At 39.9% G+C, this 243,636-nt stretch overlaps 4 protein-coding genes across 15 annotated transcripts; 2 read left to right on the top strand and 2 right to left on the bottom strand.

The window, feature by feature from the left end:
• Positions 1 to 39,671: 39,671 nt before the first annotated feature.
• Positions 39,672 to 74,327, top strand: XPO1 (exportin 1). 3 transcript variants are annotated; one of them, XM_056488186.1, is made up of 26 exons: positions 39,672 to 39,798; positions 40,345 to 40,400; positions 44,005 to 44,136; positions 47,656 to 47,757; positions 51,673 to 51,745; positions 59,109 to 59,170; positions 59,248 to 59,292; positions 59,380 to 59,561; positions 60,042 to 60,090; positions 60,183 to 60,302; positions 60,406 to 60,534; positions 61,117 to 61,275; positions 63,629 to 63,826; positions 64,375 to 64,513; positions 65,819 to 66,000; positions 66,813 to 66,969; positions 67,079 to 67,242; positions 67,843 to 67,977; positions 68,843 to 69,026; positions 70,094 to 70,200; positions 70,529 to 70,723; positions 71,153 to 71,321; positions 72,002 to 72,136; positions 72,254 to 72,413; positions 72,492 to 72,588; positions 73,277 to 74,327. In XM_056488186.1, the coding sequence occupies exons 3-26, from the start codon at positions 44,011 to 44,013 to the stop codon at positions 73,421 to 73,423; spliced, it is 3,216 nt and encodes a 1,071-aa protein (XP_056344161.1). In that variant the 5' UTR covers positions 39,672 to 39,798; positions 40,345 to 40,400; positions 44,005 to 44,010; the 3' UTR covers positions 73,424 to 74,327. The 3 variants fall into 3 exon arrangements, with proteins under 3 accessions (XP_056344161.1, XP_056344159.1, XP_056344160.1); XM_056488184.1 differs by having other exon boundaries at positions 39,675 to 39,783; XM_056488185.1 differs by lacking the exons at positions 39,672 to 39,798; positions 40,345 to 40,400 and adding an exon at positions 40,902 to 41,059.
• Positions 74,328 to 80,737: 6,410 nt separating this feature from the next.
• USP34 (ubiquitin specific peptidase 34) lies at positions 80,738 to 191,033 on the top strand. Of its 10 annotated transcripts, none has more exons than XM_056488181.1 (81): positions 80,738 to 81,303; positions 98,060 to 98,147; positions 101,471 to 101,891; positions 106,981 to 107,031; positions 107,192 to 107,341; positions 111,512 to 111,579; positions 118,650 to 118,842; positions 121,679 to 121,740; positions 128,165 to 128,246; positions 128,336 to 128,428; positions 130,400 to 130,525; positions 130,899 to 131,028; positions 131,619 to 131,651; positions 132,004 to 132,134; positions 132,585 to 133,198; positions 134,264 to 134,478; positions 136,174 to 136,289; positions 136,373 to 136,500; positions 137,780 to 137,869; positions 138,354 to 138,449; positions 139,539 to 139,621; positions 140,204 to 140,358; positions 141,208 to 141,321; positions 141,985 to 142,084; positions 142,227 to 142,386; positions 142,808 to 142,934; positions 143,031 to 143,178; positions 144,726 to 144,826; positions 145,174 to 145,383; positions 145,986 to 146,111; positions 146,843 to 146,965; positions 147,082 to 147,165; positions 147,486 to 147,572; positions 148,400 to 148,600; positions 149,926 to 150,008; positions 151,077 to 151,117; positions 153,086 to 153,210; positions 154,260 to 154,412; positions 155,089 to 155,193; positions 155,691 to 155,746; positions 155,849 to 155,969; positions 157,122 to 157,305; positions 160,342 to 160,505; positions 161,417 to 161,482; positions 162,590 to 162,736; positions 162,825 to 162,881; positions 162,980 to 163,057; positions 163,720 to 163,814; positions 164,770 to 164,942; positions 165,271 to 165,424; positions 166,161 to 166,239; positions 167,110 to 167,163; positions 167,259 to 167,354; positions 168,250 to 168,314; positions 168,411 to 168,486; positions 168,584 to 168,631; positions 168,997 to 169,062; positions 170,257 to 170,337; positions 171,464 to 171,549; positions 172,369 to 172,537; positions 172,619 to 172,693; positions 173,226 to 173,377; positions 173,802 to 173,850; positions 173,942 to 174,046; positions 174,159 to 174,203; positions 175,194 to 175,298; positions 177,227 to 177,374; positions 178,321 to 178,955; positions 179,911 to 180,068; positions 180,889 to 180,967; positions 183,231 to 183,357; positions 183,715 to 183,822; positions 184,825 to 184,929; positions 185,054 to 185,178; positions 186,165 to 186,317; positions 187,193 to 187,316; positions 187,966 to 188,045; positions 188,608 to 188,748; positions 188,877 to 189,023; positions 189,417 to 189,576; positions 189,763 to 191,033. In XM_056488181.1, the coding sequence occupies exons 1-81, from the start codon at positions 81,261 to 81,263 to the stop codon at positions 190,344 to 190,346; spliced, it is 10,776 nt and encodes a 3,591-aa protein (XP_056344156.1). In that variant the 5' UTR covers positions 80,738 to 81,260; the 3' UTR covers positions 190,347 to 191,033. The 10 variants fall into 10 exon arrangements, 9 of the variants coding, with proteins under 9 accessions (XP_056344156.1, XP_056344149.1, XP_056344150.1 ...); XM_056488174.1 differs by having other exon boundaries at positions 162,804 to 162,881; XM_056488175.1 differs by having other exon boundaries at positions 131,616 to 131,651.
• Positions 190,953 to 202,905, bottom strand: LOC130251505 (activator of 90 kDa heat shock protein ATPase homolog 2-like). Its single transcript, XM_056488183.1, has 9 exons — positions 202,743 to 202,905; positions 202,475 to 202,665; positions 198,855 to 198,940; positions 198,151 to 198,265; positions 196,897 to 196,985; positions 196,569 to 196,691; positions 195,721 to 195,822; positions 194,878 to 194,929; positions 190,953 to 194,678 (listed from the first exon to the last, which is right to left on the bottom strand). The coding sequence occupies exons 1-9, from the start codon at positions 202,820 to 202,822 to the stop codon at positions 194,503 to 194,505; spliced, it is 1,014 nt and encodes a 337-aa protein (XP_056344158.1). The 5' UTR covers positions 202,823 to 202,905; the 3' UTR covers positions 190,953 to 194,502.
• Positions 202,906 to 203,242: 337 nt separating this feature from the next.
• On the bottom strand, positions 203,243 to 241,100 carry LOC130251503 (protocadherin Fat 4-like). The gene is made up of 44 exons (XM_056488182.1): positions 240,894 to 241,100; positions 239,337 to 239,408; positions 237,108 to 237,268; positions 236,292 to 236,336; positions 235,853 to 235,951; positions 235,462 to 235,551; positions 234,686 to 234,796; positions 233,901 to 234,017; positions 232,761 to 232,851; positions 232,088 to 232,197; positions 231,694 to 231,867; positions 231,106 to 231,234; positions 230,683 to 230,838; positions 229,650 to 229,836; positions 228,595 to 228,728; positions 226,656 to 227,597; positions 225,555 to 225,680; positions 225,162 to 225,419; positions 224,801 to 224,899; positions 224,527 to 224,699; positions 223,451 to 223,599; positions 222,247 to 222,554; positions 221,284 to 221,553; positions 219,980 to 220,117; positions 218,986 to 219,202; positions 218,212 to 218,370; positions 217,662 to 217,813; positions 216,439 to 216,607; positions 215,404 to 215,612; positions 213,839 to 214,018; positions 213,023 to 213,242; positions 212,547 to 212,683; positions 211,727 to 211,870; positions 210,591 to 210,835; positions 210,009 to 210,118; positions 209,140 to 209,274; positions 208,850 to 208,986; positions 208,475 to 208,672; positions 208,060 to 208,154; positions 206,834 to 206,989; positions 206,110 to 206,307; positions 204,797 to 204,919; positions 204,177 to 204,387; positions 203,243 to 203,724 (listed from the first exon to the last, which is right to left on the bottom strand). Exons 1-44 carry the CDS (start codon positions 240,952 to 240,954, stop codon positions 203,512 to 203,514), a joined length of 7,608 nt encoding a protein of 2,535 aa, XP_056344157.1. The 5' UTR covers positions 240,955 to 241,100; the 3' UTR covers positions 203,243 to 203,511.
• Between the last annotated feature and the right edge of the window lie 2,536 nt (positions 241,101 to 243,636).

Genomic DNA, 243,636 nt, shown 5'->3' with positions numbered 1-243,636 from the left:
TATCTGCTCCATCTTAAGCAGTAGGTAAGATAAATTCCCTCAGGTGATTCACGCTAAGTGGAAGACTTAAAAAGAGTTTTTCCTCCCTGACACTGCCAGAGTTGCAAGGGTATCATGCACACAAAACCCATGCTAATTTATTCAGCTCTCTTATCTTCCTCCTTTCACTCTCTCAGCTGATACAAGGCATGCCAAGTTCACCGTGCTCCCCTAATGCTGCACTGCTGCTCCCTTCCCCTTCCAGAGGGAACATTCTCTGTACCTATTTAGCAGGATGGCTTTTAAAAATAGGAACACGAAATCCAGCGCTGAGTTCAGGATAGTTATGGGAGACACAGCAGGTGCAAGCATTCTCTTACACAGCATTTTCTGATGATATGACAAAGGAAAATTTTACTTGGTCTTAGAAGGACTTCCCAGGATAATTTTCATCCCAGTGTTTTCCAGATATGGTAACCAAAATCCCTACAAGTACTAGAAAAATGTTTAAAAAAGCCAAATTGTACCAGACAAGAGTGAGCTGCATGAAAAGGGACAGAAGGTGTCTGTGCCTCTTTAGTTGCATGCTGTCCTCAAACTTCCCACTTTCATCCATTTATTACTGTCACAGAATTCCCAGTTACAGAATTTAAAGGCAGCACAAGTTCAATATATGGAAAAAAAATCAGAACAAACACCCTCAATTTAACATGGGGTTTACTGAAATTTGGATTTTGGCTCAGACAGAGCCTTACATGCAGACACAGCCCTGTACTTGGTGTGATGATTCAAAAAGTCAGCTCGTGGTGTTCCTAAGACAAAAATTTTCTGGATGGGAAACATGCTACTTTTTAATTTGGATTTTTTTCCCCCTCTCTTGCCTGATGCTGAACACACAGGAATTAACTGGAGATCAGCTTTTAATTCTCTAGGCACTGCAATTTTTCTGTTATTGAATTCAACATATTAAGGTGGCAGTTGGTTGATTCTGCTGAATCTATTTCAAACCCAGCCCAGGTCAGCCTAAAATTTTCCCTTCTTTGCAGGTACTTCCATACATCCCTCGGATTTCTCAATGGCAGGAGCAGTGGGGAACAGGTTTGTTCCCTGCAGAATCAGACACGAGGGCTGGACAGAATACCCAAGGCAGGGGAGGGGCAGTTAAACATCCAGGTATCCATAGGGAGTGATAAAGTGAAATTTAATCTCACTGTGAAGCACTCACACCTCAGCCCATCCCTTCAGAAGGCAGCACACCGATCAAGTGACCTTTTGCACTCCTGCATGAGCATCTTTTGTCCTGTCCTGGGGTGCCCTACAAAGATCTCCAGTGCTGACAAGATTTGAGGGTGCTTTGAAGGTGCTTTGGAATTGGTTACAAAAGGCTTTCACAAACAGCAACGAGCTGCTGGAGGCTCCTGGTTGAAAAAAAGAAAGCTGGGACAAGGGAAATCATTTGTCACTGAAGTGTGGAAGATTTTTACCATAAAGCAACAAAGTTGGTATTTTCAAATTATAAAACAGTACCTCAGAATACAATAGAAATGCTATTAAAGACTACTAGAAAGAAAAAAAAAAGTTTTCCTAAGCATTGACAGTGATTATAAGTCCTTCACACAGCTTTTCCTTCTAACTCCTCCCTGCAGTTTTATTTTCAAAGACCTCACACACCTTGCTTCAGCATTTTAGGAAGAGGCATCTCATCTATTCTAGCCCAAAAAAGCAACAAGCTAAGTCAAGCTCAGCTCAACTTATTTTACTATCAGATACAATAATGCTACAAGCCAGAAATTTAAAGGCAGGTTTTGGAGCTAAGACAATTCCTATTTAAAAGCAATTATTAACAACAGCCTAATTATGCAATTGTTTCCACAATTTTCAGGATTGCAATCTGCCTTCCCAGTCTTTTTTCCTCAAACTGTACCAAGCACTACGAAGTTCTTAGTGGTATCTTTCAAGCTAAACACTCTACACCAAAATGCTCTCAAACTACACATTTTTTAAATGACAGAATGATTTAGCCACATCAGTGATTTTCAGATTCCTTGTGCTTAAAATATTCTGTTGAACTACCCAGAATTCAAGAAGTTTTAGTGATGCTGTTTTTACTGATGCTGACAAATATGGCAAAAAGCCAAATCGGCCTCCTCCAGGCTCCAGAAGGTCAAACTGGAATAAATGGAGCCATGAATCAGCCCAGAAATTTGGGATTAGAAGATGTGCAATAAAATCTTAGCCTCATTAGAGTCATTACAGCAAAACTCCCACTGCATGTCTTTAGTGGGTACAGGGGGAACACTTTCCACCCAAAACATCCTGATTAAGGCATGAACAACTCCAATTTCCAGTGCTGCAAAATACTAGATCTCAAATCCAGCAGGGCAAATGACAAAATCCTTTTTCAGGGCAGCTCTGCTTAGTGTTGGCAGGCAGCATGCCTGGAGTATCAGACATTTCTCCATCTCTCATTCCCTTATTTGACTCTGCTGACCCCAAGTGAGATATGGGGAATCACATCTTGTCCCCAGGCATGCCAGTCCTGCCCAGTCCTCACTCTCCCAGACATCCCTGCTGAGGTGGGGGATTTATTTACAGGCACAGGAGTTCAAAGAGGTTTTGCACCTTTTTATACAAAACCAGATTCTCTGTAACCTGCAGGTACCAAGAAAATTCTCCTGCAGTTCCTGCTCTGCTTCATGGGCTACTCGTGCTGTGAACTTGATTCATCATTTTGTTCACAACTGGAAAACTTGTATAATCTGCAATTCTACTCAGCTATGGGCATGAATGTCCCCAAGAACTTACAAATCCATTTTCACAAAAAACTCACAGTTATCACTGCAAATTCATCAACAACAAATACAGAATATGAATTTAACTTGCATGCTGTTGAAACAACCTGCTAAGCATTAACATACAGGCAGCAACCAGTGGCTTTAGGGATATTTTCTTCTTCTAACACACCCAGTAGAAGCTTAAAATCCTTTTGCTACCTAGCAGAGAGGCCTTTGTGGTGCTTAAAAATAGCACTACAAGAAAAATACTTTGATTTCTCAGCACCAAGTGCTTAGGTTTGTTTACAAGAAATTGATAAACCCCAAGAATCCAGTACAACACCTTGCTGTTATTTCCAAGCAGTTACAACCAGAACTTGGAGAAGCAGCTTTCTTGGTGTGTTTTTTATCCAGCTTTTTACAAGTCTTCTTACAAAACCTTGGTGTTATGTAAGAGGGAGATGTCTGATTCCCACAAAAAGCTTAACAGCTCCCCTAAAACTGGCATAAATGATGCAGCTGGCCAAGCAGCCCCATAAGAAGGAGGTTTGTGCAATGAGTTTCTCCAGAGTGATCCCACACATGCTGTCAGATCTACCTTGGCTCAGGAAGGGAGAACACTGGGGTGGCAATTTCTCCAAAATATACCTAGGCCATGGAAAGGGATCCCAAGGATTTGAGGGCTTTGGATCAGTTCTGTGAGACTCTGAATTATGGAGAAGCCTAAAGTCAGTAATGAATCAAAAATATTTCAAGGCTTCCTCCTGCCAACTGTTGCTTTAACACTGGTAGACAAACATCCATATTAAACTATATTACTAAAAATACATATTTTCTCCAGATGCTCTTCTTATCTTTTGAATAACCTCTTGAAAACAAACAAAATAACTATATTTTAAGGATTAATAAATAAGTTATTATTATTATTATTGTTATTATTATTATTATCATCATCATCATCATCATACTGTGTTATGTCCCACTGATGAAGGTAAAAGAAGAGTGTCAGGAAAAATGAAATCTCAATAGCTACAGAAAAGGTTCTTTAAAATCTGAAATTGATCTGTGCACAGGCACAATTCAAGAATTAAAGCAACTCTGGACCAGTTTCAAGTGTTCTTACCCAGGAATTTCTGTTACAGATGTAGCAGTGATAGCTGCAAAGGTTTGGAGAAAGCAAATTACAATTTTAATAAAATTGCTGTGCATGGGTACTCACTAAGGAACAAGCAGAAGTACATTTATTCAGTGCAGGGAAAGCTCTCCAAATAAGGACAGCAGATAATTAAACGTACACAACCCCCACTGGAAGAGGCACTTCAAAGAGCAACAGGGCTCACTGTGGACAAGAAGAAACATGAAGATAAGTGAACATGAAGACTCTGGAAAGGCTAAATCACCACAAAAGGAAATTGGTCAGAGAACAGAAACTGCAGACATGGGGAGGGCACGTATTTGTACAAATTTTACAGAAAGTTTAGTTTCCTACTATGACCTTGGCTGTTAGCTGCTTCAGTTGCAGTAGCAAAATAAAAACAAAACAGGAAATTCCACAGTTGTCTGAATCAAAAATTGCTCAGGAAAAAAAAAGGGAAATGACAAAAATGAGAAAAAATGTGAATGATTCTGGCAGAAATTCAAGCACAAAAATTGAGTCCAGTTGACATTTTTATGATTTCTTTAAAATCCTCTTTAAGATATTTTTCTTATTGGCATTTTATTTCAATGCTTTGTTGAGAGAATATCTTGCATTTACATACCTGAGCATAACATTTTGGCTTTTTGTCACTTGAAGCAGTTGCTGATAATGTTTAGCAGTTGTTTTTCAGTATTAGGTAACTTAAAACTGCAAAATCTCAATGAATTCCATCCACACTGAATGTGTGACAGCATCTGTCAGCCTGAATTAGTTTTTTTTTGGGATCATGCTGATCAGAATATGCCAACAAAGGCATTAAAAAGCTTCAAAGCAAAAATAATCACCTCTGAATTAGAAACCTCTTCCCATCAGTGGCTGCTGACATTTCCTTGAGGACTGGGCAGGTGGAAGCCTCACTGGGTTGCATTTTTTGTGTGCACTCGTTGCCTTCAACCAGGAACAACAGAACCTGAAGCAGGGAGCACAGAGGGGTCAACACCTGTGCAAAACTCAAATGGAACAAGAAATAAAGCTGCACAATCTCTAATGACTGCAAGAAAATGTCCTGTATTCTTCCTTGGTATGTAACTTATTCAAGCACAACCCTGAAGAAAATTATCAACATATCTTTTATTTATAAATGTCTTAATACTGTTATCGCATATAACGTGCCAAAATTAGTTGTTGCATGTGAGTTCCACAAGAAGTAAGTTTAATGACTATTTTTAGTTTCCATGATGAGCAGCCATGCAGCACTAGGGGATTGAGCCATTTTTATTCTCCCAACAAAAAGATGCTTCTCTGTAAAATAAAGGCTGGTAGATAAATCTAAAATATGGCAGAACAAAAAAATATTATCGCAGTTAAAATATGAGATGGAGTTAATTGGGGGGGGGGAGTAAAAGAAATTAAATCTTCCTATTTGAACAAGCACTTGCATGTCTGTGTTTCACCTGCCAGCTCCAGCTGTGCACAGCAGTTCCACACACTCGACTCACAGGCTGCTCCTATTGTCTTGGGGGACTTTTGTTTAGTCTGTGGTAGACGGCTGCATTTAAAAATAATAATAAGAGAGAACTCTGCATTATCAGAACTCATGCCAAGCAACTATAAAGAATTTTGATGGCTCTTTCATTTCACATGAGGCTTTAATCTGCAACAATTACCTCCTTCCAGCATGTGTGTGTTCCCCTTTGTGACTGACAGGGAATACAAAAGCCAGGATAAGTGATACTGGCTACAAGCCACTTGGATATGACCTTTTCATGGAAATGTTTAAAGCACTGGTTGCTCTTGAGCTTTAATCCTCAGTTCCTCACTTGGGCAAAATGCTTACAGATCTGGAATTTTTTCTACAGTGATTAACTGAGGTATTTATTTCTGCTCCCTTGCTTTCCCAGGCAATATGATCACGTGTGGCTGACTTGAGCACACACCTTCATGAGATCAACAAAAAAGAATCAGAGTTGCAGTCATTTCTATATTTTTTTCATGTCACAACTGATGATTATCAGGTAGGACGTAAAACACCTGGAGCAGAGTTAACACGCTCCAAATAATGCAGGATTCTTTGCAAAAACATTCTTCCAATAAAATAATGAGTCCTTATGCTTGTGTTCACCATTAGGCCCACTATTTTAACACGATGTCACTGTAGTTATTGTGTTGTTATAATAACTTCTCATGGGTTTAGATTCTTACTGCTTTAAAACTGAAGAAGTAAATTAGCATAAGAGGAAAAAATACTGAGACAATTCAGTGCCCATTACCACAAAGTAAAAATTCAAGAATCACTTCTAAATGATGACTATGTGCCACTTCCAGTTTATGGCTGATTTGTGGGGTTTTTTTAACCTATTATCCAAATGGTCCTAGATATCCTTGTTTTCTGAGGATGGTGGAAGCCACAGAATTATTTAGAATCCAAGACTTCAAACAAAGCCCTTGGATTCATGTGGCTGTAGATACAGGCAATACCACAGCAAAATGAAAGTTGATGGGCTTGTACATCACTAATAAATATCCCTAAAGAACCCTGACCCACCAGTGCTACCACTGAAAATCACCCCTGTGGGAAAAAAACATGTAAATGATATGTTAGAAAATAATTATTATCTTTGCCTCTGGCTGAACTCAAAGCTGTCATTGAATCAGAGACAAGGTGTTCTAGAGCAGTCCCTCCTTCCAGGATACAAATGGAATCTGTTCTGTTTGCAGGGGAAAGGGATCTTGTCCAAATGGCTGCAGTGGAGGGAGTTTTCCATGCAGTTTTCACAGGCTGCAGTGACTGCCACTGCTGCAAACAGTAAAAGTGAAAGTGAAATGTTTGCAAGCTATGCTAAGCCACTGAGGCAGCCCTGCAAGGGCACAGGTCTCCAGCCAACAGCAAAATAAATTCTTTTGCTGACCAGCAGAAGTTACAACATCGTGGTAGAGTTCTCAATTTAAATACCAAAATATAAAGAATGATATATTTGATGTTTTTTGTCTTATATAAAATTTCTGTAACTCAAATAGATGCCTGCTCTTCCAAAAGGAATCTTCCCCATCAACAGCCAGAGGGTGGTGTGACATAAAAACGGCAGGGGGAATCAGATCAGGGTAAGATTTAATTCTTGAGTTTTAGAAACAAGTGGTGTTGCAATTGTCAAAGTTTAACTTTATTAATGCCCATTGAGTAAGTGACAGTGCAATGAGGTCAAAAGGGACACAGAGCTGCTGCTCTTGGTCCTGCTCACCACTCTCGATGCAAAACTTCCTCCGTAGCAGAGTAGCAGCTCCTTAATGAGGCTCTCACAGCTTTTGAGAAGCTTGAACAGCGCAAACATTTAAGAAGCTTCTGAACGCTCCAAGGCGGCTTTCACATCCAAAACAGTGTGACATCACCCGACTTTTCACAGCAGCTGTTCCAACCTTCAAGTTTCAAACCTCTGTGAACTCCTAGACCCGCTGAAGGTGACAGCTCTGCACAAAGGCTTTTGCTTGACCATCCTAATACAATGAAGCCTCGAAGCTCAGACCCTTCCCAGTATTTCAGATAGACTGCTCTGGAGTGTGGCAAATTGGTCATTAGGAAGTCTGACATGTAGCAAAATATACGTGGGGCAACGGTTGAGCAATTATTTATTCAAACCTGAATTCTGGAATTTCTCAAAATTTCTGATATTTTCCTGTGGCTGCTCTGGGAGGAGCAGAGCAATTATCCAAAAGCACCCCCCACAACAAAATGCCAGAAAGTTTTCATTGCCTTTAACCAACTATTCCTGTCTGCATCTTTCAGCTGTGCTGATATAATCAGAGAAGACAATTCGTTTCTATTGACCATAGAAATCACACCCACGAATTAAGGATAGTGCTAAAAAGACCATTCTGTAAGTAATTCTCAGCCTCATCTTCTAAACAAATCTGTCATCCACTGCCAAATTCCTTACAGCATTGATTTATAAGAGTTGGAGGCTGAAAACCCTTCATGATTTATTTTTAGTGCACATTTTTGTACAGATGCATTATTGTTTATAAACATTGTCAGTATAAAAGGACAAATAACAAATGGTTTGGGGAAAAAAATCAAATCACCAAATTCCTGGAACTGCAGCTTGAATTTGAACCCAGTATTTTTAGCCTAATAATAATTAAACCCCTCACAAATTTGGTAATATTTCTATTTATCAATACTTACCATCTCTGATCACACTACAATTCATCAAAACTCTACAATTAATTATCTTGATGGAAATGAATCTGGTAAATGTGCAAACTGTCAGACACACCCATGGACAGGGTGAGGAGAAGGTTCTGCCAGTATTTTATTCACTTCTATGAACAATCTTTAATTTAAAAACACATGCAAATGTAGGACACTAAAATAATGAAGCAGCAAACAAATTGTAAATCAAAACCTTCCATTTTTCTTATTATCAAGAATCAGTTTTGCTCATGTAATGGGAAAAAAAGTATTACATCCTAAAAGATCTGTCAAAAATTTCAATTATATAAACATGACCCTTACAGTGAACATAGTTCATGCTAGACATAGCCCAGGGGAAGTCTTCAGGTTCATATTTATCACAGACAAATTTCAGGGTTTTTCTGCAAATAATTTATTTTGGTGCTCAGAAACTCAAAGTGCTGTTAAATAAACACAGGGAGTATCCCTGCACAGGAGCCTAAATTAATTTGAGAGCTCCTCTGTGACTTAAAGCAGTTATGTCAGTCTTGATAGAAAGGGTAGGACTAGAGAGTGGTACTCAAATTACACCCATATTATTTACTTCCTCCTCAGGATCCCAGAGAGAGGGAACTAAACACTGAATTACTGAGTTCAAACTGAGAACAAGTTCTAACAGCCTCAAACTCTCCAGCTAAACAGGGAGAAAGTCACTGGAATTCAGCTCTTTTCTCTCTACAGAGGTTGTTTTCCTTGCAGCAGAGAACAGACTTGGACATGGGAAAACAATCCAAGTATTAAACCCTTCTGAAAACTGAGGTGTCTTTCTGTGCCTAAATAGATCCCAAAATGTGACCACTGAATTCCACTTCTAACTGGGCCTTTGACAAAATCAAACAGGACGAAATAGGATTTTTTTAAAAAGTGATATGAAAAGTTATTTATTGCAAGGTGATAATGAAAGTTGTCTTGTTGGGGGTTTTTTGGAGAAAAAAGGATGCTCAGCACCTCCATACCTTACAGCACAAGGAGCCAACCTCCAAGTGATCCTTCAAAGATGTGCACACATAGAACACCAGCAGAGCCTCTTGTGTGAATATCCCCCTAAAACTGGTGTTTAAGAGATATTACAAAGGGGAAATACTAAAAATCCCAAATCTAGTTCTGGCCACATCTAAAGTACTGAAATTTAAAATAACACACTGACTCTAAGTGTATTCTCAAGAGCAGTGCCCTGTACATAATGATCACAAATATGCAACACTGGGTGTGACTGCTCACAATTCTTTTGTTTTGATTTGTCCTTGACAGCTCAGGGAAAAAAACCACTCTAATATTCTGTGCCATTACTCATCTCAGAAGGGATTATCTGTTACAACAAGAAAACTCCAGCCATGCAAAAACCAGTACTAGTAAAGCAAGCTGGAGGGAACCTAATGCTCATGTTATAAAAGGTATATATAAAATTTATAAGCTACACATGCTCCAGTTCTCAATGTGAAAATAAATTTCTCATCAGGTTTGCAGGCTCAGAATCACAGAGAAAGTGAAGCATAAAACAGGTAGCACAGTCATATCTATGGATAATGAACATCTCAAGCCAGCAGTATTTTTTCCCCTCCACTGAACTTTATTCCCTTGCATCCTTTACTCTCTTGTGTGACAAGAGCTGAAATAAAGGATTTAAAGTTGATGTGCACAAAAATTCCCCCATTCTCTCACAATGAACTTGTGTATAAATGAATAGATATTTATTTTGTCAAAAGTAACAGCACTTGAGGACTGAGAGTTACGACCTGTATGAACCAATGTGGTAGTTGGTAACATCTGAAAATACTTTTTTCTTACCCAATTGTGTCAGAACTATGCTGCAGTCCCAGTCTAGCAGAAGACCAAAATGAAGGAATTGCAGGGTAATGTGAACAAGCAACAACATTTACAGCTGGGTGGCACAACCTGAGAACAGATAATTTACCAGATGAGGAAGATCCAAGGGGCTGATTGCAGATCCATTCCACAAGAACTATCTGGAATCACACCATTGCCTCAAAACTCACTTTTTTACCTACTAGGTCACAACATTATTTTGATGTTTAAGCACCAGACAACCCCTTAACCTACTTTAAAATTGCCCAGTGGAACACATGCTCCAGTTCTACAGGGAGGAGAAGGGAGAGAGAAATCACAAGTCTGTTTACCTGAGAGAATGAATGTAGGCACAGGGAACAGGAGGCAAGAGGGAAAAACAAGGCCCAGCACCCCATGTGTTCCAGGAGCATTCCTGGAAGCACAGCCCCACCCACGTGTTATCCTTGCTGCTGAAGAAAAGGTGCTTCTCTAAATGTGAAGCAGCAGAGGAGCCAGAAGATCCTCAGGACTCTGGATTCCTCTCCACTTCCCAGCCCTATCCCAAAGCCAGCCCTAGCAGCTGCTTTCTGAGCTGGGAATGCAACATTATCATCCCCATCATTCAGCAAAGCCCCAGCTTCTCACAGGATTTGGAGCCTTGAGGCCAAAATTTATTGTGCTCTTCTTTTTTTCTGTGTTGAGCAACAGGTCCCAACCTTCCAGTGACTTTCCCTGAAGGGTGAATTCAGCAGCATGAAAACTTTAAGGTTTAACTCTTTCAGGTCCCCCACCAAATACAAGCATATTTCAACTCAATTGGTCAGCACTCTCCACAGCACATTTGACAAGAAGTTTGCCTCATGGTAAAAACAAAGAAATCCTTTTATTCTAATTATTATTATTACTCCCAGTAGGATCCATAACATACCAAGCCCTTTCCAAACACCCTGTTCTTGCCTTGAGAAGTCCACAGTGCCTGCAATAAAGGCCAGGGGATAAGGCACACCCATAGATCAGAAACACAGTAACTCTGCCTGGATCTTGTGGAATTCTTTCCTGCTGCATGGAGTGGTACCACTATTGTATCCTGAGTAGAGGGATTCTCATCTCTCTTAGATGCCCAAATAAGATTTGGGCAGTTCTGTTGTGACTAACTTTTACAAAGATGATCATTCTTCACAAGTTTCAGTCATGGTGAGTCAGGCCCATCACCTCCAGTAACTCCACTAAAATGTCCTTCACTGTGTTCTATTGTCCAGACAAAGAAATTTTAGGAGACAAAACAGGTTAATAAAAAATGCCACACTGCAAAGAAGTGAGTACTCCCATAAATCATTTTAAGTTGAAGCTAAGTAGTTTTGATCCCCCCTCACTTCAAATATTGTTTATGCTTGGGTTGCACCTGAGGTCAAATGCTTATCATTTACCTAAGGTACAAAGCCAAATGCTTTCTTTAAACCAGCTTGAAAATATTACTTGAAATTTGTAAAACAAACTAATGCTTCCTAGAAAGAAAAAAAAAAAAGTCATGATTCAGTCACAACACTGCCCTCTCTAATAACACAGATGAGTTTATGCAGTGGATTGACATGGAGCTGCAGAGTCATAACTCCATCATTATTCATAGCAATTCATAAAGAAAAAAAAATTAATGAGAGAAACGTTCTTGCTGCACTTTGGAAGCCATGTGAGAGGTTACATGTTTTTCCAAATGAAATAAAGCCTCTGAGCCTTTAGAAAAAGGTTTATTTCTAGAGAAGTAGTAATAATGCTGAAACAGGCTCAGAAAGCTCCATGCAAATAACCCTACTGAGATGTTTTCCCTGTTACCTATAGTTCACAGACATCTGAATCAAACATGAGGCAAGAACCTGGCATAAACCTCTCCTCTGTGGGTAATAAAATATGAAACAGTGCCTCAGTTCTAATCAGATTATCACATGAAAGGGAAAACTTTAAAAGGCAAAATACACTAATTTAATCTGTATTCCTCTTTTAGAATTATATTAGCATTTTATCCCAGGAGATCTGTGACAATCCCAGCAGGTCAAGGCTTCTAAATAGCAAACACCAACAGCTTTGTGGTAAAATAGTGACAGTTTCTTCACTTGTTTGGATGAAAGAGCTGAATCACAACGTGACTTCAGAAACTGTCAGGTGATTTTAGGTTAAAAATAGCAATTTTTTCAAGGAAATTTCATGTTTAAGAGGAAAAATGCATCATATGACAAGAGCAGGGTAGAGCCAGGACTTTGGTGCCTGCTGGCAGAGGGAGCACAGCTGTAACTACAAGGAAAGTCACCTTGGAGTGTAATGCAATTCCCAGACTGTTCCAGGTCCAGAAGAAATCCATTTACAGCTAAGAACTATATAAATATCACAGCAAGAGAATGCCAGCACAGCAATGTGAGAAGGTGGGGAAGGAAAGTGGACTATTAAGAGAAGGGAAATGAGGAAATACAACTCAGGGATTCTTTGGTTGGATAAGAAGGAAGTTGTGAATGATGCCTGGGGCACTGTGCTTTAAGATGTTCCTCAGAGGGCCAGGAAAGAGATTGCAGCATTGTCTGGAATAAAATAAAATAACTTAAAAAAAAAATCTTGCTTCTGGTACTTCAGGATTCCAAATGGAAACTGGATCTAATAGAAGGTCTTGTAAATTTAATCTTAAATAAGGTACTCAGCAGCAAAATTGATAAATGATGGTATAAAATGAGAACAGAAGGTTTTCTTCAGTAACTAAATATTTAGCTGGATAATCCCCAAGGATTCCTCCAATCCCAGATAAATTCTTGCCTGGCCCAAATCAGAGCACCCTTCAAACCTTATTTGTACCCTTCTGAGAAGTGCTCAAGGTCCCAGGTACCTTCATCTGTGCTCTGTCCCAGAAGAGCCTCACCCAGCCCTCATGAACTAGGGGAAAACAAGCACAGGGAAGAGAGGGAAACACTGGATATTCTGAGAGAACACCACAATAGCTCCTATACTGACTCACTCTGTCCTGATTTCTGGAGACTTTTGCTTCCTGCCAGAAGTGGCTGCAAATGGAGCTGTCAGCTGGGAGCTGGCTGTGTGCAGCAACCCCCAAACCTGCAGGATGCCAAAAGCATCCTCCAAAGCCAGGGGAGAGCAGGAATTGTCAATGGAGGGGCAGCTCTTAACAGGGCTCATCTCATTAGCCACTCCTCTGTGCAGGCATTTTTGGATTCTTTGCTGTAGAGAACTAAAATTAATTCCTTTTGGTAGTTTTACAACTTACCAAGTTGGAGGAAAATTCCTGCAACATCCTTTCACAATGTGCAATTTTCATATCATTCTCTGGCCCTCTAAGCATTTACACAGTAAGACTAAGTCTGTTGTAGCAAACTCCTGTAACAAAATTCTGTGTGAGATCTTATGAAAAGGAAGATGGTATTTATTTAAAATTAATTGATCACACTGACTTTAGTCAGTGGAACTCTCAAACACTCACAAGCACAAAGAGTTCTGTATCAGAAGATTCTATGGCTTCAGTTCAGGTGCCCCTCTTTTTGACACCTCTATTTAGGTTAGTTCCTCCTCTTCATTTGAATGAAATCACACATCTGGCACTCTTCAGCCATTGACACACCTTCCCTCTTAAGGCTGAATCACAACATGATTCAAGGCTGGCTCTGCAGTTTCCTTTGCAGCCACCACTTCTTTTTCCCCATTATTATTTTAATACAGCTTTACATAATTTCAATAAGAACAAAATTCCCTACATGTCAAGTTTCAGAAATAATTATAGTATTAGAGCTACAAGAAATTGTAGCTGTAAATCATTAGAAATTGGGACCTACAAAAAAAATCAGCAAATTAATTCTCAACGTGCTATTTGTGATGTGATCACAAAGATCAAACTGTTCCTTGTAAAAAAAAAATTTAAAAAAATCTTATCTATTAAACACATTTGTGTCTTAGAACAATTCCAGACATGTGACATTGTGCAAAGAAAAAACCCATGAATAGTATCTACTAAGGCTGAGCTCCGTTTTCTAAAAACAGAAAGATCCTAAATTTGTTATTAGGGAAAAAAAGTCAATCTTACTAAAAGAATGCACTTCTACACACATCATCTTATCAGAACCATAGATACAGTGTCTAGCAGCTACACCACAGAATGCCCAATTCATTTGTTTGGTCCAGATCTTTTTAGTGAAAAGAAGTAGAAATTAATTTTCTGTGAGGAATAAATCCTGAACAACTCTTAAATCAGGATACACAGCAGTGCCAGCACTCTGTCCCAGTAAGAACACCTGACATGCAGATTAGTCCCAACAGGAATGTTTTATTGATTATAGCCTGTCATATGACAGTCTCTCTGCTATTTATGTACAATTAGCATCAAGTTTCATCCTGGGCCACGGCCACTTTGGATTTAACTTTCCTTGGATCCAACTACATACACTGAAATGGGTCTCCTACAGCTGCACTCCTTGGTGTGGGAGCTGTTTTCTCATGAAATTGCTGGGATATATTTTCAATAAGGGCCTAAAAATGCTGCAATTCATAATTTTGGTCTTCAAGCCACTGCTTCCAAAATGCACACATCACCATTCTCAGGCTCAACAACATTTCAGGCCAGGACACAGACATGAACTCAAATTAAGGCTTTCTTTAGCTTTTCACCCAAAAATGGAGTTAATGGATTACAGCAGTCATTGTACCTGTGTTATAGTCAGCTCAGGAGAAAGAGAAGCTCACTCTGCCAGAACCAAGAATAATCTCAATGCAAAATTCCCTGGGTGGGTCAGGCAGCTGTCAGTTTAAATGCAGGGACCAGGACAGCATTTTCTCCCAGGATATTGAGTCACTCAATGCCCAGAGCTGCAGAACACCAGCCCTGTGTGAAAAGAGAGGTGGCAGTAAAGCCTCACATGCAGCACTTTAGATTTCTTCAGAATCTGCAGAAGATTTTATGTTGCTCTTTAAAAAAAGCTAAGCAAAGCAACAGCAGCAAGAAAAATCAAAATTCCCACTAGTCCAGTATGACTCTACTTTTATTCAGCCATTTCAGGGTTTGCTAGAAGGGGACACATGATACAGTTAAACATCAAACTCCAGAGTCAAGTGGGGATCTAACACTAAAATTAACAGAAAAGTTTCAGCTGGCACCAGCAGTTAAAAAGGAGACAGATCCCAAGGTTTTCTCCATGCAGAGTTGATCAGGATCTTTTTAATCACTATCTCTTCCATATAAGCTTTGTGTCAGGTTTATCAATGCAGAACATGCCTGACATTTCTCTTTTTCCTTCGCTGCCCTGCAGCCACCCCAGTGTTAAGTTTGAGGGTATTTAGAACACCATGGGACACACTGTGACCTAGCAAGCTCAGGGGACAATAAATCCAATTTCAATACAGCCATACACTGCTGTGCTACCAGGGGACTAATATTTTCTATTCCTACAGGAAGCTCCAGCTGTATGAACCAACTTTGAATTTCCTAGAACTATGGAACTGGCTCCAAGTACACATATCCCAACTGCTTGTTTTGAACTACTGAAGTTAAGATTGTCATTTTGGAGTCAAATGGAAAAAAAAAGTTACAGCTCCTAAAACAGTAAAGAGAAAAATTTGTGTTTTCTTGGTGTGAGGGTCCAATTTAAAAGAACAAGGTCTTCCATCCAAATCCATATAGCTTGTTTTTGTTTATTTAACTTTAAAACAATCTGTTGCCTTGCACAAGATTTCTTTTCCCAGATCACTGGCTGACTACAGGGATAAATTCAATCCATTTTTAACAGTCTCCAGCTCAGCCTGATAGTAGATCCCTTCTGCTCTCCCAAGTAGGTCACAGAGCACTCCTAATCAGTACCAGTGTGCCCTTCTTTTAATCTGTGGCCACTTACTGGAGAAGGATGGATTTCAAGTACAAGCCATAGCCAAAATACAGCTCTGTGAGCTGCAGTGGGTTCTGTTAGTGCTGGAGCTGACCTCCTGCAGCCCCAAGGAATGCTAAACAAGCCCTACAAGTCATTGCCACCCTGCCAGGCTCACACTGAACAGCTCCAGGGACACTGATAGTATCCAAGGCACTCTGAGAGCAGCCTGGGCTAATATTGGCTCTGCAGCCCCATTGAGAGAAGCATGCCAGAGGCCACAAAACATCCCTGGCAGCTCGGGGGGAGTCTTACAACAGGAAAAGCAACACTCACCTACCTACCTGCCACTTATTTCTTGTCTTAAAGGCATCTAGAACTGTCCAAGCTTTCAGGAAGGCTTTGCCTTCTCAAATCCTGTCCCAGGTATTCTAAAAAGCAACAAAAGATCATCCTCCTGCTTACCTTTATTAATGAACTACACATTCATGTCTCAGTGTCACCTCTAAGTGTTGTATGCTGCAAGTCTGACATATCTTCCTTTACTCATTAACATCACATAAAAGTTGTGGTGGTGCTGCCAGGTGCAGCCAGAACTGAGAACTAGGTTTTCAAATGGAAGAATAATTTGGCTGGATAGCCCACAAAAGAGGATGTCAAGAAGGAGGAGATTCCTCTCTGCGTTTTAGCCATCTGGTTGCTGAGCAGAAGTTCTCTTTCCACATGAGGTAAGTGGATGGCCTGTTAGAGAACAGGATTTCCACACAGAAGGAAGCTTCTTAAGTGCTGAATTTGTGCTTGAACTTTTCTTGCCCTGCATGTTTCTCAGAAAAGATACTTTCCTGAACATACTGAGATGTCACAACAAAGTGACAAATGTCATCTTTATCTCAGACTTCACGGAAAAGAGCATGATCAGATATTCAACTTAATGGGGACACAGATTCAGCTCAGAAATTGCTTCTTTCTCTTTCACAGATGTGGGAATAGAGCACTGTCAATGTTCAGTTAAGTGGTCAGGAAGAGGCTAGAAGGTGGGTCACAGCCCTTTTTCCATGTAGTCGCTTCCCATGGACTTTATCACCATGGCGTTTTATGGAGTAGTTAGTGAAGACCTAGGGCTGAGAATTTAATGGGTAATGCAGATCATGGATTACAGTTTTGGAGCTGGATTCCTGTCTAGAGGTTCTCTTGCTCCCATTACCACAAAGCTGGGAAACCACTTAAACCAGCCTGCTGGCTTCCTGTGTGAGCAGCACATTAGAAGGCACTAAAAGCATCAAAGCAACATTTGAAATGCTGCAGTTATTGAATAAGTTTGTCATTACTGAGTCGAGTAATTGTTTGCTGGACTCGGTGTTAGCACAGGGCCTCTCACAGTGAAGGGATGTGCAAAACAATAGCAAGCAGGTGCTAAATGCTCAGCAGTTTGCAAGACTTGTAGGGTATACTGCCAAAGCTTATCTATATCGTTTCATTTTCATGGCTGCTATCAGCTTGTTCTGAGCAGCATTGTAAATCGTCTCTAGCGATACTCTAAACTCATATTCTGAATTGTCTCTCTGCAGTGTCAGAGTTCAGTCATCAGTGAGTGATGCAATTCCTAGGACTCACAACCACGCAGGTTGCCCTGTATTTTAAAGCCACCCTGAACTGACAACGTGCCTTGTCTAATAAACTTTGAATTGCTCCAGCTCTTATCTTTTCTGATAATAGTTTCTAAAGACACGCTGGTATTTCAAACACTAAAAAATATGTCTATATTTTTGTGTCTCTCTAAACAGAATGGCCAAACCATGACAGCCCTGATTGCTGCTGGTTTAGGTCTCACAGGACTCCCAAGACCAACAAGTTCCTGATCACTTCCCTGTCTTATCAGACTTGAGGCATTACTGAAATATAAGCAGAACAGTCAGTTTATAGTAGGGAAAACCCCATCCTTTCCAAATAACCAGACCCAAAACATACTGCATAACCCACAGCTCCAGCTAAAACTGCATTTTATGAGGTTTTCTTTCTTTCTCTATTTTATTTTCTTATGGAGACTCATATTAGCTAATGAAATCTTTGTAACTCTAGCACATTCATTCAGAAGGCATTGGGGAATTCTTACTTCACACTGGTTAAACAATTCACTGATTTGTTTACAGAAAACCTGTGCCAAATAACTGGACTGTTGTCATGAACCTTCACCCAGATCTTTTTTACAGCAGTTACTACAATGTGATGTAAAATTAAACGAAACAGAATTGAATAAGTTCCTACCTAAAGCAGAGAGAGGAATTCTATATTACATCCAGCAAATGAAATTTGGACAAACAGCTCTTTCTTGTGGATGAAAGACAGTTTTACACTGGTATTTACCACTGATTTCCACTGCATATCCCTATGAAACACAAACAGCTACCAGCAAATATTATTGCCCAGCTGTGTTCATAGGCTCTGATACAATACACAGGGGGAAGGACTAAAGACAGGTCAGTTCTTATCAAATACCATTCTATTTTTGTCCATCACTCTTCTCACAGAGTCATGCTTGCTATCATTTTTATGCAGAATTATGCTTCAGATCACAATAGTTTTCAGTGAAGAAATACTGATAAAACACCAATATTTGCAGTCCCTGGCCACTATAAGTAGCAGATTTAGATTAGAGGGATTAAAGCAAATTTCCTCAATCAAACAAAGATGCATGATAGATCACCCTAAACTCTCTCCTCATCTCAAACGAGAGGAGCTCTTGGAAGAAGAGCAGTCAGCCTTTTCCACAGGGACTCTGCCGGGCAGGTATCACGTTTCCCAAGGAGCAGAGCAGCTCCTGCAGGAGCTCAGGGCTGTAACTTTCCACTGCCCAGCCGGCTCCTCGCTGTGCCCCAGGCTGGCCTGACCTTTCCCAGGGCAGCCCCTCGCTTTGGGCCGTGCTCGTGCACATTCCAGCAGCCGGGGTAAAACCGGGAGAGAAGCCGGTGAGACAGTGAGTGAAAATTCCAACAGGAGGGGAAATCGGGGAGTGATGTGGTTCGCTACACAGTTACTGCTGCAAATAAATGAGACTCTGCTCTAGTTTGTAGTGAAATTTGTGTTGCATTTACCATAAAGCAAAGAGAATCAGGCTCTTAGGCTGTTATTTTGTCATAAGCATGGAGAACACAGAACAGGCATTTTTCATAAAATCTCTGACCTAACTCTGACACATATGGACCTGAAACTGATTCTGCAAATTAGGGCCCTAAATACAAAGCCTCTGCTGAAAGGAGTAGCAATGTCTTACCTCCACACAGCTTTTTAAAATAACTTCTCATTGTTAACTTGAGGAGGAGGGATCCTTCTCCCTTTCCTTTTCCTCCTACCAAACTTTCTCTTTTGACCTGTGAGAAATCCAGCTCCTGCTCCCTGTCCTGCCAGACCCCCAGGAGCAGCAGCCAGCCTCAGGCACTGTTTGTACCACACAGAGGGTTTTGCTCTCAAGTCCAGAACAAGAGAATCAGATGTCTGCCTTGAAAAAATGCTCACTCCTTTGTGATCTTCACCTTTCAACAGAAAGAAAGCTTTCTCAGAAGCACAAAGGGCTGGACCCTGTGCTGAGCTCCTTTAAGGTTATAAATTCTAGGAGCAGAGAGAAGCCTGACTCTGAGTTTGCTGGGCTTTCAAGGCCAGCTGTCAGTTCCCTGTGGTCCTGGAACATGGAAAGGGGTGGTAGTGCCATAGGAACCATGTGAAAGACCTGGCTGGGTAAGCAGGAGCAGAAGCCATATGAGGTCAAAGGAGGAGCTTGGATCACTCCTGCATTGGTGCTAAAAGCAGGGCTGTACAGTCAGCACAGAAGGCAGCAAAAATAAAGTACAAGTTTCACAGTGGAGGGATGGAGGAGTTTGCTCCTAATGTGCAGAGTATCAGGGAAGATATCAAGACAGAGAGGAGGGTTTGATACAAGGCTTCAGGAGGCTGTCCTAAGCTAGTTAGGCCCTAGAGACTCAGCTTTTGCTTGGTTTTATTGACAGTAGAAAAGTAACAGATTAAACTTTAGTGCTTTGCCATGACCAGTGTGTTGCCTTTACTGTGTTCTCAGAAAAAACAGAGGTTAATTCCATTTGATTTTAGTTACAGCCATGAATGTTTTACTCGGGGAAGAGCACAAGACTTCCTGCAGTGCAAGGCTCTGCCATCCTCTCTCTCCAACAGAGTTCCTCTGGGATGAACAGCACCTCCCAAAACCCAGAGTTTTGTCTGTGGTGGAACCCTTGCATCCAGAACAACTTTCCTAGCTGTTATTGTTTAACAATAGTTAATGAACTCTGTATCAAATTCAATGATTCCTATAATGCCCAGCAGTGTTGATTCTGTTCTAAGGGCATATTTTCACCACTGATAGTAATTTCTATTTTATACCAGTATTATCCAATCATCTGTCCTCCCAAAGGAGACTTTCCTTATCTTTTAACCACATGACTAAATGATGGAAGGTATTAAGAGTCACTCCAATTGGCTCTCATATCCTCCTGCAGTATCTCATCTTGTCTCCATCATGATGTCCTCTGAAGACAAAAAAAAAAACAAAAACCTGTGTGCTGACTAATCTAGGCCAGCAATTGGTGGCTGTTACTTCTTTTGTCTCAGCAGGATGAAAGCCTGCTAAGAGCCACGACTCCTTCTGCAGGTGATTTTATGGCAATGGGGCCCTGCTGCTGGAATTAAATAGAAGCTGCCAGTTCATGTCACAAAGAAATATTTACTACCACATTGTCTTGAAATGAATCAACTCAGCTACGTTGGGAATAAAAGGAAGAAACTGTGCTCTGCATTGACACAAGCCCATAAAGGATAGGATTTGTAAAAAACCCTTACCTTTTAAAACCTGAAAGACATGCAGGTACAAATGGCATATGGAAGCTATGGGACTTTTGCCACTTCTACTCATGACAGCAAGATTGAAATGCAAAGGAACAGAAAATATATTTGGAATTTAGATGAAACAAAATTATTAGTGGAAAGCACTCCCCATTTGTATAAATTTGTTTAAAAACTTAACTTTAAATTCACTGGGTTACAGTAGGATCTACTAAAAATTTTTGTATAAACATGCAAACATTAGAACATCCACAGCCATTTTCTCCTGATTCCAAGAGGTTGCAGACAAAGTGTGTTTAATATATTAAAGAAGGTGAAAGTTTGCTTCAATCCTAAGCAGCTTGCCCACAGTAAAAGTGTGTTCTTTTCTACCAGCAACACAAAGTAGGTTAGAATTAAATTCCTATTAAAGTCTACAATACTTCCCACTGGAGTGAATCTAACCCAAATTCACAGACTTTTACTGATGACAAAGAGTGTAAGAGTAGTAACAACAGTCATTAAAAAGGGAATAAGAAGGAACACAGAAGTCAGGAGCTTCTTCTGGTTTGAACAATGAATGTGTGAGATGTGCCAGAGTCTTGTGGGAAACATTTTCAGGCTTGCTCCTGATAGGAGCTGAGGACATGGAGCTGCAGCAATTTTCCCCCTCTAAGCCTGTCAGACACAACTTGATATCTTTCTAACAATAATATAAAAAAACCTCACAGCAAATTCCAGCAGACTTTGAAGGGAAAATAACTAAAGAAAGATTAACAGCTATACACAGGAACAAGAGCATTGGAACCCAACTGACTTCAAACAAATTACATGGACAATTATATGCTTCACTTGCATGAGTCACTGCTCTGATCATAGTAGCTGTGCTGTTGCAATAATTAACTATTTTTCCCTCCCATGAAAATTCATGTTAACTGTGCACTTACTGCAGTTCGTTTCCCCAGGCATAACAATCAGTCACAAAAAAAAAGCAAAGATGATTCTTTGGGGCATTTACCTGAAAGAAGAAAAAATTGAAATATTAAAAAGCTGTGTATTTTGTTACCTTTTTGTATCATTATATTTAATCCACCTGTTCATACTTGGGATAAAATTCTGCTTTTCTGAAAGCAGTACTGTTTTTGCTTAAATTGATATCTGCACTTTGAAGTACAACCTAAAATCAAACTAATTTACTGCATTGATTTTTGTACCTGTACTTGTAGCAGGCAACACGTTTTAATATATACATATGCAATTTAGAAAACTCCAAATTAAAGAATTTTAATATCCTACCCATCCAACTTCTCAAAGTATATACAACTAGATCACTAACTATATGTATCTAAACCAGCACAAAAACACATTACAAGCTACTTATACAGCATTTTTAACCAAAAAAAGCCCTTTGCAAATGAAGAAAATACCTCCCTTCTGGACAGGGTAAACTCCTTTACTTGAAGCAGACTCAGAGAATCCTCATTTCTAGGCCAGGTTTCTCTCTCACTCTCTGGGAATGAATTTTTGAATGTGTAAGCAAGTGACATCTGGACCCTTGAACATGATACTGAAGCACACAATATTCTAAACTGTAAAGGGTTTGGGGGTTTTTGGTAGTTTTTTGTTTTTAGGTTTTTGGTTGGGTGTTGATTTTTTTTCTTTTGCTAATAATTTCTTGGATTTTCTCCCATTGCACAGAACAACCATAACTAGAGGGACACTGGAGCATTTGTGGATCTGTTCTTTATGCCCTTGAGAGATATATAAGTAAAAACCAGCAAAGAAAGAACAAATAATATTTACAATCACAGTGCACACCAAATGTATTAAACACACCAGTGATAACACTGATGATACTGAAACAACCAAGAACTGAGTGTGACATCTGAGCCTTATAAAAACCCCAGAAAATACAATAGCCTATTATGAGGCTGTAGGATACAAAGAGGTTTCAGCTAAAAGGCCTTATTTAACCCTGCATTGAGTTGGGTTAGGCTGGAGCCTCCCATCCCTGCTGCTTTATAACTCCAGGCTTAACCAGGGAACAAGCATCAGAGAAAACCCAAAAGGGAGAATGTGTCTGGGGGAGTTCTTTATAATTATAAGTGATCATGACACATGCTGTAATTAGGAATTATGACAGAAAGAGTAACAGGTCTAGACAAACCGTGCTCACACTCACAGCACACTCTACTCCATCAGCTTGGACTGTTCCACTGTGTTAACACATGACTGACCTACCTGTAAAACAAAATGTTTCCAAAGTCTATACAAATAGGGATAAACTTTGGGAACGCAGGGGTGGGAAAAGGGTTAATTCGTGAGTTAATTAGCACGTGTTGAACATTAGTTAGCACTTAAAGACATAAAATAATAAACAGCATTCTGGCTATTTACAGGGTTTCCCTCTTTTTCCTCACTGCATTCCGGCTAGGAGCTGAGCGGCAGCTCCCACCGGCACCAGTAGATGGCACAAACCATTTATTTCACTGCATCCACCACGAGGGTCATTGCCATGTCTCAGCGGCAGAGAATCACCCCTCAGCATTCAAACAGTGCTGTGATACATCACTCTAACATAAGAGTTATAATCTTGTAATTAATAGCTTGTTCTAAAAAAACAAAATATATATTGCACTGAACAAAAATTATATACATGTAGATACATGGCATACCTTCACAGGTAAAAGTGAATATAGATAATGAGGAGAAACTCCCAACATCAATTAGTTACAGCAGTTGCTAAAATATCCTGTACCTTAGAAAATAATAAAATAAATGAGAAGTATAGAAGTAATACAAATCAGGTTAAATTCACCAAAAAAGCAACTATTTATTTTAGAACCGGATAAAGATTTAAAAGAAACAACAAATAATCAAACCAGTCAAAGACTTTAAGAAAATTTGACAAGCAAAAAAAAGGATTAAATATTTGTCTAAAGCAAAAAAACTCCAAACCTTTATGATCAATTATACACTATCATCTATGAAATCCACATGATATCTAAAAGAACAAGAAAAATAGAGACTAAAATCAGATTCATTATTCTAGAAAAGAATATGCACACTCCATGAACAGCTGCTTTGCTGTTATAAACATGTTGGAAAACCCCAGTTCCTGGAAAGAGAACAAAAAGGGAATTACACTGAAATACAGGGATGGGGAAGCAGTTCATGTTCCATAAAGCACAACACTTGCTCTTGTACAGTTTTGACAAAATTCCTAGAATACTACAGCAAGAAGAATCAGGCTGTCTGACTCCATTTTTAAAGTTGCAAATATAACCTATAGCTACCTAATTATAGGATTTAATGATATTTAATTTTGTATTTTCAGAGAAATATTATGACATCATGTCATTTTACAGGGCAAACCACTTAGCTTAATAGCTGCTATTCACTGCAGAAGAACACATTAAAAGCTATGCAATCATATGGTAAATTATGCTCACATCGCTTGGTCAAATTACAGCTTAATAACATGAGAAAAAACTGTAAATAACATGAAGATTCATGGTTTAATCATTTTAATAGCAAGTAATGTATCAAATAATTATGGAAAATAAAGAAGCAGCCAGGTCTAATGGGCTGGAATATACAAGCAACATACTTCTTGTATTAAGCCAGGAACTCCTGGACCAAAATGTTTGTAGTAAGGACATCTTAATTTTTCCTCCAATCCAGGACAGCTCCCCATCCAACCCCTCATGAGACCCAGTGATTGTGCAGATCAGCACAACAGGTTGATCTGAAAGGCAAATTTGGTTTTGCTCTGCTGACCCAACCCAGGCTGTGCCATGTGCTCAGATGTGATGCAAGGGGAGAGTAGGGAATATGCACCCAGGAGTGGAAGAACTGCTCCACACCAAACTCTGCTTATCCCAGATTAAGGTGTAAGGCCCAACTGATAAAATTTGGGACAATTTAGTCTGGGACATTTGACAAGACAATGTTTGGATGGAAATAATTTTACAGATAAACCCAGAAACAACAGACATGCCCACCACCATAAAGTAACCATGTTAGCACAGCTACATGACTTAACATAATTTGGTGTCATGTTTCCAAAGCAGTGTTGTGACAACATCATTTTGCAGGGTGAATATCCCAGTTTTATTGCTGCCATGGACAGCTGGACTGTTTGCATTAATTCCTCAGCAGCTCAGATATACACAAGAGGATCTAGGGGAAGGTGTCCCTGCCCAGGGCAAGGGGTTGGAACGAGATGGGCTTTAAAGCTCCTTCCAACCCAACCTGTTCTGTGATTCTGTCTGGGAGTGACAAGTGGAAAAACATCTCTTGTGACTGTTGGCCAGGTTTGCTGCAGAGAAGTGAGACCCCGAGACAATCTGGTGGCGGCAAATACCAATTATATCTTTTGTACACAAAGTTTTTTAGCTCCTTGTCCACTTCTCACTGCACATCACCTTAAAACTCACCATGGAAGACTCATGGAATGGAATTGCTCCTGCTCTGAAGGGCTGGTTTGCTGAAGAAGGAATGATAGCAGCCTTCACAGTTTTGAACACTCCACAGAGGGCTGAGGAGGGAATCAGAGATAAAGTGAACAGGAAGCCAAGGCAAATATCTGTCTGTCTCCAGGGCATGTGTTCCCTCCTGCCCAAAGCTCCACCTCTCCACCCCACTCACAACTTCTCTGAAACACATTTCTGCTGAAATGAGCTGCATTGAGTATACCTGGGCTGTTTACAGTAACCCACCTCCATTTGATTAAAACATCTTAGAGAATGATCATAGAAAAAGCTTAAGTTTTTTGGGAAAAAAAAAATAGTAAGAGGGATTAGTCATGTCTGTACCCAAGATGGAACAGCACTGATAGCCGTTCATGGTGGAACCAGGCAACAGTCACTGTGCTTGCCCTGGAGATAAGAGAAATGTGTTTCCAGACTCAGCAAACTGTCACTGCTCCTCTCCACAAGGGTCACACAGGGCTGAGGTTTCACTTCTAACCAGGCATCCTGTCAGTGGTGATTTCCTGAGGGGGACAGAGAGCAGAGCACAAACTAAGCCAGACAAACTGGGCATCTTTAGGAGTCAAGGGTAGCAAAGGTAGCAGTGGACATGTCTCTGATGGCTGCACCAGGAGTATCTTTGTATCTCATGAAGATGCCCATGTAAACACAGAAATGGATTGGAGCATGGATAACCTGAAAGCACTCAGAGTATAGGAACACCTTTGTTAGGCCTGCACTGGGATTATAAACCCAAATTTACAGGACAGACTTGGAATTTCGTGGACCAGGATCCTAACACTGCTGACAGAGAAGTGAATTCTAAAATACCAACATCTCCAACATCCCTAACCCCTTACTTCAAAGCACAAGTTGGAATTTTGCATGAGTATAATCTAAGGGCAGATTTGCAATAGGTGAATCTCCATAAACCAGAATTTTCTTTGTTTTTTTTCTAACCCCACAAGGAGTTAATTGGGAAAAGGTTGGAACAAAACTCAAATCCCATTGTCAAAAGAAGGAACATGTTGGATCTGAAATAGACCAAAAAGACAACCTCAGCAGGAGACAGGAGGAAGATTAACAAGTGAAATTGCTATTTGACAATGAGTGTTGCTGAGATGGAAAGCACAAAGGACTGGCTGACAAAAATAATTATTAGATTCACAAGTGTTTTAGACACAAGATGATGGAGCTGATGATTTATCTCAGCTCAGCAGTAAAGTACTCTTCTTGTTGACTGTTTAATTGCAAACCTGGCTGAACAGCCCCCTCCAGGACAGAATTTATGACAGAAATGTCATAAATTAAGATTTAGTGGGAAGTTTTCTCCCAGTACAAGTCATGTAACTACTATCCTCCCAAAACTTCAGTAAAATTCTCTTTATTAACAAAAGAAATATTAACTACATTGCAAAGGGAAGTTAGTTAAAAAACAAAAGCTATTCTAGGTCTCTGAGTAGACTTTAGAGGTTCCTTCTCCCAACACTGGGAGACAGAAATAGGCATATTGAATTTGCAGATTGGTCAAGTTCCAAAAATTTTCCAAGGTTCTTAAAATTTTATTTTCTGAAGGCACAAAAGACACAGCCTTTATTGCTGCTGAAATTAGCTTCCCTGGGTCACAGACTACTATTCAAAGAGTGATTACAAACTAAAGAGCTTTTCTCCAGTCAAGAAAGGGAAATAAATGCCATACTTACAGTATTTTAGCAACTCTTGCCACTGTGAATTTATTGTGTCAGAAAAATGAAAATAAATGCAAAGTAACTCAATTGATAAATGCTGGCTAAAATCTGCAGAGGAGAAATAACCACCTCAAAAGCAGAATAAGACCTATTTCTTTGGAGCCTTGCCAGCTTCTCCCTGAAACCGTGATTTTGGATGCCTTCCAAGGCCACCATCTCACCTGTTGTTGCAGTGGTCTTGTAGCAAACATGTTTGACTTCACAATTTCAGGTCAGAAGTATTTTTTCTGCAAGCATGAGCAAGTCAGAGTCCAGAGACTTCTCAGCTCTCACTTTGTGGGGATGTTGTGAGACTTTTTTCATACATTACCTTCTGATTTGGTCAATTTTCTGGGGGGATGTCATCAGTCTTTGGCTCTGAGTGTGCACTGTGCCTTCAACTACCAGGGCCTAAAACTTGTGGTACCTTCAATCACAGTTAAAAAATTATAAATACAAATTATACCTCAGGGGTAGAAACACTCTTCTTTTCCTCTTGTGGGTAGCAATTGCAAAGCTACAATTAACCTCAATTAATAGGACGGGTAAACTTTCTACAAAGAATATGCTGTTCAGGTGTTCTCAGTGAGAGCACTTGGCACTGCTTCATCTGTCTGTAACAGGGAGCTCTGCTGGGGTGAAAATTAGAGGCTAAAGTTTAATCCAAGTGCAAAGTAGGCTTTTTTCCCCCCTATAGAAAAAGCAATCCTGCTAATAAAAGTTACATGGAGAAGTTCAGAGTCTGTTTGCATCCTGAGTGCATCACTGTCCTGAAGAGCCACCCCTCAGATCCCTCTCCCACGCTCTGGCCACTGACATTTCAGCTCAGGCTGAATTCCTTGGTTCTTCCCTGAGGTCTGTGCTCAGTCCTGTCCCTGCTGTGCCTGACTCGTGTGGACTCCCTGGATTCCTGACCTCCAGCCTGCCTCATCACCACACGTTTGTGTCACTTCTGACACAGTCATCACATTTCTGCTGATCACTGGGCTGCACCCAGAACCTGTGAGTGCCACCAATGCTGCCCAGCTCCTGGAAAAGTCATTTTCTGCAACCCTTACCTTAGGCAACAATGCCACAATTAAGCTCTTTTCCCTTGCTCTCACTGTTTCTTCCTCCTGTTAGGGAAAGAAATAATCAGAAGTGCCAACTTCCACTCCACCTAAAAAATTGGTGGAACTGATAAAGATCAAAGTCACTAGAGATAAAAAAAATGGGGAAAATTACTAAATCCTGTACAGAACTGTCCTCCCCATGGTTTCTACTGTATTAAGATGACCATTTGCAACACATCACATCTCCCTCACATCCCTTGAGATACATTTTATATTCTATATCCAGAAGCTATTTCCTATTGGCTCAGTGTTACAGCTGTAGTAATCATGCAAAAAATAGCCTTCCACGCATGTTATTTGTATGGGTTATGGATCTATCCCATAGACCAGCAATAAGTACCTTTAGTTTTATCTTTATATCATCTTTAGTCTGCTAATTACTTAAATATACTAATAACTTTAAAACAGTGCTGTCCAAAGCAGAATATGGTAGACCATGCACTGTAGAAAAAAAATAAATGAAATCCCTTGAAGTCAAAGGTTTTAATTTCATAATTTTAGATTTTTAATTTAAAACCTCCCTGTGCATCTGAAATGACTTTATGTGTATTTGAATGTAAATTGGCTTTTTAGCTGTATACCTTTGAGGGGGTTCATAGTGCCTTGTATTCCATACAATTGGCTCAGTGTGAAGGAGGGAGAGCAAACACCACATCACTACCTGAGATCAGGTGGCCTTTGGCTTGGGAGTGTCCTCACCTAACCTAAAAAGGAAGGCACAGCAGAAGATTTGAGTAACAGACTGAAAAGATAACAGGCTTCAAAAGTAGGAGGATACATTTCATTGTCCTTTTTTCTCTTCAACTTTTTTTTTCTGTATTCCCAAATTCCAGAAATATACATGTCCTGCACCCCCCTTCCCACTAAATTCTATCTCCATACTCATCCCTACTGGAAAGAATGTCTTCTACAGCCACAGTGCTCCATATCCAGGTTAAAACTAATCACATTTTTCAGGTGAGATTTCAGTGCTGGCTTAAAGCCTATGTGAAACTATGGCCTCATTAATCAGCAAATTTTACCTAATTACCGGAAGCCACAAGGGATGATCCCATTGCTGCCACATTTCACAGCTCCCATTCCCAAACTTGATGGGCTGTGTTGTCCTCTTCCATCAGGCTCGTGACCCAAATACCAGCACACATGAACAAATTCCCATCCCCCCTAGAGACCCAGTTTGGGTCCAGCTCACAAATGAGTGCTCTTCTGCAGTGAGCTCTTCATAGAAACTTCTCCTGCTTTGGCAGCCCCGGCCTCACATGCACCTCATTCCACCTGGGGTCAGGGGGAGGTGTAGGATTGGGATGAGGAGATGCAAACACACCCAGGCCCCTCTTGCAACGTTGTTCCCTGATCCCCACTACAGGCAGCACAGCTGAGGAGATCCCTTTGTTTCCCACTTGGAAAATCTGCTCCATTGAGGATTTCAGAAAACAGAACTATTTCATTCCAGCTAAACTCCACAGCTTGGTTTGTGCTCCTCTGACAAGCCATTAATCTATCTCACACACACAAGGATCCTTACAGGAGAGGAAAAGCCTTGCTTCTGGAGCACTTGGGAGACAACACAGGGCTTTTACAGGCCCTTCTCACCCACCCAGCAGAGCAGGGCTGACAATGGCACATTTTCTTCTAGAACAATCTGCTGCAGCCATTTCCCCCCTGCCAAGAAAACAACTGAACTATTCTGAAAGGTTAGAGATTGGACTACTTATTTAAAATCCATTTTTCCTCTTTTTTAGTCTTCCCATTACCTGTTTCCCTGAGAAAATCTCCATGCTTGCCCCAGAGTTTCCCTTTTGTGTCTAGTCTAGACTATCATAATAGATCTGACAATTGTTTTTATTACATAACTTTGGGAAACAAATAGACTCTGAGAATTTGGTTATTAGAAAAATTCTGCTTTGAATAAGATAGGACAATGTGTGGCTTTTAAAGAACAAACCATGAATGCCTCTATTGTTGGTTTGCTTTCAAACTTGATTTCTCAGTCTAGAAAAAAAAAAGCAAAAGCTATTAAATATATTTTAGATTGTGCAAAACAGTAATATCCATAGGAAGATTTCCTTTTCCTACACAAACACATAGTGGAATTCTTGATGCATAGAAAAATAGGATTTGACCTTAAACTGCTGTCCCAAATGATAGTAAAGTGATAATCCCAAACCAATACTAGATACAACTCATGGTCACCAATTCCCCAAGTTAATCTAGTAAATCATCAGGGCTGGACATCCTGCCAGTCACTCACAGCTAAAAACTCTGAAGTACTTGTATCACCCTCAGTCATGACTTGCTCCTCCAGGCTGGATACAATCCATACTTCTCTGTGGAGTGAGGTGCAATAAAACTCTGTAAAGCAGTTTTGTTGCATTCACAGCCATGGTACTCCACTATTTACTGAAGAAATGCCCTCACTGTGCCTCTCAGCAGACACAGGCAGCCTTACAAGACATTTTGTATTAAAAATAAGGCTGATGTGTTTTCTGCTAAACACCTTTATATTAAAGCTTTTTGGTGCTATTTTCCTCCACAGTTCCACCTTCTAGATTACTTCTCTGTCATGCTTTACCCTTGGAAGGGATGGAAAAACTTGTTAGTGGTGTTAAATGGAACAGAGGTTGCTGATAATGGATTATTGATCATACTTGAGTGATCTTTAGAGTATCACAAGCAGAATGCCTTTCTCCCCTCTGTATAAGAACCTAATATTAAAAATATTAGCATTACATGCTGATTATTTTCATGAGGGAAAGCATTAAGCACCAAGAACACCTCTGCTATAAGAGGTGGCATCTCTATTTTTAACCAAAGATTTTAAAGGGTATTTCATCAAATTCAGAGAACCCCTTCACATAAAAAAAAAAAAAAAATTAGTATAGAAGTTCTCCATTACTCAGCCATAACCACGAGCTTGTCTGGCTGAAACACTTCACAAAGTAATTTGCTACCTCCCCACAATACCAATTTTAAACAGAGCAAGAATGAAGGACTTGGCAGATGAAAATGGCAATTTTATTTCATGTACATTGTCCCAGAAACTTTTTTTTTTCAGCTTTATGGGTCATTTCTAACAGGCATCTTGAAACCAACCCAAAGTCCTCTTCCATCTACAATCCAGATATTTTAGATAGATTTGGGTTTAAGGCTAATTTGCTGTTAGGTGGCACCTAACTAATCCATAACATTTCTTTCCTACAGCTGGAGTTGAATGCTAATATTTTAGGTTTACTTTTTTAAAGTCAGTTTTAAAAAATAACTTGGGCAACAGGCTGGTCAAAAAATTATATGTAAATATATATTTTCATCTAAGATCCTACCAGGGGGGAAAAAAAAAAAAAAAATCATCAAACTGGAGACCCTATGAATAAAAACCCCTGTTTTCAACTAAGTGTAATGTGGTTAGAATGGTTAAAGGCAGTCCAGGTTTGCATCTGCTGTCACACTGTGCTAATCCAGCCTTTCACACTGGCCCTGACAGACTCTGGCTCCCTGGAACACTCAGAGCACAACACATGCTTCTAATTACCCATTTTCTCTGTGCAGGCAGCTCTCAAGACCTGCATTTCCCAAACCATTGAAGTCTAATTCCCCAGGAAGGAAGCACATGCAGCATCTTTGCTGCAGTCCTGGAAGAGGGGATGACAAAAGGCCTGTCCATCCACACAGACAAACTGGTTACCTACACCAGCACCTTTCACATTTTGGGAAGTAACTTGGAGGTGTTTGGACCTAATCCTTCCCTGCAGGGGGAAGTGAAGCTGGCTTTTGCCATCAAAGGTGTTGCTGACATGCCCCTCAGAAGTGTGGTGACCTCTGTGACACCAGGAATGTGTGGCAGCTTCTGTGGTTTTCAGTCTGTGATGCCAAGTTTCTCATTCTACCACACCTATAAAATTGCTTATTGCTACCTGAACACAGAGCTTGCAGGGATGCTCCCTTAAAATCAAATTCTCCAAAGGATGCTCACAGGGGAACAAGGATTCCAAGGATAGAAATATGGTTTTTTTTTAGTTCTAATTTTCCCATCACAGTGGAAAAGACCAGCCACAAAGGAACGTGATCAAAGACTAAGTTTAGTCACAGGTATGACAGAAGAGAGCAGCAGTTTAAAAATACAGCTTGCCAAAGGCTGAGCAATAATTTATGGACTGAAATAGAGAAATGAATGGAAAAAAAGAGAAAAAGCAAAACTTAATCAGAAAATAAACCCTATACCTAAAATCAAGGAGTTCACTGTGAAAACATGAAAAAATAACCAAGAATCTTAATATATTAGAAAATTACTATGTACATTCAAAAAGCTTGGGAAGAATGTGAGAGCTTTTCCTTCAGCACAGTGTTATTTGCCCAAAACTGAAAGCTGCACTTTCCTCCAAATTGTTTCTAAGTATCACCTCTCCAAGAGGAACCTAAATAGCGATTTGGTTTCTACTCTTCCATCCTTCTTCCTCTTTCTTTTCCCCAACATAAAAAAGATGTTTCTGATTTCCAAAGTGAGTAAGCTAAAGGAGCTTGTTTTGGAATTATAGCCTTGTATTCATCACTTGGGGAATATATTTAATTTCAAGGCTGTTCACTATAGAACTAGGAAGGGATACCCAAGATATCCATATGACAGCATGGAAGGTAAATGCAATGCATTAAAAAAAAAAAAAAAAAAAAAGGCAATGCATTAAAAACACCTGGGACTGCTGAGGGACAGTTTGGAATTTAGGCTCAGTAATAAAGCTGAGACAAATCTGTTCAAAAATAGTCTCACTTGGAGCTATAACCTGTATTTTATCCTGATGTGTCTATGAATTTGGCAGCCACTAAAACCACTGATTATCATGGAAGTGACACCTACCACACTCACATTAATACTCTGGCACTCATATCCCTGTGAGCCACAATCTCAGCTACAGAAGGATGCAAGAGGCTGTTATTCCAGAAGGGGCAGTACTGATACCTGTGGAGATAAAGTGGGGCTTTTTTCAGTTTAAATCAGATTAATGACTGAAAGTTGCTCTTTAAATCATAGGGAGGACAGGGCTTCAGTAATCTTGCAAATATCAAGAATTTACTAAAATCAAAACAATCATCTTTAGTGGAGAGATTCGATTCCTCCATTGCCATCTGGAGTTGTTTTACTTGTTAGAGAGAGGATTATTGCCTCAAAAGCTGAAAGATCAAGTAATGCCCCAAATAAAGACATTATCACAATGAAGTGAGCAGTTCCATTTTAAATACAGAGTGGACCTAAGTAAGAGACAATTGCCCAGAGACAATTGTTAGATTTAAACACTGTGTAAAGTTTACTGGGGAGAATCAATAGTCTCTGCCAATGTCATTTGGAGCACTGACTCTGTAGAATATTTTATCTCAGATTACTGAATTTTACAGTTTGATTGCTATTTTGGAACTCAGATCCCACTACCTTTCCTTGAAAAAGCCAAACCCTTAAGGTCCTTTAAAAGTTGAAGTGTGTCAGACCAAAAAATAAAGCTAAGAAATTGTATCAAAAGCAGATATTAGGAAAAAAAAAAAAAGACAAAAGCCCAACACTTCCAGAACTAATAAATGTTTCTGAGATGACCAGACCTGGTTTAACAAAACTTGAGGTTTGCCTCCTTACCAGATTTTATTAACATGGCTTTTTGGCAGTCCCTGTGTCAGCAGAACAGTTCTGCTGGGACACACAGCAGACTTCACACCATCTTCCTGACAGTTACAGCACCACAGAAAATGGTTCACAGCTGCAGATTCTAGAATTGCTCCTAGAGCTGAGCCTAACAGAATTTGTGCCAAGTTTATCAAACAGCTCTTGAAGAACAGCTGATTTCTCTTATGAGTATTACTTTATAGCTGTGTACTGCAAAAGGAGTATTTATATGTCACTGTCCTCACTTGTTTGCATAGAGTCCCCACATTAAAGACTTCTTCTAGCAAAAATTCTAAAACTTACTTATTTGAACTTTAGTAGAGGAAGGGGGAAATTTCTTACCTTTGCCTTCTGACCTCATTTCAACATCAACACAATTCACATGAATATGGCTAGCAAGGTTTGGCCAACAGAAGAACTCAGTTATCAGTGAGATAAAAAAGATGGCATCTTTAAAAGACTGCAGATGGAGAATTTGTTGCCTGTAACACAGAATGGTTTTTCCCAGTTCCTTCTTAGAATCTGTTTTTCATGAATTTGTACATACAGTAAAAAGTTATTTTAAAGTTTGAAGTTTAATGCCAAAACCTAAGAGGTATTTTAATTATCCCAAAATATTAATCAGCTGATTAACAGTTAATCACTTTAGGAAGTTTATTGATGAATATATCCCTACCTGGCTTTTCCTTGGTCATGTTTTAGACATTTCAAACCTTTACTCTCTCAAGTGTTAATCACCAATCATCTCTGAAATTGTGCCCATCTGTTGAAAACACATTGATAATGAGAAACCCAGGTTCAATTAAAATATTCTATGAGTGCTCTTGAAATTACTTTTGGCCACTACCCTGCTGCTATTCCAAGCAATGCTCACAGATACTCCCTAATTATGTTGTCCTTTCCTTTGCCCTGTCACCAAGCAAAGGAATATTTAATTTTCTCTCCACTTTCTCTCTCGGCTCTATTTTCCAAGTTTTCCCTTGGACTGAACTTATTTTATTTTTTTCCTCCAAAGACACATCAGTATTTATTTCTCCTCTTCACTCAGTTATATCCAATTTCCTGTTTCCAAGATGTTTAGATTATCTTGTATTATCTCTACTTTTGTTTGTAACACCTGACTTATGAACATCTGCAAATGCTGTTAATATTCTTCTTACAGCCAGCCTCTCTGAAATCATTGATCTGGGACATTCATCAAAACAGACAGTTGCTTCCTTCCATGTAAGAATAAATGAAATTAAATGCAAAATTTGTTTGGCCAAAGACATGGTAAAGGTGGAGTCAAACAAAAAAGTACATTAGAAGCTCTCCCAAAGAAAAAATAAAACAATTAAGAATGGCAGCAGATGCCCAATGAGAAGAGGGATGCTCAGGCAGGATTAGTTCTGCCATTTCTAGAATGACATGAAGCCAGGGTAGAAGGATAGAACAAATTCTCTGCATTCCTTTCATTACCCAAATATATTTGCTGGTCCTATCATGTCAATAATTCCAGGACAAAGTGGGACAGCTGCAGGAGACAGTGGAAATACAAGGCATCCTCCCATGCTCTGAGAAGAAAGCTCTGGCAATGCACACAGCATGGTAAAGTGAAAACTCTGCAGTCAGGACACGCCCCCCATAAAGGCATGGATGGGGAAAGGCCTTTTCCTGAAGGATGAGGTGGAAGCTGGAGCTGTTTACAATGACACTCGACATTAACAGATGGTTTCAGTTGTGTGTTGCCCAGACATCCTTGAAAATTTACAGCTGGCAATTTCCTCTGAATGCCTCATTCCTTTCCCTTCAGCCTCACTCAACACCTGCCTTCTCTTTGCCTTATTTCCCCAGCTCTATTTTATTCTCTTCCCTGGTCTTTCCATTTACAAGTCAAGAAATTATGTCACCAACTTGATATTTTCCTCTTATTTGTATGCCTCCTCTCTCTATCACAACCTCAGCTTTCCCAGATGTCCAACCCCTAATGCTGGCATATCACACAAGAAAATGATTCTGGTTCTGAAAAATCAAATTGACCACAGCAAAAGGAGGTAATCTACTAAAGCAAATTTACAGGAAGAGTGTCCAAAAACAAAGAAGCTTCAAAAAAAAAAAAAAAATTTGCGAAAAAGGAACTCTCTAACTTTTACCTCAAAGTTAATAAGCACTGCTTGCTTATGCACATAACCTTTATTTTGTGACCCTCAGACCTTGGTGGCCCATCCCATCACCCCTGAACAGTGTGTGCACGGATTAGACAAATATTCAAAATATATTAACTCCCAAAAACTGTGGGGCCCTCGTGAAAAACAAATAGACCACAAAAGTTTAGTTACTTAATTCTGCCCATACAGTACCCACTCCCTGCTCTGGTTTGTGCTACTGGGTCTCCCCTCACCCATTTTTTTTCTCCAGGCTGAAGAATCTCAACTCCCTCAGCCCCTTCTGCACCTTGAAGATGCACTCTGTTGGACTTGCACAGGGATTCCCACATCTTTCCTGTTGTGATGGACCAAAACCCAGGCATGATGTGCCAGATGCAGCTGCTGAGTGAGCAGCAGAGAGAAAGAATCACTTCACTTGATGTCCTGGTTGTGCTCCTTTTGATCCAGCCTAGTGTGCATTTAGCTTTTATCACTACCAGGCCACACTGCTGACCTGAAACCCAAGCAAATTTTTCTATTGATTCCAGCAAGGCTGAAATACCAGACTGAACATCTAATAAAGGAGCCATCAGACAGGGAACAGTGGCAGCACAACAGTGGCAAGCAGAAGCTTACAACAACTCCTGATAGCATGTGTGGGAGCAAAGTTGTGATCAAATATACCCACCCTGCTAAAACAGCTGCTTTTTACTCACTGCCCTGAGTTCCTGAACCAGCCTTCACCTGGCTCCTTACAACAGGGAGATGGGAAGAGCTCAGTTTTCCCAGACCACAGCTTGCAGGAAGATAGGAAGGCTATTACTAAAAAAAAATTAACATGTTATTTGAGATAACAGTGATGAGGCAGGAATTCTCCCCTACTCCAGCACAGGATTTACAAACAAGCTGGCAGAGCCAACCCCTGTTGTATTTGTTACTCCTGCAATTTATTAAAACCACATTGCAATCTGGGGCATTACCAACACCTGATGAAGCTGTATCTACTCCCAAAATAGTTAACATTCATTTAACAAATTGAATTAAGGGTTTAAACTTTTGTCTCTTACATATACGTACTGACAAAGAAAATAGAAGTGAACCTCCCGCACAAGCAGGAGTTAAAAGAATCTGACTTTTTTTGGATTTTTTTTGGTCTCTTACATCAGTTTGTTTTGAACACCAGAGCCAGCTAGAACATCAAAACACACATAGGAACTGTTTATTCTAAGTGCTAGAGTTACAGCCCTGCTTTTAACCCACCAACAGCTTGCTGTGCCTGCCCATTCTACTGGAATCACTTTCAAATTCAATCCCAGCAGCTCCAGTGCTATCTTCAATTACAGTCACTCTGCAAAGGCCAACCCACCAGAGCAAGACAAACAAGCTGAATTAAACAAAGCACTGTTACCACTCTGACACAGATGTTAACAGGATGCAGTTCCTTTTAGGCACGATAAAAAATAAAACAGACCATTCACATTCCAACTCCTCAAGCCTTAAATGCTCCAGAAATTTTCCCAAGAAACTTAGCAGAGGAATTAAGTGCAATAATACATCACATTAAGCCAGTATTACATCATACAGGGTCTGATTTGGCACTGTACTGTTTTACATCCTCTGAGACTGCTCAAAACACAAATGTGTATTTGAATACAAGATCTTCCCAGCTGTCCCAGAAACAAAGTAAAGAAAGCACGTAACACACACCCACAAAATGAAGATTGAGGAACTGGAATCCCCACAGCACTTCTAGAATTGGTCAGGCAATCAGAACAGTGTAAGGATGTGTAATTGCATTTATTTATTCAAGAATGTATGGTTTTCATTGCACTGGCAATCTTTTGGGGATGACTACAGATGCCTAACTTTAAACTGTTGCATTCCACAGACGGTATGGATTTAAAAAATCATACAGATGGGGTTTTGAGCCCCATCCAGCAGCTCCATGACTTAGCACACACTATCTGTAAAGTTAGAAAGCACACCAAAGGCTTCAGAAACATAGCTAAGTGTCCTTTTTATGACTTATTAGCAACAGCACAGCACCTCCCTGCTAGATACAAACTTCACACCAGTGGTAATTTAGCCACGAGTCCCGAGCAGTTTACACGTCACAAAACACTATTTTATTTCCTTTTAAAGCTGTGCAAAAGTGCTTAAGCATTTCTCCCATACTCCCAGCCATACCACAGGTGAACACCACCTCATCCCGGGTATAAAGATTCCTTTGGAAACGACCCAGTGGGCATTCCACAAATGAAAAGTATCACTCCTACAAGTTTCACTGACCAGCGTAAAGCCATCCCAAAAACAAAGTAACTGCTCCAATTGAAATGATGAAAAAGAAAGGTCGTTCCTAGAAGGGTATTTAAATACTTCATAATAGTAGCCTCCTCACAGCAGTGAGTCATAAGTTTCTATAGCTACGGCTTTTTCAAATGAGGAGGTATGACTGAAGAAACGCATCTGTAGGTACAGAGTACATTCGCTGATAGGAGCTGTTCCACGTGAAAACTGGCAAGCACGTTCTGTGATGAGCAACCACAGCCTGCTGAGTTTGTGCGGCTACAGAAAAGCCCCAAGTTCACTCCTGTTCACCTGTGGTTATCCAACACGCCTCAGAGTTGGATAAATCTAAATCCAGCCTTGCCTGAAGCACACTTTGGAGGGCAAGCTGCAAGAAGCTGGACATCCCGTGGACAGAGGAATTATAGAGGTGGGGACACACACCTCACTTGCAATCTGCACAGGCTTTGGCGGAGAGCACAGCACTCTGGGGTAAGGGACAGGAAGAACCCACCGAGAGCTGGTGCTCCTGCTGCCCACAGGGCCCGCTCCACAGCTGAGATATTCCATCCCACTGCACTCCCTGACAGTGAGGGAGGCCTGTGGGGCAATGCCCGCCATCGCTGCACAGCCCCCACACAGAGGGTGCTCCCATCTCCTCGCTGCACCCCCTCACGAACAGCACGAACACGATGGTGCTCGAACCCCTCACGGAGCAGCGGTTCAAACCCTTTATCCGCACGGGGCAATTCCACGAATCGCTTCCCCTCACGGGCCAGCACCCCCAAACCCCTTCACCTCACCGAGGAGAGGCCCCTAAACCACTTCACCTCACCGAGACCCCCAAACCCCTTCACCTCACCGAGGAGAGGCCCCTAAACCACTTCACTTCACTGAGGAGAGGCCCCTAAACCCCTTCACTTCGCTGAGCAGAGCCCCCAGACCCCTTCACCTCATTGAGAAGAGGCCCCTAAACTCCTTCACCTCACCGAGGCCCCAAACCCCTTCACTTCGCCGAGGAGAGGCCCCTAAACTCCTTCACCTCACCGAGGAGAGGCCCCTAAACCCCTTCACCTCACCGAGGCCCCCAAACCCCTTGAACCTCACTGAGCGCAGCTCCCAAACCCCTTCACCTCACTGAGCAGAGCCCCCAAACTCCCTCACCTTACTGAGAAGAGCCCCTAAACTCCTTCGCCTCACCGAGGAGAGGCCCCCAAACCCCTTCTGCGCACACGGCTCAGCCCGCCGAGTCCCGTCCCCCTCACGGACCGCCCGCCCCGCTCCCGCCATTGCGCCTCAGGCACGCGCCCGGGGGCGCCCAACGGCCGCGCCTTTCCCGCCCCCTCCCGCCGCAGCCCCGAAAGCCGCGCTCAGGCGCGCGCGTCACGCCGCCACCACCGCCGGCCAATGAGAGCGCGGCCAGGCCTGCGCCCGCGCTTTGCGAACGGGGGGGCGGGGCCCGTGTGAGTGACAGCGCTTCTCGGCCTATCGGAGAGCGGCGGCCCCCCCCATAGCGCGCAAAGCGCTGCTGGAGAGGGGGCGGGTCCCCTCAGCTCACCCCCCCCGCCGCCGCTCGCTCCCCCCGCCCATCGGAGGCGCGCAGTGGATTGACAGCCCGGCTGACCAATCAGCGCGGCGGCCGCCTTCGCGGCGGCACATCCCGGGGCCAATGGGAGCGGCGGCTGGGCGGGGCCCCCGAGGTTTCCAAACGCTCCGCGGCGCCATGGGCTGAAAACTAAACCGAGATGGAATCTCCCAGTCTGAACCGGTTTGAGCCGGTTCCGAGCCTGTGGCATTAGGAGGGGGAGACGCGCCGCGCTCAGTCCCCGTCGCCGCCGCCGCGTGTGTGACCTGCTCGTAGGGGACTCGCAGCTGAGGGGGCGAAGTTTAGTGCGAGCCGCGGGGGGGGCGGCGGGAATGGGGGCGAACTGAGCGCCGGGCGGGGAGGGCGGCAGCCGCAGGGGCAGCGAGAGCCAGCGGGGCCGGGCCTGGGCGGCGCGGGAGGCGCAGCCGGCTAGATCCCCCCGCACCAGCGAGGCCGGAGCGCCGCGCCGCGCCGGCCGCTTTCCCGGGGCTGAGGGGAAGGCGCGGAGCCGAGCGCGGAGCCCCGGGGGCCGCTGCGGGCGCCTGGTGCAGCCAGGCCGGGCACGCTGCGAGGGGAGGAGTGGCGCCACTAACCCCGACCCACCACCGAGGAGGGAGCGCTCGCCTTCCCCCCCCACCTCCTGCCGTGGTGGTTTTTTCCCTCCTTCCGTGCTGTTTTTTTTTTTTTCCCTCCTTCCGTTTTTCTTTTTATTCTTAATTTTTTTTTTTTTCTTTTTGGGAGTGGGTTATTTTTGGTGGTCTTTTTTTTTTTTTTTTTTTTTTTTTTTTTTTTTTTTTTTTGTGGCGTGTGGTGGTTAGAAACTTGGCTCGCCCGCCCCTACTTTCTGAAGGAAGAGGCTGTGAGAAACCCCTAGGTGAGTGAGGGTTGTGGGGGGGTCGCGATGGGCAGCGCGAAGGGGGCAGAGCGGGGTATTTTGGGGGGCAGAGCGGGGGGGATGTGGCCGTGCAGGGGGGCACAGAGCCTGGCCTGTGCTGCGGAGGGATGCGATGGAGCCCGTGGAGGAGCCCTGAGGGGTGGGGGTGCGCCAGGATGGGGTTCGGGGTACGAGCATCCCCGGCCCGGCCCAGCGCAGGCACGGATGCTGCGGGAGATGCTCCTCGTTAGGAAGGGGCCGGGCAGGCTGGGATCGGCTACGGGCAATCCCGGCGACATAATCTGTAAATTATTAGGAGTGGAAGTTTCCAGAAATATTTTTTTGTGTGTGTGTGTGTGTGTCTGTGCAGCAGTATTGAAACGTCCGCCTGGATCACGTGGGGAGCCCTGTATAGAGCGCAGGGCTGGAGCCCAGGGGAGGAGGAGGAGGAGGAGGAGGAGGGAGGGGCTGCGGGGCCGTGGCGCTCCGCAGGGCCCCGGCCCGCCCGACCCACCGCCCGGGCTCGTTCCCGTTCCCATTCCCCGCGGGAGCCGGGGCCCTGCGGCCCGAGCCGGGAGCGGAGGCGCTGCCCCACGGCCGGGGCGCTGCCCCACGGCCGGGGCGCTGCGGCAGCAGCCGGGCAAGGGCGGCCGCGCCGGGTGGGTGTGAGTTATTTCCAGCCGAAAATGAACGCTCCGAGGTGTCGGGCAGATGTTACTTAATCCGTCTCGTCCTTCTCCTTCACGTGTGTGTGTGAGGGAGCGGAGGGAAGGGGCGGTTTCGTTGCCATTGCTGGTGTGTGGAGTGTGATGCGAACGCGTTTGCCGTGCGCTGCGTTTCAGAGGCGCTCACCCCTCCTGGGTGGGATTTACAAGTGATGCAGCTAATTCCTTGGAAGAGGGAGGCAGTTCATTTGCATGTCGTGCGAAGAAATGGGGCACAGTGAGTCTCCCGGGGTGTTTTTTTTTTTAAGTCGCTGGGCCCAATGAGCTTTAAATATCTGGGTTAAAGGTGCTGTAGGATTCGTGGTAAACGCTCAGTATTTCTTACTATGGAGTGCCTGCTGTTATTCCTGTGTGCTACATGCCAAAATGAATCGGGCCTACCACAACAAGCTAACTGTTGTGTTAAAGGTCCAGGGTCATCGAGAGTTGGGATAACTGTGTAAACAGTGCTGTAAATGCAGTTCTTTTGACCTTCGGTAGATGTCACGTTCTTGCTATGTTGTAGTTCAGATTTTTTTTTCGTCTGGTTTGGATTTTATATTTTTTTTTAAACTTTTTTTCTTTTGTTGGTTTGCCCATTTATTGACTGATGAATGGTGGTTCTTGGAGCTGAGGCTTAAACCTGTTCCGGAGTTCAGGCATGATGGGGGAGGGAAGAGTGTAGGAGTACAGTAAATCAGAGATTATGAGCTTCATGTGGGTACAGTGTTAGGAGTGAGAGAGAGATCGAGTTGGTTGCAGGTGGTGGTGGCCACAAAGCCGCCATTTCTGTGTTTCGCCTGGCGAAGTAGGTAGGTCATTTTGAAGATAATGCTGGGAGTGGCGAAGGGCCCTATTCAAAACATTTCCTTTCTGCTCCCATGTGTTGAATAACTTCTCTCGGTCACGCTGCTCCTCCTTGGCGCTCTGGGGGCGGCCTGAAAACCACCGAAAGAGGCTCCGCTCCGGAATGAATGGCCCTACCTGAGAAGCGACTGGCTCACCACGTTTATTGTAGTTTGGAGCCCGCTTTTCACGGCTCAGCCATGGAGGGCAGATGTGGACAAAAAGGGGCGTGCCGGGGAGCAGTGACTGCTCCGAGCCTCTCCATGGCTGTAGTTCCCTTCGAGCAGTGCTGCTCTCTGCCCCTCATTTGCTAGGTGACATTTTCAGCGTCCTCCTGAGCCAAAAGAGTGACATGAAGAATGAAGTCAGCCTTTTCTGCTGCTGTGTTTCTCCCTTTCAAACTTAACATCGCAGTTTTGAAAATATTAGGAGTTGAAAGAGGGAAGAATAGACGTGGAGTGTTCATTTTAATTTATTTTGTTCTCGATGTTTATTTTCTCCTGGTTTTGCAGGTACATGTAAAAAGACTTGACTGGATGTTGAGACCAAGCCCTTGAAATGGTTGTTTTAGTGCAGTGATACTGAGTCTTCTGCTTGAAAATCCAATTAGAATATTTGGGTTTGAAGCTATTTTTATATATAGAAGTAAAAGAAATTACTTGACACTGCTTGCAAATACACATTTCTAAACAAAAGATTTTCCTTGTCTGGATGCTACTGTAAAACTTTAGCTTAATTAGTAATTACTAGGGTTGAGGCACAGGTTTGTCTTGCTCCTTGTTTTTGAGCATGACTTAAATACATAAAGCATAAAACAAATTTTTCCTTGCACATGGAGTTATTTAGTAAGAGTAAACCTGACTTTATGGGGTGTGTTCCTGGAAGAGTTTCAGGTTGTGTCTTTCTGACTATGCAGATGGCTCTGGTGTAACTTTTGGATTGATCTTGCACTTGCCCAGACTTCTGGCTGTTTGTTAAGTGAGCAGTTTTATGTGAAGTTTATAGGTTTGCAGGGTTTGAAAAGGTGAGTGAGTGGCACAGAGGTGCTGTAGATGGCAGGGTGAGAATATGTGTTGGAATTGCCATTTTCTGTGAGAACAGGGCAATAAAATTGATTTGGTGTTTCCAACTGGGGGAGGGAGAATGGTGTGTAAAAGGTAGAGTATAACTTACCATCAAAAATTCTGTGGCTTCTGGCTTTTTTTCCTGCTTTTCACAAATGTCTTTATCTTGCACCAGTCTCTGGCTGGTAAAGAATCTTACATGCACACCCCACCTGATTCCCTTTGCATAATATCAAGGCTGCTCTATCTAGGACAAAGAGTTAATGAATGTGTCCCTGGATTTAGGGGACCTGAAACCTCCAGTAGAATTCCATTTCAGTTGGAAGTGATCTCACGTGGCACACAGAGTAACCTGCTGACTTAACAGTCCCTTTGCTTCATGTTCTCAAAGTGCCTTCAGTCAACTTAGTTTCAGTGGTAATTTTTTTTACTTGGATGTGGTTAACTTGTAAGGTGGTTTTCTTTTTTCCCCAAACTATTTGAAAAATGCCCTGTGGCTAATTTCTTGCTCTGTGTGTAGATCACGTTTCAACTGCATACCCAAGTGTTTAAAAGCTTTTGGAACTGAGTCTTCTGAATGTGCATGTTGGCCTTGGGAACTCGATACTCAGCTGAGATTGCCAGTGTGGGTTTTGGTTGTAGTGACACAAGGCTTTTCCACCAGCAAATGTGTTTAGGGACTGGTAGGGATTTGAAATGAGCCCCAAGGTGCTGGAAACAAAGCCCTTTCTCCAGTCAGACTGTTATTATGTGTTTTACCTGTTGAAGACCTTGGGGTAGTGATTGAGCTTTTCAGGGGGGAAGAGGAAAAGTTTGTCCTGGTATGTGCCCCACAATCAAAGCAGTGTTGTATCCAGTGTTATCTCCTACTGCTAACATAAGCATCTTGTTTCAATGAGACAAATGAGCTGAGTTGAAGCACTTGCTTTGCAGCTGCATGTGATAATAATTTCTTACTAATTGATGAATTGTTTAAAATTTATTTTGCAGTAATCTATGCCAGCAATTATGACAATGTTAGCAGACCATGCAGCTCGTCAGCTGCTGGATTTTAACCAGAAACTGGATATCAATCTCTTGGACAATGTGGTGAACTGCTTGTACCATGGAGAAGGTGCACAGGTAAGGTGGACTTGGAACGTACATTTATTGGCCACGTTTAACCTTACAGAAAATCAGCTGAGCAAAATCAATTCACTTCAGTAACAGTTAATGAATTTACTGAGCTAGTGACTGGAATATCACTGGCAGTCACATGAAATGGGAATTCACATTGAAATGACACTTGGAGAAATGTTTATTTGGGGTGTGTTCATTTCTAGTTTGCCTTCTGATGTTGAGAATTATTAGCAAATATGGTTTGGTAAGGACACTTGGTGCAGCTCACCTTTTCTGACTTGGTTCTTCAGGAAGGTCTGAGTGTTATCATTGACAGGATTTTGAAGAATGTAATGTTCACTTCAGTGAAGAATTGTATTTAAAACAAAAATCTTAGTGATGCTATTACTGTGTTTGTATTTATAAAGAAGTATGTCATGCATATTTAATAGAAGAGTTTGTTCCTTTCTTGTGTCTGGTCTTTTTTATTTCCCATTACAGTTTGCACAGGTTCTTCTTGCATTCTTTCCTTTGGACTTAGTGCAGATTGTGAACTACTAAGTTGAAATGGAAGGACTGTGCATTTGTGTGTTTGCATTTATTGCCTTGAAAGTGAATCTTGTTTGCTTTTATCTATTTCTTGAACTTCTTTGGAAACAAGACTTAAATGTTGAGAGCAAGTATTGCTACAAAGTTGGCATAGCTCCTCTTCTGGCAGATTTTAATTGTTCAGGCTCAACAAATTGGGAGTTTCAGTGTCAGGCATCTCTTACTAAGAGAGTCTTGCACAACAATAAGTGAATTAAGTGGGACAAAGTAGCTGATGCTTCTCTATTCTTTCCAGCTGTTAGAATAAACAATGATATACTTGCATATACTTGCTTTGTGTATCTATTTAGGGGAAAAAAAAAAACCTTTTTTAAAGCTTGCTAATGTGAATTCCAATAGGTTTTGAAATACCTTGTTGTTGTTTTAAATATTTGCATTTTCAGTGTCCTAAATTCAAATAGTTACTTGCTGTAGTTTTTGAAGTGCTTGGTAGAAAACTCCTTGTAGCTTTTGCCTTGTAAGTATGGACATCTGTAGCACTTGTTTTGTGATCTTTTACTGCCCTGAGAAACAGGTGATGCTTATAATGTTGTTTGGTTTGAAAAGAGTTGAAAAAGTTGGGAAGGTTTGTAAGGAAAATAAAGGATTAACACTAAATAAATGATCAAATTGTCATTGTTCTGGCATTGTGAGAAGTTGCTTCACTTAAAACAGCTGGGTAAAGTCTCCAGTATTTAGAAAATGAATGCAATAAGATGGAAGAATTCAAGAGGTGGTATTTAACTGGCAGAAGTGAATTATGTACTTAGACATGTCACCTCAGTGAAACTTTGGTCAGTTATTTTAATACCTTTCCAAACTGGAGGCATTTCAGGGAGTCTGAGCTTTTCCCTCTTCCAGAGGGTTCAAAAAAATGTAGAAAAAAGTGGTTCTCAGTGGAGTCTGACAGCTCAAGGCCTTTACTAAAGGGTGACAGAAATAATAGAAGTTGAGGAAACGAAATATTAAAATTGGGAGATTACCAGTGGTATTCCTGGAATAGGTCAGGGTAATGTCAGGGTAAAACAGGTTTAGAATGCAACTTGAATGGTCTGTGCTGAACTTGCTTTCAGATTCACCTGCCTCCTCCTCCTGCTTAGTTCTTATCTCTGCATGCAAAACTGTTATCTTCTCATCTGTATTAGGCAAGAAAGAAGCTATTTTCTGAACTGGAGATTTAATTTTTTTTCTGTTAGCTTTTTTGTGTATACTTCTCTGAAAATAATGAATGACCCCACTCCAGTGCAACACATGACTAAGGAGATTTCATGCAACTCAGAAATGTTTACCTGGAGTCATCCCAGTCTCTTAATTCAATTGATCTGTTAGATCTTCACACATCCAGAAATATTATTGGCAAATTTCTCTTTGGTACCAGCAACACCATGAGGCTTTGTTCTTGATTAACCATTATTACTAAATATATGAAACTACAGGGTTTAATGTCCAGAAAAGGGGTTAGTGGATATGAGAGCAAACCTCTCAGCACTGGGAGAAGGTTATGGGCTGGCTGTATTTTGTTGGTGTTGAAATTTGATCCTGAGATATGTCTCCAGTATTAGAAGCAAACAGGAGGCCCATTTAAAAACACACTTTCAGATTGAACCTGGAAGTAATACAGCTATTTCTTCCCTTTTAAAACTGAAGTGTATTAAAAGTGCTTGTTTTTCTGTTTGGTTGTTTTTTTTTAAACTCTGATGCTGCACTGAAACCATAGGGGCTATACTTGTGGTCTTAAACAGAATATTTCTGTGGTACTTGTCCATATCAAATCTGCAGGGACTTGCTGGTCCAGTTGCTCTGCTGTGCTCAATTATATCAAGTAGGAGTGCAACTAGTGCTGTACAGATAGTTTAGACATCCTTACCCTATTCTGTTAGAACCTCCAATTTTATTTTATAAATCACATGCCAATTTTTCAGTTTCTTGTATTTTATATATGTGGATTTGGGCTCTTGATGGGGTTTCTAAGTTGCTGAAAATATATGTTTTCTTACACTCAGTTGCTGATTAGCTCAAGTATGTACTTGGATGGGCCTAAAAAGCTGCATGGCTGTAGTAAGTTCTGAGTTAATCCTAAAGCAAAGCTTTAACTGCTTTTAAGTCATTTAAATTGGCTCTACAGTTCAGTGAAAGAATGAACGAAGTTTTCTTAATTATGCTGTAAAATGTTCACCTTGTTGGCGAGGCAGTGCCTGATGCTTGCAGGGGATACAAGTTGCAGCAAGATCTGTCAGTGCACAGCACTCTTGGAAATGGCTGACGTCCCTAAAAATTCTTGAGGACATCCAGGCTTTTGAAAAGGATAGCTAAAATGAATTCAGCCATTTGAGTGTGTAATTGCTTCAGTTGAGGTTTTCAGGAAACCACAGCATCTAGGACAGTAATTGATAATGTCAGTCCCAAGGAAGAGCAAACCATTAGCATGACCAGCTCCCTTCCTCCTGCCACTAGGTTTTTATTATGGTTTTGTAGGTTGTTAGGTACACCCAAGGATCCCTCAGAAGTAGGGATTGGAGACCTCCAATGCTCTCTCTGTGGTTCTTCAAAATAAAATGAACAGTTCTGCAGCACAAAATAATGTTCCTTAAAGCTGGCACTTTGTGTAAGTGTTTCCACTGGAACTAGAAAGTTTGGGTGCCCTAGAATGAAGTTGATCTAGATGACTTTGTGGAAGGGGAGAGAACTTCATTTCCTAGTGGGTTTTCCCCATCATGTGTGCTGTTCTTGCTGCTGGTCTGGATGAATCATTTGGGATAGAAGAGTGGAAGTGAGTAATAATTGTCCTGCATCAATGGGCTTTTGGAGTTTGGTTGTTACTAAACTTCAGCTGTCCCAGAAGGAGGCTTAAGGGACTTGTTGCTGCTGGTTAAGTTCTGCCTAACTCTTAGATAAGTATATAACTTCTTAAATAATCTAATGCTAACACTTGTTTCAAATCAAATTTTCTTGCAGCAAAGAATGGCACAAGAAGTGTTGACTCACTTAAAAGAACATCCTGATGCATGGACAAGAGTTGATACTATTTTGGAGTTCTCTCAGAACATGAATACCAAAGTAAGGAAATAAACTTTTATTTATTTGGTTTTCCTCTTTCTTCCATTCATAAACTTTGAGGAAGGTATCTCATTTTTAGCCACAGACTTTCTTGATTCAAAACATATTTTTTTTGATGGTCTTGTTTCGCAAAGTTGGCTTTAAGCAGGATCTGTAAATGAAAAAAATATTCAGACCTCCTTTTACATTGCCAAGAGTTTCTCCCTCCCCTTTTTTTTTATTTTTTTATTTTTTTTTTTTTTTTTTTGAGGATGAGTTAAATTGGATACACAGAATCTTTTTTCAAGGCATATACAAGCATTATGCCAGTTCCTAAGATTGGTATTGTGTCTATATAAATCTGAGTATTGAAAAGTCCCCTAGAGCCACATTTTGTCCTTGGGTAAGTGCTTGGCTGTGTGTGATCATAATTAAAGCCATGTGCACATAACTGAGGAGAAAATTTGTCCCTAGGTGTGTTGGAGAGAAAACAAACCTTATTAGGCTGAGGTTTTGAACAATCAATAAAGGTTAAGCACCCCAAAGTTTGGAGTACATTAGTTATTTGCTACTATGCAGCACACATTTGCTTTGTACTGCTGTTGGAAATCCATCCATTGTGGTTGAGGCTAAAATGGGAAGCACTCAGGGCTTTTTCTGCAATTCAAAATGCTTTACCTAAGACTTGTGAAGTTTGAGCCAAAAAGATGATCCAGATGTGTTTTTCACTGTCTTAAGTTTGATGATTATTATCTCAAATAACTGACATGTATGTTTTTCTGCTGGATACACACTGTGTTCAAACAGAAAAAAATTGTGTTTGGATGGTTTCTGAAATCATGTGGTATTCATGAAGCAGTTCATATTTTTTTTCCTTGCTCTCTGAAGTTGAAGGGAAAACAGTTTAAAGAACTTCCTCAAAGTAACACCTTTAAGCACCTTTAAGTAACAGTGTTTGCCTGTTTGCTTGCCTGGTAAACTTTGCTTTTTATACTGACAGACATTACTAATGTTTAAGTTGATTTATCAACAGTATTTTTAAAAACTCAAATTTGTCTTGTGAAAAATGAGATGATTAGAGGAACAGAAAGAAAGCAACAGGTAAAGAATTCTTCAATTTACATAAATTGCAAATGATTTGGTGCTAAATTTATGCACTATGACATTTGGCTTTTATGCAATCATATTTTTTCTTTAATTAAAGCTGTTAACACTACCTGATATTAATCATAATGTTCCATTATGTTGATTGCTTGTAATAGGAAGAAAAGGGGTGTCTTCCTGTGCAACTGACACAGCTAGGCTTTGACGGCAGGCCTCCACAAGGTCTACCCTTTTGATTCCCTTTAACTGAATTCTGTTCATCAATTGTTTTTTGTTTCTTGGGAGGTGGGAGGGTAAGGGATTCGGTGCATAAAATAAGTAATAAGGGTGCCATAGAAATTTCTACCATAGGGATCATTTAATGCTTTTGGTTTGGTTTTCTTTTTGAGTCTTTTGCTGTTGCCTGTCCCTCATCTTCATAACTGGGCAGTGAATTAGTGGTAGTCAATTAGCAATGAGCAAATCAGGAGCAAATGAGTTTTTGAAAGGCTTCTGTCTTACACAGAGTTAAAATGTGCTCACCTGTGCTGTAGCAGTAGTTGATTAAAAGGCAGAACTTTGTAATTGACATCAGTGACTTTTCTGGGAGTGGTGTTTCTCATTTTCAGAGAAGTTAGAGTAATTAGAGCCATCAAATCAAAACAGAGTAAAGAGCCTGGAAGGCTCCTTGTGGGATGTTGGGGCTGATGGAGCCCTTCCAGTGTGGTGTGGCAAGAAGGGTATGCAGGTGAGGGTTGTTGTGTATAGTGAATTTACTGATGATGCTGCTCACTGTCACATGGGAGTGTGCCTTAGAGAAAAGGATTTTTAGTATTTAGGGGAAAAGTATTTTTAGGACTGGGGAAGAAGTGAACAAGACACTGCAGAGGGTAGAACAGAAGTCACAAAAGAATGAGTAGAAACCTTTGCAGCATGAGCAGCTTAAGGTCCATGAGCCCCAATGAGATGTTTGAACAGGTAATGAGAGATAGGTGTGGCAGATTGCTAGAGAAGCCTGTCCTTTTCTTTGACTTCAGGAAGTTCTCAGTGAGGGAAAAACCCAAGAAGACGCGGTCTGTCCTTAGTCTGTTGTTAGGTTTTTCATTTAAGTTTTATTTGGTCATCTAGTGTTTATTTAAAGTGAAACTCGACTTGCCATTCTGGTGTAAAAGTTAAATGAGTTCAGTTGTGGAAAAAAGTTGGGAGAAAATGAACATTTCTAGTTGATAGCTGAAAAATTCATGTGTCTGCCTGTAGAACATAGAAATTCCACTAGAGTTTAGATGTGCTTCAGGGAAGTTAGCACTGTCTGATGTAAATATTCATATTGTCAACATTGTTAGGAGCTTTTGTAAGTATGTTTTGTACCATGAGCCTGGGTCAGTTGCAGATGGTGTCTGTAAATTTATAGCAGTGGCTGAAATCAATTCCTGTGAAGTGTTTTGCTTAAGAATGTTTTTGCACGTTTTCCTTCATGAAAATTCTCTTGATTTCTTTTAGCTTTTATGTCATGTAATTAAATCAATTTACAGGTTAGATTCTAGTTGCTAAGCTTTTGCTGCTGACCATGGAGGAAATAAAAATATCCTGCCAACTTTCTGTAATTCATAATTTTTCTTAGTGCCCAAAATTCTGGAGGGGGACAGAACATTTTACATTACAGATGCAGGATGTGCACCCAAAAACCCCTGGGAACTGGGATCAGATAGAGAAGCAAAGGGAGTGTAGGTTATGTTAAGATGAGAACAGCAAAAATGCTCTTTTAATACAATGTAGCTTGGGACAATCTACATTGTGGTTTTTTTAATTAAATTGAAGCCTCTATGATCCCTGTGGTTGAAATGCTAATGATCCTACTTTGTGTAACAACTAACCATTTTAAAGAGGAACTCTTATTCTCAGCCAAACTTGGAACTGTGAAAACTTGACTTTACCTTTCAGGCATTGATTTTTTTTATTTTTTTTATTTTTTTTCTTCCTAATCCACTGTAGATAAAGTAAATGCAAAACTCCTCATCCCCTTTTCTCTCCTGTCTATTCATGCTAATGGGGTTTTAAATACTCAAGTTCTTTGGTTGTACCATGACAATCTTCTTTCCCTGTTACTGTGAGTTGGCAGTAGGGAGAAATGGGCAGAGGGAATGGCCATTTGCAACCCTAATGGTTTCGGGTAAGAACATAGGAAGGAATTCCTGAAAGGTAAAATGATTTCCAAGAGCTTATTCACATTTTTATTGTTCTTTGACTGAGCACAAAAGTTCATCTTTAAATAGTAGAAATAGCTGCCATATTGGGGTGGGGATTGAAATTAAATAAACCTGTGGGTTGTCTTGCTGTTCCTAAAGTAACACACCAGTGAAGTTTGGGAAATACTTTCTCTAGAAAGTGCCAGTGTCAGGACATGTGATGCTGAGACAAGATTTTTTTTTTCCAGCTCTTAGAGGAACAGTAGGAACCTTGAGACACCATCCAAGCTGCTAAATATTTTAGGAGCCTGGTTGTGTTGATACTCAAACTTAGAAGCAGTCATTTATGATAGAAATTCATATCTGGCTGCTGCTTTTCAAGATAGCCAAAAATTGTCTGCCAGAGGGCTTTTCATTATTGTTTTTTTTCCCCCTCCTGGTGTGAGCATGATCAAACAGCAGGACTTAGTATAGCCAAGAATAAAACAAGAAAATACCATGCATGAAACCTCAGTAAATGGGTGAATAGACATATATTGAATAAAATTGTTAGTTTAATAATCTTGAAGTCTTAGATGTTAAGTGTGAATGTCTGATTGAATGAGAGTCCTGCAAGGTAGTTAGTCCTACAGTAATGTACTCACATTTTGTTCTTCTCCAATTTCAGTATTATGGACTGCAAATCTTGGAAAATGTGATAAAAACAAGATGGAAGATTCTTCCAAGGAACCAGTGTGAAGGTAGGGAGGGAGTTTTGTCTTTTCCTCATAACTTTGTGTATTAACTGAGATTTAGACTGCCAATCTGTAAGTACCTTTCTATCATGTGTTAGTTATCTTCAATGCTGAAACCACATCTTTCACTTTTGTGATAGTGGCCTCAGTGGGTTTGTGAGTAGCTGAAATTCTGTACATTTGTGGAAAAGGTGTGACTGATAGGTTTTGAAACATCTGAGGTGAGCCCCTGGCATTGAGGTAGATATTTTTATTCTCTGTACTTGGCGCAGAAGGTTTTATTTTCTTTGCCCTCTCAGAGCTGTGTGTTCAGCCCCAAGCAGACTTTGTGGCCCACTTGTTACCTTGTGAAGGTTTGTAAGCAGTTACAATGATTTTAAAATAGAAACACTAAGTAAATAGAATTCCTTACCTATTGATGGTCACTTATTCTGTTGGGCAGGGAGGTGCTGTGCAGTTTGGTTTAATTCATGATTGCTGTAATTGGTGCAGTGTAGGGTAAGCCCCACTCTCCCATCAATGCAAGGAAGCTGGAAGAGTTTAAATAAATTCTGTGTTTAATTTATGGGTTTTCCCTTACCCGGTAGCAAGCTGTGTTGCTGACTTGTAGAGCTTGGCTGCTGTACATGGAGGTACCCCTGTGGTTACAGGGTTTGGGCTTTTCACATGGCTGCTTGTCAGGTCATTACAACTTGGACTTCAAAACATGAAGTGCAACCACTTTAAATTATTGACATTAGATGGTGTCATTGTTCTATATTCTGCTTTTTATTAAAGCCTGATCTTGGAACTAATTAAAAGTTAGAAATTTCAGTGTTCTGCTGTGAGCTTTTACTAACCATGCTGAGACATGCTTAAAATTTTTACTGCCAGAGCTTAGGTTTTGGAATTTATGTGTTGATGAAAACAAATGCATAGAGAGAGAGTTTTACAGTTTTGTGTTTATTCCTCTTCTCACCTTTCTCCCATCCCTTCCAACTGCAGGTTGGCAAAGGGTAGCTGTCTCTGAAAGCAAAACTGAAAGTGAAGTTTCCATTCATTCTGCTGTTGGAGGTTTCTAGAGAACAGCTTCAGCTGAAGCTCAGATACAGCTATGCCCTTTTGAGAAATTGAAAGAACACCTTAGTTAGCTAAAGTTAACTATTCTTTGTGCTTTTAATTCTTGGAGTATCTCAGCTCAGTCATAGTTTGTTTCATCCTTCTTTATGAGCATTTAGTTTCAGCATTTTGAAGTTGTTGTCCTAAAGTTTTTGGCTGTGGGAGCAGAGCAGGAGGAAAAGGAGTTAGGAGCATCACCCACTGGTGAAGAGAGATGTGGAACAGATGTCACAGGAATGGACCTAACTTGATAATTTGGAACTGACCAAGTGCCAAATCCAGGATGTAATTCAGGAATTCAGAGTCTTAAAATACATGCTCTTAATGCACAGGTGACCTGAGGAACAGTGGTGCTAGGATGAGATGAGGTTGGCTTTGGGTCATTTTATCTCTTAACAGTGACAGTGCTCTTGGAGTGGTTCCTCCCATCTAAGAAGATGCAATAGCTCCATATGTTACAAGGCAAAATAAAGTTACTGTCTGTAGTTGTGTAACCATCATGAGGTATTCTATTCTTACTTTTCCTGACTTACATGCTATGAAAACTCCAGAGGAAATAAAAAAATCCTTTATACTAACAAAAGTGTGTTGTTTGTTCAGCTTTTAAAACATTTTCCCTTTGACAGAGGGAAACTAAAATTGTGAAATTGGCTTTTGTCGTGTTCTAGGAAAACTGGGTTAGCTCGCTTTTACTTGTGGGGTACAAGGGGAACCAAATATATTTGCTGTACCATGGCATTTTATCCAGCTTGGCCTCAGTGGTGTAGGAGGGAGAATCTTTTTTATCTCTAATCCAGTTTGATCTGGTCTGTAGTAGTTGTTTTTAAAATTTTTTTTGTTTGGCTGATGATACTGGCTGGTACAAAAGAGCTGCTCCAGAGCTCATTCAGGTGGCTTGATTACCTGGAAGATAGCAAGACTGGTTAAATTGAGATTTCCTTGACTCCAGCCATTCTTTGGTTGACAGGATTTTCCTGCTTAAAGTGTAACTGGTGGAATGTGTGTGCAGGAAACTGAAATGGAATGCTTAGTGACAAAGCAAATCATGCAGGTTTCAAATGAGTTTTACCTTGTATCATAGTTTATAAAACATGTCTGGTTGGTTTGTGTAGTAAATACAGCTGACAGATTTTACTATTGGTTAAGAGGAAAACTAAATGCATTTATGAGAAAAACACTGTTCCCCCTTGCTAGCAACAGCAATGCTTAAGAGTTAAAGTCAAGAACAAATCTCAATTAAATGGTCAGTGAATAACAAAAGTTTTTGAAACTGCTTTCCTGAAACTTGTTGGGAGAAATAAAGCAATGTTAATTACACAGCATGAACTGTAACTTTTCTTTAGTTTTTTTTTATTTTTAAGAGGTTGTATATCAGAATGACTTTTGGGCTATGAGGTTAGCCAGAGGTTTGTTGCTTCTTCTGTCTGTATATTGAGGGGTTTCAGCCCCCAGCCTTGAATTTCAAATGCAGAGAAGAAAATGTTTTCTTCAGGTGGCTTTAGACTTGAAGTTCTATTCTTAAGTTGTTGATTTTTGTGGGGTTTTTTTGGGGGTTTTTTTTGTTGTTGTTTTTTTTTTTTGTTTTTTTTTTTTTTTTGTTTTAAAATAGCTTTTGGGTTTGAGCTTTTCTGGCCCTGCTGTCTTTTGACTTTAGTAAATCAGCTTTCTGTTCCTCAAGTGGTGTTTATGAGCACTTTTGAGGAGTTCATTTTTATCTTTCCATGATTCTGGGACAAGAATTGGACAAACCCAGTCAATTTACAGATCTAAAATACTGACATGATGGCTTTTTGTTTTTCTTGATTTTTGGTTTGCTTTTGGAGTTAGCAATGGGCGCCAGTTTCTGTAGACAAAAGTGGAGTTTGGGGCACAGAAGGGGTAAAATTGAGTTAAATCAGACACCTGCCCTGCGTGTTCAGCCTTGAGACATGTTTGGTCATAGCCCCCAGCAATGGTTAGCCTTGCTCTGGGTGGTTTATTTATTCAGTCCTCAGGAGGGTGCTTGGAATGGCTCTTCCACGTACACAAATGATGTCATGTGGTTTTCATTGAGGCCTGGCTGGGCGGGTGATGTGTTCCAGAACATCCCAGGCAGTGCTGAACCTGGCTGATGGCCAGGGTATTGTGCCTCATTCTCAAGTTGGAGTTCTTGCTTTATTGAGGTGTGATACTAAATTGCTTTAAACTCCCATATCCTGTAGAGCTGATTGTTTAATAACACTCAGAAAGGATGGCATTTGATTAAAGTGATGTGGTCTCAAAAGGATTTTCTCTGGCAGTGTGAAAACCTGCCTGAAAAGAAAGGCTTTTTGCTCTTCAGTGCAGTGATACGTTTCATTAATCCTGCATTGTGAAATGAAATACTGTTCCCCTGAACAAGGCAAGCTTGTCTGGAGAGTTTGGAGCTGGGATGGATAAAGCACTTCTTCATTATGAAGCACAAATTGATTGTACAACTTTTCTCATTCTGAAATGAAAAAGTGAAGTGTTCAGAGATGCAGTTCCATGTTTTCCAGGAAGGTCCTGCAGTTGAGTGGAAAGCTTTTGATGCAGTGGATTTTTCTGTGCAGCAGTGAGTTTTTCTGTGCAGCAGTGAGATATTTTAATGGAAATTCCTGGCCTGCTTCATGAGGAAGTTTCTTTGGCTCCCTGTAATGAAGAGGAAATTAGCTACATGGCACTGTGTGTGTGTGTGTGTGTGTGTGTGTGTGTGTGTGTGTGTGTGTATGTGTGTATGTGAAGACAAACTCTGCTTTTTTTCCGAGTTTTCATGAAGTTTCTGTTGAGAAGCTAATAGATTATGGACTGATTCAGTTCACCACTAAGGAGTAAAGATGATAGTGGGACTGTATGGGAAAGCATTGTTTCTTAACACTAAAAAGAAAGTGATACTTTGACTACATTTTGGGACTAAACAGTTCAGTGTAAGTGTGTGTGCATAGAAACATCCCCAGAGGGGACAGCTCAGCTTTAGCATTTGAAATTCCAATTCTGATTGCAAAATAATGTTAATTTGCTGAGTTACATTGCCCACCTGACTCATTTGTGCCTATTATTCTTTAATACAAGCAGAGACTTTACTAATCTTAGTAAATTAGAGTAATCTTGCATCTGCAGTACCAGCTAGAATAATTCTTGGCACTTGTTAAATGCTTTTTGCTCTGTGATTGCACTGAAGGCTGTGGTTGTGTGCCTGGAGGACAAGAAGTGGGTTTGTTGCAGGTGTGTGTTTGCTGATTGTGTCCATGGTTATTTACCTGCTGTACCAGGCTGTGACAGGAGCTCTGTGCTCAGGGTACAGAGTGTGCAGGAGAGCTAATGGCTTCCTAGAGCACATCCAAAGGTTAAACAGTAGGATATTTCCTCAAGTTCAGGCTGCAGAAATTACTCATGTTGGATAACGTGACGTTCCTCGTGTCCCAGTTCCACTCTGAGCTTGGGTCACTTGGGATAACAACTTTCCCTCCAGGAAGTGTTTCAGATGTACTGGATGTTTGCCTCTCTGTCGAGGAGCAGCTTTCACAGAAGGATGACAGTATCTAATTGACATCCAGGAATGTTCTGAAAGGCCTCAAATTCATGCCCTTGCTCTGTCATCCCTTTTATGGTACTTTGGACAAAAGTACTTCTTGGGCTTTGCTTTCCAGAAAATCCCAGCTGTGGGGCTGGTCCAGGCCCTTGAGCAGGGTCTGTTCCCTTTGGTTGTCCTGAGATCAGTACAGTTGCAAGGTCACATAATCTCTGAAGAACATTTTATGTGTCCTGGGTGTTGTGGTTGGTATGGCTTTTGTTTTATTTATTGGAAGGTCTGTTTTCCTGCACTGTCTGTCTCTTCCTGCTTGGCTCAGTGGAGGGCCTGGACTTGGCAGTTGTGGTGTTGGCCCCTTCAAGACTTGTTCAGCTGCTTCTGTGGTGGAAGGAGACCTTCTAGCCAGTGGTTTTGGGGCTTGTCCATGTCCTGTGCTTTCCTTTTTACCATAACACTTCTTTAAAGTTCCCCAAACACGGTGCTTTAGCTTATCCCATGGATTGCTACCCCTGAACAGTTTCTTGGATGTGTTCTGCTGAAAAATGGTAATGAGCCTTTGGGTTGATTTTTGTCAGAATACAAATTTGACATACATTTGTTCTGCTGAAAATTATCTTTCCTATGGAATGATAAATAAATGAGCTATTAAATATGGAGCAGAAACCATAACACTTGAAGTTAAAAAAGTAGAAAATTACATCTGAGCCAAAAAGAGCATTAGAGAATTGGATAGCTGCTGCTTTTAGGGGATTAAGAATCACTTTGTTCACTGGATGGACAATCTCAGGAGCCTGCAGTGTGGTGTGTGAAAAGGAGCAAAGTTTTTAGGTTGTTTTTTCAACTGTGGTCACCATTTTTACTTCTATTTGAATTTTTTAAAATGTAGAATCTGTGGAGCAGAGCAGTTGTTCTCCTCTGCTGGTCTCAAGGCCAGATCGATGGCAGCACAAAATTCAAGTTGTTGCTGAATAGCACAATGCCATTGATGCAGTAAGATGGAAAATACCATGGATTTGCAGTTGGAACTCTAGGAGCAATATTAGCTTTTTAATTCCTTTTTGAAATGCAAAGAGTTGCAACAGTAGGCTTCCCTTAGTGATTTGGCAGATGGTTATAATAGTTTAGTTTTTGGCTCTGCAAACCTATTTCCATACTATTTTGGGGGCTTTCATATCTCATTTGTGAATTGCTGTAATGCTTCAGCAAAGAGTGTGTTTTAGATTTAAAACATCAGGCCAGGCCTATGATGTCAGACCAGCACTTGGTAATAACTCTTACCCAGTGCCTGAGAGTGATACTTCATTAATGACCGTTCTCCTGGAGCAATGGGATTGATCCCAGTTGATGATGATGAATAGTTCCACTTGCAGTTGGAACTACCTGTAGAACAGCTCCTGTCTAGTGTGTATATCTAATGGCTCAAAGTCTGGATCTAGTTTTTCCAGATTTCATGAGGATACAATTAATAAATTGTCCCTTTTAATCCTCTTGCTCAAGCCTGAGATGAAAAAACAACCTACTAAATTTGGTCAAGTCTTAGAGAAGTTTCAAAACTTAGAGCAGAGGCTGTGGATTATGTCTTCAACAGGAGACATTTTTCTCCTTACAGTGACAACTTCTCAGGTCTTCAATATGTGCATGTTGTCTGCGTGAGCCAGCTGACTTGTCTAGTTGAAGAATGATTGAAATGAGATTTTTGGGTTGATGAATTTGAGTAGCAAAGCATCCACCAATTCTCAGACTTCCTTGTGACAAGCAAACACTTGCCCGGTGTGAAGCGCGGTGTCAGAGCTGAACTCCTGCAGTGTTCACCTGGGTCGTGACTCCAGGCCCTCCGTCAATGCATTTCCCTGGTTTTGTGCAGAGTGGATATTGTCACTTGGAAAGGCTTTGTTTCCATGGATTTAGTAATTAGGAATGAGATGAGGGTTAGGTGGCAAAATGGAACTTTGGGCGGTGTAGCTTCTCCATGGTGGTTGGGGATTTTCTGGTTTTACGGTGGAGTTGAAAACTCTAAAATAATTTAAAAGCATTTGTAGAAGAAACACAAGAAAATGAACAGTTTTAATACACTGTGTCCCCCTGATTGGCCAGTTGCCTATGTAAGAGAAAAAAAGAAAAGGCAGTAAAGCAGAATTTACTGAGTTTGTTGCCTCACAGGATCCATATGTGCTAGAAAAGCCCAGTGGTTAACAATCAACTTGTGCTGTGTTAGTGAATGAAGTTTTGAGTTCTGTTCTTGTAAGATTCACAGGGAGAGCTTTGCTAAGCTCTGGCACAGTGTTTAACTTTGAAATGCTGTGCTCAAGAATTCCTTTGTTTAAAGTGGATCACCTAAGTAGACTGTGGAGCATCTCTAAACTTCTGCATGCAGTGCAGGTGATCAAAGCTTTCTGTGCACTTTAGCAAACCTGGCATTAAAACCAGTCACACTTAGGAAGTTCTGTTTATTCTTGGAGCTCACTTTGATCTGGTACTTATTACTGCAAGGACACTCCAATCCTTAGTCTTTTGCTTTATTGAAATACTTAGCTGTAAAGCCATTTTGTACATCTAAAATATCCCGTCAGGATTGATACAGGTGTATTTTTCCCATGTAGCACACCAGAAGGATGCTCACTGATGCATGCTTCTCTGGCCCCTTAGAGGTTTAAAACCATGAAGCATCTGAATTCAGAAATAATTGTTGCTACATCTGTGATATCTGCCATAGCTGAAAATAAATCCCTACCTCTTCTGCAGGTATTAAAAAATACGTTGTTGGCCTAATTATCAAGACCTCATCTGACCCAACGTGTGTAGAAGTAAGTGAAGAATTCCCAGGGGAGGACAAGGGAGGGGAGTGTTATGCAAACCCTGACTCTTCTCTTCTCTTTTCCAGAAAGAGAAAGTGTATATTGGGAAACTGAATATGATTCTTGTTCAGGTAAGCCAGAATTCATAGCATGTCCAACCTCATTAAAAGGTCTGTGCCTTTGCCGTGTGTCTCACGTGTGGCCGCTTCCCTTTGCAGATCCTGAAACAGGAGTGGCCGAAGCACTGGCCGACGTTCATCAGTGATATTGTGGGAGCCAGCAGGACCAGTGAGAGCCTCTGCCAGAACAACATGGTCATCCTGAAACTGCTGAGTGAAGAGGTGTTTGATTTTTCCAGTGGCCAGATCACTCAAGTAAAAGCCAAGCATTTAAAAGACAGGCAAGTGTATCTGTTTAAATCTTAATGAGCAGAGTAGATTTTTGTGCTTGCTGCTAAATAGTTGCTCTCACTTGGAGCCTTTGTGTAAACACCTACAGCTGTGTGATTCCATTTCTGAGCCCAAGAGGATTACTGATTTTTCTTTGAAGCAGTACTCCTAGGGGATCCCTAACTTCATTCTGTACACACAGGGATTTGTACCTTGCTGCAAGTAGCATCTGTTGACTGATGGTTCCTGTGCTTTTAGCACAGCATTCAGCACTGATTGATTGTCTTTCCTTAGAATTGCAGGCACAGGCTTCAAGCTACTTCAAATATGCATTATTACCCTGAAAATGGGGATAAGCCAGGTGGCTTTTGAATGCCTCCATGGGCATACATCTTAAGGACCTGTCCTATGTGCATAGACGTTTTGATTTATGAAGCGTGGAAATGCTTAGTTTTTAATTTTTTTTTTTTTTTTTTTTTTTTTTTTTACAGCATGTGCAATGAATTCTCTCAGATATTTCAGCTGTGTCAGTTTGTGATGGTAAGTCCTATTTCTTTAATGATGTCTCCAAAATTCCCCCCTTTGTGCCTAACAGTGTCACAGTGTTATAAACTCTAAATGGTGATTTGCAGGAGAACTCCCAAAATGCTCCCTTAGTCCATGCAACTTTGGAAACCTTGCTACGATTTCTGAACTGGATTCCTCTGGGATATATATTTGAGACCAAGTTAATCAGCACACTAATATACAAGGTATTCTTGCAAAAAAATGATAGCTCTTAAGTTTAAATACAAGTTGCAGAAAAGCTGTACAACATTTCTGTAATGCTCTTTATTTTTTTTTTCCCCTCAACAGTTCTTAAATGTTCCCATGTTTCGCAATGTCTCTTTGAAGTGCCTCACAGAGATTGCAGGTGTCAGTGTAAGCCAGTATGAAGAACAGTTTGTAACACTTTTTACACTGACCATGATGCAGTTAAAACAGGTAAAAGCCTTTCAGAAATCTCCCTTTGAGTTTCATATCACAAAATGCATTTCTGTACAAAGTTGACAGGTTTATGTGCATTATAGAGCTCTTGATAGAAAAGTGTTGTTCTTTGGTGGTGTTTGTGGCTTGATCAGAAGATGCCAAGTGTGTTTTTCCTAACTTTATTGCAGCTGTATTTCTGCTCTATTGATTTGATTAATTTAAGAGATATTTTGAGCACTTGGGCTGACTCATGGGTAAATGTGAGCTACGTGTCTCAAGACCTAAAGTGACCTAACTTCTGCAGGTTTCTTTTAAATTTTTGGAACAGATAGAAACATTTCTCATTAAAAGCCATACATCAAATTTATATAATTTGATGATTCCCCTCTGAGCAGTTCAGATTCAGGTACATGAGTTTTTTCCTCAGTGTATTTGTATCATAAGTGGATGGGCTTAGGGATTTTTTAAACAGTCTTTTCTTCTCTTGACAATGTTGGTCCATTTGGAAGGTTCTTCATAAAAAAAGCAACATTCTTGTTAATATGAAGTAGTTGTTCTGTATAAAAAGGGAAATTTTTGGTGATTCCTCTTTGTTAGATGCTTCCTTTAAATACCAATATCCGACTTGCATACTCAAATGGAAAAGATGATGAACAGAACTTCATTCAGAATCTCAGTTTGTTCCTCTGCACGTTCCTCAAGGAGCATGGTCTACTTATAGAGAAAAGGTTAAATCTGAGGGAAACACTAATGGAGGTAAGTAGCTTGGTTTATCTGGTCTAGAAATGTAACAGATGTGTTATCATACTCAAAGGATGTGATAGAATTTCTAGATCATTGTACTTAAAGTAGGTAAGAGAAAAAAAACTAGTCACAAATACAAAACCCTCTCAAAAGGTAATGTTTCAATGGCATTCTGTTCTCAGTGATCTATTACCAGTGCAATGTCTGAAAACTTAACTCTATCTCACCCTCTTCTTATTGTTCCTCCATGGATGTGTCAAATAGTGCTTCAAAATAAATGAGTATGTTATTTTTCCATGGTTTGCATGCTTCTGTTTAGCTCTCATGTGAAAAGAAGGTGTGTTGCTATGACTTCGTCAGTCTGTGTTTTCACTGGGCATCCAGAGCTGTTCTCTAGGGTTCAGCACATGCTGTAGGCCAGTTCCTTCTTCCTGATGGAGCTTCTTGCCTAGTTTGCCATTTCCCAACTGAAAAGCTTTAAATAGTCCTCAAGGAGGAGGCTTTCTCTGTAATACAGTCTGTGTGCCAGTGGAAGAGCCCTGCCAAGTGGCTGTGCCAGTAAAACCTCTGGGATTGTGGCAAATATTGGAGATTCAGATAAGAGTGAAGGGTTGGAAAGGCTGAAGCACTGAGGGTACTGCTTATTTCTGTAGTGAGGGTAGATCACAAGATTAGAGTTTTCAGTTGTGTTTCAATTGTGAATAACAATTTTGCTGGGATTTCAACAGTTCTATAGTGACTTCTTTGCTACTGCTCCACTCTGAAGGAATGAAAGTTGTTCCATATTCCCTTGATGAAGCATTTTCTCTGTGTAGAATCAAGCCCTGTGCAGGTTTGAAGGTTGAGGAACTGCCCTGAAACAGGGGGAGAAAAACACCACCCCAGTTTTTAAACCTGGAGACCGGGTATATTGGGAGGGGAAAGTACATTTTGCAGGTTGTTTAGCTGTAATCCAGTGTGCCCATCTGAATTTCAGTCTGTTCCATCTAGTGCTCTCAATATCTTCTGGAGGCAGCCCTCTACCAAAAAAAAAAAAAAGAGGCACATATTAATAAAATTGGCTGCAAATATCAAATTGTAGCTCATTTAGAAGATGGACTGACAGGTGTATCACTTTCTTGTTTTCAGTAGAGCAGCTGGTAACATTTCCAAACAATTCCTGAATTTGCAAGTAGTGAGCTTTCAAAATAACTGGGAATCAGGAGTGCATGGCTCAAGGCTCAAGTTTCTACTTACACTGAGGCTGTGCTAGGAAAACCTGTATAAAACAGATTTACCGAATTGGATTCTGAAGACTTTCAGTCTTGTACTGAATGGTGAAATGTTTAACAAAAGTTTTTATGCCTGCCTAAAATGGTTGCACATTCAACTTCTGTAAGCTCTGGTGTAATAGAACCTAAGTACAGGTTTACTTGAAAAAGTGGTGTGTCATTCTAACCTGTTAATTCCTGCTCTTTGGATGTAGCAAGTCTGCTGAAATTGATCCATGGATTCACTGGATCTCTAGAGTAGCAGAGGAATCTGCATCAGTTATTTTAAGTGAAATTACCAAGAGAAGTTGGTGTGTAAAGATGAATGTATGGCTATTCTGAGTCCTTCTTTTGACACTGTAGGTGGAGATGCTGAATCAGATCTTTACCTTTCAAAAGGCTCTGAGTTGTTGGAGTGCCTAAGCTGTGAAAATATCTTCAGATTTTATAATTTCATTCTGTTTGTTCTCTAATGGGCAATTGCTTTTATTCCTTTCACTGGGGACTGCATAATAAGCTTAAGCAAAAAAGGTTTGTCTGTGTAGTTTTAATTCCTCTGGCTGATATCTCAGCTTGTCAGAATTGCATCAGTGGCTTTCCCTGCTCAGCCTGCTCTGGCTGTTCTGTCAGGAAAGAAGCTGAAAATGTTCTGGTAGATGCCTTCTCTGAAAGCAAAGGAGCAGCATTCCAGGGTCAAAGGATCCAGAACAAAGTAGCATCAATAGTCTTGAGAATAGCAATCACTGACACCAGCTGGTGAGGCTTTTTTTGAGGTTCTGAAATTGCTTTCCAGAAGCTCCAGAGGCTGTGGGTTTGATAATTTACAAATAGGCTGGTTTGGTGATGGCATTTCTAATATGTCTTTAGGCTATTTCAGATTTAATAATAAAAACACTTTGAAAATAACAATACATGACAAGAGTCCTTGGTTTTGAGTTACTCTGCCACTCACAACTCTGACCTGTGAGTAATGTCACTGCAATGTTAATGCCTCTTGTTCCAAAATCTGAGATTAATTTGGCATTTTGTCAGGATTTGGATAACTGAACTTGAAGCAATGTGGTTTGATCTGCAGATACAGTCATTTATTGGGTGTTTAAACCACTTCTTTCCAGGCTCTTCATTACATGTTGTTGGTATCAGAAGTTGAAGAAACTGAAATTTTCAAGATTTGTCTGGAATATTGGAACCATTTAGCTGCTGAGCTCTACAGGGAAAGTCCGTTCTCAACGTCAGCTTCTCCACTGCTTTCAGGAAGTCAACACTTCGATGTTCCTCCAAGGAGACAGCTTTACTTGCCTGTTTTGTCCAAGGTAATAAATAAAGATTGAGATTCTGTTTGTGAATCAGAGATTTTGTTTCATGTAAGGAGTGACATGAGAGAACTTGTCGTAGGGTAATTGATAGTTGATTCAACTCTAGTTATGTAATCAATGTGAAAATACTTTAAGATGATGCCAATATATAGTAGTATTAATGTGCTGTTTCAGCTTTAAGGCACTTAATTTTAAATTAAATCTGTATTAAAGTTTCTGTAAACAGAAAGGCTAGGGTGTTAGAGTTGGAGGAAAACCTGTGTGTGGGAAGAATGGTCCTTAAAAGACCCCTAATATGACACAAGCATTTTGAACCTCTGGGAAGTATAAATACTACATTTTGGGGTTCCTTTAAGTACTGAGCTTGTTCATTGGAAGGAGAGAAGTCAGCAGGCTCTATCCTTAATGGCTTGTAGTTGACATTTCTGTATAGCTGGATTTAACCTTTCTGTGGCTGAGGCTGCCTGAGCAGAGTGCTCTGGAGACACTTGTGCAGCTGGGAGAGGGCTGGGGCTGCAGTTTGATGGAGTTCTCACTTCCCCCAGGTTCGATTGCTCATGGTCAGCCGCATGGCCAAGCCTGAAGAAGTCCTGGTTGTGGAAAATGATCAAGGGGAGGTAGTTCGGGAATTCATGAAGGATACGGATTCCATAAACCTGTACAAAAATATGAGAGAAACCTTGGGTAAGTGAACTGGCTGCAGTTTGTGTGCAGCTGCATCACTGTTACAGTCTCTTAGGATCTGAGTTATTGTGTGGGTGAAAGGGTTATCAGCAAAGGAGTACTACACAGACTGGAAAGGGAGGAGGCAGTGGCTGCTCTGATGTTTCCTGTTTGAGGCATGTAGTGTTTTATAACCTGATGCAGTAGTAATACACTACTTAATTTTTGTCCTTTGGTATTGCAGTGATAATGAGTTTTTTGAGGCAGGAAAAAAGTATTGAGAGTCCTAATTGTAACTTGAGGGAGCAAAGGGAGTAGAGTTGTCAGATATTCAGGACATTAGACATTCAATATTACATTTATTTTCTCAAATGCAGAAGGGAGCACTGAGTGTTCAGCAACAGGTTGATGCAGTAGGAATGTGTGTGTTGGAAAGCTTGTGAGATGCAAAGTGTATGTGGGTATTTTTATTCTCACCTTTCTGCTTGGGATGTAGGTGTAGCCAGCGTTAAATTAATTGCTTTAATACATTTGCACGTGAAATGTGAAAATCGTTTGTGTTTCATGAAACAATTACTCTCTGTCCTGAGCCTGGGTTGTATTGCCAGATAAAAGATTACTTATATGAAAATGCTGGTCAGGTCTTCATTGCTTATGTTGTATTACCTAGAAGATTCACTTGGAGGGAAAAAAAAGGGGGGGAATGTGGTGGAAGCTGTGTTCTGTGGTACAGTAAAAATCTATTTCTGAACCTGGCTGTAAATTGCTCTTGACTTGCTGGGATTTAGGGTTTTATATTGGAGGCACTAATCCTATTACGGGCTGATGCAAGTGACTGAGTTGTGATACCTGAATCTTCCACTAGACCTGTTCAGGAGCACCAGCTCCACTTTCATTGTGGTTTATTGCAACCAGCAAATGTGGTGACAGTATAATGCAGAGCTGAAGAAAGTGCGTGGGCTTACACACTGTATAATGTCCTCCATAGGCAGCCAATCCCATATTCCCTACAGACCATCAGTGCAGATGCCTTTTGATAATAATTAGCCTTGGTATCACGTGGGACATGCATTGATTTAGACTTTTCACATCACCTGCAGGTGGTGTTTTGCTGAGATCCCTTAGAACTGAAGTTCTCAATAAAATTTATCATCCATCATGAAAATAATTTGAACAAATTTCTGCCTCAGTTATTATCCCATGCTGTTGTGACTTCAGGAAGGGAACACACTTTTACCCAAGCACTTCAGTGGGTTTTTATGTAACAGCTTATGAAGATGAGACCCAAGCTGCTGCTTTCAAACATTGCACGTTGATGTCTTTCAGTTTATCTCACACATCTGGATTATGCAGACACGGAACGAATTATGACTGAAAAGCTTCACAATCAAGTGAATGGAACTGAGTGGTCGTGGAAGAATCTGAACACCCTGTGCTGGGCTATCGGCTCCATCAGCGGTGCCATGCACGAAGAAGATGAAAAGAGGTTCCTGGTTACAGTCATTAAGGTATGGAGGGCAGAACTAACAGCTTGGTCACACTTCAGTTTATGCTGAAGAAACCAAGCTTGCACAAATACTGCTCTGGGATCTTAGAAAGCTGCCTTGGATAAGAATAAATGAATGGGAAATCTTCCATCCTGAATTTAGGGGTGATGAATAAGTTAGCGATGAACAGTGCATTGATCCAAGTAGCCTTTTCATCAGATAAAATTTAATTTAGGGTGAAATGTATTCTTTGGGGATGCAGAATAGATGGAAAGGGAAATGAAATACAGCAGAGTGGCAAGAGTAACCCATGACTGTAACTAACTAGCCTAACACCTTGCTCTTTTGCTCTATCTGTATATTCATTGATCAAACTCAAAGTTTGGTTAATATGTGGATAACACATTCACAAGAGGAACAGACTTTAAAAAGTCATACAAAGATTTTTACACAATATTTAGTTTTAAGTCATACAGGAGATGTAGTTTAATTTATTCTGTTTGAAGTGGAGTCTGTATTTTTATCTATCAGTTACTCAGCCAGTATTAAGTACTGTAAGGCTTGTTGGACTCCCCCTGCAGGAATCCTTAGTTATAATTTAAAATGGAGATTCCTTAGTTTAAAACACAGTGATCAGGGTTTGGATGAAACCTCAATGATTGTATTGCCCCAATCTTAACACACCTGTTTGGGTTTTTATTTCTTTATTTGGATTTTGAGTTTGATTGTGGCAACCATCTTTAATATAGCTGCTTATAGAATGTTATGCTTCTAATACTTTAAATGGAAGTAGACAAACTTGAAGAGGAAACTAAGAATCTGTTGTGTTGTAGGATCTCCTGGGACTCTGTGAACAAAAGCGAGGAAAGGACAATAAAGCCATTATTGCATCAAATATAATGTACATAGTAGGTCAATACCCACGATTTTTGAGAGCTCACTGGAAATTTTTGAAGACAGTAGTCAACAAGCTGTTTGAATTTATGCATGGTAATTATATGCTTTTTTATATTTGCTGTTTTAATTATTAAAAAAAAAAAAAAAAAAAAAAGCCTATTCATGGTGGGGAAAAAACACTAATTGCCTTGATTTCTCTTAGAAACCCACGATGGTGTCCAGGACATGGCTTGTGATACCTTCATCAAAATAGCACAAAAATGCCGCCGACACTTTGTCCAGGTTCAGGTGGGAGAGGTCATGCCATTTATTGATGAGATCCTGAACAATATCAACACAATCATCTGTGACCTTCAGCCACAACAGGTGGGTTTCATTTGGGATTGTGGTTAATTCCTAAAGATTATTGCACAGTTCCTTCCTGTTAAATTATAGGGGTGTTTTGCAAGGGTTGAATTGTGTTTAGTTTTTATTAGGGACAGCATCTGGGTAGGAATACCATGATCAAACTTGCATTGCTGAGATGTCAGTTGGAATGTTTGGAAGCAGAATTAAAGTGCATTTAGTTGGAATTTTGAATTCTGCAATGTCTTCAGGGAGACACTGCATGTAACTTGGTGATTCTGCTTTGGGAAGGAGCAATATCCTACTAAAACAGTATATACCTACAGCTCCTGCATTTGGGAAGGAGGGAGTGAGGAACAGTCCAAAAAGGGAAAATCCAAAATCCAGTCCTTTCCAAAAAAGGAAAGGGAAGCTGTCTGGGAAGGGCATGGCTGATGAAATGAGAGTAGTGTGCACCTGCCCCCAGTGTAGTAAACATCAGGCAGAGTGGATCTAGCACCTGGAAAAGGATACTTCCAGGATTGATGGGAGCCAGTGCACAGTTCAGGCATGTCTGGTAAGACTGAGTTTTTCCTTAGTGCTTTTTAACCTTGGTGTTTGTGGTGTTGCTGTTCCCATCAGGTGCACACATTTTATGAAGCTGTTGGATACATGATTGGGGCACAGACAGACCAGACTGTGCAGGAGCATCTGATAGAAAAGTACATGTTGCTGCCCAACCAGGTGTGGGACAGCATCATTCAGCAGGCAACAAAGGTGAGCTCTTCCATTTAAATGTGTCCTGTGTTCAGGTCAAAAGCCCTGCTAAATGTTTGCCCTCCCCTGGTTGTATTTTTCTCACAGAGTTGGGCTGGACTTCATTATTTGATGGCTGACAGAGATTGAGATGAAAATGAAGGCGTTATTTTGAGAGAGGAGACTTAAATGACAAAATAAATACTTGTTTAGTTCTGATTTAAACTATAATCTGTTACTGTACAGACTTCATTTCAGTAGTTTTTTCTAATGCTTCTCTTTCACTTGGCTTTTGGGTAACAGAAAAGTTAAAATGCTAAAAATACTGTTCACTGTTCTTCCTTTCTTCTCCAGACATTCTCTTAAAGTACATATTTTCTTACTTTATCTTTTATTTCTTTCAGTGTTTTGAAAATACTTTTATCTCTATACATTTGTGAAATGCAAGACTGTTGTTCCTTAGAGACAATCCATTTGCAGTTAATCTAATTAGGGGCCTGAAACTTAAGCAAGCTTAAGTTACTTTTCCTACCCTGACTTCTCCCAAGAACACACTGCATTTCCTTTGTACCCCTTCTATCAGTTTTCAACTTTTTAATCTCCTTAGTTTTTCTTCTTTCTCTAACTAGAATAGTGCTTGTAGCACTGCAGCAAAAATAATTCTGCAGAAAAGCAGACTGAAATGAAGTTTTATCCTGGCTCTGTTGGAGGTAGTGCCAAATGCCATGAAATAAACTGCAGGATCTCTATAAAAAAGTCCATAAATTTGAGTGATCTATTCTTTAAGGCAGTGTATAAAATAAATTGTTTAAACTTGGCTTTTATATTGAAAGCCAAAGGGTGGTTGTATTCACTAATGAGGATGAACTCTTAACTTTTTTCACAGAATGTTGATATTCTAAAGGATCCTGAAACAGTTAAGCAGCTTGGTAGCATTCTGAAAACCAATGTACGAGCATGTAAAGCAGTTGGCCACCCCTTTGTGATTCAGCTTGGAAGAATTTATTTAGATATGCTGAATGTGTACAAGTGCCTAAGTGAAAATATTTCTGCAGCTATTCAGGCTAATGGTAAGAAATTCCATGTTCTTCCTGAAAATGAGGTTTGGCAGTGTCTGCCATTAGGTTTCAGAGTACATCCCAGTTAGGTTTAATTTTACTGTTCAGGAGAGTGGAGGAGGACTGGAAGTGCTCACTTAAATCTTTGTTTGCTAACATTGTATTCAAATAAAGAACTCCCAGCTTTAGAGGGAGGAAGAAACATCTATAAATGAACAAGTTTAGGAGAATGCAGAAGACCAGGGGTGCTTACTTAGAATTAATAAACATCTTGCTGAGATGCAGTGTAGCCTATGTTCTTTTAGCTTGCTCTGGGATTGAGTATTAAAGGACTTTCTGGAAATAGAATCTCATTCATTCCTTGAGAAGATGTCAGCAGGGTTTTGGGATGAGACTGCTGCTACAAGGCTGTCTTGCAGAAACGTAATGAGTAAAGGTACCTGAAAGTCATGGTAAACCAGGCTTGCAATCACAGAAGGAATTCTCAATTACCTCCCTTATTTTTACCAGCTAACTTTAGGGCCTGTGGCATCACAGTAGAATGTTCTTCTGTAGTAGTTCATTACAAGATGAAATGAGTCAGTTGCTGAATTGTGTGCTGTGCCCACTTTTCTGGCCAGTGCACAAGATGTACCTGCAAATTGGAATGTTAAATGCAGCTGGTTTACCTTGAAGCAGTTTCTTGGAATTCAGAATAAAACTGGCAGAGAAATCAATAACTTTTCATTCAGCTGATCTAATGGCCAGAATTCATCATTGCCAGACACAGTGAAGTTGAGGAAGCAGTTGCTGGGGCTATGGGCCTGGTGAACTCCAGGCAGCAACTGCTGTGATTGCAGTTGCCTCAGAGAATGTTTTTACAACTGGCAAAGACTGAAGATAAAGGAAGTCTTTATTAGTCTTTGTCATTCAGATATAAAAATCAAGTACTCTCAGTTTTGTTAATATCAAGTTAATTTGGTGGGTTTTTTGGTGTTTGTTTGGTTTGTTTTTTGTTTTTTTTTTGTTTGTTTGTTTGTTTGTTTGTGGGGTTTTTTTTGACACCTCACACAATTAACTGAAGCTTTAAAATTTTCCAGGTGAAATGGTAACAAAGCAGCCCTTGATTAGAAGTATGAGGACTGTAAAAAGGGAAACTTTAAAATTAATTTCTGGCTGGGTGAGCAGGTCCAATGATCCGCAGATGGTAAGTGGATGCATTTTATACAAATATCTCCTAAGACAGAACTGGGAACTCTGCTTTGTGTTCAGTTGTTGGTCACAGGATCTTGCTTCAGGGAGTGTGTAAAATATAATAAGGTAAGCCTGAGCAATGTTTGAGATACTTTAGTTAATCTTAACTGAGAGTAATGTTAAAGGGAGTCAAGGAGATTTAAGATGGAGACAGAGGATGGAACTTCAACGTCCTTAGGAAAAATGTCACCTGTAACTGAAGGAGGAACTTGGCTACAAACTGTGCTGGAGACTTTGCTCAGTAGCTGCACTGCTATAACCTGGCTTACTCTTCCAACCAGGTAGCTGAAAACTTTGTTCCTCCGTTGTTGGATGCAGTTCTCATCGACTACCAGCGGAACGTCCCGGCCGCTCGGGAGCCCGAGGTGCTCAGTACCATGGCTATCATTGTCAACAAGCTGGGGGGACACATCACTGCTGAAATACCTCAGATCTTCGATGCTGTTTTTGAGTGCACATTAAACATGATCAACAAGGTATTTCTATTTCAAACCTGAGATAAGACATCTCCTTTGAAGCAACCTGTGGGGTCTCCTGATTCGTGTTTTTCCCAGTCACAGAGCTCATTTGTGGCGCGTGACCAAATTTCTGCTCAAATGAGCGTATTTGTTTTATAGTTGAGCTGGGTAGTTAGAGCTCTTAAACTGCTTTAAACTTCTCTGATTAGCTCTTGATTTAAGCCATTAGTAATTTTTCTGGAGTGCTGCATTTCTGCAAGCAGAAGTCAAATGTCAGTGTAGGACTAACTGCTAAAATTGATAAATATTTAAAATGTAAGAGCACCACTACTGCTCAGTTAAGTATTTCCTCACTAAATCTGCAGTATGTACTGACTTGCTCTGTTTAATGGAAGATGCTACGATGGAATTTATGGAGACTTGGCTTTTTCCCCCTTTCCCTTCTAGGACTTTGAAGAATATCCTGAACATAGAACAAACTTCTTCTTGCTACTCCAAGCTGTAAATTCTCACTGCTTCCCAGCCTTCCTGGCCATTCCACCTGCACAGTTCAAACTTGTCCTGGATTCTATTATTTGGGCTTTCAAACACACAATGAGAAACGTTGCAGATACAGGTAAATGGAAGTGTTTAATACAGATCAGAGATTTTTTGTTGTTCATTTTCTTTAATCAAACTTGATCACATGATTCTGCATTTGAACAAGGATAGAATTCTGTCACAGTTTCAAGGTGCCAGCCAGGGATCCATGGATGGGCTGGGATGTTTGGTTGTGCGATTCCTGTAGCTGGAAGAGAGTACTATTACAATTTCTCCTTGCTTTCTTTGCCATGTGAGCATTGACACCTTTCTGAAATGGCTGAACAGATGCAGCAGGTTAAAATGGTGCCACAAAAAATTGTGAAACCGGTGATTCTTTTAGCCATTTAGAGATGGGGGAAAAGGGTGTTTTTCAGTTGCATTTCACCAAGTAAAGCAATTGAAGTTTCTATTTCAAGCCAAACATTAAAACATCTTTTCTTGTTGAAATAGCCAACACTATTGGGTAGAGGGTTTTGCTTATCAAATGGTGTGATTGGGTCTTTATCTAATGATATCCTAATCATAGTATAATGAAGTTGAAGGGGTGTGGCATGTGTGGGAGGCAGTGCCTCACCAAACCATCATCTGTGCCATGCTGGGCATCCTGCTGCCCTTCAGGATTTCTTGGGATTTCTGTTGTTCTGGAAAAGACCGAAATCTCCCAGCTGTTGGAATGTTGTTCTCTTGGTCACCTTTTTTATTGCTTTTTTGCAGGACTTCAGATCCTTTATACCCTACTCCAGAACGTAGCACAGGAGGAGACGGCTGCCCAGAGTTTCTATCAGACGTATTTCTGCGATATCCTCCAGCACATCTTCTCTGTGGTCACAGACACCTCGCACACTGCAGGTGAGAATGTGCCTGTGAGTGAGGCAGCTGCTGCAAGCCATCCCTCTGAACATCAAAATAATGTCACACATCCTGTTCTGAATAACCACTGGGTGTTTCTGGCTTTGATCCGTGCAGGTTTGACAATGCATGCGTCAATCCTCGCGTACATGTTCAACTTGGTAGAAGAGGGAAAAATAAGTACTCCTTTAAACCCTGGAAACCCAGTGAACAACCAAATGTTTATTCAGGAGTACGTGGCTAATCTCCTCAAATCTGCATTTCCTCACCTGCAAGAGTAAGTCTGCCATGATTCATTCATGCTTCTCAGTGGGTTCTTACTTGCTGGAGTTCTAACTGATGTGTTTGCTGTTAGTGCCCAGGTTAAGCTGTTCGTAACAGGACTCTTCAGTTTAAACCAGGATATTCCTGCCTTCAAGGAACACCTAAGGGATTTCCTGGTCCAGATCAAGGTATGTTTGTCATGCTTTTCTCAAGAAATAAAAAACTCTTTTCAGCAGGATTTTGTCACACAGGACAGTGTGGAGTCAGTGTTTGTTTGAGGAATAAAAGTTATTTTGCATCTTTTTAGAATGCAATGAGAGCTCTGTCCAGTGGTGTGTGTGACCAAGTGGTGTTCATGGAACCTGTTTCACTGGGATTTAATTTCACAAATTGGGCTTAAATGTCATTGCTTTTGTTCTACATTGTGCACACAATCCTTATTTCTTAGGGCAACTGAAGAACTAAATCTAATGGGAAATAAGTTGGTTTTAACCTGATTTTTTTTCATTCTCCTTGGAATTGGGACCAGTTTTGAAATTCACTGCACTAATGCTATGCCTTTATTTTTTGGAATGATAAGGTTGTAGGAAATAGTTTAATTTGTTTTGAGACTGCAATTGTCAGTATTTCAGAATTGTAACGATTCTGCTTTAATGGTAATACACTCCAGATGCTGGGTTTGGCATGCCATTCTGTAACACATGGTGAATTTCTTTAAATACTGCTTTTTTTTAATTGTGACCTTAGGAACAGAAAACCATGCAAGTAGCCTGTCAGAGAACAGGAAGGGAAGATGTATCCTGTATAATTTTGGAAGCTATTACTCTGCCTTAAGCACTTGACAATAAACTGATGTTTCTGTGTGAATTATCCCAGGAATTTGCAGGTGAAGACACATCAGACTTATTCTTGGAGGAGAGAGAAACAGCCCTTCGGCAGGCTCAAGAGGAGAAGCATAAACTTCAGATGTCTGTACCTGGCATCCTTAATCCACATGAAATTCCTGAGGAGATGTGCGATTAAAAACAAAAATAAAACAAGTTTTGCAGTTTTCTTTCTGTACAGCTACTTTGTTGTGATAGAAGAAAACAGCACTTGGATATTTGTTGACCAAAATGATGCCAATTTGTAAATTAAAATGTCACCTAGTGGCCCTTTTTCTTATGTGTTTTTTGTATAAGAAATTTTCTGTGAAATATCCTTCCATTGTTTAAGCTTTTGTTTGGTCATCTTTATTTAGATTTGCATGAAGTTGAAAATTAAGGCATTTTCAAAGTAATTACTTCATGCCCATTTTGTGGCTAAGGGGAAAATAGGCAAAACGTAACTTGTAAAAGACTATATTGCAAAATAATACAATTTCCTGTAAGAGTATCGATTTTTAATTCGGAGTAATTTTCTTTCTAGTCTGTCCTGCAGTCTAGGAGAAAAGGTAAAGAGTAAAGCAGATTGAATGAATTGTTAAGCAGAGGATCCTAGTGCTGCGTTTGTTCTGATCAGTTAGCAGCTTTCTGGACTGAGTGGTAAGGCTATAGGCTACGTGTATTTGCAAGTTGTATGGCAAGTTTGCAGCAAGATCATGTGCATATCATCCCATTGTAAAGCAACTTCTAAAGAGTATGGGAACACAGTACAGTTAGTTATTTTTACACAGTTTTTTTGTTTTTGTGTGTGTGCTGTCGCTTTGTCGACAACAGCTTTTTGTTTTCCTCAATGAGGAGTGTTGCTCATTTGTGAGCCTTCATTAACTCGAAGTGAAATGGTTAAAATATTTATCCTGTTAGAATAGGCTGCATCTTTTTAACAACTCATAAAATAAAAAAAAAAAACTGGCTTTTGAGATGACTTATACTAATTTACATTGTTTACCATGCTGTAGTGCTTAAAGAACACTACTTAAGAGCAAAATAAACTTGGTTTACATTTATTTTTCTTTCTTTGGCTTATTCTTTTATTGGATGAAAATGCTGTGATCGTATTTAAGATTTGTATTTGAAGGCGTAGGAAAAGCTCCTTGAGGTCTAGATAACTGTTGCTTCTGGCTTGCCTCATCTCAAGGACTTTGGTTGTGCTTGAAGTTACCATGAACTAAGTTGGGTTCCATTTGGAAGTACAGTAGCTGTTCTGACTTACCTCCATGGATAACTATTCCATACCACGTTACTATAAAATGCCAGGAATGAGGTACTCTTGCTCTTTTTCTCTCTGGACTCTTTGCAATTTATTTCAAAGAGGTATTGCACTGTATCTTGACTAAACAGTTAATAATAGTCCATGTTAATAACATGTGTAGACGAGATCTACGGTTATTTTTCTACCTAAAGTTTTGTAGTTAAATGATTTTCACAGATTTATGAAGCAGTATGAACACTAAGGTTGTGTACAGTCTTGGCTTCCCCATCTCTGTCGTGTCTTGTCTCTGTTCTCTCACGTCGGTGTCGAGCTCTCCCCAAGTTTCTCCGTGGATTTGGTGTCCAGTCTCCAGGCTGTTGCTGGGATGTCAGAGAGCTGTCACGGGAGCCAGGCAGGCGTGGGGCTGTTGTGTGTCACTTTGGGTGCTGTAGTTATGGACTTTGTGCTGTGTTTTCCTTTGCAGTAGAAGTGCATGAGTTAGCCGTGTTCCTGTAGGATGTAGCTGTGCCTGGAATGTTTCCAGGCTGGAGTCTCGGCCCCTCTGTGTCTGTGACATCTCCCTGTGTGTTTTACCCTGGCAAAGCTCAGCTGCTCCCACGGGAAGGGCCTTGGCAGTGGCACTGTGAGCTTGGAGACCTCCTCAAACCCCCGTGGCTGGGACTGCCTACAGCCTCCCAAACTCTAAATTACTGCCAGAGTTACAGAAACCATTTCCTACTCTCCTTAAAGCTCCCAGTTCCAGCTTTTTCATGTCTTCCCACCAACGTGGAGCTTTCTGCTCCACCCTCAAGGCAATATTGTCTTTGTTGGGCAGTTTAAAGTGCAGCAGTTGAAGTCCTGTTGAAGGACACATCTGGCAAGGACATGAAATGGCTTGTGAGCAGGCTGAGTGGCAGCATTAGAGCTACAGATTACCAAAAGCTGTGCAGAGAAGTAAGAAGAGGTTATTAAAATGGAAATGGAGCCCGCCAATAGCAGATCACATCCCGTGAGTCACAGCTGAACGCTGAACTGGTTCTGATGTGAGGTGGCATTAACTGCATTCAGAACAGTTCTGAACAAAAATACATACATGTGTTTATGCACCTTCCTTCAAGGTTGAATTTAGGCTGAGGCTCATGGGCTGGTTGTTCACTGAAGATTTAAATGTGACCTAAACTCGCAAACAACAAACCCAAAGTGTATTTTTATGTTGATTCAGAAAAGAGTTGTTTGGTTATTTTGATACCTTGTGAGTTCTCCAGTAACAATATTCTAATCTTAGGTTTTGCTTCCCTTTTAGATCTAAAAATTTACTGTGGTCTTGTCTTGTTCTCTTAAGATAATTGGTGCCTTTCCCTGATCTCTGCAGCTGCTATAAAAATGCAGCTTCTGTAGAGTTCTGGATACCATTAAAGATTTGACTTGTGTGTGTGCATATTTCTAGTGCAGTTATCTTGAATGTGAAAAAAAAATAAGACAATGTACATCTAAGAAAGTTCTAGTTCTAATGCACACTCTGTAAATCAAAATATATGGATAAAAAGCATGAACCATCATATAAACATCTCCATAAATTGTAATTATATGTAAACCAATGTTTTGTGCATATTTCTATACAGATTTTACAAAAAAAAAAAAAAAAAAAAAAGAAAAGAAAAACAAAACAGTTCTGTGTACTCCAGGTACATTGATAAATACAAATATTTTGGGGTGTTTTCTGTGTTTACATGGATTGATTGTCAGCTGATGAAGACACCCCAAGTACTTGTTTCAGGCTGCCATGATGTGTTTGCTACTGTAACTGAAGCAGATTATCTTCCAAAGCATTTTAGGTTAGTTGGTTTTGGTTTTTTTAAACTAGAATAATTTGGTGTGTGTTAATCTGATTGGTTTAAGTGAACTATTTTCCAATAAAGCTAATATTTATGCAAAAAAAAAGCTTTAGAAATGCTCATCTCTTTAGGAAGCTTTAAAAGTTACTGCTGATAGTTTTTGGCACTGGAAAGGCAAAAAAACTTCAGCTTAAGGGGGGAAAAAAGAGAGTAAGATACACTGAAAATGATGCATTAAAATGCTTGAGGTGAGGAATTTGCCTTGGTGCTGTGGTGAGGGACCAGACTGTCCCAGAGTCCATTTATCACTGGGTAAGTGATGATTACTGGTCCCAGACTCCTGGGGTGTGCTGGAAGGTGTGGCTAAACTTCCTTCTCCCCTTACTAGCTTTGTCTAGGTGTTATGGAGCTAAACTGAAACTTGGGAGGTGGCTCTTTAAAAACCATCAGTAAAAGAACAATCCTGCCCATCAGGAATGCACCTCTGCATTTCATTCCTCAAGACTGAATTTATTTTTAGGCTTTCCAGCTTCAAGACATGTCCCTGTCAGCAGGGTTCCTTTGGGAAAAAGCTCAGCCACTCCTGTTAAAGGAGTAACTTTTCAAGCCATTATCCCATATACAATGCAAGCTACCTAAAGTCCCAGATTTCACACCTACAAACCTGTGAGCACTTTTTTTGGTCTAAGTCTGTACAGGGAAATATGGGATTGAGGAGTATTTTGGAGGTTAAGAGTATGGAAGAAAACGAGACACTCAGATTTTCACTTTGATTTACTCTTATAAGTAAAAATCACCCAGCACTTTTTCCTGGGTTATCTCTTGGCTAATCTCTTCCCAGTCTCACATCAATATCTATGGGGGGGCCTGGATTTTGGTTATGAACACCCTTTAAACCTTAAATCCTTTTCAATAGTCTCAGCTTTTCCTGAGTCCTGAAGTCTGCAGTCTTTGGTGGATCTTGTGATTTCAGCAAAGATTATCAAGAAGAATAGACCAATTTTACAGCTGGAGTAGGGAGGGGAGCTAAAATTTTCCCTCATGTGTTGGAGAGCTGTGTTGGACCCCAATGCTGGTTACTTTAACATGGACATTGCTAACCAGACAGGAAAAGTTCTCCAATGGAACATTGCAAATGTAGGTTTCACCACTAAAAAGTCCCAAAGAGGTACAAATGTAAAGCAGAAGCTGCCTGGACCACTTTGGTAGTGGTTCAGTTTCTGGAGACAGTGTCTCATGCTCAGAAATGCCTCCTCTGTACTTACATGATATATGTGGCCAAATTTTGAGTGTCCTGTACTATTTGGGGTAAATAAATTTGCATTTGTCTTCTCAGGGTGCTGCACACCAGAGTCTAGTTAGACATAAACCCTGTTAAAAAGTTTAGAATGCTAAAAGAGCAATGAAAGTCAAGTGCTGAAACTTAAATGTGGGTAAATTTAAACTGATTCTGTTGCTGGTGGCTTGCAGTGGTTTCCAGCAGCATCCCAGGCACCAGGTCACTGATTTAACTAGACTCCAGTTTAATAGCTCAGTGTTGGGATGTGAATTTTGGAAATTCATTTTCTTGCTCTTAATCTAGTCCCAAACTTAAATTAAGAATTTTAGTTTTGCCCAAGTCTTGCATTTATCTAAGTTACTCCTCTAGAAGAACTAAAAGAACTGTGTTGGCACTTTCCCAGAGTAAATATTCCCAGCTGAGGAGCACTGCAGCCAGAGGAAGGGAAGAGGCCTCCTGGGGATAAAACAACCTTGCTGGGATGGTACACGGAGAGAATAAAGGTTAAGAGGAAAAACAAAGCATGCTAGAGCAGGAGGCTGATGATCTCTGTAACCAGGGCACTGACAGGTCTTGTCTTCAGCTTGAAAACCAACATTTAATTTAAAAGAATTCAATTTAGTCTCTAGCTTAAAAAAAAAACAAAAAAAAAAAAAGAATGTGCAGTAAAAGGAACCAGGCTTTCAATATTCTGTTCTGCTCAAAAGCAGGAGTGACTCAAGGTCACTCTTCTTGCTGTATTCCTTGAGCTTGGCATGTGACACCATGCTCCAGAAGGTCCCTTCTGCTGACTCTGGTGTTTACGTGGTGCTGCACTCAGATCAGACAGCTGATTGCTCAGGAAAACCATCTTGGAAGATGTTCTGGCTGTTCCTTTGAGTCTGCTACAAAAAGTTACTGCAGGGCCTATATAAGGAAGAAAGAGCAGAGAGAAAAGTGCAAATTCAAATCAGATGTTGCAGATTGTAGAATGAGGTGTTCTACAAGAGCTGAAATACAGTGGACACACAGAAGAGAAGGTAAGGCAGCACAACATCAAGTGAAAACTAGCATGTAGATTCACAACATAAAATCCTCTGATCTACCTTTTGATGGACCTCAAGCTTTGAAATCGGTGCTGTAGAACAGAAAGGTGGCCACTACATTAATTCAGACAGGAGCAGAACATAATTGCAACGTTCTGGACTCCTTTTATTCTTCCCTTATGAATTCTGAGGCTAGCTGGAAGAGATGAAAAGAGCAAGAAAAGCTTTACAGGGTCCAGTACATCTGTGTCATTTTAATAACTAAACCAGTTAGCTATTAAATAGTTATTATTATGGAGATTTAGTGACATAACCAGTTAGTTTAATAGCTAACTAGCTCGTGGTGGTCAGATTTCTATCAATGGAAAATACAAGACACTGTCAGGAATTAAAACATCTGTAAATTAAATCTAAGGAGCAAGATCAGTTTTTAGGTTTTTACTCTTCATCCTCTCGTATTACTACCCTTTGTTACTCCCATTTGAAATACAATTGCATTAACATGTTACGTGAATTAAAGTGACAGACAAGAAATCTGTATCTCCTGTAGACTCTAAAATTAATTTTCTGTATTAGTTTAAACAGTAAAAGGAAATTTCAGCAGGGAATATTTAGGAACGGCTATCATTGATAAACCGAACTTGAAAGTATTTCAAAACCAAGTAGTAACAAGTCTAGAATATTTCTGACTTGCACTGTAGCTGTTCTCTACCTGTTTACATCTTTTACTTTTAAACAGCAGCAGAATTTTTGCCTTTGTTTAACAAAGTGATGCCTCGAGGATTGTTTTGAGGTGAGCATTCTGTGCCCTGGAATGGGAGGTTACACACACAACCACCACGGTGTTATCAGCCTGGATAAATATGCACTTGAAATTAAAAAAACAAACCCAGAACTGCATCTCAGCAATGCCATCAGATTTATTTCACGTGGAAAAAATATGAGGCAGCCACTGAGGAATTCAAAACAACTTTTTGGGGGTTTTTCCCTACCTTATTTGGTGATTCCGTTTGACTTTTCTACTAAACTCTATTGCATCTGCATTGCGGCTATTAATAGATTTGGGTTTTTAATCCTATGTACAGGTCGGTAAACTCGAAGGGTTTGGAGTAACACACGGACTCACCACTGGGTGGTACTACAGAAATAAAAAATGAGCGCTTAATCCTCGGGAAGTGCCTACTTTGGGGAGAAAAGCCAGCCAGGATCTATCATGTGATCCATATTCCAGTTACATGTACCTGGGAGAGGGAGCAGGATTGAGAGACGGCAAAAAAAAATAAAAAGGGTTGGGCTTTTTAAATAGAAAACAGATGTTTGCCTGAAAATTTGTCATCCACGGGTTTAAAAGCTCGTACACCCGAGGCAGAGTGAACTAACTGGTAGTTGTAACAGCATACATTATGTATCCTTAACAATTAAAGTTTTTCGTTTATTTTGACCGTGTCTTTTATTTAGAAAAGGCTATTCCCAGCCAGTCACACATGCCATTACTCATTGTATAGTGTAAATCACGGAGCAAGAAGGGAGGCAAAAAAAAAAAAAAAAAAAAAAGAAAACAAAACAAACCAGGGCGGAAAACTACGAGGTAAAAGTAAATTAGTTATTAGCAGAAAACGCTACCGTGGCCCCCAAACGCTCGAATTTTGGGGGTCCGGGCCGGCGGCGCCCACAGGTGCCCCCGCTCCCCTCAGCCGCGCTGGGCGGGAAGGAGATGGCGGCGGCTCTTCCGTCCCGCGCCCCGCCGGCGGAAAACGCCAATAAACCACCCAAAAGACCTGGAAACCCGCCTGGAAGCCGGGAGCTTCCTCGCTGCGGAGCTCGGCTCGGCGTGCTAAGCGCTCCCTTCAGGCGGGAGGTCCCCCAGGCAGCCCGGCGAGCGCGGCGGCTGCAGGCGGCCCCAGCGAGGGAAGGGAATGGAAGGGAAGGGGCGGGCAGTGAAGCCGCTCCCCCGGCGCTGTGACAGCGGCGGCGTGCGCGCGTTCCCGGCGGAGATTCCCGGCGGCGGGAGGCGGGAAGGGGGCAGGGAGAGGGCAGGGACAGGCGCTTCCCGCCCTTCCCCGGGCGCGCGCCCAACCGCCGCCGCCGCCATTTTACCCTCCCGCCCCCTCGCCTCCTCCTCCCCGCTCGCCATCCCGCCGCTCGGAGCCGCGGTGGGAAGGCGGGGCGAGAGGGAAAAGGGAGGAGGAGGGACTCGGCCACCTTCGCCTCCTCCTGCCTGGTCGGAAACTGCCGAGCGGCGCCCGAGCGCCCTGTCCCCCCCTTCGCTCCCGTCCCCTCCTCCTCCTCCTTCCCCCTCAGCAAAATGGCGGCGCGTGGAGTCCCTGGGAGCCAGTGAGTGACTCGGCTTCTCCTCCTCCTCCTCCTCCTCCCCGCCGCTGCCGCCGCCACCACAGGCTCATTTGCATTGATCAGCCGCCCCGGATCCCAGACCGGCCCCTGCCTCTCCCCCCCCCCCCCCTTCTCTTCCTATTCCTTCCCGCCCCCTCCCTCCCCTCCCCCCCGGTGACCCCCGCCCCGGCCCCCATCAATCATCAATCAGCAGCACCGAGCGGATCAATCAATGGTCGGGAGGAGGCGGCGGCGGCGGCTGCTGCTGTTAATGAACAATGTGTGAGAGCTGCGCCGAGCTGCTGGAGGTGTTAAATGAGAGTAAGTGCGGCCGCCCTCCCCCGCTTCCCTCCCCCCGGGCCGGGACCCCGCGGACCCTCCTCTGCACCGGGTTACAGCCGCGCTTCGCCTCCCTCCTCGCCTCTCCCCGCCCGCCTCGGGCCTGCCGGCCGCGGGGTTCCCTCTCTCCCGTGCCATGGAGGAGCTCCCTCCATGCCCTGCTCGCCGCTTCCTTCCCCCTTTCCTCCCCGCGGCCTGGGGCGGGCCTGCCGCCGCCGTGTCCCCGCTCCATCCCTCCTTTCCCTCGGGATCCGCATCTCCGGCAGCCGCGGCGGGGCCTGGCCGGGCTGAGGAGCTGCCCGGGAGCCGCTCCGGGGCAGCCGGGCCTGGGCTGGGTCCCTCTTACCCAGCAGCAGCAGTGGCAGCGAAGGCGGCTCGGGGTGATCCTGCCTCCCCCTGCCTGTGCCTGGCCTCGGTGCGCGGTGCAGGTGCTCCTCGGGCACCGATTCTGCCGGAGCTCGGAGGGAAGCGGCGCCTGCAGGAGCCGGGCTCGGCTTGGCGAGCTTGGGAAGGTGCTGCCGGGCGTTTGGCTTCGGGGGTGGCCTCCGGCTCCCTCCCGGAGTTCCCTCTGGCCGGGTGTTGCCGGCATGGTCGGAGGGGTGCTACAGCTGGTGTTCCCCCCGCTGCCGCTGCCATCGGGAGCGTTTGGGGCACGAAATTCCCTGTAGGCCTCGTGTATCCTTTGGAACCTGCGCTCCGTGGCAGCCGAGCTACCTTCCCGGCTTCTCAGGAGCTCTGCCTCACGAACAAAGACCAAAAAAAAACACCTTTTCTACGGATGCTGAGGAATTGAAACAACTTACCGGCTAAAGTTTGTGATTAGAGGGAAGTTTAACTATCTCGGCTCTTAAACATGGCATTTTTCCCAGGTACCCTCTGCAGATCCTTTTCCAGCAGAGTGGAGCACAGAATGCTGCCTAGGACTGGGTTTGGTTCGAGTTGTCTCACTCTTCTGAGGCCCATTTCCATGTGCTGTATGTTCTTCCCTAGGATCCTACAGGAGTTGGATGTTGGCCTCTTTCTTGCTGGGGAAATAGGGCATTCAGTGATGGCCAGCATTTCATTTGAGAAGTAAAAATGCAGGTGTAAAAGTAACTTCTGAGCTGAGAGGCTGGAATAAATCAGACGATGTCGATATTACACACCAAATGGTTATTTGAACAGTAGGTTAAAAATAAGACTAAATTATCTGTTGTATATGATGACAGCTGCTTGTTGGAAGAGAAAACTTCACTTGCTTTGGATGGGTTGATCAGTAATCATTGCTTAAACTTGATTTGGATTGGTATGATCAAATAGTAGAACATAAAATTTGATATTTCAAGAAATCCCTGAAATTCCAATATGAATTGATTTTTACAGGTGTTTTAAGGTAATTGGGATTGATGGAGATAGATATTTCCCTATAGATAAAGCAATGTCTTCAATCACTTTAAGAATCCTTTTTTAATGTAGATATATCTATATGTATATATAACTGAGGTATGGGTAATTTAATGGTTCTGCATTATGTCAGTAATATCTCTGCTGTTAAATAGAAGGAAATATGTCTTTGAAAGTCAAAATCCATTTGGAAAATTCTGAAGTACTGCTACTATGTAGTTAATTACAAAAAGTGCTGCTTAAGTAACATCAGGTTTGGCCTTCCCTTCAGAGAAAGAAGCCTCTTGTAAATTACCAGAAGTGTTTGGTGTGTGTGTTTGGGTACAGAGACATGTGGCAAAGGTGCTCCCTTCTCACTGGATGAGACTGAGGTGTGAGGAAGGGAGGGTTTCTTTTATAATACAAAAATGATGTCAAGCTTTGGTTTTTAAAACGCTGCAGCAGAAATGAAAAGTGGTAGTAAAGAATGAGGTCATGCCCAAAATGTGTGAGCCACAGGCTGCCAGCAGCTTCCTTTGCTGCCCACGGAGCATTTGGGATCAGCTCCTCGCTGGAACATCCCAAGCAGGGTTTTCAGAGAGGTCCAGGAATCAGCATCTCTTGTCTTTTGGAGTTTTCTTGCTAAACCAAACCTTTTTACATGGCCTTTGTCTTCATTTGCTCTAATGTTTACAAAATATGATTTGGTACTAATTGCATTACAGGTGACTTGCAAAGGGGAATGACAGCAGCTCTCAGTGTGGTGTTTGGGAGGGAACACGTGGGAAACTCCTGTTTTCTTCCTCAGAAGTTCCCAGCTGAGGGTGACAGAAGGGTGAAACTGAGCAGCTCTGCCATCAAACAGGCACATTTTTATTAGAAGCATATTATTCCCTGTGCAAACTGCTACAGTATTAACCCACACCCCATAATTGTGCAGAGCTGGGGATTTTGTCCAGCAGTGACCTTTGTGTAGGGCCCAGGGTTATGTCCAGGTCCTGCATCCTGATTTTTGTCACAGGCAGTCCATGGTCCTGGCTCTGTGGCACTCAGGGGCTGCCTGAGGTGCTGAACTGGACACCTGTGGATTGATAAGCTTATTTGTTTGGCCAGATGTGTGTAAGCATGCATGTATGTGTTTAACATACATTGCTATGGTTAAGCATGAGAAGCAGGCAATATTCAGAATCAGCAATGTTGGTTTTTTTTGGTATATATTTCTTTTTGTTCTCTTGCAGCATCTTGATTTTCAGCATTTGTTCTGCATGTTCAACTCGGTAAATTCCCTGATGTTGAAGTTATTTCCTGAGAAGTAGTAATTTTAAGTTATGATTTGATCCAGAAACTCAGTAAAATGTAAATTACCCTATGAAAGGCCTAGACTTTAGAGGAGTTTTTGCACTATAACACAATCTGTTCAATCAGAGCAAACAGTCTTAATTTCTCACTGTAGGTTTCTTAGCATCATTTATGTTATCCCAGGCAGGGTTTAATAGGAGTAAAGTCTATAAAGAGTCTGATTTTTCTTTAATTAATCTTCCACAATATAAACATTTTTAGTAGCCTTTAATAGAAGAAAAAAGGGGAAGACACAATGGGCTGCTCTTTAAGATAAGGCCACTTATTTACAAAAGACTTAAAAACAGATTCTCATGGCATTCATTACAGGGGCTCATTTAAATGTGCACAGATTTTACAGGAAGAGTGCATTGAGGACATTCTGTCATTTTGTGTTAATCTACAGCATTCTGTATCCTAGAATGAACCCTGATATACTTTGCATTCCTTAGTTTCTTTGGATGCCAGATCTTGTCAGTCTAGGAGGGTTTATATTGAGTTTCATTTGTTCTTGAGTAATATTTACATTTCTGTGCTGTCCAGGGGCCTTGATCAGGACAGCTCTGTTTTGTTGGGCACTGCATGGATACCCAGATAATCTCAACTCTAAAGTAAGCCAGAAAACACAGAAATGTAACATCAGAGGTGGGTTTGGCTGTCCCAACTCTCTTACAGGAGTTCTGCTGTGTCCCACCTGGAGGCAGCGGCACTGTGAGCTGCCTGTAGATCCACACCATCCCTGTGGAGGCATCTTGAGCATGTGGTGCTCCATGCTGAGTGTTTGCTGAGTGCCAGACTGTCCTGGGAGTGCCTCTCTGAGCTGGAAGTGCCAGTCTGGCTCTCAGAGCAGTCCTGAGTCAGCGCTGGCCACGGCGTGTCCCAGAGAGCCCAGCTCAGCCTGGTTGCCACCAGGCTTCCCTTTGGGACTGCAGCTGATCTGATGTGTGTTTAGAACCCCGGAGATGGTTTTGGTTTAGGTTTGGTTTGTTCTCCTTGTTTGGTTTGGGTTTTATAAAAGTAAGAAACAAAGATTACAGCATGGAAAAATAGGGTTTATTATGTAGTGGCAGCTGTGGTTTTAGGTTACCTTGGTAGGCCTTGGTTATTCCCAGTTCTTGGTTTCTTGGAACAAAGTTTGTTTTCTTCCCAGCATTCTGTTCCACTTTTTTCAATTATTACCTCTTTAGCCCATTTTTTTGCCCAGTCAGCTCTGAAAGCTTACAAAATCAGTTCAAACTGATGATTAGAGTCTTCTACATGTTATTCTACTACAGCAGCTTGCAGGTTTGTTTTCTCCTTATGTTTTCTCTTTATCAAACTAGAAAAATAAAAAACCCCAATGACCAACCCAAAACATCCACCCCCGCCTCCCCCGGTTTACTGAAGCACAGGAGATGAATGTGGACTCACACTCTTGTTTTTCTTTCTGTTATCACTGTCAGCAGGCCTGCAGAACTGCTCCCACAATGGTCAGGTCCATAAAACACTTGAGGTGCTGGAGTGCTTTACTGTTTGTATAGTTTCAGGATATGAATTTGGATGCTGGAGATTCTTGGCTTGATTCCTTGTCATGTTGTTCTGGCATGTAGGGAGTACAAAGAGTAGCCCTGGAGGTTGGGTGAGGGGTTCCAAAACATTGCAGCATTCAGTTTGGGATCTGGAGAGGATCAATATTTTATGCTGTGAGAACTCAGATATTGAGGATGTGTTATAAAATTATTACAAATACTGCATTGTTAACATCACTTGGTCTCTAAGAGCTGCTCTCACTTGTTCAGTGGTTACCTGTAAACTTCAGGATTGATTACTTGATTACCTCTGGTGCTTTGTGCACATCTGAAGTTTCATTTGGCTGTTTGATGATTCCTCTTGTGCAAAACTGTAGAAGTTCTCTGTTGCATGGCTTTTTGCATTTTTTGTTTTTAAAGATTCATCCTTTTTTTCCCCCCTTAAATGATATTTCCATGTTCAGAGCATTTATTGGGGTAACTGCCCAGTCTTTTGAATCTTTGCTGTCTCTTATTGAAGAAAAGATTGTTTGTACTTGTTTGTAACTTGTTTGTAACACTGAAATTCAGTAATTTTTTCATGTTTGCTTTCGTCTTTGACCCTTCTTAAGGCAATGAGCAACCAGGCTTAAAAGAAAATGAAAATAACCTTTTTGTTATAGTAGCATTGTCAAACTGCAGTTATGGACTTTGAAGTACTACTCCAAATGATCTGGAGTAAATAAAGGGGAAAAAATAGAAGGAGGAACTTGTATCCTCACTAATTGTGAACTTTCTGAAGTGAAAGGGAAGGTGACACTAAGACAAAGTTGGTTTGTTTGCAATTGTAAAGCAATTGAAGGAAAACTCTGTGGCTTTAATAGCTAAAAGGCTTCTATTTTTGGAAAGATATTCAGCTTTTGTTCTGTACAATTCTTTTGGTTCATGTTATTTGATGTGATCAGAAGTGATTTTGTCCTGAGACTTTTCCTGCTCAGGCTGCTGCAAACTGGTTCCTTCTCATTGCTCAAGCCACTTGGTCAGTGATGCTGAAGATGAGTTACGTAAATCCCATTCTGCTGAGTTTTGTTGTGAGTTACAGGTCACTGGTGTCTATTTACCAAGATGCTTCTCTTTGTATATAAGGAAATCTTCTGTTGGATAAATACTTGGAATAGTATCCTTAAAGCCATGAGGCTCTAGCACTATAGATTAGTCAGTGGATAACTTCAAGGAAAATGAAGAAAACAAGGAAAGGAAAGGAAAGCATTCCTTGCTTCATGTTCAAAATCAGTGTAGAGCTTGAAGTCATCATGTTTGCCATGTAGGAAATCTTCCTATTGGATTATTCTTTGGGTGTGTTTGGTGCTGTATTGCTTTCCCTCCATCAGGGTAGTTTTCAAGTCACCCAAGTCCCAAGCAGTTCCTGAGCCAAATCCAAGACAGTGTGCTTTAGGCTATCTGTGGTGGTGTTGGTTCTCTCCTACCAGAGCAGCTCTTGGAGCTGTCCTTGGCTGTGTCACTCTGGGGTTCAGGGGCAGGATCTCAGGGAGCAGACCTGGCTCCATTTCCCTTGGCCTGCCTTGGAGGTGATGCCTTGCCTTTGGGAGATTGATGGCTTTGTCTGCCATGGAGACACTTGAGGGCATTATGAGCCTCGCCCATTCCTTTAATTCATAGAATTCCTTTTTGCTTCTTCTTCTTCCGTGTTATTGCTAATACAGACTTTGTGTGTTAGAGGTTTTAATTCCTTGCTGCTTGATTTCTTCATGTCACTGCAGTTTGCTCCCATCTTTGTGTTCAACTAACATTGAGTCAGAAAAGCAAATCCTGGAACTGTTTTCTGTGTCCAAGTGATGAGCAGGCTGTGATTTGGCATTTTAGTGATTGGGAGGGAAGATCAGTGTTTACTTCTTGGTTCCTTTAATTTCATCTGTAGTTTTCTGGATGTTGGGACAATGTGAAAAAGTTTCTTAGCATCCTCAGGAGCAAGTGGTTGTGCTGATTACTCAGTGCTGCTTGTAGTAACAGCATGCTGCAGTTAAACAGACTTGTGGCCATTTAATTTCTGCCATTTAAGCGTATATTGAGGTGATTTCTTCTTTCACTTTGTGCAGCAAATTTGCAATTTCTCAAAAATGTGAAGAGGTGAGAAGCCATTCTTTCCACTTTGTTCTTTTCCTTGCATAGGAATTGATTTGAAATCTGAATGCTAAACACAGACCTGCAACTGTGAGGATTTCTGTGGGGTTCTTAACACTTAGTAAAAATATCCAGCTTGTTGTAGAATTGCGAAGTTTTATTTCTAGAGTTGTTCAGATCCAGCAGGTCTGCTGGATGATGAGCTTCTCAAGGGCACTCTGGTGCAAATGCATTGCAGTTCTGTGCATTTGTATAGAACTGCTCGTGAGATTCAGTGCTGGAACAACTGGTGGAAGAAGCTGAAACTTGTCAGAAAAAATCCTTGTGGAAAATGCACCTTTGGGAGTTGACCTTTTTTCAGCTAATTTGTAGAAGGGCTGTGAGTAAGATTTGACAAACCCATGACAATTGAGACTAGTTTCTAGATCAGCATCCCTGCAGATCATTGCTTCCCATCAAGGAGGTGAGTGGCAAAACTTTTTTTTTGCCTTTTTCCATACATAGAAGAAGCCTCCAGTTCATTGCACTGACTTCCATTTGAGAGTTTTTAATCTATGTAATTGTGTATAGAAACAGGCTTTATGCTGTGTTGTTCAACACTTATTGTCTTTATCTTTCTGTTGTGCTTCTTGGATCATTTGGGGGTGGGGGGGGACTTGATAATATTTAGCAAGAATTTAATTTCATCCTCAGGAAGTGCTCAGCTGCCTACTTATTATTCTGTGACACGTAATTATTAAATTCTTAATAATTTAGGTTTCGATACAAACCCCACGGTTTTCACCAGCAGTGAAATTACTTTTAAGTGGGTGTGAACTGAAAAACTGATATTTTTCAGAGTAATTTTCTGCCTGTAGTCTGTTCTTTGCAAATTTCATCATCAGGTTTCATTCTAAACTTTGTGGGCATCAACAAAACTGACAATGCTTTCACATCTGTACACTGTTTGTTTGGAAATGGACAGTGAGGGGCCAGAATATCCACATCTACTGAGGCATTTGGGTACTGGGCTGTCTGTGGAAGGCTTGTGTAGTCAGCTACTGTGTAGTCAGGCACCTGTGTGCTGGACAAGGAGGTGTGTGGTGGGATTGCACTCTGGGCTCACAGGCAACAGCTGATACAAGAGACTGAAAACTTTATTTTTCCTTCTTGGAACTGTTATGGGGAACACTGGGGAGTGTCAGCTCAAAAGCTTGATAAAAGTAAGTTCTGCTGCTTAGTTGAAGGGCAGCCAGTGCTGTAAATCCTTGTCTGGCCTCTGACTTTTCACAGTTAACAACAAACTGTTGCTGGTTTACTTAGGGTTTAGTTGTTTTTCCCTCTGAGCTACTTTTTTTCCTTAATATTTGAAATGAAACTTGTGCCAGAGTATTTCAAGTCCTAAGTGCCAGTGTTTGATCTGCTGATGTAATATTTAGAGTAGATGCAGTCTGATCAAGCTGATCAGAAATTAAAATCGGGTTCCATCAGTGCCTTGGAAACTCGGTGGGCCTGAACAGCAGTGGCAGTTTGAGTCTTTCCAGAGTGATTTGGCTTTGAACTCTGTGTAGCCATAGCTACAGATACTGCCCCATGTGTATTTGCTGATATGACACCTGTAAAAACATTTGTTTGTATCAAAATGGCATCTGTAAATACATTTGTTGGTTGTGGGGGATGCTTGTCATGAAACTTAACTGCTTTCTTGGGTATACTTGTATGGACCCTGTGCATTGCCTTCAGCCATCTCTTATTTTTCTTGTTGCTTTCAAGCTATCAGCTTTTAAAAATTATATAATTGTTTTAGCCAGTAAATTACCTAATACACCATGTGTTTGAGAGAATTACTAAATACAGATTATCTGGCACAAAGGAATACAAAATTTGAAAGTTGAGAGAGACAGTGACTTCATTGCTAGCCTGCCCTTTTCAGAATTTTATTGTCCTTCCTGAATGAGTGTTGCTTGCACCTGTGCTGATGGAAACAAATAAAGCCTTGGAGTTCAAATGCTGAGCAAGCTCTTGCTGGGCTTTCAATGAACTGCCTGAAGCTCCATTGAGGATAATGACCCATTGCCCATTTACCTCTCATCTCCTTGTTTAAGCAGGCTTAAATATACTCTGTAAGAAATGAATTAATCATATTTGCCTCTCACAGATTTTGTCCCTGAAACCTGGAGCACAGTCATTACATGCTTTTGTTGTAAATCTACTGGTAATCTGTTGCTTCTTAAGGGCCAGGGTGGCTCAGTCGTGGGCCTTTTCTTTCTGGTTGTGGGGGAAAGCTGCTGTTGTTGTCTGAAACTGATTCACAGCGTGCCAAGTAGTACAGCTGAACTAATTTGCAAAGTTCTCTCTTGAAAATAGAATGCTTCCTGGAGTAGGTATTTTAATTTTTGCATTCCTTGCTACTTTTAATTAAAACGAATAGAAAACCTCTTTAGTTTTTTGGAACCTTGTTCATGCAAATAAATCTTTGTTTTGCTTGTAAACTAGTTTGATAGACTGAGTTCTGTGTCTTCACCTTAAAGTAGTATTTTAAAAGAAGTTCAGAGCTGGAGTATTAGAGGAAAAATATTCAAACCCAGAGTCATTCAAGTACTGATACATTATGTTATTGAAAAGAAGGAATGCAAGTACTCTCATGTAAACTGAATGCGAGCAATCCTTTATCTGAGCAGTAGTTTTGGCATTGACACTGTCAGCCCTAGCTTTGAAATTTACCTTGGGATAATTAGTGATATGCTAGGAAATTATGCAGTGCTTGTCCAATCCTGCATTGATTCCTTAAGAAACTGGCAGTGGCTGTTGTCAAAATATTATGATGGGCAGCCTGACTTTCCACATCTAGTATGTGTTTTGGTGATGTCAGGCAGACTTGATTGTGGAAATACTGCCTAATTTGAGCTAGGGGGTCTTTTGTTTTGTTTTGTTGGGTTTTTTCTTAATTAAAAGAGGAACTATGACAACTTCAATACAAAGAAAAAACCACAGTCTTCCCAGAATTGTAACATCTTGCCTTGGAGTCAAAGACAATTCACAGTACTGTGTTAAAATAGGACTCTGAAATAAGACTGCTACTTTTTCCTTTTTTTGAATTTTTTTTTTTTTTTTTTTAAGCACCAGTGAGTGGCACAGATGCTTTGAAATTGCTTTGTGGGTTTTTTTTTTCTTTAGTAATATGTAACTTGCTTTTCCCTGGAGAGGGAGGACTGCAATATCTTGGCTGCTGAGGATCCCAAGATAACAGAAGCTTTAGGAGGTGCAGTGCAGAGATCTCACAGATCCTTTCATGGACTCCTGTCTGATGTGACTGACATGGAACCAGTGCTGATAAGCACTGCTGGACCCAGGGTCAGCCCTGCTGGACTGCCAGCCTTCCATGCAGAAACACAGACATCCCAGGCTGCAGCTTTGTGCATTCCTGCTGTGTTGTGCTGGGCCCAGGGAGCCCTCTCAGAAGCTGAGGGTGAAGAGGACAATGTGGAGACTCCTGGTCAGTCTTCTTGGGCTAGCAGAGCCAGAGCAAGATGCAGTTTGGCCCAGTTTATTCCATTCCCAGCCAGATATCCCACAAACTAGTCTTACCCATCTCCTACTGGTGTTTGATCAAAAAAGCTGTGTGTGAATTAGAGAGTGTTTAACTGATGGGAGCTCATTCTGCTCCTTGAACCTGTAACAGGAGTCTCCTCTATCTGTGCCACTCAGTGCTGCGTGGGATGCTGCTTGTTCCTCAGTCATTGGCATAACCCAGCCTGAATTATGTATTTCACATTCCCATCTTCTCCTGACCACATTTCCACTGTTAGGCATCCGTGGATTCAGTATTGCTGAGCTTTGAGCTGTGGCTCACTGAATGAGAGAAATAAGTTTACATGGTGTAGTAACTTAGGCTTGGCTTTGTGTGCAAGGTGCAGTGCTGCTGCTAGACCTGGCCTGGCTCATGCTGCAGCACAGCTCTTCTACATTTGAGATGCTGTATCTAAGTTTATTTAGATTGTGATTCACTAGGGTAGTTCTGGGTAGAACCAGCTCCAGTGTGCTGGGTAAATCTGGGTATCATCTGTGAATTGGCATTTGACTGCATTTAAAACAGTGTGGAACTGTTCTGGAAGTAGTTACTGTGGTGAGTTCTCTTTGACAAGGTGGAAATCTTAAGATACTCTCAAGAAGGACTTTTTTTTTTGTTTAGGTGAACATCTGCAGCCATTCTAAAGGAGGCAGTTTAACCCAAAGCAAATATGGCCTAGCATCATGAGAACTTCAGGGTGGCATCACTCCTGCACGTGCCAACTCTTAAATTGCACACAGCTGCCCAGAGCCAGCTGCTGCTGTTTTTCTCCAGACTGCATTAACTTATTATGATTAAAAGAGAACAGGTGTTGGCTGGAGAAGATAGGGATGTAGGATGGGAAGGGAAATGTAGGGATTGAAAGAGAGAACTTGTTGGTGATTGCAGAGGAACAGAAGATAAAGGCAGCAGTTGCCCGAGGTCAGCTGATTTGCCCTGTTCTGGTGAAGTTGCATCTTAGAAGTCTTGTCTGGTCAATGAACATACCAAGGCTGATTCTGCTCTTCGTGTAACTGTGCTGTGCACTTAATACTTAATTGAAACTCCTCAGGTCTGATCTCAGGGTGGCTGTGAGGAACTCAGGTACTGAATAACCAGCAGATGATGTTGGGACACCAATTGAAACTGCTTTTTTCTTGCTCTTTTGAGTAGTTCCTGTATTTCCATTCCATTGCTTAGACTTGCAAACCTTTGCCAGTTTTGTTGAAGTTGCCTTTGTTCAAAAGTTTGTGTTTGACATGACCACAGTTTTTTTCCCTAAGAAAATGAGACTCTTAAAGTTACTAATTCCTGTCTTTAAGCCATTATGTTGTCTTCAAAATATTTGTGTTTTAATATTTGTATGCTTCACAGTCAAAAAGTTGCAGGAAAGCAGTCTTATTTACCAAGCTTTATGAATATTTATAAATATAAGAAGTTTAGAATTTGATGTGGACATAAAATGAATTGTGGTATGTTATGGGATGGAGATGATTGTAGATACCTATAATGCTCTCGTGGTGTGATGAACTTGGTCATTAAAGGCACTCAAGTATCACCATTATTGTGGTAGAGTTTAGGATTACAGGTCTGATTGTTCCTGAACAAGTGTTTTTAATACCAAAGAAGTGACGTTTTATATTTTCTAGTGCATTCTGCAGTTGTGTTTCTCTTTGATGTATATCTAGTCAGTGTTCTGAGATGCTTTTGTGTTATGGAGAACAAGAGGTAGAAAGAAAACCTTTTTCCTCACTGAAAAGTTGTAGGGAGGTTTGGACAGTTGAACTTCAAGCTGACACTGTCCTGTTAGATACTTGTCAAGGATGGCTCCATAAAGGAAGAACTCTGGTGAATCAATCTAAGGCAGGGATGAATTCTTTATAATAAAGAAAATAATTCTAATAGGTGAAAGTAGAAAGGGAATGGGAGATGCTGAACTCTTGTGGCTATCATCTGACATGCTGTTGATCCTAAGCAAAAGAAATCCCTACTAATCACTGAAAACATGTCAATGCATTGAAAAAAACGTGCTGGTTCTCTGTGTGAGCAATGGTACTCACACAAAAAGTTAGTCATTTTTATATATATATACACACATACATACAGATTTCTTTCAAGATTAGTATTATTGCTCCTAATTCTGGTTTGCTTAGTGTATGGCTCATTGCCTCTTTATTCTGTATCAGTGACCAATTTCTGAGAATAATGTTCATTCTGCAAGTGATCTGGTCTTTCCCATGAGAAGCTGATACCAGATAAGGCTTGTGGGAGGAGGGGGAGGGAGCACAATCCATATGCAACTGGACCTCGTCACAACTTGGAACATGGAGAAATTAGAGTTACAGATCTTAAAAAGTGTTGCATTATTTACTTTTGACTGTTAGTTGCTGAAAGTAGAGAAGTATGCTTTTAAAAATGATTATTTTTTGCTTGCCGTTTGATTTTGTACTTGGTATGATAAGTGACCTTTGGATATAAGATATTCCCACCAAGTCCAGCATGATGGTTGTCCTTGAGGTCTAATTACAGTGTGTTCCTCTAGCTCCCAAGTTCTTGCTAAAAATGCACTTAGGAGCTTAGCTTCCTTTGGCCACAGTTGTATTTTGAAATTTTATTGCCCCGTTCTTTGCAGTTGATTTGTATTTTTCTCATCTTCTGTCGTTTTCTTAATTTAGTCTGTTTATTTATAGGGGTTTTTCTGAGTTGGGGATCTTGTGTTGTTTGTAGTACTGTAACACACTTTTAGCAGATCACCCTTCTGTGAAAGATTAGGTAAATTACCCAAGTTTTCATTCAGAGCTAGGCAAGTAAAACAGGAGACTGGGGAAACAGCAAGGAAATGACCTTTTTTTTTTTTTTTTTTTTTTTTTTTTTTTTTTTTTTTTTTGATATGAAATGTTTTAAATTTTTACTTTGACCATGGCTTGTTTTTGGCTTCTCAGCAGCTTCTTGAATAAACAATTAAACTTTTAAGTCAGTCTGATTTTTTTTTTTTTTTTTTTTTTTAAGAATATCTGAAAACTTAGACACTAGAAGATGTTAAATCAGGTTAGTTATGAGCTCAGCTTTTTGTTTTATGGTTTTACTGTGATAAAAAGATCTCTAAACCATCTTGTGACTACTCAGTGAGATGAGCCCTTGCAAGTATATGGGAAGACCCCATTTCCTGCAGTATATTGGTAGAATATATTTGGCTGGGATTTACCTGCATCCCAGTTTTCCTTCTTTCTGCTGCTTAGTTGTGTGTTTAAAGCCTTCAATATTCTGGTTTTTTGAGACTGTGATAGTAACCCACAGATGAGCAATATTGGGGTGAAGTTGCTCCAGGTGGGGCGGGGCAGTTTTACAACTCCGGTTACTCCAAAGGTGTTTACTTCACATTCCTCACTCTTCCCTTCCCGGCTTCCCCTGCTCACAAAGTGCCAGCTTGAGTAGATTCCATGGCTTACACAGCCAACAGGAATGTGGGTAGTTTTCAGCTGGACTGGCCAGTTGGATTTCTGCACTTCCCACTCTGGCTGTCAGGGCTCCTGGGCAATGCTTGTTTGAAATGTGTGGCTGTGGATGCCATTGCAGTGTGGGCTTGAACTGGGATATATTGATTGTGAAATTGGATCTAGTGCAGGGTGAAGGTGTTTGTGTGCATGGAATGTAAGAGGAAAAGGAAGGGCTGGACATTGGAGAGGTCTGAGAAGAAAGGGTTGGCAGAGCACGTTTAGGGAAGGAGAAGAAAGTTGAGCTCAGAGATAGGGAAGGAGAGCATCCCTGCCTGGAGAAAGAAGCAGCCACTGCAGACATGAAGGAGCTGAGCCTACATCAAAGTGCCATTGCTGAGACAGAAGTTAGAGATCCTGGAATGCCTGGCTGGAAAGCTCTGGAGCACATATTATCAGTTCTTATTCATGAGAGCACTCAGGCTACCACTTGGATGAGGTTTAGAGGCTCTTAGAGGACACAAGGACAACTTAGTGCATCCTGTGGGAATCACTGTCTTAGGTGTGAAACTAGGGAGAACTCTTGTCTGCCAAATCAGTTTGCAGGAAGGAGGCTTGGTGCCATAGAAGTTTTTAGACAAGTTTGACATGATTGTTACTGCTGGATTTGAAGCAGTGAAAATGTGAGGAAGTGGGGAGACAGCAGGTTGAGGAGGTCCTGAGGCATGGCAGGATGCTGGAGTATGGGAGAGAATAAAGTACAGGCTTTATTCTTAAGTGAAGGAGTCTGGTTTAACTACTGGCCCCTTCAAGGTGGAAGAGAACTAATTTAAAAAGGAGAGGCAGACATCATAATTTGGAAGTGAAATCGTGCAGCAAGGAAGTTCTTCCAGAGCTGACAGAAATCAGAAAATGCCCAGGAATGACAGTGAGTGTGTTTGTTCCTATTGCTTTTCTACCTGTATTTTTTTCAATTAAATAAATCTTCGAAATATTTCAGAACCAATTGTGTCTGTACTTCGAGCTGCATGTGGCCTAGACAGAGGTGCTGTAAATCAAGAGCTGATACTCAGAGTAAAGGAGGAACTCAAAGGCCTAAGATTGAAATTTTGGTTGTGAGGACACAAATTAACTGAACAAGATAATTTCTGCTTAGGAGCAAAAGAGAAGCTAAGGTGAAGGAGGAGAAGTCCTGCCACATGTGTCACTGCCCCCTTTGGTAAGCTTAGCTGAGCTTCTGTTTGGAGCCTTCTGTCTTTTCAGGAATAAAACCAGTATTATTTCTAGGTACAGAAACCTAAAGGGAAATCACGTCTGTAGCCACTGCATCAATTAGTAATTAATAAACAAAACCAGTAGGAGTTGGTCAGTGTGTGAGATGTGAGCATAAACATGAAAATAACAGGTTCTCCAACTTGTGCAAATACCTCCCTGTTTTTTTACCTGGGGCATTAGTTTCAATATTTCCATAACTTCTCTATTCTGTCTTCTTTACATGGCAGTTGTAGCTTTTAAGGAGTCAGTTTTAACTTTCAGTTCTTCATAATCTCAAAAGAGGGAAATTTAGGAGTGATTCAAACTTTTGCAATGGAAAGGCCACTCTGGAAGTTGGAGTTACTGTCCCACTTGTTAGAGCAGGGTGATGTGAGGATGAGGGAAGTGTTAGAAATACATGAGTAAGATCCTACAAGGTAAAATCAGCTTTGTTAATGCTAAATTGTCAACAATTTTTTTTCTGTTAAGTTTGAAGGAATTCATCTTAGTGAAATAATGCTCACAAAATTGGGAAAGCATAGGTTTTATGAATCTTTGATGCTGGGCAAGTTTTTTGTTTTTTGTTAAAAATTAAAAAAAAAAATACTAGCTAAGGACCTGTATTTTGTGGTAAGCTTGACCTAAATTGTGTGATGGAGCTCTTGGTTTCTTCAGCACTGTGCTTTGGCTTTCAGAGAGTCAACTGTCATGGTAATTTGTGATGTTTAAAATAAAAGGTGATATTGAGTGATACCCATCTTTTAGTCTGCTTCTCCATCTTGAGCTTTGTGTAGGATCTTTAGAGTTTTATAGGTCTGAGACAGAAAAGTGGTTTTTAAAGTTTGACGGTATCCTGTTCAGAGGCTGCTTTTTGGATGGTTTTGTATTTGTATGTATGTAAATGTGGATGTATGTGCATATGTGATGTCCTTATTTCAAAGAAGTCATAAGTATTTGTTCAGTGTGATTATTCTGTGAAGTGGTTTTCTTCTGAGCTTTGCTTTCTGATCCATGCCCACAGACTTTCATTAGCTTTAGTTTTTGAAACCTGTATGGATGGATCACACAGGACCTTGCAAGGCTGAGGTTGGAGAGGAGGTTGAGGCAGGGATGCTGAAGAGCTCACTGCTGTTCAAGAACCTTTCCCACAAAGTTTGCTTGTAAAGTGGATTTGTGAGCGTGAAATACTTGAAATTTCATGTGAAATGTGGAGATGAAAACATAGGTGTGTTATAAAAGCAAAGATCCACTTAAAAGGAGTGCTGAGCTCGATTTGTGTAGCAATTAGATAATTGTACCAATGTTTGGAAATTGAGGACCAGGAGGAAGCAAGAATTGTGCACTGGTAGTTGGGGAGAGGTGTATGGCCAGGAGGCAGAATCCAGAGCCCTGGGATATAATCAGGTGCTGCCTAAGTGGAGCTGTGAACCTACTGATGTTGGCCTTATTTGAGTGTAGAAGCATTTTTAGAGGGAAGTGGGACATTTGATAATCCCTCAGTGAAGCATTTGGGGTTTGAACTCAGTGCAGAGCTGTTCTGGTTTCCTCTGTAAGAAATGTGGTAAGCCTTTATCATTTTGCCAATTAGTGATTCATTATGGTTAAATGTCATGATAGATGTGTCTATATTTGAAAGCAATAATCATCAGCTCAGTCTGAAATAACCTTTTATGTACACAGCACATTGTTCTTGTCTTAATAGTTTTGTTGTGGTTTGGGTTTGTTTTGTTTGTTTGTTTTTTTTCCCCAGTCTGTATCTGATCAGAGAAAGGAAGTTGAGGTCTCAGGGTCATCTCAAAGTGCAGATGTTTAAAAATCTGGGGGACAAAAAACCCCAGCAAAACAAAAAGCCAAACCCAAGGCATCTGGTTAATGAGTAGAGGTGTTGAAAGTTCATACTTGAAAGTGCACATCAATCAGGAGTTCCCAGTAAAGCTTATGAAGAGTATTTCATAAAAATAGGATTAAAGAAGGGTCTGTTCTCAATCACGAACTTTTGCAGCAGCATTCAAGAACATTGTGCACTTTGAATTTTCAAGTCACTTGCATCTAAGCCTTTGTTAACTAAATTTACTTGGTTTTGCTTCAGTAGAGTATTTTTCATGCTATCAAAGGTGATTTCTAATAAAAACAGAACAATTGCACGTTGGGTCTTTTTCCTTCTAATGTGTTTGTGCTTTTGTTTTCTTTAGTATCAGACATTGAAGGTGGTGATGCTTTGCAGCTCAGAAAGGAACATGCCCTCAAGATATTTGCTTACATCAATTCATGGACGCAAAGGTAATTTTGGATTGAGTTTCAGTGCTGAGGATGCTGGATCTCAACAGCAGTTTTCCCTTTTTAAAATACACTAGAGTGATTAGAATTAGCAAATTATTAATGTGTAGCTAAGTGATACCTGGAGAATAAAGTTTTATACTACTTAGAAAATGAAAACAAACTCGTTACCCAGTGCATTTTGAGCAGAGCATATTTGGAATGCAGTTGGCATTCTGGATGCTGTAATAATTGTGTAGAAAAACAAAAAGCTCTATTGTGACAAACAATGTGTCTTGCTGTTTTAACATGGAATTTTGTGCCCATCTTCTGTAGAGGCAGAGTAGGGTAAGAAGAATTTAAGAAAAGGTGACTGAATGGAACCATCATGTTAAATTTTTCTGCATGTTCTAATACTCTGAGTCAAGGTGATGGAGGATTGCAGACCATAGCTACTAAACTGATAAAGAAAATGCTTTGCCTGTTTTTGTCTTAAATCAACTACATTATTCCTTTTAATCCAGTATTTAAATTACTATTGTTTTGAGCTTGTTTCTTTAAAGTAATGATATCATTGCATTATGATCTAATAATGCATTATTTCACAGCTACTTAATTTTTCCAGCACAAGGAAATGTATGAATATTCCTTTTTTATAAGTAATCTACAGTGAAGATGCTTGGATTTAATGTTCAGCAGTGGTTTTAAGACCAAACTGAATCCACTGAATTATAAGTAATATTGGGAAAAGCATAGAGGATAAATTGGAAAACATTTAGTTGGGTATTTAGAGAGCTCCAAAAGGAAAAAAAAAAAAGGAAATGTCACATTCTGGATACCTGTAAAAGTCCTCATTTTGCTCAAAAATTATAAGCCAAGTTCATTTTATTTCTGCCTTGTGCATTTAGACACAGAGAAAGAATTTTAAAATCAAAATAAACAGCAGACACGGAAACCAGACTCCTGACATTTCTTGACAGGTCCTAGATGCCAAGTTTGTCAGAGAACAATTGCAACCCAGTTTTCCAGGTCATCATCTGTGCAGAGTTTTGTTCTGTTCTACAGCTTGACAAATGCAACCTGAAAGGAAAAAATAAAGATTGGATAATATTTAACTCTTTATTTTCTTCTGCTTTCGTTGTTACCTTCCATATGTAGTGGTTTCATACTGGGAGAGCCTGGAGAGCAGTCCTTAAGCTGGTTAAAGGAGACTCTAACAAAGAGGCCACAGGAAGGAGTTTTACTTGACATTTTAATTTCATGTCCTGTCTTTACTCTGCTAAATGGGCTTTTGAGAATTCTGCTTGTTCTGGGTTTGAGGCCTTCCTTAAGAAGTACTTTTTACTTTGTTGCCTGTAGTTTAAATCCCTGCTTTCCTTCAGAAGATCACTTGGTGACACCTTTTTCTTCCATCTTCATGTAGTGTTTCCATTTAGTTTTCTTCTGGAAGTTGTTACATTCAAGCTCATTTTTTATTGATCTCCTCAATTTTTGGTGGAGTTCTGCTTCCTGTGTGCTTCACATTCCAACAGAGAGGTTTTGCACATACCCCTGTCTTGGAAAAGAATTGTCCAGTATGTGAGAAGTCTTCACCAGAGTGTTTTCATTGTTGTTAAGGATGATTTGTTGCTCTCAAGTGGGGCAGTAATTTGTAGGCATAAGTGATGGACCTTTTGAACGTAATTTTCCCCCAGGATAAATGCTTGAGGATACACTGGGTTTAGCCTGCAGTCCCTTGTTGTCCTTTATTAACATGAAAATGCATTTACAAGTAAATGACAAGAATGTTTTTAATATGGATAAAGGCACAATCCATTTATACAATATTAAAGGGGTTTTTCTTCCTGCACAAATGGAGCAAAGGGGTTTAGATGCTTCGGTCACTGTATCTGTGCTGGAATTAGGGAATCTTGAATGTTACCTTTTTGTGTAACCCACTGAAAAAAATAAATATCTGTGTTCAGAAAGTATGTGCTTTAAGAGCTATAGCTCAAGGACATGTTTGTGTTCCATCAAGAGAGGCAGCACCCCTCTTCCTGTCATAGCTCTGTGTTCTCTTGATTTATTTTTCCCTAAAAATTACAATTTTTTAATCCCAGTCTCTAAATTAAATGCTGTGTTTGAAAAAAAAAATTAATTGCTACTTACTGATGGTTTCTTGCCCTATCTTTTGATTACTGATTTCTTTTTGTACTGGTACATGTGATTTTTGCATTATTTTAATATCTGAGAACTCTAGTTGTGGACTGGAGTCCACTGTTCTTCATCTAGCAGGAGATGGAAAACATTTCTGCTGCAAGGCAGCTCCCAGTTTATGTAGCAGTTACATTGTGTGGCAGAGTTTGAGTGAGAAGGAGCAGAGTCCATCTCTCAGTCTGTCACAATCATGTAGCCTTAATTTTGTTGTAAGGACACTGCAATGGTGGCTTCCTTTTCTGTGTTCTCCAGGATTTAAATCCTTTAACAGGAATATCCTCCACCTTTTTTGTCACTATGGGGGAGGTGTCTGTTTGTATGGAAGAAGCAGCTGTTCCCAGACAATAGGTTTAGGGTACCTACCTCAGGGGTTTATACACCTTGGATCTATTTGGCATCTATAGTTATCCTTGCCTACAGCTAGAGTTAGGTTAGAGCTTTTGAACTTGATGATTTAACTGATTTTTTTAATGATATTGTCAAAGGGATGGTGTAGAGTTTTCCTCTCTTGTTCTTTGCAGTTTACAGCAGTAGATAAGCAGGGGAATAATCTCTGAGCCTGCCAAGTGAAGAAAGTACTGGAGATACTTGAGCTGCTTTTTCCTAGATGCATAAAGGATATCAGTGTGCATGAGATCACCATCCAAATGCAGATAAAGGAAGTGAACTTCAATACTCCATTAAAAATAAAATTACTTTGCAGCCCTGTTGATTTGAAAATAACAATAACAAGTTCATACACAGCTGACAAGCATGTCAGGAAGATTTATTGCTTTAAAGAGCAATAGAGAATACCAGATGAGGAAATGGAGTCAGAAGCACACTGAAAAACGTGACTTCTTCAGTAGCAGAGTGACCTTGCCCACAAGACTTTTTTTTCTCTATTTTACTTGCCGTAGCAGCTGCTAAATGATAACAGGGACTTCATAGTTTTGGTAAGCATTTGGAAATAATGGGGTGTTCCTTAAAGGCTTAAGGAGGGTTCTGTGACTCCCACTTGCTGCTGGATAGAGTCTGTTTCATTTGAATTTTCTTTATTTTATGATTCTGTCAAAAAACTTGTTTAAAATGTTTTAATGTGAAGAGTGCTCTTGGTAAAGTACCCACCTGATTTTAACTGCAGGAATTTTTTTTTTTTTGTTTTCTTACAGACAATGTTTGTGCTGTTTCAAGGAGTATAAACATCTGGAGATCTTTAACCAAGTAGTTTGTGCGCTTATTAACTTAGTGATTGCCCAAGTCCAAGCTCTGCGGGACCAGCTCTGTAAACATTGCACTATTAATATAGATTCAACATGGCCAGAGCAGAGTAATCATGCTGATGAGCCCCTGAATGTAGAAAGAGAGTCTCACGAAGAAGAAAATGGAGAAAGACAAAAACCTCTAGAGAAAAGGTTTGATTCCACAAGAACTTGTATCCTGAGCGAGGAGGAGCCCACAAAGAACACGGATGCTTTTAACTTATGGAGTACTGATGAGAAGGAGAAGCTGCTGCTGTGTGTGGCAAAAATCTTTCAGATTCAGTTTCCTCTGTACACAGCTTATAAGCATAATACTCACCCCACAATAGAGGTATATCTTCTCTTTGTGTCTGTCTTGAAGTATTTGGTGAAAGGTTAATTGTTCTCATTAATGAGCAGATTGGTGTTTGTTGCTTTTACTCAGGGTGGGCACGTTCAGCTCTCCTGTTGACTTCAATGGAGCTTTTCAGAGAAACTTTCTAAATGTCACATACTCTTCCACTTTCTTTAAAATATGTTTAATTGTTATAGGTAATATATTGATAAGTGTTGGCTGGAACTGTACACTGAATTATTGTGCTGTTTAAATAAGAGGTAGGCAAAAAGGGGACCATAGCAAATCCTTTCCTGCCAAAGGTAACCCATTAATAGTTTACTAATTTCTTTTTATTGCAATCTGTGGTTCTAGAAGCAAAGCTTCATAAACTAAACTAAACTTTGTGCAAGACCAGACTTGTTAGAACAGCTGGTTAGTTGACTGGAATAACTGAGCTCTACACAGGTTGCTTTGTTCCAGGGTGCTGATTTTTCTCCCTGACATTTGTTATGTCTGCCATTCGCGTTTTCCCTATTTTCCTCTTTTAAAAATTGATTTAAAAATCCTGCCACGTTTAATTCACAGTTTCTGAAATAAATATGGTGGTGTTAGCATCTCCTAGTGGAAACAACACATTTTTGGATTGGTTGGGCTTTGATCCAACTTGTGGTAGTCTAATAACAAGTAAAGAGTTATTTTATTAATTGCATACAATAATATTTGTATGCAAATTAGATGTACATTGCACTGTGTAGGAAAACTTCTATCCAACAAACTTCTGAGAAAGTCAAAGTGGAGAATTAAAGTGCAGCTAACCCACTCCTTTTATTTTATATTTAGAGAGTTGTGGGAGCTCACTGGAGCCCTGAGGGTTTAAATTTGCTTTATAAACTTAAGTTCAAAATGAGAAGATGCTGAGTCAGATACATAATTATGTAAGTTAGAGTGGTCACAACATCTGATCAGTTCTTATGGAATGAATACTGCCCTATCTGACAAGAAAAATGGAGATAAAACCCCTGTACAGTAGGTTTTTTAGGTGGGCTGGATTTTGGTTCTTGTTCTTCTCCAAACCATATGGTCACAAGTTAACAGAGGTAGTTTCAAGTGTATCTGTATAGATATAAAGTGAATTGATTTATCTTCTGCACTCCTGCGGGACATGTACTAAGACTGGCTTCAGAGGAATGTGGAATGAACAATTCTGGAGCAGCTTTTCTGTGGACTATCACACTTGCTTCTTTTAAATTACTATTTCATGTATTTTTTCTCTTCTCTTTGAATTTCGCTTCCAAACGATCAAAAGAAAATCTCCAGGTGCCTGATGGGATTTCTTTTTCCCTTGGTGCAGCCTTGGAAAGATTTAGACCCAGATCTGTTGTAGGTTGCTCTACTGTGATGATGCCCATCACTCCAGACATACTAATGTATATATAATGTATGTATCATCCCTTATACATCACTTGAATTATCAAATACATTCATTAGCTGTCCTAAAAACATAACTTAAGGGGAAGCTGAGGAAAAAAACCACTTCCCTGAGGTACAAGCAGGTAAGGGAATCTTTTTTCCTTTCTACTAGACTTTGTGTATCTCTAGGTCTGGATTATGGAGGTGTGACAGCCTGCCATATTTGTGTACTTTTTTTTTTTTTTTTTGAGAGGGAGGAGATTTTTAATTTTGCTTTTAAGAGGTCCCAGCATCAATAATTTTTCTTACAAACTGATATTTTCTGTGTCTGGGAAGCACTAGGGTTCTATTATTCTGCTGTTTTCATGTCAAAACTTTCTACTCCCGTGAGTGACTCACTGAGGTTTATAATTTAATTTTGTATTTCAGTCTAGAGCACATCTTAGCTGAACTGAGACAAATTATTAGTCCCAGTAATAAGAACACTTCTTGCTTTAAATCAGGCTTGATTTCAGTCCTCAGGAGATCCTAAACTAAAAAAAAACTGCTTTAAGTGCATTAACTCTACTGGTAAGTTAAATAGATCCCTGAACAGCCTAAATCTGCCGAAAATTTGTTGGGAGAAGCTGGTGTAGCCCTCCTTCTCCCATTAAACATTTCTTTTTCCCTGGAAAAAGGGATATTTGCTGATCCAGAAGAGACTCCAGTCTCCACTCTGACTTCAGAAATTCCTTGTTTTAGATTCTTGAGGTGAAGTTTCACAATTCGATGGAGTTATCACATCCATTAAGGTTTTGCTGTGCCTAGAAATGGCCTCAGGCTGCCATTTAAGAATTTCCAGTGTAAGGCTTTCCCACGGTCACAATTAGTGGTCAGTAGTTCCCTCCTTTGCTCTGCAGATGCCTCCAAGAACTTTGTTCTTAATGGCAGCAGACAAGTCTTGAAGTCTAATTCTCTTCCCAGCTGCTTGCCAAAGCCATTTTACACTGAACTGTCTGGTGGAGAAGGAAAATAGTCACGTGGAAGCAGAAGGTTTTCCCTTGTTCAGGAGTTCATGAAGTTGGATGAAAATGAGCAGCAAAGCAAGATTTGTTGGTAGTCAGAAAGGTATCTCTCCCTGTAGGATCACACAGATCTCTTCTTAAATGATACAGGCTAAGAATTGTTTTTGTCCCTTACAGCATCTCTAAAGATGGGTATCCAGAAGATCCATGTACATACCTCTCTTAAAATCTGTCAGTATTTTTGGTGCTCAGAGGGGTATTTGTTTCTGTTTTTCATCCTAAACAAAATTAGCTTGAAATATTTTTTAAAATATGGTTGATTTTTGAGAAACGTTCATACTTTTTTTTTTTTCCCTCTCTGTGGGGTGTTTTTAAGAACTCCTGCATACAGGGTGGCTTATGACTGTATGCCCTATCCTTTTCATACTTAGTGCAGCAAGTGAAATACCTGGATTGGGTACTTCAGAGGAGGGGAAAAAAGAATTCATAAAAGGAAGCTCTTAAAATCCCATAGAGAAAGAAGCAACAATGTGAAGTGCACTCCTGAACTTTGCACTGGCTCAGAAGGAGCAATGGTCAGTCAGTTACCCAACCATTTAACAGATCTTGACAGAGGGTGAAATGAAAGAGGAAACAAAATCAGATGTTGAGGTATCTGTAGCTGTATCTGTTTGGGGTCCTGTGCTCTCTGCTTCTCTTTTTTTAGGTAAATATTTTCTTGGAAGATACCTGTGCTTTCCACCAAGGTTGTGTGCAGGTCAGACTTCAGGCAGTGCATTTTATTCTGGAGTGTTTGGAAGGGACCTCAAAGCTCATCTCATTCCAATCCCCTGCCATGGGCCACCTTCCACTATCCCAGGTTGTTCCAAGCCTTGTCCAGCCTGGACACTTCAGGGTTGGGGCAGCCACAGCTTCTCTGGGCACCCTGTGCCATGGCCTCATCACCCTCACAGGGAAGAATTTCTTCCCAATCCCAAATCTAGCCCTGACCTCTGGCAGTTTTAAGCCATTCCCCCTTTTCTTTTTGCTGTGTGGCTTTTGGACAGCACTATCCCTGCCTGCCTTTCTCAGAAGTCCCTCTCCAGCTTTTTTCCAGGTGAAGGTCCTGGAAAGCTGATCTAGCTTCTCCTGAAGTGATGGTGGGTTTTAATGCCATATTAGATTCCCATGAAGAATTTTCTTACTTCCTCATAAATTTGACCTTAAGGAGTTCTCAGACTGTTCTGTTTCCCATCTGCAAGAGCAGAAGTCACATTTCCAGATTCGGTCTCTCAGCTGCAGCCTTTTCCAAGCTTTGCAGGAATTGTGCAACAGCCCTCTGTGAGTTTGGGATTTCTGCATTCTAAGAACTGCAGTTCACTTGACAACAAATCCGTGTTTTTTTTCAAGAAAACTAATGAAATTTCTCACACCATTTCTGCAGTTTTCATGAGCTGAGCACTGAACACCTTTTCTTGCTGCTTAAAAACATACCACCTACTGCCTTCAAAGCTGTTTTAAAAATAACTGGTAGAGTATCACGAGTTCAGGCATGACTTAGAGTTCAGCAGAAGAAAAAAAGAAAATAAATGCTTAGCTATAATATGAGCATATTGAATAATTCAAAATGTTTGTATCACACTTAATCCATCCAAAATTGCTTGCCTCCAGCATCCTCTGGTACAGTTCTAAGAAGCTTACTCCTACACAACTATTTAAAATATACTCAGGAAATTTCATTTGAAAAGTTAACTTTGTGTTAAACTTGCATTTGATTTGTGACTGTCAATACTGGGTGTTTGGCATGGAGGGATGAGAAGAAGAGGAATGTGTGGCTTTGCCTACAAGTATCCGTGGCAATATTGGATTTTACAGCCACTTTTTATACCTTCAGTGCCCTTTTGCCCCCAGCAATGTGCATGAAACCCACAATATGTTACAGCCCTAATAGAGCAACTTCCCACTCTGTACTGCCCAACAAGTGGATGTTGTGGACATTAAAAAGAAAAACTATTTTCCTAAACCATTTTAAGTTCAGTACTTCTAGAAAATAGATTTCTTGTTGCAAGTAGTTAACAGAGTGATAGGGTGATACAATTCCTTCCCTTTCTTCACTGAAATCACTCCTTTAAAAATTTGGCATTTATTTTGTACAATGTGTTTTGTTATATATAAAAATATAGCAGTTGAAATTAAAGATTTTTAATATTTCAATGGCAATTAATGTTTTGATGTTTTAACCCTTTAAATAATTAAATGTAGGCTCGTAGGATGTCCTGCAGTTTATGTAAATTCAGATGTTTGCATATATGTCTCATCTTTATTAGAAATTGCATTCCAGAGTCCCTGGATTGCTTCTATTTTGTGTTTCTCAGGTTTATGTGACAGACTCTGCCCTTTGCCATATTCCTGTTGAAAAAATTGGTGATCTGAACAGGGATGGGATTGAAGAGTAATCTGTTAATCCAGCCTTTGAGAGACACTGCTGAAACATCTCCTAAGTGTATTTGTGTCTTTATATATATATTAACAGAGGTAAAAAGTATGGAAAAGTCTGTTTTGCAGTGGAAAAGTGGAGCAAAGTCTTCCTCTGAATTAGGAATTCGGGTTTTTTATTGTTGACACTGATACTTGGGAAATGGCGGTTGTTTTTTTGTTCTATAAAGGTGTTTTTACTGCTTGAGTTAATTTTGATTTTTCTCTTTAAACAGGATATTTCTGCTCAAGAAAGCAATATATTAGGAGCGTTCTGTGATATGAATGTAAGTTGTCCACTTTTAAATAGGTGCACATTTCATAGAAACCTAAAATAATTCATTCCTCTATATGGATTTGTGTTAACACTTGCATAGCTTTTGAATTTCCTCTATGTCTGAATGATCTGGTGTTGAGTCTTCTCCTGTTTTTTTGAATCTTTTCTAGGATGTAGAAGTACCATTGCACTTGCTTCGTTATGTTTGTCTGTTTTGTGGAAAAAATGGCCTTTCCCTCATGAAGGATTGTTTTGAGTATGGAACCCCCGAGACGCTGCCGTTCCTCATAGCACACGCATTTATCACAGTGGTGTCTAATGTAAGTGTTCCTTTCAGCTCTTCCACTTGCACACCAAAAATAAAAGCTGAAATCTGCAAGGACTCTCTGGCATCAGGGAGGGATAAAAAGGCTGTAAATTTTCCATGTTGGGAATGAGGTTTGTTCATGCAGAGAACGTTTCATTATCCAAACCCTCTGCCTGTCCTGGCAGCACACAAGTAGTTTTCCAAGTTGTACCTAGATAGGAAGATTGTAACAGCCCCCAAAGATACTTCAAAGAATGTTGTCGGAGGCCATTTCTGTCCCTGAAATTGTGCCATGGAAGTGGTTTTAGTTTCTTCAGGGTATTTTAACTTCTTAGCTATTCCCTTTGAGGCATAAAGGAAAAGCCTGTGGATTTCTTTTCTCTTCAGTTTCCTGTGAGTTTATACTCTTTCACACATTTGCAGCATAGAGGTAATCATCTTTTTTCCCACTTGGTTCTAGAATGCATATCCTCCATAATTTCTGCATTTTGAAATCACAGGGATTTTTGACTGGCAGAATTATGAATTGATTTTGGTGACAGAAATAAAACCCAGTCCCTGAAGAAGACTTAGTGTAATGTCAGGATAGAAGTTGTGACCTGTCTTGTGGATGGGAAAAAGAAAACCAGAAGTTTGTTTTGCCTTGTACCAAGAGAGTTTGACGTGGTTTTGACACTGACTGCAATTTGAAATCCTTAAAATCAGATTCTTCCTCCCACACATCTCCCCTCCTTCCTTGTTGATGTTACTGCCCAGCCAGGAGGATATTCTGAGGGAACCAGTGATTGAAATCAAGCTGGTGTTGGGGTCTGTATCCTGACTCACTCTCCTGGTCCTTTAGTGTGGTAATTCCTGACTTGCAGGTCAGAGGACAAATGGGTAAGGCTGTCATCTGCTCCATTCTTTTCCCAAGAGGGCTGGTGCAGCACCTCTCTGTGTTTGGTTGTGAGATCCATTCTCCATTTGTGAGATATGTTCTCTGCTGGCCCTTTTTGTGTGAGCTGATGAGTTCCTCATCTCCAGTTGCTGTCAGTGCATCCTCATCAAACCATCTGCTGAAAATGTATGTTTTTGGAGCTTACTCTGGTTCTGAAGGAAATTTTGGTCATGGAACCAAACATTTTTGCATTTTTGTCTTATTTTCTGTGAAAAGGGGCAAAACTGCTAGAACAATGAGTGGCAGTTCCCTGTCACACCAGCATATTTTTAAACCAACATTCTGACTGCAAATCCCATTTCCTGGGTATCCTATATCAGTGCAACTGCCTTTCTTCTCTGTTCTTTTTGGAAGTCTTTGTTTTTCTCCACATAAATTGTTTATTTTCTTTATTCTTAGTGATGTGTCCTATTCCAAAATACTTTTCAGCAAAGTTTCTCCTTTCAAATATTTCCTTAGCTACTTGGCATTTCTCTTTGGTTCCAGTAGGTAGCCCATTAAGCTGGGTTAACTCTTGCAGCAGTTTTAGATGAGTTCTATGGCTAAACCTGGCAGATAAAATGAAATTCAGCCCAAAGCATAACCAAAAATACTGTTTCTTCAACCTCTTCCAGCATTGCACCTTTTCCTGTTCAATGAGCATCTTTCTTTTGAACCTCTGGCTTTGCTGACAAATCTGTTTGAGTTGAGGAAAACTGTTTAAAAAATTAAATTTAGATTTTATGTGTCAGTTCAGTGCAGAAAGTACAAGAGAATGTTCTACGTGTATGTGCTTTATTCATCCACTTGCTGCATTTTGGTATCACTCAGTGTACTTGGAAGCACTGCTGTTGCCTTTCAAATGCAATATATTTATTACAGCCAAATGAGGCAGCTAATTTTTTTTGGATAAAAATACATTTTACCTTGCCAGTATTAAAAAATTGTTTCTCCACCTCTGTAATGATGCATGAACTTAGGATTTAGATGTAACATTTCGTTTTCCCTGTTTTTCTATCATTTCATTGTATAATTCATAGAACTTAGATAACTGTGATTGAAGAAATGTTTCTGAATGTGAACCAATACCCTAAACTCCACTAAAGCAAAAAGAATCATTCACAAAACTGAACAAGATATTGGTGTTCTCAGCAAGAACTCTGCTAATCTGACTTGGTTTTATCCCAGAACATTTGATTTTAAGGGATGTAGAGATATTTAATCCAATAATATTCCAGTAACAGCTCTGCACTGTCAATTGTTAACTTGTTCCCAAGGTGTAAAACCAGCCCACAGTGTGTAGTAACCCTTAAATACATTTTCACAGCTGTAGTAACTCTTGAGTTAAGTAGCCATTCTTTGAAGATTCCTTGATATATCCATGCTGGATTTTTTTTTCAAGTCTGTAAGGAGTTCTTTGGCCACTACCTTGTAGAAATTAATTACCTCTGGTAAAGAGCAAATAATAGAAAAAAACCTCTCAGAAACTTGAGAACAGAACAGATGCAGTGAATACTTTATCTTTAAAAGCTGAGGAAAGCAAAAAGTGATACAATTTTATTTTTTGTCATTTTGTAGATGCTAGTTGATGTCATTTTATATATGTTATGTCATTTAAACAATTTAGTATGCAAATGTGAGTCTGAGTTCAAAATGACAATTTCATTTGTAGCGTGTGAAATGATGCTTTAATTGAGTTCTGAGGCTGAAGGTTGTTGTAATGCAAGTTTACAGATGCATGATTTCAACTTGAGAGTTTCAATGAATACGGAGTGAAGATTACTGTGAACAGTGAAAGCTACAAAACCAAACTGATAAAAACATTTCATACTTTTATTTCACAAAGAAATGTATTTTCTTTGGTGTTTCACACTGTTTTTAAAGCAGAGTGCATGGTGTTAAAAATCAAATTGTGCAATCACAATAGTATCTTTGTCGTCCCTGCAATTCCATGTCAAAATGTTATTTAATTCCTGTTTCTGGAACAAGCATCTTCTAGTGACACTTTGTATCTTTGGGATGTTAGCATTTTTTCCTTCTTGAGGCTGCCAGTTGGATCAGAAGCTTATTTCAAGTGTGGTCTTTTTTTGCAATGGGAAGATTTGGCTGGTTTGTCTTGCAAAGTAGGTTATATTGTTACTGTGCAGTGCTTGTTGCCTTGTAAAAAGTAAGCCTGCAAATATTTTTGTCAGAACTGACTCAAAAATTTCCTGTGTGAATGCTGGAAATGTTGAAAAGGAACTGGTGAGAAGTTTGACTGCAGCCTAATACTTGTCTCTCCTGTCAAGAAGGAATATATACATTTTCTGCATATGGAATTGAGTCCTTAGGCAGAATTTCTTGCATCAGCTGCAAAACTGAAATTCTTTTAAGAGCAGAGGTGGGGATGCAGAGGGCCCTGAGTGAGTGATGGGGTTGCTTTTCACAAGGGCTGTTCGTGCACATGATTGAATTTACGTGGGCAGAGCAGCAGCTGCTTCATCTGTGCTCCATCCCTTACCTGGCACGGAGTAACAGGTTTAACAGGCTCCAAATTCCTTTTTGAAATGCAGATGGCACCTCTGACTTTGCCTCTGGAAGTCGTTTGCTTGGTGCTTTTCCTCACAGCGGTGCTAAGTAGCTGTTTCAGATTTTCTTTTTTTTTTTTTTTCCCCTCTGCATATATTTTCTTCCTGCATTCAGCTTTGCAAAGGTGGTAAAGGCAGAATGGTAAATATGAGAAATGCAAATACAGTAGTAAAATACTGTGCTTAATCACTGCTTGTAAAGCATGTTATTTTATAGGCTATGTAAGCCCTAAGAAGCAAAAACAACACAAGTCAAACAATGTTGCTTGATTTAGGAGTGGCTTGCAAGGAGCTGAAAGAATGGAATAATTTTCATGTAAACTTCTAAAGGAATAGGAAAAAAACCCCACAAGGCTGATAAGCAGTTTTTCCTACTGAAGAAATTACAGAAAATACAAAAATGAGACACCTGGGTAATGCCTAGGCATCATGGGCAGTATGATACTATTTATACAAATTCTGTATTTTCCAGGTGACTAACAGGAAAGATGTAAATCCTCTTTATAAGTCAAAAAAGCATTCCTCAGATAACAGTTTGGGAAATCAGAAAATTAAGGAGTTGAACAAAAACCACCATGCAAGCCTGTTTTCAAAGTGGGGTTGCATGTTCAAATGTACCAACAGTATTTTTTACCATTTTTTTACTATTCTCTTTAAATGTCATTAATGAAATCTTAATCTATTTGTTTTTGCATTCTAGATCAGAATATGGCTACACATCCCTGCTGTCATGCAGCACATTATACCCTTTAGGACTTATGTTATCAGGTAAATTTTTATTTTAAGCATAAAAATTTAATTTAATTTATTTTAAGCATTTTTCTTGTGGGTCTGTTTGACAGCACCTATTTCTAATTGCAGCTGATACTTTTAATTGTACAGGTTGTTGCTCTACCATTTCAACAAGGAGGGTGAAGGTAATGTTTAGAGTTAGTTTAGGCAGTTCCTTGCATCTGATTTCAGTATCAGTCAGATCAATCTTGATAAGAACATTCTGAGTGTGACATCCAGCCCCATTCTAACATGTTGGGTCAGGTCCAGTTGTATTCCAGCCTCCCTCCCTGTGATGTCTTCATAAAACTACATCAAGTTTGCAATGATGTGCTCTAAGTAGAAGAGCAGCCTGCAGTCACTGAGATTTCAGACGTTGAGTTTGAACACAGCTTCACATTCTGATGTTCTGTATTTCCAGCTGGCAGGAGCTGAAGTGTGATCAAAAGTCTACTCGCACTTTTATGTAGCTAAAAATATCCAGTCCCAAAGATTTTCTTCATATCAAGCTGTCTGTCATGAAAATAACACTTTCAAATTGAAGTACTTGTAAGGGTATTTAATTATACAAGCTATTTGTTTTTATTGGCTTTCTCAGGACAATAGAAACATTCCAGTGAGCTGCTGATGAAATTATCTCTCCATGTGTATCTGCCTGGAGGTGGAGGGGTGTGGTCACAGCTAATTCCCCTTCCAGTGGCCCAGCATTAAATTTTCCTGGTGCAGGCCACTGCTTTTGCATAGACCCACAGCTCCTCCAAGGCTCTGGGTTTCCTCTTACTGTAATATTAGAAATGTGCTTATACTGCTTATAGCAAAAAATGGGCCTTTACACATTATTCTCTCTTAACTATACCAGTGTAAAATAACACTCAACAAAAATAATTATATTGGCAACAAACAGGTTCCCAGAACAATGAGACTGGGAATTGTTTCATATTTTAAAATGGTCTGGTTTTATATTGGCTGTAAAAATTTAAATACTGACTTGGCTGTCGATGTATTTTGCTGTCCTGTGGTTTCTACTAAAATGATACCAGCAGAGAGGAGTATTTTGATCTTTTATTAAAACACATCACTCTTGAGTTACAGTCCAGCCATGTGCACTCCTTTAAGGCTGATGTGCTATCTTTGAAATCTTCCAAAGGTAATTATTAATCATAAGGCAGTCAAGAGAGGGCAGGCAGAGGATTTTCAAGTGCTTGTCTCTGTACATATTCCATCAATGGTTGTTGGTGTACCTGGGAATTTGGTCATGAGCCTTGCCTCTTCTTGCAATGTATGGAAATGAAAAAGAGCATCAAGGGATCAGCAATTAGAGTTAGGCTGATAAAAAGGAGCTACTTGAGGGAGACAGAACAACACATCCTGCAGTTGCTGCTGTTAATCCCTGCTTGTCGTCCTGTAATGCTTAAAACATTTTTATTTTATAAATATAGGTGCAGCTGGGGTCACTGGAATATAGAAGATTTTTTTTTTTTTTTGGTTCTCATGTCTTCCTCTTTACCCATTAGAATATTTGATCTGCAGTGTGATTTGTCAGCAGCTTCTTGCCATAAATAATGCCCTTGGTGTCTGTTTGCAGAGTTTACAATAGGTTCACATCCATCAGAAAGGTAACACTGACACAGGATACATATATGGAAACCCAGCTTAGAGCAGGAAGATGATGTTCTCCCAGTTTTTACTTTTCACAGCTGAATCCTGATGGGATTTGAGGTTTCTCAATGTTATGAAATCCAGAGCTTTTTTAGTGAAGATTTGCTTCTGGAATGGGACTGAAGCTTGGAGGCCATATAGCAAAAATAACCTCAAGTGCTGTACCTTTATGTGGGACAGAAGTGAACACAGATGCCTTCAGGGAAAGATGACTTTCTTGATGGATGCAGCTCACCCCACGTGGTTCTCAAACTTACAGATCTTGGCTTAACAGCCTGGGGCTCTGGGTCTCCATCTGCTTTTATTTCAGGAGAAAAACAAAAAAAAAAAGGGGGGGGAGGGTGGGGCACAATCCTGGGCACAGCAGCACAGCACCTTTTAAAGAAATCCTGCAATTACAAGGGTTTGGAGAGGGTTCTAGTCTAGAAGGAACTCCTGGGGCTCTGATTCAGTTCCAGTTGCTGCTCCTGAAGATTCTTTGCAGGAAGTGCATTTTGCAGGGCTGACCAGCAAGAGACAACACCTGACTGGCATCTCAGCAGCGCTTTTTATCAGCTGAGGTTACCCTTTATGTTATGGTTATTTCTACAAGGAGAGGATGAAAGAAACAGCAAAGTGTGTGTTTATAGAGATGAGGCCACTGCTGGAATTTTCAGAGATCATGGACACAGTCCTGTCATTATTGCTGCTACTAGAAAAAGATTAATAAATATTTTTTCTGCCTGGCCAATGGAGCACATGCATTCATATCTTTGCCTCTCAAGGGCCTGTGTTTTTAAGCAGTTTAGGAAAGAAATAAAGGATTAAATTAAACATTGCATGAAATAAAATTTACATCTTTCAGTAAGGAAGAAAAGTGATTTTGACCTCCTCAGAAGGAAGCTCTTACTGATCTTAATACCTTAGAATTCTGCATTTAAAATTGCAAAATTCTCATTAAATAAAACTTGCAAAAGTGACTCAAGTAAATAAGCCCTGACTTATTGCAGTTATAAATGAGGGTGAGTTGATGATGTCTCTGTATGAACAAAGACATTGATTCCATCTGCCTTCTGCCTCAAGATCAGAGATGAGAGATGCTCAGTGGGACTCCAGGTCCTGAATGTCTCAGGGATGCAGGAGCTCTCAGCAGTGGTGTTTGGAGGACAGTGTTTTTTCAGTGGTGAGACTGTTGATTAAAAGTTCCATGGAGAGTGCTGTCCTGTAGAAAGTGCAGCAATAGCACTTGCCAGGAGCTTATTTTGTTCCACCCCTTTTCTGTTCCCATCCCATTCTCTCTTTTCCCTGTCTTCTGTTTGAAGATGGATCTGGAGACATTTTTTGTGAAGGATTTCTGTCTCTGCCCCAGTTAGGCAGGAACAGAACAATCTGTGCTGGAGCACACTGAGAGGGAATTCCAAGTGGCAGTGGTTCCTGGGTGCTTGTGGCACAGGGCACACACAGCACTGGTGTATGCAGAGGAAGTGGAAGCTGCAAACAATTCCTGGTCCATGATGCTTCCCATAGAAAATGCAGCTGAAAGAATTCAAATTATTCTTCTGTTAAAAATAATCATCTGAAGGTGAATATTAAGGATTAATGGGAGTACCCAAGACCACTCCTTGCTACGGCATATTGTGAAAACCTCTTGTAATGAACCTTGAAGGTTTTAATCACAAAAAATATTTCCTTCTCCAAAAAAATCTGAAAATTTCAAGTAAAAATAATAGATAAGTCAGAAGACAATAACCAGACACTTCAGGAGGACTGACTCATTCTGCTGGATGCCCTTTTGCAGCTGTGGTCCAAAAGAGTCAGGTTAAGGGGAAAAAAAAGATGATTTCACAGTTGAGTAACTCAAGTCCTGAAGCATAAGATATAATTGTAAGCATTAGATTTGCATGGAACTGTGTTTAAAACTGGACTCTCTCTATCCCTAAATACAGCAAAGTGAAATAATATAAGTAGGTTCAAACTGATATTTAAAAAAGATTAAATGTAGATACTATATATAAATTGATTATTTTAAGTATGCCAGGCTGGCAGGACAGGTTCTATAATATGCAGAGTATGCTTTCTGCAGATGTATAAAAAAGTTATGTTTTATTCTGAAAGTCTCATTTAGGCATAATCTCCAGATTAAATAGATTACACAGGTGCTGGCATATCATTCATCACTTCCTTGAAGACTTAATGCTCATCAGACTCAAAAAGATAAAAATGTAGGAATTAAAAAAATAATGAAGGACAGAATGAAAGCTATTATTAAGCCATTATATGAGTCAGTCACACACTCACATTTCTATACTGCCTATACAGTTCTGATCCTTCCATCCTGCAGATAATAACAGAACTACCTGGGTGGCAGGAAGGGTGACAAAGAAGGTGGCAATAAAAAATTTACATTGAGAGGAGGAGAGATGGAGTCTGGGAGGGTTGGTTTTTGTTTTTTTTTTTTTTTGACAGGGAAATTCATATCATGTATGAATGATATGAAGATAATAAGTAGGAAATGGTAATTCACAGGTTTTTAAAAACAAGGAATGGAGAATGTGCCACCCAGTTGTCAGGTTGCAGATGGAAGAAGTGAAAGGAGTTTGTTTCTCACTCAGGCATAATTGTCAAACTGACTGGCACAGGTTAATGAGAAAGCCAGAAGTATAAATAGAAAGAGATAAGTGAATTCACAGTAGTAGATAGGTTCATCCATTTTTTTTATACATGGGATAAATCTTTAATCTGCTTTTAGAGTGGCTATTTTGGGTTAAATAGGCTTTTCCCTTGCTCCACTGTTCTTTCATGAGACAATGCAGCAAATTTACAGGTAGTCATTGTAGAAGATGTGAGTTAATTGCCAGTGCTAGGAAAAGATCTCTTTTTTGTTAATAGTAATGTTATACCTCTAAAAATATTTAATGTTACTGATGCAGACAGGCTTAGGCCATTCCCTCTTTCCACAATAAAAAAGGAGGTGTGGCCTAGTGTGCAAGTTTCTGTGGTTTTAATCTTTGCAGTAAAGATATGATCATGTTTGATTTATGACCAGTGTAGTAGTACCAATAAATTTTCTAGTATTGGCTGCAGTTACACTTCTAAAGAGAAGTTTGCCATCTTCTGCTGCTTTTTATCTTAGAAAACACTGTTTTATTAAAAACTGTATGGTGATAAGTGCTCTATTCTCTGTAGCTTTCTTTAGGGCCTTGGCAAAACAGAAGATGCTGTTCAAGTACTTCTGTAGCTATTAAAATGCACCTACACCACAGTTGCACTTTTAAAGTGCAATTTTTTAGAAAACACACTCTTGGTATTATAATACAGGAAATATGACAGAAGTCTGATTCAGGTTCAAAATGTGGATGTAATATGAATTGTATCAATGAAAGTAAGTTTAGACTGATAATGTTGCATTAAAATAAGAAATGCTTTATTTTAATAACAATATTAACATAGTTACTTCACCAGACTTTGTAGTGTGAGGAAGATTTCAGGTCCAAGTCCTGGTGCAGAAATTGAGTGAAGCCACCAGAGCACCCTTGCACACATAGGTGTGTCCATCCCCCTGCTCAGTGCATGCCAACACTCACCTGTCCTTTGTAAAATGAGAGTTCATGTGATGTGTTTGGACATGTCTGAGATTTTTAGAAATGCTTCCCCAAACTGTTGAGTCTGAGTGGATGTGAATTATGAACACGGAAAAGCTCTGGGAGCCAGGCCTGAGGAGAGTTTGCATGTAAAAATGGGGAGATGAAAATTGGTCTGATATTGCTGAGAGTCATAGAATTACTAAGGTTGGAAAACTCCTCTAAGATGGAGTCCAGCCTTTAACCCAGCACTGCCATGTTCACCACTAAACTTTGTCCCCAGGTGCTACTTCTGCTCTTTTTATGAACACTTCCAGGGAGGGCAACTCCAAAATCGCACAGTTGTGTACCTGCTTTTTTGTGATTGGGTGTGGGAGCTTAATTATGGCCTCTGTTCTTTCATTCACTGCCTCTCCCATAAAATAAATCCTCAATATTTAATTTGCTGTTGGCACAGCTGGACAGAGCTGCTGGATGTCCCTTTGTCAGTAGGGCAGGACGTACAGGATGGTGGCTGGAACACAAGTGCTGTCATCACCATTTGTGATGACAAATCATCTCATTTGCTAATCACAAATGATTCTGTTTGGTAACACAGACAAGACATTTTCCCCTCAGTGTGTAACTGCTCTCACCTCTCTGCAGGTTAAAGGCAGATTGCTGGGTCTGCTTTGCTGCTGAACTTTTAAATAAATGTTCCCTTTCCATCCCTGCTTTGCTTCTGATTAGAGCTCATAGCACAGAAAAGCATTTTCTTGCCAGGATTTGATTTCCAGTGCTCCACACGAGAAGACAAATTTCACAACAAAAAACAGGGAAGGATCTGATTGCCTTGGCCTGGGATGGTTCTTTTGTCCTCCTGTTACTGATCTGTGATTCCTGTCGTATATCTCCAGTCTCTGGGATTATTTGCACTGAAGTCTCTTTTCTCTGTTTGACAGTGTTAAGTATCATTTAAGTGTGTTTATTTTAAGGCCTCTACACAAGAGCTGTGAAAAAGAACCATCATCCAAATAAGAATCAGGGCCTGTAGTTTTGCTTTTGAAAAAAAAAATGTACTTGTGTTTATATGATGTAAAAGCAAAGGAATGGTGCATAAATCTGGTTAAGTGTAGTTTAATATCTCATGTTTTTTTTAAAAAGATTCATGCATCTATTTGGCCAGTCTCCAAGGACAGATCCAGGCTTAGGCTGTCAAACAAATGGATTTTAAACGCATTTCTGTGTAGTTAAATCTAGTTTGGATGTAGCTTGAACTTCAAAACACTGAAGTACAGCAGAAAAAATTAATTAGGCTAACTTTGTATGCATGTACCTTTCACTGTGCCATCTTTAATGGCATCAAGATAAGCTCAGGAAAGCTTGTTTGTCAACATTTTTCTATTACACATTCAGTTAGAAGAAATTCTCACTTGTGTTGGTGTTTTGTATGTGAACTTTACAGACATTTCACTACAGATTTTCTTTGTATTGGTCTTGCTTAGGTAAAACTGTGATTTCCCCAGGTTCTGTACATTAACTTTTGTAAATAATTATTTCTTGTGCCTTCCTTTTGCAGAGAATATTTGTATTGCAACTCATTGTGCAGGATTAGAAGACTGCAAGAGAAAGGACTTAATTTGTTAAAATTTCTTTAGCAATTTATTTACTTTTGAAAGTATTATACATATTTCTGGTTTTCCTTGGTGTTTTTCATTAATTGGTACCAACTTTTAATAGTGATATTTTAAGACTGAGCAATCTTAGAGCTGTTGGAAATACATCTTTGCTATAATCAAGATGGCTCCAGGAATATTCTAGTTTGAATCATACCCTTTTTGTTTTTGTTCCCTTTGTAATTTCTCCCAGGTATTTATGTAAACTGTCAGACCAGGAGCTGAGGCAGAGCGCGGCCCGGAACATGGCAGATTTAATGTGGAGCACAGTGAAAGAGCCCTTGGATACAGCCTTGTGTTTTGATAAAGAAAGTCTTGATCTTGCATTCAAATACTTCATGTCACCAACTCTGACAATGAGATTGGCTGGGCTGAGCCAAATAACAGTAAGAAATTTTAAAAAATATCAATTATATTCGCAAAAAACGCTTCTTGTTGCACTTTATGATTTACAGGTTTGTTTGGTTTTTTTTTTTTTTTTTTTTTTTTTTAATTGTGTGAGAGCAGCAGGATCCTCTTACATGCAGCTTTAGGAAATTCCAGACATGACAGTGAGGGTAGGGTTTGCTGGGAGCTGAGTCCAAGTGGTGGCTGTGTTCTGCACCATATGGAATGGGCTCACATTACCTGAACAATTCATGTGCTAAAGAACACCCTCAGAGCTGTGTTTTGTGACAGCTGTGTTGAAATGGAGCCCCTTGCCACAGCAGTATTTGTTGTTGAGAAAGGCTTTCAATCTGTTTGTGTTTTTACCTTTGCAGCATCTTGACCCTGCTGCAATTAGCTGATGTTTGTATTGCACAAACCTCCTTTTCTGTGAGTTCAGTCAGTTTTGAGAGAGCATTTCTGCATTAATTAGCAGAAGGTTGAATTGAAGAGGTAAATACAGCATCAAATAGAAAACAATTAAAACTAATAAAATCCCCATCTTTCACTTTCCCATGGAAATGCTACACGTTGAACCAGGCAAGATATATTGGGAATTCTTGATTTGTCATTGCTGCCTGCAATCATAGAGAAACAGTCCCACAGGAGGGCAAAAGTGAAATTTTTTTATCCATCTGAGCCTTGTCAGTTTTGTGCTTTCTAAACGTATTTGACCTTTTCTCTTCTGATGATGTTGGTGTTACTGAGTACAAGGTTACTTAAACTTGATTTTGCTTCTCACTATAGTTATAGATAGAAGTACCTTCAATTAAATAAATGGCAATTTAAAGAGATCTGTAAGTGCTTTTAATCAGATTATTGCTGGCTTTTAACCAAAGTAAATATTTATTTACATACAGGTGAGTTACTAGGTTGTAAAAACAGGCTATGAGCTAAATCCACACTGTATAATTTGTCTTAATATCTATTTCCACCTTTGCATAGTTCCAGTTACATTAGATTTCAATTCCTATAAATCCTTTCCTTTGGTTTTACACAGTGCTCCTTGTTCAACTACCAGTGTGTCTCTTTTTGTGTATCCTTGCCAAAACAAAGTCTGAAAATAAGAATTCATCAACTGCTTTATTTTTTCAGGCATCTAGCTCATTTAAGGGAGTGTGAAGTTATGTTAAGTAGTTATATGTTTTCACCTGTTGTGATTGATAAATATTGCTATAAAAATAAGAATTTTTGAATAACAATCATGTATTACCAGAAGAAAAATGTTACAGTATTTTTAGACTAAAGTCAATAGTTTTCAGCTTGTAAAAATGGGATATTGTAAGCTAATTGTATGTTATTGTATGCTCATAAGTTACTGAGTCTGTCTTTTTTATGTGAATAGTCCTTAAAACTGCTCTGGAATACTGAGACAATTCATTCTTCTTTCCTCATTCAGATCATAGAAAGTTTTATTTTTGTTGTTACCTTGTTTCTCTTTCATTTCATCTCTCAGTCATGTGTTGAAATGGTTCAGCTCCACAATACCTTCTCTCTCTACTATTCCCTCACAAATAGAATTTTATTTGCCTATCTTTTGATGCCTGGGTCTGGAGCTGAACCCAGGGAGATGCTTTTTAGTGCTCAGCTTTCTTTGCTTGGAGCCTTTCTACCTTTGTGTCCTCCATACCTGACACTTTTGTGTTGGATCAATTGAGTGTCTGGGCACAGGTGCCTTTAGTTTCTTACCATGTTTCATAGATGGTAAAAAATGAAAAAAAGGATTTTATTCCCTCTGGCATTCAAGGAAACAAAACTTGAAGTGAAAAACCTTTTAGAAGGTGAGGGAGAAGAAGGTGTTGCAACACAGTCAGGTGTGCTTTGTCTTGTGCTGCTGTGGCAGAATCCTAAGGGTTTAGTTGGAGTGATTGTAAAAATTGTTTGCAAATCCCAGTATGAAAAAACATTCTTTGTCAGAATTGCTTTGGAGAAGGATTTGCTATGGGAAGTGTAGATCAATGGTGACCCTGGATTTAAAACTGGTGGTAGGAACAGCTCAAGACTCTGTCACTCTTTGAGTATTTTCAAAATATTTTCATTTGAAGGTGAATCTTAAGAAAAATCAGTGAGCTTCCACTGCCTTATCTGACCCAGCTCTGATTTCCACTCCTAAATATGTTACATTTTAAATTCCCTATTAGTAACCAATCTATTAATAATTGTGTGGTCAGGCTCTCATGTCTCACCAATTGCAGTGCATGTTTTCCATTTTGTTTTTTCAAAACTGTGTTTTCCCCCTGAAAATTGTTGAGATTGAACACAAATAACTCTGTGTGTAGAGACTTGAGAAGATTAGTGAATTCACCTGAATTATAGAGTGCATGTACTAGACTTCTTTCAAGAGAGTAAATATTTTGACAAAGTTACGCAACGAGTTTAATTTTAACTTCAAAAATTCACATTACTATGCTTTTTTTTTTTTTAATAAGATGCCAAACAAGTTCTATTACATAATTTAAAATATTTTTAAGAGTGTTATGTGCATGTGAAGAATTGGATACAGAGCTATTGATGCTGAGGGAAGAAGTGGAAATGACATGTAAAACTTCTAACAGGCTTTTCTTTTTCTCTATAATGTCTTAAATTTATGAGCTAGGACATGTTTGAAAGATTCATTTCCTGTAAAAATATGTGGTTTTCATTCTCTGATTTTGTCTAAACAACTCACTTAAAAACATGTAAAGTCCTATAAAAAATTGTTGAATGTCACTAATACTATTTGGAAATATAAGAAAACCACCTCACCAAATATTTGAATAAAATTGTAATTTTTTTTCTTCCTTTTTCTAACTGTAGAATCAACTTCATACCTTCAATGATGTGTGTAATAATGAGTCATTAGTTTCAGACACAGAAACGTAAGTAGGAACCTTATTCTGAATACTTCAAGTGTTTTATGTGATTGCAGTTCTTCTCTATTCTTGCTATAGATTATACTCAGTGGGGGAGCAGTGATAATTTGAGACATTTATTAGAAATATTCAATTCAGGGGGTTAATAAATGGTTTTAAATAGTTGTGAAATATTTCTAAATGTTTTGGATTTTTTTTCTGTTAAAATACAGAATCAAGGTAAGCTTTTGAAAAATGAAGATACTGAAATAATAATGCCCATTATTTCCATGATTATGTATAATAAGCTAATTCTTATCCAGTTAATATAATTTTTGCCATCTTCTCATTTCTCTGGATTATTTGATTTACCAAGATTTGTATTGCCATCAGTGGCTTCCAACCTTGTTAGTTTTCTACCCATTGTTTCCAAAATCCTGCCAAGTATGTGATGTGAGGCAATGCTATTCTTTTTTTTCTTTTCTTGTACAACTCTACAACTCAGGTGTATTGAATTTTAAAGGGACTCCCATTAAATCTTCAAGAAGATTCACCTGTCGGATTGTATGCTAGCCAGGAAATGTATTCACTTCTGTAGTAACTCTAAACTTAATGGTAGAACTGTCAAGAATTTAAATTAAAAATATTTATTTTGGTGGTTGAATAATTGTTCTTGTGAAATAACAGGCAAAATGTGTAAATTCTAGAATTTTACAATGTACATTTTAAGTTTCTCTTGGGGGGTGATGTACTCTGTGTTGGGGGCCACAGACACACATTTATTTATTAGTGGGAAGTCTCTCACAACAATTGTGTCTTGCTTTTGTCTGAATACTTTTCTTACAAATTTCATTCCAACACTTTTTGAAATCTGGCTTCAGTCATGACCACAATTCTGGAGATTTCATGTAAAAAGCACCTTGGGTATCTGAAGAGAAATTTCTGGGAATGTGTTGCTATTTTAAACCTGAAGAACCAGAATTTTGGGCACTTTTGCTTCCGTGGTGATGTGGAAATACCTTGGGAATAAGAAATAAATAGTAAATACTGCAGGAGCGGGGAGCATGTTGGGAATGTGAGGTCAGCTGGGGTGTTTCATACACTGTGCTCCCAGTTCATGGTGTGTTGTTACACTGGGGCTGACAAACCTCAGATTTATCCAGTTCTTTTCCTTCCCTCACTCTGAAAATCTGAAACAGAGTTTGTTTTTAGGTCGTAGTACCATGAACAAGTGACTGTGCCAGTTAAACCTAATGCAAAGCTGTTTCTGTGTCAAGTGTAAAAAAGAGAAGTTATGAATGTGAAAAAAGAGAAGATTGCTTAAATTTCCCTGCAGAAGAGCAGATGTACTCTGCAAGAGCATCAGAGTTATTTTAAAGCTGAAGGAAATTGTCAAATTCTCCTTTGGGATATTACTTTCTTGGCAGGGGCATCTGTAAACAGGCTGTCATTTGAAAGGAATGCAGCATGAACAGAAAACCTTCTTTTCTACTTTTGTAGTATGTGATTTTTAAAAAAATCAGAATTCCAGTAGTTCTGGTGTTTTACCTGAAAGGTTGTTTGCAAATCAGTATCAAGAATTGCTGCTCATCTTCAGATATCTTGTGGAATCCCTGATATCTTCCAGCCAAATAATCAGAAAGGGCTGGAGCAGAAGGATGGGGAAAATGTCTCACTTCTCCAGTTTGTTCAGTACAAAGCTTCCCTCTCATTACAGACTCTGCTCATGAGAAATTTTTGGATGAAAAGGCACTTAGGGAGTTGGCAGTGACTGAATGAGCAGCAAAAGGAAAGCTTTTCATTCCTGTGTTCTTTCCTTAGCAGAGAAAGGAAGTTTTAAGTTTTATTTTGTACCTTTGTAGCCTCTGCAGATTTGCCAAAAGAAGATGTTCTGCATTATGTCTGGTCATCCCCATTCTATGTTTTGACTTTTCCAGATGCGTTTGGAACTGTCAACCTTTGGGATTTCTCCTTCTGTATCTTGATAAGGTGGGTTTGCGGGAGGTACCTTTAAAAAAACAATCAGCTTTCAGTTAGTCCTGGCTCTTCCTTGTTCAGAATTGATATCAGGATTTTTTAGCAAATATTTTGCAGTGGTGGCTTCCCACCTTTTTCCTCAGCACTGCAGTTTTTCCATGGTAAGACAAGCTAAAGCATCTTCTGTCTAGGAAAAAGCTGGATTTTACTAATTGCACTTGGAAGCAGCAGAAAACTGAGACAGAAGGATCTGTTTGTAGCTGTAGGTGTTTGTGTGGCTTTTGAGATTTCATTTCCCTGTCTTCTCAAGGGTTGAGGCTTTGTGGTGGCCAAGGATGTGCATGGTCCAGGTGTGGGCAGTGTCTCAGCCACTCAACTTCATCATACCCCTCAGAGATGGACTTCTCATTTAGCTGTTCCTGCCTCTAAAGATAGAACCAAATTCTTTGCAATCTGAGGTACTGAGGAGTGTGAAATCTACTGAAGCTAAAAATAACAAGCCTGAACTGAAGAGTCTCAGAATCTTTGAATAAGTGATTCCTGCTACTGTTTCACTGATGTCACTTAGTGAAAAACGATTGATGCTTTTCAGGAAGTGAAAGATACTCTTGTTTTGGTGTTACTTGGACCACAAGAGGGAAAAGTGTTGGTCTTTTCTGTAGTGAGGACACTGTCAGCTTCTGGAAATAACATGTGTAAAGAGAGATTTTGTTTTGCTCTTCACTTGGCATGCAGCCAGGTATTCGGGTTTCAGGTTCCAGGTTGAGGCTGAGGCAACTTCCTGACTCGTTTAAAATCCTTGATTACCCTCACTTGAAAAGTTTCCTACAGAGCAATTTCGGGTGTCCAAAATTCCTTTCACCTGTGAACACAAAGAACTGGATTATTTCTTCTCCTTTCTTTCCCTCTCTCTCCTTATTTATTGTGATGCTGAACTGCAAGTTCTGTGTTGCTTTTTTCCTTCACTGCAGTTTCTTACTTTACATTAACTCTTGCTTTCTCCATTTTTGTCTAAGCTTACTGACTTGAGTTTCTGGCAGCATTATTTAAACACCTCTTCTCCTTTCTCCGTACTGAATTCCAGGGATCTTTTCAGATTTTCTCAGAAGAAAAAAAAATGAATTTTTTTCACTCAGCTCACTAATGTTTCCTTCTTGTGGCCCACACAGCAGTTAAACAAATATTCCAGATGATGTCAGAGTGGTGGTTTCAGAGCCTGCACAGCATCAAAGAGGAAAATTTATGCTCAGAAGCAAAAACATGTGCTTGAATGTGTGTTGGGAAGGTGCCTTCTGTATCCTCTTTGCATTTCTGATCCTAAATAGTTGAGATCAGGGTTTCACATCTGTTGTGTTGTAGATCCTATTTCAGTGATGTTGTCAAGAGGTGTTAGTGTTCCTCCCTTGCAAGCTGCCAGTTCCAGAGCTGCATTTTTGCATTGGAGCTTTTATATTCTGGTTTTCAGTGACATTGTGGACTCGCTGTTGTATTTCATCCAGCTCTGAGCTGGTGTGTTTTTGTAGCTTTGTGGGGAATTGACTGGTTGAATAAATAAGGTTTTCTTTGAGGGGGGTTACTTTGCTGTGGGATTTGTTCCTGGATTTGGGTCATCATGTGGGTACCAAGTATTGCACCACAGTCTTAGATCCAGGACTTTAACCCAGTCCTTTCATAGAGAGGTATTCTTTGACCTACCAGGAGAATACAGAAAATGGAGGATAAGAATGAATAAAATTCAGTGCAGTTCCAAACATCAAGTTATATCACCAGCTGCACAGTTCCCCCTGTCTTCCTTCTAGTCTCATGGAATGCCTGGGGAAACTCATGTCAAAAGTGCTTCAATTTCATTTCTTGGAAGTAAACCAGTTATTTTTGACATGAGGTATCAGTTAACTCACGTTAAAAATTCTAGGGAGAAATTGGTTAAGTGTTATGTTCATGTAGTGTGAGAGAGATTTAGAGACAAATAAACCAGAGTAGCTGCTACCTTTGCCTTTTTCTTCTCCCTCAGCCACAGCACTGAGAGCCATAGAGAGTATCAAGTTCTTTAAATGACTTTCCTATTGCTATCCAATTATTAAATCCACAAAAAACAGTTAATACACGTTGCTCCCAAGGTGACTTTTCTTACTCCTAAAGTCTGATTTGGGTATCTAATTTGTGAAACCATTCCTTGTGCTGCTGCTTTCATGTGAGAAGGAAAAGCACATCTATGCTTTGATCATAATGCATGATTTTCACTCTCACATTTTCCCTTAATACAAAGAGTAATTTTTTTCAGGAAAACCTTTGCTGAAATGGAAGTATTCAGAAAAGAAGACAGACACCCTTCATTTAGACTGAAATTAGCTTTCTTGGTGAATCCTTGAATCTGAAACTGTAAATATATTCCTTAGTAAATCAGAGAACAAAACACTTTGTGGGAGTAATAACTTGATCATTTTAAAAAGTACTGATTGCTGTGCCTTCAGCCAAACTTTCTGGGAGGAACAGTTCTCTCTGGGAAGCACAAGGGCTTCATTCTGCCTTGCACAAGGGTCCTCTTGTTTTTGGTCATCCTCAACAAATCCATATCAAATGCACATTTACCTTCAGAAATCTGAGATGTTGTTTTACCAGAGTTGAGCTCACCAGAAGGATAAAGAATTTGTTACTGCTGAGAATACATCCATTAAAAAAAGGCATTCCTTCAGAAGAATTATCTGTGGTTTTTCAGAACAGACATGGTGTGAATTAGAGACAGAGAACTACCATGGTAATTTAATAAAAAGTGAAGGAACTCACTCTAGAGGAGAGCTTTTGTTCTTTCCTTTGGAGTGGTTAAAATGCAACATATGACTGGATACAAAGCCTAATGGGTATTGTGCTGTGAGCAGGAGGGTTTGGATAAACAGACCCCATGAGGAATGTGTCTTTTCATACTGGCATTGCCAGTGAGCCTAGCAGTGGTTATTTATCTGGGATTCCTTCTCAAAGCTACAGGCTGAAAAATTCAGATGCAAGAAGAAAGGAAGGATCTTCCTTCAGACTTTGTTAGACAGAAATCTGAGCCCTGTATGAGTCGGAGATGTGCCAAAGTTTGGTTTGGGGGGCAACTTCTGAATATTGGGCATAGTTGTGTTTTTGGTTTTGAAATGAGGCTGTGGGAAGTTAAGGGCATCTTGGATTCATGGACCAGATGTATCTTATCTTTTCAATCCCTCTTTGAGCAGTTCCTCTGTCAAACTGACTTTACAGTATGAAACTCATTTATTGATAAGCCATAAATGATAACTGTTGGCAAACTTCTGTACCTTGCAGGCCAGTCATTACTTAAATGTTATGGGACATTATCTTTGAACAATGTGAGAATATTTGATTCCCAGTATCCTGGAATTAGAAGAGAGCAGTCTAGAAATTATGTGGAGTAGCAGAAACTTTGCTCCTTGAGCTCAGCCATGAGGATCAAGCATTTCAAAACAGTTGAAGCACTGGCAGCATGCCCCTGAGTAGTGAATTCTGTTTGGAAAACCTACAAAGGCAGTCTCTTTTTACCTAGAGAATCTTGATTCCTTCTTGAGGATGATGGAGATTGGCAATCCTGGATTTTAATAGTGGCCATGAATGTGACATGGGGAGAAGTGGTAAAAATAACTCTTCCTCAAGTCCTGTGTGGCACCCCCTCCCTCCATCCTCTCCTCCCTGTGAAACAGAGCACTATTATTCCAGGGCCATTTAAACCAAAAGCTGGGCTTTAAATACTCTGATGTCCTGTAATTGCTTCTGGTGCCAAAATCAGGATAAACAAACATTTGCTTGAAGAGAAGCACTGCCCTTTCCAGACAGGGCAGTGCTTTCTGGAAGTTCAGCTTTTGTTTTGGAAAACTCAATCTCCTTATCCTGCTCAGTTTGAATATTTGCTTAAGGCGTGGCAGTGGGTAAAGTTCCCTGTTGATATGGATGGGCAGAATGAGAATTTGGAAGTATCTGTGTGCTGCATGTGTGTAAATATGACCATGGCAAACATAGATTGGGAGAGCTGCTATTTGTGTAAGAGAATCTAAAAATATATCCATGGCTTCCTTAAGAAAATAATTTCTGTCACTCCCACCTTTAACCACATTTCAATACTTGTGGAATTTCATTATAAACTTGGATTAAATTAATCTTACCTGTGAGGTCTTTGGAATTGTCTGCACATGGTCTGTTGAATATTAACTAGTAAAATTAGTAGAATTATTGGTTATGCTTGCTGATGATCCAGATGGGCAATGTTGATATTTGTCATAATCTTCCAGCTATAGAAAAAAAAAAAGGAAATAATTTGCTTCCTACTTGGTAAAATGCACATTGACTATGGTTTGTGTTCAGAAGGTTTTTGTGCCCTCACTATAACTGCAGATACCAACTTGCAGGATGTGCTGTGCTAGAGAAGAGCACAGAGTAAATATTACAGGCAGATCATTTTATGTTTCCACTCCTTTTTCATCTCCAGGTCAATTGCAAAAGAACTTGCAGACTGGCTTATCAGCAACAATGTAGTTGAGCACATTTTTGGACCAAATTTACATATAGAGGTTTGTATTCAATTATTATTAATTTGGTATAAATATGGAACATTAACTTGTTCTAGTAAATCTTTCCTCACTATGTTCTCACTTTACAGATCATCAAACAGTGCCAAGTGATTCTGAATTTTCTTGCAGCTGAAGGGAGACTTAGTACTCAACATATAGACTGTATTTGGGCTGCTGCACAGGTATATACTGAATTTTTATAATTGCAGGAGTGTTAAAGCAAAATAGAAAATAAGTTGATTTTGTTTCACATTCTTAAAGTTGAATTTTTTGCTTTTTCTTGGCTACCTGAGTGTTTTGCTGACTAAAATGTCAGGTTAGGTAACTGCCACAATTACTGGGTTATTGATTAAATACAAAAAAATCAGCCTGACTACTTTTATAAAAGGAAAAAAATGAAGCTGGATAGCAAGGACAGAGTGTTTTCACTGAGAATGGGAATGAAGGTTGTAGGGTAGTTGCAATATTTTTACTATTGTGCTAAATTGCCTTGCTCCTATGTATTGTAGCTTCCATTTCTGGTACTCCTGGTGGGAACAATCAGGTGAAAATTGTGGCAGTCAGGTTTACAGCTGTGCTCCTCTGCTGGTGTTCAAATCTATAGAAGACAGTGAAATTTTATTTTTTGCTTGCTAAAGCTGGAAACTCTGATAGGCTTTTTGCCTTCAGAAAGATTTATTTGTGTGCTACTTTTAATGGGTCACTGTGCTTGTTATTTTCGGTTGTGACATTTTTTATTTAGGGATTTGAATACAATAGGCATGAGCAGGCCCAGGGAACACTCTGTTATAACAGGTTAGAATTTAAAGAGGGTATTTCATGTGTTCAATATTTCTTTGTGATTTATTTCAGTCAAATAGTACTGAACACACATTCTGAAACCAGTGTGGTCCATTGTCATTAAAACATGCAGCTGGAATGTTAATTGAATGCTCATTGGAGCAGCATTTGCTCCAACATTTTTCTGTGTCAGGGTAATTAATAATTACTTATTTCACACTACATTTTAAAACTATATATTCACATCCTTGATGTTTCCACACAGTATCTCACACACTGTTAGACCTCTGGATTTTTAAAATATATTTTATACTGCTTTAGGAATGATATCATTGCCTTATTTTGATAATGCTTTTACAGTTTCATTTTTCTAAGTGTTCATTTTGACATAGTGCTATTTTCAAAATATGTTTGATACCAAAATTAAGTATATCCTGATAGCTTCCTGTAAAAGGCTTAAATCTCTAACATTCTTTAAAAGGCTGACACCTTTAGACTGAAAGAATAGAAGGCCTTAAAGTGTATTTTTTTAAATAAACTTTTAGACAAAAATTCATCTTCCCTAAATTGAAGTTATCTCAAGATGTTTAAATGCGTCTTTGTACAGAAGTCACATGATTTCATTTCACTGTGAATCCTGTGAAAATTGGCCTGTACACAGTAAATTGCTGACACAGATATTTTAATGCCAGGAAGGCAAAATAAAGTAAATCGTTAAAAAAAACCCTTTTGAGGTGTAAGTGTGATAACCAATGTAAGAATTTTTTTCCTAGAAGCTTCCTGTAACCATTATTTTATTTTTTGAATAACAACATCCTTGCAAACGTAATGAAACTCTTTAAAGTGACTGTGAAAATCAGCATTTAACCAAAGAGGAATCATCCAGGAGCACTGTCACTTTCATGTGGAAATAGAGTAGTTAGCTGAACACATTGTCATATTTTTTGACATCCATCACTGCAAAGACAAAAGAATTCTTTATAATCCTCACAGTCTATTCCTGAGTAGTCATTATTTGTATTTACCACTGCTAATAAGGTAATCATTGCAAATACTGCTTCCCTCAAAATTTAGCATATAAACTGGTATTTTTGAGGTTGTATTTAAGTTCAAATACAAAACAAACTTCCAGTTCTTCTTTTCACCTAATCTCTCAGAACTAGACCTAAGGAAGGAACTGTTGCATTTGATTTGTACATTTGCAGGCTTTACAGTGTCAAAACTGCTTTAGTCAAAATTGCAAATCTGCTGAAGTTTGAAATTATTTGACAGCTGCTTCCTGGGAATTTGTACAAATATGTTTATTTGCTGCAATATTTGATTTATTTGTTTATTTTGCTGTTCCCGTTACCTTCTCTGTTTTTACCTTGTAGCTGAAGCACTGCAGTCGTTACATACATGACTTGTTTCCTTCTTTGATCAAAAACTTGGACCCTGTCCCACTTAGACACCTTCTCAACCTTGTCTCAACTCTTCATCCCAGTGCTCACACTGAACAGGTAAAGACAAGGCCAGCAACATCACTGGCAATGGAAAGCAATTAAATGAGAGTATTAAGCAACCATGATGGATTTGTCTCCCTAAAGGAATATTCACTAATGCAAAAAGGAGGGGGACTCTATGACTGAAGTTGTCATGTTTCCTTAATTACACCTTTCCTTGCTTTTGAAGGATAATTTTTAGAGATTTTCAAAGACTGCATAAGCACTGATGGAAGATTTTAACTTCCTGTCTGAAGTTAGAATGTGTTTCACAGATTATTTAGTTGATATGTTTATTTTGATGTAGTATTAGCATAGCTAAAAATGAACAGTGGATCTTTATATCCAAAACCTGCTGGTTAATGGGACTTTTCCCTGGTTTTCTTTCCAGACCTTGTATTTGGCATCCATGCTGATCAAAGCCCTGTGGAATAATGCACTGGCAGCTAAGGCTCAGCTGTCAAAACAAAGCTCCTTTGCATCTTTACTGAGTACCAACCTGCCCATGGGAAACAAAAAAGGTGTGTGGTTTTCCAGTAGATCTGGGAGTTAAATTTGGATTTTTCATAGTCTCCATGTTGAGTTTGGACAAAAAAGTAGGTATAAAACTTTGTACTTTAAGTATTTTTTAAAAGTGTCATGCTGGTATATTTTTCCGACAGTAATTGAGGCTGTAGACGAAAGCATGAAAAGTCTGTGAGTGCTTTTGGAAAGCTTTGTGTTTCAGATTCATTCTGTTTGTATAGCTAGAGTAGTCTCTATTTTTCTTTTTTCTTTTTAATTCAGAAAATGATCCATAACTATTCTTGTTCTTCTGCACATCTGTAACTTAATAGCTACACAAAACCTTATAAAAGCTCACTTACTTTTTACCTGGTTTGGGTATTATGTACTGTTTCTGATTTAGTGATTCTTGTTTTTTTTTTTTACTTGGCTGTGTATTTCCCCACAGTCACTACTAAAGGTGCTGCCAAGCCATTTTACTGTAGTTTTCCTTTCTCTTCTTGGTTTTCATAAAAACTGCTGGTTTTTTATGAATCATAGACAACTATATGCTGACAAAATGATTTTTAGTCACTTATTTTTCCATCCTGCTTTTTTCCTTCAGAAGAAGAGGAGCTCAGAAGAGCAGCCCCTTCCCCTTGTAAGTATAGTTTTTAGTTGTACACCACAGTCTGGCTCATTTGATTCTACAGTGCTTTTGAAATGAGAACATAATTAAATTTGAAATTCTGTTTTTATGAGAAATCAGATTAAATTCTATTTTGAGTAGAATCTAGGAAATTTGTATAACTATGGCAAACAGAGACATCAAAATGTAAACTGTAAAATACTCAATGTTCTAAACAAAACTTCTGGTGTTTAGGTACACTTTGTTTAAGTTATATCCCTGTTTGCTGGAAGAATGCTCGATATTTGAGGCAGATTTATGCAATGCTGTTACATCCTAGTAATTACCTGTCACAGAGTAACTGGAAAATGTGGTTTTGAATTAGGGTCACCAGCAGCAAGCCCTCAAAGTAGTGACAACAGTGACACCCATCAGAGTGGAGGCAGTGACATTGAAATGGAGGAACAGCTGATTAACAGAACAAAACACGTCCAGCAGCGCCTTTCGGACACAGAGGTAGAGTGTGAATCTGAGTCTGGGAGTTTTGTTCCTGAGTTGCCTGTAATTAGCTATAAAAATGATGTTTTACCTGTATTTGTTTCAAAACCACCTCTAGCCAAATGTTTTCCTGCACTTAAATTGTTTCAGTGAGGTTAATCTCTTAGTAATGGACAGCAAGCAGTTGTTTTTGTGTCACACTGGGGCTCTGTGCGCATGCAAAGTCTGCATGTACACCCTGTTAGCAACAGGGTAATGCAAAAAATCAATTATTAAATCTGAATCTTGCTTGGAGCATTTTGTCACCAGCAACCAAATTGAGAAAGAATGAATGGAAGCTTGTAGATGTGACACATTTCCTCCTAAAGGAAGAATGATGTTTGAGTGATGATGATGATATTAATTATGTATTTCTAGTGGTACTTTATTTTTCCACCAATCTTTAAAAAACGCCTGAAATAATTTCAGGAATCCATGCAAGGAAGCTCTGATGAGACAGCCAACAGTGGAGAGGATGGCAGCAGTGGGCCTGGGAGCAGCAGTGGCCACAGTGATGGATCCAGCAACGAGGCCAACTCCAGCCACGCCAGCCAGTCCGCCGGCAGCCCTGGCAGCGAGGTGCAGTCTGAAGACATCGCCGATATCGAGGCTCTCAAAGAGGAGGATGATGAAGAGGAAGAAGACAGGAGCCACAATGCCCAGAAAGGCAGCAGGAGCACAGATGTACGAGGCAGAAAACTGGAATCACAAGCGGGCATGTGCCTGGGCGACGGCGCGGGGGCGGCGGAGAGGAGCGGCGCCAGCAACGGGGCGGGCAAGGAGCACGTGTTCAACGCGGACGCCGTGCCGCCCGTGGACAGCCGCATCCGCATGCTCGACGCCTGCTCCCACCCCGAGGACGCCGAGCACGACATGGCAGCGGAGATGGGCACTGCTCACATCTCACAGGGCTCTCAGGATTCTTGTATCACTCACACAGGGGACTTCCTGGGGGAAACCATTGGCAATGAATTGTTTAACTGTCGGCAGTTCATTGGGCCCCAGCACCACCACCACCACCACCACCACCATCACCACGATGGGTAGGTAGCTTGGCGTTTCTTCTGACTCCTGCCAATGTAATGGGTTAGTTGCACTACTTAATTAGTGGTTTATCTTCATTTTCCTTTCCTTAGAGTCAGAGTTAAAGCACAAAGGAGACGGATCTCTCTTTCAAACTTGGTTGCTTATTAAATCTTATTTATAGTACAGAGAGTTCTTGCAGTACTTCTAGTTACCAGCTAAAAGCGAGCAAAATGGAGGTGAAACTAGTTAGTTACAAGCTTTTAAAGCTAAACAGTCCAATAAAGTTAATACCTATATTATTTATCCTTTTGACCCAATAACCAAACTCCTGTGACCCACAGAGCAGCACTAACTATCCAACCAAAAACTACTACCTGAAAGCATGAAGAAGGAAGAAGACAGAGACAATACCCAAGAATGTCCATCTTGTCCCATACCTGTTACTGTATTCTAAAGTCCCAAATTCAAAACCCTTTACCATGTGAAATTACTTCTATTCTAACTACTCACCTGTTCTTCCAAATCTGTCACTCAAATTTGGAAGCCTTCCCCAAGGCCTTAAGTCAAAAGCAGTGTTCCCCTGGGGGTCAGTGTCAGAAGGCACAGAAAATTTAAAACTTCAGTGCTTCTGGGTTCCAGCATTCCATAACAGAAATAAAAGAGCTTGTAAAATCCTCCATTTGGGCAAAAATTGGTGTATGGACATTTTGCTGTAGCTCAGGGTGGTTTTATTTCACAGAGATGATGGTTATCACAGACAGTTACACAGATACCTGAGTTGTTAACATCTGATTAAAGGTTTCTCTTAAGTTTTGCTATTGAATAAATAAGAAAGCATTTAAGAAAATGTTAAAAATGTTTTGGAAAGTGCTGCATTTAGTTAACATTAAGAAGCCAACTCATCATGCTAGTGAGACCTTCAGTTAACTTATCTGTAATTGTTTTTCCAATTCATACAAGGGCTGCTGTTCAAACAGATGATTCATCCTGACTTTAGCTGTAGGGAGATGTCTGCTCACTTGTAGTCTGCTATAAACAACTTCCTCTTTGATATTGTCCATTCTGATATTCTTCTTTTACAGGCATATGGTTGATGATATGCTTAGTGCAGATGATGTCAGCTGCAGTAGTTCTCAAGTCAGTGCAAAGTCAGAGAAAAACATGGCAGATTTTGATGGAGAAGAGTCTGGCTGTGAAGAAGAGCTTGTACAGATTAATTCCCATGCTGAGCTGACATCTCATCTTCAGCAGCACCTCCCAAACCTGGCCTCTATCTATCATGAGCATCTGAGTCAAGGTAAGAGTGATGAAAGAAAAACTGAAGAACTTAGTTTGTCATTTTGAATTAATCTCCAGTAATTAAAATAATGAAATTATTTTAACCATTTCTTTGTATTTGTTCAAAGAAACCACGATGACTGCTGAAAACTTAATGTTTCTCCAAGAAATTAATTTTTGCATCTGTGTTCATTTATCAACACAGAAACATTCATTTGGGTTTAGCTGTGTTTTAGTTGTGTTTATCTTTTTAAATCCCCTCACCTTCCCATTTTGTCTTTTGAATGCAAGTTAAAACAAATAAAGGCACAAAAGAACCTAGTGAGTGTTTTTTCTAATGGGCTATTCAAGTGTAAAGAAAGGTGGGACTGAAATGCAAGATTCTCTGTATTTTCCTCTCTGAAACTTTCTGCAGTTTTTGTGCTGGTGGGTGCACATTACTGTGATTTTGTACATTTGACATCATAAATTAACCTATAAATGAATTAACCATAATGGGCTCTAGGGAAGATAATTCTGGAAAAATGACTTAAAATATGACTTGATACTTCGGGGATTTTGCTGTAAAGGGCATTTGATGCTATTTCATCTTACACTGCCAAACCTTCTGGTTTACTTCAGGGTGCAATTTAAGATCCTCCTGAAACACTTCTCAAGAATTATATCATCTTTCTATATGCTACTTTGGCAGCTTTATTTTCTTTTTTACCCTCTTTTTAAGTACAATGGAAAACAGGGTTGGTGAAGGGTTCATGTTTTTTCTTCACTGGCCTGCAAGAACCAAGTTTGCTCTTTTCTAGCAGACAGCAAACCCAGTGCTGTTTTTATATTTCCCTGAAGTGATTGAATAAGAAGTTTTTATGATAATAATTTTAGCCTGACATTGAAAATTTGGATTTTTTTTCTACACTTCAGAGTTGAATAAACTATTAAAAACTTCATAAATCTATAAATCAGCAGATTTTTTTCAGTATTTTCCATAGATAATACTTGTCTAACTGAAGATTCAAATTACTGGTTGAGCATGAGACCTTCAGTGCAGTTTATTTTTGACACCCCTAGTTTTGCATGTGCAAATAATTATAGTGTTCTGTGTGCAGTCTGAATTTTCTACTTGACTTTGCTGTTCCATGAAAATAGTATTAAATAGTAGATGAATGAATGGTGCCAGCTGTGGGCACAGAGAGGAAAGAAAATGTCTGTCAGTGTTTATGAAAATATGATGAGTTTCTAAAGTCCTGCACTTTGATGTTGTAGCACATGGAAAAATGGTGTTTGTTTTCCTGGTTTTTAGTTCGATGGAGGGAGTCCTGTAGCAGGAGGGGAATTTATTGAAATGAATTCCTTCCCTGTGTTCCAGCCATGGTGGTTATGGAGATAACTCCCTTTGGACCACAGAAAGGCTTAAGAAATATATTAATTACAGTATGAATTAAATTAAAAAGCAATGCATCTACAGTTCTTCAGTTCTGTTTTTAATTCACTTTGTCATTAGCCAAAATCAGTGTAAATATTGGCCCAACTGCCCTGTTGGCTACTGGTATGGTCTTTTAAGAGTCCATGTAATAAAAGAGGCTGCAATTACAGTGTTGCTGCACTTTGAAATAGCCAAGTTAACAAATAAAACATGTTGTTGTTTGTGCACTTAGGGAGTAATGTTCAATTCAGATGGTTCCTTCTCTTTGTTCACTAATGGTCTTTATATTTTGTGCAGGACCAGCAGTTCACAAACATCAGTACAACAGCAATGCAGTGACTGACATTAATTTGGATAATGTTTGTAAGAAAGGAAATACCCTGCTCTGGGATCTGGTCCAGGATGAAGATGCAGTGAGTCCAATACCAGAAAACACTATTTTTGAAAATAAAATAAATATATACTGTTCATTGACCTTTCTTTCTACTTGCTGTAGATTCATCTCTCTGAAGGGTTAATAAATGAGGCAGAGAAGCTGCTCTGTTCCTTAGTGTGCTGGTTCACTGACAGACAGATTCGAATGAGATTTATTGAAGGCTGCTTAGAAAATTTAGCAAACAACAGGTAACTTCAATCATAAATTATCTGTTTAAGTATCTTACTTTTGCAACATTCCACAAATTCAAGTTGACTATAACAGTTTCTTCATTTTACAGGAAGACAACTTAAACTAGGCAAAAGCAAAAGAATAAAAATAGTGTTGTGGATGTTTCTGATGCTGTATTTCTTTTTGGTGTTCTGAATTTCTCATTTTGTTGGGTTTGTCTGCTCTCCCTTGTGCCAGAGGTTATTGCTTTCCTGCCTTTGGTAAAATCAGGTCTGCACCTCAGTCAGCCGAGGGCAAGGTCAGATGCCTTGGCCTGAGCATTTTATGCTGAACATTCAGATTTTACACACAGGTGGGAGAAATTCTTTCCCACCAAGTCTGTTATGGGGTCTAATATCTGTTAGGAAGGAACACCTTGACCTCACATAACTTGTTTTAATAGCAGCCAAAGCTGTGAGATTGTACTGGTGAAAGTGGAATTTGTTTTCATGGTACATAATGACTGCTGGATATCACCTCTGTGTTCAGTGTTACCTTTTTGCTGAGAAGTGCATTTGTGAGATGAGTTACAAGCATGATGAGAGGTGAATCTCAGCTGTGTGTCCAAGGAGTTACATGTAAAGAAATTGAAGTAAGTGTAGTTCAGCTTCAGAAAACTTCCTAGATGACTGGATGGGAGATTCACAAGCATGGGAAGGACATGGGCCTGTTGGAGCACATCCAGAGAAGCTGATGAGAGGGCTGGAGCCCCTCTCCTGTGAGGAAAGGGTGGGAGAGTTTGGAGTGTTCAGCCTGGAAAAGAGAAGGCTTCAGTCACCTAATTGTGGCCATCCAGTACTGAAGGGACCTACACAAAACTGGGAGAGAGACTTTTCACAAGGGCCTGGAGTGACAGGGCAAGGAGGAATGGCTTCAAACTGAATGAAAGTAGGTTTAGATTAGATAAAAGGAAAAAATGGTTGATTGTCAAGCTGGTGAGGCCCTTGCTCAGGTTCCCCAGAGAAGCTGTGGCTGCCCCATCCCTGGAAGTGTCCAAGACTGGGTTGGACCGGGCTTGGAGCAACCTGGGGTAGTAGGAGATGTCCCTACCCATGGCAGGGGTGAATGAGCTGATTTTTAAGTCCCTTCCAACCCCAGTCACTCTATGATTTATGATTTACAGTGCTGTCCTTTAGTTTCCTTTAGTGCCTTCCTTTAGTTTGCTCACAGAGCCTGAGCTTCTCAAAAGAATTTTTCAGTCCATCATTTCAGTTTTGTAACAATCATGTGTTGTCATTGTTTCTCTCTCTCTTTTAGATCTGTAGTAGTTTCACTTCGTCTCCTTCCCAAGCTGTTTGGAACATTTCAACAATTTGGGAGCAGCTATGATACACATTGGATAACAATGTAAGTTATCCCTGTCCCAACAATGCTGGCATTTAGGGGCCTCTTTGGTGTATAAAATCCTTTGAGAGTTGAAGATAATACACAGTACAGCATTCCTTAGCAGATAAAACAATGCCTGGTGTAACTAGAGACTGGACTGGCAGAACTTCTGAAAAGGTGACAATGATTAGCAGCAATTTTTCTTGGCCTTTTTGACATGACATTTAAACATATACCCAGTTCTGAATTAGACTTCCTCTGAATTAAGGTCTTTATGAACAGTTTTCATGGGCTCAAAAGGGAGTGTTCTGTCAGTCCTATTCCTGAAAACATTAGGAAACCTTAAGGTTTGCCAGGAAGAAGTGCTGAATTCATGGTAGATGAAAAACTGCATATTTACTTTGGGGTTAGGTGTGTGCCATTTTCTGTCTGCTGTCTGCTTTCTGTGGCTTTTCTGATCTTTTTCAGCAAACCATAATGCTTTCTGTCCTTTAAATTGCCACAGGTGGGCAGAAAAAGAGCTGAATATGATGAAACTTTTCTTTGATAATTTGGTACACTACATCCAGGCAGTCAGGGAGGGACGACACAAGCATGCACTGTAAGTACACAGCTGACTTGGAATGTTGGATATTTTATGGTTTTAACCATTTCTGCTTTCTTCTGTTGCTGCTGCTGTGTTCTTGTAAGTAAATGCTTTCTATAGAGACATATTCTGCTTAGGGAGACAAAAGTCGGCAAAAACATTTTAAATAGCTCCCTTTTCTTAAAAAAGCCCCAACTCTTGTCATTTTTTGTTAGATGTCATGTTGAATGTTTGTGTGCAAATAAACATGAAGGTTTTGATATTCAAGTTAATTTAAAGTGATTTAGTATTCTAGAACTACTCAAATGTTTTAGTTCTAAAATTTGTCATTAGTCTTTGCATAATTTTTTTTGTTTGAATACATCCATCTACACTTTCTGTGGGATTAAAATAAGGGGTATATAAACAAGCAATATAATTTCCAGCTCCCCAATCCTAGAGGAAGAGACTGTTCATGTTTTGACAGATGTCAAAATCAATATGGGCACCCACATCTGAAAAATGTTGCTATTTATGGGTCCAATTTAACTTCTTCAAATCTAACTTCACCCTTTATATTAGATGTTGCTTTAGTGAGGAATTACTTAGGAAGGTGGGATCCTTTAAATTTAGGTAAAATGAGAAATTGTTCTGCTCCTCTTGCCATCAAGCTTTTACTATATAAATAGAAATAAAGTCAATATTTTTATATAAGTTATGAAACTATTTTTATAAAGAATACATATCATTTGGAATTGGAAATTCAGAGTAGAAATATCAGCATTTTACAGCTTAGGGGAAAAAATAAGGTAGGTTCTGCAGGGTGACAAAATGATACACTTGAATTGGACTGTAAGACAAAAAACCCATTTCTATCCCCCTTCTGAATTCCCAACAAAAAAAAAAACAAGGATTTTATTAGTGACAGCTGTTGTGTCATTCTGCTGTTTGAGGGGTTCTGCAGCATCTTTAGCTGGGGTTTGAGCCATACACTGAACTAGAAATTCAGAAAAACTTGTAAGAAACAATTATTTATGCTTTTAAGAGGCACACAGATGAGTAGGAAAGAATTTATGGCAATAAACAAGAAAACAAACTTCCATTTTTGTCCAAATTTTCACTCAGATACAGCCACAGTGCAGAGGTTCAGGTTCGTCTTCAATTCCTGACATGTGTGTTTTCAACTCTGGGATCTCCAGATCACTTCAGTGAGTATTTGGGGTTATCTTGCCACAGAAGCACACCCAGAGTAAGGCAAAAATACTTCTTAGTAATCCATGTCAGCTTAATATGTTATTTTAAACATAGAATTTAAAATAATCTGGGAGACAGTTTCAAATGAAGGAAGATTTTCTGGCAAAAGCACAGAACCAACACTGGAGTTCAAATTCTGTTGAAGTTCTGTGTGAACAAATTTTCATGTTCTCTGTTCTGCAGTTTTTCTAAATAATAGGATTGTAGTAATTACTAAAGTAAGATAATACATTATGTACTTATGGGCTTTAGTTTGTGTCCATAATGTTCCCAGAGATTTTTTACTGGAGTACTATATTCCAAAAAGAAGTAATTATTTTTATTTTAATACTGTTAATTAATTTTCCTTATGAAGAAAAAAAATTGCTCTTTTTACAATTGATACTTGGGTGGTCTCACTATAGTTAATCAAATTGTCATGATGCATTTACATGCTGTCACCTAACAGAAATACTCTGATTTTTCCGTGTATTCTTGAATTTTATGGAATATTTGGTGTTATAAAGGAGTAGTTAAAAATACTTCCCTAATTGTAGGGTTGAGTTTAGAACAAGTGGACATCCTGTGGCACTGCTTAGTAGAAGATTCTGAATGTTATGATGATGCACTACACTGGTTCTTGAATCAAGTAAGGAGTAAAGACCAGCATGCCATGGGGATGGAGACTTACAAGCATCTTTTTTTGGAAAAGGTATGGACAGAGTTAATTGCAACTTTATCATTCCAACGAGAATGTTTCATTCCATATCAACACTGTTTAATGTATAAATTGTTTCTATGGAAATCATCTTTTCATTAGTCCAGGAGGGCCCTGCTTGTCATGCAAATGTTTTTCTCTGCTTGGAGACAGGAGGGAAATGAATGAGTGGGAATTCTTTTCATACTACAATTTACCTAAGTGCTTTTTTTACAAATAGCTTATGTGTCTGCAGCTGTGTAGCACTTTATTTTAATTTGCAAAAAAAGACAGCACAAAACTATAGTTTGCTTTATGCTGTACAGCTCAACCTGACTGAAAAAGTGACTTTTCCTTTTGGGAGGGGCCCATAAATATCAGCACGACAGCCACTGAAAAGACAAACATGCAGAGCTTTCTCCAAGGGGTTCCATCCATCTATTTTGACAAATGACATTATAAAATGGATAGATTGTGCAATAATTAATGTTGTCTAGTTCTTTCCCAAGGTTACACAGGTTTTTGTCTAGTTTTGCACATGTATAAGTTTTTTTGGATGGGTGCCACATGCTAACAAATTCGCCTGCTGTAGATAAGTTAAGCAGCTGATGTTAAAATGAAATCACTTTTTTCCTCTGCATTTTTGCAGTTCAAATCAGTGGTGAACTGTTTAAGCCACTTATGGTTGATTTCTTTATTGTATCTAAAACTCGGGGTATGATCTTTTTCAAGAACAAATCTATTTGATCTACTACATTTGAATGTGATTAATAATAACAGTGATTAGTAGTAACAGTGCTAGTGAAATAAATACCTTGTAATTGCACTGTGTTCTACCACTGACATGTTTTTGCATTTGTTTAGATGCCACAGCTAAAACCTGAAACTATCAGCATGACTGGCCTAAACCTCTTCCAGCATCTGTGTAATCTGGCTCGGCTGGCTACAAGTGCTTATGATGGTGGCTCCAACTCTGAGGTGAGCCTGGGTTCTGTCTCTTGCTTTTCTTCTCTCTGGCACTTGTGGATTTGGTCTCTCCAGGCAAAGATAGGAAAGCACAAAAAGGTGATACCTGTTGTCTGCATCTCTTTGTGCACCTTTAATATTTTATCATAAGTGAATGTATCCACTGTTGAGTTTAAAAAAGGGGTTTGTGACATTTGCTGTCTAATGAAGAAGAGTCAAATTCTGTTAGGCATACTTAACTCTGACTAGAAATCTGTTGTAAAATGTGTCTCAATTTATGTGGTTTAGAAATTTTTTATCCTGAGCAATTACATCATAAATAAAATCCTCCAAATTGATTTGAGGCATTTCTTTTCTTGCAATGAATATTGATTATAATTAGGGTTTTATGGCTTCATTTGGAAGTATTCCTGTTTGTCAAAAATGAAAATTCACTATTTTGAATTTCAGCCAGTTCTCCTCATGTTTCAGACTTTGCAAATGTTTCTGAAAAATTTAGAGTTTTGTACTGATTGGTGTGTGTGGTGATGACAGTGCAAGCAGTGGAGAAAATGAGATATTGTTAATGATTAAGTCGAGAAGTAAAAAGAATGTCTCAGATCAGAAAACCCTCATTCCCAGTAAAATAATGAGGCAATGTTTTGTTTCTGTGCTTGCTTTCCTTTTGTGAAACAGTTGTGTGGCATGGACCAGTTCTGGGGCATTGCTTTAAGGGCACAGTCTGGTGATGTCAGTCGAGCAGCCATCCAGTACATCAACTCTTACTACATCAATGGTACCAACTTCAATTCTTACCTTTCCTTTTTCCTGTTTGAAGTGTTTTAAAGAATGCCCAGCACTATCCTTTTGTTATTCTTAGTATTAAAATTGATTGTTCCAAAGCTGTGCTTATAAATTGATTTGAACTGGTGTTACAGGTAAAACTGGTCTGGAAAAAGAACAGGAATTTATTAGCAAGTGTATGGAGAGTCTGATGATAGCTTCGAGTAACCTGGAGCAAGACTCTCATTCCAGTCTGACCATTATTGAAAGAGGACTCTTAATGCTGAAAACACACCTGGAGGCTTTTAGGAGAAGGTAAGAAACTCTATTGATATCTTTGGATGCAGAATTCATTTCTATTCTTTTACCATAATGATGAGTGTGGTAAGAGTGATTATTAATTTAAGGAATGGTTTCTTTGTGTAAAGGAAATAATAGAGAATAATTGTGAAAGGTAATAAATAAAGTTTAAACAGTTACCAGAGTTGGCCCTTGTTCTTGTATAAATATGTGTGGATGTGTTCATGTTTCCCCATCCCTCACCAAAGAAACTCCATAAAAGTTGTTTTAATTTTATTTGAAAAATGGCAAGGGTGTCAATAACTTCCTCGTATTGAAAAAAAAAAAAACAAAGCAACTATTTACAGGTTTTGTCTTTCTCTCATGGTTCAGGAACATTTGTGTTAAGTAGGCTTTGACAAAAACACTTTTTCCATGTTTTTCCCTGCTTCCTAAGGTTTGCATATCACCTGAGACAGTGGCAGATTGAAGGCACTGGTATCAGCAGTCACTTGAAAGCCCTGAGTGACAAACAGTCGCTACCTCTAAGGATTGTCTGTCAGCCAGCTGGACTTCCTGACAAGGTGAGTGAGAGTTCCTTTTCCAGGCACACCCTGCCCTGTTCAATGCTAGCAACTGCATTGCTCTCCTGGGCAAATAAAACACCTGTCCTCTTTCAGATGACCATAGAAATGTACCCCAGTGATCAGGTGGCTGATCTCCGAGCAGAAGTCACACATTGGTATGAAAATTTGCAGAAGGAGCAGATAAATCAGCAAGCACAGCTTCAGGAGTTTGGCCAAAGCAGTCGCAAAGGGGATTTCCCTGGTGAGCTGTTCCTACCTGGACATTTTGCCTTTACAGCTGAAATGATTGTGGGGTTTTTTCCCCCAGCAAGCATTATGATTTATTTTCTTTAGTTGTAGTTCTAATTAGTATCACCCTCACTTCTAATTAATAGTGTTGTTTCTTAACAATTTATTTGAAATAGCAAAGAAAACATAAATCCTGTATAGTCCTTAAATCTGTCCAAATTCTGTGTTCCAATAGATCTTCCCCCACATTTTCTTCTTGTTTGAGTTATGTTATTTTCTGTAAACTGGATATTATATTGCACACACCTTGATAAAATTCTACATTTCTGAATATCTTACTCTGTATTTCATCTGATTCATGCACTTTCGGCTCTCCCATTGATTCAGAGTTTGAAGCCACAATTCAAATTCATAATTTATGCTCTGTATACATGTATTCCAGTCATGTGGAAGATTTTTCTTACTCATTGCAATTGCTTTTTAATTTATGGTCATACTGTAGCATAAATGATTCTTCATCCTGCTTTCTGCCTCCTAATTTGGAATGTCACCTTGCTTTGTAGAGTGAATATGCATCCTTTTGTTTCCTTTACTGTGTTTGTGAGTGAATGAAAATTCCTGCTTTATCCTTCAGGAGGATGTTTTCTAAATCCTCCTGTTGTTATGTATTACAGCATTCATATCAGTTATTGCTGTTCAAAATATTTTTTGAATTATCTTTGTTTTCTCCGTTTTTCTTTGTCATTATAAGCATGAGTTGGCATGTAATGAATAATTATCTGAATAAATTCTGTCCATAACCAGCTCTTTCCTGCACCACTATTAGTATATGTTTAGACATGATTCAGACTTGCTTTTCACAGTTTAACAACTTCTAAAAAATATGTTTTAATGAGACACACTGTAAGTAAACCAGACTGAATTTTGGACACATTAATTGCCTTCTTTGTAAAATCCTTTTCCAGCCACTCATCAGAAGCAGTTTTAGTAAAGAAACTCTTGTTTTCTGCCACATAGCAAAACATATTTGTCCTTGTTGTATCTGGCATTTTGGAAATGTGGTCAAGTTGGGCAAAGTGTGCTTGTAGGAAGAGAGGCTTGGTAGTCTGCACCAAATGGAATTAAATTCTTAATCTTTTAATTGTTCAGGTTTCTTGTTCAGTGTTGAGTTCTTTGCAGGGTGTTCTCAGTTTTTCCCTTCTGAAGTGGGTGTGACTTTTTTGGTTCCAACTTATATTTAAGTAAGATTAATCATTGCTTCTTTTACTTGACCACAAGTGCATGGTACAAGGGGATTTTGTTCATGATCACAATCATTTTCCATTATCCTGCTGTGGCATAGTGTCATTTGCTACAAAATATGGTAGGTGTGTTTAAATTTGTATTATAAACACTTTTCATACCAGTGACCTGGTATTGAAAAGGTGTTAATTGTGAATACAAGTAAAAGGTTAATTGTGAATACAAGTAATAATCACTTTTCTTAAGGAAATGATATCAAGTTTGTGTAAAACTGAACCTGTGATGCCAGAATTTTGCTGAAATGGGCTTTTATCCTAGGTGGCCTCATGGGACCTGTGAGAATGATTTCATCTGGGCACGAGCTGACAACTGACTATGATGAGAAAACACTCCATGAGTTGGGCTTTAAGGATATGCAGGTACTGCCAGCACCAGAGCAGTCACTGCAAGCAGTGGCCAAACTTCACTTTTGTGTTCTGCAGCTGATTGCTGGATGTGGGGCTGAGTGTGATCCATCTCTGGGGTGATACCAACTCAGGACTGGAGTCTCCCCAGCCTCAGGGGCAGAATCAGGAGTGCAGCTGCACCATGAATGCCTAAAGTGAAAGCAAACCCAAACTTCAGTTGTGGCAGTTGTTGAAAATGCTGCAAAGTAAAGATTTGACTACAAAAAAATCAACCTGTCTTTAATTTTTTATTTCTGATCCTTGTGAAAACATTCCATGGCTTGTCATAAAATTGTCTCTCTGCTCCTTGTCTCTTGCAGATGGTGTTTGTGTCCCTGGGTGCCCCCAGGAGAGAAAGGAAAGGTGAAGGTGTCCAGCTCCCAGCTTCCTGCCTACCTCCTCCTCAGAAGGACAACATTCCAATGCTTCTACTTCTGCAAGAACCTCATCTTACCACCCTGTTTGATTTGTTAGAGATGCTGGCCTCTTTTAAGCCTCCTTCTGGAGAAGTGGCTATGGAAGATAGTGAGGTAATTTAGAGTAATTTTATTAGAACAATTGCATTTATGTCTAATTTAATTGGATCTGGTTTTCCCATGTAGCCTCTTCTTTTCTACTCTGTTCTTTTTTTTTTCTCTACTCTACTCTCTTTTGTTTTTGTCTACTCTGTTTAGTTGCTAGAGATGTTTATTGCCTCCTTATTCACGTATGTTAAAATCTTTCTAATTTTTTCTCAGCAATATTATTCTGATACATTTTAATGTTCTAAAAGCTATAAAAACAATTCTTAACAAACTATTGATTATTTAAGTAGACGTGGTGACTCATAATGGGACTTGGCTTGAAGAAAGGTTTGTAAAGTTTTATTGCAAAAACCCATTATCTTGAGGGAAATTAAATCATATATAGTAGATTTGAGCCTGTAATTTTTTTATAATTTAAATATTTCAAATTATGGGATATGATTTAAAGATCAAGTAACTTAGTTTCTTGCAAGCCCTGTCCCCAATTATGCATTTAATTATTAGATAGGAAACAGCTTCTTAATTACAAATAAATACATTTTTGGGCTTTGAAATGTCATTTTCCCAAAGAAGCTCACAGTAAGAATGGTTGTGGTTTGGTTTGTCAGAGTGCAAGGTGTGAAGAGCTCCATCTCCATGCAGAAAACTTATCCAGACGTGTCTGGGAACTGTTAATGCTCCTACCAACGTGCCCTAATATGCTGCAGGCATTCCAGAATATTTCTGATGAGCAGGTGAAAAAAGTTTGACATGTTTATCTTTATTATACTTGAATTTTTCAGCATCCAGTGTTTTAGTTGAATTTTCCCCAAATAGGAATGTTATGTAGTACGTATGCAAAGTGTGCTGAAACAAGAGTAAACCTAATAAATCTAAAACTAAACAGAGAGATATCAGCTTAGCTCCCAAAGCTGTTTTTCTCATTTATTTTCAAAATCTGTTTTATAAATTAAAAGAATAATCAGAACTAATGATCACAATCTTTTTACTTGGATTGAAAGAGCAGTTTCTTCAGCTGCAGCCTGGCTTTAATACTGTGGCTGTTGTGATAGTGATGCTTTTGTGCTCTTCCCTCAGTTCAGAGCATGGCTTGCTTGGAAGCACAGTTAATTTCTTGTCCTACAGATGAAAATATTATTTAGTCTCTTTAAAAGTGGTTGAAATTACATCCTAACAAATTTTAGATATTACAGCTCTTTATGCACATATGCATCAAAATTTTGGTGGCAGTTACAGTGTGACATTTGCTTTCCTCTAATTTAAAACTGTATTTTAGCATATAATAATGTTGCCTTTTCATTATTCAGATTGTTAATCATGTATAGAAATATGCTTGAAAGAGATGAAATTAAACCCCAAATAATTTGTCTGTGCCACCTGAAACATCCTCTCCCTGAATTTTTAGATAGATGAGCATTACATATAATTGTATTAATTGCTTGCTATCTTTTTTTCATCTTCTAAGGGTAATGATGGCTTTAGCTGGAAGGACCTTCTGCGAATAAAAAGTGCCCATAAACTTTTGTATGCCCTAGAAATTATTGAAGCTTTGGGAAAGCCCAACAGGAGGATAAGACGTGAATCTACGGTAATTGTCTTGCACAAAATATCTGTGTTTGTCTGAACCAGAGCATTGATTGATGGTTTACTTTATAATATTACAATTCTTGAGCTGTTTTTACAGTTCATCTTGTTTGTCTTTAGGGAAGTTACAGTGATCTTTACCCAGACTCAGATGATTCAAGTGAAGATCAAATAGAAAACAGTAAAAACACGTGGAGCTGCAAGGTTTGTTTTTCCTATAGTATTCCATGATACCTAAGACAGGTTTTCAAGAGAGGCATAAAATAAAAACCCATTTAAAACATTATCTATCCTGAAATCTTTTGTATCAAATTTAGGGATAACATTTGCAAGTTTTTCTGTGTTACCAGGCTTGTAAATTTGTCATAGCCATGTACAGTTATTTCATTTATTTTTATAAAATATCCAGCTGAATAATTTGTAACTTACTTATTAATTTCTAAAGCTTAGGTTGGTATCTAACTGATCTCAGTGGTGTTTCTGTATCTGCTTTTTCTGACATTGGTTCCATAATACATTTACAGTTTGTTGCTGCTGGAGGGCTCCAACAGTTACTGGAAATTTTCAATTCTGGAATCCTAGAGCCTAAGGAACAGGAATCATGGACTGTGGTAGGTGTTCATTCACTCTTTCTCTCCAGAAGAACATTCCTTTATTTGTAAAGACTTTTAGTAATTTGGGCCTTTGTTACAGTTATTTTTCTGTTGTGACATGGGTTCATACTCTGATTGAAACCACCAGAGTCTATGTGGTAGCATCTTTTTTTTAAATATTTTATATTCCTGGAAGAGTTTATTTTTTTTTAAAAAGAGTATATATATACTTCTGCTTTTTTATATTTTAAAACCATCCTTCCTGTTTTTCTATGGATTTTGAAGAGGATTGTCCATTCTTAAAGTTGTTGAACTTAAAATTTGTAGTTCATAGTACCTTAGAGGGGAAAAAAAGCCTGTGTTCCTTCCTCAGGAATGATTGCAACTGCATTGATATTACTGTAACAGATCATACTTCTTTAAAGAAGGCAAAAGTAGCCAAACAAGAATGGAGTACTTATTTTTGCTCTTTTTTCTGCTTATTTTAGAGAAGGTTGTTATTTGGAAAATTATTTATTATAGCCTGTATTAAGGGTAGTAATCTGTTCATTATCTTTCCCTTGTTTAAGAGACCAAGAAATACAGTTTTCCCTTGCTGTCAGTGAAACAATTAGCATAGTGGCTGTGGTGTTAATACAGACATTTTTCAATAATGAACATATTATATAAGAATGACTAATAATCACCCTTTTCATTATTTTTCTATTATAAGTTTGAGCTAAATTCAAGTTACTTGTAGTTTTTTATCCTTGGTACCTTGCTGTTGCAAATTCCGTAGCGGGCATTGAATTATGTATAAAATAAACCCCTCAAAATTGAAGATGTCCTTTCCTTCCCCTTCACAGTGGCAGCTGGACTGTCTTGCTTGCTTGCTGAAGCTGATCTGCCAGTTTGCAGTGGATCCCTCAGATCTGGATTTGGCTTATCACGATGTCTTTGCCTGGTCTGGGGTAGCAGAGAGCCACAGGAAAAGGACGTGGCCGGGCAAATCCAGGAAAACAACGAGTGACCACGTGAAGGGCCTTCATATCCCTCGGCTGACTGAGGTAGGAGACAGCCAGAGCTTCTGGCAGCTTTAAAATACAACTCCTTTTCTGAAAGATTAAATGTGAAGTCCTTCTTTTAGTAGTAAACTCGTGTAGTGGAAGAGTTAGTAGTGCTAGTTGATATCAGTGATATAATTGATCTCTTACTTATTCTCTGCAAAATATTCAAATAACTTTAAACCTGGCAACCAAAAGGTGTTTTGGTGTTGATTAATGCATTAATTGGGAATTCAGAATTTCAGTGCTTTGTCCCCGTTTCTTAGATTTTGTTTCCTAAATTGATCAATCCTTTTTTACAGTAGCATATTATAATTAACCTATGGTTATAACATGAGCTGCCCTTGTCCTTGCTAAATCCATTTTGGATTGCTTTAGTAAACACTATAATAACTTTATTAGGGGTATCTGACAGAGTGTGAACTTACCTGCAGCTGTAAAGCTTCCTGCCAAATCCCTGTATGCTGATTTCCTAAAGCAGGCCAAGCACATGGAATATTTTGGCATCAGGGAAACGTTCACTGTAAATCGACTTTCTTGGGCACAGGACCAGCTGTGACTGCCAAAAAGTGCAGGTTGAACTCTGAGCTGGAGCCAAACTTCCCCTTTGTTATACCTGGAAAGACCTTAACTATTCTATAAATAACAGCCATTTGTGACAAAACAAATCCCTCAATCACCAGGGCTACTGTCATACAGGGAACTTACCAAATGTATTTCATTTTTTAACATGTAAATGCTGCTGTCGCTTTCTCTAACTGGTTTTAAATTTTTAGTTGGCAGTTGATTAATATCTTTGATTACTGTGGATTTGATAATTAAATATTTTAAGATTTTCTTCAGACATGGATTTTAAAATTCTGTGTAGTGTGTCAGGTTTGATAAAGATGAATATTTTAAAAGAGTGTTCAGTCAATGAAATGTGTTGATCACAGAGGCAAAATTTAAGTGTCCAAACTCATCCTCATGCAAACCTAAGGTTTTTAAAAGGCTGTGAGTAGTTTATGCTTTAAAAAACACCCTGTTTTTACTAAAAGGATTGAATAAATGGTTGATTTTCCTATTCAGTTGAATTCTCTTCCTTAGAGAATGAAATTTTAGCATCTAGACCTAGTCAGTGAAACGTGGGATTTTAGCTCTACTTTAATAAAACCAGTAAATTGTTAACTGTGAAGATGCTGTGATTTGCCTTTGGCTCTTCCTCCTCTGCACAGGTGGGTTTATTTAGATTCACACAGTGTGTATAATTGAAAAACAGATCAAAAAGCTTGTTGTTATATTAACTTGTTTTTTTTTTTTTTTTTTTCTTTCGACTTCAATTTTTAAAGGTGTTTCTTGTACTTGTCCAGGGAACCAGTTTGATTCAGCGACTTATGTCAGTTGCTTATACATATGACAACTTGGCACCTAGGTACAATATCTTTTTATTTTTGTGATAAAGCTGATCGAGTGTGCGCATTTCCATCGCTGCTTTAGTTCACCACCCCAGGGCTCTTCCAGCTGTGGTCCCCACTGACAGCCACATCAGAAACTCAACTCCTGAGGCTGTAGACTTGCTTTTCTTAGTCACCTCCTGCGGTGGCAGAGAGGAGAGGGGTGAGAACTCTGTGGTCAGGGTGTAAGGCATGGATGTGTAAACTATAAATGACATAAATTCTCATGCCAATATCTTGGTTTTCTCCAGAGCGTTCTCAATTTCAAGGCAGCGTAAAGGAGAAATTAAAATAAATTCACTTTCATGTTGCTTAGTTTTGACTTATTTTTTCCATCCTGCTGATACTGAAGGCAAAATCTCACCTATTGAAGATTTTGGTCCTGTTGCCTTTTTATCCTGAGAAAAGCAATTCTGTGTAAGGCTGCATTGTGGCAGTCAGACTGATGCTGGGGAGGTCAGGTTTTTGCTACATTGCTGTTGTAGAATTGATTCTAAATGATGGATAGTTGTTTTACCATATTTTTAAAAGCTTGTTAAGGACATTCAGAACATTTCCAGTCTGCAAGTGTGCTTAACTTTGACCTCTAGCTGAGTTGCAGGAATAATTTTTAAGTATATATGCTATATTTTTGGTTTTATAACCTTTTATTGTACTTAATAAAAAATGGAAGTAAATAAATATAAGCATTTAAAGTTTTATTCAGATGTGGTTTCTTTATGAAGAAAACTAGATTTCTTCTCTGTGGGTCAGTTCTTAGCTCTGACATCTCTATTTTGGATAAAATAAAGGGACTGTGGGTACTTTTCTTTGACTTTTAATCTTGTAGTCAGTAGAGCTTTATGGGGGTGACTTGAAGGTTTTTATAGTTTTATTATTGTTGCTAATTTTGAATACTGCAAGCAATGAATCCTTTTAATGTGAATTATTTTCCAAGTGGTTACTTAAGAGTAACTGTGTTGTGCCTTGTGTGTACTTGTATTTCTGAGTGATAATCTGCTGTGTTCTGTGATAAAATTCAAATAATTTTCTCTTCTTCCTGTCAGGGTGTTGAAGGCTCAGTCTGATCACAGGTCAAGGCATGAAGGTCAGTGCTGCAAAACAGCTGTGTCCGGAACTAACAAGAGGGACAGCAAATTGATGATAATTTATGATTTTGATTTACTCCACCTTTAGAATGCTGAAAAATAATTTTACTCCAAGGAAATATCCATGGTTTCTGAGTGAAATCCAGTCTGGGTTTTCCCCTGATCTAATTTTGTGCCTAAATCCAGTCCAGGTTTTCTCCCCAGTCTGGATTCAGGGTGAAATCAGGTCGTGGTTATTCCCTGATCCACTTTCCAGGGGAAATCCAGTCCATGTTTCTTCCCCTTTACAGTCTGCATTTTCTGTGAAATCCGGTCCAGGTTTTTCCCTGAGCCGCTTCCCAGCACAAGTCCGGTCTGATTTTCCTTCAGTCCTAATTCCAGGTGAAATCTGGTCTGGGTTTTCCATCATTCCTAATTCCAGGTGAAATCTGGCCCAGGTTTTCCATCATTCCTAATTCCAGGTGAAATCTGGTCTGGGTTTTCCATCATTCCTAATTCCAGGTGAAATCTGGCCCAGGTTTTCCATCATTCCTAATTCCAGGTGAAATCTGGTCTGGGTTTTCCATCATTCCTAATTCCAGGTGAAATCTGGCCCAGGTTTTCCATCATTCCTAATTCCAGGTGAAATCCAGTCCAGGTTTTCCATCATTACCTAACTCCAGGTGAAATCTGGTCCGGGTTTTCTCCCAATCAACTTTCTCAGATAATTGCTGTCTGGGTTTTTCCCACTCCTGTTTCTGGCTGAAATCTCATCCAGATTTTCCCTATCCACTTTCCAGGCTAAATCCCATCTGGATTTTCCCCCATTCCTGCTCCCACCCTTGATTCCCAAACTTTATAAGATAAAACATCACTAAAAGAGGAGGAAACTCAGTTTTACTTTGGAAGTGAAGCTGAGGCAGAGTTTGGAAGCATCTTCTGCTCAGTGAGTTTTTCCATGGGCAGCAGCTGCTTCTCTTTTGCCAGAATATTTCTTATCGGGCTTGTGGCAGAAATTCCATGTGAGAATTTCCAGCTCAAGTTGCATCAATGAGGAGAACAATAAATTCAGACAAATCCCATACAGCATTTTATCCTGCATTGATAACCAATGGCAGAGGTATCCAGGCAGGATCCTATCAAAATATAACACTTTGCAAAGAAGAAAACAAGAAATTCAGGTGGAGTTAAGAAGATGGGTGGGCTACCAGGAATAAACTCTTGTTGCACCTGAAAAATTGAAATTTGACCTTATTCCAAGGGCAGCTTTCTTTATTCTGCCAAGAGGAAAAGCTTCATTGGTGAGACAGGTGGGGTCCCATCCCATAAAAAGCTGTCCTGGACACCCTTGGATGATGCATCTGTAATTGAGTGTTCAGGCTTTGTTTGCTGGGAACAAATCCCAGTAGATACTGGTCCCAGTAATTGCTGTCATTGGGTGGGTCTTTGGCTTTGGTACCATTTGCTGCTGGCAGTCTCTAAATAATGAAAGATGAAGAATGATTTCTATGTTGATAATTCCTTTGAAAAACAGGATATTTGAAATACTTCATACTTGTAAGCCTGCTGGCCTTATTACAGAGGAAAGGTGACACTGGATAGAGTCTGAAGGACTGCAAAATACTCATTCTTGCTCTAATTTCCTTACAAAGACACTGCCTAAGAATTTCCAGTGTTACTTGGAGGCTGCAAGATGATTGCAGTGGAATTTTTGTTTAGGGAAACACAAACGTGGCCCAGAAAATGGAAAATAAGTGTGAAGGTGTGATGCAAAATTTAGGAAAGGACTGTGCCCATCACTGGTAATATTTAATGTAATTGGATGGTCATCATTAGTACAGTGGTCAGTATTTAATCAGCATATTGGTAAAACTCTGAGGTTTTTTGTGTTTTAATTGCAATAAAGATTTTGGCTTGCCTGTTAGTGTGACTGAAATGTCATTGTGGCCTTTGCTGCTGCTTACAGTGGGGTTTCTCTCCTCTTGCAGTCACTCACTATTCCATGTGGCTCCTGGTGAGCTGGGCTCACTGCTGCTCCTTGGTGAAATCCAGTCTGGCTGACAGTGACCATTTGCAAGACTGGCTCAAGAAGCTCACCCTGCTTATTCCAGAGGTATGGTAATGGGCAGGCTGTTACATTCCTAATGAGTGTCATTAACTGTGGGTTGCCATTAGGTTCAAGACATGTATTTTCCTGCTAAAAGTGGCAGGATCTGCTTCAGTTACTTGCAGTGCTGTGTATGAAGTGATCACTGGAAGGTGGTACATCTGTGGTCAGTGGCAAACCAGGTTATAAACTCTCACTTTGTCATTGGCTTCTGTTTGAAGCCATTCATTTTTTCATTGTAATTTGTTAAAATTTCTGGGCAATTTGTTGAAATTTCTGGGTCATGCCACCTAACTTGAATTAGCTTAAATGTACTTCCCCCATTATGTTTTTTATATTACTAGATTTTTTTTTTTTACTATTTATTTTTGTCTACTTAGAACACAAAATGAGAATTGATACATGAATCTTTGTCGTGACCAAAACTTTGTCTAGCTTTAAGTAATTTTTTTCTCTTGTAGTAAAGATTTTAAAATTGCATCAGTTACATTCACAGTAGAGTTTTTTTGTATTTACTGGTGATTGCTTAAAGGTGCAAGGTGGACATGATGTGATAATTCTTATCTGTTGTTTTATTACTCAAATACAGAAAAAGCTTACAGGCTGGCTTCATTTAAAATCCCTGGAATGAGAGAGTGCAAACTTCCAAAGTTTGATTAGACTGTGGATATTTTTCTTAACAAAAAAAGAAAATAGTTCTTCTAGTGAAATTAAATTAGTAGTTATGAATGAGTAAGGGTAAATTTAGGATTTACATAGGATTCCTTGATTTGCCAAATGTGATGTGTTTTATTCTAGTCACTTTAATCATTTCCTTAGAAAATACATAACTTGAGACACAGGGCACAGACAAATCATCTTTTTAATTAGAATAGTATATTTTGGATTTTTCTGTAAGCAGTTTAAATGCACATTACATGTAATACAAAGACACATACAACCCTGATAACCTTATAAATATTATAAGAAGAATTTAAATACCTATAAAATAACTAGAAAAGAAAAAAATCTTCCAAGTAATGTGTGTAATCATGTGAATTGATAATTTTTCCTAGACTGCAGTTCGCCACGAGTCTTGCAATGGTTTGTACAAGTTATCTCTCTCTGGCCTGGATGGGGGGGACTCCATCAATCGTTCCTTTCTGCTGCTGGCTGCATCAACCTTGTTAAAGTTTCTTCCTGATGCTCAAGCTCTGAAACCAATTAGGGTAAGAATTTAAGAACTGACAAGACTTTCTCAAAGATAAATTTAAATATACTTTTTAAAAGATGGAAACTAAAAATGACAGCACATTATTGTGTCTGACATTTCAGATATGCAGAGACATGAAGGCTTCAGGTTTAGATGTTTCCAGAAGCTTTCTAAAAGTGGTTAGACTGTGACACTGCAGTCATTTACAGCTTGGCTGTGCCTGGTGAAATGCAGAACAGATTCTGGGAAATGCTCTTGTTCTTATATTTGAGTGTTCACATACACAGATATTGTAATAAAGAGTTAAATTCAAACAAGCTACAGAAGATTTTGCAATATTTATCTCTTTTTCAGGAGAGTTTAAAATTAGAGATGTATTAACTAATTGAAATGAGCCCAAATTTCTCATGTTTTGTCCAGTCTGATCCTGAGGATTTTTGTGATTTTCAGTGGGTGGAATGAACTCCACACTGTTCTACAAATCTTTTACAGGACAATTTTTCAAATTAATAAATATTGCAGAAGAAAAATAGAGTGCACACTGTTACAATTGTAAAATACATTGATCTTATATTTACCTTAGAGGCCTGAAGAAAGTAATATTCTTGTAACACAGTTACTGGCTTCACTGTGGGGTTTTAATACAGTGATTTTGTTTTGTACTTCAGAACAAAAGCAATTTCTTTCCACAGATAGAGGATTATGAAGAGGAAACTGTGCTGCGACCTGGTTGTAAGGAGTATTTTTGGCTGCTGTGCAAACTGATTGATAACATTCATGTCAAAGATGCAAGTCAGGTAGGTTTGCCTTGCATTCATACCAGTGTTTATTGCTTTTAATTTGTGTATTCAGATGTTTTTTCCTTAAGATCTGATGGGCTGCTGTGAGCAGCTCTTGGATGTTTTCCATCTCCCAGTTTACTTTGATGTGTATTTAGTATTTAGTAACTCTTGCAAGCTTCAGGTAGAGACTCTGGAGTGTTGGGGTTTGCTATAACACAAAGAAGGTGAACTTAGTTGAAGGTCACAGACATGGGAATACTGTAATTATCTGTGAGATTCACTGTTGATAATTCCAGTGTGTTCCAAGGAGAAGCTAATCAAGTATTTGATTAAAGCTGAAAGAGTTAAATTCAGTTAACAGCCACTTAGCATAAGTTAGAAAACTTACCTTAGAGCATGCTTGAAAATGAGTTTTAATTATCTCTGTTTTTCTGTGTGCAGTAATAAAGTTTCCTCCAAAAGAAATCCATCATTCTTTCCATTTGTATTCCATTTTCTTTCTTTTGAATCAGACAACCCTGCTTGATTTAGATGCCCTGGCGAGACACCTTGCTGACTGCATTCGGAGGTGAGCTTTGCCCTTGGGAATTTCACCTGGAGTTTGCATTGTGTTTATTGTTGGTGGGGCAGAGCTGTGACATCCCTTCTCTCCCTGTGTGTGCATATCCAGCAGAGAAATCCTTGACCATCAGGATGGGAACATAGAGGATGATGGGCTCACGGGGCTGCTTCGCCTTGCAACGAGCGTTATCAAGCACAAACCACCTTTCAAATTCTCTCGGGAAGGCCAGGTGAGAAGGACACTGCAAGACCACTGAGACTTCAAAATAGTTCCTTTTTTACCATATTGTGATTGCAGGGCTCTGTGTATGAGAGTATGTCATATTTCTAGCCTTAGGATGATGGACAAACCCACACATATTCATTCATTAACAAGTAGCACATACAGTTCTTTCCCTTTCTGTGTAATTCCTGGATAGAATTTTTCCATCCCTGAAATTTTATATATTTTCGTTTATTATCTTTAAATATTTTTACTATTGATCAGCATTAACTGGTTTAAGTCATTAGAAACAGGTAATTTTTACCTGATCCTGGGCAGCGTGGTGTAAAAGTAACATATAAGCTCTATGCCTGTGCAGTGGCAGAGATCTGTTACAAGATGATCACATTCCACATGTGTTTGTAAGGTGGGAAAGTGGTGAGGCAGGGGAAGTTGCTAAAAACCTTTTTATTTTATCTTTGAGAACTGCATTGTCTTTAAAAAAAACCAAAAAAACTCTTCGTAAAACTGCTTTAGACTGATGTGTTTTTATATGGACTCTGCAGAACTTTTTATTGGGTTTTTTCAGCTGAATCAGTCCTGGTGTCTAATGATGTTTTTTATATCTTATCTGTTTATTCTGTTACCAGTAAATGGCCCTGAAGGTGATTTGATTGTCCAAATGTGATAGCTGACAGCATTTTAAAGACTGCCTCTCTTTTTCTGCTGAATAAGTGTATTTTACTTATGAAGAGCTTTCAGATTAAATTAGAGTAAGAATTCAAATCACAGAGTATAGTGTGCAGGAGGATGTGGAAATTAAAATAGAGGTATGCAAAGGTCAGATTTCTGTAGCTTGGATGTATAGAAAAGCTTGAGAAACTAGTCTTAAAAGTTACTGAAAATCCATGTCTGGTTTGTCAAGTTATCAATCATAAATCATATTTTATTATTCTTTTCCAGTTGACATGTTCCTCTTTAGACTATAGTATGGTTATACTGCACTTAATGCAGTATAAATTGTTGAAATTTGTGATTCAGAATTTGTATTCAAATCAGAAAGTCCTGCATGATAGAGATCTGGGAAGTCTGTAGAAGTTCCTAAAAAATTGTTAATATATGATTTATCTTTTAAGAATACATCAAAGCTGCTAAATCTGCCAATTTAACTGTTTTCCAGGAATTTCTGAGAGACATCTTCAATCTCCTGTTCTTGCTGCCCAGTCTGAAGGACAGACAACAGCCAAAGTGCAAATCCCACTCCTCCAGGGCTGCTGCTTATGACTTGCTGGTGGAAATGGTGAAAGGCTCTGTGGAAAACTACAGGCTTCTCCACAACTGGGTCATGGCACAGCACATGCAGTGTAAGAACCTCAGGCACAGACAGCTTTGGAGTGTTTCATGGCCACTAACACTGCCCTGGGAATTCCACTTTATAGCTCTGCTATTTATCCCCCATCACCTAGAGTAGTGTCACACAAGCGATGGCATCTTTTGCTCAGCTACCAAATTAAATCCCATAATAATTTCCATATCAGCTGTTCTTAAGTATGGGTTATTTAGAGTGAGTGGTCCTGTAAAATGAGATGTACACACAAGTACCATTGGATTTCACATGTTTCATCCTCTTGTGCTGGATTTTGATTTCCCTTTTTTCTTTCTAACATGAACCATGGAATATTTATACATAAACCAAAGTATAGAAACCGCATGGAGGTGCTGGAGTTAGGAACAGCCCTGTCATGTTTTCAGAACTTCTGGTATCACTTCAGTCTGTACCCACATATCTGCATAAAGCAGTTTTGCTGTGCCTCTTGGCTTCCATGCTTCCTGCCTTTTGGAACCACAGTTCCTGTGTATAATATGGAAATCACCAAAGTTTCAAGTTAGTTAATATTTTATCTTTGATTTGCAAATCCTCATTATGCATTTTTAACTTGCTAGATTTCATTTCACACACCCAGTTTAAATTTCTCTAACCTGAGGTTCTGTAATTTATTACAATCTGTGAAATTGATATTAGTGCTTTACAATTCAGCAAGCAAAAGAGAAATCTGATCATAATAATGCTTTGTGTTCTATTCTCATATGCCTGGGGCCTTCCAAGGTCTCCTGTGCTCAGAAGAAATATGAAGAATATATTTTATGAAAATATTGGATATTTATGTTTGCTATGAGGTTGTCTCCATCTCTCCAGGTGCAATCATTTGTTTTTTTTACAGTCAGTGTTTTCCTCACCCCAAATCTCAGCAATTCCTTGGTGTTTAAATTTTCTGTAACATTTACCACAGTTCTTCCAAACTCTCTTTACTGGATTGTTTATTCCCAAATTCTCCAGAGCCATCTGCTCTGTGCTCCTGCTCTATATACAGTATTTCTCACTTGTATGAATGTTAATTTTATTACAGCAGGCTCAGTGCTGCTGTCTCTCTGATGTGCACCCAGCACAGGACTTGTGATACCTTATTTGTTTAAGGGCTTGTTATTCCTTGATCCAAAGATTATTGAAACTGGGCTTTTCCACTTTGTTATCTCTGTAATCTTATTAGTCTTCAGCCTATCCCTCCATCCTTCTTAAGAAAAACATTAAGGGAAATATTAGAAATTTCCATCCTGTCTTTGGTTTTAATGTGTTTTCTTAACAGACTCCCAATTCATTCAGGTCGATCTTAATGAGTGGATTTAGCTATCTTCAGTTTTTCTTGACATTCCTTGCAGTGTTTTGGAGTTTTGCTACTTTAAAGACTGATAAACCCCTTCAGTTCAAAGAGTAGGTACTTCACTTTCCAGCAACTTTAAGATCATGTCTGGTGTTACGGATGTAGCATCATCAGAAGGTGGAATATAAAGAAATGCATGATCATTCTGAGAGGAAAAAAATTCAGCTTTAGTTTGCTTAAAATAGAATGTGAATATTGCAAGTTTGGTTTCAAGTTTCCCCATCTCTTCCTGAGAAAAAGCTGGTTTCTATAACAACAGTGAGGAATAAAGAAGATAGACATCAACCAGCCTCAAATTTGCCTTTCTACTGAAAATCCATATGCAAGAAGGAAAAAAATTATTACACAAATGAAGTCAGTCACTTAAAAAAATCCCAGGATGGGGAACACAGGGTCGTCCTGAGAAAGTCCTTGTCAAATTCCTGAGTGCTCTTTGTCAGATGGAAGGAGGTGGAAGATCCTCCCAGCTGCTCTGTGAAGTACAGAGAAGTCAGTGATTGCTCTGCAATTAGAGCTTGATGAGCTCTAAGCAGTGAGAGATGTGGAGTCCTTACATCACAAAGGGAGCATTAGGATGCTGTAATTTAGGGATTGCAGTTAAGGGAGGGAATTTTGGATTACTCTGCCAAGCTAATGACCTTCTTTAGGAGGTGAAAGTGCAGGGGAGCTTTGTTTCAACTGGCTGACCAGCCCAGGTAACCCGAGGTCACACCACTGAGATTTGTTGGAACAGGAGAATTAAACCTCTGTTCTTCCCTCGTTAGAGCTTCAGGGTTAGTGGTTGTTTTGGTGCCAATGCCAAAATGAAGATTATAACTATTACTTGTGCAGCAGAACATCTTGTGGGTCTGGTCTCTGAAGATGTGAGGATGCCAAATAGTTTCCTGAATTTCTGTCTGATAGTGTGGATTGGGAAGCATCCTAATGAAACTTTCATCTGTGACAAATAATTAAGGATTGAAAGTTTAAATCTTGAACCTCACATAGCTTTTATGGATTATAAAATAAATCCAGACTATTCTGGGGGCTTTTTTTCCCCCTCTTTATCTGAATATATTTTTCAGCAGAGGTACTGAATTACTTGTGGGACACACTGTGTTTTCAGAGAATGACAATTTTGGGGATAAATAGCAAAGCTGGATGCATTGCAGGGATTTGTGTCCAACTTCTTGCATACCAGGGAAGATTGTCTAAATTGGTTGCCATCTTCCTGACTGGCAGATGAGAAGAACTTTCTCATTCTTCTGATTTCTTGGCAGCCATATCAGAACAAGGCTCTTAAAAGAGTCACTCAGCCCTGCCAAACATGTCTGGTGCCTCCCTGTGTAAGAAATCCATCTCTGCATCTGGTATGAAACACACAGGAATAGAAAGCTTAGAGGAAAAGAAAATGGCTTTTTCAGTCTGATTCATGTGAGCCCCTTGCATCCCAAAGTGGTGTGGCAGGAAGGCTGCTGCTCCATCCAAAGATTTGGAAGGTTTTCCTGAGGAATATATATATAATCCTTTTGCCTAAAGATCAGCCACAGTCTGGATCGTGCCTGTAAATGTACAGTGCATAACAGTGCACAGGTGTCATTTTATTAGTGTGAGCACCAAGCTTTTTATTGTATTTCTATTTTTTGCAAATTGCACTCTGAATTTACTCTTTTCCTGCCTGTGTGATTGCTGCTTTCCCAGCTTCCCATGCACCTTACAAGTGGGATTATTGGCCACACGATGATGTTCGTGCTGAGTGCAGGTTTGTGGGTTTGACCAACCTTGGAGCCACGTGCTACTTGGCCTCCACTATTCAGCAGCTGTACATGATCCCAGAGGCCAGACAAGCAATTTTCACTGCAAAGGTGAGTGTGGGGCTTGGTTAGAAATATACATTCAGAATCAGTGCAAATACTGAAAAAATACAGATTTACTGCTAGGTCTTACATCTAGATAAAGAATACTTCTTCAGCATTTAGTCTGCTTTTTGTGTATTGGATTCTTTTGCTGGTGTCTGAAGTGAAGAGATATTTTTTCTGAAATATTTCATGTGGTAGATTCTTAAGGTGGCACTGAAATAAAATATTTTTGGTGCTTTCAATTAGTTTGATTTAGGTTTGGGTTTTATGTGAATTGTCTGTTGTTTCTTAACTGCTAATTTGTCATTTTGTTAACAAATGTTTTTTCATGAATGTTTATAAAGTCCCAGAGCACTTATCTCATGCTACCAGAAGTATAGCAGATCCTATAAATTATCATACATTAGTTCTCTCCAGAAATGCAGTTTTACCACTTTTATCTCTTCATTGTGAGAGAGAAAATATCATTTTGGTCTCTGACATCACCAAGACTGATAAAATGTGTGAAACACCCTAATTGACATTGACCTCATAATTTTCTGTTATTGTTCATGGCTGGTACTTGTCACGTAGCTTCTGGATTTGCCATTTATAAATGCAGATAAGAAACTAAATAAGAGAAGCTGCTGGTCTGCACACTTACACTTAATAATACTTTCCCAAAAGCTACTACCTGCAATAATTTTTTTGGAAGTAGAGTTGTTTTTTCCTCAGATTTGATGTTGACATGTCATAAAAGGTGTAAAATAAGTATAAAGATGCTAAATGTAAGATAATATATTGTGTTCACATACACAATCATTTTTCTAATGGTCTGTAATAAAGTAACTGGGTTTTTATTTGAATGTTTCATCTTTTTAATGTATGTTTTTGGACAAAACAGAAAGATCAAGTTGTCTTTTATTAATTTCTGATAGTATTCAGAAGATATGAAACACAAGACCACTCTACTGGAACTCCAGAAGATGTTTACATACCTGATGGTAAGTATGAAAGATTTTAGAGATTCTTTGTACATAGTTCAGGTGAGTCAATGAATTACAGAGGTGTTGAGGAGATGGAGTTTCCCTGGTGATAAAATAAAATGCATTATTTTTATTCATTGCATTTTCCTTGCTCCAATATTTAAAGATTAATCCATTGGAATACAGCAAAATTTTGAGATTCCAGGACCAAACAAAATGAAAGCAGTTCCCAGGTGTTCACTGCTGTTAAAACACTGAAGCAATTCTGAAATAATGAAAAACCCTGAAGAGAGTTGAGTGTCTTCACACTGGTTTTGTGTAAGAAATTCACAATAACTTTGAAGACAAATGGGGAAAAGAATCTTGACTTGTAATGCCTCCCATGAATCATAGAAATTATTAAATTAGGTGTTAACATAAGCAAAAAATAATATAGGAACAAAGTCATACCAAGACTTACCATGATTTAAATCTTGAAGAAAGACTTTATTTATCCTAAACCAGGCAATATTTACAGGAGGTGCTGTCCTGCTATACTTCCTTAAAAGAGAACAGAATAAAAAAGTTCTGCATTCCCAGTGTGCAAGGCAGTGGAATGGGGAGATATTTCTAAAGAATTGCTTTATACTGCAAATTCTTTTCTTTGGCTAAACACATCTTGTTGAAAACTAGATGAAAACATGGAGGAGTGTGAATGAGAATTGAGCACTTGGCAAGATTTAAGTCAGCAATGTCCAGAAATACATAAATACAAGCTGATGTTCTCATATTTTATTTTGTGTCTGGACAGATCTGCAGAAACTGCATGTTTCACATCCTCAGCCAAGATATTTTATTTCAATTATTCATTTTATGGAGTATTTACTAAATGTTTTAATACTTTTTTACTAATGATACTTTACTCACTGGTATCAAGATAATGGTTATCAATTAGTTAAAAGCTGCTTTCATTTCAGCAGAAACATTTAAACATTTAAGAAACTATCCTACCTAATAAGCATTTTGTATATAAAAGATGTCTTTTTAAAAACATACATTCCTATATGTGTGTGTGGTCCATCTGTGTAACTTGAAAATGAAAGATTTTGGGTTGATTTGGTTTTGTTTGATTTCTTTTATCCAAAGGAAAGTGAATGTAAGGCCTACAACCCAAGGCCCTTCTGTAAAACCTACACCATGGATAAGCAGCCCTTGAACACTGGAGAGCAGAAAGACATGACTGAGTTCTTCACTGACCTAATAACAAAAATAGAGGAAATGTCTCCAGAACTGGTGAGTTATTAAGAGGGAGCAGAAGGGAGCTTGAAAACTTAGAGATTTGCTCAAATTTCCTTGACAGAATTTATTCATTCATTCACAGAAAAACACAGTGAAAAGTTTGTTTGGAGGTGTTATCACAAACAATGTCGTTTCTTTGGTAAGTGTTCCTTCTCTAGCCTCATCTTTTAAGGATAATTTTTTTTCTAACTTCCCCAAAAAAAGTGATTTCATTGCTTTTCTCTTGCATTTGTTCAGGACTGTGAGCATGTGAGTCAGACAGCTGAGGAGTTCTACACAGTGAGGTGCCAGGTGGCAGATATGAAGAATATTTATGTAAGTAATGCCAGGCTGAGATGAATCTCAGATCTCAAAGGGCATAAAATACTGCCATACACTTAAAAGTGTCAGTGCTTTTTGTTTGCACTCCAGTTTTGGGGTGGTTTGAGGTTGATATTATGAGGTAATTGCTGTGTGCCATCAGCTGGAGCTGACAGTAGTCATTGACTGTTATTTTGCAATCAGTAATCACTATTTACTTGTTTTAAACATGCTATGGCCATTTTATATGAGAACTGTAAATGCCAAAAGATTTAACTTTTACAAGTACTGCTGCTTATTAAGTTAATTTCAAGTTTACACAAGCACAATTCTATGTTTTCAAGCTTTTTAAACAACCATTAATCCCCACACTTGAAATTTGAATTTAAAGGATTTGAATTCTTTGAGACAGCTTGGAATATTGAGTACCATTTTTATGAGTTGGTTTCTTAATTCTGTGTGTGGGTTAGGAACTGGTTTTCCTGTCAAACTCTTCTTTCAGTTCAGGTTTGTGCTCTTCTGTGAAAAATTTTGGGGCTTTATTTTCATAACTTACGGAAATGTTAATTAAATTGAAAGTAAGATTGAAAGGGAGGGATTTGGAAATCAGGCCATGTGAGCACAAGATATAAATATTCAAGATAAATGTAAACTCCTTTTTTGTTTGCTCCATGCAGGAATCTCTTGATGAAGTAACTATTAAAGACACCTTGGAGGGTGACAACATGTACACGTGTTCTCACTGTGGGAAGAAAGTGCGGGCTGAGAAAAGGTGTGGCTAAGAAGAAATAAACATTCTTAATGTTCCTTTTTAGTAAATCACTGAAATTCCATTTGGAGCAACAGTAATCCTTTAGATGGAGCAGGACTGCTCTTCCATTCAGTTTATATCATGTAGGCCTATAAGGATGTGATCCCTGTGCAAATCAGAAATTAGAAGGAAATCAGATTTCCAAAGCAAAGAATTTAAAGTATCTTAGCAAAAGACACAGGAAAATGTTAATGACCTTTTTAATTTAAAAAAACCCCAGAAATTGGAACCTTTTAAAACATGAGTCCTGGGTTCAAAATACTAAATGCTTTCAGAGGTTGGTTGGTTACTCATTGTGCAGGGTAATTGCTTAGATTTCATGTCACCTTGAATTTCTTAACTAAAATCTGTAGCTTTAAAAATGTTCCTATGTTTTTCAAAGTCTGCTTTTAAAGAGAAAGTAAATTAAAATTTTATGTTGCCTTAGTATTTCAGCTAAGAAATTTCTTTGTTAGAGTTGGAACACCTTGTTTTAAATGACATGGGTATGAAGGTAACTAACTTGAAAACCATTACTGTGAATTTAATGACATTTAATGCAGGAGATGTTCTGCCTTGAAATTTATCTTTTGGAAGATGGTAACTCCCTGCAGTAAAGAGATTTGAATTGTTGAATTCATTCATGGCTTATTTTATGATTCTATTTTAGAAAACTGGTTCCTGCCATAGGAGTAAATTTGCTGTTTCTTCCAAGATACAATGACAGCCTAAATAGAATTGTTTAATGGGCTAAATTTGACCTTCCTGCTGCCAGTCAGACTGCCCTGCTCTGGGGCACTGTAAGAGCTGAATTTTATATTTATGTCTTAACAACAGATCTCCAGTGTTACACTTGAAAGAAATGTTTAACATCTCCGTGAAAATACAATTCACCCTGCTAAGCTTTTGTAAATCATGTTTGTCTGTGATCCTTCAGGGCATGTTTTAAGAAACTACCTCGTATCTTAAGCTTCAACACCATGAGATATACATTTAATATGGTGACCATGATGAAGGAGAAAGTCAATACCCATTTTTCATTCCCTTTACGTTTGGATATGACACCCTACACTGAAGATTTCCTCATGGGAAAAAACGACAGGAAAGAAGGTTTGCTCATAAAATGGATTCAGCAAGCTTTGGTGCTCTTGTCTGTGTGTGCACTCTGTGTTTATCTGTGTATTCACTTCCTGTATACAGAATATAAGTAAATAAAATCAAACATAGCTTTAATCAATCTATATTCCCAAAATCACACTGCATTTCACAGAAGAAAAATGGCCAGTTTTGCTTTCAAATACTGTTTAATTTGAATTAATCTTGTATTTGTTGGTAAAGTATGAGAGGAATTGCAAATAGTTACGTACAGTTTGTTGCTAATGTTGAAGTTTGGGAGTTCAGGAAATAACTGATTAAATATGGCATTGAATTCTTCCAGGTTTTAAGGAAGATGGTGGATATCTGAAGGAAACTGAGAGTTATGAGTATGACCTGATTGGTGTGACAGTTCACACAGGAACAGCAGATGGGGGGCATTACTACAGTTTTATCAGAGACATTGTCAATCCTCATGCTTACAAAAACAACAAGTGGTGAGCTATGCCTTTATATTTCCATATTTTTAATAACTAAAGCTTGTTGGCTTTGTTAGATGCAGTTATATAGGGGATGCATCTTGTAGGTTCCTCTGGAAAGCACAGGAGGTTGGAATTTGATAGTTGTAAGGATATGAATTAATTGGCCTATGGGTCAGTAGCCAGGAGAGTTGTGTGGTCCCTTGGACACAGGGAATGCTGTGCTAGGCTCAGCACAGCCAGGGATTACTTCCTAGTGGGACTAGATTTTCATTACTTCAATATAAAAGATTTCCTAGATGTCCTTCCTGAATTGTGCTTGCTACCTTGGATGAGGTTCCAGCTACATTTCTGAATGTAGGATTTGGGAAAGGGAAATGACATGGGCATGGAAAGGAGAAAGAAGAAAGCAGGGAACACTCTGCCTGCTGGTTTTGGATTGGTTTCTCCCTGGAGCTCTGGAATAGGAGACAAGGTTTCCTCTATTCCTGTTCTCTAGAATAGCCAGAGCATTTCCAGGCCCAGCCCATGACCAAGCCCCTGCTCCAGTGAGGATCCTCAGCAGTGCCTCCTTGTTTGATGTTATTAGAAGGAAGTCACTTTGGGACCAGATTTTCATTTGCTGGGATCTAAACAAGTCATAAGAAATTAAAAAGGGGTATTTCAATCTGAGGAATCATTGGAAGTGCTCATAGGCTTTATTTGCCCCTAGGGAAGAGCAGCAGTTGTTTCAAAGCTTCTTCCTGCCTTGCAGGTACCTTTTCAATGATGCTGAAGTGAAACCCTTCGATTCTGCCCAGCTCGCTTCTGAATGTTTTGGTGGAGAAATGACTGTAAGTTGTGACCTGAATTTTTGTCATGTTCACCTCTTTCAGTATCTGTTACAACTTGTTACAACCCAGGTCTTTGTATGAGGTTTTAAAAGGAAGCTGTCACAAGTATAGTACAGATATTACTAATGAAACAAAGTTAATTAGTGAGGTGTCTTTCCAAACAAGAGGTACTTCTTCACTAGATCTGGTTTTTATCATGCCATTTATTCAGGTATAAAAAAGTGAGTCAAGCTAATTTAGGAATCCTGGCTCAGGGTGACTGCTTAGCTCAGAGCATTGATGAAGGAATAATTACTTCAAGCTTTAGGTATATTCTGGGGAAAAAAGGGCATTTTGACCTTTGTCTGTGCCTTGTGTCACTGTCTGTGACATCAGTTGGAATATTTTTACACATTATTACTACAAACAACACTCAAATGTTCTCAGGTTGTGCCTCAATTGATCATTATTTATAGCTGTGTGCATGATATAAAGCACCTTATAGATAACACAGTATCTTACTAATGCAGTCCTATGCATAAGACAACTTCTGTTGTCTGGGAAAGACAATATGCTGAAATAAAACCAAAAAATTCTTTTTTTTTTGGCACATGGATAAAATACCTTTAGATGCCTCTAAAGAAGAGCTGTCAGTGAGATGGATGAGCCAGGAAATTGCTTGGGATGGAGGTAGAGTACTGCATAGTAGCTTTGAAAATTCAGAAGAGGCCACTGTAGAAAAAAAGGAACAAGACTGCTTTGAGCAACAACTAAATTGGCAGCAACCTTCATAAATGTAATGAAATAAATGTGCAAGTGAACCATCACAAACTATTAGAAACTAAAGCATTAAAACACTTGTAATTAATAGTTTTGCTTTCTTCTTGACAGACAAAAACTTATGATTCTGTTACTGATAAGTTCATGGACTTCTCCTTTGAAAAGGTATTTCTCTTCCAAACCCTTCTTCTGTGATTATATTTCTGATTTCGTGATTTCTCTCTCAAAGCAAAAATTATACAGATGTTTTTTTCTCCAAGACACACAGTGCTTACATGCTGTTTTATAAACGGATGGAGCCAGAGGAGGAAAATGGCAAAGACTACAAATTTGATGTTTCATCAGAATTGCTGGAGGTACAAGTTGATTTGTTTTAACACCAATTTTAAAACACTCTAGGAGGCCCTAAACACATCAGAAATCTGAATAAACATAGGAAAGCAAAAATAATTTAAATCACTAAGGTGACAGTCCTTTCATTTCACTGTCTTCCTTAGGAGGTTGTCATAGCAGAGGAAGGGAATTAGGATTTACATTTTATGTGAATTTTAGATGTTTTCTCATTCTGTCCTGTATATGGGATAAATCCCTTTTTACCACCTGGAAAATCTAATGTCCCTGCTCCCTCTGGCCAGAAGTGTTGCTTCAGCATCTGCCACATTTTAGATTCTTAATTTAAAATGTCTCTTCATTCCTAGTCAGCAAATCAGAGCATGCTTTTATCCTTCATGATCTTAAAAATATTAATAGATTTTATCAGAGTTAAAAGTTTAAACTACATTGTTGTGAAAATCACTATGAATTGTTGTGATCAAAACATCACTTTAGAGAGAGGAACAGGGGACGTGGCATGAAGTTCTCTTCTGGTTTAATGATGGAGATTCAAATCTTACTCTTTAGGAATTTATCAGAAGTTCTCAGAGCTCATCAGGCTTTGGGTTAGACTTCACCTGTGATTCTTTTAAAACTTGTTCTCAAAATTAAAGCCCAAAAGTCTGAATAATTAAATTGTCAAAATGAGGCCACAGAAGGAGGAGAAGGTTTAAAGCTCTGTTCAGCAGGCAAAACCAATACTTGGGATAGTATGAACAAAACAGCTTTAAACTAAAGAAAGTGCTTTCAGAAATATTTTTTCATACAGAAAGAATTGGGGTTTTTTTAGCCTCGGAATCATTTAAATATTTTTAAAACCATGCTTAAGTAGTGAAATAAACTGCTTTCTTGTATCTGATGGTAGCATTTTTTCTCCAGTGGATATGGCATGATAATATGCAGTTCCTTCAAGACAAGAACATTTTCGAACATACATATTTTGGGTAAGTTTTTCTTTAAAAACATAATATTAATGCTTCTTTTCTTCTTGCAGATTATCATTATTTATTTTAATTAACAAATAAAATTACTGACTCTAGGTTTATGTGGCAGTTGTGTAGTAGCATCCCAAGTACACTACCAGATCCAAAAGCGGTTTCTCTGATGACAGCAAAGGTAAGGATTCCCAAAGAATCTCATCTTTTATTATCTGTTTCCTTGTTGACATTTTAATTTGTGCATTCTAAATTAATGGTGCCATTTTTTTTTCCAGTTAAGCACTTCCTTTGTACTAGAGACATTTATTCATTCAAAGGAAAAGGTATTTGATTTACTTGTAAATTCTCATTAAGTAGCTGCATGAATCTAGTGAAAAGCAGATCTGTACTTGCCAATTTAAAAGTGGGATTTTGAGCTGTAAAATTACCATATATGATGCAGAGTTAATGTTTAGGATGTCATTTACCACATTTATAGTGAGCACTGCACAGTGGAATATGATGTGTATATAAAAATTAGGGACTGGTACTTATCTGTAGGTGCAATGTATTATTAATTCATCAAATGTTTATTGTTTTTAATATATTCTTAAGATTTGGTGCTTTACTGAGCCATTTAGAGATGTTTAAAGATTATGCTGGAATTCCTTATTTTAAGTTACAGTTTTTTCTGTGTTTCTTTTCACAGCCTACAATGCTTCAGTGGATTGAACTGTTAACAAAACAGTTTAATAACAGTCAGGCAGCTTGTGAAGTAAGTGACTTAGGAACTCAGCAAAGTACAAACCAACTTTCTATATATTGTTTAACTTTCCTGGAGGTTCGTATCCCTGGAATATTTTGGACTATGAACTACTGTATTTGGTATATTTGTGCTCTGTGAGATGAAATTCATCCTCTCATTACTGTAGATTTTGGGGAATGACTTAACTTTTATTTGCAGAAACCTCTGTTGAGACTACAAAAATCATTTTGTCATTGGAATAAGAGAGAGCCAGTGCCACAAACTCTTAATTTGATTAATTATTACTTAGTGATTTGTGTAATGAAGATGTGCTTAAATTAACTCACACAAGAGACATGAAAAGACAAAGAATTCGCTGGGGTCTTGCTGAAAACAATTTTGAGATACTGAAGAAAAGTTTGAGTGTTTCTGTGATAATTTAAATGTACAGGAGCCCAGCACTGGCCTAGACTATTAAGTACAAAGGATTAAATCCATTTTTCTTTTATAAATCCAATATTCTTTTATAAATTGATTCTAGATTGATAAATTATGTGATAGTATTTGGGTGTACAGTTGTCTCAGTGGGGTGTAGTCCTAAGATGCTTGAGTGAAGACATTTAATATAGTAAAGAATACTCAGGTAGAATTAAAATAGAAGTAAGAATGTTGATTATTTTAAACTGTTTTTCCTTGTGACTCAAAATTCTGGGAGTCAGAAGACTGAGCTGTATTATTTGCTGAGTCTGACTTGGAATGAGTCATCCTCTGTTAGTTTTATACTTTTTGGGTCTCTGGAGGCTGTGAGGCTTTTCCACATGTTAAAATGCGAGAGGGATCTAACTTGGGAAGCTCTGTTTAATCCTATCACTCTTATCCAAGATTCTTCAGGTTGTGCTTTATTTTAAGCATAGTTTTTTATGCTGCTGACATCACTTTGCAGGATAAGTGTGTTCTTGCAGATAATTTTCTAATGGCATGCAGAGCACAGGGATAAGAAGATATATACCAGATATAAATCTATATTGCTGTTTATTGCTATTGATCTTTGTTTCTTTATTCCTTCATGCACAGAAGACATTTTAGATTTCCCTTGGAATAAAACTTGCCTATTCCTTAATAATAGTAACATCGATTTCTCTTCAGACTTTAATATCATGCAAAAAAGAAGATTGGACTAGAGCAAGTGTGGAACAAAACTAACACAGTATGTATCTTCTGCAGTGGTTTTTGGATCGTATGGCTGATGATGATTGGTGGCCAATGCAGATTCTAATAAAGTGTCCCAATCAGATTGTGAGGCAGGTAAGAAAAAAAGTTCCTTTCCAAGTCAGGTGACTGCTTGAGGCATGACCAGAAACAGACAATTCTGATGGCTGTGATTCTGACAGTTCTGCTGAAGCCCTGTAATTGTCTGATTCTTCTCCATTCTTGCAAATGATTCAGGGAAAGTATTTGGCCATGGGAGTGTTAGTGTTTGAAACAACCCCAGCATGGCTGCACAGTCAGGATCACTAAATCACAGTAGATGCAAATTAAGGTTTCTAAGACTCCGTCGTGATCTCTGCAAATCTGAACACTTTACATTAAAAAAATTGGGGTTTTTTCTGAATTAATTCAACAATTGTTCATCAAGCTCCACCTTCAGAAAACACAAAAAAGTCAAACTGTTTACATTCAGTACTCCTCAAAGCTCCAATTTGAAACTTCAGCAGTAAATTTGTGTGGGTAATTTTACAATATTATGTCACAAAGCTTTGTTAACACCCTTTTCTGGATATACTTTTTAAAAAACTCTACATTAGTAGCATTTGTACATTCACAAATCCAATTATTAATAGTGTCACTTAACAAGTGTGCTTTCTTTGCAAGTTGTTAAGGTATAAACTTTAACAGTTACTTTATCTCACCTGAATTCTTCAGTTGGATTTCTAATTAATAAAGTGGTATTTCCATACAGACCCATACATAGTTTTTGTATGCAATGCATCAGTAAAAGAATACATTTCATGGGAAAATGCTATGCAAGGTGTTAGGCAAGGTCTTCTTCTCATGAATGCTTTACAAAATAAAAATTACTGGAAGGAATTTCCTTTGAATTTTTACATGAATTCCTGTGAGCCAGCAGCAAAATTAAAAAACATCTTGCCAAAAATATCAAAATGTTTCAAAAAATAGAAGTAAATAAATAGTCATATTGGTGTACACCAATATTAAAAGCTGGGTTTAGGGTTCCTCCATGAGATCTGTTCATAAAAACCAGGTTTGATTCTTCTGTTAGAATACAATCTCAGCTTTGTCTTTCAAACTTTGAACCTGTGAAGAGCTGGCAGTGGGACTTGAAGGCAGAATATTCTTTGCTTAGGAATGACATGTTGACCTTTTTGTAAAGGACTGAAGGTGTGGAGTTCATTCCCTTCTCCATTTGCAGATGTTCCAGCGCTTGTGTATCCACGTGATCCAGAGGCTGAGGCCGGTACATGCACACCTGTACCTGCAGCCAGGAATGGAAGACTGGTAAAATAAACCCCCTGCAACCTTCTCTTCATTATTTCATGCATTGCTGCAGCTGCTTTTATTAATGAGTCACCCCAAACAGTCATGTAAAGCTGAAATAGTGCTAATTGTTCTTCATTATTCTGCCCAGACTGCTCTGATGGATTTAAAAATACCAGTAGGCTTGCAGAGGGCATTGTCAAATTGTTTGAAAAGTTTGCTCCCTTAGAGAAGGTTTTCAGTCAGTCAGGGTGTTGGTAGCAGTCCCATTCAATGGTGGCTACAGTCCCCCTGCAGTGACAGATGTGGTTCAGCTGAAGCAGTGCTCCTGTAGAGGGTGCAGTTTTCCTCTGAAGGTCCAGAGAAGATGTGGAAAGGTCTGGCTTTCCTCTGGAATCCAGTAGAAGGATGGATATCTTGCTCTCCAAAATCTCAGTTTTTATCTGGGTAGGAAAGGCTTGGCTCCTCTCCCTGGCTGGAGCATCTCCCAGTGGGATGATGGAATTCTATCAGTCATGCAGTGGGACTCAGTGGCCCAGCAGCAGATGATATCTTCCTGGAGGGAGGATGGATTGTGGAAAAGATAAAGATGATTGCCCCAGCTGGTCTTAAAGATGGCCCATTAGCAGATAATATGTGCCAGGAGATAAGGAAATCACTACTCCACCTGGCTTCAACATTTCTGGCCACATGCTGTATTGCAACCCAAGACACTCCCTTAGGCTGGGCTGTGTTATCCAGGCTGTGGGTAGGGGTGAGAGCAGGCATTTAGTGGATTGCTTTGTTTGGGCTGGCTCAGTGCACTGTGAGCAGTACCCACGCTGGCTGTTGTTGCCGCAGCTCTGATGACATGGACGGGCCCGTGGAGGACATCGGGAGCCGCTCGTGCGTCACGCGCTTTGTGAAGACGCTGCTGTCCATCATGGAGCACGGCGTCAAGCCCCACAGCAAGCACCTCACCGAGTACTTCGCCTTTCTCTACGAGTTTGCCAAAATGGGAGAGGAGGAGGTGAGTACAGCCTTGCCTTGGGGGTTGGTGGTGTCTGTGCACGGATGTGTTTTCATGGAATTCCATCCCTGTGTTTTTCAGAGCCAGTTCTTGCTCTCTCTGCAAGCCATATCCACAATGGTCCATTTCTACATGGGAACCAAAGGGCCTGAGAATGTAAGTTGGAGTATTTTATATAATAACAAATAATATTCCCTATTTTGCATCTGTAATCATTACTGCTGTGTGTCTTGAATCATCTTTCAGCTGTTAAGTTAAAATTGCTTCACTTCCACCATTTTTTTAATGTTTAAGTGAATGTAATATTTTTACAAATGTGTTGAATTGACTAATACTGTTTAGTATACAAACAAGTACTGAGTAAAAACAATTAAAGTTGCCCTTAACTTAATGGTAATGCTATTAACAAATAATTCCTCACTCCTATTGTACAATTTAGGTTCTTAAATTTACCTGCTTTTTTTGCTCAATAGACCACATCTTCAGCCGGCCTACCTCTCTTGTATTTGTAAATACAATTTTGGTTCAGCAAAGTGAACGTTTCAATATGAAGATCAGTTGATTAGATACTTACCTGGTTTGATTCATGCAAGTTGATGAAGTTGTTTGGAATAAAGGACAGGATTTGCAAAGGCTTTTTGAAATGAAGGCTCAAAATGTCCGCACTGAAGTTCTGTTTTTCCCTTAGCCCCAGGTTGAAGTGCTTTCTGAGGAAGAAGGGGAGGAAGAGGAGGAAGAGGAAGATATCCTTTCTTTAGCAGAAGAGAAATACAGGCCTGCTGCTCTTGAAAAGATGATTGCCCTGATTGCTCTTCTGGTGGAACAATCTCGCTCAGAAAGGCAAGAGCTGCTGAAAAAAACAAAATTAGTTCAGAATTCATAGTTCAGAAAGGAGTCAGATTTTATTGGTTTGTCTGAGGGTTTTATTGTGGCTTTTTTAACAGCATAAGTAAGCTTGTACATGAGCCCATTATATTTTTAATAACTTAAAAAGGGGTTGTCATTGTTGCCCAAGTGGAAGACTTGGGTTAAGTATTAAGACTTGGGTTAAATGCAATTGAAAACATTCAGTTGCATTCATTTGGTTTCCTTTTTTTATCTCATTCAAGTACAACTTTTTTTTTGTTATTCAGTTTTACATCAACACATTTATTGTCTCTTGTATGTTGTGATACTGAAGATTATGAACTAACACTCAGTCCTGAGTGTCTCCCTGACCATAATCATGGCTGAAGTTAAATTATAATTTTCTTTTGGGTTTTAGGCATTTGACCTTGTCCCAGAATGACATGGCAGCGCTGACAGGAGGAAAGGTAATCAAGTTCCAAATGACTTCTTTAGCCTCCCAAACCCTGTGTGGTGTGTAGCTGTAGGCAGTGTACTGTATCTGCTTATTTGTTGCAGGGTTTCCCTTTTTTATTTCAACATATCCGTGATGGGATCAACATCAGGCAAACCTGCAACCTGATTTTCAGTTTGTGCCGGTACAACAATCGCCTTGCAGAGCATGTGAGTAGCAGGGACCTGCAGCTGTTCATTGAAATCTCCTCCCATAGGTGTCATGGGGTAATTGTTACTATTTTAACAAGTCTAAGTGAGTTTTGTGTGTTTTCTTTTCAAGATTGTGTCCATGCTGTTCACATCTATAGCAAAGCTGACTCCTGAGGTATGTAAACACAGTACCTGTCTAGTAAATAATCTGTAGTCATATTTTCCTGGTTTAAATCACAGAAATAATCCTTTGCCCATCAAAAATCTTGCATGGAAGATGATCCAATCAGGTTTTTGTGGCATTAAATGAAGTCTGTCTGCACTGTTTGTGAAGTTTTATTAAACATAAATTTGCTGTGCCACTTAGGATGAAAGTTTAATTCAAGTGAAATAATATTTCCAGATTCTCCACCAGTATGAATTTATTTTAAAAAGTTGGTAACATTAAAATATTGTGCAAGAATAAATGGAGATAATTACTTACTATATGGCTGTTCAAGATTTAGGGCAATGTTTTACAGTTCTGTGCTGGCAAACACATTTCTCATTCAGAGTAAATTCCTGCCCTGGTAATAACAGAAATACTGAGTGTTCCAAATGGATTCCAGATGCAGAAAATATAATTATAGTTGTAACCACTGTTGAAATATTGTTAGAAGCTGGGTGAGTCTTGGCAGTATAAAACCTCAAAATGGGATGCTTTTGGATAACCTTCCAGCATCCATATTCCAGGTTATATAAATACATAAAAATAATAATTTATCTGAGCTAGTGAAGTCTTCTGTAAATATAAACCAGGATAAATTAGTAAATTCTTTGGCAATGGACAGCTTGATTCTTTCCTTTTTCCAGAATAATGTCTGTATTTCCTATAATACATACATACATATATATTTTTTTTATTTTTTTTTTCATTTAACTTCTCCTAGAGTGATCCTGTCTCATATGATCCTGTTGCTTTGCACTGACTGTAACCAGTGGCATAATTTATAGATATGTGTGGATTATGTACAGATGAAATAGTATGGGATTAAACTATTATAAATGTTCATGTCTGAAGTTCATAGAACTTTTCTGTGAACTGGGGTTTTAAAAAACTACTTTTTAAAATGTGGATGAAATTAAATGGATGAAATTGGATATTTTTCCCTTTTCTGCATTACAGGCAGCCAATCCTTTTTTCAAATTGCTCACCATGCTCATGGAATTTGCTGGTGGACCTCCAGGAATGCCACCCTTTGCTTCTTACATTCTGCAGAGGATATGGGAGGTACAATATGTAAAATAAAAACAGAAGCTAAATTGTCTTTCTCTTGTTGGTTCTTTTATGTCTTTTTTTGTATTTTGTTGTCATCCTTCCTGCATCAGTCCATGGGTTTTTTTATTACCATTCCTCTTCTGAATGAACAGCAACAGCCAATAGGCATTAAAAAGTTCTGTTGTAACTTAATGTAGGGTTCATGGCTCTTTCAGTTTAACTTCAAAATTTTAGTTCAATGAGAAATTATTTGATTCATAATAAAGGCCAAGAATGCTTTTTCTGTACACATTCCACATAATTTTCTCAGTTATCCTTTTGCAAGGTCTTTAAAGTGTTTCAACACCCATCACATAAAGGTTTTTTTGCCTTTATGTACAGATTCCACGAACATTAATTTGACATTTTTGATTCTCTGTAAAATGTCCATTAACACTTCTAACACATAAAACAGTGCTAAACTGAGTCTGCTGGATAATTGCAAGGACCAACCTTGCTTTTGTTTCTAAAATGAGAGAGAGACTTTTTAACCAAGTTGGCACAGGGATGAATTCCTTGATCTGAGCCACGGATGAGCAATTAAAGCTTTCTCTTCACCTCCCTGCTCTCTGAGTTCCCAGTACAATTTACTGTCTTCATTCCTGGCTGAGAACAGCATAGCCAGCCTGGAGACTGCTGAGGACCAGCTCATTCCCTTTAATTCCCTTTAAAAAATGGGGCTGGAGCACTGTGGGATGGGACATGGATTGCTGTTCAAAGGATTTCCTCCTGGTCAGGAGCAGCTGTAGGATCACAAGTGATGTGATGGATGAGCTGTAACTTCTGCACCTCAGGTAAAGGGAGTTTAAACAGCACATCTCAAGGGGCACAGTGACACCCAGCTGCTGACATAGGCAGGGATGTGAGACCCAGCAGTGAGTTCTACTTGGTGTGTAGAATCTACTTTTATAGCCTCTCCAGCTTCTAGAAGTCATTAAAAAGTGATTGAGCTCTGCAGACACTGAGAAATGATTGTCTCTTTCTTGGACATTCCCTCCAGCCATTTCCCAGGAATCCTGACAGAGCAATTTGTCATTTCTAAATTAAGGGAGGAGATTGTTCTTAAGGTGTTTATTTTTAAAATGAGATTAAAATTTTATAAGCAGAGTTATGGTTGTGTCAGCTGCTCATATTCTTCAGGTGGAGTAGAGGAACTGAGAACAGCTTCAGCAAGCCAGTTACTACCTCTGATTCCTTAGGGTAAAATTTTTTTCTTGTCTGGGCACCTGGGCCTTGAGGTAAAAAGAAAGTAGTCTTTAAAAACTAACAAAAGAACAAACTACATTTATTGGCCTCATGTTAACAGGTTTCCAGCTACACAGAGCCAGAAAAGCACAGGAAGCCTCGTTTTCTCCTTATTCTCTGAAGGTTTGATGACTGCACAACAGCACTCATTGCCTTTGGAAAGTGCTGGATAAATTTATTCCTTGAAATTGTATATTCAATAAAAAAATGTAATAGTTACCCTTAGCATGAAGCTGTATGAACATCTTTGCATACCATTTATGTTCTTTTGATGTAACTTACGAAAATAGTGATTCAGTGTTAAGGTTTGGTGTTAGATATTTTTTAAAAATACTTGTTTATAAAGACAAGGTTGCTCATCTTAGTGCTTAATATTTCAACTTCTAAATATCTCATAATATGCAGAAAGAATAGGCAGAGTAATTTCCTGGGCTTAGACTGAACTTTCAGAACTGTGAACAAGGTTCAGAAGCAAAAACCAGTGGAATTTAATAAGGTTTTCTTTGTGTGCAGAGCAGCTCAGTCTTGCAGGTGCTTCCATAGCCCTAAGTGATGTTAAAAAGAAATGTTGAAAGTGATTTTAGGGGTTTTTATTACAATTAGTGCATAGTAGGAAGATTAATGTATTCCTTTTGATTTTCCCCCCTCTCCTTTAGGTCATTGAGTACAACCCCTCTCAGTGCCTGGATTGGCTGGCTGTGCAAACCCCTCGGAACAAACTGGCTCACAGCTGGGTCCTGCAGAACATGGAGAACTGGGTTGAACGTTTCCTCCTGGCACACAACTACCCTCGAGTGAGAACTTGTAAGTGGATTTTAATTGGAGAAAATTTGTCACCTGTTTCAGTGAGTTGCATGCTCCTGTCTTTGTCTTTTCTTCATTTTCCAGTTGTTTTAGAATTGCTGAGTTTTAAAATCTTAGGGTAACTGTGCCTCATCCAGAGGTGTTACCAGTTTTGATGAAAACTGTGTTTTCATTTGGTACCTTGAATGATACATTGATAGGTTCTTTATTTTAAATGGTTAATCTGCAAGGTCCAGGAAAACCTAAAGAAGGAAAAGAGGTAATTCCAGAGGTTTTCCATCACATGGCTGTACAATGGGTGGGAGTAGTACATGTTCTTCCACAGTAATCTTCAAGAGTCCTTTGAACTTGTGGATCAAGGAGAAGCCGCCTGTGCTTTCTCCCAGATTCCAGGATATCTTGGCTTTGTTCTGCCAGGAATCACACTGTCACATTGCCAGAGAACGTTTTCAGCCTCCCCTGTGTCAACTTTTTAACAAAGGAGACTCCACTGTCACAGGAGTAGAGGCCACTGACCTTTAACACATTTCTGTGGCTGAGGGAGATGTAAAAACTGGAGGTACAGCTTTGCAACAGGCTCCAGTTGTAAACATCTCTGAGGATGTAATGACCTCTTGATTGAGCAATGGACAGCTTCAGTCATGGAAAACCTCTGGGTTGCATTGTGTGATGGGACCTGGGGTCACATTCTGTGGTGGGATGCATTGTGTTAGCGCAGGGAGAGCCAGGCAGCAGACAGGGATGTAGGTAGTACATCCCTTTTAATGTGCTTTGTGCTACACTTACACACTTGGATTTTTTCCTAGTGCGAATATAGTAATACCGGATTCAGTAAAATGCTTTGAAATTGTAAATGGAAGATGCAGTGCAGTTGAATTGCTGTTTACATGGCTGTTAAGCAGGTGTGTCACTGTCAGAGGCGTAACAAATCTGTTTCTATTTGAAGCTGCAGCCTATCTCTTGGTGTCGCTTATTCCAAGCAATTCCTTCCGTCAGATGTTCCGCTCGACGCGCTCCCTGCACATCCCCACGCGGGACCTGCCCCTCAGCCCCGACACCACGGTGGTTCTGCACCAGGTCTACAACGTGCTGCTCGGCCTGCTCTCGCGGGCCAAGCTCTACGTGGACGCTGCCGTTCACGGCACCACCAAGCTGGTGCCCTACTTCAGCTTCATGACGTACTGTTTGATCTCCAAAACCGAGAAGCTCATGTTCTCCACCTACTTCATGGACCTGTGGAACCTCTTCCAGCCGAAGCTCTCGGAGCCGGCCATCGCCACCAACCACAACAAGCAGGCCCTGCTGTCCTTCTGGTACAACGTGTGCGTGGACTGTCCCGAGAACGTGCGCCTTATCGTGCAGAACCCCGTGGTGACCAAGAACATTGCCTTCAATTACATCCTGGCCGACCACGACGACCAGGACGTGGTGCTCTTCAACCGCGGCATGCTGCCCGCCTACTACGGCATCCTGCGCCTCTGCTGCGAGCAGTCCCCCGCCTTCACCAGGCAGCTGGCTTCTCACCAGAACATCCAGTGGGCCTTCAAGAACCTCACCCCTCACGCCAGTCAGTACCCAGGAGTAAGTGACACACCGTGGAATTAACGTGCCCAGGGTGAAAGTGTTAAGTGTGGGAGTCATTTGTGTCTTTGGATCCGTTTGTTAGACTTCAGGGGGGATTGGTTTGGGTTTTCCTTGCTGCGTGGCAGCTGGAGAGCAGTTGTTGTTTTCTGGGTGTTTCCACTGTTCAGTTTTCCAGCCTAGTGGAAAGAAATAAGGAATAAGCTTTGATGGTGGTCTCTAAAAAGGAGGTTGCATTATAACAAAGGTGGAGGATTTCCCAGTTTCTTCTTGGCTTGCAGTCTCTGGAAAAGGGCCAAGGTTTAGCCTTTTGGCATTCCAGGGGAGGACAGCCTGGTGTTCCCTTTGAGAACACTCATGTACCTTTGGCAGACCTGGGAGTTGTGCTGTCAGTACAACACAGTGACACCTGCAGCACAGAGCAGGTTAAAGTAGGCCATGTGTGATGCTCAAACAACAAACAGGCTTACAGAGGCTGGAAGAGACCTGGGTTTGAATGATCACACAGTGAATATTGCTTTGGGATCCTTTGGGGTGTGCAGGGACACAAATACAAAGCTTCCCATCACTGTGGAGAGGAGGAGGATGCAAGGCATCTTCCTTGTTGAACTTCTGCCTAGATCAGCTCACTGAGAAATTTTACACTGACAGTCCCGTTGCTCTCCTCAGAAGTCTCAGTTTGTCTTGCAAGGGACCTGAATTACTCCACTGTGTTTGGTGTTTGCCAGGCATATGGGACTGCAGCAGGTTTTGGCACAAGCAGCTTTCTGAATGTTTGGTCCCAGGGATGAGGATTTCAGATTGCTTTGTACATATATAGATGAACACATAAATGTGACAGTGAGCTGTGCTCTTAGCAAGCATCAAAACACCTGATTGTATAACTTTGAAATAAAGTGTGAACCATACCACAGTGAGAGAGCTGACTCTAACCAAGTCTTCCTGTGTGTTTTAGGCAGTAGAAGAGCTGTTCAACCTCATGCAGCTGTTTGTAGCTCAGAGGCCAGACATGAGAGAGGAAGAGATAGAGGACATAAAGCAATTTAAGAAAACCACCATAAGCTGTTACCTGCGCTGCTTGGACGGACGCTCTTGTTGGACGACTCTCATAAGGTACAGCCCTGAGCTCATCCAGCAGCTCAGCTGGAATTCCATCCTCAGCCTCCCCCCACAAGCAGAGCTGTAGTTGCAGCTGCCCTTGTTGGTAGTTGTTTCTTTGGAGCAGAAATGTGATGTAGAAATAGTGCCTGTGGGACGGTTTTATTGTATCGTGTCTTCAAAGGGTGTTTCATTTCTGGGCTTAGGAAGTACAGCTGAAAGTGCTGCTTGGGCATTCTCAGCAGAGCTATAAATTGCTTGTGCATGTAGGTCAGGGCTGGGCTTTAAACAGAGCTCTTGGTGCACTGAAACCCTTGTGGAAGGGACAGACTGTGTAACCTGGAGGGGCTACATGCACTCACCTGTCACAGAGCACAGCCGCATTATCCAAAATAATCTTTATGTGGAAAGAAACCATTCATTAGCATAATCCTTTTCTTTCTGTTCTGCTGTAAGCATAAAATATTCTGATAAAAATGTTTTCAGACATTTAAAAGGCCAAACATATGCTTGACTGAATTTATTTAAATGTACCATTTAAGAAGCATAAACTTCTGTCTTTCAAAGTACATCACCTACCACATTTTTGCAGTGGTTTTATGGGAAATATTTCTGTAAAGATTATCTATAAATTACTTACCATAACATAAAGGAGGTCGACAGCAGAGGCATTTTTAAATTAAAAAATGAGAGAGGGTAATGATGAGAAGAATTATGTTCTTTTGGGGATTCTTTGTTCTTTTGTGATTGTTTTCCAAAATAACAACATGAGTATAACAATTTTAAGCTTGGGATGTGATTTTCAGTGTTCTCAATGTTTGGGTTTTTTTCCTAGTGCCTTCAGAATATTATTAGAATCTGATGAAGACAGACTTCTCGTTGTTTTCAATAGAGGATTGATTCTGATGACTGAGGTAATTACTTTGTTATTTAATTATAGCAAACATCTCTCCCTGGTACTTCTCCTGTCAGCTTTAACAGGATTTCTTTTTAGTACTAAAAAGATCAGGAAATTGTTTTTTTCCTTCTCAGGACAGAGGGAATGCCACCAACAGATCATGCTGAGAGAAATAAATTTATGCTTTTTTGGTGTCATTCCTTTTATTACAGGTACTTGGGATTGAATGGCTAAGTGCATTCACACAGTTGTTAGTTGTTAAAAAGTGTTAAGGCAACAGGTTAAAAGCCAGAAATAACTTTAAGAGTACTCAGCTGCAGTTGTGGTTAATATTTCTGACCCTCCTTTCAAGCCCTCCTGAGGCAGTTCTCCTTTTCTTTCCTACCTGTTCTGCCTTTGTTTGCAAGGAGTGGTCTGAAACACATAAACTGTATTTCCTTCTGATGGAGCTAAACCTAAAATGCATTTCTGGAGCACATCTAATTGTAAATTTGGGGATTTGGTCCATGAGACCAGAATTAGTTCAAAATTGAATGGAAAAAAATGAAATCATGTACCTCTGAAATGGATACAGTTGGAATGTCAAGCCCCTGCTCCCAGCAGTTTAACTCTACAGGTTCACATGTCCTGAAATATCCTGGATTCCATTCAGCACTTCCATTATTGAGGTGATGGGTGAGAACCTGTGTTTATTAAAAACATTGGCAGTGCTCTGTGGGGCAGGATCCCTTTGAGAACAAAAATAAAAATCTGGATGTGTTGGAGAAAGCAGAAAACCAAGATTCAGTTCATTCTTGGCACCTGTAGAACTGTGTATCCAGGAGAGATATTAAACTGGGAAAATCCATGGTGCAAGACAAGTGGCTCAGAGGTAATTGTGGCTGTGCAGAAAATGGGATTTTGGAATAGCTTGCTGCAGGAGGGGGCAGCCAGCACAACTGCAAGGCGTCAGAAGGACTTGGAGCAAACAATCTGTCAAGGATATTTGGTTTGCATTTAGGCACATGGCTGGACTGGATGATGATTTCAGGTTGATTCCAGTCCCACTTTTATATGGTTTGTATAAAAAATTCTTCTAACTCTTCTTATGGCACTGGTTTGCATTTTCTGGGAAAAAAAGTGTGGAAGAAGGAGCTGGAATTACAGAAACAATAAAGTTCTATTTGAAATTGAGTTTTCAGGGGCTTCTTATAAATATAAGCCTATAGGTTGATTAATTGTAGTTAATTACTCCAGAATATCTGTTCCTTTTTGTTATGAAAATGCCTCCATCCAGTAAACTGGGTGTAAAAAGTCAGGAACTGGGCTATAAGGTTATCCATACATGAAATGTAAGGAGATTAAGGTACAAACATAGAGATGTATAAAAAGAATTTAGTTTAGCTTAGTTAGCCCTCATCCATAATAACAATGGATAATTAAGTTTATGAAGAGTGTGTAATATAAAATTAATTTATCCTGTGTAAAACATGGCTAGAAATTAGATTAAATTGATAGTACTTTACAGCTGGAGGTTATCTGCCTTATATTGTCAGTTGTTGGCTGGAAGTGTTTTGCCTGGTGACAAAAAGCTGCATTAAGGAGTTGTCACATCCAGGGAAGTTTTCCACTTGGGGATGGCCATGTGTCTTTTGTCTTCACTGTAGTATAAAAAGGGTCTGGCAAGGGTTTGCGTTCCAGGGACTAAGGCTACTGGAGTTTTATATTTCAAATACCCCTGCAGATTAAATATCTTCTCTTACATCCTGTGCTAGAATTTTTGCAGTTCGGAAATGAGTTGCTTTTCCTTCCCAGTATTTCTATAAATCACAGATGCCCAGAAGGTATAAAAGGAGAAGTAATTCATCTGATGTAGAACCATATATCCTTCAGCAGCATTTTGAAAAATGACTGGCATTCATCTTAATCCTACCTTTTTCTCCCCAAATTCATATATCTGTCTGTCTTTGTGCACCTCTTGTATCACTTTGTCTGCTGGCAAAGAAAGTTTGGGATTACAGGGATATAAAAATACTGTGTCTCAAATGAGACTTTGTTCATTGGGTTGTAAACAAAGCTGTGAAAACTTGGTAATTACTTTGAGCTGGTAACACAAAGCTTTTACCTTGGAAATAAATGAAGAACATTGTGATTATATCCAATACCTTGTATTTTTTGAGGATAAAATATCTTGTTTGAGCATAAAATAAGTGTAAATATATCTGCATGATAAAAAGAGGAATACTAACAAGTACCTTAGTTTGGCAACATAAAATTTTGACCTTTTTTCTTTTTCCCAGTCCTTTAACACGTTGCACATGATGTACCACGAGGCCACAGCTTGCCATGTGACTGGAGACCTGGTAGAGCTTCTGTCCATTTTCCTTTCGGTTCTGAAATCCACACGTCCATATCTGCAAAGAAAAGGTTTGATTTTAACTCTTGAAAGGATTATGCTACTTGTCTCTAAAGTAATTTTCCTCACCCAAACCCTAGTGGGTGGGGTTTTTTTGCTTATTAGTTGTTTTAAAAAACTTGCTGTACAATCGAATATGTGGCTGCAATGGATATTAAATTGTTATTTATTAAATTACTTAATGGCTTAATACAGAACTAAATTTCATTAATTTAATAGCAGTAGACCAATGAGATTTAACAGATTCCTAGATGGATTAAGACCATAGTAGAGGAAAAAGAGATTCTTCAGCAGTAAAATTCTGTGCTGTATTTAACAAGCTTCTGAGCCATGAGCTAAGCAGCCTCCTGGGATGTTTGCATTTGCAGATGTGAAGCAAGCTCTCATTCAGTGGCAGGAGCGGATTGAATTTGCCCATAAGCTCTTAACTCTGCTCAATTCCTACAGTCCTCCCGAGCTTAGAAACGCCTGCATTGGTAAGTCCTGGCCAGGCAGGACCTGTCCTGCACAGGCACCTGCTGTGAGGTGGAAGTGCCACTTCACAAGTGCACGTGCTCTGCTGGAAACTCTGGAGGTTGGGGTTGTTGGTGTGATACTGGCAGTGCATCAGTAGTGGTGTTGTTACTCCAGAGAGTTCTGGGTTTGTCTGCTTGCATTGAATATACCTGTGTTCAGCTCAGGCATGCAGACTGGGGGCACAAGAAGTCACAGGTCACTTTGTGAGACCAATTTGCCACCTAAGGAGTAGCTCCTCAGCTCAGGTGTCACTGAGTTTCGAATCAAATCCCAAATCTGACATTACAATTCAAACGTGAACTGAAGCTTCCCTTAGAAGGGAGCATGGAGGCCAAGTTACACTGAGAAACAGCTTTTCCTGGTCATTTTTGTGATTCAGCACTGTGAAGTGTAATAGTGGAACTAAAGCTTAAGTAGCTTGTAGAAAGGAATGGGTTTTAAAGTGTAGACACAGATATATCCAAATGCCTCTCTTGCATTAGCAAAGCTATTTCAGAAAGGTCCAGGTTTTTTCTAGTTTAGGCTTTTTTAATATTATTTAATATATTGCTGATAAAGGCCTAACACTATGTCCAAAATACCTTTTTTTGTGTGTGATTTGTATGCATTTCCCCCTCTTTTGAGTATTTTCTCCTTGTCCTCCTGACTGCTGCCGGTTGCCATTTTCCAGGCATCAGAGCTGCTCTGTTAAAGAAGAAGCAAAGAGGGTAATTTTACTGAGGTTCTCATTGTCCAAGCTGGCCCCTCCCTGGTGGCTGCTGCAGCACTGAGCAGGGTCTGTCCCAGGGGCAGAGGTGAAGGGAATGGGGACGGAGGCAGGGGTGTCACTCAGGTGCTGCTCACGGCGGAGCTGCGGCAAAAGGGATGCGAGAGAGAGTTTGCAAATGCATGAGCCTTACATTGAACTGTTTGCTGTTAAGAAATAACAATTTGTAATAGCAACAACAACTTTTTGTTTGTAGATGTCCTCAAGGAGCTTGTACTTTTAAGTCCTCATGATTTCCTACATACTCTGGTTCCATTTCTACAGCACAATCATTGTACATACCACCACAGTAATATCCCAAGTAGGTATTTCAGTGATTGTATTTTGAAGTTCTCTTACACTATTATTACTCTATCGTGTTCCTTGCTGATGTCAAATATTGACCTTTTTAATATATCCCTATTTTATCCGAACTTACACTACAGTGTCTCTTGGACCTTATTTTCCATGTCGTGAAAATTTGAAATTAATAGGGGGGAAAAGCAATATTCGTCCTCCGCGTCCCGAACTCAACATGTGCCTCTTGCCCACCATGGTGGAAGCCAGCAAGGTATGTAAACAAGTGGTCCTGTAAAGAATTATTTCTCTGTTGTTTTCCCATTTTTATAAAAGTATTGGAAGAATCCAGTAGCTCAATGCATTTACCTTTTCTTTGTAAACAAAGCATAATTCTTCTTCAAGATGTGTTGTCCTCATATACTCCATTCTAGATGTGCACTTCAGAAGCACCATTTCCCTGCCCTTGGGGATACACAGCTTCATATTGCAGACACCATAAGGGTTTGGGCATTGTGGTAGGAAGAAAACCCTATAACTCACATTTTGGTAATTTCCCAGTCTGTCTGTGGCATTTATAAAAGAAATTGAGGCACCACCCAGGGATTGTCCAGATGGGTTTCACACTATCTTAAGATTTATTGGCAGACAGCCAAGGAGGCCCCGCAGGTTCCGGTAGAGTCCATTCACCTGGGACTGAGGCTTAATCTCCTACTTTGTTTGGGTAAAATCCAGTTCCTGAATTGTCATAAAGGGCTTTAAGTCTTTTCACTTGCCATTTTCCCTTCTGTGGGCTTCCTGATGGGATGCCAGCTTTGGTGGGGCTCCTCCCTAGTGACTTGCCACGTCCCGTTGTTACAGCTGCAGCAACGGTGGGATTCAGCTCACGTCACTTTGCCTATCTAAAAGGTCAGCATCCAGCTCTTCCTGGGGCTCCTGGCCACAAAGAGTTACCCTGGGAAGGAGAGAAAGAGCTCCCCTCCTTCCTGTCCCAGGAGTGCAGGGAACACCAGTGACTAGATTTTAGATAGCTAAAGTCAGGTCAGGTGAATCCCACCCAAAAAGGAATATGTATGGACAATCATTTGAAGCAGGAGAACTGGTTACTTGCTGTCCGGTAACTGTGGTTCTTCAAGATGCTTTGTCCACACAGATTCTGTGCTCCTCCTGCTGTGCTAATTCCGAGTCCTGTCCTAGGGGATTCTTACGGGTGAAGGAATTGAGTGGTGGTTGAAGCCGCCATACCCCTTGTGCCCTCAGGTACAGTGGTCGCAAGGACACACTGGGTGCAGGCACAGCCCCAGTGGACACAGCTATTCAGAAAGAATCCAATCTCCTGCACATGGGGCCTATGTGCACGTAGATGGGAATCTGTGTGGGCAACACATTTCGAAGAAGCACGGTTACTGTAGGGTAAGTAACCCTTCTTTTTTAAAGCTTTCAGAATGATGCTGTGTCTATTTGTGCACCATCAAATTGACTGTGTAGTCCAAGCGTTTGAAAAGATGTTAGAGAGCCAGAAACTGTCTCTGGTGGGTTTCCCCATCGTGCATCCAGAAGTGACACTGCAGAATGTAAATACCTGGATTTTAAAAGTTGTCATATTACATGACACAGTATTTCACCCTTTATATCAAATTCCTACTACATTAGGAAGGAGAATATTTTTAAACCTCTAGAACCACATCCACAGTCACGTTGCCCTGTGGTTTTGCATGCTTGTTTCTCATTCAGTTGCTTTGTATAAGGTTGCATTTTCTGCTTGAGTTTTAGAGGGCTCTCTGATGCTATTTTAAGCTTATATACATCCAAAATACTAAAATAGCGACTTATGTCTATGATTGGGTTTGAGACATTTCTGAAAATTCTGCTCTGAAGCTCAGTCTCGAGAAAATTCTGATTTCTACAGATCACAACTGACAAGTTATGATTTAAAAAGCAGTAGTGTGTATATATTTATATTTAGGTGTCTGTATGTGCTACAGTCACTGCATTTTCTTGTCCTCTTCAAGCCATGGTATTTGCACAGCTTTGCACCCTCTGGGTGTTGGCTCAGAACCCTCCAATCAGAGATTTTCCTGGCAGGGAATTGCATTTGCCATCCTTCCTCCTATCACACCCTGGTGCTTGCCAAGGGCTGGCTGAGGAGGCACTTGGAGATTCCCACTGTTTTCCTGTAGTCCAGGATGAAATACTGCAGGGCAGGTGACAGGCAGGGAGATGCTCAGGGGAATCTGGGAGCTGTCCTGTGGCTTTGAAGGTTAAATGAGACTCTCTTAAATCTTCAGGGCAAAGATGATGTTTACGACCGGATGCTGCTGGACTATTTCTTCTCCTACCACCAGTTCATCCACCTCCTGTGTCGAGTTGCAATCAACTGTGAAAAGTTTACTGAAACTCTAGTTAAAATGAGTAAGTATCAAGGTGAAGCAGACAAAGCTTTTTTTTTTTTTTGTGTGTGTGATAGCTCCAGAGCCTGTGAAACTTGCTGTGTTTGGATATTATTTTTATCCACCAAACTGTTAACTGTGTATAAGAGAGTTGAGCCTTACCCATGTGACTGAAATGTTTTGGGCCTGTCCAGAAAAGAGCTGAGGTAACCACTGAGAATTCAGTCTTACTGTACATGTAGAGTTTAATACAGGACTCACTCAGGCTCTTTCTGGGTGGTTGGCAGCTTAAATTGCTTTGGATCAGATCCTGAATCCTCAGCATCTCAGCAATGGCAATTAATTGACAATATTTCAATTTTTGTGTTCCCACACAACCCCAAGGCGAGTTCCTCAGTGTGCACAGACCTCAGTGTCACACCAATAATCTCATCCAAAGAGCAATGAGAGAATGTCCTTTTATCCCCTAAATCACCCATCTGCTTGTTGGTTGTCACACTTTTCCAATGTATTTATTAAATAGGCTTTAAAAACCTCATGGACACTACAGCTTCCTGATCATACAAAATGCTTGGAATGGGATCCTGTAAAATGACACAGCACCTTGGCACTGCTTTACTGAGGAATTTGCAAAGTTCTCCCACACTGACTTCTTTCCTCATGCATTGCAGGTGTTCTGGTTGCTTATGAAGGTTTGCCACTTCACCTCGCCCTCTTCCCCAAACTCTGGACTGAGCTTTGCCAGACTCAGGTAAGAGTAAGAACCAACAGAAGGGAAACACAGGCAAAACACACTGAATGTGGAACAAAGAACCCACAGTTGTAACTGGTGGGTGGTGTTTATAAAATACTCTGCCTGTGTTCAAATCTGCTAAATCAAATCTGGTAAATTGTAGTTACTCCCTGTACATGTGCATTCCCTGTACATGTTAAACAAAAGTTTAACACAGCAACTCCTCCCACTAATGGTGGTGGGTGTGCAGAAAGCACCTCATCATGCCTGTGAAATTGTGAAATTGCAGCTTTTTATGTAGCACAAACACTGGGATGATGAAGGAAAAATGTATCAAAGTCTGGATATGATGGGAGAGGACCCTTTGGTTGGCTCACAGATCAGGAGGCTCTCCCTTCCCACACACACTGGTGGGGATAAACTGGCCTTCCTGGGGAAGGAGCTTCATCACAGGAAAAGGGAAATAAGAATTGTCAGTAATCTGTAAAAGTTACTGGCATCTGATAGACCTGAACTGTTTCTCAGTGGGCCTGGCCTGCAGTTCTGGTGCTGACTCTGCCATCTTCTGTTTCCTTGCCAGTCTGCAATGTCCAAGAACTGTGTGAAGCTCCTCTGTGAAGATCCAGTTTTTGCAGAATATATCAAATGTATTCTGATGGATGAAAGGACCTTTCTTAACAACAACATTGTCTACACCTTTCTGACTCATTTTCTTCTCAAGGTATGTGGTCTTTTAGCAATAATTATTACTCCAAGGAATGCAGGCACAGATGCTGCTTCATTTTGAGATGCTGTTTTCCCAGTTCCAATTTTTTTATGGTTTTTAAAAAAATATTTTTGTTTCCACAGGTGCAAGGGCAGGTATTTTCTGAAGCAAACTGTGCCAACTTAATCAACACTCTAATTACAAATCTAATAAATCAGTATCAAAGCCTAGAATCTGACTTCAGCAACCAGAGAGTTGAAATTTCCAAAGCAAGCTCTACATTAAATGGGGTGAGTCTTTTCTAGCTCATGTCCTACAGGAACTCCTCAGTGCCCTGTGCCAGGTGTGAGGCACTCCCTGCCTCAGCTGAGCTCCTGGGGGGCCATGGGCAGGTGGGAATATTGACCTGACTGTGGGGAGTAAAGTATTAACAACTGCAGGAGCATTCATGGTGGGAGTGCTGTAACCCAGCAAGGTTTTGTGTCTCAGTGCAGCATTGTCACCTGCAGGACAGATCTTGTTAAGGTCAGCAGAAAGTGAGTGGGGAATTTCAGTGGTGTTAGCAACTCTAGAATGAGATTTTGGGCTGCTCAGAACAGGAACAGCATCTCCTTATTGCACAGTCTGTGTGTGCAAGATTCACAGTTTGCAGTAAGCCTTAAATTTGTTTCTGTTGTTCCCAGGACCTCCGAGCACTTGCCTTGCTGCTTTCGGTGCACACTCCCAAACAGCTCAACTCAGCCCTGATTCCAACTTTACAAGAGCTTTTAAACAAATGTAGAGCTTGTCAACAACAGAGGAACTCATTACAAGAGCAAGAAGCCAAAGAAAGAAAAACTAAAGGTTTGGTGTCGCTTTTATCATATTGATGTAATACGTTATTTTATCCCTGCGGGGTGGGCTGTTTCTTGGCCCACAAAAACACCGTTTTCTGATGGTGTTGAAAGCTGCAATGCAGGAATTGTCTGTGAGGGAGCGAGTGTTTATTGCTGGAAGGGGCTGTGAGCAGTGCTGTCCCTGTCCCCGCAGATGACGAAGGAGCCACGCCGGTGAAGCGGCGGCGGGTGAGCAGCGACGAGGAGCACGCCGTGGACGTGGGCGACATGAAGGCGGAGCCGCGCGAGGCGCTGACCCCCAGCAGCACCTCGGACAACGAGACCAGGGACTCGTCCATCATCGACCCGGGCACGGAGCAGGAGCCGCCCTCGCCCGAGAGCGGCGCCGGCAGGGAGTACAGGATGGAGGCGCCCTCCTCCTTCCCCGAGGAGGCGGCGCAGGAGGAGCAGCCGGGCGGCGGCAAGTTCGAGGAGTGCAAGGAGCTCCAAGAGCTGCAGGCTGCCAAGGACGCCGTGGGGGCCGAGGAGGACGCGGAGTTCCCCTCCACGTCCATCTCGGCCGTTTTATCCGACCTCGCAGACTTGCGCAGCTGCGACGGCCAAGCCTTACCATCCCAGGACCCCGAAACTCATTTATCAATCAGCTGTGGCCATTCCAGAGGACTTTTTAGTCACATGCAGCAGCATGACATTTTAGACATCCTGTGCAGGACCATTGAGTCTACGATTCACGTGGTCACACGGATATCTGGGAAAGGAAACCAAGCTGCTTCTTGACATTAGATGGAGCATGTCTGCTTTTAAGTCTTTTTTTTTTTTTTTTTTTTTTTTTTTTTAAATCCTTCTTCCCCTCCCTCAAAAATGCTGTTTGTATAAGTTTTGCTTATTTCTGTTTCGTGCTTCAGTTTGTCCAGTGCTCTCTGCTTGAATGGCAAGATAGATTTATATGCTTAATTCTTGGTCAGGCAGAACTCAAGATTATTTTTTTTAAATTTTATTTTATTTTGCATCTACCGTACACTTTCTTAAAGGGCAATCAGATAATGGCTATGTTTTATGTAATTAAGAGTTCACTGTAGTGGCTTTCATTTAATATGGCTGTCTGGGAGACAGGGCCTCCTGGCCCTGTATGATGTAATTTAAACTTATGGCATTTTTACTGTGTATAATATGGTGTCCTCTGTGCCAGTTTTGTACCTTATAATCGAGGCAGATTGCCTCAGATCGCTGTGGTTCTTATTATCAAAATTAAGTTTACTTGTATACTAAACAACCACAAGAAATTTGATTCTGTAAAGAATCCTCTTTAGCTGTGGCCTGGCAGTATATATATGGTGCTTTATTTAACAGAATACCTGTGGAGGAAATAAAGCACACTTGATGTAAAATTAATTGTTTTATTTTTATTGACATGATCAATTGCTATTCTGTGCACTTCATTAAACTGATTGTGATGACTTTTCATTTGTTTATAATATGTTGCTTCAGTCTTTGGATTTCTCAGCAAAGAACTTCGTAAGTGAAACAGCAGCAGAGAGAGAAATGATGGTCAGAGGTTCAGATTTGATGTGAATTTTGGTGCTTGTTTGTTGTGCACAAGTGTTCAGCCACACAGTGGTGAAGTGTCAAAAGCCAGTGGAACTTGGCATCTCATTTCCCTTATTTTAATATCTCTTAAATAATTTTTCTCCTGCACTATTGACAGACTTCCTTTCTTTTTTTCCCTCTGCTCTATCTGTGCTCCTTCACTTTTTATAGCTTCTGCACCCCTGGAATGACTTTATCATCTCTCCCATTATACTTCCCCGTTATTTCTGAGTAATGCCAGTTTCCTATGTGACCTTTTGGACTGTCAGTGCTACTGGTTTTAATATCTGATTAAACTCCATTTTCAGCTTCATTTTCCAGTTGCTCAGCTCATTTATTTTTATATTGTCTTCATCTACCTTGATCTTTTTTCTTCAAAATTCTTCCATTTCATCTACCCTCCACTGCAATTCTGCATCACTTGCTTCTCCTTGAGTCTGTGATGCTCTTGCTCCCTTTGAATTTACATTGGTTTTAACTTTCTGTAATTAATTTGTCTTTAAAGTTTACAAATTTCTATTCCCATTTATTTAGCACTTTTATCCTGCATTTACAGACACTGGTAAGTGCTTAAGTTGGCATCCTCATTATTCAGACATAATAATTACGGTTTTGTTCTTTTTAGGAATTTTATTATCTTTTCTGATTAGCTTTCCCCAGATTGTAACTCCAGAGACATCAACAGCTTCTACTCAAAACTACAATCAGAATTTGTCTGTCAAGGAAAACATTGTCCTGTGGATCAAAACCTGACCTGCAGCAGCTGCTGGAACCCTTTGGGTGAGTGGCTTTCTGAATGAACCTTAATCAACTTTTTTATTAACACTGCAGGTGATGGTTGGGATGTTGTCTGAGCTGGTGCCCCTTGCTGGCTTTAGCAGCTCCTGCAGGATGGGAAAACACCAGAGTTGTGGCATTCTGGCCTTTGGGGTGTTTTCTTAGCTCATTTTCAAGCAGACCAACTATAAACAATACTTGACAGTGATTTCATAAAGGATACACAAATACTGCACCACTAATCATGTCAGGATTACCAAAAATATGATTAATCTTCTGTTCTTCCCTTACCTCATTTCCCCCTTGAGTATTCCTGCAATTTTTACAAAGAATTTTTTTACAGTTGAGTTTTTTGAACAGAAGTAAGCAATACCTGCACACATGTGTCTTGCTTTTCCACAGCCTGTTTCCAGGTGTTTGTTTGTTCTCTGTCTCACTCACTTTCCATTCTCTGAAAATTATTCCTTCTATTCTATTCCTCTTCTCTCACTTTAAATCAGTTTTCTGGTTTGTATTTTTTCCTCCTTTAAAACTGTTTCCCTTATCCTGCCTTTGAAAACCCTTTAACCCTAAATCCTTTAATCTTCCACTGGCTTCCTCAGTCACTTAAAGCTTTGATTTTCTTCCAGGTTTTATCCCACTTCCCATTTATTTCCTCCTGGAATTTCTACCTCCCCTTTAACCCGTTCAAAATGAAGCTTTTAAATAACTTCTCCATGTATAGCCAGCCTCTCCTCTGGCACTTTAAGTGCTGAGATTTGTAAAGAATTTTGGCCATAATCTTAAAAATCATGTCCTTCCCATTGTATTATTTTTCTCTTTGCCTTTCTCAGCTGATTATCATCTAACATTTTTTACTTTTAATTGGGAAGTCTAGGAGAAATTTTAGCACCAATTTTAGAGGAGTATGGAGCTGCTCCTCGTTTTCCAGGGGTTTTGGCAGCCCAACACCTGGAGCAGGGACTGCAAGGCTGGAAGCACAAGTAAGTCCTGTCTTTTTTTTAACACCAGTAATTGGCAAATGCTCCATTCCAGTGAGGGCAGGGAGACAGGAAAACCAGGGGATTTCAGTCATGAGGGAAAATGGGTGAGGCACAATTCCCAGAGAGTACTGGGCTGCAGTTTCACTGTTTGGAGAAACTTGGAATTGCACTGAACCACCTACTCTCAAGGATTAAATTGTTGCAAAATCTCTTCAACCATCTACCCACAAACCTGCTGAAGCCTGAAGTGTCTTAAACCTTAATTTCCCTCTGTCAACTACTACCCTAAGTAATTTTTATATTCAAAACATCAGGCTTTTCTTCCTTGAATACTGGGGGGGGGGGGGAAGGTAAATAAATGTTGAGCTTTCAGAAATAGATGCTAAAATACAACACTACTCAAGAGGTTGTTCCCCATCTAGCACCTGGAATCTTAAAGCAGCAACACCCAGGATCTTCTCTGTGGCTCTCCTGTCACTGTGGGGAGACCTCACCTCAGTTCAGAGGGGTTGTTAATAACTGACTGACTGCAAACTTTGCAGGAGAACCTGGCCTGAAGAAAGGAGCAGCACCTCTGTGTCCTCAGGATGATGGAAGCTTTTTGGGTGGTAAGGTTGGCATTCTGTAAAAATAAAACATATAGGACTTCTAAGAAACTTATTTAGTGTGGCAGTATCAGTTTATGGAGAAAATCAGCTTGATGTAAAGTCATATTTTTATTGAGCCAAGCACGTTTTCCAAAGGCAGCCTGCCCTATTGTGGTCAATTTGTTTCAGATTGCATATTTCATTTGTACACTTTATTTATAAAGCATTTGAGAACTAAGTTATCCTTGCTCACCTGGATGGTTTAATTAAAAATTACAATTTGTTCCTGTCAAAATTCTCTTAACAGTTGTTCACTTTGAGGTACAGCATTGCAGAGGGCTGTAAATCATTTCAGTGGAAGGTTTTACAGAACTGCAGAAAGCAAGCACTGCTACTGTTTGTATCTTCTTAAATAAATGTCACACTGAGGTCAAGTAAGGGAGTATAGTGCATGCAGACCTAATAATTACATGACATTATTAATTATCTTTCCTAAAACTGCAGCTGCAAACAGTCTGCAGATAAAAGCATCTAGCAAGTATTCAAAGAGGCTGTATAAATGAAACCCCCCCATTTCCTGAAATGGATCAGCAGTTTTGTAATCCCTTTCAGCTCACCTCTGCTGGGAACTCTGTCTCCTACCAGGATTCAATTCTGCCACTTGATACACTGAATATTAAGGAACTGGAAATGCTTCCTATTGATGGTGGGGCTCACCTACCTCTGAGGGCAGGACTCACTGCAGCTGAATCATTACCACTCTCTGGAGGTGCAGGCAAGCAGAACAGAGATCACTGTCCCCGAGTAAAGCTGTTGATATACAGAGTCTGACTTGCCTCTCATTCCCTAAAAACCCATAAATAGTGCTTAAACTATGTACAGTCTCATAGAAGTGGGTCTTTATTCTTCCCACAAATAAATTATATTTTTTTTTTTTTAGAAAACCAAATGTTAACAAAGTATAAAAAGTAATGCCCTAACAAAACTACAGTGCTGTTATCATTCCATGCTGTCTTTTGATTGCTGCAGTAAAATATGTATTTCTTCAAAATATTGCTTCTTCCAACATTGTCTTGTACTCTCTTCGTGGGAGACAGGAACCCCTTTGCATTCCAGCTCCAGTTCTGACTGCGCCGCCAGGTCCTGGAAGTTCAAGGCCACTGTTGCATAATGTTCTGGGGGAAGAAAACAGGACCCTTGAGTGAAGTGCTTGTTAAAGAAGGACTTTTGTTGGTGCTGATTCCCTCTCTGCTCTGCCTGTCTGAGCACAGCCTCTTTTCACAGCTTGACCAAGGCCAGGGCTGGTCCCAGCCAGGATTGGTCCTTCTCCCTGCAAAGAGCCCTCCAGTATCAGAGATCCTTGGAAAAACTCACCATCAGGCCAGCTCCTACACCGCCACTTCAGCACAAGTCTTTGGCTTGGGACCTGTGGAAGATAATGAAGGTTCTCCTTGTTAGCACCTGAGAGAATTCCCTTTGCAGTTCTCCCTGAAATACAGGGAGAGGAGCAGTATCTTACGGAATATTGGACACATGCATGTGAACAAGAGCAAAATTGGGGTGTGATTTTTGAAATAAACTGTTTTCATGGAGCTTTCAGCATGCTGCATTCCACTGTTGTGTTTTTGCTGTGGGGAAAGACCAGGACTCATTGGTTACTGCACATCAAGCACTGATTTTCTTGCAGACTTTGAAACAAGGACAAGCCCAGTTTTCCCCACTGAAATTTTGAAGTGTGACTGAATGATTTGTTACACAACCCAGCCTGGCCCAATACACAAGTCGGGCACTCCTGCAAATGAAAATGGTTTTTAGGACATTTCAAAAATGCAGCTGAGCTCTAATTATCAAGTTTTTCCCTTCTATTTGCACCAGCATTCAGAGTTGGGGCAGGGTAACACTTGTCCTGAATAGAACAGAGATCATCTCCCCAGTCAAAAAGGGACAGGATTTGGGAGATAAACCTTAAACCTGCTTTCTCCCTCCTCTCAGTTACAAAGGATTGTGCTGAGTTTTCTGCTCCCTGTGCAGGTCCTTAGGTGTGGTCAGTCTCTGTTCTTTTGATTGGACAGAAAACCAGCCAACAAAAGACCAACTGTTTGCTTTGAAACAGAGGAACTGATATTCACAAATTTATGAATTTCCGCTGCTTTCCAGCTCAGGGAAGGAGCCACCACCCTCCACCCCCTTTGTTAAAGTGGAGTAGGAGCTTTTTACCAGTTCTGTGTATTCACCGCTGACAAAGCCCTCAAACATCTGAAGTTTGCCTCCTTTCTCTGCTTCAATCACAGCTGGGCACTTGGAGAACTTCTGTACCAGCTAACAGAAAAACACAAAATGCACCATGTTGGGAGACAAGGGAGGGGTGCTGCAGGAATTAACTGAACTGATACACCTGGAAGTCTTTCAACACTGATCAGGCTTTTGACTTTATACAGCATTGCTGGGGTGGTGGTAGGGGCCAGTGAGAATATTAATGCTGAGGAGTTTGCACTGGTAAATAGAGCAGCACAGGCTCTGCCCTCAGCACATCCACAACTGGAGACACAACTGGCTGTTCTCAGACTGGGAAATGAGGGAAACAGAGCAGCAGCTTCAGGAAGGTGCAGAAGAGCTGCTAAGAGCCATTTCTCTTTCCCAGAGGTAGCCCTGGGATTGTAATTTAAAGTTCTCCAGTACCAGCCCAGACTCATTTGAAGGACACAAACCCAAAATTATGTGATTCATCCCCTACAAGCAACAGTATCATCACCTCCAGTAATTAATCTAATTAAGCTGTGGGCAACAGCAGTGCCATTACTGAGCCCTTCAGGCTCCTCAACACCACCTACAGCAAAGAGCAAAGCTTTTGTTAAGGACAGCACAAGGAAGCTGCACCCAAACCACATAACAGTGCAGCCTCACTTTGTTAAGGGAACAACTGGCAAAAAAAGGTGTAAGGCAGCCTAATAAACTCTTCAAATGGAATTTGTACTTGACACTGTGATGTGTTTAGTGCTTACACAGCTCTTCAGCACCATCAACATCTACATTCAGTTAAAATGCCTCCTGAAAGTATCACTTACTTCCTTCTTTGTGAAGATGCTGTAAAGTTCATCAGCTGGAGAGTTGAAGACTTCCCTCATATGTATCCTCACTGTTGGAATTTTTACTCCAACCATATCCAGAGACTGTGGTGTAACAGAGTCCTGCAAAGCAAAAAAATATTCACAGGAATTAATGCAAGATCTCAACCCTTAAAAAGTGCTGGCAGGGCAGGAGTGTTGTCACCTGCACATTTTTAAACAGTGTGTGAACACATGGCAATTACACACTGTATTTCTGGATTTACTCAGCAGTATATTATTCATCAGGAGTCCCTAAATTCAGTGGAAAGATCTGAAGCCAACAAACCTGCACGGTGCTCCCACTTGGTTTTCGCTCCATGGCCAGTTCCTGACCAGCAGGAGCTTTTGTTGGCAGGATCATTCCCAAGGTGAACTCTGCAATGAAGAAAAGCACTTTTCAGTGTGAAATTGAGCTGTTCAACCCCCCTGACATCCAGATGCTCAGTGAGGATCACCAAAACCTGGAGAATGGGAAAAACTCTGCAGGACATGAAACTCAATCCAGTTTCCCCAGTTTACCTTCATGCTTCTCATCAGGAAAGGACCTAACAGCAATTTCCCTTGGAAAGGCTTTTCCAAGTCACCTGACCCCAAATCAGGAACACCTGCATGGACTTCTGGCAGCACAGCAGATGTTCAGATCAAAGAGAAATAAAACCCAAAGAAATTCTTCTAAGTTTGGCAGAAGACTGGAGTGAAACTCAGTACAGACTGGGAGCCACCCCTGTCAGAGGCTGCTGCCCTTTGAGTTTCCAGTGTTAAAGTTTTTGGATGCTCTAAAAATCATACACAGTAATCCCTCAAGCCAAAAATTGCAGGATCCAACTTGGGAAAATTACACAGCACTTGACAAAAAAAAAAAAAAAAAAAAAAAAAAAAGGTAATAATTTAACAAAGTAGTTCACAATCAGAGATGCACCTGGTAACAATTTGACTACAAGCTGTAAATACATGAATTTTTGGAGCATGCTTTCCTGGTTCTTGGTAACAGCTGTAATTCACAAAAATACCACAGTTCAAAAAACAGAAAGGAGAATTTAAATTTGGTTCACCTTTGGTTTAGAAAAATAAGTGAAAATTTATAAATTCAGTAAGTTTCGGATAATAAAAACCTCAGAATCTCAAACAATAATGGCAGTCTTTAAGATGTATTTGTAAAGAACAGAAATAAAGACAGCATTTCAGAAATTCTATAAAATATCTAATTTAATTAATAACTAAAACAAAGGGACACAAAAATAAAGCAAGGAAGACAGTTTTTTAAAATTAGGCAACAAAAAGAAATGCTGATTTTGGCCAGTCCTAGCAGGGCCAAGCTGAGCCCAGCACAGCCTCAGAACGTTTTGAACACGGCCACTTTTGAAAGCAAGAAACATCCTGAGTGTCAGGAATAACTGAATTCATCTCAGCTGGTGACAATTAAAAATAAAACCAGTATAGACAGTATTTGTCAATATCTGACCAAGCTGTTCAGAAGAGGCACCTGCAGAGGAACACTCCCAAGGTGCTGATTAATTCACCTGCTTTAATTTTAATTTACCTGTTTTAAGTGCTTTCAGGTAGTCCCTCAGGGCCTCTCTGACTTTGGTGGTTCCTTCAGTTCTCATCAGGTCCTTCAGAACATCACCTTCCCCTTTCTTCTTGCTAACATTTATCTAGAAACAGAAAAATGACTGTATCTGAAGGAGCCTTTTGGGTTCTGGCAACAAAGGAAAGCATTTGGGCTTTGTTTACTATGCTCAGAGGACAGCTGCAATTTCAAATTCATGATCTTGGGGTAGCCAACCTTTGCTAAAAGTAAGTCCTCTTAAGAAATAAATAAATGTAGTATCTCCACTGAGTCTAGTTCATCAAGTTCAGCAGAGGCTGAAGGATCTGTGGAAGCCCAGTACCAAACATTATTCAACCAACAGGGAGATTCCCTAAGGTCTTAAGTCTAGGAGTGGTTTGCTGTGTTGGTTTGGGGCTTTTTTTTTTTAAACTACAAACAGAGTTCTTCTCAAATTTGTAGTTAAAATATCATGAGTCAATAATTAGTAAAGCAAACTGCACATTCCTCGTTGGTAAATTGGAGAACAGAATAAGACATTATTCCAAGTATAATAAACAAAAGCATGAAATAAACTATCCACGTGCAATTACCCCACTTAACAACAGGAAAAATAAAAATATGATGCCTCGATGTTGATTAACTTTATTTAAGAATTGTGGACCTATACAATCATACCAGTGTTGCACACCTACCTCTGTATCATCTACCTCATTTTCTTCTGACAGGTTAGGAATTTCAACAGATCCCTTATGTTTCTCACCAGACTCTTTCACTGTACCTGTATTAACATAACGAATTCTTAAATGCATCATTAAAAACTATTTCCCCCACAGCAAGAGTTTGCCACCTGGAACTCAGTTGTACAAAAGTGTTACCTGAATGCTGATTTAAAGGAACTGAACAGCAGGAGGATTTAGAGGAACACTGAACTGAGCCTCTCCTGGGAGCTGTGTTCCCTATCCAGGTGCCCCCAGGGATGGACAGGGACCACTGCTCCCTGCACTGCCCTGACACCCTTTACAGCCTGTCCCCAGCACTGCACGTGCATCTAGGGGTGGGCAGGGAAAAATCATCTCCTTCTCCTCTGAATGTGATTCAGAAGCTCCCTGGAATGCCAACCACGGCCTCTTTAATTGTGTGAAAGCTCCCAACATGCAGGGATGTCACCAGGAAACAGACGTGTACAACGGAGAAGTATACAATTGACATGATTTAAAATATGAAATTCACACGCACATTTAGAGCACTTGATATTACTTTTAACCACTTCACACTGCAGAAAGGGTCAGCAAGGACAGGAATTATGCTCCACTTCTGGCCCAGGCCCACCCCACTGAGCTGCCTCCCCCATGCTGGCCTGCCTCAAATCTACAGGAAGAGAGTGAATTTAAGGTATGAGGCTTTTTTCATTCCACTGAAGACTCTTCCCCTTTGCCTTGCAGAAGTGTTTTGTTATTTAAATTAACTCACTGATTAGATCAGATAAAAGCCCTTCAGGAAGCAACAACAGAAACAGGCAGGTCTGTCAGTTCAGTGTCAGAACATAAAAAATCCAACAAGGTGCTTCATCAGCAAAACTCAAATTCCAACAGCCCAGGGCTGAGCACGACTGCAGAAGGGGAATTATCAGGAAGGCAGATGCAGAATTTCTGGGGATTCTTTCTTCCAGGAGCCACCTGGATTCCACTGTCCCTGAACATCACTCTCATTATTTTAATTACTTCCCTGAGCCCCCACATGATCACAGGGCACCAAAAGAACTCAACTGGTCGAGATCCCAGTGAATACTCCAGTAAATACCCAGGTGTTTCCTGGCATGGAGAAGCTGAAGGGCTGTTGGTAACACAAAGTGCAAAGATCCCTCCCCACTCGGGGCTGAGGCAGTGAGGGATTGCTCAACATGCAAAGTCTGTTAATCCACAACTACACAACCACATCCACTCAGGGACAGCAGAGCCAGACCTGGGAGCCTCCCAGGAGAAGCTGTCACTCCATAAAGCCCTGGGAACTGGTTCATGCCATCCTTGAAACACTCCTGGGCCCACACAGCCACCTCAGTCCTCCCTGCTCCCTTCCACAACCAGGCTCAGTGCAGGAAAACCACACAACGTGGTCTTTGCAGACAATAAAACCAATCTTATTTCTGGCTGCTCTCCCCAGAAAGGAAGTACAGGCATGCAGGAAGGAGTTTTTTGGGAGCAAAACACAAACCTGACTTCATTCAGCTAATCCTATTAGCAATTTTCACAACTCTTAAAATGAAGTTTCACAGTCAGAGTGTCTGTGCTGGGCAGCAAAGTCCAGCCAGTGGACAAATAGAGCTGGTGGATCAACAACACAGGCAGAAGGTTGATGCAGCTCTGTGTTTTCACTCCCACTGTAATGTAAACAAAGCTTTACTACCTTTCTACCAATAAAAATCAAATTATGTGTTGGAATGGCATTGGAATTCAATACCAGACCTGAGAATAAATTATTTTTTGGTTTCTTGCCAGTGCACTGTGAAGTACACATCTCAGAAAGACCCAGCTCTAACACCCTGTTGAAATACCTGCTTTAAAAGGACAAACGTTTTCACAAAGCTTCCACCACAATGTGGAATGATCCATTAAAATCCTCATTGCACCCTCTAAAAAATGACAGAGCAGCCATTTTGCTCAATTTTAGTATGCTCAGTTCCTCACTTTCTTGTTTCTCTCTTATCTAAATTGCTACCAACAACGTTTTTGCTATGCTGGACTTTCCAAACTGGCTGCAAGTCTCAGGATTTTTATCATTATCCTTACATACCCATATTTTAATCATACCTTGAAGTCCTAGTTATCCTTGAAGACTTGCAGAACTAATTACAGTTTTTTAGTTCAATCTGAACTCTCACTTCTAATTTAGAGCTCTCAAAACACACATGTTGGCTATCACAAAAAAAATCAGCCTCTGGGGTTCTTTTTTTAGAATTTCCTGTGTAGTAGCCAGCTCATTTAAAATTAAGCTCTCAAAGCCATGATTCACTCAGCACAGCAAAGCAGCCAGCCTAAGTCAGAGCTGTCTCTAAACACTGACCAGCATAAACATCTCATAGAGACAGAGTTTACACAGAAATACAAGCAAAATACTGCCTGCTTCTAACTTCATACTCTGAAATAAACCACACAAAGCCAAACTAACCTCTGTTTAAAGCTTAAGGTGATTTAGCTGAACTTTAAAAAGTCAAAAAGCTGATCACAATTATTTTATCTACACAGATTTAAACTGCACAAGAGTGTAGTATTTGCCTTGTTCTCTGTTAACATTTACACCACAACTCTTAAGTATGGTCTTAGTTTATAACACACTTGGAACATATAAAACTATCTAAAATAAACAACACTACTCAGTTTAAAGTCCCCTCTTATTGTGGGTGCAGACTTCAATTCCAGATCTGTTCTGGTCTCAGCAATATTCCAGTCAGGCAAACCTGCACATCCCAGGGCTGAGGAATAAGGACAGTATTTGGGGAAGCACAGCCTGTCACTTGGCACTACAATATCCAGGGACAATTTCCTGTGCAGGCTCATTCCATCAGCTGCTCCTGCTTCTCCCTCCAGTGCAAGACAATTTGCTGTCAAGTTTCAGGCATTTAATAAATGGCAAGAATTCCTTGGTATCACCAAAAGCCGAACTGCAAACAAAGAGCTTCTCATGGGACAAGCACAGTGAGGACAACTCCAAGAGCTGGGATATAGCACAACAAACAATGCACGGAGCCCCACGTATCCCAAATAATCAAGAATCATTTCCATTTCCCACTAAAGAGTTTTATCCCCATGTAATTCGCAATCCTTAAACTACAGTTAGTTTTTGGAAGCAGCTGTAACGTGACATCTCCTAGGTTTTCCTGCTCTCCGCAGGCACGGAGGAGCACACAGCTGTAATTTGGACAGAGTGGAACTAAAGCAGCCCCGGCACTGCTGTCAGTGCCACCACAATGCAGGATTCCCTCCCAGCAAAGCCGAGCGAGTAGCGCCGTGCTGATACCCCGGGAACGCAGCGCTGAGGAATACGCGGCGGAACAAGCCTGGGAGCAGGGGAAGGAGCCAAGCTCGGGTTTCAAGGTTATTTAAGAATACGCATTTATCCAGTCCGGGCCCACGTGGCTCCCGCAATGTCCCCACGACTCCGAGTCACTGCAGCTCCCGAGCCATTCCCGTTCTCCCAGCGCCGAGGGGACAGGCTCCCGATGGCAGCAGGGACCAGCAGAGAGCCCGTGGCAGTGGCACCTTCCCGGGGCACGCCGGATCCCTGCCGAGCCCCTGCATCCCCCTTCCCCCCGTACCTTTCCAGCTGAGGCGCAGGTTCCACTCGTAGAAGAAGATGAGCTTCCCTTTGCGGCTGTTGCAGGACGCTTCGCCCTCCACGTGTTTGAGGTCGCCGATCTCGCAGCGCCCGGCCTCGCCCTCCACCACCAGCCCCTCCAGCACCTCCTTCAGCTTCCTCTTGGACCAGCTGGTGGCGTCCCGCTCCGTCCTGCCCCGGGAGCGGCGGGGTCAGCGCCGGCCGCCCATTCCCCGCAGCCCTTCCCCGCTCCCGCTCCCGGCGCTCACCAGTGCCAGTTGTTCACGTTGGTGCCGTCCGCCCGCTCCTCCACGATCCAGCGCGGGTCCCCCTGGCCCCACTTGGCCATGGCGCTGCCCCGGCCCCGGGCTCCCCCCGCTCCTTCCGCCGCTTCCGCCGGCACCGCCAGAAGGTGCCAGAAACTTCCCCGCCCCGCCGGAGGAGGAGGAGGAGGAGGAGGAAGGCGAGGCCCGGCCCTGCCCTGCCCTTCCTCCCGGCGCGGGGGGCGGAGGGAGCGGCGGGAGCGGGCTCGGCAGCGCCGGCGGCTCCGCGCTGTGCCGGGGCTGTGCGGCCGCCGCTCCTCGGGGCTGCTCCCGGCTCGGGGAGGCACCGCCTGGGGCTGCAAAACACAAGGAAAAAAAAACAAAAAAAAACCCCGAAAACAGGAGAATTAGAAAACAGACTCTCGTTTTCAAAGACTCTGCGCAAAACAACAGAATAATTGATGTTCCCAAAATTACTCCGTCTGAAGCAATGACAAGGCAACGCCTCTGGAATCGGGTTTATTGTCTTGCCCGTTTGACACGTGCCAAAAGAAATGAAATACGCCGTGAGACAGCGCTGCTGCTGCTGGGGAAGCAGCCCTGCAGCACAGCACTGCAGCTCTTCCCGCAAATTGCTTGTTCTCTGCCTTATCCACCCTTACAACAGCAGAATTAAAATCTGGATAACATTCCCATATTCTTAGTGCTCATTCTGAGCTGTTCCAATGAGTCTCATTGTGTTTTTTGTAAATATTTTCTTCATCGAGTGTTCTTGTCAGAGCGATACATCATCCCCAGATTCATCATCCCCAGATTCATCATCTCCAGGCTCATCATCCCCAAGCTCATCATCTCCATCGTCTGCATCCAAAATCACTGCCACCTCTGAAAATTTTACTCCTTTCAGTTCTTTCTCGGGGGCAGGCAATGTGGGATGAGGTGTTAAGGACAGAGCTTGTTTCTGGTTCGTGTCTGTGGGAAAGGAATCCTGCAAAAAAGCAAAATGCAGGTGAGGCAGAGAGCTACAAATGGTTGACTGTGGAGAAATTATAAAATTGTGATCCCTTTACTGTTCCCATTCCATAGAGACAGAAGAGAGTCATCACTTCTGGATGAAAGTGCTGCTCCTTCTCCTAGACAGGGACAAACAGCCCTTGCTCTAAGTATTTTTTAACAGAATCATAGAATGGTTTGGGGTGGAAGGGACCTTAAGACATTATCCAGCCCCAGTCCCCTGCCATGGGCAGGGACACCTTGCACTAGACCAGGTTGCTCCAAGCCCTGTCCAGCCTGGCCTTGGACACTTCCAGGGATTATTTCACAAGGTATTTTTTTTTTAGTTCCATCAGATTTGCTTTTGTGATCGTTCCTTCAGTTATTTGATTTGAATAACAACAAAAACCCTTTCATTCCATGCTTTGCAGTCAAAAAGCTTGTTACCTGTTGTGTTGTGAATCCCACAGGCGGCTGGACCTCCACATTTCTACTTTCAGCAGCTTTTTCAAGTGCTCCATTTTGCTCACTTTCACCCTTGTAATCCAGCAGCACTGTCTCCAGGTATTTGTTTTTTTCAGAGGCCTGAATTTCATTTTTTTCAGCATCATCCCCTCTGGTGCCTTCCAAGTTTTCAAATGACATCATCTCAGTTCTCCTAAGAGAGTTCAGAGAAGTCACAGCACCTTGAGCTGAGACAAAAATCCCAGCCTCTCTACAACCAAGAGCAGCGTGCACACTGATCTCAAAATTAGTGGGATTTTACCCAGGGGAATTAAGTAGTTTCTTATAGGGTAGTTTCTTATATAGTAGTTTCTGAAGGGTCATTTCTGCATTAGGATTAACAATTTGCTAAAGAGTAAGTAGGAATTTGCCTTTGATACAAGATTGAAAGGTATTAACCTCCTTCAAGTGTGAAGATTTTTAACATCATTTTAAGGATATGTTATATGGACCTATAGCCCAGTGGGAGATCCAAGAAAAATCCTATGGTACCAGAATAAACTAGAACCACCGTTTTTATATGCAACTTTTAAATAAATTTGTGATAGTAGCAGTCTGCTTACCCATTATTCATGTCCTCTGGTTTCTCTAAGCTGCTCAGACTTCCATTATCATCAGCTGCCCATGGGTTATCAAAGCCCTCCACAATTTCAACTTTCTTAATCAAATCCTGTTTCTTATATTTTCTGAAAAAAATACATTAAAAAATCTTTTGAAGATTGGCTTTATGGTTGTTTTAGAAACAGAAGATGAATTATTTGTGTTTTAATTTTAATACACAACATTTCAGTGTTATTCTGGGGATTAGTTTGGAATAATGGTAGCAGTGTAAATGTTTGCTTCCCTTTCTGGAAATTGTTTTCCTCTACCATGTGGCCTTGCTGTCACTGAAGTCAAGCAGCAAAACCTCCCTTGATTTCATAATTTATGGGGTTGGAATAGATTCATGTGTCCCCTTCACAGTTAAAATTTCTGCTGCCCACATTTCTCTGTTTTAGAATTGTTTGTTTTTCTGTGTGACAAACACAAGAAGCAACAACCTTCACTTAACAAATCTTGGGCAAAGCTCCCTGCGAATACCAGTAATTTATCAGATAAATATTTTTTGTACTGACATTGAATTAAACCCACCAGCTGTTGTCTTGGGTTGCAATACAGGATGTGGCCAGAAATGTTGAAGCCAGATGGGGTAGTGATTTCCTTATCTCCTGGCACATATTATCTGCTAATGGGCCATCTTTAAACCAGCTGGGACAATCATCTTTATCTTTTCTAGAACCCATCCTCCCTCCAGGAAGATATCATCTGCTGCTGGGCCATTGAGTCCCACTGTATGACTGATAGAATTCCATCATCCCATTGGGAGATGCTCCAGCCAGGGGGAGGAGCCAAGCCTTTCCTACCTAGATAAAAAAAAAAAACCTAAGGTTTTGGACAGCAAGTTATCTGTCTTTCCACTGAATTCCAGAAAAAAACCAGACCTTTCCACATCATCCCTGGACCTTCAGAGGAAAACTGCACCTTCTACAGGAGCACTGCTTCAGCTGAACCACATACTGCAGGAGGATGCAGACACCACTTAATGGGACTGCTACCAATCCCTGACTGACTGACGGGTGTCAGGTTGTATTCTGATTCTGTCAGGGTTGGGATTGTCCTTTGTAATACTGTATTTCTATTTTAGTTTTCCTAGCAAAGAACTGTTATTCCTAATTCCCATATCTTTGCCTGAGAGGCCCTTAATTTCAAAATTATAATAATAATTTGGAGGAAGGGGGTTTACATTCTCTGTTTAGAAGAGAAGCTTCTGCCTTTATTGGCAGACACTGTCCTTCAAACCAGGACAGCTGTAGATGTGCACGACACTGTTAAGTACCTTTTCCTGTTCAGATCCAGCAGCACATAGGCCAGGAAGGCCACGAGGGTGGCAGCAAGCAGCACCCCGAGCACGATGGAGGCCACGAGCTCCGGGGGCGCCGGCGCGGCCGCAGCCTCCCCGACGGCAGCGCTGACAGAGGCTGAGAACACCCGCTCCAGCTCCAGCTCAATGGCACCCTTCTGCTCCCTCAGCTTCCTGGGGAGACAACAGGCATGGTCTACCTCACCTTCTTTTGGGCCCCAGGACTTGTGGAGAATGCAGAGTATCCCTCGCTGCTCTGCCAAGACCTTTTCCGCCGATTCAGGCTTGTCGTGTCTTTCCTTCAGGAAAAGCTGTGTTTTCCAGCAACCAGCCCTGGTGCTTGTGACCCAAAATGCTGCAGAGCTTGGAGAGAACTAGATCTACATCACTGACAGGTAATCTCTAATTACTGACCAAAGAAATGTAAAATACATCTAAAGTCTTTTTAATCAATTCTGCCACTCTGAGGTCAATATATATTTCAATTGTATTCTTTCTCCTTCAGCTTTTTGTTTTTTTTTCCTTAAACTGACTTTTAAATCTGTTTTGCTCAATGAAAAAGCCTTACTCGTGTTTTTTGCAAACTCTGAAAATTAGCTTTCAGTAAACAGTGTAAACAGTGTAAACAGCTTTCTGAATTCTAAAAAATCCTGTCTGCATAAGCTCTGACCCCCCAGAGGTCAGACTGTGCCATACAGACCTTTTTACTTCTTCTGCAGGTACTTCCTGGTGGTCCTCATTAAAAGCAATGAAGTTTACTTGGGTTTCATCAGTGCTGCTCCTTGCTTTTCTTTCAAGCTCCTTGGAATAAATATTAACCACATATACATTCCATCCAAGTTTATCTTCCAGGACCCTGACATCATATGAAGAAAACATTTTTAATTAACTGGGCAATGGAAATTAAATGAAGTAGTATTTAATACAACACTTGACAGGTACTAATTTATACTAATAAAAATACCTTGGCAGGTATTTTAATCTAAGCATGTAAAAATGCAGGACTATCATCAGCAAAGGAATTAAACTATTTGTCCAAAATTGTTGAGTGATTGAGTAGCAGAGGAAAAAAAAAACCTATAGATTACTATAAACAGTAAAGATGGAGAGGAGGGAAATTTAGTCTCATAATCCTCATTGTTTTCTCCTCTTTTTCCAGAGATTTCATGCTGGATTGGACCAGTGGCCCAGTTAATCCATCATTCTGGTAGCAGTCAGCACCAGCTGCCTCCAAGAAAATTTTCCATTTAATTTTTACCAACAAGAACTGGTCCATAATAGCATCAACATTACAAACTCATTTTTCCCACCTTCAGTGTGATTTCCCTTCATAAGCACAGGACTCAATCTCTCTAGTGTAAGCATATGTTTATGTGTAGCCAAACAAAAGACCTTCCTCCTTTGTTAACATGCCAAAAAGGGCCAATTAGGATTTTTATAGGGTGGCCATCACACATCACTGGCTGATCCCCTGTTCCTGCAGGGCTGGGGTGTCCTGGAGAAGCTCTGCTGCTGTGCCATGAGAGGAGTTTTCACCTGTAGCAATGGTGGGTTTGGTTTGGGGTGTGTGCTCTATGTCTCCACTTTTATATCCTGCTATCCATGAAAGCCTTTACCCTAGGCTGTTAAAAATGACACAAACACTGAGGTGGGAAGAGGCCACTTGAAATTGTCAATGACCTCTTTGAGATTTGTCAGCTTCAGGCAAAACTTACAAGGCAGAAATTGGTGGATTCCTGTGAATTTGCTCCAATTATTCTGAGCTATGTCAAATTGAAGGCTTGGCTTTTCCTGGGCACTTGGCTGTATCAGCTCCCCTGTCAGATCCCTATCCCAAAGGGACTCTGAATTTATCATTAGATATTATATCAGAATAAGGTTCAAAAACACCTTTCAGTACAAGTTTCAACACAATTTCAAAAATACCTTTTTACTTCATCACTGTTTCTTTCCACAACATTGATCTTCTGATTAAGCACTAGCATCACAATGTTGCTACTGGAACTGGAGTCAACAATTACCTAATAAAAAAATCACAGATAAGATTTTCTAAAGCATTTGTACCTCTCACAGATTGACCAAAAAAATCTCAACCCATTAAACAACAAAAACCTTCTCATATATAATCAAAGTCCTCCAAAAATAATTTTTTGTACCAACATACTTTTATATGTTAATGAAAATGGCAACCTCTTAATTCTGGTATGTAAATATTCATATATCTGACAGCCATACTGAGAATTAAGTAAATTTTTTTTTTTTGGTTTACCAAAGTTAGCCCTTCTCATTCACAATTTTGACATGGAAATAAATCAGGATTTTACAAAGAACTCTTCCTTACACTGAGTGCTGTCAAGGCTGTGTATTTGCTTGTGCCTTGGTCTTCAACTTGGACTAGCATGTTAAACGTTCCAGTTTTTCCTGCGACAGAAACTGTAAAAACCTGTCCTGTCTCTTCATTGATGTCAAATTCGTTGGTGTGAGTGCTCACTAAGCTGTACAGCAGTCGTCCGTTGTCTCCTGAGTCTGGATCTGTGGCCTGGGTTTAAGAAAGGTCACTTGTGACACTCAGCCTGTGGCTTTTGGGCTGCTCGCTGTTCTTCGAGCAGTAAACCCAGCTCTCAAGAGCAGGTTTAAGGCTCCTTTAATGCAGTGGAAGAAACCCAGCTCTATCACAGGATTTCTGTCCTGGTGAAGAGCACAGGAAGCACTCTACCTGGATTGTAATGACAGGGTATTTGTAGGGCACAGAGTTGGGAATGCGGGCGGAGTAGGAATCGCTGGAAAACACGGGAGATTCGTTCTCATCCTGCACGGAGATCGTCAGCATGGCCACGTTCTCAGCAAACAGGCCTGGAGAAACACAAGTGGGCAACCTTGACCATCAGCTTTTCACCTTTCATATCAAACTTTGCAGGTTAAAGAGAATCACAGCTCCTCTGTGGGCTGCACATACAAAATGTGTCCATTGCTCCCCTGGAATAATCATTCAGAGCAAGAAGTTACCTGAACGCTGGACTTCTGCAGCAGAGGAGACATTTTTGTTTGCTTGAATTAAAATCACATACTGAGAAACTTCCTCATAGTCCAAGTTAACTGCTGTTCTCAGCTCACCACTTTCAGGATCCAGTCTAAAGTGACCTGAAAGGAAAAACACTTTTGCTGTGACAGCTGCCATTTCACTTGTACCCCTCCTGCCTCTCTTGTCTTAGCTGCCCTTGGGCCAGTTGCCCTTAGCTGCCCTTGGGATGTTTCCATGGCTCCTCTGCTCTGAACAAAGTGAAATTCAACACTTCCACTGGCCAAGCAGCAAAGGCATCATCACAGCTGGGTTTGTACCCGACACCAAACAGCTCTTAAACGTGTAAAGGAACAGTAAATGTGAAAAGGAATTCACATGATTTCACAGCTAAGGAGAATTACAGCTCCTTCTTGCACAACTCCATTTTTTAATGCATTTCCAAGTTTTCTCTCAGTTTCTACATACTTCCTTTGTTGTAGGCCAAATGGAGCCTGGGCACAGCTGTAAGAGGGCAGAAGCCTTAACATAAAGGCAAGGAAATGATGGACTAAAAGTGATTGGCAGGGAGGAAGCTGCTTGTTAACAACACTTTCTATTTTGGCTCTCCCAGTCTCTAAATTATCCTAGTTTAAGATTAAAAGAAGCCATTTCTTAGCAAATTACCAGCCAAAGATCAGCAACGTCAATGCTAAAAAGACCTAAAAAAAATTATGTTTTCTTAAAAACTTTTTTTAAAAATAAGTTTTATCCATGCTCTCCATCTCCTCATTTATGCACAGCAGCACCTGCCATGCAAAATACAGATTATGATGTTCTCCTGGCTATTTTAGCTTATAAGGGGGATGGTTCTCACCTCTTTCATTGCCAGATACAATTGTGTAATCAATGGGTTCTCCTGAAGTTTCAACCACAGCAAAATCATAAATTAAATAATTCACTCCAGTGTTTTCCGTAACAGAAATGCTAATGCAGGAAACAAATGATAAGTCATAATGTTAATTTTGCCAAGAGTGGTTGCCCAGGCAGGTTTTGAAATTTAATTCTTTAAAAGAGAGTTCTCTGTAGAAAATCTTGCCCCCTCCCCCCTGTTGTTTGCCAGATCTGCCCAACTTTCAGAGTGCAGTGAAACCCTTGTTTTCCAGCCAGATTTTGGGTCATCCTTGGGTAAAACCTAAGGAAAAATGTTTTATAGTATTCAAGAGAGAAGGGGAAAAGAGTCTGGCTTATAAAAGCTGCAAAGTAGAGAAATAAAAGGCAGTGCCTCAACTCACATTCACAGAACCCCAAGCAGAATTTCCTATGTTTCTCAAAACAACCCCCAAACTGATATCCTTTCTTCTGCATGGAAAAATATGAAAGTGACCTTCAGCTTTGCTGTGTTTTGCACTAGCTGGTGAACACATCCCTGTTATTTAACTCAATCTGAAAGCCTCACCTGATCTCACTTTTGTTGAAGCGAGGAACGAATGGGCGGTTGTCAAACACAGTCAGAGTAACTACAGCAGTGCCATTTAGAGGAGGAGAACCTTTGTCCTTGGCCATCACTGTTAAATTCATCTCTCCAGATCTAGACAGGTTTCCAGTTGTAATTATCTTCCCCTCACTCAAATCCTCTATCAGGAAGAATGGGCTCACAGTGGGATCTGGGAGGATGTAATACTCAATAAGCCCATTTTGCCCCTGCAAGGAAAGGAATACAATTTCATGGAACTGGGAGTATGTCTGGAAGGGTAGATAAATACTGAAACAAGAGGATCAAAAAACATCTAAATGTCTCTAGTGAAATTATTTTGAAAAGAGTGATTTTTAAAGAGTGAATGCTGTGGTAGGATGTGTACAAATTAAAAAAACAAACACACAAAGCAGAAGAAAATACACAATACATTGGTCATTTACCAACATGGCAAAAATTCTCTAATGAAAATAAGTTAGATGTGTAGCAGGGGACAGTCAGAGTAGTGAGGGTGGCACAGGGAGGACAAGTGCCACTCTGCACAGCTGAAGGAGGAGTTTCATTGGGGTCTCAATGCAGATCTCCCACACTTCAGCAATTTTCAAAGGCAATTTCACTTTTTATACAGAATCATTGAAAAGGCTGATTAAAAAAGGGCTGTTAGATGATTTGGAGCAATGTACCACAGCTGCAGCTATTCCAACAAAAATTATGCATGAAGAACTAGGAAGGCACCTGCTACACCTATTTTGTTGTCACTTGGAAATGTTTCATCTTATAAATGATATAATTATTAGTGATGTTGCCATGGTGATGTGGTTAACTACTGGATATCCATGCCAGTGCCTGGATACTGTTTGATGGGTGTAGTACAGATATATCAAACAAAATTACATTTAAAAATGAGGACACTCTGTGTAGTAAAGGGGAAAATTAAAGGAAATACAAGCCCAGGGAGTACATCAGTGTCAAGGCAGAGGCAGTAAAACTCCTAATTTCTATTCCCAGAGCTGGTAGTTAACCAGGACCCACTTTCTGCTATGTTTGGTGCCTGGAGAATGGAGCAGGAGGTGTTGGTGCTGCAGCCAGGGCAGTGTCAGGGTGACAGGAGGAATTACCTGGTCACGGTCGGTGGCGCTCACGGTGAGGACAGGAGCACCCACAGGATTCACCATGTTTATGGAAGCAGAATAGGAGCTCTGGGCAAACACTGGGGCATTATCATTCACATCAATCACTGCAACACTCACATGGGTGGCTGCCTAGAAAACAAAATGGTGCCATGCACTTTAGAGTATTCACAAACTCTTATTTAGCATTGGTTTTTCTCCTTACTTGCACATGATACGAAAATTATAAATCAGGCTTTGAAAACGCTGCAGTAAAATATTGTTTGGGTTTAATTATGTGAACTCAGTGTCACAGATCACTACAGGATTTTAACAGGAGAGACAGGAATTCAGTGTTGCAGTAGGATTCTTCTTGAAAGGTGTCTGAATGAGTAAGATCAAGATATGTTTAGGATTCCTCCTCCATGCAGTTAAGGAAACCACACGTTCTGATTCTCTTAAAGAATAACTAATAACTTTCCAAATAAGATACAGCAGAACTAGAATAATCTGTTGAAAATACTTCTTCTCCCAAGAAAAACTATCACATCACTTGTAGCTCTAACAGCAGCAGGCAAACTCCAGTTCCCCAGCACAGGTCAGTCAGCAAACAATTCAGGGTCAAAGTCTACCCTGCATAATTTTGAAATATTTCACATAAATAAAGTACACTACCACTCGATGTGGTTAAAGGCTGTAGAAGTCTGACTCTGAACATGATGAGGTGACTCATTTATTCTGCACAATAAATGTCTGGGATAGATCTCCCTCCCAGTAGTTCAAAATCCACTCTGAAGTGTCACTGTTCATTACAGTAATGGTCTCTTACCTGGTAGAAAGGGGCAGATTTATTGTTGACTGCAGTCACTGTAAGGTTGTATTTATTCATGGTTTCATAGTCTGGAGAGTTTCTTATCTTAATGATGCCCTGTATTTCATCTATTTCAAATATATTTTCTCCATCACCTGAGACAGATTTAAACAAGCACCATCAATTAATATATCTTAGCAAGACAATTAACTACACTCTAAATTGTTTGTTTACTTGTGTCCCGAATGCATCAAAATTTTTAAGTAGTGTATGGATTAATGTAGAAGAAGAGCAGAAGTATTTTGAGTGGATTTCAAGCATGAGCCAAGGTTTGAAAATTGTATGAGCATAAGTTAATAACATTCCAGACCAGGTGAAAATGAACATTCTTGGCTTTGGTGGAAAGAGATTGGGAAATAACATGGATAATACTAATTATGCTCATAATTGCATAGACAACAAAGTGCCAGTGCAGTGACAGGATTCCTTGTTACCTGTGAGGTTATAAAGAACAAAGGCATTGTCTCCTGTGTCTCTGTCTGATGCTGTGATTTTTCCAACTGTGAATCCCACAGGCACATTTTCCTGGACACTGAATTCAGGCACTGGATCAAACACAGGTGGCCAGTCATTAATATCTGTGATCTTTATCACAACTGTGCAGTAACCCCTCTTCTTCTCAGGGATTCCATCATCTTCAGCATACACCACAACCTGTAAGTTACACAGTTACTGGTAATGAGAAATCATACAAAGAGGTTCTTGCATAACGATTTAAAAAATCTTGGTGAACTTTAAACTTTGAAATATTCTTAGAAATGTAAAGTCCAGTTCTGAATTCACCTCAAAATGATTCTTGAAAACTTAAGGAGCATTTGGGTGAATAAAAAGTCTTTCTGTGTAGAACCAACAAATTCACCAATATTTTTGCTTGAAGCAAAATAGGTCCATTAAAAATATCCAGCAGTGGCAACAACAAAAAGAAGATTAACTGAAAAATCATATCTGGAAGATCTCAGTCCAGCACAGATCCAAGCAACAGACAGTCCTGAGTACATGAGCTGTCATTGTGAAATTAGTTATTCATGTGCTGAAGTGTTTTCAGGTCAGGTGAACAATGAGCTGTTCTTGAATTTAATTCTAGTCAAAAGGCAATGGCTTGTTTTAATAATTTCTCACACTTTGAGATGCTCTGAATGCAGAAAATGTTCAAGCATTATCAAGGTAAACAAAACCACAAGTGCCACCTGTTTTCCAAGAGAAAGATATACAGTTCTGAATAAAGAAGATTTTAAAAATCTAAAGCAAACCTGATACTCTCTGGGTTCCTCCTCATAATCGAAGGGGGCAGTGGAATAAAGGATTCCAGTTGTTTCATTTATCCTGAATTTCAGTCCATGTTCATTGAGAATGCCATATGTCAGGAGACCATTTCTGCCTGTGTCACTGTCCTGAGCTTTCAGCTGCACAATCTGAGTAGCAAGGGAACCCTGTGGAGGAAGGAAGATTGAGGCTCTCAGAGGCTGCTTTGCTGCAATTGCTTGAATTATGTGAAAGGGAGAAAGTAACAAATACTGCACCCACTTACAGTAGTATAGACATTTTAAAATCAAAATTATACAACTTGTTCAGCACAAGAGAAAGAGTCTCTTGCTTTCTCTAATTTACAGAAAACAACTGTTTTCCTCCCCCCATCAGCTGCAATTTTCAGGGAGAAAAATTATTTCAAACAGCCCAAATGTTAACCTCAAGCATCTGACTTGCTGTTATTTCTGTTTAACAGCCTCTTCTATGAAACTCAATAGGTGTTCTCAACTCCAAAATCATGTTTCTTTCTGAGCAGTATTTGGCTAATTATTATCAAAAGAAATAATCTAATTCATCCTTTTTAACAATGTTATTTGCACCAAGATTGACAGCAGATACCAGCATTTCACTTGCAGGGCTATTTGATACCTGATCTGAAGTAATTTGATCCAACAGGGCATCCAGCAATTCCCACTGTGTAAATATTTCACATGGAAATCAATTTTTTAAGGTTGGGAAACGTGATTCTAGTTCTTCTCCATTAAACTAACTGGGAATATTAAAATTAGGTGTAATAAGTGAACCTATCTTTAACTCAGTGGTGGAAATTGAGTAAATTTTAAATCAGTTGTGGCTGTTAAAGACAATACATGTGCATCAGCTGGGGATCTCAAAGGTAAGGTATGTGCTTTATAAAATATTAACATGATCAATGTGCTTCTTACAAAAAAAAAAAAAAAAAAAAAAAAAAAAGCAACCAGCAGAAAAAAGTGTGAAAAGTGTTACTTGAAAATTGAAATGTTAAGCAAGCTGCTTTTGCATATTTAAATGCTGTGGCTTCTCCTGTAGAGAGCCACAATGTCTGAAAATCTGAGTGAAATCTGGCTTGTTCTCTGCTGCTGATCACTCATGCCAGCAAAATCACAACAGATTGTAAGAGGAGCAATATTGCTAAATTAGAGACTTTGCCCTGTTATTCCCTGTAAGAAGCTCCTTTGGAAAAGGCTGAGTGAGAGCCTATGAGGTGCCCAGCACATCCAGTAGATTTTAAATGCACCTGAATATCCCATATGTAAAATATCCAAAATGGAGTGGTAGTCCTTCCTTCATGGAGCCCCTTTTGAGAAAGGATTCACTTTTCACTCAGTAAGTCCACACTTCTAGATCTTTCTTGTTGTGTATTGGGATTTCCAGCTTGAAATAAACCACACAACATCATATGGTAGGACAGAACAGCAAGTCTGCCCAGTTCCAGAAGGTTTACTTGTATACTCAACAAAAGATCATTTTTATTATTATGAGTTTGAAGACTTATTTTTGTGATTCAGTTTGGATGACATTTTCTTACCTCTGGCAATGTCTCTTCTAGTAGAGAAGATGGGAAAACTGGTGGGAAATTGTTTTCATCAATTACTTCCACCTTCACTTCAACTTCATTAAATATGGCAGCATTTGATGAGTCTGTTGCTCGTACCTTGAAATTTACTGGAAAATCTTCTGGTTCTAGATTCTTACTTGTTCTTACAATACCACTGGATGAATGGATAATGAAATATCCTGTTTAAGAAACAAAAAGTCAACCAGAAATTATTCTGGTTATGCTTTCATTAGTGAAAATTGGTGATATGAATCCTCCAATGAAAAGTAGACATTATTTATACAAATATTGTACATTACAGTATTCTTCAAAGAACAAAATGAAATTCAATGTTTTTACAAGGTTGATAAGAGTGTCATATATATCCAGAGCTGTAATTAACAAAAATGGGAACCAAAGTGGATAAAATTCAATCCACCCCTCTCCAGGCAGGTGTTTGCATTCCTCTGAAGCAGTCAAAGATTGTTAGAAACTTTTGTATTTCCTAAGAAGTCCTGTTCTTAATGAGAATGAGGAATTTTGTAACTACCTTCAAGGTCACTTCATACAAAACACTTTACAAAACTGAAATACAAATTGGCTGTTTGATGATAGATTAAAATCAGCACTATATTTAGTAAAAAATCTGTGACAAAGCACTGATGCACTTGACCACATGAGAACTTACTCTAGGCACTCACAATTGTTAGGATAACGTAGCTGAGTTAGTTTTTGTGCTATTAGTTATTTTTTCTGCAGCCAGAGTAACTTTATGCCAGACCAGTACAGCCTGATCTTCCTGCAGCAGATACAGCAGGTGAAGCCAGCCATGTGTCACGTGCCTTGTGCAATTCAGTCACACCTGATCCACATCAAACTGGTGCTTTGGGTTCATTCCCACCCAGTATTAATGGCTGTGGAACCCAGGGAAGAGCAGAAGGAAGGAGAGAAGAAATTATCCCAGTGCTCAGTGCTGTGCTTGTTGTTTCACACCCCCTCTCCCCACTATTGCACAGCCAGGCTCACCCTTCTCATCTCCAGAGGCAATGCTGTAGTTGAGAGGCAGCTTGTACAAGGCACTGATCTCCACCACAAACGTGTCTATGGGGGCCTTCTCTGCCAGAGGGGCAGGCTGGTAGGCTTCTTCCAGGAACACTGGGAAGGACACATCCATGGGAGCAATCATGACTGACACCTGCAGAGGAAAGGACACGGCCATGGGGCTGATGTTTGTGGCTTTAGCAGGAGTTTTCCTACTGAGGTGTGAGACAGCACAAGTCCAGACCTTGGCCAGTGAGGAGAGGCCTGAAATTGCTGCGTGCTGAGCTTGACAAAGGCAGCAAATACTGGTGGGAAGCACCAGAAGCTTCATCAGTTTAGGTTCACTTGGGTGCTTTGCTAAATACAGGGTTCCAGTTCCTCACATACAGCACATTTCAAAGGGCTTGCCTAACTAAGCAGCTCTCAGAGGGATGCACTCATCTCCAGTCTTCCACTAGGAGGAAGCTTGCATGTACAGTATTTAAAATCTATTGTAACTGATTTGTAGATTAAGAACAAAAGGTAATGGGTGGTAAAAAAAAAATGCCTACTGCTTCACAAAAATAATGATAATTTCTGTTGCAAGACAGCTGCTGTCCAGTCCTCTGAAGAATGATGGCTTGTAAATCTTTATTTTAAGGTTGTTGAAGGTAATTTTCTAATCTTTATCCATATAGATCTCTAATTCTTTTTTTTTTAAATTCTGCTGGGATATGTGGTGGCAAAATATCACCAGCAAGTTATAAGCACTGTGTAAAAATAATTTTTTAAATCACATTTACATTTCTCACTCTTCAATCTAGAAATTATTTTTTATTACATTGTAGGAAAACAAACAGGAACACTTTATTTGCCATCTCTTGTTTGTTTATCACATACTTCCATTACATCCTTTCTGGCTGTCCCACTCTTTGACCTTGCACAGAAGTCTCCACTGCTCTAGTCCTCCTCCCTCACAGCCTGGAGCTTCTGTCTGTCTTTTCTGAAATGGAATGATCACAACCATTTTGGGTGCTGTGCCAGCAATTGCTAGGACAGCATAACTTGGTAGCTGTTATCTTGTAGCCTGAAACAGAAATAAACCTCTGACATTCTGGTTCCTGGTTTGCACAGTTTTGCCTAGCTAATGCCCCTTTCTTGGTGTAGCTATGCTCAGTTTAGAATAAAACAATCTGGGGAATTAACTGTGCAAGGTAGAGATTTAGTACCTTTACAGAGGTTGAAAGAGGTGGCAGACCCGAATCCGTAGCGGTGACGTTCAAGGAGTAGTACAGGGGAACACTTTGTTTGGATAAGTCTCTTGTTAACTTGAGCTCTCCTGTGGTATTTGAAAGACTAAAGAGGTCTTCTGAGTTTCCACCTGAAAACAGAAAAAAGAAAGTTGGAGATGTTCCCTGGAGCCAGCAGAGACAAGTGGCTGAGGTGTGTGCCCAGGAGTGAAGAGACACAGATTGAAATCCCAATCTGTGCATGTGGTTTGGAGCAAGACACCCCCTCCAGTCCAACCTCTTGGCTCAAAACATGGCCAGGAGTGAATCCAGCACAGGTTGTTCAAGGCTTTGATCCATCAGGTGAGAATCTCCAAGGACAACCTGTTCCATTAATTACTGATCCTCACAGAGGATTTCTTACCCCTTCTATCCAGTCAGAGCCTGCCAGTTCAATTTGTGGCTATTCTCTCATTCTGATGTCATGCAGCTTGCTTTAGCAGTATCAAGTAGCCCTAATAAACAACCCTAAGATTTTTTTCTAACATACCTGAAATATTGTAGAAAATGCCTTCATCATAACCCTTGCCTTCATCTCTTGCATTGATGTCTACTACCAGTGTGCCAGCTGTAGAATCATCTAGGAGGATCTTGTGATATGAGGACTGGTCAAACATGGGTCCTTCTTCATTGACATCTTCCACAGTAACTGAGAAAGAATCATCACATTTGGTGAGTTTTACCTGAATGGTTACAAGTTGTTTTTTTCAGCTAGTATAAAACCAACACAGCTCCTCTGAGTGAGAATATATCCTGTCATAGTGATCAAAAGTAGAGCTGGCCAAAAGCTAGGATACCAACTTCACAGGAATCTTTGTGTCTTTTTTTCCTTCAACAGAACAAATTTATTTAATTTTTTTAAGGAAAACAGCCAGCAATCAAGCACTGTTATTTTAACAAGACTAAAAATCACTGTCAACACTGTTTATCACCCCAGAAATTGCCCTTCTATATACAAACAGAAAAAAACCTGAATTTGTTTTTGGAAACCTTTTCAATCAAAACGTCAATAGGTTCTCAGAAAATAGAAACAAAATTGTGAATATATTGAAGGAAGTGATGTCAGTTTGTGTGAAAAATCCTCATTTTTGACATGGCAAATTTTTTAAAGAAAAATTTCATCTGGCTACAGTGAAAAGATCACATCATCATTTCTGGTAATTTACTCCAGCCAAATGCATTACTGTTGGTTTATGCCTCAGAATATGCTGAAATATTCCCCAGGATTAATGAAAGTTAATTTTCTGTGATAAAGTAGAGCTACCTGTAATGTTTGCTGTGTCCTGGAGTTGTGGCTCTCCAGGATTGAAAGCTTTCAGAGTAAACATATACTGGGCATGACTTTCATAGTCCAGAGGTTGAAGGGTTGCAATATCTCCAGAAAGTTCTCCAACATGGAATGAAGCTGTCTCTCCAGTTATGGTGTAATGGATGATGGCATTGTATCCTGTATCTGCATCTGTGGCTACTGCACTCAGAATCTACAATAAAAGGGAAAAAAGTCAGCAACAAAGGGTTTAGAGCAGAACAAAGAAAGTGGCAAAATATGCACACAAGACTGGTATTGACCCATGGAGAGTTTACTGACTGAATTACTCATTAATTGATTAATTGCATTGCTGGAATTCTGGCACAGCTTGAGGCAGAGCAGTTACAGATTGTCAGGTGATACCTCTTCCCTTGATTCCTGTAAACCATTATGTCACATCTGCAAGGCAGATACAGAGCCAGAAATGGATGCACTGGGAGGTTGCCCAGGGAAGCTGTGATGCCCCATCCCTGGAAGTGTTCAAGGCCAGGCTGGATGGAGCTCTCAGCAACCTGGTCTTAGAGAGAAAGGTGTCCCTGCCCATGGCTGAGGGGTGGGAACAAGATAATCTTTAATGTCCCTTCCAATCCAAACCATTCCATGACTCTAAGACAGAAAAGCTTAAGAACAGAGGGATGCTGGACATAAGCACAACACCTACAGCACTAAACATCTTTAAAAGATGTTGCCCATAGATTCAGTGAAAACTCAATCTGTGCAGTGTGGACAAGAGGGAAAGGGGGTGCAGCTCTCACTCTCTGTGAGAGTTTTGGGAAGAATCAGTGGGACAGGCATTCCCCTGTCATACAAACCAAACATGCTGTGTGATTCTACAGGCCCCACAAAGTAAAAAATGATGTTCACCAATGCACAGCCATGAGAGAGCCCTTCCATGTGCACAGAGAGAAAACAAGAGCAGAACAGGCTGTTAGTCCTTAGTGCCACACACCACATGTGGAGGCTCATTCTCCTTCACTGTCACAGAGTAGGATTTTTGGGGGAACACTGGTGGGTTGTCATTCACATCTTCCACAGCAATGCTCAGAACTAAGCTTGCAGATCGTGGTGGCTTGCCAGAATCAGTGGCCTGTGAAGGAACAAGTTGTCATTAAAAACAGCATTACTTTGACACAAACTTGCTCTGCTAGTTCAATTTTGCTCCAAAATTTGTGAGCTTTTCCCTCTGAAGTTTTTCTGCTGGACCAGTTATCCCTCAGTGACACTTCTGTACCCCTGTGCTTGATTAGTTGCCACATCTTCCCTAGCTGGTATCCTCACCCCATCACGTGCTCTGCCTCTCATTAACAATTAATCAAAAGCTCAAGCCTGGATGCAGATCAAACATGTCATGTGATCAGATGTGGCACTAATCAGCACAAGACTGTGATGTACAGATATCTGTGCTGAGGCAGTTGAAACAATGAGGATATCCCTTGCATTTTGAGGGTTTAAAGTGCCAGCAAAGCAAGTTGTGAAGAGCATCCAGTATGTGGCAAATTCACAGCCAGTTTTATACTGCACCAACATCTGCCACAGAAAATTCTCATCTCTAGGTACATACACACAGATCTCAATTAGTCTTTAAAAGTGTCCACTTTTATTAACATGAAATTTTTCAGGAAACACTGTTCAATTTTTAATATGTCTCCTCTATATCTTCCACAAGTTTATTGACCTGTAAAAATGTCCTTCAAGTATAATTTGTACTTGATGGCCAGTGCTGGAGCACTTCTTTGTATGCACATAAATTGATCTGATTAATAGCAGTAAAAATCAATAAAATCAATGAAATCAGCTAAAATAAATAGATAACTTCATGTATGTTGAGTGAAAGTTTATACTTTTTTTTTTTTTTTTTTTACTTGAAGAATCTCATTTCAGATATTTTTTTGAAAGATCCAAGGACATCTATTTTGGAAAATGAAAAAAATAAGGGAAAGGGACAAATAACATGGATTGGCAAGGCAGCTGTATGATCTAAAGTGGACCCAGGAATGCTTTGCAGATGTCACAGTCAGCTGTTGTGTGACTGTGACCTTTAAAATTTAGGGTTCATTAGTCATTAATTCACTAATACCAATTTACAGAGCAGAAAACAGAGCTCTGCATACAAAACATAAGGAGCAGTCAAAATTCATGCATGAATTCAAATGGAATTCTCTAAGATTAAGTGGTTTTCTTGTGATGGATCAATATTTTCTCTCTTTTTAATGCTGAGAATTCTGTGAACTTGCATCAAATTTGTCAACTTACCATTATTATCAATTCATAACTGTCCATCACTTCTCTGTCTAAGGACATTAGTGTCATCAGCTTGCCAGTAGAACTGTTAATATGGAATGTTCCAGCAAAATCATCTTGCAGAGAGTAGCTGATAAGGGCATTATCTCCTGTATCCAGATCAGTAGCAGAAAATGTGCCCAGGTCTAGAGGAGTTGCATTCTCAGGAACTGATAAATGAGTTTGGATCCATGCTGAGAAAACTGGATAGTTGTCATTGATGTCTTCAACTCTGACAGTTACCTATATTGAAAAAAAGAAACAAAAGAACAAAAGGCACAAATTTGAGCTGTAGAAGCTGTATCCAAAGCAGAATATTGATTTATTTTGGTCCATGGAAGCCTATAGGAAAAACAAAAAAAAAAAAAATCCCCAAAACCAAACCAAAACAAACAAAAAAACCCAACCTTCCCCCCCCCCAAAAAAAAAAAAAAAAAACAAAACAAAAACAACAACAACTAAGGAACAAAACCCAAAAGGACAGATAACAACTTCAGCATTTTCCAGCATTTGAGCATTTTCAACCTCTGCGTTTTTAATCTTTTTTAATTCTCAGCTGCAAGATAACATATATGTGAGGTAGCACTATAACTGGAAGAGATGAGCAGAACTAATAACCTGGGGTTTTTTGGCTCATCTGCCTCATGCATATGACAGAACCATGCACAGAACCAGTTTTGGTGTTAATCAGTTTCTCTGGTTATGGGCTGATCATAAGGAGCTCTCAGGGAGTGACACAATCTGTGAAGCTGACAATATCTCCAGATGGTAAGATCTCCTCAGGATATAAAAAAAAGAGAAATTAAATAGAAGGCTCTCAAAGCTTCACATTTGCACGACAGAAGACATTTATCTGGATTTTGCTTGATTGTTAATATTTTTTAAAGATATTTCATAGTCCTTGATAAAAAACATTTGGGAATGCAAATTCCATACCAAAGCCACAGCTGTGTTGGGTGGCACCAGGGAATCCACAGCTTCCACCAGGATGCTGTACAGGTCTCCCTCTTCCCGATCCAGCCTGACAAGGGCCACGATGTCTCCTTGGTCCCCAATGGAGAACTTGTCCTGCTGGGATTTCAGGGAGTACCCAACCTCCACTGCTATGCTTCCACTCAGAGCCTTCACTGAGCCCACTGCACTCCCTGGGGCTTTGTCCTCCTCAATGCTGAACTCGTAGCTGGGGCTCTCAAAAGTCAGTCCAAAGCTGGTGTCATTTACCAGCAAGTACAGAGTAACAGAGGCTGAAGAGAGAAAACAAATTAAAATAGTGAAGTCACTGCTAAAATCATCATGATCTGTCCTCTATTTCCTTAAGCTCTTGAGGAACTAGTAGAAAATGATAGAAATTATCACATAGGAAAGAAGAATGATAAGAAAAAAGAAACCAATAGTAATAAGGATTAATATGTATCACAAAATGTGGTGCTTTTTACCTAGCTCATTTTCCAGAATAACCTCACTCCCTGACTACAGAAACGTTGCTCCAGCGTGACAGAAGAGCAAGGATCACAATTTGAAGCTAATGGGATGTGCAGGGCTTTCACACTCCTTAAAAATCCAACCCTTAATTGCTTTGTAACAAAAGAGGAGGGAGGTACATAAACCCACTCGTGCAATTTCTGTTGTGACCACTTGTCCTATTTTAAGAAAATCAGTTGTTTTCTCCTGCTCATGATTAACGTCTGGAAAACATATGAAAAAGTTACAAAAAATACTACATGATCGAATATAACAGAAACTCAGTTGAGGGTGATTTGCCAGCTTCTGTTTGTTTAAATGTTTCTAATTATAGGAAGATAAAGGAAAACTGAAAAAGAAAGACATCAACAATACATCTTTTTAGAGTGACTACAACTGTGGAATGTTGGGTTTTGCACTATAAGTACAACTGCAATAAATGAATTTTTTTAAAAATTATTTCTAACCAGGGTTACTAAAACCAAGTTTTCTGTTAATATAATCAGAATGGAGGAGATCAAAAGGCAAAAAGCAAATATTCATCATAGTTCAAATGTAGCCTTTTTTTTTTCCACTAAATTCAGTTTGCTTGACAGCAATGGGATTAATTTCACATTTAAATGTTTGCAAGGGTTATGTTTACGTGGGAAAAGAAAAAGGAGTGAAAAAGATGGTTTACCATTTGAGGTAAGCTGAGGAACTCCGTGATCAGTGGCAACAACTGTCAGTGTAACAATTGTGTCGGCTGTGATGTGGCCCAGGTTACTGCTGAGGGTGATTTCTCCAGTGTCTTTATTTATATGGAAATCGTCAGAAGGGTTCATGAAGCTGATTAAGGAGCAATCAGGAGAGCATTCATATTAATGACCTTGGAAGTGCCATCTACTTATTGCTACCTCTGTAATGAGCACTCAACAGACAGTATTTGCCTATTTATAAAGAACAGCTTTTAATTGCTCTCTTTGGCCTAAAATATAGTGGTCTTTTATTTCCAAGTAAGTTTCCCATCATGAAAATGTGCAGCATTCATGCCTTCAGTTCCCATTACACCCCAAGGCTCTGATGCTCCCACTAGGAGAAGGCAGATCTTGCACACTCAGCTGCATATCCAGCAGTAGGAGAAACCCAAGTGACATCCATCTCAATGCTAATTCCCCATTCCATGACCTCTCACAGAAAACTGGATTGCTCACAAGTGATGTGTTTTAGGTAGAATGCTATCTCATAGTTAAAAATAACCTCTGTTAAGGCAGGAGTTTTAAACATCCAGTTTACTGCTCATTCATTTGTCCTATATCTATGCTTTTCATGTCAAGGTATCCTGGTATTTTCTATGATTTAGGGCTCATAGAAATATTTTTCTCCATTGATTTTTCTTTGTGTAGTGCATTAAGGAAGTTAATTTCTTATCTCCCCCTCCCAGCAAACAGAAGATATGTAAGAAGAGTCAGAGATTAATTTACTTCCTACCCAGAAACTCCAATGTGTTATACAAAATTTCAGAAACAGAAACAAATCTTGGCTGTGGGTTTTTGTTGCCAGGTTATCATTTGGTTGTGCCCTCTGTTATGACATAATCATGATTTGCCAAGCTCTAAAACACCCAATAATGACTGTCCTTCCTAAGTATAGAAATCATAACCGGTTATAGCACTAGTAAAATATTTATGAAGAGATCTTATCCTTCTTAAGACCAATAAAAATGCCTTTCTGTGTGTCTCACAGGAGGTACTTATTAACCTGCCAGAAACGTACCTGTATGAAATGACAGCGTTGTTGCCAAGGTCGAGGTCAGTGGCAGACACTGAGAGGACAAACTGTCCTTCCCTTGCTGCTGCCACATGGATGCTGGCTGAGTACTGTGCCCTTGTGAACTGGGGAGGGTTGTCATTCACATCCAGCACTTGGATGCTGACCTGTGTGAAGTTCTGGGGTGTGGCAGGAGAAAAGCATGATTCAGAAAGGGCACAGGCACTGGGGTGCACACATGGAGGGCAGTTCAGATCCAGCATAGCTTGCTGCTGCTTACCTGCCTCACAGGCACTCCGTTATCAGATGCCACCAGGAGCAGCTCATACCTCTCTTTACTTTCTCGGTCTACAGAGCCAGTAGCCAAAATGGTTCCATCCTAGAGAAGGCAGTGGTGCAATGCACAGATCATTTGGAGAACTCTTGTACACTCAATTCTCAAAAGGGATGAAGATTTAAATAATCTATTCTCCTTTGGGTTAGCTCACATTCCAAGCAGCACCTGACCAGGGATGGCTTGGTTTTTGAATATCAACACAGATTTCTAACCTACAGCGCACGTGCTGGTTGTGATGTACTAGAACTATGCTGATCACTTCATGATCATCAGGATCTAATTCTTATTTTCAGCATACCCTTACCTGCTGGATGCTGTAGGGATTATCCCCATCCTCAGCTGACAAGTAATAAGTAATTTGTGCATTCTCTCCCTCATCCAAATCAGTAGCAGTCACATGTCCAACTCCAGTGGAATTATTCAACATGTATTCCCCTTCCAGAACCTCAAAACTGTATGGCTGATTCTGAAACTCAGGGTTGTTATCATTGACATCCAGAACAGTGATGTGGAAAAAGGCACTTGAATTAAGCCCATTGGTTACATTGTCAACTGCCCATACCTAACAAAGTAAGAAAAAAAAAAGCAATTTTAGTTGAATGCATTGTCATTTTAACTTCTTATAAAGATATAAAAAGGTATTCAAGGGAATGAAGTAGAGATGAGCCAAAGCTGCAGAGTCTCTCCCCAAATTTACTTGTAAAGTGTATCCAGATGTAGCCTCCCTGTCCAGTTCTGTGCCATTCCTTAATGAAAGTGTTCCAGGCATATCCACAGTAAATGAAGTGCTGTTGAGAATAAAGTATCCCTGAGAAAAGCCAGCCTAAAAAGAAAATATTGTTCATGTAAGTTTAACAATATTAAGATTTAAGTTCAAAAAATAATATTATTAATACTAATACCTGAGCTTTTTATAAGACTTCTCATTACAGAAGTACAACTGATTTGCCAGGTTTAATAAATAAAATCCTGCACCCTGAGCAGAATATAGACTTCTTTGGCAAACAGGAACTGGGCTATGTGGAAGCACTTAGAGACTTCACTATTTGGGTCCTACACATTCTCTCTCCCTAAAGCTAAGACTTATCCCAATGATAAAAAGGAAAGGGCAGCAAAGCAGAATTCAGTGGAGTATGAACCAAGCATTTATGCTGCTTTAAAACTGACATGAGCAAGAATAATATTGCAAATCAGAAATCTTTTCCTCCAAAGCATCTCCCCAGTGCCAGAGCTACATGGAAAATATCTTTATAAAACAAGGGGAGAAAGAAACTACTTGTTATAAAGCAGAGGGAAATTTAGTAATTTCCTATTATAGAAGAAACAATTCTATCAGGGTTACAAATTGCCTCTTGCTCTGACTAAGCTGAGACTAAAGGTTACCAAGTTTAGTTTATCAAGCAGCACTCAATCAGAAACTATAATTTTGACATAAGAAGCAGTAAGACAATTTTTAAAAAATCTATTCTCTGTCTGGTATGATGTATTCCTCTCATATGCACATTAACAGAAGCAAACACCACTTCCTCCTGGGTCTCATATGCAGTGGAGAGAAGCTTTCCCCATCTTGTCTGATATAGCCACTAAATTACTTTATACAAAGTCTTAACTTCCTTGTCTTGGGAAGGTTTACTGCTGAGAAGAGAAAGCAAGACAAAGTTTTCATGAACCAAAACATACTTACCACCAGCCATTTAAGAAATCTCCTTTTGTCCATTACTACTATGCTTTTTTTGCAGGTTAACAGAGAAAAGCATGCCATTTTGATTTACCAGGATGAGATTAATGTGATACTTACCTCATCCTTGTCAGTAACACTGAATGTGTAGACAGGACTCCCCTTCCGATGGTTTTCAAACACAAATACATCATAAGCTGCCTGACTGAATTCTGGTGGGTTATCATTGACATCTTCTACACAAACAACTACAAGTGTTTCAGTGCTCAGAGTTGGCTGACCTCCATCTGATGCCTTCACTGTCACTTCAAATTTCGTTATGTTTTCATAATCCAGCTGCTGGCTCAGGGTGAGCTGGCCCGTGCTTGGGTTCACAAGGAACACTGGGGAGGAGGTTGGAGGTCGCTGCTCTGTGATTTGGTACGACACAAGAGCGTTGGCCCCCACATCCTGATCAGTAGCAGACAGTTTCAGCAGCTCAATTCCCAGCTCCTGGTCTTCAGGGACCTTCACTTCATACCTGCTGGATGAGAAGACCGGGGCGTTGTCGTTCACGTCATCGATGATGACAGTCAGGTTGAGCGCTGTAGATCGCACGGGCTGGCCTTGGTCACTGGCAATCACAGTTAAGTTATAGGAGCCTTGTTCTTCTCTGTCCAGCATCTTTTGCAGCAAAATGAGTCCTGAGCTGTCAATATCCATTTTTCCTTCTCCACCCTTCAGAGTGTAAACCACTAATCCATTAAAGCCCTCATCCACGTCCGTGGCCGACACGCTGGTGACGTTGGTTCCCACCGTCGCGTTCTCCGCAATGACAATGGTGGTGCTGGTTGTGCCAAACACAGGGCTGTTATCATTGATGTCTGTGACTCTGATAAACACTGTGGCATAGTCAGTGGTGTTCCCATCTGACAAGGAAATATTGAACATGTAATTTTTCTGGGATTCGTAGTCCAGTTTGGTTGCTGTTGAGATGACTCCCTTGTCATCGATGCCAAATGGAACAGATTCCGTCAGCACCCGAAACTCAACATGGGAATTATTTAAAGCCTCATAGCTGACCTGTGTAAAATACAGCATATCATCAATAAATGAATAAAACACATAAACCACTGTCTGAGAAGGAATAGTGGTTTTAACTGTCCAGACTCAGTTTATGGTTGATGTTGTGGATTGAGATCAACTTAAGGTTGATACTGTGTCTTGATTTTTACTTCTTTTAATGAATTTTCATTCAGATACTTGTTAATTTCACAGATTCTTTAAAAGAAGTAAAGATTAAGCCTCAATATACATAAAAATGCAGGGAGTACTGCCTTTTATTAAAATGTGAATATATGTAACACAGAGTAAAAATAGACTGCATTTTAACCTTAGGTTCTGCCTTTTTTTACATGCAAAAAGGGGGGAAATAAACTCAAGATGTCTATAAATCAAAGCACTAAAACATATTACCTTCTCACTGCTTTGATATGAAACCTCCCATGTGTGTTCAGACCTTCATCCAAGAAGGAGCTATCATGGTGCATTCTGGTGCTCTGCTTGTCTGAGCTTTTTTTTTTTTAATCAAAATGAAGAGCAAGTTCTAGGGCCTTCTTTGAAAATGCCTTTATGACATTTCTCTGGTGGAAATTCTCATATCATGTTACAGGGCTTTAGATTTATCACCAAGAGATGAGGGAACATTGCCTATCCCAAGCTTTGAGACACTAAACCCTTTGAAGGGTATCCAAAATCAACAGAGGGCTATGCACAGAAGTTTGCTTTCTCAAGCAGTTCCATGGTTCATTTTGTTTGAAATGGAGAACTGCTTTGGTGGGTTTTTTTTTTTATTTTTAAAATGCTAAATGGTAGCAGATGCTGTTTAAATATTTGCAAAGGTTTCACTGGAAGCAAACCCACATTTGTGGGTGATGAGCTTCATCTGAAGGATGGTAAAACACACAGTATCTAGTTCTCCCTAACTCAGGGAGATATGACATTTAGAGCACATCTATTACAAAATTAGAATTTTCTTAGAGCTGCCCTGTCCTGTATAGAGGTAGAATAAAATTCTTACTTGTACTACTTCAACAGGAGTAACCAGCTCTTCTTCCACAGACACATTGTACATTTTCTGAATAAACCGTGGCCTGGAATCTCCAACTGCAAAGATTACTACTGGCACTGATGAACTTCTTGGAATGGTCCCACCTGCCAGCAAAAGGAAACAATTTCTCAGCAGATGCACAAAATACCTACTGGCCCCCTCAAAAATACACTTTTCTATGGGTACTGCCTTTTTAAAAATATTTAATCCTTAGTGCTGCTGTTGTGGTACTGCCTCTGATCCTCACCAAGACCACAAACACAGGATGGGCTGAGCAATCCCTTTTGTACCCATATTCCCTGCAGGACCCACTTTATCCACCTGACCCTAAATTTGAAGACACAGAGCTCATATTGACCAAATCATGGAAAAATCATAAGGCTGAAAACCACTTTGTATTCTCATTATACCACAAGTGGCATGCCATTCCTAGGTTAGATTTATTTCTGCCCTTTTTCAGGTCATGAATGTTCTCTGTTATTCTTTTAAAACAAAGAAGCACCCAATAACTATGGCTAAGGAAATGCTGGTCATCCTAAAAATGACCTTGGCATCTCCAATTTACCCACTTGGATGTGCAAATAATGACCAAATTACTCAGCACATTTTACCTTCCTTTTACTCCTTATTGACTGATGAGAGAATTATAAATTTCTGACTTCTGTCTGAATTTCTGTTTTCTATGCTGTGCAACACCAGTCAGTAAGTTAAAGGAAGATGTGATTATCTATATATGTTTGATTTTATATATATGTTATTTCACATGTTTTTCCCACAGCCATAAAGAAAACAGATTTGCTATAACACCATCAGCAGGAACAGTTTTACCAGAGGTGCAGCAATTACTTTGGATAAATAAGACAGTTTCTTATCTTCAACAAACAAGAGCAGATAAAATATATGGTATTATTCAAACAAAGCCTGTCAACCTGTTTGACAGCATTCCTTCAAGTAAAAAAATCAAACAAAACCAAAACTCATCACCAGGAATAGCTGTGTTGACCAGTACTAAAATCCTGTCTTACCATCAGTAGCTGTTACCCACAAGACAAACTTCTTAAGCTCGTTTTCTTTGATTTCTAATGGGATTAGTGTTTTTAAAGTGATTTGTCCTGTGGATGTATCCAATTCAAAGTGTCCATCTTCATTGCCACCAGCTAAGGTAAAGCTTATCTCTCCATTTATACCATCATCAGGATCATCAGCAGCAACCTGCAGGAAAGAAAAAATAATTTTATTCTAGGTTCTGTGCTTTTATCAAATTTTCTCCCATTTTAGATATGTGAAAATCAGGTAAATATAGCTGCAGTTAAATTTGGTTGTACCTTTGACTGTCCACTTCCTATGTAATTCCTGGGTTAAACCTCAGTAACAAAGTTTGCTCTTGGATGCACACACACAATATCATTCCAGCAGCACAAGCAAAATCCTGCTCCCGTGGAGCTCATGTGAATTACACCACATTTGTATCTCAGAGAATTTGTTTCATAACAATTCCAAAGGTACTGGAGGCAGATTGTTCAAGAGGTTTCATCAGGAGCCACAAAATCTACACATCTGGGTGAGAGCATTGATAGTGACTCCCTATAGATCTCAGCACCTATTTCCTGTTTTGTTTGGGCAACTGGTTTTACTATGTTAGAAAAAGTGTATTGGATCAAAAAAATTATCCCCAATACTCCAGCACTCAGCAGCCTTTCAAAAATGTTGTGCTATTGTTTGAGTTCCTGGACTATAACAACATTCAGTTTTTATAAAACACTTTACAACAACTAAATTCAAGAATCTTATTTTCTGTTATATATTTGTGGAATTCAGGCTAGTGCAGAGTACCAGAATAAAAATCCTTTACAATTTATTCCCCAATCTGGGATTAAAATATCCAGGACACTGCGATTATGGAATATCAATAGCTCTGCAATGAAAGGTGGATTGTTTCTGAACTGAGAGCTGTTCCAAAAAGATTCCCTACTCAACAGAACTGCTTCACAATTTTAAGCAAGGACTCATGCATGCATTCAACTCAAAAATGTAATTTTTGCTTGGTATTTCTAGTACCTGAAGAATGTCCATTCCTGCAGTCATGTTGAGGAAAATATATTGTCTATATGGTGTGTCTCTAAAGGTTGGGCTGTTGTCATTTTCATCCAGCAGCACTATGTTGATAGTAGAGTTCACCTTCTCGTAAGGTGACAAATGATCTGTAGCAGTGACCTGCAAAAACCATTCAGTGAGAAGACTCTGTTGTTCAAAGGTATGTTGTAGAAGTAGTAGAAAGGATGAATGAGAATTACAAGCTGAGGAAACCAGCAGCAGTGGAATTTCCCTCCAGATAGCATTGCTGTCAAAGTCTGGATTTATTTCTTCAGTTAAGCTGCTGATCCATGCTCTACTCACTCCACACTCACTCTTGCCAGGACAGATCAGGTCTCACCTGGTGGCTCAGGTTACCTTGGAAAGGAGCAGGCTGGGTTTTAGTACCTGTAGGTGAATAGAGGGCTCTCTCTCCCTGTCCAGCAGCGTGGAGTTCCTCACAGTGAGGATCCCATCTGGACTCAGCTGGAAGGGACTGTCCTCTGGAGTGAGGCTGAGTGTTCCCTGGAAGCCTCCCTGCAAACAGGAAAGACATTGGTTATTAAACAGGACAATCACTGAACTACTCCCTTAGGATGCTCTCTTCTTATTTTCCACATGGAGAAGATTAAATTTCCTGGTTTGAGATTACAGTTCGAAAAAAAGCAAAATTAAGAAGAGAGAGAAGTAAACAACATGGAAGAAATAACATGCAGGCTGAGAATGACTTGCAGCTTTGTGTTCATTTTACAATTCTGCACTTCCAGATTTGGGACCTTATGCAAACCAGAGAAGTACCAAAGGGAGACAAAATTTATTCTTTGTCTGCAGTACTCTACCCACTAAAGAAGTGAAACTAAGTTTGCTTTGCTTCAGCATATTTAGGTAGTCAGAAAAAATAATTCCATTTACAATAGCTCTATAACACAAATGCATTTTATATTATATTTCAGAAGTGCAGTATTTGTAGCAGCCATAAAACTACTCTCTTTTTACCTCATCTGGGTCAGTAGCTGTTATTTGAAGAACTTCCATCCCATTTGGGAAATTTTCTAGAATTGAGATATTGTAACTTGCTTGTGACAGGACTGGAGGATTGTCATTCTCATCTCCAATTGTAACCAGAACTACTGCATCAGCTGTTTTGAAAATCTTGTCTTGCTGAGCTGCCTAGAAAAGAGAGTTTACAGCTGTAAATTCCATGCCCTGCTAACAAGAAGCTTAACAGAAGGACATGAAAACTGCATACTTACAATGAATTAACTTTTCCTTTATTTTGATTTTTAAATGGCAGGAGGGAGCCTTGATACCAATGATTACAAGAAATGCTATAAACAGCAAGTTGGATTTACATATTATTTTCTGAAATTGAGACCAAAACAATCTCTACCTGAATGACCACCACAAGATTTGGACATATTTCTCTGTTAATTGAGGTTGTGACTTCCAACACTCCATCATCATTGATTGAAAATCTGTTGTTAAAGGCTGGGGGATCCACTGAAAAGCAACAAATTGGGAAGAGTTAATGAGAATGAACCAGAATTGGAAGTCTGATCTGTCCTTTGTATCAGTGTTAACTACTCAGCTACAGCAAAAAGGAACATGAAAGGCTGATTTTCAAACATTCTGCCCTCAAAACAATTCCTAGGAAAAAAATCCACTCACACTTCAAGGGTCTCAAATTAAGCATTTCATAAACTTTTGGCAATTTCTTCAGGAGGAGGAACAGCTCCTGATGGAATTCTCTCTCCAGATGGTCCTGAATGGAAATTCTTTGACCAAACTGAAGCCTCCAGAGTGGCTTACACTTGAAATCAAGAGTTGATTTTCGTTCCTTGGGAGGAGGGTAAGAACATCTAAACATTTTAGAAGTAGCTGGACCCTGCAGTAATGACTGAGCTGAGGCTGATTTAGCTCGTAGAGCAGCACTGCAGTGAAGCTGTGGGCGCTTCAAAACACCTGAATGGACCCTGAACTTCCTTATCATTCCCTCCAGTAACAGATAAATTAATCATTCTGAATCACTATGTTGATTTCTAAAAGAAAATAAAGGCTCTTACCTTGTTTGATGCTGTAAATTATTTTTTCATTTATACCTTTGTCTCCATCTTGAGCCCAGATCTTCTCTGGGAGAACAGAGAGAGGACCGTCCTAGAAAACATACATTAGCCTGAATATCTTGGAAAAAGCCACACATGAACTTCAAATCTTTCATTAGATAAGTCACAGTTTTGATTAAAGAAACAAGAAACATGTATTTAATCAATGTGGTCCAGAAAAAAATTCTTTCTTTGCCATATGTGTTTACAGAGGAAAATGATGACCAAGACACTTGATGTTTAAGACACTGTGTTTAAGAAACACCAGATTATGAACCTGCAGTCACAGAGTCAATATTCTTAACATAAATTTCATATTTCAGTTCCATTCCTCTCCTGGAAAACCACACAAGTTTGCAGCCTATATAAAACCAGTAATTTAAAAGACAAAAACATTTTAGAAGGGCTAAAATTATTCCTTTCAGAGAACTAAAGGTAAACTTCTAACAAAAGGGACACTGGAGGTATAACTCTAAAAGTAAATGTGATTTAAAATATGTTAACATGAAGATAATGATATAAAAATAGAATCTTTTTAATTTTAGTGGATTACTCTGATAATACTATACTGTTATTTTTGTCTCAATACACACAGAAACCTGAGTCAAAGACATTCCACCAAGAAATCTCTACTCTATATAGAAAAAAAAAAGTTACAAAACTAATATAGACTATGGATTGCAATTCAGATCCTCACTTCTGCTTACCTTTGTCACCTTTTGTTATGCTGTATGAAGGAACTACACTAATCAAAACTAATTTCAGGACTAGTGGACAGCCAGTTGCCCTCTGAATTTTACATTAAAAGCCCTGTTAAAACAGGAATTTGGGGGTTTTATCCTTTTCTTTCTCCTTTTTAATTTGTTTTCCCCAAACTACAAAATGATGTCTTTCTATCACAGAAAAGTCTATGCTTCATATAATACATGGCCTGTTTATCTGCTAGTTGGATGTCTACAGATGATATTTTTATCACTGGTCAGCACAGGGGAAAGCAGCTCCATCCATCTTAAGCTGCTGAGGGAGGAAGAATCCTTGGAAAAAAACGCCCTATGGACAGGGATAACCTATTTACAGCAGCATTCAGTGAAGAGCTTTTACCTTGTTTTCACTGATATTCCCATTGTACAGGGATTGAGTGAAATAGGGGTCCAATGTATCATAATCTTCCACATTAATTATTACTGATGCAGTGGCAGTCTGGTTTCCAAATCTTTCCTGCATTACAAGGAAAATAAGAACCACTGTCATGAAAAAAACATATCTCAGGGGAAAATACAGCAGAATATTATTACATATATTTTGCAGCATTTTTAATCTGAGAACTCTCAGCCTGTTAGTTTTGTTCCTAAAACTGGATTCCAGAAATGGAAAAATCAATCAACAGGTGATCTTTCTTTAGTTACTCATTTTCTATCAGGCATGTAGAATATACTAATAGAACATTTGCTACAGCTGTACTATTTGCTAGATACCACAATAATCCTAGCAAAACTGGTTCTTTTTAGTTCTAAGAGGAAATGAAGGCAAATACATACTCAAATCTTAAAAAAAGTAAAAGCCTGGTAAGATGCAGCAAAAATATGAGAGACCTGCCAAAATGAATAGGTGAATAAGTGTTACAATAGTGGAGAATAAATATGTACAATATTAATACTTAGAGAAATACAGAAATCAACCTGGGTTGGTATTTGAGAGGAAACAACCAATGGCTGAAATATTAAGAATGTGCTACTTTGCCTCCAGTACAAACCAAGTTGCAGACACAATTTTTGGGTTGGGAAATCCCAAAGCTGTAAATTTGTAGAAACTGGGATTCTATAAACAAAGGAACAATCTTTGTAGAACTATTGTGGGTCTCATTCTTATTTAAATTTGCATCATACCTTTGCTTGGACTGTTAAATTGAAAAAGTTGACCTCGTTGTATTCCAGTGGTTTTTTCACCAGGACAGTTCCATCTCCTTCCCTTATAGAAAAGTAATCAGAGTCTGGCCCCTATTAAATGAATAAATCAAATATTTTATATGATTGATGATGAAATACATTTTCTTTTCTTTTTTCTTTCACCTTTTTTATTGGACTATTTTCATAAAGTTGCAGGAATGTCTCAACCACCACCAGTGGAAAGAAAAAGGCTGATCCTCCTCCACACATTCTATTGCCTCTCCTGTCAGTGCCAAGAGAATTTCTGTCTGATTTATTGTATCCCATGGCACACAGGGAAATGCATCAGCTTCCCTTCACCAGCTATAAAAGGAGCAGAGACAAGCTCAGATATGAAGATTTCCACTGCAGGTATCTAAATTTAGTTGAAATGATCTTACTTCAGTTGGCTTGAGGACTGAAGACCGACAGCAAATCAAATATAAACTTTTAAAAGAGGGGAAACAGCTGTCCCTCCTGCTACTGCAAAGGACCACTGAGTTCCTTAGCTGCAGCTGAAGAGTGCCATAAATCATTCCATAAATGCTAAGAAACAAGATTCAGGCCTCACTGCATGCCAGGCTCATCCTGTGGTATAATTTGGAAGGTCTCTTGGATGTTCTGCAGATTTTTAATTGTCACAGTGCAAGGGAGCATGCTGGGATCAGGACCCAGGCTATGGATCTATGAAATTCAAACTGGTGTTCAACAGTTCCCAAGTAACAAAGGGCACTCACCAAAAGACTATAAGTAAGGACACTGAATTCTGGTGAAAAGTCCTTATCCTTAGCTTCCACTTTTACAACTGTGGAATCCATTTCAGCTACCTGAGAGGAAATAAAGCTCATCAAAGACTCAGCCCCTTGGCACATCCTTCCTAACTTGGGGCAGGAAAGTTAGCAAATCCCTCCCCATTGCCATTTTTGGCTGGGAATGTTTTTCCATCACCCCACTCCCCCAGCTGTGTGTGCAGCCCAGCTTTTCTTTTCCACACCCATGGGAAGCAGCAGGTAAGTTCCATAAGGGTGCACATAATGAACCAATCTTAGTGTGGTCACATTAGAACCTCCCCAAAAAGTAATTTAGAAGTATCCCAGGAAAGAAGTATCAGCATTTGCCATAACCCACCTCTGACACTGAAGCATTATAATTAGCTTGTTGAAATTCTGGAGCATGGTCATTTACATCTTTCAGTACTACATTCCGTCCATTCTCTATCTCTTCAGTCTTTGCAGTGGAAGAAATGACAACAGTGAGGTTGCAGAATTCTGCTAACATTTAATTTCATCTAAAATGAGATCCTCAGAGAGACACTCTTTCATTAAACTGCCATTTAGAATTAGAGAGTAGAGGGAACTAGACTACCATTCCTAAAATTAACTTTTTAAAATTTACCTGTTTTCTATGAATACAAATCCTCCTTTCAATCAGCAAGCAGATTTCAACAGATTACAAGGTACTCTGAACTCCCTGTATCATAGCTTTCAATTAAATAGTATTGCAGAAAATTATAATCTGCATTAAATTAGACAATAAATACAGTTGATAAAGCATGGTTTGTACTCACTGTTCCAATCCTTTGGCAAACAATAGAATACCAGACCATTTCACTCTAAAATTGAACAAACAAGACAATAAATAATAGAATTGGTGAACTAATAATATGATTATCAAAGATAATTTTTGCCAAAAAATAATATATTTACAAAATTACTTCTAGTACTTGAATCCTTGGGTGTGCTGTACCAAAACACTCTGCTTAAAATTAACACTTTGTAATTACTTTGCTCTATATTATAAAGTTTATTTGACTGCCATTCCTCTACTACTGATACTTACCTACCCAGGTCCCACCATCCCCCTAGATCTGACTCCTCTCCCCCCCAAGGACAACATGGGCAAGAAGCATAAACAGTATTTTAATCCATTTGGGAATATCCAAATGAAAAATGCAAATGTTAAAAAAAAAAAAAATCCCAAGTACATTTTCATCCATTACAAACACAGTAACAGTATTTACACTGTTTTATACAGCTTTTTACAACATGCTTGGCCCAGGTCTGTCAGTTACAGTGCTTGTTTGAGATGGCAGTGTCCAAAACAAAATCCATTCATGTTTACAGCTCTCAGTACAATACACAACTAGGAAAGAACATGTGCTGGCTGTCAGATGATAGTAAAGTTTAGTTATAAGTAACTGAAGACATTTAACAGATACAGTGAGAGGTAGATACTGAATTCTATCCAGACAAATCACTTTTTTGAAATACCAACCTGAATTGTGAGAGAACGAACAATTAAAATGCTTTATCTTAATTCTATTTCTTTTTCACTTGGCAAGAAAACCTTTCTTTCTAGGCTTTTTATGCAGTAAAATTAATACCTCAAGAGTCTCAAGATCCAGTGGCACAGTAGTATTCACAAAAGCATTTCTAGATCCAGGCTCATATGTCATATTTACATAATACAAGTGCTCAGGGAATATAAACTCTCGTAATTGCAGATTCACATTGGGTGGGATATCTGTAATCTCTTCTATAACACCTGTAAGAGAAAATGGAACAAAATTAGATTGCTTTATGGAAAAGAAATCCATAGGTTCATGTCACATATAAGGTCGACTTGATTACTGGTGACTTTTGGTTACATTTTATTTCATTTTGGCATTTTCAGCTAAACTGTAAGATCTGTTAAAGTGCCCATAAGTACCCTGAACAAGTGTATTGATGCATTTTTAAGGCCACATAAACTAAAATTTTCCAATATATTCCCACAATATATCCAGAATTAAAAAGCTTTGCATAAATTTTCACCATTTTTTAAAAAATAGCTTAATGCTGCAAAACTTTTTTTTCCCATGTTTACTGTGAAAATGTAATCAAAGTCAGCCAATGTAATCAAAATCATCAAGAGGCTACAAGAGGGCAATTTCATTATTTTCCAAACACAAGGGCCTTTGATATATTTTAATTAGATCTCTCAGGCTGTACAATCCAGTCTGGATTCAGGTGGAAATTGTGTGGCCTTTCCCTTAATGCATTCCTGTTTCTCCAGGACACAAACACAAAACCCTGCAACCTTCAAATCCATTCTTATGAGAGTTTCTGGATTTAGGAACTATTCTCCTGAAAAAACAATGAGTTCTTGCTTGTAATGATCAGGATTCCTGTTAGGCTGTGTACTACTTGCTTGGTTAAACACCAAATCTGTTTGAAATTGCAGTGGAAATGTATCTTTTTAAACCACCCAGCATGTTACTGGCAGTTTTATTAAAGAAAGTTTCCTTACTCACATCATCAAGACACTTATGCTTATGCAATTATACTTATCCTCTCGTGGAACACATTATCTGGATTGCAAACCCATAATCCCTCTCCTTTCCCAAGTCTTTCCTGAACAGCCCACATATTTTCTGAGCTCTTCAGGAAACTTCTAAGCTGTGTTTCTTCCTTACCCACTAGTTTTGTCCTCCATCACTACTAGTTCATGTTAGTTAATGCTTTCTGCAACAGTCTCATCTCTAAACTCCATGTACAGCCTTCTGCTCTTGTGTTGTGCTGCTCTCCAAGAGTTTCAGGAATTTTCTCATCTTCTTCCAGCAGCAGGGAGTGTCTGGAATGCTGCCAGCTGCCAGCCCAGAGACACTGGATTTATTTGTGTGTGAGGACAAAGTCCAGTGGGCTGACAGCCAGTACAGAACCTGGGGCTGGGTCTCAGGGGCACAGCTTTGTGTGGTACCACTCTGCTGTGTGCAGGGCTGAAAACCCTCCAGGAAAACAAAATCCAGCTTTGCCTGCTGCCATAGGCTGTCCAGTCCTCCGTGTAGAGCTGGACACATTCAGCCAAGAAGTATCAAGCAGCTGCCTAGCAAACAGCATTCCCTCCAGAGGAGAAAGCCCAATAGAAAGAAGGAATGAGGAAAAATTACAGCTGGTTGTCTCTCTTGCTCCTTCATCAGATATGTCAGCAGGTTCATTCACAGATATAATGCACACAGAAGGCCAGAGTTCTTGCTGGCTGATTAAAAATTAAATGGAATCAGAGTGAAATGTATCTTCCTTATCTTCTTTTCTAACTCCATGCATGAGTCAGACACAGCAGCTAAACTTCCACAACTCAGAAAGAAATGTTTCAACAGTGATTGTGAAAAAATCACTGCTCTGGATCATGTTTGTTTTCTGTATGTTGTTGAAAGCCAGAAGCAGTGAAGTTTGCTTGTAGACAGTCAGCATGAGATCCTAAGGGAATATCCCAAAGGGAAGGTTTTGGCCATAACTTCACACTTTGTCTTGTAAAACTGCTGGATATCCATTAGGGACATCAAATACTGGCTGTTCAAGGCAAAACAAGAACAGTTTCTGTACTTGGTTTTCTTTCCCATCATCTGATGTGTCTATTCAGACAATGAGATCCTTGGATGAGTGAATTTGGGGGGGGTTATATTTATTTATTTCACTAAGTAGTATTTCATGGAGGCAGCTGATGCATCCAGCCACGAAGACTATTGCAAATCAATTAATAATACAGACTCATCATAAAATACACTGACTATGTGAGGCAATAAAGTGCATTTGGGAAATCAGACAATTCTAGGTTAGAATCCTGATTTTACCTGTATATCCATCCTCAAAGCCTGAGATCACCAGTGGTGTGGGTGGTACATCACAGCTGATGGTTGTGCTTTCTAAAAAGAAACAGAAATGTCATGTACAAAGAACACAGAGGGACTGTGCCTAGAAATAGTAGAAGGTAAATAAGCTGACTCTATGTAAACCCAGATGCACACAGGGTTCAAATTAAGCTCCAAGACATTTATCATGGTGGCACCTTGAAGGGTTTAAGGCAATACATGACAGGGAATAGGCAAACATTGGTGTCCTGGAGACTATCTAGGGTTTTACTGCCTGACAAGAGTGAGTCACTGCTAAATAGTGTCCTGATGAAGCATTTGTGGTGAACTGAAACTTCTCTTGTACCTTAGCCCTGAGATTGTTTTCTGCTCCCAAGACAACCATAAACACAAAGCTATTCCCCACAGAAACGTTAGCAAGAGTCCAGGAGCTTAGAGTGAAGACACATTGGCACACTTACCTAAAATTTACTCTCCTTAAACTTTTAGAGGAGGAACCCTTTGGGAGAATTTTTTTTTTCATGAGAAGTGGTTTTCCTAAGTGGTTTCATGTACCTCAGTCACCTCTCTACATTTTGTCTGTGTGACAAAAGTGACAGACTTTATTTTTTTTTTTTAATCATTAAGATCTGCAAACTATACACACAGAAATCCAGAAGTCTACCAAAACTCTTCCCCCTTCCCTGACTAGAATTCAGCAGCAAAGCTTGCAGAGTGCAATCCAAGTTGTTACAAATACCTGTGCAACTCTTGTGGTTTTACATGGGTTTTTACTAATGCTAAGAATACCCCCACTCCCTATCCTTGCCATCCTTATGGATATTCAAAGGGACATTTGGTATAAACAATTAGTGGGCTATTTATCCCTGGTTAGGCTTAGATGTCTTCATGTCTGCACCATTTTATATGATCTCATTTCTAAGTAAGCAGTGGGCAGATTTCTACACAGCTTATTAAATAAAATCCTAATTACTATTGCTAGTCAGCAGCTGCTTGTTGCAGGTTTAATTCACCACCTCCATCTCTGAAATGCTAAAGCCTAGGCTCTGGACCAGTGAAAAAGATATAAAATTGGCAGTTTTCACTTTCTGGAAGCCTCAGAACATTAAACAGAACTTTTACTGAAGTACTTGTCATTGTGAAGAGCAGAAATAACAATGGTAACTGCTCCAATTTAATGTAGCTGAGCAGCAGCAGCAAGGAATTTCAACTGATTCCGACTTTAAAATTATCCATCCTCAGAATCAGCTTCAGCCTAGGTAATTAATTTATAGACTGCTGCAGATATAAAATAATCAAACCCCCAAAATGAAAGAAAACTTGTATGTACAAGAGCTGAGTCCACCACTCAGTCCCTAAAAGCCCACAAAACACTTCCAAGGGCACCAAGATTGCTTGTTTAGGTATTATTTTACCAATAAATCAAAGCATTTGAAACTTTTAGATTTGTGATTCGTATGAGTTCAATAGATTTAATTTTGCTCTGTTTCAATAAAAGCAGTGAAATGCTCAGGCATTTATAAACACAACAATACTCACCGACACCGAGGAACGTCACCCAGCCGACCAAAGTGAAAACCAGAGCTCTGGAGAGAGCCATGAGCACTGCAGGGAAAATATCCAACTCAAGGCAAAACAAGATGGTTGTTTCTCATGCAGACTACTTGCAAAGAATCATTGCACTTGCCATATCATAGGTTACTTACTATCCTGACAAATGCTTCACCAAGAACAAGGCAAAAGGCTGGAATAAGCCTCTGAGAGCAACCCACAGATCATATAAGCTTATCATTTTCAGTTTGTGAGATCAAAGTCCTTTTGGGCCATAAACCAACAAGGAAACCCACGTTTGTGCTGTGACACAAAATGTGACAAGTGCATTTTTATTTTAACATTCCAACTGAGAATAAATTAGCAAGATGCCCTGGCCAATGCGAGAGAAATGAACATATTCCCTGGGAAAGAAAATTAATGGGGTGTGTCAAAAGGCAAAGGGAGCAGCACTGCCCCTTTTGATCTTGTAGTGATGGTGGAGTATATTCATAAAATCTGTTCCCCAAGGAATAAATGCAGAATTCCTGTTTGAAAACTGGTTACTATTTGATGTGATGGAAGTAGACACCTCTGAAACATGCCTGGTATTTTACAGATACTACATACTGAAAATAAGTTTAGCAGACACTTCAATGAAGTTACCTAAAAAAACCCAGCCCAAACCACCAATATTTTAAGCTTGTAGAGAACTTCAAAGACTACAAACAAACTCCATGATTGAATGTATGACTTGTAGGTAAATATACCTTTAATTGGAAGGAGCAACTGATCACACAGCAAGGAAACTGCTGCCAGCCCAAGGTCTTTTTGTAATTGTGCCAGCACGTTTAGTCACCGTGGACACTAAAGTAATTACTGTAGGCTGAATGAGAACACAAAACACAATAAAACTGCATAAAACAACTAAAAGTAAAATTGCCATTATGCTATGCTAACCTTAAATAAATGAAATGTGGGAGCAACTCAAGCAGAAGCAATTAAATCAATATTAAAAGAAGTTCAAGCATGGGCACTGTGTTTTCTGAACATTGGCTCCAGCAATAAATAACACCATTGAAGGCATAATCACTGCTGCCTATCTCAGGTAGGTAATTTTCCTCCCTGGGCTGATTTTTCCCGATGTCTATGATGGCCAAGCCTTTGCAAGTTTATATGGCAAAGTAGGAAGGCAGGGCTGTGCACAAAATGAAGAAGAAAAAGAAAAAGAAGCTCCCTTACCTAATTCACCAAACACCTACAGACTATCACAGCCAGGACAGAGCTTACATCATCTGATATTTGTACCAAAAAGTTCTAGCAACAAATGCTCTTGAACACTGGAAATATTCATATGCTGGATGCCTTAATCCACTAATGAAGACCAACTTTTGAATATCCCAAGCGAGAGGGAAGGCAATGCAGCCTAAGTGTTCTCTGGAAGCTCAGCCACGAGACTCTGGAGGATCAAACTCCAGCAAAATATTCCACATCATCCATGGGGAAGCAGCCCAAAAGCTGGAGGAAGAAGGCCCCAAGTGTACACAAACACCTACGGGCAAGTGTAGAATGAAAACTGCTATGATGCAGCACAACTCTTAATTCTCTCTTTGGAAGCTGCAACAGTGGTTTTGCAGGGAGGGTCTTGGTCCAATACAGCAGCACCACCCAAAACTTAGCATCCAATGCCTCTGGTTCCCAAAGCAGAGGAGCTCAGTCCTGTTAAACTTTGCCAGTTGCTGTAGCCTTCTGCTGGATCCTTCAGCCTCCACCACCAAAGACAGGATGACACCCTGACCTCAGGGACAAGGCCATTCTGTGCTGTCACTTGGCCTCAAGCCTGGAAAAGCTTTTGCCTGCCTTTATTTATAGATACAGCCAGGAGGGGAATCAGCAGGGAATCTATTCCTACGAGAAGATAAATTTAGCATGAGTCAAGTCTTCTTAACCTCCTCACAAATGGAACTTGACCGTGGAGGTCTTTTCCAACCTAAAGGATTCTGTGATTCTCTAATTAATAAGAAATAGGGCACAAAAGCTCAGAACACAGTGGTGCAGTTCATGAAGGTTAGTTTTCACTGAGCTGCAAGGTCTGTATGTGCTGCTCTCTGGGACACCAGGAATAACTTAAGGTGTTACACTGGCCTGGAGTGGGGAGGGAGGTGCCCAAATGGAAGTAAAAATTTCATAGAGTGGATCAAGTAAGCATGCACAAGATGCACAAGAGCAGTTTCCCCAACAAAATCCCATATGTCTAAACACTCAACAAGAACAGGAAACAATGAGCTTTAAAAAATTTATTCCCTTGTGGGCAAAAGAAAGGTGTTACTCAGTCACATCAAACATGCCCACGCTATTCATAGACTGGGGCAGCCATATGTCCACACTTCTTCTACCATATCATCTTTTTCCCTTGGAGCCATCACTGAATTTAAAATTCTGTCCCTTTCTCCAGTATTTCTGGGCATCCAGGAAACAGGCACAGCTCCAGAGTGCATTAAACACATTTATACCCATGTGTGACAGCAGGATGTATGCTGCAGCCTTCCCAATATCCCAACTGCACAATACAGGACATCCAAGACATCCATATAACAATTCCTAGAAACAGAATCGTGGAAACTGATTCTATTCACAGATTTAACAGATTGTACCATTTAAGCAATCTGCACTGTGGCAGTGCAAAGCAATGTTAAATGTTTTTTTAAACATAACTTAGTCTGACATTTTGCATACTTGGGTCAGTTGTAGT

The sequence above is a fragment of the Oenanthe melanoleuca genome, chromosome 3 (genome assembly GCF_029582105.1).
Source record: "Oenanthe melanoleuca isolate GR-GAL-2019-014 chromosome 3, OMel1.0, whole genome shotgun sequence".
Lineage (NCBI taxonomy): Eukaryota > Metazoa > Chordata > Aves > Passeriformes > Muscicapidae > Oenanthe > Oenanthe melanoleuca.
This window is presented reverse-complemented; position numbering and strand designations above follow the sequence as displayed.

Excerpts from the sequence above, each read along its gene's own strand:
- XPO1 (XM_056488186.1), top strand. The coding sequence starts at position 44,011 with ATGCCAGCAATTATGACAATGTTAGCAGACCATGCAGCTCGTCAGCTG. Across the intron at positions 60,535-61,116 it reads CCATGATGCAGTTAAAACAG|ATGCTTCCTTTAAATACCAA; the intron begins GTAAAAGCCTTT and ends CCTCTTTGTTAG. Across the intron at positions 61,276-63,628 it reads TGAGGGAAACACTAATGGAG|GCTCTTCATTACATGTTGTT; the intron begins GTAAGTAGCTTG and ends ACTTCTTTCCAG.
- LOC130251503 (XM_056488182.1), bottom strand. The coding sequence starts at position 240,954 with ATGGCTCTCTCCAGAGCTCTGGTTTTCACTTTGGTCGGCTGGGTGACG. Across the intron at positions 232,852-233,900 it reads GGAATATCAGTGAAAACAAG|GACGGTCCTCTCTCTGTTCT; the intron begins GTAAAAGCTCTT and ends TATGTTTTCTAG. Across the intron at positions 208,155-208,474 it reads CAGCCTTGACAGCACTCAGT|GTAATTGTTGACTCCAGTTC; the intron begins GTAAGGAAGAGT and ends TTTTTTTATTAG.
- USP34 (XM_056488172.1), top strand. The coding sequence starts at position 81,261 with ATGTGTGAGAGCTGCGCCGAGCTGCTGGAGGTGTTAAATGAGA. Across the intron at positions 107,342-111,511 it reads TTATCACAGTGGTGTCTAAT|ATCAGAATATGGCTACACAT; the intron begins GTAAGTGTTCCT and ends TTTGCATTCTAG. Across the intron at positions 145,384-145,985 it reads TGGCTATGGAAGATAGTGAG|AGTGCAAGGTGTGAAGAGCT; the intron begins GTAATTTAGAGT and ends TTGGTTTGTCAG.
- LOC130251505 (XM_056488183.1), bottom strand. The coding sequence starts at position 202,822 with ATGGCCAAGTGGGGCCAGGGGGACCCGCGCTGGATCGTGGAGGAGCGG. Across the intron at positions 196,692-196,896 it reads CAAGTGGGAGCACCGTGCAG|GACTCTGTTACACCACAGTC; the intron begins GTTTGTTGGCTT and ends TTTGCTTTGCAG. Across the intron at positions 195,823-196,568 it reads GCATCTTCACAAAGAAGGAA|CTGGTACAGAAGTTCTCCAA; the intron begins GTAAGTGATACT and ends TTTTTCTGTTAG.